The sequence below is a fragment of the Tauraco erythrolophus genome, chromosome 18 (assembly GCF_009769465.1).
Source record: "Tauraco erythrolophus isolate bTauEry1 chromosome 18, bTauEry1.pri, whole genome shotgun sequence".
Lineage (NCBI taxonomy): Eukaryota > Metazoa > Chordata > Aves > Musophagiformes > Musophagidae > Tauraco > Tauraco erythrolophus.
Genome location: NC_141482.1, coordinates 16,471,908 through 16,729,407, shown reverse-complemented (window position 1 = coordinate 16,729,407; position 257,500 = coordinate 16,471,908). Strand labels below are relative to the sequence as shown.

The following is a 257,500-nucleotide window of genomic DNA, read 5'->3' as shown; positions in this document are numbered from 1 at the left end:
GGCATTCCTTCGGCACTGCCCGCGGCGGGCAGGCGTGCCGCCATCCCCGGGGCAGCAGGGCTCCGCACGCGATACCATGACTCCAGAGCGCAAATGCCATCGCTCCGAATGTGTCCCCCTCCCCTTCTTCTTTCCCAGCTTCTGTTGCTGAGCAGGACATCCTCCAGCCTGGGCTATCAGTGGGGTCAGCTGTCCCACTCGTGCCCCCTCCCGACTCCTCGTGCACCCCCAGCCCGCCCGCTGGCGGGGCAGCGTGCAGAGCAGAAGAGGCCTTGGTGCTGTGTAAGCACAGCTCAGCGATAACCATAACACCCCTGGGTTATCAGCACTGTCTTCAGCACAAATCTGAACCAGCCCCATAGCAGCTACAGCGGAGGAAATTAACTCTGTCCCAGCCAAAACCAGCACAGGTGCCCAGTGGGACCTGGGGCGGGGGGAGCAGGCCCAAGATAATGGGAGAAACCGGGTGCTGGGGGCTTGGGCTGGCCCCGGGGCAGCTGAGGACCCCCGCACCCACAGGGACGAGGACAGAGAAGGGGCGAGAGACGGGGAGGGGACGGCAATTGTCCTGTGTTGAATATGGCAGCACAAAGGAGCAGCGTGGCCGGCAGTGAGACCCTTCCCCAGGGCCACTGGCCATGGCGCAGGGGCACGGGAGCCCGAGGGGGTGCTGGGTGTGGGACTCCAACACTGCCACTTCACACTCCTCACCCAAATCTGCTGCCTGCCCTGTCTGCATGGTGTGAGACGGCTCTGCCTCCTCCACCCCCTCCCCGCGCTGCAGCTGAGCCCCCGGCCCCCCCGACCCCCCTGGCCCCTCGCCCCTCTGCACCCCCGGCAGATGCAAGTGAAGGCCCCAGAGGCAGATGGCAACATTTGGTAGCCGAGCGGTCCCTGGCCACGGGACTTTTCTGGGCTCCGGTGACAAACTGGCCAAGAAACCCCCTCCCCACCCATCCAGGGCTGGCGACCCGTCCCCAACTTCAGGCAGCGCAGGGCAGGGTGGGCAGCGGGGCTCCCCGGGGTGGGCACGCTGCTGGTGCCACAGGGGTGCCCAGATGGAGGGAGGGCATGGGGGGATCTGCAGCCCAGGAGAGTAGGGGTCTGTCCTTGAGCTCAGCCCCAGCAAGAGCCATCCCCTAATATCTGCTTTCAGCTGAGAGCAGCGGGGACGGTGTTCCGGGGCAGGGAAGGCTGCTGCCCCATCACCGGCGGGCAGAGGGGACCCCCTCACCCCAGGAACCACCGTCTGCCCCGAGGGAGTGGGTACGACCCCCCAGACTTGGGCGTGGGGACCCTCTGGCAGGTCACAGCCGCTGGCCCCTGGCAGCCCCCCGGCTCCATTTGCATCCCATTTCCATGTGAAAGGAGCAGGTCAAGTTGAAAGTTGAAAGGCTGGTGGGGGGCGAGCGGGAAGGGGCCGCTGCCGGAGGTGAGACCCCGACAAAAGGGCCGGATCCCCAGAGCCCACCGCTCGCCCGGCCATGGGCTGTGGCCCCAGCCCCGCCGGCAGCCGCCATCTGCGGGTCCGTGCCGCCGCGCACCGCCGCCACCGCGCAGACAAAGGCCTCGCGCCTGGCGTGTCCCCATCTGTCACCTCCCCAGCTCCTGGCCCGAGCTGCCGCTGCGGACGTGTCGTGGCGAGAGCCGGGTTCGGGCAGCATCCGTCCCTCTGCCTGCAAGAGGGGCGCTGGGTCCAGCCAGAGCTTCCCCACCGAGTCCCTTGGAAAGCCGCTTCCACCCGGCAGAGCTGCTCTGCGGAGCCCACAGTTGGGGAAACTGAGGCAGGAGCCGGCAGTGGCTTGCCCCGGCTCAGAGGTGATTCCCCCGCTGCAAAGCGGGGTGCAGCCTCGGCGTGCCGAGGGGCTGGAATTAAACGCCAGGAATTAGCACTCACCAAGACAAGGGGGTTGGGGGGGTTCCCAGCTCCGGGGGTGCCTTTGCCTGGGGCTGCCTGAGCCGCGCCGAGCCTTGGCCCCCGCTGCTCTGTGGGCGCTGCCGGGCACCTGCAGCCGCCTCCGCCCAGCACTTCCAGGGATTTGGCCTCCTAGTGTGCCTTTCGCTCGTTGGTGGCTGCGTTATCTCCCGGGAGGTCCTTGAAGCCCAGCCCCGAGCGCCCGAGGGAGGTGAGAGCAGAGCCAGTGCCAGCACCCGCCCATCCCTCTGTTTCCAAACTCCGTTCCCCCATCCCCACCTTGTCCCCCTGTCCCCACGGCAGCGACAGAGGCGCTGAGCCGGGTGCTGGGGGAGCGCTCCCACGGCGGGTACCCTCCCGAACCCCAGCCTGGGATGCTCCCAGGGAGGATGAGGCTCCGGGGCGCTACCTGGCTCCAAAAACACCCAGCTGCCCAGGCGTGCCCGGGCTGCAGCCCGACCGGGCAGGCACATGCAGGCTCTGCCCTCGCCCACCGCGCCGGGCAATGTTTTTCCGGCCAAGCTCGTTGTGTGGATCCAGCTTTGCCGTCACCCGGGCACGGCACAGCCCCTTGGCAGTTTTCCATGGGCTTCGCTTGGCCCTTCTCCCTCTGCCAGCTCCCGGTCTCGCTTCCGAGAGCAGTTTGAAAAACGCACGGCTGTAATCGAGCTCCATGCTGCACGGGCCGAACACTTGACCCCTCCACGCTGAGCTGATCCGTGCCATGGGAGGTGCCCGCAGCACCGGGCAGCAGCCCCCACAGCCACCCTGGGGCTGGGGTCTGGCCAGCAGGTCCATGCGGCTGCCAGTTTGGTGACCCCGCTCCGGTCCGTCACCTCCATTCGTGCTATCCGGGTTATTTTGCTGCACTTTGGAGCTTATTGCAGAGGGTCGCTGCCGGGGGCGCGGAGAAACACGGCGAGTTTTCCAAACGAGAGCAGGTCCTGCCCTCCCTGAAGCCCTGGCAGGGTGTCAGGCCCCTCTGGCAGCAGCGGGCAGGGGATTGTGCAGAGGCATTTTGGCTTTGGCGGTGCGAGCACACCTCAGGCCATGCATCCAGCATCCGCACCACCGGCACCTCCGGCTGAACCGGCACCCGTGCCGGGACGTCACCGGCTACCGTCACGCTGTGTGACGCAGCCTGGCATGGAGGAATGCCCCGTGGTTTCAGTGCCGTGTGAGTGCTGAGCTGCCTCGGAGGGCGTCCTCAGCCGGTGCTGACTCAGCAGGAGCAGCTGTGGTGCGGAGCCGCTCCAGCGTCCCACCAGCCGCCGTCCCGCGGGGAGAAGGGGAGGACGTGGCTGGGGAAGAGACACAGGGACATCCGGACACCCCCGGGACGAGAGCAAGGGAGAAGCAGCGTGGCGGCCGAGCCGTGCCAAGGAGGCTCCCACATCGCAGGGCCGATCCAGGTGGGTGGTGGTGGTCCTGTGCCGGTCCTGTGCCAGCAACGTGGGGCTGGGTCACCCGGGGAGAGGGAGGCACAACCACACACTTCTTGGCACAGCTCTCTAGAGCAGCTCCTGCCACACAGGCGGTGATCTGGTGTGCCAAGGGAGCCCGGCTGGGCTGCTTGCACCAGGAGCTGGGGCCATGGCTGGGCATTGCCTGGCGTGAGCGGGGCTGTCAGCCCTGGCACTCGGATGCCCATGCTCTGGCTGGGCTTGGGGCATGAGATAACGTTGCTGTGTTTTTGGGGCTGTTTAGAGGGTGGCTCAGCTCGGCTCGATGCAGCCTGGCTCAGCGCGGCTGTGCCAGGGCGGGCGGCTCAGCACTGCAGGAATGTGGAGCAGCAGGTTGTGCCTGGCCACGCCGTCCTCGCCAGCCAGGCAGGGAGGGGACCCCATACTGGTCACAGGTGGCTGTGCCGGGGGGCCCTGCGTCCTCGTCCCCTGTGCCCGGCACCGGGTGCAAGGGCAGTGGAAACAGCCCATGGCTGGGTGCTGCTTGGGGCACGGGGTGCAGGCAGCACTGGAACTGCGGGGTGCTGCTGTCTGGGCACTGAACTATCAGCTGGCACCCCCCCCACCCCACCAGCACCCTGGGTGCAGGGGTCTCGACCAGCTGCCCCCCATCTCTGCCACCAGCTGGGCTGGGGAGACCCAGCGCTGCCCGTGCATTTGTGCAGCACCGAGCACAGCACAGCCTTGCTTCCTGGGGAGGGGCTGTAAACATGGGTCCGGTGGGGGGGCCCTGCCTGTCCCTGTCCTTGCCCAGCGAGCAAGGGCACTGCTGGCTCTGTCCCCAGGTCGCCCCCATGCTGGGCTACCTGCAGAGGGCTGCAGAAAGCCACCCCCGGGGAGGGGGCAGGAGGGTCTCTGCTGGCCCTGGGACCGTCTGCAGCTGCCCCTGCGCCTGGCTGGGCCCCCCCTGGACGTTTTCCAGGTCAGAAGGCAGCGTGTCCCCCGGGGCAGGGGACATGGACAAGGACAGGGATGGACAGCCTCCCCCAGGCCGCTTGCCCGTCACCGCGCATCAGGCGGACATGCCATGTGCTGGGGCAGCTGCTGCGCAGGGACTATGTTGGGGTACAGACCCCGGGGGGGCGGGGGGGGGGGTCAGGACTGAGCCACTGGTGCACGTGGGTTTGCAGACAGGGCAGCTGTGGCTCGGCGCGGCCGTGGCGCGGTGCTGTGGGTGCCGGAGGCTGGCTCATGCTGCCCGCGGCTGACGCTGGGACGGGCCCTGGGTTGCACCCAGGAAGTTGTGCAGGCGGACGGGCGGCTGGCGGGGAGGGGGTGCCAGTGCCGGCGGCACGCTCGGGGCTTCCGCGGGAGGGAGCGGGGCTGTGGCACCCTGGCCCCCACCGTGCCCGCTGCCACAGCTGGTGAGTGCTGGGGCTCGCTGTTATCTCCCGGGGGCTCGCCTGGGACCCCGAGACGGGGACCCCGCTGGGGGATTATCAGAGCAACTCAGGGAGGGGGAGGGGGAGGGCAGGTCGGACCCCACACTGCCCCCCCTGCACCTTGGTGCTGCCTGGGGGATGGGGGGCATGGGCGGGCAGGGGGCTGCAGAGGGGTGCAGGGCTGGTTTGCTCCCCTGTTTGCTCCCCGCCGTGGAGGGGCGGGTGCCTCTGCGCGACCGTTGGGGCGGGCGGCTGCGCGTGTTGGGGTTGGCGGGGGCCCAAGGACACGGGGTGCACGGCGGGGGCCCAAGGACACGGGGTGCACGGCGCGGCCCCAGGCACACCTTGGCTGGGGAAGCGCGGCTGGAAACCCCCACCGGTGCTTTCCGAGGGGCTGCAGGGTGGGAGCGGGGAGCCCGGGAGCAGCCCCAGAGCCTGCCAGGGGGCTGAGAGCCGGGGGAGCAGTGGGGAGCGGAGCCCCAAATCCCCCACCCTGGTGGGGGGGTGGAGGAGTGGGGGCACGTGACGCACCCCTGGGCACAGGGGGTGCACCCTTTGGTGTGGGCAATGCACCCCTGGGCACAGGCGATGCACCCCTGGGCGGGGGCGATGTTGGCAGAGCATTGGCGAGGGGTGCCAGGCCACAGCCGCCCATCTCCGCCATGGCCTCGCTCCCCAGGGTGCCCCTGGCCGGTGCCGGGGTGCCCTCCCCACCAGCCCCATTGGCCCCGGTGCAGTTTGAAGCGGGCTCGCACCGCGGATTGGCCGGGGGCCGTTTCGGGGAGGCCGTGGCGGGGAGCGGAGGCGTGGTCGCTGCCTTCAAATAGGCAGCGCGGCGCGGCGGGCGCAGACAGTGCGGCACCGCACAGCCCCACGCAGCCTTTGTCCGCCCGCGGGGCCGGGGCCCCCTGCCAGCCCCCGCCACCGCCCCTCACTCCAGCCCTTCTTTGCAGCCGACGGCACGGGAGCCCCTCGCCGCCCGCGGCTCCCGCCCACCCTGCGCCCCGGTGCCAGCGCGGAGGATGCCCATCGAGGCGCTGCCAGCCGGTGATGCCACGAAGAGGGTGACGGTGGTGGCGCCCTTCACCTCGGCCATGCCCGTCCGCATCCTCCGCAAGGGCCCCGCGTATTTCCGCCGGCGAGCCGAGCCGGGCGCCGGGAAGCCCAGCGCGGTGGAGAGGCTGGAGGCCGACAAGGCCAAGTACGTGAAGAGCCAGCGGGTCGCCAGCACCAGGCAGGAGCCGGTGAAGCCGCCGCTGCTCAAGCAGCCCCTCTTCGCCCCAGCGGTGCGCCGCGCCGCCCTCACCCCCAGCCGCAGGGCACCCCCGGGGCCACGCCGCGCCGAGGCTGGCAGCCCAAAGACCTCCCTCGACCTGGAGATCCTCAACAACCTCATCAACCTCTGCGACAGCCCGTTCCCCAAGGCGGAGAGCCCGCTGGGCCGGGAGTGCAAGCGGAGGGCGGAGGCGCCGCCGGCGCTGGGTGGCGGAGCGGAGGGTGCTGGCAAGGCACCGGAGTGCCCCGCCGCTGCCAAGCCCCCCGGCAGCGTGGCCGTGCGGAGAGTGGACGTCCATCCCTGCGGGGCTCCGCGGGGCCAGGCGACGCCGCTGCCCGCATCCCCCATCCCAGGCGGGCTGCCTGCGACCCCGTCCCGGAGCTCGCCCGCCCGCCCCGATAGTGCCCGCCGGCAGCCCCTGCTGCACCGTTCCAAGTCGGACCTGAGCGACCGGCTCTCGCGGGCCACCGCCGACCTGGAGCGCTTCTTCAACTACTGCGGCCTCGACCCCGAGGAGGTGCAGGACATGGGCGCCGAGCGCTTCGCCCGCGCCAGCTCCGACATCGTGTCCCTCAAGTTTCACAGCGTGAGCACGGCCAGCTCGGAGGGCGGCCGCTCGCCGCCCAGCGCCGCCACGCCGGAGGGGCGGCCGGCCGAGCGCGTCCCCTACGGCATCTCCGTCATCGAGCGCAACGCCCGCGTTATCAAGTGGCTGTACGGGCTGCGCCAGGCCCGGGAGCCCCAGCAGGTCTCCGATGTGTAGCAGTGCCATGGCGGTGGTGGGTGCCGGGAACGGGCTGCTCACGAGTGGGTGATGCCAGATGGGGACGGAGCACTGGCTGAGCCCACGTGGCGCTGGCTGTGCCGCGGGAGGAGCGGCCACCTCTCGGCAGTGATGGGACCCTCGAACTCATCCCCCCTCTTGCTTCCCTGTGCCATGGCAGTGCTGGCAGAGCCCTGGCGCAGTGGCTGCCATCCTTCCCGGTGACACCGGCTCCATCAGACCCCTGCGCCCAAGCCTGCAGGATGGCCAAGGACTCGTATGTCCCCAGGAGTGTGGCCAGGCACCACTGTGCCCACCCCTTGCCTTCTCCTGTGTGTGGTCACCATGCCCCTCACTGGCACCCATGGGTGGGGGGTAAGGGGCTGGTTCATCCCTGTGTGGAGCAGGGACACAGCCCTGGCGTAGGAGCAGTCGCGCTGCCCGGGGTGGGGGCCGTATCCTGGCAGCCCCTGTCTCAATACTGGAGGTCTGGAGAAGCGGGGTGCTTTGCCAGGGGGCAAAGTCGACCCCCCTCTTCAAGCAGCCCAGGGCTGTGTGTGTGGGTGCTTATGTCCCCTGCCGGGTGCCAGCGGGCGCACAGCCCTGGCACGCTGGGCCCTGCTATTTATGAAGATGACGGTTGTTGGTCTGTTCCTCATTTCTACTGTTTTTCCTGATGTTTCATCTGTAAATAATAATAATAATAATAATAATAACGCAGTTTTTATTAAATCTCTGTGCTTTGGAGGCCATGTGCATCGCTGTCTCTCGAGGTCGGGACAGGGCAAGGACCCTGGGGTGCTCGTGGCTCGGCCAGGTGCCAGTGGGAGTGATGGGTGCTGTGCCAGCGCGGGGCCCAGCGGGCAGGGCGAGGGCAGCGGTTGGGTCCGGCAGGTCCCGACAAAACCCCGGCTGGCGGGATTTCCCTCCGTGCCGCAGCCAGCGCCGTGCCAACCACGCAGCCCTCCCCTGCCGCCTCGCCACGCTCCGGCAGGTCCCGACAAAACCCCGGCTGGCGGGATTTCCCTCCGTGCCGCAGCCAGCGCCGTGCCAACCACGCAGCCCTCCCCTGCCGCCTCGCCCCGCTCCGGCAAAGCGCCGCTGAGCTTGGCTGGGTCCCGGCTCCTCGGGGGCTGCGAGATGGGGCGGCGATAGCGGAGACCTCCCAGGCGGGCTGGGAAGGTGCGAGGATGAAAGTCGGGGCACGGAGCCCTTTGAAGATGAGAACCGCCCATGCGTTATCCCCGGGCTGCCTCGTGTGGCACCGTGGCCCCCGGCACCGCGGGCACTGCCTGTGCTGGTGATGTCCCCCTACTCTGGTGATCCTGGTGCATCCCATGCGGGCAGGCAGCTACTGGGAAGGTGACACCAAAGCCACCAGCACCTGCCCCCAGGGAACCCGCCTGGGCACTGGCCCTGCTGCTGCCTCCCTTCTCCATGTGCAGGGACGCAGCCTGCCTGGCACGGGCGCTGCTTGGCAAACACCATGTGCATGGTGGCGGTGGCGGGCCAGGGACAAGGTCCAGCCGCCGCCCCAGGGCTGCAGGTTTCACTTTCAAAGGGGCCAGAGCTGCGGCCGCCCCGTCCTGCCCCGGCCAGCGCTTCCCCCAGCTCAGCTCCGGCTTGGCAGCCGCTGGCCAGGGCAGTGCCAGGACTCCCCTTGACTGGGGCTTCCATCCAGCGCTTGGGTCCCCAAAAAAGCCCTCATGGTGATGAAGGAATTCCCACCCCAGACCATGCACTGTGCACATCCACTTGGAGCCACTGCCCCGGGGGCAGGATCCGTCCAGCTCCCGCTGGGGCACAGGCAGGTCTGGCTGCCCAACACGCGGCGGGCAGGATGCAGCGGGCAGGACGCGGGGATGGTGCCTGGCCTGTGAGCCAGGCTGACGAAGCCAAACACCCACGGGATCCTTAATGATGGCACGTGGGGCGCTGGGTGCCCCCCCGAGGAGCTGGAAAGCCGGCGGTTGATGGGGACTCTGGGACAGCCTTCACCCTCGGAACGGGATCCGCAGTGCCAGGCGATGCCAGCCCCGCCAGATTCCTCAGCCCGGCGTGTCCAGGGCTTGGTCTATATTTGCCACTATTGCCATGGAGGGGGGGGGGCCCCACCAACCCCCCCCAGGCCTGGGGCCGAGCAGCTGGCATGTCCCTCCAGGCACTGCCAGCCCTCGGCTCGGTCCTGGGACCTGCATGGCCGTCCGAAGCCCTGGGTGCTCGTGTGCGATTGTGAGCGTGCGTGTCCAAGTGTGCATGCGTGTTCGTGTGCATGTGTGCCCGTGTGCACGCATGCTTGTGTGCATGCGTGTCCAAGTATGCTTGCATGTTCACACGTGTGCACGTTCACTTGTGTGCACGTTCACTGGTGTGCACGTTCATGTGCATCCACATCCATCCGTGCAGGCGTGTTCACGTGCATGATGCTTGCGTGTGCACATGTTTATGTGCACACGCGTTTGTGTGCACGCGTGTCCGTGTGCGCAGGCAGCTGCGTGGATGGGAGGAGCCGTGTTCCTGAGGCAGGACTCTCCGCCTGACCCCGCACCCACAGGGCTGCCGGCACGGCACCCTGGCACAGCTGCGGCGAGGCGACGCGTGCCCCCCCCCCGGGAATGCCCCCCCTTCGTGTGTCCCCGCTGGGGACAGCAGGATGGCCCCACGTCGCTCTCCCTGGCAGCTGCCTCGCGGCAGCTCCGGTTTCGGTGAGGAGCTGCAGCTGAGCCCGTCTGTTATTTCCAGGGAGGATGGATGGCCAGGTGGGGGGGTCCATCGCCCTCGCCCCTCCGTGCTGGGGTCTCCCATGGGTGCCCCATGTGCAGGCAGGAGCTGCAGGCAGGCAGCCGGGAGAGAGACAAAACTGGCAGCACCCCAGTCTGGGGCTCCAGGCGCAGCACCCCGGGGTGGGGGCCGCCCCCCCGCCTGGCACGCAGCCCCCAGCCCAGGTGCAGCTGCAGCAGCCGCTGGCAGAGCGCGAGGGGCTGGGGGTGCTGGGGGGAGCCAGGGCCCTCCGCCGCGCCAGGACGGTTGCCGCCTGCAGTGCCGCTCGCCGGGAGCAGGGTGAGGCTCCAGGGTGGCCCCCTCAGGCCCCCCCAGCTGCTATTTTCCATTTTTTAATTATTCCGCACAGCCCCACTGATGAGCATCTTCTGGAAGTGCAAACTGCGTCACGTGCTTTAATCACTGTTAATTAGTGATGCCTCAGGATGGCGTCGAGGCCGAGGCATCGGGACCCTCCTTGCTGCCACGTGCGCAGCCGGTGCCAGTGCCGGTGCTGGGGTCGATGCTGGTGCCGGTGTCGATGCCGGTGCCAGCACCCTGCCATCCCAACAGGGAGGACAGTGCGTTCCTGTGTCCCTCGCCCCACAGCCGGGCACTGGCTGTCCCCTGGGAGCAGTGGGGGGTCCAGGGTTAGGTGGCAGCGGAGGGTCCCTGCACGTCTGTGGGGTCTCTGCCATCACCCACCTGGCATACCACTCCCTGGGGAGAGAAGGACCCATTTTGGGGAGGAGGGCACCAGGGTGCCTGGGTGTCCCGGAGGCAGCAGGTCCCTGGCACCTGCCACAGGTGCCACCGGTCCTCAGGGCTTCCTGGCACCCAGCGGGATGGGTGACCTGGGGACTCAGTGAGGCACTCCCGTCCCCAGGGGTGAGGGGCTACGGGGAGCTGCCAGGTGACATCTAGTGGCAATGGGCCCCGGAGGGAGGGGGGACAGGGAGTGCAGACCCCCAGAAGGGTGACGGGACGGGCTGTGGCCGGGTATCACCGAGCCCTGCCCTGCGGTGGGCTCCCCCGTGCACCGAGCTACCCAGGGCTCAGCAGTCCCCGGGGGTCCCGCTGTCCTGCCCCGTCCCATGGCCCCTCCGCCCACCAAGTGCCAGGTGCCTTTGTCCCTGTTGTTGAAGCGGGGAGGTGGGTGCCCGCTCCGGGCAGTGGGGTGCAGGGCCCCCCCCCCCCGCCAATGCTTGGAAAATAAATATCTCGTAGTACAAAAATAAAAGTGCCTCCAGCCCCGGCAGCGGTGGTGGCCCAGGGGGGCAGCCGTGGGGCCCCGGTGCTGCTCCGCACCCTCCTCTTCCCAGGCTGCTCCCAAAAGTGCCCTCGGTGCGGGTTTGCCATGTCAATGCAGCCACAGGCGGGGGGCCTGGGGGGGCAGAGGGGTCTCAGCCCCTTTGCCCGCTCCTCCCTGTGTGTCCAATCCCACCACATGCCCTCCCTCCTTCTTCTGCCCCAGTTCAGACCCCCCTAAAAGCTATGCCCAAGACATTTCCCACCACCTCCCGCTCCCCAGCCCCATCTCAGACCACAGCCCCCTCCCCATCCGTGACCCCCCAGCCCCATCCTGCCCAGACCAGGACTCTGCCATCCCCTTGCCAGCACCACTCCCCCAGCAAGTGCCTTCCAGCATCGGGCCACCGGCCATCCCAGCCTGGGGCTTGTCCCCCAGGGACCCCCTGCACCCTCAGCCGGGCTCCGAGGCACGACGGGGGCTTTGCCTTTGCTATAAGTTTTTGGGTGCTGCAAAGCCCCCACCCTCTCTCGGAGCCCAGCTGCGGTTGCAGGGGGTCCTGGGGGGCTCTGACCTCCATCCCCGGGGCAAAAACCAGTGGCTCAGCAGAAGGACGGGGAGAGAAGCCGAGGTGGGCCTGGGGGTGTCCGTGTGCCAAAGCCCACTGCAGTGGGGCTGGCTCTGCTTCAAGGCAGAGCTCCCGCGCCAGCTCCTGCAGCACCAGAGCCCCTCATCAATGCCCACGGGTCCCTCTGGCACGGCCATGGTGCCACTGCCCCTCTCTGCTCGCGGAAGATGGGACAAACAAGATTAAAATATGAAACTGGGGAAAAGCTTCCCTGCAGCGGCCGGGAGCGCTCGGTCTCCCTCAGCCATTCCTTCTCCCGGATCCCTTCCCCCCGTGCCAGGCTGGCACTGGCAGCGATGCCACCTCGACCGTCGGTGCACTAGAAGCTGGCGGGTCGTATCAGCATGCGGGTGCCCTTCAGGGAGTAGCTGGGCCCCTGGAAGTGGTGCCAGCGGATGCCATTGAGCTTGCGGATGTTGTGCCGGGCCGGGTAGTAGATGCCGTTCAGGTTAGAGAGGCCACAGGCGTCGAACCACCAGCCTGCGAGGAGGGAGCAGGGCAGGAGGGTGGCATCCCGGGAGGGCACCGATGGGTGCTGCGCGGGGGTCTCCCCCGCCTCTGCTCACCTCCCGACAGCATCTGGGCGCACTTGCAGAGGCAGTTGTCGTTGTCAGCGTCGCGGGTGCTGAAGCGGGTGCCCTGCAGTGCCATGCCGCTCTGCTGCCCGGCCGTGCCACTGTAGTCCTGCAGCGACAGCCTGCCGCCCAGCCCAGCATCAGTGCCAGCTGGGACACACGGTACAGGGGATCTCCAGGGTCTGGTCCCACCTCCAGCCCAGCACCAAAGCACCCAGCTGCCCACCACCCCTCCTGCCCGTGGCCAGGCTGGTGGTCCTGGCAGCATACACTGTCCTCACAAGCCCGGTGGCAGGAGCGCGGCATCCCTCCCCGGACATGGGCGTAGCAGCCCGGGGATGCCCGGCACCCCCTGGGAGCACCCAGCGACCGCGGTGGCATCACTCCCATTGCCCAAGCACTGAGCCACAGCGCGATGCCCTGGCTGCCCGCTGGCACCGTGCCTGGCTGCCGACTGGGATGGGAAATCCCACCACCTCGGTGTGATTTCATGCATTAAACATCTACTTTGGGCTCTCAGGAGCCTGGGGAGAGAAGGAGTGGGTGGCACAGCGATGTCCCCTGGCACCTGGGAAGAGCTCTGCTGAGCTGTAATCCCACCGGGAAATACCAGCGGAGCTCCGTGTGATCCTACACCCCGCGGGGCCACGCGCCTCCCCGCAGCACCGTAGCCATGCCCGTGGCCACCGCTGCCCGTGGGGCTCGGGGACAGCCGGAGATGGGGAGGGCTGGGTGGCCACCCCCGTGGGGACTGTCTCCTACCTGTAAAGCTGCCGCTCGCTCCCCAGCTGGAATTTCCCGTAGTGGGCATAGACCTGGCCGCCCTCCCAGTCCCGCAGCTCGATGCGCAGGGTGTAGGGTGCCCGGCTCGTCAGGAGGTGCACGGCCTCGTTACCCAGCCAGTACTCGCCCGCCGCGTCCCCGAAGCCCTGGGGAAGCAGTGGGGTGGGTGAACGTGGCGTGCCTGGGGTGCTCCCAGGGTGCCCCCCCTCCCCAGGTGGGCACAGACCTGCTTGTACTCCCTCCAGCTCCTCTGGAAGCTGAGGCTGCCGTTGGCACGGAGCTGGATGACCGTCCACCCCCCTCGGTCCGTCTCCATGTCGCAGTACGCCTGCAGCGGGGAGAGCCGGGACGGGGCACGGAGTGGGGTGACAAGGTGGGCTCGGGGTGGGGGCAGCTGGGTGCCGCCTTGCTGGGGGGGTCTCTTCTCCCTCTGTGGCCGTGGGCAGGGGCTGGGGCACCGCACCCATGGGTGGGGGTGGCTTTAAAATCCATTTTATCCCCCTGCCTTCACCCGGCAGCTGCTGCCTTCACCCCCTCTGCAGCTGCCGTGGCCAAATAGGGTGGTGGGCACCGCCCCGGTGAGCGGGGTTGGGATGTGCCATGCACCAGCGATGCTCGCACCAGTCCGGGGCTGGGGTGCACTGGGTGGCCCTGGGGCTGGCAGCACCCCGGGGTGCCGCGGTGGGAGCCCGCTCCGGGCTGCGCTCACCTTTTTGGGCTCGCTGAGGTTGGCGATGTGGAGGGTGTAGACCCCGCTGGCGCGGATGCCCGCCTGGCGCACCTCGGCACAGTCCTGGAAGAGCTGCTCCTGCCCGGGCAGCGGGGCTGCGGCAGAGGGGCCGGTGAGGCGGCAGACACCCCGCTGGCCCCGCAGCCCTGCCTGCTGCGTTGCTCTTCCTCTCTCCCACTGGGCATTTTTGTGCCCACGGGTAATTTTCCTTCCTTCTTCTCCGTCCCCGCGGGGCTGGGCGAGGTGGCTGTGCGGCACCAGGGCCGCTGCCAGCCTGAGCCCGGGGGTTTTCTGCGGCTGGGGACACGGTCACGAGGCGGACCCTCCCCTGGGGACTCGGAGCTGCTCCTCGGACGCAACGCAGGGCACGTTTTTGGGGTGAAATCGCCTGCGCCTGAGCCGAGCGCGGGGGCCCTGCACCTTCACGGCGGGGGAACGGCGAGGAGCTCCCCGGCTGCCCGCACCCTGCCCGCGCGCCCGCTCACCTCGGCCCTGGGAGACGAGGCGCTCCAGGCTCCGCACCGATGCCAGGAGCTGGAGCTGCTGGCGCTGGAGGCGGCTGGCGTTGGCACCGGCGGCCAGCAGCCACTGCTCCAGCTCGGCGATGGCACCACTCTGCCGGCTCACCAGCTGCTCCAGCTTCTCCTTCTCCGAGCGAGCCCCTGCCAGCTCTGCCTCGTGCTTCGTCTCCATCTCCAGCACCTGCACCTCCAGGATGCTGCAAGGGGGAGGCTGCGGTGATGGAGGGCAAGGGGGGCTGTGCCTGAACTGCTGCGGTGCCCCGGCACATCCCTGAGGACCCCAAACTGTCCCTCCCTGTCACCTGCTGCACCCACCGATTCGCACCCTGCCAGGCACCTCTGGAATGTGCTTAGCCAAAGCCCACCAAATCCTGAGGGGCTGTGCCGGGGCTGTGTGATCCCCCAGGGACCCCAGTCCGCCCCTGGAGGGGTTCAAGCCCCCCCAAAGTGCAGTCACGCTCCTGGGGTGGGACAGACCAGCCTCCCCCCTGACACCCAGGGGCTGTGGGGGTCCCCGAGCCGCCCCAGGCCCTACTTGTTCCTGTTCTGCAGCTTGTGGATCTCGTTCGTCTGCAGCTGCAGCTGCTTCTCCAGCTTGGTGGTGGACAGGGAGTTCTCCTGCAGCTGCATCTCGATGCGCGACGTCTGGTTCAGCACCTGCCCCGCAGCGGAGGGGAGCGGTGGCATGAGGTGCCAGGGCAGCGCCACGTCCCCGGTGTCACAGGCTCGCCGCTCCCCGGCACCGGCACGTTAAGCCGTGTGTCACCTCGGGGCATCGCCCCGCTCGGAGCAGCAGAGGAGCCGTGCCGCCCGCCACGGTCCCGGGGTGGTGGGGACGTGGGGACACGGGTGCCATGGGGACATGGGTGCCATGAGTCCCGGCTGCCCCGTACCTGGGCCTCCACGTCGGTGAGCTTGCGGCTCTGCTGGGCACTCTGGTTGAGGAGGGTGCTGCCAATCTCCAGCATAGCGGCCGTCTGGTTCTGCACCGCCGTCTGCCGCAGCTGCGCCATCTCCGGCTTCATGCTCGTCTGGATGTAGCTCTCCAGCTGTGGAGGGGAGTGGGTCATTCCAGGATCTCGTCAGGTCCTCCCTCGGTACCCCAGCCGAGCCTGGCACCGCTTGGCACAGCCCCCGGGCACAGCCCTGGGAGTGTTTCGGCATGGCACGACCCATCTCAGGGCCCTTTGAAGCTTATTGGGAGGACAGAGCGAGTTGCTCATGGGCTGCCCATTGGTGAACACTGTTGGCAGCTGGCTGCCAAGATTCCTGGGCTGCAGTGCCAGCTGCGACCTGGCACAGGCTTGTGTATGCCCCGGTCTGCTGGCAAGCTGGGGGCTGCTACCTGGCCAGCATGGCCTGTGCCAAGCATCCGGGCAGGGAGTGGCCGACGTTGACATCGGTGTTGGCATCTGCTGCCAGCCCCAGCCACTGGTTTCCCAGGGTCGGGGACATGGAGAGAGAAGGGTCCCATCAGCCGGGGAAGGTGGGTGTCCGGCGTCCGGCGCTGCCCCGGGAAGCGCTTGGGGCTGGGAAGCAGCGGCTGTGGACACAGCTGAGATGTCGCTTCCGCTTTCCCAGCCCGCGGGGAGCCGCTTTTCCCAAAGGCTTCGCTATTTCTGGCCACCCCGCCGTGAGGTTCCCATTGCGCCCGTCCCGGGGGCGACGGCCTCGGCGGGGGCCGCGGGGAGCGGAAGGGGCCGCGCTGCCACCCACGCTGGGAAAGCGGCTCCGCGTCGGGCAGCCCCCGAGAGTGAGAGGGGCTGGGGGCTGCCAGGGTCCCCCCATCCTGCGGACCCCGCTGCTCCCGCACCGCCCGCATCCCGCTCCCTGCCCCACGTCCCAGTCGGTGCCAGCAGAGCCCTGCGGCCCCGTGCGCCTCGCGGGGCTGTGGAACGAGGCCGGCTGGGGTGGGATGGTGTTGCGGCGGGTGGCGTGGGCGGCAGGCGGCAGTGCCGGGATACTGGGCACAGGAGCGGGGCGGGCAGCGGGCCAGGGCAGCGGGCTCTGCTCTGCACTTGTTTGCGCATGGTGCAACCGCGCCGGCTGGAGCGGGGCCCCGTTCCCTCCTCCCCAGACCGGGGCAGTGGTGGAACCGTTGCCCCACCGCCAGCACCCATGGGGGGCTGGAGGGTTCTGGGGTTGGGGTCCTGCCAGTGTCGCCAGCACCCCGCTTCCCTGGGATTTTCCCTTGCGGGAATGCGCTCGCGGGGAGGAATCGGGAAAGGTCGGGAAGCCGCGTCTGGAAAACATTTCCCTGAGCTGAGTGATTGCTGGAGAGTTTCCCTTTAACCACGTCGTTAATCTTGTTGCTTCACAGGGCCCGGGGAGGACTTTCCTCCCTCTCAATCTTGCTTTTTTTTTGCTTTTTTTTAAAAAATTTAAATAAACATATCTCTGAGCCCGAGGGCAGCACATACCCGTGGAAAAGGTCAGGCTGGCACAGGGGGGGCTGAGCGCGGCCGCAGAAACTGCCCCAGCTCCTGGCCCCGACAGCTCTTGGGAGCAGCTGGGGCTGGGGGGGGGTGCCAGCGTCCCTGGCCTCGGGTGGCACAGAGCACCCGAGTGAGACAGCTCCGTGTGGGGGGCTGGCGTGCTGGCATCACCCTCCCTTTGCCCCACAGATGCTGAGATAAGCTGCGCTCGCCTGGGCACAGAGGGGTCCCACCAGCCTCGTTCCTTCCCAAGAAGGGCAGAGTGGTTGGGAGGGGGAACCATGGCACTGCCAGTCACCGCAAAATGCTGCCCTGGCGCAGGAGGGACCCTGGCTGCCCCGCTGTCCCTGTGCTGGGGACTCATTGCCCGCAGCCGCATCCCTCCCCTGTCCTTGTCCTCATCCTGCCCCGGCATTTCTAACCATCCCACAAGCACTGGCTGGGGGGGTCCTTGGGCCAGAGGTGGGGAGACAGCCCCCACCCACTGCCCGCACCCCTACACCCATGCCAGGGTGAGCAGCACCAGCCCCTGTGCCACGGGCACCCCAGAGCTGCCAACCTGCTGCTGTCCTGCCCCGAGATCCCCCCAGACCTGGTGGCTCCATCAAATGTTTGTGTTTGAACCAGAATTAATTCCTCCTGAGATGGGAACAGCCGACGGGACGGCAGGAAGCCACGTGTCCCCGTGCACCGGGTCCTCCCCACGTCCCTCTCTCCCCCCAGCCACAGGGGGCTGCACATGGGGAGGGGGGATCAGCACCCCAGAGCTGCGGATGGGGTCCCTTGGGGAAGTCGGGTGCTGGAGGTGCCCGAGGGGGCCCGGGGAGCCCTGCCAGCTGTGGGGGGACCCCTGGCACCCAGCACGGCTCCCTGGGCCAGGGCAGAGCAAACGGGGATGTGACATTGTTTACAATCTGTCCCCGAACTCGATGCCTCTTTCGAGCCCCGGTTTGTTTGTTCAGGGCTGGAGCCCGACCAAAACAAACCCCGCTGGGAGCTCCAGTTAAATTAGGAAAGCCAGGGAACAACAGCAAAAAAAACCTGAAAGCTGCCTTTGCCGCAGGGGCCATGCTGCGAGATGGGATGGGATGGATGGGATGGGATGGGATGGGATGGGGTGGGATGGGATGGGGTGGGATGGGATGAGACGGGATGGGATGGGACAGGATGGACAGTATATCAGCTGCCCAGTGTGCCACAGCCTTCTGCTCCTTGGGGCTGCGGTGTGGGGCATTGCTGCCCACAGCTGCCCACATGTGCAGCCCCACTTTGCCCGCAGCTGCCTGCTCCAGGGCAGGGCCACATGCACCTGCAGCGGGACCGCCAGCTCCTCGCCTTGCTCAGCCATGGCCAAAGGCTGCCCTCACCCCCGGAGCAGCTCTGAGCCAGCCTGGGCATCCAGGGCACAGGGACCCCAGGGCACAGGGGGTGCCCCAGCCCTGAACTGCAGGTGGAGCTCGGCACGCACCATCTCGCAATGCCATGGCATCATCCAGGAAATCGGGGTGCCGTGGCATGCAGGTCCCATCGCGCCCCAGCAGGACATCGCCGGGACATGGACCCAGCTGTGCTGGCGATGCCGCTTGGCTGAAGGGTCAGGGACAGTCGGGGACACGCCACTCGCCCTCTAATCAGCACAGGCAGCCAGGGTCCCAGTGCCGCTGCCGTGCCGGGGCGCAGGGTTTACAGCCCCCTGGGACGCGCTGGCTGGGAGCTATTCCTGGGTCTGACGCAGGCGGCTGCGCTGGGCTGCAGCCGGGGGGTCCGTCAGGGAGGAAACATGGCTTCGTGCCACGGGTGGTGGGGACAGGGCAAGCTGGGATGGGTGGCACCCCTGTGGGCACGCAGCCCCTCTGGTGCAGCACCCCACAGCCCCCCACCCTGTACCCCCCATGTGTCGCAGGGCCACCCAGGAGCCACAGGTCCCACTCAAAGTGGCACCAAGCTTTTGCAGAGCCCACAAGTGGGAAAACGATGATGCTGGGGAGGTCTCATTGGCCCCTGCCCTCTGCCGCCTGCCAAAACCCGTCCCAGGAGCTTTCCGGCAGGGCCACATCCTGACCTGGAAAGGGGAGCGCTGAGTCCCGAGGGATACTTGGCACAACCAGCCCAGCTGGGACCGTGCAGAGCCGTGGCAGGGCTGGTGGGCGGATACGGCCGCAGCGGCAAGCACCGGTGAGCTGTGGCACAGGTGAGCTGCGGCACCCACAGCACCCATCCCCACCGGAGAGACAATGCCCTGTGGAAATGGGCCAGGATCAGGCCCAGGTTGCCAACAGGGGAGACGCTGACCTGGCATCAGGGTGGGCAGGAGACCCCCGTGCTTCGGCTCTGCCTCTGGCAGCCTGGAGCAGGCAGGGAGCCGGAGCGGGCAGCCAGTACCAGGATGCTGCACACGAGTGCCAGCGGCAGACCCCTGCCCACGCTGCTCCGCCACCCACCCCCCTGCCACCCTGCACCCTACCTTTAGCAGCCACTGGGTGCTGTTCTCCAGGATCCTCTCGAGGTGCCGCAGGCGCTGGGTGGCCCCGTGGCCAGCGTGCACGGTGCCAGCCGGTGAGTCCCGCTGCAGCAGCGCGTTGGCGGGGCCGGGGGCAGCAGGGGCGGGTGGGCAGGGTGGGGGGTCAGCCTCGGGCAGCACGAAGGTGTAGCTGCAGTGGCCGTGCTGCACCCGGTGGTAACGCCGGCGGCCGCCCCCCTCCAGTGCCCGGCGCTGCGCTCCGGCTGCGCACAGTGCCGTCGTGGCACAGGTCAGCGCCACGAGGCTGAGGCTGAGTGCCCGCATGGCACAGGGGTCCTCGTGGCAGCGCGGGGGGTGGCGAGAGCGGGATGCCGTGACCAGGGATGTGCCGGGCGGCCGCGATGCCGCTCTTGGCTGGGATGGGTCAGTGGGTGCTCGCCGCCGAGCCGAAACGCTGCGATTTTGGCATTTCCTCCCTCTGAGCCGGCTCCGGCCGCTCCGGCCTTTTATCGTCCTCGCAGGGGGAGAGGGGGGGGAAAAAAAGGAAAGAAAAACAAAGGAAAAAAAATCTGTTTAAAAACAATACTTGTATCTTTTTGCGCTCCTCCGAGCCCGCTGCGGGGAGATCAAGTTTCACACGTGATCTATAACTGTCTCGCGCACACACACACACACACACACACACACACACACTCTCTCGCACAAGCAGCCCCCCCCCCCCCCCCACCCCATGCACGCCCCCCTCGGCCCCCCCGGCCGTTCTCTGCGCAGCTCGTTGCATCTCCCAGGGTGGGCAGTGCCACCGGCCAGCGGGTCTGAGCTGCTCGCACCAGCACCGAGCCCTCCTGCCCTCTGTCCCCAGCACCCACCGAGTCCCCACCGCTGGCACCCGCTGCCCCCCGGGCACCCCCATCCCGGGAGCAGAGCTCCCTCCCAGCGTCCCGGCTATTTATAACGCCGGAGGGAGCCAGGCCTGGATTTGGCTGCTCCGGCCGCCGGACGAGGCTGTGGGGACCGGGACGGGGGCTGCATCCCAGGCGGAGATGGGCAGGATCCGGCCAGACCCTGCACAGGGCTCGGGGTGCCCAGATCGCAGGCGGGGGGTCCGCTGGGGGCTGGGCTGGCTGTGTCAGAGTGGGGTGCTCCAGCCCCCCGAGGGAAATGCCAGATGATGCTTTAAATAAAAATGTTAAAATAAAACGTTTCCCCAGCCCCTGCTGGGGCCAGGGGCCGGGGCAGGGTGTCCCCCCCACGCTGGGAGCCACGCGGTGGGGGTCAGGCTGTGGGTTGCAGGACAGAGGGGTCCGATGCTGCATTTGCAGAGGGGAGGTGGGGGTAACGTTCCCGGCCAGCAGCGCCTCGTGGAATTGAGGAAAACCGGGAGGCAAGAGGGATGCCGGGGATTTATACATTTATTTGATGTTAAGCAAACGGAGGAGCTGCCCGGCAGCTTCGTGCCACCTCCCGGGGCTGGCTCGGTGCTGACAGTGGGTGCTCTCACCCTGCAGTGTCTGGGGCCCCCGCAGCCCCCGCAGCCCCAACACCCCACTGCCCGCCCCAGCCTCTCCTTGCCCACAGCGGGGCTGGGGGGCTCTGACCCTGCAACCCCCCAAATACAGAGGTGCCCGTGGCGGGGGTGGCGATGTGAGCCATCACGTTCCCTATGGTGAGGCAGCCCCCTGAGCCTCACCGACGTACATCCTTTATTTCGGCAGGCGACGCGAGCGCGGCAGCCGGCTCCGTGGGATAGACTGGCATGGTCGGGCTTGGCACCCCGGGTGATGGTTGGCTGGGGGCTGTGGTGGCTGCTCCCAGCACATTCCAGCCGGGGGATGCCAGAGGCAGCTGCATCCCCTGCCCGGGCACGCTCTGACAGTGGCAGTTGCGTGGTGGGTGTCCCTGTCCTGGACCGAATGCGGCCACGGCCACCCCAAATTCCTCTGCCTGCATCCAGCTCCTCCAGCCCTTTTGTCAGCCTGAGGATGGCAGGATTTGGCCCACAATTGTGCCAATGGGGATGCAGTGCACTGGGTTGGCATGGATCTCAGCAGGGTTCCCAGTCTGGAGTGGGTCTCTCTGCTCTTTGAGCCCGAGAATGGCAGGATTTGGCCCACAGTCGTGCCAATGGGGATGCAGAGCACTGGGCTGGTATGGACCCCAGCAGGGTTCCCAGTCTGGAGTGGGTCTCTCTGCCCTTCGAGCCCAAGGATGGCAGGATTTGGCCCACAGTTGTGCTGATGGGGATGCTGAGCATCATGTTGGGCTGCCGTGAGCGATGACACAGACCCTGGAAGTCCCAACCCTGGGGGTCCCACCACCCTCCGTGCCAGTGGCTGAGGATGGACAACCCTATCCAGCACCCAGAGCACGCGCCGTGCACCCCAGCACCCCCGTGCAATCGGGACATGGAGGGGACCGGGCATCTCCCAGTCCCCCGTGTAGGCATCATCTTCATCAGGGGGACATCCAACCTTGGGATTAACCCCATCCCACCCAGCTAGAAAGGACAGAGCAGGCTGGGGGAGAAGGAAAACCAGAAAAATAAAGGAACCACTCCCGTCGCTGAGCCCCAGGGCATCGCTTTGGACACGGCAAATCCGTTTTTTTTTTTTTTTCCGAAAAGGAAATGTTTTATACAGGCCATAAATCGTCTCCAAAGAAAATGGGAGAGAGAGAGAGAGAGAAGGGGGTGAAAATTGTGCAAGATTTTTGTGGATGGAAAAATAGGGGTGACGAGGCCGGGGTAGCGCGGCGGGAACCGGTTGGGAGCTCTCCGTGCCGCCAGCCGGCGGCACGGAGAGCTCCCAACCGGTTCCCGCCGCGCTACCCCGGCTCCTGTGCCAGTGCCACTAAGTACCCACGTGCGGTTCTGTCTTTGGCTTCTTCTGTTTCTTTTTGCCTTTGTTTTTGGGTTCGGTTTTCTCTGGAATAGAAAAAGAAGGAGGATGAAGAAGGTTCACCCATCAGCCGGGCAGCAGGATCCGGCCCGAGCTCCATCCGTGGGATGCGGATCCCGTATCCCACCCCTCGGGTGTTAGCACAGGACCCTCTTCCCGATTTGGGGGCACCCCAGAGCACCAAAGAGCAGCGGGGGGGTCTATGGTGGGGGTCCAGTGCTGCTGTCCCCATGTGAGGGGCACGAGGACCCCGACCGGCCAGTGCCACGTGCACCAGTGCCGCTGTGGCTGATCCTTTCCGAAGGCTCCAGCTCTTTTCCCGCCCGGCTGTTTTTCGGCTCTGATCTCCCCGCCAGCTGCTACCCACAACGGCGAGGGCACCGCGCGGGCACCGAGCATCTAGTGAGTGTGGCGGGCACACAAGGCAGATTTACAGCAGCAGGAGGGGGGTTGTGCCGCAGCCAAGCGCGGATGCTTCTCCCTGCCCGCTGCCCGGGCATGGCTCAGAAGTGGTGGCACGAATCTCTCTTCACACGGTTGGGTCCCGCTGTCTTCCCTGGCTCGCCTGGGCTGGGAGCAGGGGAAGTGAACTCCTTGTCCTCCTCCAGCATCTGGATCCCATAACTTGGCACTTGGCCTGGCGGGCAGGAGCCTGGGAGTGAGGGCAGCCGCACGCTCCGCCGCGGCGGTGGGGATGCCCTGCAGCCTGCCCGGGAGCTGGTGGCAAGGTCGGGCTGCCAGACATGGAGGGGCTGCCCTGTCCTGCCAGCCCGGCCGGGGCAGTGCGGGCTGCTCCTGGGGCACTGAGAGATTTCCCTCTGCCTTCCTGGATAGCGGCCTCGAGGGAAGAGCCCTGCCATTCCCTGCGCCCATCACCGTGGCCTCAGGGTGTTGCAGGAGCCGGTGCCCAGGCAGAGTTGGGAGGCCAAGCACTTTTCCAGGGTGCCATTGCCTTCCCAGTCACCACACGTGATGGGGCACCTCCAAGGTGCCAGCACCACGATCCCCACTGCCAGGACCCGCTGTGCGCCAGACAGGGCTGGGCGCGGGCACGGTGCCACCGGCACCCGCCCGACACCGCGCCATGGGACAACATGCTCTGCAGCAGCCTGTCCTCCCACGCCAAACTCGCCACATCAAACTGTCACCAGCTCTCCGGGTCTGGAGCCGGCGCAGCCCGGCAGGGAGGGGAACATCCCCGAAATCGATGCCACCTGGCACCCCGAAGCTGCGAGCCGGGGCCTGGGCGGGGAAGGAACGTGTCTCCCATGTGCTGTCAGCAGGAAAACATTTGTGATTGATGGTGCTGAGCTGAAGCTGCTCTCCTGGCTCCATGGCCCCGGCCCCAGCACGCACATCTTCCCCCCCTTTCTCCGTCCTTTTTCTCTTCCCCCCCTCGCAGTCCTTTCCTCCGCCGCCCCCGGCCCCCGCCGCGCTGGCAGTGCCGGCCGGTGCGTCCCATGGCACACAGCGAGCCCACAGCTCCGAACCGCAAACCTCTGCCCCGCTGGGGCTGGCGGCTCTGATCCCCTTCCAGGCCCTACAGATCCATATCTCGTGCAACCCCCCTTTCTGCCAGTTATTAACCGGAGATTTATTGGCACAGCTTCGGTCCGGCCACTCGCATCCAAAAATGACATCAGCCGCCTCCCAGTTCCCATCCCTGGCCACACGCCTGTGCCTGTGCTGCCCAGCCGGACCCTGTGCCCCCGGTCTGGTGGTGGGGAGCGTGGTGTCGGGGACCCCCAGCCCCGGGAACGTGGTGCTGCCATGGTGGGAGGAGGTGCAGGAGCGGGTGCGAACATCTGGCCAGGTGAGCCATGGAGCAGGACCCTGCCCTGGGGTGTCTCCCAAAGCTTTGGCTGTTGGAAACTCAAAATACCGAACGCTCTGGGTATCTTGGAGGCTCGGAGGTTTTGTAGGACGCCCCCCCCCCGTGGGTGTCACCCCTCGTTATTCACAGCGGCAGTGCAGAAAGCCCTGGCCAGGCCTTTCCCTGTGCCAGCGCGGCGGGACCGGAGCCGGCGCTCGGCAGCCTCGTCCCGCTGCGGTCACTCACACCAGTGCCCGTCCCAGTCCAGTGGTGGAAGGGGCCGGCGGCCGGTCCCAGGTGGTCTCAGGGGTGGGAGCAGCCAGCCTGGCGTGCTGCCCGCGGGGGTCCCCGCCAGCCCCGGTCCCCGCCCGCCCCGCAGCCAGCGCCAGCGCCGGAGCTGCTCAGCACATGTGCCGGTGACGGCGGCTTTCCCCGGAACGGCGCGGTTCCAGCCGCCGGGCTCCAAACGCTCGGGAGATGATGGCCAGGCTCGCCGGCCACTGCCGGACTGCCACCACTGCCACCACCCCGCTCGCATGGCATGGCTGGGGGCTCGCGTCAGAGGGGCTGGGGGCGGCAGGCGGTGCGGCGCGGTGCGGCGCGGTGCTCACCTCCTGGGCAGTGCTTCCTCATGCGGCACTTCCTCGTCTCCAGCAGCGTGGGGCAGGCGGCCCCCTCCTCCCGGGCAGTCCCCGCTGCCACCCGAACCCGCGTCTCCACACCCCACTTGCAGCCGCAGGTCCGGCCCTCGTGGGTGCAGGCGCTCCACTCGCCCCACGGCCCCGGCTCGCACGTCTCTGCGGGGCACAGGGGTGTGGAATGGGGACGGTGACCCCGCAGCACCGGGCACGTCCCTGGGGATCGCGGGCACGGGGCGCGGGCACTGCTTACCTTGGCACTCGCGGGTGCCGGGCTGCGCCGCGGTGCTGGGGGGGCACTGCCGAAAGCACTGGCCCTTGTGCAAGTAAAACTTGTCTTTGCACTTCATGCAGAAGTCTCTGCTGAAGCAGCTCTCGCAGCTGGGCGACCTGCACTCTGCCGGGAAGGGGGACCAGTGAGCTGGGTGAGCCAGAGGGCCGGCACACGGCGTGCCTGGAGCTGGCAGCCCCGATACCCACCGGTGACCCAAAGCCCTTTGCCAACCTGTGGGGTCCAGGCAGGGGAGAAGGGGAGGAAGCCCCCTGACCCGGCTGCCCCGCTGCTGCCCCTGGCTCCGTGCCGCCGGGGATGCTGTGGGAAACGCAGCCATCGCCCTTCCCGCGGCACTGGGACCCGCAGGGGCTGTGGGTGCCCTGGGAGGAGCTGGGGGGGCCCCGGCTGGCACGGGACGTACTTGTGCACCTGTTGACCTCCAGCCCTCGCACGCCGAAGTAGCCGGGGGGGCAGGTGTGGACGCACATGCCGTACTGGCGGATGCCATCCCTCCAGATGAGCAGGAAGAGCCGGTGGTGGCAGGTGATGCAGCCGTTGTCCTCCGAGCACAGGACGCAGCCCGTGCAGTTCTCCAGCAGGCCGGCGCTCGCTGCGGGGACCGACGGAGGAGAGGGGCTGCAGCACAGCTGTGGCATGGCTGCGGCACACGGGCACGGCCCCGTGGCAGCCCCTCTCCAACCCATGGGGGTGACAGCAGCATCCTGTCTCCCTGCAAATGCTTCCCCACCTCCCTCTGCTCCCCAAATCCCCGCTGTGTCCCCGGGCATGGTGCCATCGCTCCCCGCTGCACTCAGCTCGGGCATCGCCACCTCCGTCACCTCGAGATTCAGGGCCAGAGGTTTGTCCCATGCCCGGCTCTGCCCAAGGGTGCCAGCCATCCCGTGGGAGGCATCTGACGGCGAGGTGAACAGCAGCTGGTCAGCGGACAGAAATCTGCTCTGACCTTCGTTAAGTACTTGGTGCCTGTTGAGTGTCGGAGGACACGGAGAGTTTTGGGAACGCTCGAGAGGAGCCAAGATAAGGATCTGTCTGGTTGCTCAAGAGCCTCTGCCGCCTCCCTGGCTGCCTCTGCTGTGCTCCCGACCTGCGCGATGCTGGCTGCCCCGAGGTGGGCTCTGCTGCCAGGGACCAGGACGGGGTGCCAGCCCCTGCCAGCCCGTAGTCCCCAGCGAGGCCCATGGAGACCCTGCTGACCACTCCTCTGCCCCGAGCCGGCTCCCTGTGCCCGGAGAGATGCAGCCTGGAGAGATGCTCCCAGCATGGGAGGACTTCGGGAGCGTGGTAGCTGAGCCCCGAGCACTGGGGGTTACCCATGCCCAGTGTCTTTGTGAACACTAAGACTGGCTGGGCATCGCTGTAAGGGGCCACCAAGCCCCTGTGTGCCAGTGGCCGATGCCTCCGCCGCACCCGGCCGCGTCGGGAAGCGTTTGCTCGGCTCTGGCACCGCAAAGCCCCCTGAGCACTCCAGAGTGAAGGCTCATGCTGTGGCACAGTGACAGTGCCCGCAGCACCGGCAGTGCCCGCTTGGGTCCCAGGCTCCATCTGCCAGCAGATCTTAGGGCATTAAGATGGTTTTTTCGCATGTAGCGAAGGCTGAAGGAGGCGACTGCCCTGGCACTGATCCTCTCAGGGCCCGGAGCTGGCAGCAGAAGGGTCCCACGGCTGCGGTGGCCGGGGCGGAGGGGCTGCTGGAAAGCAGTGGTCGGCGCTGGCGAAGCTGGGGGAGATGCCAGCAGCCGACACCTCGTGTGCTGGTCCCTGGCACAACTTTCCCTGGCGCCAGCCGGTCCCGGACGCAGCAGTGCCATGCAGCTATCCCCATGCTGGCTCATCCTGGCCCCCTCGCCGGGGCACAGGGGTTCGGACGGCGGCGCAGCGTGGCACGGGGGGCCGGGAGGTTCCGTTAGGGCCGTGCCTGCCGGGAGCGCGCCGAGGAAGCACCTTGGATCCATTAAGTTGTTATGGTCTCCGTTACATATTTACCAAATGCTGACAACATTCGTGTTCCTGGCTGCAGCTGGAGCCACTTCCCTGGAGACCCGGGGATTTACGAGGCTCTTTCTCTTCCCTAATTCTTTTTGATGTTTTTTTTTGTTTTGCCGCTCTCCCTCCGAATCCATCCAGGGCCGGGAAGGTGGGAGTCCTGTGCCGGCGCCGTGGCCTTGATCCTATCACCGGCTTTAAAAATAGCCCCATGGTGCGGAGCCGGCGGAAGGCTTGGCCAGCCGGGTCCTGCTCCTCTGCCCCGCGAGCCTCGCGGCTGCCGGCACAGCATGGCACGGCTGCCAGCACGTGCCTCTGCCACCGGGAGCTACGCCAGGGAGCTGCCACGGATGGTTGTGCCACACAACAGGATGTGGCTCACACCAAAACCGTGGGACCAGCGAAATTAGGGATGCCTGGTAGGTTCGCCTCCCCCCGCCCGGCAGTGATTCCAGACCCGAGGTGCAGGAATGGGCACATGGGACACTGGGGTGCCCAGATGTGCCTGGGCTGTGCTGGACACCAACGCGGCATCACCCATCGCTGCCTGCTGCGAGCCCAGCTGGCGCCGTGGGCTCCACGGGCACCGGGAGGCTCCGGAGCAGAGCTCAGCATCAGCCCTGGCACTGCCTGGCGAGGGGACACGAGCTGGTGCCCAATGGAGGGGTGCACAGCCCCCACGATACCAGCTCCTGGCTCTTTCCAACCCCAGGCATGGATCAGCCCCGTTTCATGGGGAGCCTCCTGCCTGCTTTGTGCCAGGGGGACGCGAGGCTGCCGGATTCTGCCTCCTCTGCCAGCGCCAGCAGAGGAGGCATCGCCGGTGCTGGCAGAGGAGGCAGAATCCGGCAGCTCCGCGTCCCCCCGAGCCGCCTGCGCGCACCGTAACCATACCTTGCTTCTTCCACCGGTTCTGCGTGAGCATTTCCACGGAGCCGATGAATAACAGCAACACGAATATTATCCACAGCATCTGGGCAGGAGTAATTTTGGGCAGGGAAGAAATCAAATCATCCAAGCGGCTGAGTGGGCTCAGCTTTGTTCTCCTGGCAGAGCTGGTCAGAGAGGTGGTGGGAAGGAGGGCAGCGGCTCCGGGCTCACACCATCCCAAGCTGGAGCTGCCGTAGGCACGTAGGAGCTTTAAGGTGGCATGAAGCGCTGAGTGCCAGGGTTGGCAGGGGCTGGTCAGGCCAGGGGAGCGCTCATGGTGCCGGCGAAATGCTGGCTGCTCCGGGGAGCTCTGCCTTTATAGCCGGTGCCAGCCCCCTCTCCTCACCCCCCCTCCTCTTTCCCCGCTTCTTCAAAATAGTAATAATAAAAAAAAAATCCCCCAGCAGCAACAAAGCGACTCGCAAAGAAATTGGCTGGAGTCTCCCCCGCCGGAACGCTCCAGCCGCCACCTCGGCTGGGAACCGTCCCGCTGTCCCGCCGTGGTCCGACTGTCCCGCTGCCATCCCAGCGCCGGGGTCACGGCAAAGCCCCCTGTGATTTTGGGGGGGGGGTGGAGCCAGGCGGGTGACGCTGCCTCCGCCAACCCCCCTCCCAGGCCCCCCCTTCCCCAGCCCCGAGCTCAGCTCCCCGCTCCTCGGCGGTGCCAGGGGGGCTGGCGGCAGCCCCCGGCAGGGCTGAGCCCCCCGGCGGAGCCGTGCTGGGTGTCCGGCAGCTCCGGCGGCGGCTGCGGATCTGGCCTCGCTGCGCCCAGGATCGCAGCTGACTCGGATTTTCCGAGTGCCTCGTAACTCACCTCCCTCCAAGCGGCGGGAGCTGAGTGGGGCCGGGCTCAGCCCATGCCCCTGCCCCACGCCGTGTGCCCCAAAATGCTGCCCGGGGGTTTGCAGCGCACCCGGAGAGGGGGCATGGGACGCCAGGGGAAGGGGCTTGCCAGGTACCCATGGGTGAGCTGGGGGTGCCAGTGCTGGGGGTTCTTATCCCAGGAGCTCCATGCACTGAGCCCATCGTGCTGGCACATGCCAGCCTTGTGCCGGGAGCCATGCCCTGGAGCAGCTCAGTGACCTCCCTGGCTCCAGGGCCACTGGCCACCAGTGACAGCCCAGACAGCAGCCCTGGGCAGTGCAGCCACCCCCGGCACCAGCAAGTGCAAACCACCACGTTATGCCCCTCTCCTCCCGGCGCAGAGGGCACAGAGGGGGTTTCCTGGGCACACAGGACCCCCCTGGCTGCTGAGCACCCCTGGGACAGATGTTGACCCACCTGCCCGTCCCACACCCCAGCCCGCTGCGGGGCACAGGGAAATAAAACAGCCAAGAACGGGCTCTCACGTTTTGGGGGAAAACACAGAATTTCCTGAGCTGTGCCCGGGTGGCTCTGCCAGCGCGCTGCGGCCCCGCGCCACCGAGAGGTCTGGATCTTGGTGCACCCTCGATCCTGATGGCTTCCAGCTGACCAAGGCAGAGTCTGTCTGCTTCACTCTTGCAGGGTGCACTGGTTTTACTGGGATTTGCTTGGGCAGGCAGGGCCGAGCGCAGCCGGAGCGGGTGCGATCCCACCTGGGATGCTCTGGGTCTGCTTTACCTGGGAGGGACGGAGGGGTCGGGGGACTCCGAGCACCCACAAACTCATTGCACTGGGGAGGGCTGCAGCGGATGTGCCCATCAGCATCCGGGGGCATCTGACCGTGCCCCTGCGGATTTCTCCCCCCGCTTCCCCCTCTCCCCCCCAGCCTCCCTGAACGTCTCCTCCCCCGGCTCCCACCCGCCAACACGGCGTTCCGTTCCCGAAGAGTTAATGATTCAGACAACAAAGGAGCCGCTGCAGACCCCTTGGCCCTTCCCATCGGAAACTGGAGTAATAACGCTGGGATCACTTTGTTTTTTTTTTCTAATGCCAATATTGAAATAAATTGAAAAATTACCCATAAAACGCAGGTTTTCAGCATCTGGCTCAGCCGTACTTTCCATAGACAACCAAGCCCACGACATGGCATCCCCGTTGTGGATCTGCGTGGGCTGGGGGACCTGTGTGGGCACGGGCACCATGGCACCATCTCGGCACCAGAGATGGGAAAATGTGGGTTTGGAATGGTGGTGGATATACTGGAGTATCCACAGAGTAGGGCTGAAGGTGGCTGCGTGGGCACTGCCGGCGATGGATGGCCGTGGCTGTGCGTGCCCAGCTGCGCTGGCACCTTGGCAGGGCTCATGGCAGCTCCTTGAGCCACGGCAGGGCCGGCCCAGCTCCCCAGGAGCCGACTGGGAATTTTAATTGTCTGGACCTGGAAGCAAAAATCTGTGCGAGGGCCAGGGAAGCGCCTTGTCCCCGGTCACGCTCTCCGGCTGCCAGAGTGAGCGAGCAGACGTCGGCGTGAGCCCTGCCAGGGCGAGCCCCCTGGCACGAGGAGCGCGCTAATTAGGCGTCTCTCATTAGCACCGGCTCCTCGGGGCCGGCATGCGGCGATTTGCTCAGCTCATGGCCGGGCTGTGCGATAGTGCGGAGCCTTTGCCAAGGTCAGCGGAGCTGCTGGTGCCGGGTCCCCGCCGGTTGTGCCAGGTGCCCCAAGGGAGTGGAGAAATCCTCTTATTTGCCTTAATTTGGCTGTTGATGGCCTCTCCTCTGAAATCAGCCGTGGGAAGGTACGATGTGTTGTCCGCTAATGAATCCGGTGCCTGTTACCCTGCTGCTGTGCCCGGCGATGTTTCGGGGGGCTGCGGGGGGCCTGGCTGGCAGTGCCAGGGCGGCAGCCACAGTGACTCATGGGTGATACCGGGGAGGAGCGAGGCTGAGCCGGCGGGTGCCGCTGGCAGCTCCGGGCCCCTCACGCAGCCCCGCTCTGCGCCAGCGCAGAGGGAATGAAATGTTCCTCCTCTGTCTTCCAAAGGGAGAAAGTGTCCAGGAAGATAATTTGGAAAGTTTGCTTGACACTTGAGCACGCTTTCATCTTCGGAAAAATCTTGGTGCTCTTCCAAGGCAACACCGCCTGCTTCCCGGCACGGCCGGCGTCCCGGGGCATCACCCCAGGGGCTGATTTTGGGATGTGGAGGAGACAGCGTGGTCCAGCCAGGGCCACAGGTCAGCCAGGGATGTCAGCACAGGGATGCTGGCATGGGGATGCTGGCACAGGGATGCTGACACAGGGATGCTGACACAGGGATGCCAGCACAGGGATGCTCCTGGCAAAGCAGCCAAGAGAAAACGAAACAGCTGGGGCTGGCTGGCAGCGGGGGGAAGGGGCAGCAAGGGGCTGGGGACTGGAGGGACCCCCGGACCATGGCAGGGCTTTGTCCCCAAGTGCAACGAGCTCCCCACGGGCGCGAGGGCCAGCGCAGGCGCCGGGAGGAATGTCTTCTCCAGAGCAGGGGCCCTCGCGCATCGCAGGCGACGAATGTGGGTTTGATCAGGGCAGGGTTTGAGCGGATGGTAATGGATAAGGAAGAAAAATATTTGGCATTCCTCTCCCATCATAACAAGCCCAGATGCTTGGACGGTGGCAGCCCACTTCCCACAGGAATGGAAAGTCACAGCCGCTCCCCACGCCAGCTCGGCAGAAGCCCTTTCCCCGGTGCTTACGAAACGCCAGCTCCACCTCACGCCGCACCGCGGTCCTTGCCGGCCATCCCGCGGCACTGCCAGCTCTGTCACCCGTGTCCCTGGCAGTGGCACTGCCCATGACCTCGCTCCACGGGAAGCAAAGCTCGGAGCTCGGCAGGTCCGCAGGGAAACTCGCTGGGAAAGGCCAAACTGCAGATTTACCGCCCGTGCAGGAGCCCGGTGCAGCCGGGTGCTCCTCCCTGCACCGGCATGTTGGGAACACTTGGGCCAGCGCAGCCCCACGAGGGAGGAGAGCTCCGGTGGGGTAATGGGAAGCAGGTCCTGCTTGGCCGGAGCTGGTGGGAGCAGCTGGGCTCCGCGGTGGGAGGCAGCCCCAGCCTGCCTGGCAGCCCCTCTTGCTGGCACATGGAGCTGGTGAGACTCCTCAGCACTGGGACGGCATCGGCTCTCCCAGGCAGGGAGGGTGGCATGAAGGTGGCCGACTCCAGTGCTGGCATCAGCCAAGCGCGCGGAGCAGCCCGCGGCACACTTGCGGCACGCTTCCTCTCCTCCTCCTCCTGCCACGCTCCAGCTGGTCCTGGGTCTGTGCCGCCCACCGGTCCCACTGCTCTCAGTGGGATGTGGCACCGCCAGCTACGGAGCACGGGTGGGAGTGGAGAGTTTGCCTTAATTATCATCCTTCATCCCAGAGAAAGCACTGGAGCTCCCGCTTCCCTCCCACCCACGCGGCTTCTCCGGCTCTGCTCCGGCCCCGGCTGCCTGTGCGGCTGCGCAGCCTCCGAGCGCTCCGGCTGCCAAAACAGAAGCAAATCCCAGCGACAGAATTGGTGCCGAGCGGCGTCGAAGGCCGAGGGGCAGCGGGAGGAGGAGCGGGAGCCGGGAGGAGGAAAGGGAAGTGAGCGGCGAGGCGGGAGGGAAGGTTCGGTGTCGAAACCGAATTCCTGGTGCATGCCAGTGCAGCAGATTCCCAGTGTTTATTTTATCTCTTTAGTTTGAGCCCCTTTGAGGCAGAATATATTAAATGACTTTATATAATGGCAATAATTGAAACAATACTCCCGCTTCCCAGCCGCAATTTGTCGTGATTTCAGCCAAGAGTGGTCAGCCTCCTCGAGGTGGTGGGGACAGCCGCCGCCGGCGGCGCTTGTTCGCTGGTTATTGCTGACACATGTCAGCGTCGCCTCCCAATTTCCGTACAGCTGTCAGAGCGGGAACAACATCCCGGCGGCTGGCGCGGGACGGGCTCGGCGCCGGCCGGCACCGACGGGCTCGCCGGCGGGCTGCGGGAAGGGCATCGCCCCGGCGCTGCGGCTCGTCTGCCGTAATGGGGCCGGTGGTTATGGCTGAGCTGGGATTTCTTGGGGAGATGTGGAGTTTGGGCAGCGCTCACAGGTAGCCGGGAGATGGGGATGGTGGACCGGGGCGAGCCCGGGGAGGAGGGATGATGCACTCATGTACCGCGTCAACCATCTCGCTTAGACCTCGGTATTCACCGGAGAACATGAAAGATGGAGACGGACGTGAAGGTTGGAGGTTGTTGAAGGTTTTATTCAACTCCTCCCCAGCAGCAGGTGGGTGTCGGGGCAGGGTCTCTGCAGAAAGCCCCCACCAACCTCAGCGTCCCCTGCGGCAAGGGCTTGCACCGAGCGTCGTCCTCTCCGTCTGCATCAATTCCCATCCTGCATGTTCCACCAAAACTCTGGCGTCCCCACTTCTCCGTCGAGGAGCAGCTGAGCTGGCCGATGAAACGAGCAAAGACGATGACGAGAAGTGCCCCGCGTTGAACTGGGCCATATACCAGCTCCGCAGCCCCGCAGGGTTCCCAGCAAGAGCTGACGGGAGGTGAAATGGAAAGGAAAAGGCAGAGGAGGGCTCCGGGGAGCTGAGACACAGCGTAAGAATTGCTGAGAAATCCCTTCCTGCCATCGCTACAGCTCCCCCCAGCCGGGGGGGCTCAGGGAAGGTGCCCCTGAGAAAAGGCAGGGAGACGGGCTGCATGGCGCGGAATCGGGAACCCGGGGCATGAAGCAGCAGGACCGGGATTTCGGAGAGCCTGGAAACCTGAAATTGCAGCATTTCTGCGGATTCTTCTGCTGCTGGGGAGCCAGGATTTCCCTGGGTAGGCGGGCGCAGCCACCGTGCCCCCCGTGCCCCTTGCCCCGGCACCGCTGGCATCGCTCTCCCACCAAAGCCAAAGCGTCGAGGACCACGGTGCATCCTCCTCTCCGCCGGGCACGGCTATCGGCTGCCTCTGGCTTTCCCAGCAGAGAAAATCATGTGTTCGTTACTGGAAGGGAGCGAGCCACTGGTATTTTAGTAGCTGGCCCTCTTCTGTTCTCCTAAGAATCATTTACGCCGAAGTCCAACTGAATTTCTTTTAATATTTGTGCTATTTAAGGAAAACTGTTGAGAAAGACAGATGGAAGCATCATCAGTCAGATGGATGTTCCTGGCTCCACGTGAGGCAGCGCTCAGAAGTCCCATCCTTTCTTCAGATGCTTTTACTGTGACTACGTGGTTCCCTCTTGCACACAATCCCCGAGGAGGGTGAATTCTCCGACTCCAGCGGATGACTCTCACCAGCTGGAATTCGGCAGAAGACAAAGGCTTTGGGCCGGCTCCTGGGCCAGGATGGGGAAATTCCCCCTGGCAGCCACGGAGCACGGGGACGGCTGCGGAGCAGCCGCTGCGCTCGTGGCTCCGGCGCCTGCGGCCGTCGCCAGGCCAGCCCCGCACGTGCCCCGCTGCCGCCACGGCTCCCGGTGCACGTGCTGCCAGCAAGGGGATGCGGTGCAGAGGCTGGCAGTGCCCTGGGCAGCCGGGGGCAAGCGGGGTGCCCCTCTGGGAAGGCAAACGGTGGGTGTACGGCTGTACAGGCACTCCAGCACGTGCCAGGGCTGGGAACCCAGTGCCAGCATTAGCATCGCCCAGCTGCCCACCTGGGACTTGGCTGCTGAAGGCTGTGATGGCATCTCCGTGCCAGAGCTTAGTTTTGAGCCATTTTGCTTAAAATCCATCCTCCCTGCGTCAGCCGCGGGTCCTGCCAGCTGCAGCCAAAATCGGACCCTCAGTGGCAAAGCTGACCCCCTCATCATCATCGGCAGAGCTGCCCTGCATGTCCCCAGCGCGTCCTGCCCCGTCCACGGGATCCGGGGCTTTGGGTATCCCACGGGGACACGGTATTCCTCCTCGCCCTCCCAGCCTTGGGCTCCATCCTCGCTGACATCCCAGCTCCTGGCTCTAGTCCCCCTGTCCGTTGGGCACGGACTCCCATCTCCTCCCTCCGGCACAGCCTAGGGGCATGGCACAGCCGGGGTCAGCCCAGACCGTGGTCACCGGCCTGGCAGCGGCTGCCAGTGCCCCAGGGACACGAGGACGTGAGCCCGTCCCCATGGAGGGGCCGGTGGCCGTGCGTCGTGGTGACTTATGAAGGCTTGTCTCAGAATTAATAGCAGGATGGACACAAATTTTAATATTTCTGAAGCGAAAATAGAGTGATAATTGCGTTTAGCTGACATTCGGGAAAATTATTACCACCTGGCAGCCCCGTTTGCGGCTGACGTCAAAGAGCACCGTAAACCAAAGTGAATTTTGGAGAAAACTATGAAAAAAAAAAACAACCAAAAATGAAGGAAAGAGCAGATATTGCGAAGGGTGGACTTTTGTGCCAACAGAACCCCCGGTTTTGGGGCTGTCGGGAGCCATCCTGGGATGCTGGCGGAGCCGGTGCCCGAGCTCTGTTGGCAGTTGGCAGAGGGGTTTTAGTACCACCCAGGAGCGGAGGGGTCCCCGCAGGTCGCTCCCTCCATTGCAGGCAAAACCATGGAGAAAAATGTTCCCCCTCTCTTTTTTCTTATTTTTTTCGGCCTTTTATATCCTGTTTATGCCACTAACAAATTAAATTTCCAGGAGCTGGAATAAAGACAAAGTCTGAGCTGTTGAAAACGCTGTTGGGTTGCGGGCGGCTCTCCTCTCGAAGCACGCGGAGGGGGTTCGGCTTCGCCATCACCCCCAAAAGCGCCGAACCGCAGGAGCAGGGGGCAAAGGGGGTCAGGGTGGGCAAGCGGAGCCGAAGCCCGGCCAGGGAGGGTGCCCGGCCCTCGCCCCGGCCCCGGAGCATTGGCACCACCGGGGCTGGAGAAGGGATGTGGGGGCACGGTCCCCGGCCGGTGAGCGGTGCCCGCGGCCGGGCGCAAAGCCGCTGCGGCACGCTCCGGCTCATGGAAAGAATTCTTCACTCGGGAATTTGAGCAAAGAAAGATTAAATGAAGGGAGAATGTATGCTGCACTGCGAAAGCAGAAAAAGTGCATTTCCAAATATCTCGGACCTCCTCCGGGTGCTCGCGGCGTGCCACCTCTCCTCCCCACGGCTCGGGTGCTTATGGCTCCATCCCGGCTCAGGGGGGACCGCGGCTGTGGGGGACACCGTCACCGGGAGCCTTCATCTCCACCACTCCATCCACCCTCGCTCTTGCCCGGCTCTTTGTCCAACAAGGCAGACTCGGCCACCCATGGCGGGGGTGAAGCTCCAGCACACCCCTGCAGGCAGCGGGGCCGTCCCGCCGTCCTGGGGACGGGAGCACCCAGGTTTGCCGAGCTTTGGGGTGTCCGCAGCCTGCGGCCGCCCCGACAGCATCACCAGGAGCTCAGACTCAACCAAACAACTGGAGACCACTGAGACCACAAACAAATAGGATTTGATTTTTTTCTCCCCACATATTTTTTTCTTAAAAAAAAAAAAAAAAAAGAGGACAACTCATATTTCCTGTGCATGCAAAAGGAATGTGCCAGTGCGTGGGGTGGGGAGAGCGATGCTGGGGGTCCCTTGGCCCGGAGAAGCCACCACCACCCTGCGTCTCCGGTGACAAAGAGGGGCCCGGAGGTGCTGGGCAGGGGCGGCTCCGTGCCTGGACACCAGCAGAGTGCCCGGGATGGAGAGACCGAGCTCCCTAACCCGGGATGCTGGGAAGGGGCAGGATGGCACGGCCAGCCCGGCGCTCGCCAGCGCTGCCAGGGGCTGAACGCCTCAGCAAGGAGGCAGCGGCTCTCAGCCAAGGCTTCAGGAAGGAATTTCAGAAAGTTCTTGGTGTTGCCTCTCTTTTCCTAGAACAGATCAAGAGCTGGGCTCCGCTCGGTAATCCTCCCCCTTCATTTTGCCAAGTTCCCCAGCAGGGCCAGAGGAGCCAAGCCGAGCCGAGCCGAGCCGAGCTGAGCTGAGCTGAGCTGAGCAGGTCTCAGCACCCTGAGGCTGGGGAGGGGGTCTGCACGGGCACAGGGGTGCGGTGGGCACAGGTCCAGATTTGAATTCCTACATCCCTACCTTCTCACATCCCCACATCCTCACATCCCCATATCCCCGCATCCCCGCATCCCCGCATCTCCACATCTCCACATCCCTGGAAGGCTCTGCTGTTCCCAGCTTATTCAAACACCATCAGTCATTCTTCCCAGTTGGACGGTGCTGCTGGTTCTCCAGTAGCATCCTACTGCACCGGACAACTTTGCTGCGTGCCACCCAGGCCTTCGCCAGGCACCGGCACAGCCCCGGCACCCTCCCCACCAGCACCACTGCCGGGCACCTTCCTCCTGCCCCTGGCGAGCTGTGTGCCCCATGGGCAGGCTGCTGACAGGGAGCCTTGCTGGAGAGAGGCGGGAGGCAGCGTGCCGGGGGTCCCATGCCAGGCAGTGCCATGGAATTGGGTGCAAAAGCCTCCAGACGAGTGGTGGCAGGAGGTCGGTGCCATCCCGGTCCCTGTCCCCATCCCTGTAGCAGGATCCTCCTGGTCCGGGAGGCGAGGGCAGCTGCTGGGTGGAGCGGAGCAGCAGCATCGGTGCACGGCCAGTTCCCAATTTGCACCAGCCTGGAACAATGACGATGACAGGGGCAGAAACAGAGATGAAAAATGCGTCTGTGATTCTGATCAGCTGGAAACACGCGGCGCAGGGGACAGAGGGGCGGCAGGGTGGCAGCGAAAGGGGTCCCTAATGCTTCCAAGATGCGGAGCCCTTGGCGGGGAGCAGCTCGGCTTGCTGCAGCCGGCCCAGCGCGGGGGAATAATTGGGAAGATTTGGGAAGATTATCGCGTTGGAGACCGCTCGCAGGGGAGGGCAGTTTGAGATAGCCCGGCCGCACACGGGCCTTCGTGTCTGCACCCAACGAGTGCTCCGGGTTGGAAATGCCGGCGAGGGGTCGGTGGAGACCCATGGTCGCGTGTGAGGGATCCCTGCCCCGACCTGGCACCGGGAGCAACGGAAAGGGAAGGGCCAAGACGTGTTTGGTGGGAACAGCCGCGGTCCCCCACTCCTTGGCAGGCAGCAGGTCCCGCTCCGGCACCGTTCTCAGGGCAGCCGGCTGCGTCTCTCCCAGCCCCAGTTCCCCGGAGCGTGGCAGGGCCAGGATGGCAGCATGAGCGGGAGGGTGGCATCTGTGCCAGACCGTCCCCGGTGCCTGCCACGGCAGCGGCTGGTCCCAGTGCCAGCGCGCGGCTGGTCCCCTTCTCGGGCTCTTCTACTTTCCTCCCAGGGATTTTGTCCTACTTTTTTCCCTTTAAAATTTTTCATAGTCTTTTAAACCCTGTAAAAATTTAATACAAAGGAAATTAAAAAACCCAGAGGAACTATTCTCAAAATAATTTCACAATCTGCACATATCCCTCAGCAAATTTAATTTGTAGGAAATAAAGAACAAAATATGACAATAAAGGGCTTCTAAACAAATCCTAATGCTTTACATGTGTAAGTGCAAATGCCGCGCCTGTGTGCAGGCACCCGGCGGAGGTGGGGGGCGTGGGGGCCGGGGGCCGTGGCTCTGCCACCCCCAGCCTGGCCGGCTGGCACTGCCGGGGGTCCCTGCTCCCCCCCCGGGAGAGGTTGCAGGAGCAGGAGGGGGTTTTGCTGCCCCGAGCATCACATCAGGGCAGTTTCCTACCAGTTAATGGCGAAACCTTGGAAGGATCCAGAGCAGCCCTGCCAGGCTGTCAGCCCCACTGGTGGGTGCTCCGAGCATGAGGGGTGAGCTGGAGACCACCCACCTCGCAGTGATGCCCAGGGTATGGCTTCCGGGGGGCCACCCGCCACCCTGGGGTCTTGGTGGCACGGGGGCACGAGGGCTCGTGGCAGCCCCCATCCTTGCCACTCCCCCTCGTCCGACATCGTCCGACCCACAAAGGCATCTCCTTCCCCATCTGTTCTTTGTCCAGCTTGTGGCCCTGTCTCTCCCCCTTGGTTTTTTCCCCTTCTTTTAATAAACCTGGCACCTGGAGGAGAACTTTCCCTGTAAACACCCAGCCCCGCATTTCAGTGAGTTTTATTCTGTGTCTTAATTAGCGAACTGGAAAAAATGTCGATTATTACCTACCACGGGCACACGTGTACCGCCGGCTGCGATGGCAGGAGGTGCTCCCCCAGCACAGCACGCGCAGACCTCATGCCCTCGGGGTGGGTGAATGCCCGGAGGCACAGGCTGCCAGACCACCCCCCAGATGATAAACCCACCCTGCGAGGGGCACTCGAGGGCTCTGGGCTGCCCGTGCCACTGGCAGGTCACTGCTTTCCGGGTGCCCTGATGGCTCTTTCCCGGCTGCATCCGTGATGCCGTGGCGTCAGCAGCCTCATAGCGAGCAGGGGAGCGGGGCCAGAGCAGGGCACAGACCCGTTTTCGGGTGTAGGAGGGGGCTGTGCACTCCGCATGGAGAGACGTGGTCCTCCCCCCTCTGCCCCGTGCTGAGGGTCGCAGGGCAGAGTCACCCTGATGCTTTGCTAGTGAGGAAACGGGATATTTGGGGTTTTGCACCCAAACTGCTGTTGCACTGCTGCACCCGCACACGGGCATTGCTCCGGGCGGATCTGGGTGCTCTCCCTCGCCCAGATCCCCCATCCCAAACAGCTGATCTCACCGGCTCACCACTGCCCAGCCCAGCCCGCCGTGCCAGACCCCCCGTTTCCCCCTCGCCATCCCCAGCCCCACCGGGCAGCGCGTCGGGCCGTTGTCGTCGGGGGATACTGACCACCAGCTCCGTAGAAGAAAGGCGAGCGCTTTCCCAACGGCGCTGCGCCGGGAAGCTGATACTCCCCGAGAACATTGCCTCATCCCATCCGTGCGTGCCTGGGACGGGGAGAAACGCCGGGGAGCTGCGAACAACATCCAAAAATGAATGTTCTGTCTGCAGCAGCGCCGGGGCAGCAGCCCGCGGGAAGCGACCGCCGTGTGTCATGGAAGGAACTGCAAAGGGAAGGGTCTTGTGAGGATAGCGGGAGCTGCGCCGTGGGAGCAGGCTGTGCCGGCCCCGCGGCTCCGCCGGCTTCACGCAGCCTCTGAGGTGCTCCAGGACGAGCTCGGGATGGGACCGGCTCTTCCACTGTGTGCGATGCCGCCTCCTCCTCCTCCTCATCCCCGTGGAGGGAAGGTGCTGCCGGCCCCGGGATGCTGCGGCGGGATCCCGGCCCCGGGGCAGCACCCGCTCGCCCCCACCTTTGATGCTCCCCGCAGCCGCCGCGGCCTCGGGTGTCTCCCAGCATAGCCGGAGCTGGGAGCAGTTTTGCATCCCGGCTTTGCCGCCGGGCCGCGGGCAGTGAGCGGAGGCAGAGCCCGCGCCGGCAGCGCAGACAGGCAGCTCGTGGGCAGGGCGCTGCCCGTCTGGGCGCTGGGGCGGCCCGGCAGCCAGCTGGTCCCCGCTTTGATGTGGAGTCCCTCCGGCTCCGCACAATGCAACCCGGCTCAGCCTGCAGACTGGGGCGGGAGTGAAGCAAGGGTGATTGATGGTCTTGTTTTGTTCCTCCAAGGCTGTCCCGCGCCGTTTGGATTCGCATCCGAGGTCCCCCGAGAGCAGCGGGGGGGATGGCAGCATCCACCCAGGCTGCAGGGATGGGGCTGGTGGGGTGCAGGCTCCGGCTGGGAGCAGCGGGTCAGGGGACCGGGGTTGCTGCTACCCACTGGCTCAGGTGGATCGAGCACTCTATGCCTCAGTTTCCCCATCACCGCCACCCCTTAGGAAGGTGTCGGTGTCTCTGGATGACACACGTGCAGTGGAACTGTGCCCCGTTACTCCCAGGAGCGTTGGGCATCCCCCGAATTAAGGCAGGCAAAGGGAATGCAGGAGCCCCGCCGAGGGTAAAGCTCATTAGGACTCGAGCGCGTTGACCTCCTGAAAAATTGGGTTTAGCTCCATCCAGTTGGTGAGTCACGACTGTGTTTGTGCGTCGCGCTACCCTGCGAGCAAGGTTTCCACTGCAGAGCTAACAGGCTTTTCTGGGAAGCACTGGGGCTCTGGGCTTCCTAATTATTTTCAAACCCTATTGGCAGCCTCCCTCCGACGGGGATCCTGCCTGCTCGAAGGCAGCACTCGAGCATGTTCCGAGTCCTGAAAGTGCTAATTGACTTTCCGCTTGGCCTCGCTGCAGAGAGCCTGCTCTCTCGCAGCCCCGGTCCCTCCTCCTGCTACTGCGGCGAACCCGCCTGCATGTGGTTTGAATTTCTTCCCCGGAGAAAAATCCCCTTTCTCCTGCCTCAGTGTCATCTTTCCCTGGAATTGAATTTGGGGGAAATGAAAAGGAGGCCAGCTTTTGACGGAGTGTTTACCTCCCCGCGCGAGGCAGTGATGGGAGCGCCACGAAAGCGAGGGGTGAAGTCAGCTGCAGGAGCCACCAATGCCCTGTGCCCCCCGATGGCCCTTGGCTCGGCGATTTCGGTCGCCTTCAGGTAGCTCCTTACACACCAGTAAGCCCCGGGCAGTGGAGCAGGGCGTGGAGGCAGCTGCGCTGGCACCGCTGGCTCTCCCTGCTCTGCAGCAGGGGATCCCTTCCTTCCCTCCGGCTGTGTGCCAGGAAGCGCTGCCCGCACAGCGCAGCGCAGGCGGCCGGGTAGGAAACACAGCAGTGTCGTGCCCCGGTGCCCAGCGCTGCTGCCCAGGGCGAGGTGATGCACATGGGCTTTCCCGTCCATGGAAAAGGAACAACAGCGAGCGGATCCCGAGGGAGGGATGATGCTCTCAAACGGCAGCAGCCTGCGACACCTGAACGTCAGCCAGGGATTATCCATAGCCCCTCTCTGCCTTCTTGCACTGGGCACCGGGCCATACCCGGTGCACATGGCACAGCATGGCATGGGGGTGAGCCAGTTTCCCCGGCCGTGCCGGCTGCCATTCCCAGCATGGAGGACTCACGGGCTGCCAGGGAGGCGGGTGATTGGGAAATCTGTTTCCTCTTCTGCGCGTTACGACACCGCAGTGGGAGCATCCACCGGGAGCAGTGAGGCAGCAGGAAAGTATGAAGGTCAGGGAGGCTGCGGTCTGCGTGACGGAGGTGACCCCGGCTGATGCATCCCTCTACCTGCTCCGAGCACCATCGCCCTGCCGGGGCGGCTCCAGCCACCGCCTCCCCTGGGACATCGCCCCCAGCCCCGCTCCTGCAGGGAACAGCTCTCCACGAGATGCGTGGCCCCACGGATCCCATTCCCAGGTAAAAGAGGGAGGATAACGGCCACGTGCAGCTTTTGCCACATTTCCATGGGCAGGAGGGTTGGTGCAAGAGCCGGGCATGAATCCACATGAACACGTGCGAGGCATCCAGGGCATCGGCTGCTCCGGGGGCTTCGCTCGGCTCTCGCGGCATCGCTCCCGCTCCTGGCTGTGCTCCGGCAGCACACAAAGAAGACGTGGCTGCTCTGACGACGGCACCAGCGTGCCCAGCAGCCAACGTGGCAGCCAACGTGACGCACTTGCCTTGCAGCGCTAATGAGCCGGCTCTGTAATCCTCGTCACCTCGTTAATGACTTGGCCGCCGCATCCCAGCCGGGGCCGTGCTGTCCGCTACCTCCCACGTAGCGTGCAGGCCCCTAACTCGCATGAGGGGAGCCGCTTTCATGTGGCCAGTGGTTTTCATCATCTACGAGCCACAGAGCGAGTGAGACGCTGCAGCAGAGGAAGGAGCCGATGGGGAGTTGGGCAGCACAGGCTGGCACGGCGAGGCACCAAGGGCTCTGGAAAGGCAGCTTTGATGTAGCTGCAGCCAGCCCTGGGGCTGTGGGCTCAGGTACGGTGGGCTCCCGGCTCCAAGGAGGGTCCCGTGGTGAGGGGACACATGGAGGCATCCCGCTCTACCCCATGCCGTGCCCACAGAGGGGCTGCTTGGGCCAGGGAGGTCTCAGCACCAAAAGTCACCCCTCCTGTGTGGTCTGGGGCAACTGGCATGACACTGGGAAGGGAAATAAATTAAGGATGAACACAGACGTGAGGCCACAGGAGAAGTCAATGGCTGGACAGGAGCACTGTGGCGATGGGTGACAGGGTGGACAGCAGCTGGTGGGTGAACAGGGATGGCAGCAAGTTGGATGGAAAAACGAAAGCTTGGTAAGCACTTGGCATATCTTCTGCGCGAGTCCTGCTGCCTCTCGCCCCACCGAGGCACCGCCGGCTCCCGCCGTTGCAGACCCCAAACACCCGCAAGCTCCTGCACCTGCAGCAGGTCCGCAGGCAGGTGGGGGAAGCCCGTTAACATCCCTGGGATATGGGATCTAGAATCAGATTTCTGGAGGAAGACCCACGATTTCAAATCCTACCTCAGGAAGGGGCATTCGAACAAAGCTACCGGTACCCGCCTCGCCCACCCAGGGCCAGGCTGTGCCGGGAAAGTGAAATGTGGATGCCGTCAAAGCCCGCAACCGCGGCCGCTGCCCGCCGGGAGCGAGCCGTGGGGCGGAAACATCGCCTGCCGCTGTGAATCACAAGCCCAGCGCTGGAAAAGCGCCGGCTGAGGCATTTCCTGCTGTTCTCATTGCATCCCCATCCAACGCCTCCCTCGCGAAGCTCCCGTGCCGAAATCCCAGCTTCGTGGAAAATCGGCGGTAGCTTTCCCGCCGCGTGCGGCCCGGCTGGCGCAGCTCACTCGGCTCTCAAGCCGCGGCCGTTTTCCGTGGAGCCAGGGCTGGCGGGGGGAAGAGCGGGACACGCAGCAGCTCCGCGGCCGGCGATCCGTGCGAACGGGCCGCGCCGAGCCGCGGGGGCTGCCGCGCTGCGGTCGGTTGTTCGGCCTCAGTGACTTCTCGAGGGGGAAATGGAAAGAGCGAGCAGCGCGAGTTAATTAATTGACGCATAATGAAGTCAAGACGAGAATCCCCAAGGAGCGGGAGCTCGGATTGGGAAAGCAGCAGATGATGGAGTTCCCCACCCCGAGCCGCGGGCTCCCACCGGGAGGACACCGGCAGCCAAAAACGCCGCCGAGTATCGTTCGGCGGCAGCTGGGATGGAATTTCGGTGTTGGAACCGCCGCGGCTCGGGGGAAGGAGCGCGATAAACCCACCCATGTCCCTCCGCCCCCGGGGACAAACCCCGCAAGGCCCCGGCCCCGGCACCCGCCCGGCCCCGGTCCCGGTCCCGGCCGCTTTTCCCAGCGCCGCGCAGGCGGCGGGGGCGGGACGGGGGGTCGGGCGGACCCAGCCCGCGGGGGTCGCGCCGGGGCTGGCGGCGAGAAACGTTAAATTCCTCCGCGGGGAACCCCCCGCTCGCCGCCGGCGGCGGCCCCCGAGTGAGCGGCGGCCCCGGTCGCGGCCCGGTGCGGCGCTGCGCTGCGCTCCGCGGGCCCGGCGCTTCCCCGCGGGCCCGGCCCGGCCGCGCCTGCTCGGTGCGGCGCGATCATGGCGGGGCTGGAGCCGCTGTACGCCTGGGCGCGGGCCGCCGTGTCCCGCCCGCAGGACGCGCTGGTGTGCGGCGTGCACTGGGAGCTGGTCCGGCACGGCTACCGCTGCCTCGGGGCGGGAGACCAGGTACGGGCCGGGCCGGGCGCCGCCGCGCTCCTCCGCCGCCGAGGCCGCCTAGGCCGCGGCAAAGCCCCGGCCTTTCCTAGCGCCGCTCGCCGCCGCCGCTCGGCCGAGCCCGGCGCCCGCTGCCGGCGGGCGGAACCGTGCAGGGCCGGGGGGGTGCGGGGCCTGAGGGGCCGCGGTGCTGCTGGGGGGTGGCGGAGCGGGAGGCTGCGGTGCTGGGGGCTGCGGGGGGAGGCAGTGCGATATGAGGAAGGGGATATGTGATGCTGGGAGGGGAACCCCCCACCTAAAGATGAGTGTCCAGACCAGTGTTGGGGGGAATTATGGTGCCAGGGGGGTCCCAGTGCTGGAGACCCCAGTGTGATGCCAGGCAGGGGGACACTGCGGTGCTGGACCCAGTGCTAAGAGTGGGGGGTCTGGTGGGTTGGGAGCCTGGCGTGGTGCCAGGGGGTGTTGGGGGGTGCCTGGCGCAGCGCTGAGGGGCAGTGGTGGGTGTGCAGGGCACTGTCTTGGCAGAGAATCCCCCAGTACCAGGAGAGGGGACAGAGTGGGGCACTGCCCCCCCAGCAGCACCGCTGTGGGGCTGCGACAAACAGGACGACAGCCTTCCCTCGTGCTCCAGACAGCTGGGGAGCTGCGAGGCGCCAGGCAGGGAAGAGCAGCATCCCCCAGTCTGGGTTTTTGTTGCCTCCTCCTGCCCAGCAAAGGATGGTTGTGTCCCTCTTGTTCCAGCACGGGGACCCTGTGTCAGACTGGCAGGCAGGCAGGGCCTTCCCATAGAAAATAAAGCCCTGCTCCTGCGGCTGAAACCTGGGTGGCACTGAGAGACCCTCACCAGGAGACCCAGATCCCCTCCTGGACCTCTCTGTGCAGCCAAGACAGGTGCCCCCAGCCCTGTGGCATGCTGGCTTCTGGGCAGGGTCGAAGCAGCGTGTCTCCTCTTGTAGCCAGGTCCTGATGAAAGGAAGTCGGAGCTGCTGCCCGCCGGCTGGGAAGCCAACAAGGAGGTGTACACACTGCGCTACAAGTCCGTGGACGATGCCCGTGAGCTGCTGCTGAAGGCCATCGTGGTGGAAGACAGTATGATCCTCAACGTCATGGTGAGCTGGTCCCTGTGGGTTTGGGGTCCTTCAGGTGCAGCAGCTGCTGCTGCCCATAACGTGCAAAGAACAGCAGACAGCAGCGCCCGTTTCTTACATTGTTGTTGTTCTGCCTTGCAGCGGTGTTTGTCCCTCGGGATGGGGCAGAGCTGGGGGGTGTCAGGGGCTGCAGACCTGCCCATGCAGCAGGTGCGACCCAGTGTGAAGCTGGTCAAACACCAGCAGCTTGGAGGCAGCGCTGCAGTTTGCCTTGCGCACTCTAGCCCAGGAGTTGCCCCTTTTGTCCCTTTCCCAGCTCGGAATTTGTCTGCAGATCTCTCCTCCTGTTGCCCACAAGCACCCGCCCAGGGTGGTTTTGCTCAGTCTTTCACCCTTTGCAGTCTGGACTGGGGAGTGAGCAGGGAGAACCTTGCTGTGCACTGGAGTTTGTTTGCTCCTGGGGATTTGGGCACAGCCCAGGGACAGGTTGAGCCCGTTCTTTGTGTCCCAAGCTGTGATTGTACCTGCTCCTTCCCTCATTCCCAACTCTGCCAGGCTGGTGACTCCGTGTTTCACCTGTCTTTTACCAGGATCGCAGTTCTCAGAAGGTGGCAGATGTGACCTTGGCAGTGAACGACTACATCAACCCAGAGCACCTGGACGATTTCCACACGTAATTTCAGTTTCCTGGCATTTTCTGTGGGAGAGAATGTCCCATCAGGACATGGGGAGGGGGGCAGAGACCAGGTTAGGAGGAACCTGGAGGACTCTCCTCCCCAGTACAAACCCAGGGGCAGGCCAGCCAGCCCTGAAATGGAGCCAGAGACTCTCTCCCCTGCTTCCCTCTGCACTGCTGGCAGGCAAGAGGGATTTAGGAAAGGGTGGGACCCTGGATCTGAGCTCCATGTAGAGCCACAGCACCTGGGAACGAGCTGGGCCAGCCCAGCACTTTTATTTCCAGAGTCCTCCCTGCCTATCCGTGCTCGGCGGAGGCCAGCGCCATGAGCTGTGGTTTCTTCCAGGGCAAACTGGTCAGGTTGTAGCCGCAGCACAAGGAAGTTCCCTGGGCTGGGGAGCACCTCTGCCATTTTAAATGGGATGAGGGCTTTGGTCCCACTGTGTGCCCTTCCTGTTGCCTCTGTGCTGCCAGCTGGGGACACGATTTGTGCCAGGGATGCTTTGGGCTTGTCTGTCCCCTCCCCACCCCTCTCGCAGCCTGTCCGGCACCTCGCACCCAGGTGCCTCCCCAACCTACTGCCTCGCTTCTCCTCCCTGCAGGGTGTACAAGAACACCGAGGAGCTGAGGACAAGGATTGCTTCAGGAATCATTGCTCCTCTTGAGGGTCCTGCAGAAGAGGCCAAAAAGGAGCCTGAGAAGCAGGATCCTCCCTTGTCCCGGGATTATGACCCCCTCAGGGTCCCTCCCCGGCAGCCAGCAGGCATGAGGGCACCATCCTGGTAAGTAAAGAGCAGGTGGCTGCTGGCGGTCCTCCGTTAGACGGGTCACTGATCTGGCATAGCTCTCCAGACTTCACCTCTGGTCCCCATCTGGCACGCGTGGGATGGGGAATAAAGGGCATCCCAACCCTCCCCAGCCAGTCTCAGCCTTGTTGGCCACGCGCTTGGGTTTGATGTGAGTTGTCTGCTGAGGCATGGCCTGTTCTGCAGCTGTGCGTTGATTTGACCCTCCTTTGGCATTGCCTGGGAGTGTGGCTGGAGACCTACAGAGCCAGGAGGGAGAGGGTGGCATGCAGGGCTGGGGGGAAGGGGTGGGGTGGAAGGAGGGAGGCCCTGCTCTGTGCTGGTCTGAGGGGCTGCCAGGGCTCCGGGGATGGCAGAGCAGGGACAGCAGCGGGAAGGACAGAGCCGTCACATGGCCAGGCAGTGTCCAGGAGGGACACCAGAGCGCTGGGTGTCACAGCGAGCCCTGGGCTCCAGCGGAGCTGTGGTGTCCGTGCTCTGGGGAGATGGGAGAGGGCTGGGGCGAGTACAGAGCTCTGCCTTCACTCAGCACAGAGCTGCTGTGGTCAGTGGAGCTGCCCTCCCAGGATGGTGCACCCAGCAGGGGCTTGGGGCCAGGCCCAGGAGGTGCAGGCTTGGTGGAGGGGAACAGAGACCCCTTCTCCCTGCTCTCCTGACCCTGCTTTCCCTTTGAAACCCTTTGCTGGCAAAGCTGGGGAGAGGGGACACATGGCACTCACTCCACCATCCCTCCATGCCCAGCTATCCCTTGTACATGGCAGGTGGGCTTCTCCGTCTCTCCCCCCTCAAGCTGTAATCCCCATTGGCTTCAAGCCAGAGACACTGTGGTGGCTCTGCCATCTCTTGGGGACCGGCCATGGCTTCTGTCTTGCATATCACCTCCTGCTTCTGTAACCCCATTGCTCTCTGCTGGTGCTCAGGGTGTGAGATGCTCCTTGGGCAGACAGGCTGGAGCTGGGGATGGCCATGAAACCATGTTATCAGCACATAATTAGCAAGGAGATGTGACAGCTGGCTGCAGGCTCACTGCCCCACTGTCTCGTGCTCCTGGAAGTGGGGCTGTTGTGTCTCTGACTGGGACATGCTGGAAAGCCTGGCCTAGCCCAGCACTGCTCGGGGAGCCCCTGGCATGGAAACTCCCAGCATCCACAGACAGCTCCAGCCCGGAGCAGTGGGAACAGCAGGGCCCCCTTCATCTCAGTAAGCTTCCTGCAAGCCTGCCACGCACACCGGTGTCGACACCCAGCTGCACTCTGGAGCAGGGAACGCTGCGTCCTGGGCACAGAGTGGCTCTCAACGCCAGCCCGCTCTACGCAGGGTCTCACAGGTCCCAGGCCCTGTAGGTGCTGCAGTGCTTGCTGTGGGAGAGCACCCATGAGCACAGGACCAGCAGCCACGCTGGCTGCCTCTGTGCTCGCTCCGAGCAGCTGGTCTCCATGGAATGTCTCACTGCGTTCTGTGTTTCAGGCCTTCTCCCTTGAGCCCCTTCGCTGTTGGTGGGGAAGACCTGAACCCTTTGGGGTGAGTATGACTGGGAGAGGTTGTGCTTGGTGTGCCCGGGGAGCGTCCCCTGCTGTGCCCGTGGGATGTGCGGGGAGGGACTGGGGACCTATTCTGGAACAGCTGGAGCATCCAGCAAAGCGTCTCCGAGTGCGGACGGCGATGGGACAGTTGCTCAGTGCAAATTGCAAGGGACCAATTGGCAGTTGCTAAACCTCAGTATGGCTCTAATATCGTAACAAGATCCCGTCTCTTGCATAGATGATGGGTTGCAATCTGCGTCTGTTTAATAATCAGCTTGTATTCATTTAACATGCAGTAATTCCTTCAGTAAATCAAAGCTGAATACGTCGTTAAGTGAATGTGAGCCTCTAATTTAAAAATGTTGCCAGCTGCTGTGTCTACAGCCCAGCAGTCTGGAGAAGGGGAGGCTTAAAGCCGAGTTCACAGATTCTCAAGTCCTGGTTGTGAGCCTCCCGGCTGTCTGAAGCACTCGAGAGAAAGCCTGAGTAAAAGCAGGACTGCCTGGGGACTGATCTTCACAGATACATCTCTTGGTCTTTGGTTTGGTCGGGCAAGGAGAACCTGTCATCTTCCATTCCAGTTAAAAGCACATAGTCAGACAAAAACCAGCTCTTGGAGTCATTACAGAGCGTCCTGCGGCCCAGGGGACTGCTCTTTGGAATCACTCCCCTGTGGGGATCACATTTTTTCCCCTCTTGCAAGACTTGGTTCTCCATGGGTTTGGCTAGAAAAGGGCCAGCTAAAAATGTCCTGTCGGGCTGGAAGGAGAGGCCTGGAGCCTGGGTGGCTGGAAGGAAACCCGATAACACGAGGAGAGGGGGTTCAGTGGTGGGGGCACCCTGTTTCTCTCACTGCCTCCAGCCCTTCACCAGAAGTTTCTCTGTAAATGACAAAAGAAGATTGTAAATGGAAGCAGATTTGTGTGCTGACACCTGCCAGCGCTGGGGCCGGGGACCCAGATCCCCGGCATACACTCGGGGGGCCCGGCTGTCCCGGGGCACTTCGGGAAGCCAGCCTGGCGTAATGGAACTCATTAACGCGCTTGTTAATGACTTGTATGATGGCAGCGGTGTCCAGAGGCTCCAGCCGAGTTTGCACAAAGCCGACCATGAGAAATGGCACTCGCAGCGTGGGGCAGCTCCGAGGAGCCGCCAGGATCAGCAAATGACTTCCAGGCAGCTCTTCGGAAAGGCTGCCGGGAGCCCCGGCCGGGTCCGCGAGCTCTTGCGACACGGCGCAGGGCAGGACGTGCTGCTCGCCCGGGAGAGCAGGGATGGGAGTAGGAGCCAGCAGCGAGGGCCGGCGGGTCCACCGCTTCCCCGGGATGGTCCGCAGCCTCCCAGGATTTCCTGCCCACTGCTGATGCCCTGAACGGCTCCTTGCAGGAACCAGGGAAGGGGGCAGCTGTCTGTCCGCTGCTCCGAGTGTCTGTTTTGGCATCAGCTCTGAGGAAGGCAGGTGGGCGAGGGCTGTCCCTTCCCTGTGCGTGTCTGCAGCTCGACCTGGGGGTTTGCTGGTGCCCTGGCCTGGCCGTGCGCTCTGCAGCCGTGGGACTCGCACCTCGGCATGGCGATGAGCCGTGACTCGCATCCTGCCCCTGACCTCGTGGCATAGTGTGGGCAGGCTTGCAGGGCTGTGATAACCCCGGGCAGGAGCAGGGTTTGGGATGCTTTCCGGAGGGAACAACAGCCACGCATCAGGCGCTCTCTGCCTCGCTGCCGTGGGCTCGCCTCGCTGGCTCGCCCTGGCCCTGTTGCCGTGGTTTAGGGGTGCTTTCCTTCCCATGTGCTGGGTGTCAGCTCAACCCCGCGTTCCCGTGCTCAGAGATCCTGCAGCACAGGGATGCGCTTTGCTCCTCTCTCACTGGTGCCAATCTCATCTCCTCCTCTGTCTTTTGTCTCTCCAGAGGTCGGAGTGGGGGAATGATTATGGATCCTCTCCGGTCTGGCTTCCCGCAGCCTGGCATTGACCCATCATCAGGCATTCCAGGCCGGCTTCCCCCGGGAGCAGTTCCACCAGGTGCCAGATTTGACCCCTTTGGCCCATTAGGAGCTGGTCGATCTGGGTAGGTATTCAGCTGTGCCCACTATGCCCTGCCTGCTCTCTGGGCTGCCCCTGGCTCTCCTGGCTTGTCCCTGTTGCTGCAGGATGGAGTCTCGCTCCTGGTTTGACTCATCTCTGAATTTCTTTCCAGGCCAGATCCCGACCACCTTCCCCCCCCGGGCTATGACGACATGTTCATGTGAGGAGTCACCGCGTGGCTTCTCATGGCTGCGGCCGGAGCAGCCTCCTGGGAAGCAGGGGCACTTTCCCTCCTCCGTTCCCCGTTTGGTGGACTTAGATCTTTTCAGCAGCGTTTTTCTTCTCCCCGCTCGGGGCCACCATCCTGTGTCAGACCAGCCATAAAGGTTTCCCTGTGTGCAGAACAGCAGAGGAGGCAGTAGGTTTGTTTCTTTCTGTGCTCCTCTGAGGGTGCCCGGCCCTTTGCGTCCAGGTGGAGTGGTCCTGCCCCGTGCGAGGCGGCAGCATGGGGTGCGTCCCGACGCTCCGAGAATGGCCTGGGTGCTGTGGGGTTTCCTCCTCTGCTTCTCCGGGTTGGCACCGCTTTGGCTGCTGGGGCGACGCAGGCGGTCGGTGCTGAGGAGGGTGCCGGCTTCCTGCCGCTCCCGTGCTGGGGAGCTGTGGGCGCCTGGAGCGGGCTCCCCGTGCAGAGATGGTTTCTCTCTTGCTCTTTATCCAAGTGAAGGGTTGATGGGCGTGAAGGGCTGGAAGGCCCATCCTGCAGGGTCTCTGTGGGCAGACCCCTGGCAGCAGCTGAGATCAGCGGCCGCATGGCCGTGCCCGCTGGCTTTAAAGACCACCACCAGCAAAGCCTTTAATGTGCATGAGCAGAGACATAACATTGAATTCCTGGCCCCACTTGGCCCCCTCTCTCCCTTGCAGCTGCTGGTTTTCATTCCGGGGGTGCACGTGAAGCCCCGCAGGCAGCATGGTGGGGGCTGCCCACCGGGCACTCTATGGGGCTGGGGTAGGAAGGAGGGTGATGGGTACCTGCACAACCTGCTGGGTCCAGCGTTGGCTCTCCAGGCATGGCGGAGATGAGCCCGGCACCGAGCTGAGTCCCTGCCGGGGGCGCAGACAGGGAGCTCAGCTGTGGGATTTGCTTTGCAGAAGGGGTTTGTAGAACACATTTCCCTACCGTCGGTCCCGTTGCGTGAGGCTGGTGTGGCTCTGCCTGGCCGAACTCTGCCAACCAGCTCGGGGAGGACGGGTGAGATCTGCGTGGCTCAGGTTCCTGAGCTTTCTGGGAACCCCCTCCCTTCCCCGCAGCTCCCCCCGGGTCAGTCAATTTTGAGGCTTCAGCTCATCTTTCCTGTCATGAGTTGGTTTCTTCTTATGGTTTGATTTCTTGGAAGGATGTTTATGAGACTGAAATAAAAACCTGACAACAGTGTTGTGTTGGTGCTTGCTGGGGGTGGCCCCCCCAGCCGCAGCCCCTGAGAAGGGAAGCCCCAAAGCTCTGCCCAGGCTGTGCCTGCCTTCCCCAGGGCAGGGGATTCCCGCTGGGAACCTGCTTTGTACCTTCCCCTGAGCAGCAGCGCTTTTCCGAGACGATGTGACTGTATTAAGGAAATTAAGTGGAGAACAGCGCGGCCTTGGCCGTGGCCGCGCTCTGCGGTAATTGGCTCTCCGGGGTATTGAATGCCGTCGGTACGCTGCATGCAGCCGTCCTGGCATAAATAAAAAGGGGGAAGTGATCCCCCCGTCTATCTCTTTTCCCCAAAGGCTTTTTCCTTTTAAAACCCCTTTGCCTACAAAGGCAGCTAATAAAGCTGAGTTACGGCGCGTGCAGCGCTGGGCTGCGTGCAGCTGGGAGCGGGGAGGACCGGCTGCAGAAATTCGGCGCTGCGGACAGCTGGAGCATCCCCTGCATCTCCCCATGGCTCGGGTGTGGAGCCCCGTGTTTGCTGTTGTGAGCCCAGACCCAGCGGGGACGTGCCATCATCCCTGGGGCTTTTGGTGGCCAGTCCCACCTGCAGACCCACGGGTGGGCAGTGGGCGATGCCGTGACCGGAGCAGGCATGGGTGGGATGGGGAGAGCGACCCAAGGCTCAGCAAGGCCATGGCTCCTGCTTGTGCCCTCCGGCTCCTGGGGCAGCCTGAGCCCATCCACAGCTTTTCCCTGGGAGAAAGGAGCCCCCAACTGCTGCGTGGGGTTGAGAGACGGGTGCATGGGGAGAGGAAACAGCTTTGGCCTTACGAGGGGGGCCCCTCTCCGCGGCTGCTCTGCGCCTGCATTAATCACGTTCTGCCACCTTTCAGGAGGGAGAGACGCAGCCGGCTTTGATGGGGCTAATTAAAGCGAGCCCGCGCCGCGAGGGGCTGCGGCGGGTCCTGATAAACAATCTTTTGTCTGCAGCGCTCGAGCCCAGCGGGTTCGCGGGGCTGCGCAGCTGGGGGAGCAGGTGGGAACGGAGAGGGGTTTCAAAGGGGGCGAGTGCCTGGCATTGAGCTGTGCCCGCTGCATGCCCGTGCCTGGGCCTTGGTGCTCCCCAGCCTGTGCCGTCTGCTCTCCAGAGAGGATGGGTAAAAGGAGGTGAGGATCCTCCTTCCCAGGGCAGAGGACAGTGGGGACAGGAGACCGTCCCTGCAGCTGGCTCAGCTCACACCGATGGTGGCTGCGGAGCTGCCCGGAGCGCGGCAGAGGTGGCTCCCGCAGAACAGCGATCCCGAGCACGTTCCTCACTCCATCCACAGGCTGGTGGCTGGGCACAAGCCCCTTTCCCGAGCACAGTTGGGGGGCAGCCGGCCCTGCTGCGGGCTCCTACGACACTGAGCATGGCAGCTGCGAGTGCCGGGTCTTCCGCCAGCAGGATGAACGGTCCAGGCCCCCGGCCGTGTGTCCCCATCCCTGGCACGGCTGCTGCTGACATTAGTGATGGAAAGCATCAGCATGCGAGGGAGCACATCGAGCCACGGACCTCGAGTTAATTTTATGGGGAGGCCGTGGAGAGCGGCTGGGGCTGGCGTGTGCGGTCTTGGCACAGGCACAGCCCTCCCTCCTCCCGCAGCACCAGCGAGGCGCTTCCACAGCACGTTTGAAGAAAGACGTCGGATTATTGGTAATGGCTTGAGATCCCCCGAGAGTCCTTCAGGCCATCTGCCAGCCCGCCCAGCCCGGCGGCACCTGCCCCCCGCGCTCCCAAAGGCAGCGCCCCCGGTGCTGCTAATTACCCTGCAGACGATGCTCCGTCCCCGGGATCCCGAGTGTCCCGTGCACCGTGCAAGGGAGGAACCAGTGAGTATTGCACAGACGGGAAAACAAAGCAGCTCCCGTTACACGGGACTGGGAAAGGCACGCTGGGCTCTTCCCTCTTTGCTCACCCTGGCACAAGCGGAGACCCCCCCCCCAAGCCCCCGAGCTGGGGGACTGGAGGCCTCTGTGCTGAGCGAGGGGACGAGGACGCACTGCCTGTCACCTGCCTGTCCCCGCACCACGCTCCATGGCCCAGCCAGTGCGGTGGCAGTGCCAGAGGGGAGGCAGCACCACACCCTGCCCAGCACCTCTCGCTGTGGCCGCGCTGCCCATTCCCGTGGCGTCAGGGCGACCTGCCCAGGGTGCAGTCATGCAAAGCACGATGCAGCTGCCGTTGTCCCCAGCTTTGGGGGAAGGCAGTGAGTCCTGGGCTGCTGCCCACCATGCTGCCCTTGCTGGCCTCTTTCAGCTGCTGGGCACAGTGTCGCCTGCTCCTCCAAGTGCCCATCCTGCACCTCCCACCTCCTCCAACAAAACCGGGTTCTCCTGTAGCAACTGGAGAGGATCCAGAAGTGGCATGTAGAGGTGAAACGCTCTCCCATCGGGCTGGTTTCGCTGCACCTCCAGGAGAAGGGGGGGCTTTTTCTGGGGTATCTCAAAGCTGCCTCCAACCCACCTACCAGCAGCTAATTCCCGTGGGTGGGCGAACCCTCTGGACCCCTCCGCACTGAGGGGCCAGGGACCCTCATCCTGCTTGGGCTGCGCAGCATCAGCCCCCATTTCCCAGCCAGATTCTTCTCACCAACCTGGAATATTTCTGATTATTTCCTAAATACACCACGGCATGTTAACTGACGCCGGTAGCGCCTCAAGCTGGCTGCGCTGCTCTTCCTCAGCACCCGCTGGGAGTGATGAAGAGCAGCCAGGCCAGCGCAGAGAGGAAGCATGGGGCAGCCAGCTGCGGCATGGGGCAGAGTGGCTCCGGGGCCCTCCACGACAGCCACAATGGTGTTTGCTCCCCCTGCCCCCCTTGGGCCCTTCATTTGACCCTGCAGGCTCTGCTCGTGGCCGTTCGCGCCGGAAAGAGGCGATGCCTGTTCGGGGCACAGCGAAGCACAGCCGCCCAGTTTGCCCCAAGCATGGTCTAATCCCAGGGAAAGGTACCAGGGTGCCAGGGCTGTGGGCGTGAGGCCATTCAAGGTTGTTTCCCAGGACTTTACAATAAATATCGAGCGTGGACGGGTGATGCGGTGACAGGGAGAGGGACACGTGGCCCTTCGCAACAACAGGAGGAGGCGGCTGCAAAGCACTAGAACTGAAAGCACGGAGCAGATCCTGGGATGCCGTCCCCAGTGTCCGAGGGGACACTGGAAACCCTGAAATAAAACCTGACCCAGGCAATCGCACCGGGTGTGAAAATGACTTTCCTCTTGTGTTGGGCTGTCTGGAGACACTTGTCTCCGCCTGGAAACATTTGAAGCGAGTAATTTATGGGATGGATTAAAAACTGGTGGCAGTTCATGACAAACACCACCTCTTGTGGGTCTGCGTTTTCCTATGGGACAACTATTTCCCTTTCTCAGCATCCTGCTCGTACTGATTTTTCTTTCCACAGAACATTGTGCTTTAATGATGCTTCATGTTTAATTCCCGAGATGCAATTTTACCTCCATGCCGCAGACAATGGCCCTCGTGATCGGCACACGCGGGCACCCCCGGGCAGAGCTGCCTGTCTGACACGGGAACAGAAGGACCACATCGTTCCGAGGCGTTGGGAATTGTCCTCTATCCTCCAGACAAAGCACCATGGTTTTGAGGCCGTTCCGGGGTTGCTGGTGGGAGCGGGATGCTCAGTTCGGTGCAGACGTGTGTCCCGGCCTTCGTCTCGCTCTCCGGAGCGGGGCTGGTGGGGTGCAAGGGCTGGGGGGTGGTGGGGGACTGGACCCCACCACACGGATGGTGCTCGCTGTTCCCTTCTCTTCTGCCCGGAGCGGTGCAAGCACCAAGTCTACGCCACAGAGTTTTACATGAAACTATTGCTAAAAAAGGTCACTGATGGCAGAAAATGAGAAGCTCCATCCCGAAGAGGAGCAGCTGGTGCAGCCCCAGGCTGCCGGGAAGGAGCTGGCTGCAGTGGGAAGCTCGGCCGCGTGTCCAGCCCAGGCTGTGACTGGCCATGGCACGGAAATCCCACCGGTGTCTCGAAGGTGCTGTTGGCGCGATGCTGGCAGACAGGACCCCATCCAGGAAGGTGCCAGGGAGGCGAGCAGGGTGTCCAAAGGCCGCGCTGTCCCGGTGCCGGTGGTGTGGAACAGCCCTGGCCGTGCAGTCTGCTGAGGCACCCCAAAGCCGCATCGCTCCGGTGCTGCCGGATGGGAGCCCCATCCGAGAAGGGTCCGGGGAGGCAAGGAAGGTGGCTGAAGGCTGCCAGGTGGGTGTGGGCAAAGCCTCACCGGATGGCATCGGTGACGGGACGCGGCAAGGGGAGCCCCGCTTCTGCCGGCGGCGTGTGGTCCCCGGGGCATGGGGCGCTAGGAGCCCGGCCCCTCGGGGGGCTGGGGCGGGGGGCTGAGCTGACTTTCCAGCAGCGCCCGCGTCCCCTCGGCCGACACCCTCCGCATCCGCAGGCGCACCGAGCCGTAGGTGCCGCCGGTGCGGCGGGCGGCCCGGGCGCGGCGACGGGCGGCGGCGGCGGCCAGCAGCAGGGCGGCGAGCAGCAGCCCGCCCAGGGCCAGCAAGGCCAGCCCGGCCACGGTGCAGCGGTCGAGGCGGGCGCGGAGCCGCGCCGCCCGCGCCTCCAGCCGCTCCATCTGCCGCGCCGGTACCGCCGGGTCGGGGCGCGCCGCCCGCGGCACGGCCCCCGCCAGCACCACCAGCGCCGCGCCGCTCAGCGCGCAGCCCAGCGCCAGCGCCAGCCCCGGGCCCGCGCCGGGCCCCGCCGGGCCGCCCCCGCTCGCCGCCGCCGCCGCCGCCTCGCCCGGGCTCCGCAGCTCCACCGCCCGCGGGGACGCCATGGAGCCGCCGCCGGCCTGCGCGGCCAGAGGTGAGCGGCGGACTCAGACCGGGGTGCTCCCCCTCCCCCGAGCCGACTCCCCCGGAGCCGACCCCCCCCCCTCGGACTCTCCCCTCCCCGGAGCCGATCCCCCCCCCGGACCGGGATGCTCCCCCTCCCTAGACCAGACCCCCCGGACCGGGATGCTCCACCTCCCCCGGAGCCGAACGCCCCCCCGGACCGGGATGCTTCTCCTCCCCGGAGCCGACCCCCTCCGGACCGGGATGCTCCCCCTTCCCGGACCAGACCCCCCGGACCGGGCTGCCAACCCCACCCCCCAGGTCCCCGAACCGGGTTGCTCCTCTGCCCACGACCCCGCTTACCCGAACCGGGCTGTCCCCCCTCCCCGGAACAGGGTCCCCGAACCGGGCTGGACTCCGGACCTGGGTCGCCGGCACCTGCCTCCCTCAACCGGGCTGACACCCTCCTCCCGTCTCCCCCTCCCCGAACCGAGCTCCCACCGCGCGACCCGCCTCCCCGAACCGGGCTGACCCCTCCCGGGGACCCGTGTCCGTGTGACCCCGCCGGGCTGCCCCTCCCGGAGCCGCTTCCCCCGCCGGGCTCCCCCCCCCCTCCCCCGCAGCGCACCCAGCCGCCCCGCTCCCCGCACCCAGCCGCTCCCCGCCCGTTTCCCCCCGCTCCCCGCACCGGGCTGGGGCCCCGCTCCCCACGCCGGGCTCCGCTCCCGCTTCTCCGCTCCCGCCGCGGTCTGCCCGCCCCGCCGGTGCCCGCCCCGAGCTGCTCCTCCCGCCGGTCCCCCGCGCCGGGATGCCTACCCCCGCCGGGACCGGGGCCGGTGCAGCCGCGGCGGCGGGCGGGGCGGGCGGTGGGTGCCCCGAGCTGCCGGTCCCGCCGGTGCACACAGCCGCCGCACGCACACGCACACACACACACACACACACGCACACTGGGCTGCCCCAGGGGGCACAGACATGCACGCACGCCCGGTTGCACCGGCACCGTCTGTGCACACCCCGCCTGCAACAGGGACCCCTCTGTGCACCCCCTGCCAGAGCCGGGACCCTCTGTGGGCACCCTGAGGGTGCTGCGAGGAAATGGGCACAGGTGGAGAGGGCAGAACAGCACGGTGGGTTTTGCACAGGGGACAGCGTGGGTTGTGCCCGGGGGACGTGCCCATGGGGTGCTGGCTGGGCACCCCACAACCAGCTGTCCCCATCGGGGACCCGGGGCAGAGCTGGGCTGGAGGTGGCCAAGCTGCTCCCCAAGTCCCTGCAGCCCCCAGCCCTGATTGCAGTAGGGAGAGCTCCCACCCGGCCGGCTGCCCGCTGAGAGCCCCTGCCAGGGCCGAGCCTGCCCCAAATCCCTGGGGAAACATCCAGGGCTTGACCTGGGCTTTGGCCAGGCACGAGATGCTCCAGCCTGGGACCACAGAGCCCGTGGCGGTGCTCGCTGTCCGGGGCCATTCCCCAGCCAGGCTGTCCCCCACGGTGCCACCTCGCACAGAGCCCCCCCTGCACCCCATGCCTCTCACCGCACTATTTATTCCATTTTTCACAAGCTCTTGTGTCAGTGCCCGCGTGCCGCGTCTCGCTGACCTGAAACTGGATGCGGGCCTGAGCGCCGGCAGTGACCCACTGGCAGCAGCGCGCTTTTCGCTCGTGTGTTCATAAGACGTGTGCTATTTCCGCGTCTGGAGCGGTGCCCGGAGACGGGGCTGCGGATGTAAATCCTGGGCGATAGCGGGTGGGCTGCTGAAAGCTGCCGGGAAGATCTGTCCATCACACTCTGCTCCCTTCAGCACACTCACATGCCTCCAGCATCCTCACAAGCTCGCCCGCCAGCGCCCTAGATGATGCTCCGATGCCAGTGCTGGATGAGCTGGCAGCGCCGGGGCTGCAGGGATGGGTGGGCAGCGCCCTGAGCCCCCCGTGCCCTGCGTCCTGGTCCCCCCACACAGCGAGTCCTTCTGCAGCCACACTTGGCTTCACGCAGCCCATGGCGCTGGGGCATTTTCCTGCGTGGGGACAGCGGATGGGTGTTTCCTGCCACCCGTTTCATGACACAGGCAAGGATTTTTCTCTGTCAAATACAGCTAAAACTGATCAAAAAGGTTCGGGGAGTTTAAGGGGGATGCACGCCCAAACAAAGAGGTGCATTTGTATTTTCTGAGGGAGCCAGGCTGCGGGCTGGACCGGCTCAGCACCCATCCAGGCACTGGAGCTGGCACGGTCCCAGTAGGGCCAGCTTGGCTTGTGCCACTGCTGCTCGATGACAGGTGACAACGTTATCCTTCCTTGAACATCTCCCTCATTAAACTCTGAAGTTTCTGTTAAAAATTAACCTCTGGATAATTTTTAGCCATTTTCTGGCATTTTAAAAAAATTTTCCGGCAAGGTGCCCTGGGAAGGTTTTCTATTTTAATTATTTGTTTAGCTCAGCAAAATGGGTTTGCAGGTTCCCCACTGCCATGCGCTGACATCACGGCCGATGCCAACCAGCACCCTTGGGGGCCATGCAGTCCCTGAGCTGCAACAGGGCTGGGGTGGGGTCTCCCATCACCTTTTGCCATGTCAGGGGCAGGGATACACATGCTTTTATTATTTTTTAAGTTTGCAGTGGAGGTTGTGTGTGCTGTGACCCACCTGCTCGCTGCTCCGGTCTCCTCTTACTGCGCTGTGTTGAAACGCAGCAGCTTCCCAGCACAGCGTCCCCAGGGACGCATCCAGAAGTGGGCCGAGAAGGAAGCAGAATTAAAAATAAATGTAAGTGCATCCTGACACGTTAACCACATTTAGAGAAGCTTTAGTTCCAACCCACTCCGCGGGAAGGCAGAAGATGCTTGGAGACAAGTAGGTCACGGGACACAGATTGTCCCGAATCAGCAGGAAAAGATGGATCTGGAGCAGGCGGGTGCATCCCTGCGAACAGACGGGCGGGCAGGAGCAGGGCTGGGAGGAGAACGTGCCAGCGCTGGGGACTGCTGCCTCATGCATCACTCAGTTCCCTGGGAAAAACAGGAATGCTGCCGGCCTGCCCCTGAGCAGAGCCGTGGTCAAGCCCTCCATTTTGGGGCACCCAAGCCCCACGGCTGACGATGCACCCAGGAGCCCTCGGGGTGCTGAGGCTGGGGGCTTGGCGGGCAAAGGCAGTGCCCCCTGTGCCATGGCTCCCACCTGCCTTCCTACGGCCACGGGGATGAGCTTGCCAGCATGGAGGCAGCTGGTGTGGCAGTCGGGTCCGTGCCATGCTCTGCCGCGGGGTCAGGGTGCCGTGCTGCCCAGGGGGGTGCTCCTGCACCCCAAACCCACAGACATGCTCGAGAGGACACCTGCAATGGATGAGGCGGAGAGATGCATCCTGCACACATCACTGCTTTCGCTGTGCTGCCCCTGGGTCCCACTGCCTGGGCTGGGTGGGAGCTGGGAGATGGCCTCGGGCCTCTGAAGGGCTGGAGGGTGCAGGGTGGGCAGCCCGGAAGCCTTCTCCAGCCTGGCCCTGAGCGTGGGGCTGGGGACTGGCAAGGGCCGCTCCATCCCTGGGCGCTGGCACCGAGGGAGGGGAGGAGAGATGGAGACAGCCAAGATCTATGCTGCCAACGCAGGAGCAAAGAGAGGAGGGAGACGGCCAAGGTCAGAGACAGTGCTGCCAAAATTCACAATGAATCTGCAGGAGCATTGGAGGGGAGAGACTGAAGGCTTGGAAAGAAACGGAAAGAGGAGGGACGGAGGGAGCCTGGGAGATGGAGCGGGGTGAGGGAGCGGGACGGGGCTGCCGGGGAGGGGGACATGCTGCTGCTCGGCCAAAATGATTAAATGAGAGGGACAGCAACTCAGAGCCCTGAGACAGCGGAGGAGACAGCGGGAGCAGGAACGGGAGGGAGCTGGGAGGGCTGTGGACACATCTCTGTCCTGCTGGTCCCTCCAGTGCACCCCCGTGCAGCACAGCCCGGTTTTGGAGTGTGCATTGTTACCGCGGCTGCCCAGTGCCCGCTGGCAGTGCCGACCCTGCTCCAGCCTCGCCACGGAGGTGAAGTTTCATTCCTGCCTCCTTAGTATTCACAGCATCCCATGGCAGAGCGAACGCCCAAGCCGGCACGGCTCAAGGTGACTCGGAGGTCAGGGAAAAAGCAGCCAAGCAATTTGGGAGCCAGCCGCTGGCTCCGCATCGGCGGGGAGATCCAGAGGTTTGCAAGGACCGGAGGTGCCTGGCACATTACAGCCGCCTCTCCTGGCACGGCTGGTCCCTGTGTGCCACGGACATGGCACCCCAGTGCTCTCCGTGCACACGAGGACGCACACGCAGCGCCAGCTGCCCATGGGGTTTCTGATTCTGCAAACTGCCCCTGGGAGCTGTTGCCACCAGTGAGGGAAGCAGGGCTGGTTTTGCACCCCGGCACTGGAAATCGGCCTCAGCACTGGGGAGGGCTAGAGCCGGCACAGCCGGGCACCGGCACGGGTCATTTCCCTCTCACAGGTGCTGGGTGCCAGGGCAGGCTCGATGCCCTTGCAAGGGCGGTGGATGGCTGCTTTGGGGCTCATGGGGGGCTCCTCCAGGTCCCCACTGGGGATGCATCGCTCCAAGGGTGTTTCATAGCAGAACCCCCCTCTCCCTCCCCAGACAGCAACGTCCTAGCCCAGGGTACCAGCTGTGCCCAAAGGCAGCCAGCGGGTCAGAGCTCTGCCTTCCGCCGTGACCAGCTGCAGACCTGTGCTGGGAAGAGGCTCAAAACTTTCCTGGTGATAATTGAGATCTAATTATCTTCAGTTGACCCCAGGCCGCCGGCGAGATGGGGAAAACCACAGGTGCCTTGTGATGTGGCACCAGCTGATGTGCCAGGCTGTGGCTCGGGCGCGCCAGGAGGCTCGCTGTGCTCTGCCTGAACGTAAAGCCCAGCACAGAAACACCAACAGAGGGCTGACACACTCGGTTTTTTCCTGCCTGATGACGTGTAAGTGTGCAAACACGCTGCCTTTTCCGCTCGGTGGTGGCTGCGGCTGGCACGGGCGGGCACTGCGCACCTTCACCCTTATCCCTCTGCCCAGGCAGCAGATCGGAAGCTCTTTTTTTTTTGTGTTGTTTGTTTGTTTGTTTGTTTGTTTTCCTTCACCAACACAGTTTATCAAACATGCCCAGAGCTACGCAGGAGCTGCAGAGAAGGAGATGGAGCGGTACCTCCCGGGCGGGATTTTAAAATGTCAAGGGCAAAAGAGGTCGGGAGGAAGAGGAGGAGGAGAGCGCTGGGGAGGTGCTCTCCATTCACAGCAACCTCCAACGAGCCGGGCAGCGCCGTGCGCCCCGGTAGCCCCGGGAAGGAGCGGGGGTGTATTTATGGCCCCCGGGAGCCCCGGGAAGGAGCGGGGGTGTATTTATGGCCCCCGGGAGCGCCGGGTCGGCAGCGGGGAGCGGAGCGGCGCGCAGCGCGCGCTCCCGCCGCCGCGCGCACCCGCACCCCCCCAGCCCCGCCTCAGCGGGAGCGCGCAGGGAACCGCCGCCGGCCCCGCGCCCCGCTCAATCCCCCCCGCGTCCCCTCAGCGCCCGCTAAATCCCCTCCAGCCCGCTCGGAGCCCGCTGGGGCCCCTCGTCTCAGGGCCCCACTAAACCTCCTCAGCGCCATCCCGTCAGGATCCCGGTAAATCCCCCCCCCTTCCATTGCCTCAGTGCCCGCCTGGGCCCCCCATCTCCTCAGATCCCACTAAATTCCCCTTGTCCCCTCAGCTCCCAGTGGGGTCGCCCCATCCCCTCAGCTCCTCTGAAATCCTCTCGTCCCCTCAGAGTCCCGCCAAATCCCCCCAGCCCCTCAGGGTCCCTTAAATCCTCTCATCCCCTTAGTGCCCAGCTGGGTGCCCCCATCCCCTCAGGTCCTGCTAAATCCCCCCCGTCCCCTCAGCGCTGAGCTGGGTCCCGCCACTTTCTTGGGTCCCGCTAAATCCCCCCCATCCCCTCAGCGCTGAGCTGGGTCTTGCCATTTTCTCAGGTCCCGCTAAATCCCCCCATTCCCTCAGCACCCAGCTGGGTGCCCCCATCCCCTCAGGGTCCCGCTAAATCCCCTCAATCCCCTCAGCACCGAGCTGGGTCCCGCCATTTTCTTGGGTCCCGCTAAATCCCCCTGTCCCCTCAGGGCTGAGCTGGGTCCCGCCATTTTCTTGGGTCCTGCTAAATCTCCTTGTCCCCTCAGCGCCCGGCTGGGTGCCCCCATCCCCTCAGATCCCACTAAATCCCTCTCCCCTCATCGTGCCTCAGGACCCTTCTCCCGCTGGAAGGGGAAGCGCCCGGGGAGGCGGCCGGCGGGCTGGCCGCGAGCCGTGGCCCAGGCGCCATGTTCGACATGCACTTGCTGGTCAACAAGCGCGGGCCGTTGGCCAAAATATGGCTCGCTGCCCACTGGGAGAAGAAGCTCACCAAAGCACATATATTTGAGTGCAATTTAGAGACTAGCGTTGAAAAGATCATCTCGCCAAAGGTATGACGTTAAACGAGAAGGTGTCTTTGGTCAAAGGTCTGGGGTAGAGGCGTTCGTGTCTCGTAGGGAACAGGACTGTTGCTATCGTGGAGACTCACTTTAGGACAAATTTGTGGCTATTTGAAAACCAGTGCGAGGTAAACACCGACTCTGATTTTATTCAATCCTCTCTCAGATAAAATCTCCATCCGACAGTTGCATGAATCTTTTACTTGCTATTTTACTCCTGGAGATCTGTGGCGTACGTTTATGCACAGTGTAAGAAAATGTTACCACGATATATTCCCACATATTTTTCCGCGCATCGGTAGAGCTCCAGGGAGGGCTCTGTGGGCACCGCGGGATCACGGGACGTGGGTTTGAGCGGCTCATGAGGCAGCAGGAGCCCGTCAGTGGGGTGCGGTGTGGTAGCACTGGTCTGTCTTGGGAGACTGAGCACCAGCTGTTGAACAGGATTTGGGAAATGCTGGTATTTGAGGAAGTTGTCTGAAAAAGATCAAAAATTCTGCTGCTTAACCAAAGTCAAGGGACTAAGAAAACTGCTGCGGAATTGTACACAGACCATCCGAGGAGAATGCTTTTGCTGATCGTATAATAAACAACTTTGACATATTGTTGCCATCCTTCCACTTCCAGTGGACTTCTTCCAGGTCCTCCATTATCAGCCATTAAATATATAATTAAGCATACGTAGTCCTCATGGGAGGCTGCGTATGAGCAGTCCCAGAGGCTGGAGCCCTCTGCGTGTCACGGATCAGGTATGACCCCAGCAAGCACGGATGCAGGCAGCCGAGTACCGTGACTCAGTCCTTGGCCTCGCCGTCGCGATTGCATCCGAGGGAACGGTGAGCGACACTTTGTGCTGTCACTAGTCGGCTCAGGAGATCCAAGGCTTCCAGCTGGCACAAGCAGATTTTTTTTGTTTTCTCCATGAAAAGACCTGCTTGATATTTGGTAGCCCGAATTTCATTGTCTGTCTTGCGTGGGTTATGATTAAACTCAGTGTTGTTTAAATAATATTATTTGGAAGTGTTTTCCAAGAGGTACTAGTTGAGTATCCTCTGCTTTCCCTGGTGTGCTGTCCTGTCTAGCACCAGCATGACCACATGGAGCGTGCTCAGTGCAGGAAGACTCTGCAGAAATAAGGGCATAGTTACGGCCTTTAGTTGCATAAATAAGGGCACAGCTGGTATGGTGTCTGCTCACTGGAGTAACCAAAGCGTCGAATACCAGAATGTGTGCAGGCACTTTCCGTTTCCGGATGTGTTATGCTGTTGGCTGGCAGTCGGCTGAGGTGTTTTAGATGAAGGAAGAGCATCAGTTCAGGAGTCGTACTTCACCTGGCAGGGTCTAGGAACTGAAGCAACTAGAAGTTCCTGGCCCTGAAAATCCATTTCTGTTTACGATCCTCTGTATCAGTGGATCTGATAATTCTGTGGAGTTTCGTAGAGCTCTGTACTGGTCTATGTTACTGGAACTCTGTTACTACTGTGTCATATTTTCATTTTAATGTTTTTTGCCGAAAATACTAACTCCTAAACACCTTTTTTAAATCACCCAAGTTTACAATAGCTCTGCGAACCTCTGGACACTTGCTCCTAGGAGTGGTGCGTATTTACCACAGGAAAGCAAAGTACCTCTTGGCAGACTGTAGTGAGGCTTTGACAAAAATGAAGACAGCCTTTCGCCCTGGTATGTATGGAATTCTACTTTTTTTTTTTCCATGTGTCCTTTGCAGCTCTTATTTTAAAAGTTAATTTTGGTTATTTCTGTTAAATACACGTTATTGATCCCAAAGGATATTGAATTCATTGGTGCCTACTGTGGATGTGGAGTTTGGCTTAATTTAATGCCATTTCAGGTCTTTGAGTCCTTTAAAAGCAGCAGTATCTTAAGTGGTCTTAGGAGAAGAAGCTTGAATTCAGCCTCTGTTGCTAGATAATTAATTTTAATTTCTGCTGACACCAACAACATGTCTAACAGTGTGTTAGTGCCAGATCTGACAGTGTGCTTTGAGCTCCAGCCATGTAGCCAGCGCGAGGGGAGCAGGATGACTGGATCCTTTTCCAACGGGCTGTACGTTTGTCGTGCTTAGGCACCAAACGAGGAGGCACTGTTGTCTAAAAAAAGGCTAAGACCAGGACACCAGCATCTGTTGCTGGCCTGGACTGTTTGCAGAATAGTGAATACCTACTCTGCGTTATTCTGGAGGACAGGAACATGATTAGTTAGTTAATATTTGTAAATATTTGGAAATCTCTAGAAGAAACACTTAAGATAAGTACAGAGTACTTATCTATTTTGAATAGATACTGAGTAGCTCACAGAGGACTGCACAGCACAAGAACAAGACACAATGGTCACGACTGCGGCAAGGGAGACTCCAGCTAGATATAAAGTGGGGGGGGGGAAATTCCCAGTGGAAGTGGTAAAATGCTGAACCAGGCTGTCCAGGGGTGCTGTGGAATCTCCATCGGCAGAAATCGACAAAAGTGATCTGACTTAGAAACTAATCCTGTTTTGAGCTAAAAGTTGGATTAGATGACCTTGAGAAATCCCTTCTCACCTGAATTGTTCCAGGATTCTCTGACTACCAAGTCTTTGCTGTCTCACCTCACGATTATTTGATGCTGGAGGACAGCGTTAGGCAGGCACTGGGGAGCAAAAGAAAACGCAATAATTCACTTGAAGTGGTACGAACGACTCAAGGCTAAATGTCAGCTGTGAGAATCTTCCAGGGACTTAAAGCAGCTGTTCGTAACCCTGGTGTATCTACAGTATTTCACGTCCTGTGTCAGCAAACTCTTCTGCATCTGTCTGTAAAAAACATGGCTCTAAAGTACGTGTAAATTACGGATTTTAATTGCACTTTGGAGTCCTGTTGACAAAGTGCCCGAGCTTTACCTCTCTGTTATTTAGAGTGGCAGCAGGCCTCCCTGACAGGTTTATGGTCTTACTATACCTACTAGAGAGAACATTACTTTTATTTTATTGACACTTATTTTGTTATGTGGTCTGTGTCTTTTAGGACTCGTTGACCTTCCAGAAGAGAACTTTGAGGCCGCTTATCAGTCCATTACGTTACCTGAAGAATTTCATGATTTTGAGACACCACTACCTGATTTAAAGTAAATGCTTCCCTAGTTTTTATTCATTACTTTAGTGTTTTCCGAAGTAAAAGATATCCTTGCTGTTACCTGATCAAGACTCAGATGGAATAGTTTTGATTTGACAACTGAGTCCTCCTAAATTCCGAGTCAGCTTTACAAGTCACAGGGATTGTCCTTTTGTAGAGTTCCTCAAAGCCTGTTAAATCAACAGACCTTTACAATGAAGTTATGTATTGAACTTAGACTTGGGGATTTTCTAATTCTAAATTGTCTGAGTGAAGCCTGCAAACAACTTACTGGCCTCAAGAGCAGATACAAAAATTTGTGTAAGTTAGTGTAAGTTAGCAGATAGTTAGTGTAAGTTAGTAAAAGTTAGTGTGACTCCTGTTGTCAGACCGAGGGAGCTCTGGCTGGTGACCCCGCAGTGTTGCACTGTTCCCCTGTGTAACTGCATTTCATTTCTGCTCCCTCGCTCTTTGGGGCTGGGCTGTTTTACCAGCAGTAGTCAGCTTGGCTCGCCATGAAAAGCCAGCATGTTTCTTTGGCTTTTCTGACCCAAGTCAGCATTAACATAGAAAAACTGATCAAAAGCAAGAGGCCAGGACGTGCTTCTGATGGCTCTGATGCCCCCAACGGTCCAGAATAACAGATGAGGTTCCCCCTATACCTCGTCATAAATGCAGTTTGTTGGGATCTGTAAGTGTGTAGCATTTTGTAAGTACCTCTGTGACGTAATACACGTAAATTCAAGTGTGCCAACTCTGTGAGTGTGCCTTCGTGCCTACCCAAAGGGTTCGTGTGTCCCATTTACAGATGATGGTGTTACACCAGTTCGATGCTTTCTCTGTGACAAGTGTCTGGTGGATAGCAGGGCTTGGATGTGAACAAATTCACACAAGCCCAAGTTTCCTTGCAAAAGAGAGCGGAGAAATGCGGAACACGGAGAGGAGGATGGGTGCTTCCCTCGTCCTTATAAATATGTCTGCTTTGGATCCTTTGTGTGAACTTTATCCATAAAACCTTAAGTGCCTTGAACACAAACAGCTTTGGGGAGCAGTTGTCCTCTCTCCACAGAAGTGAGGATCGCTGGGGTACTTCCAATGCCACAGGAAAGAGAAGCTCTTTTGGGGGTTTACGATAAAATGTTAGAATTGAAGACTGTTTAGAAACAAGTTTTCATGTTCATTCCAGCGAAACGGTCAATGGGTTTCAGTTCACCCTATATTTTGTATAATGTTTTTTTCATCAGTGCCATTGACGTTGCTGAACATTTTACCTTGAATCAGAGCAGAGCTGAAGACATCACACTTACAGAGGATTACGAAAGCAATATACTTCTCTGTGATAGAATCTTTGGTGAGAGAAGTTGAGAAATTAGAAATATTCCATAAGCAAAAGTGTGTTTTGTGCAACATTTTATACAGCCTGAGTCCTTGCCACATGTGAAAAAGCTATTATTAAAAGTGCATTTGCTTCATACTTGTGCTAATTGGCCTGTCTTACTATCTTATACTTAAATTCTTGTGTAAGTACTCTGCCTAAGTAACATAATATTGGAGACTGAGAATCAAACCCAACATTTTCTGCTTTTTACTGAATTAGCTAAAGTTGTTCACGACTTATTCCATTTGAGGCATGGGATATCTGACAATCTTTTACAAATTATTTGAAAAATTAGGAAATGGGTAAACATGCGTTTCAAACACTCGGGCAGGTGAAGCAGCAGAAATTCTGTGTTTATTCAGATGAAGAACCAGATGCACCAAGAACGCAGAGCCGCGCTGCCGGTGGCGTCTTAACGAGCAGTAACAGTCTCGTGGCCGACCACAACTCTGCGAGCGTGAGTGGAGACACGTCTGCACTGCGTGGAGATACTCACCGCTTTGAGCACGACTGCTTTGGAGACGAGGGGGATGCTGCAGATATGATTGGTGAGGTTCCCCACCAATAAACAGAGCTGGTTTCCTTCCAAGCATTTTTAGTCTTACAGGAAAACGAACAAGACGGCATGAAAGTGGTTGGTCTCGAACATAAATTCTGTATTTTTTGTTGTTTTCACACTTCCTTTTTTCCCTACTTGTCGTTACATCTATGATCACTTAGACATTGCCAAGTAAAATTGTATTAAAGAAGATATTTCAGTTTTTTAGAATTAAAGGCATTCAATTTATACCTAATGTTTAACAATTTAATTTGTATTTCCAAAGGTGAAATACTGCAGCGTTTTTATCTGTATTGTTGTAATAACAAAGGCAGCAAAGCAGCTTCTGCATCTTCATGCTTTAGAGGATTTACGCAAACTTTTAAAGAATATCAGTATCATACTTTTCAAAGAAAAGGTGGAAATCTCACTATTCAGACTAGCGTTCTCTTTTTGTACTGTCGAAGGCAGACGGACCATTGCCAGCCATCTGTGGAAGCAGAGCTTTTTTGCTTTACACAGACCTAACCTTACGTAAGGAACTTTAGGCTGTATCAGGCTGGTTCGTGACTGCTAAGGCTTGGGATGACGAAAACGGTGCATTTTGTGTTTCAGAAATCCTGCTGAGGGATGAGCAGAGCGGCGTAGATAAAGACCTTCATGACATGGAGCAAGAACATCCTTTGTCACAAGATCTGCCGGAGAACAGTGCAGCCAGTGAGTCGGCGGTGCCCGCTCCGCCTTACTCACACCAACCCTCCGTTCCTCTGGGAATGTCTAAAGCTGCTCACATTCAGCTTTGTGTAGTATTCCGTGCCTTTTTCCTTTAGTCACATCTTTTGCTTTTTTCCTAGCATGCTTCATCCACCATTTTAGGGATAGTTTAATTTGACCTGGGGATTCCAGGTTTGTAACTGGACGTTGCTTAGGAACACTTCTGTGGGATCTCCTGGTGGATACGCTGTTGCTCCACTCTGCTGCCCAGGCAGTGTGATAACTGCTTTTGTAGGGAAAGGAAACTCAACAAGGGTGTGCTGTTAACTTTGAACTTTACCTACGAGTATTTCTGGCTTTGTATTTCAGTGACGCACTTTAGTAGTTCATAAAGGTGGTGTTGGTCTTCTTTCGGTTTGATATTACAGAATCATAGAATCACACACTGGTTTGGGCTGGAAGGGACCTCAAAGACCATCCAGTTCCAACCCCCCTGCCATGGGCAGGGACACCCTCCACTACACCAGTTTGCCCAAAGCCTCATCCAACCTGGCCCTGAACACTTCCAGGGATGGGGCAGCCACAGCTTCTCTGGGCAACCTGTGCCAGTGCCTCACCACCCTCAGAAGGAAGAATTTCTTCCTTAGATCCAATCAAAATCTCCCCTCTTTCAGTTTAAAGCCGTTGCCCCTTGTCCTGTCACTACACGCCCTTGTAAAAAGCCCCTCCCCAGCTTTCCTGTAGCCCCTTTAGGTACTGGAAGGCTGCAATAAGATCCCCCCGGAGCCTTCTCTTCTCCAGGCTGAAATAAACTAATTTGTTTTTAGTATCGTAAGCCCTTATACCCCCATCACACTGTTACTTTAAAGCTGAATAATCTGGAACAGCTTTAGAGGGAAACAGCAGCACTCGCCTCTCCTTGCCCTGGTCCTGGTACTCCCTGTTCCGTTCGTGTTGGCAGAAATGACCACACTGCCACGCAGTTGCCTGGAGCTGGAAACAGATACGAATTGAAACCAAACACTTTTCCCCTAAACACGTTTTGTCAGGTGGGTGTTCCTCCAGATCGGTTCTTCAGGCTGTTCCGCCACCTGGTCATACAGGTTCAGCAGAGGGAAGCGTGGAATGTGAGCAGCAGCAGTGCCAGTTGTTACTGGTTAAAGTGGTTGTGAGATTACAGACAAAATCATAGTTTTCTCATTCTGATTTTTTGGTCCGATATCATTCTGCGTCATGAGACTGAGACATTATTCCATCTCGTAAACTCTTTTTGATTTGGATTATTTGCTGGGTTTTCTTGTAGTTGAGTCCAGCTGCGCAGACACCGCGGTGCAGGAAGTCGGTCGCCTGGCGAACGACACGATACTTTTGTTGAGAGCAGAAGAAGGATTTGTGCTTGAGCCAGTTGATGACACAGGTGAGAACCTGACCAGCTTCTTGCCGAATGTTTGCATTAGGAGGTTTGTTTTTCTTCTTGTTAGTGAAAACATTTGCACACCAGATTATTCTCACTTTACAGTTCACCTGCTCCTGCTGTCAGAGTTCTGTTTTGTGGGAACTATTTTACAAAACAATAGTGGGTTACTCATCTGATCTGCCCAAATCTCTGCTTACAGTTTCTTTCACGTACCTCGCGGCGTGAGCCTGGCCTGTTCATGAGCATTACTGGAGCTTCAGCTGACAAACTTTTATTGCTAGTGACACATCAGCGATTTTGATGTGTAAAATAACGACCTTAAAACTTCCAGGCCTTTGTAAAAGTTTGTTTTGTGAATGTTAAACTTTAAAAAGATCCATAAAGAACAATGTTCCATTTCTTCTGCGGGTGAATCTAAATGTCACCTACCACGTTGGTGGCTGTGAGCAAATAAACAAGCTCACATTGACACTAATATTTAGAACACTGGAATTTTCCAGCCTGCCAAAATAATATTCAGGAAGTTACGGCTATAACATCAATCCAGGTCTCTCTTCTACATTTACTATGTGCATCTTAATTAAATTGCTAAACGATTAAAGTGACAAATACAGATATTAATTATGAGGGAATGAAACCTGTTGAGTACCTCAGCGATCCTTGGAACAATTAACTTCCTGATGGATTAAAGATAGCTTATTCAGTCTCGTTGGTGGATCACGTGTTCTCATGAAGTCCTCGTGTTCCCGGTTCTTTAGTGCAATAGCCATATGTCTTCTGTAATTAAGTGTGTGTGAATTTCCTGTACAAGCATGCAAAGAGTTTACTTGATGAAAACTTTTGGAGAAATGGCCCATGCACTTGTACTTTGATTGTCAAGTCTGTGCGGTGTTTCAAGAGGTCAGCAGCCTGCCTGTTTGATTCACAGTGCTTTTTATGTGCTTAAGTGTTCTGTAAACAGACCTTATTAGACTTTTTTCTTTTTTAAAAAAATAATTACTTGCTCTATTTAGCTGTTACCCAGAGGAAGAAAACAAAAAGAAAGAGGAAGTTGCTTGTGGATGTAAACAAGGAGCTGAGCTGCAACACCATCTACAACCAACTTAAGAGCTGCACAGACATCCTCACCACATTAGACCTGGCACCCCCAACGAAAAAAATAATGATGTGGAAGGAATCAGGAAGTGTGGATAAACTCCTGTCCCACGCTGCACAGCCTGTGGTGCACGCGGAGCTGCAAAGGGTAACGCTCAATTCCTCGTAGGTTTTTAGGCCACTGTGTAGATTGTGGGGAGATTGGGCAGACCTGGTTTTACGTGAAGTCCTGGCCAGCTGCACCTGCGTAGCACCACTGAAGGTGTTTTGCAGCACAGCTCAGCTGGACACCCAATGATTATTTGCATGCTCACCACTAATGGCTTCATCAGAAGGACCATCTGGAGAGCTCACGGCTTTAAGCTCCAGCACTCCAACGAGAAGTAATAAACGGCACAGAAACTCGACAGCTGATGTTTCACTTTGCATACTGGCACCTGAGTGGTCGAACACTAATACACAACTTTGTAGATTTCTGTCCATTTCTTTTCCACTTTCTACTTTGTTTTATCGTTTTCTGGTTTGTTTCTGCCCCGTAATCAATATGAGATCGCGTATTTCTTCTACATTCACTTTAAGGTACATCAGGCTTAAACATTATTAGTACAATGCCGTTAATGGCTTTGGAAAGATGGTATGCCAGTTTCTTCTGTGCTTTCCCAATCGGAGATCAAGCTTCCAGCTGGAGAGCAGTCAGGGACTTGCCTTTCAGAGGGTCACTCTGTCACTTTGGCTAGAAGGGTTCCTGTGGCTGTGGACCTTACTGCTCTTTTTGCATCAGACAGACCTACTTGTTTCGTGGAAACATGATCTATCAAAGCCTCTCGTGCCCCTGCGTGTTATCCCACAGACCATTCAAAGAAGCTGTAAGGTTAGAGCTGGCGATAAGACAAACGAGAAATCAACGTATATACAAGGTGGTGCAGAAAGATACGGTGTAAACCCTGAGCAGCAGCCTTGTATTAATTGCACCGTGTTTCTTCTGTCGTGGGAGGCAGGGTCTGCAGGCAAGCAGCTCCTCAGGTTCCTTAGAGCAGCACAGCTTCACCACTTAGAGTCGAGGTGCAGAATTACAGCTCGTTCTTTATGAGGATGAAAAACAGTCGCACACCAGTACACGGGGAGAGAAATCCGCACACAGGTAGCTGCAGGCGTTGCTTTCTTTAATCCCAAGCAAAAATGAGCCAAGCTGTTGCCAAGATGTTTCTTCATGGAGTTCGCTGCCAAAGTTGAAGCTGCAGAAGGCTGTTACTTAAAAAAAAAAAATTAAAAATTGCAGGTTTTCAGAATGACCTAATTCAAATCCCTAAATCTCAGGTTGCAGTAATTAATATACAGCTCATATTCGTGCCTTTGTGTTGATGTTTACAAATACTCTAACATGATCTTCTGAAAGCAAGCAAATAAAAATGTTGTTTTCAGTTGTTTGCAAAATGCTTCAAGAGCCCTGGATTTAAGACAAGAAGAAATGCAGTACAGAAGGAGTCTGGAATGGAAGAAACAAGAAAAGAGCAAGATACCACAGGTAATCTTTTAATTCTGTTGTTGCAGAATTAGCTGTTAGAAAATATTTTGTTTTACATGATGTTTGAGAGGCATGGCGTTTGTGCAGTATTCTGCAGAACCAAGGACAAAAAAGTTAAATGTTGAGGAAATTGTCTGTTAATTATTAAAAAGAATGTTGGTGGTGTGGTGTTTTTTTTTTTTTTAATAAGTACTTTGCTGCTTTTGTTCTTTAGATCAGAAATGAAATGTGAGACTTTTTCTTCCTTGTGGCATAAGGAGGTATTTTTAGTTTCACTTTTGGTTTCTCTAATTGTCTACCAAATTGCAGGTTTGTTTGTTGTTTTTTTTTTTAAAAAAAAAACAAGCTTCCCACTTGAGTTTAAACAAACCACTCTCCAAATTTCCAAATTCCTGTGAATAACTTATATTTGTATCTTGAAGACTGTGTTTTAGTTAATACCAAGCAAGAAGAAATGTTCCATTTTAGCACTCCTGAGAAGGCGATGTTAGAAATATAACCTGTATGGCTGCCTCAGAAGTTAACCAACCAAACCACCTCCTGCAAGTCCATAAAGGTCAACTTTTAGAAAAGGAAAAACTCTTGAAAGCTGCTTCTTCTTCCGTGGTCCTATTGGGAATGATATTTATTCGATATTTTACTCATTCTGGCTCTTGCTCTCAAAGATTCCTAAACTAGGGTGTGATTTTTGGTTTTCATTTTTTATTTATTTTTTTTTTTTAAGGACAGAGATTCACAGTAATTTCCTCTTGAACCTTGTTTTTTGTTAACACAGAGATGCTGATAGTGGAAGAACCCAGTTATCTGCAGGAGCCAGCTGATTCAGAGACTGAGAGAAAATACAGAAATGATTTGTTTATGTTGACATCAGAGAAGAACAGAAACGAAACTCCTGATGGCTGTGGTGAAACTATAGTGAGCAGTTTCTGTCCATTTTAGAGACCTAAATATATTTATTGGTTTAATTTTGTGCTAGGGTTCCACGTAAAACACGATAAGAAATTACTAATGGGTGTTTGAAAAGGATGCTAGAGGCAGCTTGTGTCATGAGGGTTTGTTTATAGGCACTTTGGAAGATTCAAACCATGAATTGACCTATTAATTAAAATGTCTATTAATCAGTATAGATTACAGTCTCATCATGAAGTATTAAGGGAACTTCAATACAAAATACAGCCTTTTCCTACTGAAGAGAGAATCATCTTCATAAATGATAAAAATTATCTTTTGTGTCTCAAGTCGAGGAAATACTCAAGCAATAACAATCTGTTTCTGCCATCTAACGTGAAAGGGCATTCTTTACAGAACATGAGGCTCGTTAAAGTTGAAAAAGAATGACAGAATTGGACCTAATGGCAGCAGAAAATGTCGGGTCTGTGCCTGAACTGAGGCCGTAGGTGTGGATCCAGCTGTGGGATGAATCCTGCAGCGAGATCCTTTCCTCTGTCAGGAGAGACATGGTAGAAACAGCAACTATCAAATCACTTTGGGAAACGTTTATTCTAATAAATCTTCTGAGCAGAATTATATAATTGAGAATTACACTCTGTGCTTAAATTGTGCTGCCTGTTGATGGTCCTTTCCGTTCGAACAGGAGGATGGAGCGGCTTTCCCTGAGGGCTCCTCGCTGGGGAACAGTTCGCTGGGCCACGGAGCTGAGACGCAGCGAGCGGAGTTACCAAATGTATGTGCACTCACAGCCGGCAGCGCTGCCTTGTTTCAGAACAGAACGTGCTCTTTCTCAGAAATATTAAAAAAAAAAACAAAGAAAAATGATGGCATCGTGCACTTACAGTGAATCCTGGTGTACTAACATCATCTTTCGTACGTGTTTTGCCAGTCAGAAACTTTCATGGCGTAGTAATCGGGGATGTGTGCGTTCCAACGTTCAGAGGCTGTGGGGGAAACAGCTCCTTATTCAGAGATTTTACTTCCTGCAAGAAGGAAAGAGTTTCTGAACTTACTGGCCCTGAGGATGCTCAGACTGAAACAGGGGCAGACTTCTCCTGTCGGCTTTGGAGGTTAAGCCCAAAACCTAAAGCCAAATTTTTCAACATCCTTTTTGGCGCCTGACTGGTACAAATCCTGCCAGAATCCCAGTCGTGGCGAACAGCGCCGTGCTGTGAAGCTCTTCCTCAGGCTCAGTGGGGCCACTTCCATGGTCCCGAACGTGCTGTTGCACCTGGTCTGTCTCTCTGTGGTGGGAAGAACCCTGTTAGCATCCTTCCCTCTGTTTCACCCAGCCCAGCACGGCCACAGAGCTGTCAGAGGTCCCAGATGTCCCGATGGATTTTCAATTAGGCTGGAACTCGTGTCCTTTTCATCATCATGGAGAGTGACTTTTTACACATGCTGTCTAACCTTCTGTTCTCTCTCCTCTCCAGGAGCTCACGAGGGACGGCAAAGACAGTCAAGAAACATGGTGGAGCAAAAGAACTCTTCAGTTATTAAAAACTTTACAGGTACCAGTGCTGGATTTTGTCATGAGATGCCGAAACCAGGTGCTGATTTCAGTTGGACCATGTCAGAAATCTCCTGCTTACGCTGTCCATGCAGCGTGTAGCTGCATTTTATTGGATATTTATGTAGGAAACCAGGATTCCGAGTGCCTGGCATGGTGTCCTCTCCCACAGCTACTGCAATCGCTAAAATTTTCTAAATGCTTGCTTCCACGGCAGCGTTTGCTGTAATGCCAAGCCCTTGCTCTCTTCCTTCTATGAGCATGCTCTGGAGTATCCCTACAAAACCCAGCTCCTGGCTGCTTGCAGGTTGCCAGATCTCAGCTGGGCACTGCAGGGTGCCACCGTTGGGCTATTCCTCTGCTGGAGCTGTTTCTTGGCCAGGGAACCGAGTGAGGGTTATGTTAAAGAGAAAGCTGGTACCACCACCCTGAAGAGGTTTTAATGCCCCAGCACTTTCGAGGTGCTTGAAATTGAGCATCAGGAAGGCTTATTCTGCTTTTCCTGCAGAAATCCTTGTAAAACTGGTGAAGCTGTATGACATGACGCGCTGTATCGACAGCAGCCAGCACAGGCTGCTCTGGTGCTGAATGTCCAAACTCCTGGCCTAACGGCACAGTGCTGCTCCTTTCTTTTTGCCCCAGACGAGTGTTTTGGTGCTCCAGGATTGGTCTGGTTGGGAGTGGGTAGAAAAATAAAACCACAACAAAAAGTGATTTTCCCTTCAGGTCAGTTCTCCAGTGCAGCGTGCCACGTGGCTGAGTGGAGAAGGGAGGAAGGCGAGGGAGAAACCTGAGTGTGGGCTTCACAGCCTTCTTGGGCTTTTTAAAAATGATTCTCTGTGGGCATGTTTCAAAGGTTCTGTGCAATGCCCATGAATAAATACTTACATATAGGTGTAGCCATTAAGAACAAGCAATATTAACCCTTAGTTAGCTGTGACTGGACTTGCCTAGGCTATAGCTGATGTAAAACAAACTGGGTCCGCAGTGGTTTTTGTTGGTTTGAATCATGAAAACCATTACAGCCGCGCTTCCTCACGTGACTCAGTACAGCTTCATGGAATTCTGTGGAACCACGGGCGTGGAGATTTTAGTAACATACGTAGGGGCTGGCGATATTGTGGCAATAAAATGTTCAGAGCTGCTTATGTCACTGCAGAAGCCAAGACAAGATCCCGTCCAAGGCGTTCTAGCGGAAAATACTCACTCCGCGCAGCGCTCTGCGGTTCAGGCTTGGTGGGATCTGGTTTTACTGGCAGCGAAAGTGACTTAACTGGTGTTCCTGTCTCCCTTACCCAGCACCTGAAGCGATCCGGTGCGTGCTCTTTCAGCTTGCGGGAGCTCTGTCGGAAAAACAGCCGGAGAGAAGCGGCGGCCAAGTTTTACATCTTCCTCACGCTCAAGAAGCAGTCGGCCATCGAGCTGAGGCAGAGCGCGCCCTTCGCCGACATCACGGCCACCGTCGGCCCCATGTTCGACACGCTGACATCATGCCTTATTCAGATAAGTTGGTAAAAACAGAGCTTATTCCACATTTTTGAGCAAATCTACATCCTGGAGGAATGACTGAATGTCTTGCCAAACTGCGGTCGCTGAGCAGAGCCTTCTCCTTCACGCCACCTCCCAGAACTGCCAGTAACTGGCTCGTGCACGTGTGCTGCCTCCGTGTCAGTTCCTGAGGTGTTCCCTGTCTGTTTGGGTTTAATATAGATGTTTATCTGATGAGCAGTTACTTATTCTGTTAATAAAATATCGCTAAAATACATATTCTACTTAGATTTACCTTGAGAGGGGTTTTATGCAAATCCTTAAAAACTTTTCTTACAGACCAGCTTTGGAGGTTAAATTATTTTTAGCGGGGCTTGTGTGTGTTCCTTACCTAACGCCATCAGAAAGAGAAGTCTGTTCAGCTCTCTTTATGAAAAAATTTAGTCTATTTGAAATCATTCCTTTCAAAGAATGTTCAGTATTTGATATTTTAAGGTCTTGCAAGCTGCTGTCTCCAGCATCGCTTCCTCGTGTTCAGGCAGAGGACAGCTACACCATCCCTAAAGAGTCACATGAGCTTCAGGAAGAAATCCTGTTCCCTCGAAATCCTGCTGTTCCGTTTCACAGACCGTGTTTCCTTAACGACTAACACTTTTATTTATGTGCAGACCTATTTTAAAAAAGGATGTTAAACTGAAATACTACTAGTTCTTTGTGGGTTTGGCTAATTTAGGGTAAGTTTTAATGTTTTTACTGTCATTTTGTAAAGGTAGCGTTTGTCAGCTGCATCCCACCTGTGCCGCAGGGGATGGCTGTGTGTGTTCAGCGCCCCGGAGCATCCCAGTGCCACCAGTATGCTGATATCTCTCCATATGAAATCAATAAAAGCCACAAGACCATGTTTCCTCGCTTGTCGGCGTTTGTTCCGAAGGATCAAAACTGGCAGCTGCCTAAGTCATCCTTTGGGTTCACCTTCCCAGAGTCAGTGTTTTTGGGTGATTTTCTTCAACTTTGAAAGGACAGATGACATTCTCATCGTGGCTTGCCAGGTGTTCCCTCACCTCAGTCCCACCCCTGTGCCTGCGGTCCGGCTGACGCGGGCTGTTCGTGTCGTGCATCGATTTATTTGCGTGTGGAGCGTTTGGGGACGGGCGGGATTGATGCCGAGGGGTGTGCTCAGGCTTTGAAAGGGCCGCAGACCCTGTGCTGGGCAGGGAGGGGTGGGCTGGGGTTTGGGCTGGCTGGGTGGGGGGGTTGTTACAGTTGGTTTTCTTTTTTCCATGTAGGAATTTTGACAAAATAAGCTAGAAGCCTTTACTACTGTTCTCCAAGCGGTTGCTTTTCCGGGTGTAAGGGAGCGAAAAGTGACCCTGTTGGGTAAAAACCTTTCCATTTCCTGCAAAAGAAACGGTATTTTCCTTTTCCAAGAGCAGCTCATTCCCCTCCCCTCGCTGAGGCCAGGCCTGGCAGTTTGGTTCAGGGTTGGGCACTGACCCGAGGTGAGGAAAGGGGCGTCTTGGGAGCGAGTCCGTGGCAGAGGGAGGAGTGGAAACCTCTACCTAGTGCCCACCGGCACGGTGCATCTCCCGGTGAGCCCCCTGCTCAGTGGGTCAGGGTGCCATGCCACGCATCCTGGGAAACTGAGCACTGCAGGCCGGGGAGGGGAGGAGAAACCGTTTTTCTTCCCCAAAAGCCGTCTGAAATGACTGTGCATCTCGTGGCAGAGCTGCTGCCTGCGCCATGTCTGCCACCGCCACACGGTGAGCGCAGCGCCGGTGGCAGCCGATGTGATAACTCATTAATTTTCCTCTCAAGGAGAGAGGCTGTGCATCGGATTCGCCAGGAAAGAGGGAAACAAAAGGAGGCTGGAGGCGAGCCGGAGGCAGGCCAGAATAAATGAGAGGCAGGACATCCACCCATCGAAACCAGTCTGTGTATCGGAGAAAACCAGGTGCAACTCTTGCAGGACATATTCTCCTGGAAGAAGGATTCACATGTATTTACAGAACTCCCGTGCTCGCCGGTTAGACTCGGATCCAGACCCAGTCTGGGAGCAACTGCTGACGCATGGACGGCTTTCCTCTGTGTGCGCACGGGCACATGGAGGATGTTACATGCATGTAGTAACAGCTGGGCATCTCGCTGTTCTCCCAGTCTGGAGTGAGAAGCCTCCAGTACCAACCTCGGGTGCTCCTGGCCATGGTGAGCGGAGCAGAGCCGGAGCCGCGGCCCCGCCGCTTGCCGGGTGCCAAGCGTAAGTCGCTCGGTGGGTGCCAGTAAGCACCGGGCAGCCTCAGCCTGGGTGTTTGCTCATGGATGAGTTCGGAAAGGTTGGGTGTAGGTGGCACCGTGAGCAACCAGGCCGTGCTCGAGACATGAGACAGGCCATGCCAAGTGGTCACCACCACCATTTCCCACCCAGCGAGCGGGGAGGGCACCAAGAGAACCAGCCCCGCACACGAGCTCTGGGCAGCGGGTCGGTTCCGCCGGTGCCTGCTGCTGTGCCACCCAACGCCGCGGCTGGCGGGGTCGCCGCTGCCAGCCTGACCCAAGGGTCTTGAAACGATTTGATTTATTTGGTTATTTAACTTTATGGAAGTGCGTCATTAATTAGGCGCACGGACGCTCCCAGAATTGGACTAATTAGGTGAAAATTACAACGATGGGAGGCTCCAAGGGCCGGGTGGCTGCAGCGCGGGGCTGCCCCGGCTCCCTCCTCCTCCTCCTCCTCCTCCTCCTCCGGGGTTACGCGGGGAGAAGAGCCGAGCCCGACCCGCCGCCGCCGCCGGCCCCGGGCGCACGGAGCCCCCGGCTCGCGGGGCTCCGCCGCCAGGGAGGGACCTCAAAAACCGGCTTTTGTTTTGTTTTATTTGGGAGCGGTGCGCCCCGGCAGAAGGGAGTTGCCATAGAAACGGGGGGAAACCCGGCGGGGGGGCACCCGCGCCGCCGTCGCTTTAAGAGCGCAGAGGAGGGAGGCAAATTACGCAGCTGCGAGGCTCATCCCTCCCTCCCTGCCTGCCTCCATCCCTCCCTCCATCCCTGCCTTCCTCCCTCCCGCCCTCCCTCCCTCCCCGCTCCTATCCCTCCATCCTCCCTCCATCCCTCCGCCATCCCTCCGCCGCCGCGCTCCCCGGCCGCCCCGCCGCACCCATGGAGACCGGCGCAGGTGATGGAGGCGGGGGAGGGCGCGGGGCGGGGGGGGCCGCACGGTACCGCACCGCGCTCCGCTCCGCGCCCCGCGCAGCCGCCGCTCACCGCCCGCTCTCTCCCCTTCTTCGCCAGGTCGCTGAGCTCCCCCCCGACCCCCCCGGACATCGGCGGGGCCCCGCGCAGGTGAGTGGGGCGGGTGGGGGGCGGCGGGGCCCCGGCGGCCGCCGTGACTCATCCCTTTCTGGCTGCAGACTCGGGGGGGGGGGGAGGCGGGCCGCAGCACTGGGCTGCCAGCGCCGCTCCGCATCGGGGGGCCGGCAGGGGTCCATGGGGCAGGGGGTGCTTGGGGCGGGTCACGCAGTGGGTCTGCAGCACACCTGCATCGCATGCACCGGACCCTCACAGCGTGCACTGGACCCCACGGCATGCACCGGCCACACGTCACACCCGACAGACCAGCAACGCATGCATCAGACCTGCATTGCATGCACCAGACCCCCACGGCATGCACCAGGCCCATGTCACGCTCGCCAGACCCATATCACGTGCACCTGGACCCACATCACGCACACCGGTCCTGCATCATGAGCACCAGACCCGTACTGCATGCACTAGATCCACACCACATGCATCGGACACACATGACGCTCACCAGACCCGCATCACATGTGCAGGACCCGCATCACACGCACGAGACCCGCATCGCACGCACCAGACCCACGTCACACGTGCCGGACCCACGTCACATGCACCAGACCCTCCCTGCATGCACCAGACCCACATCTGCTCGTACAGCACCCAAACGTCTCTCCCGGCACCGTGGGGCGTTGCAGGAGCCGGAGCTGCTGTGCAATGGAGATTTTATTATCTAACGGCTTACTGCTCCGTCTCCGGAGGGATACGGAAAACACATGCGCCGACTGATGAGCCGGGTGCTCCTTTCCTCTCCTCCCGCAAGGTCAGTGCTGCCTGGTGTCGCCCACAGACCCGCTGCGGTGCGATCGTGGTGCCTGTAAACACCGGCGTTCTCACCTTCCCTGGGCAGTGGGTGCGTTGTGCCATGACCTTGTGCAGGAAGGTGCAAATCCTGGTTTCCGGGGCTGCGGAGGTGCCCGGCGGGGGGGTCAGGAGGGGGCAGTGCCTGTGCTCACCCCTCGGCAGCGTTGCAGCAGGCTGGGACGGGAGATTTGGCGTGTTGTTCAAGCAGGCCATTCCAGCGGTGCGGATACCCGGGCTAATCCTCCGTGACCACCGCCTTTCCCAGCCCTCGCTCGAGGTGGATGGTGGTTAGGGGAGACCTGCTTCCACCGCGCCGAGGCCGTGCCGGGGTGCGGAGGGGAGGAGTAGCTGTCGTGCTGGAAGCTGGGTTTCCCTTCCATGTTTTTGCCTGCATATCCTGGAGGAGTGGGCTCTTCTTTCTGGTTACCGGTCCTCAGCTCAGCACTCCAGCAGAGCACCAGCACAGGATGGGCTGTGGGGTGTAGCCTTGTGTGTATCCCCAACCTGCCAACCTTCCCAGCCTTGGGAAAGACCGTAGGGTCTGCATCCCGGGTATCCTGCTGCTACTCTCATGGCAACTGCTGCTGCTACAGCGTTTTTCACGGAGCTCTGTTCCCTTTTCCCTTTGCTTCCAGAGGCCCCAGCAGGCACCAGCCTGTTCCCTCTGGTCATGCACCTTATTTTGAGCTAACGAGGGCCAGGAATTGCCACCTCCCCGTTTGGTGCTGCAGCCAGGTCAGCTGGAAAAGTGATGAGCTGCATAACCCGATCTTTTTGAATGGTCTCTATTTTCCTGTAATCTCCGGGTGTCAACTCAGCATTTTATAACAAACGAGAATAAAAGGAGACGCTCCTGTGTTGCGTTACGTGATACGACAACTCTTAACAAAATTGATTTTTCTGGTGGTGTTGCATAAACATCCTGTGCGTTTTGTCCTTTCTCTTGCCCCGAGCACCCTGCCCTGGTGTGAACTGGAGCATCTCCCTCTGTCCGGGACCCAGGTGAAGCTCTGCCTGCCTCGGGGTGAGCCCGTCTCTGCTGGAGCAGGGAGCAGACTTTCCCAGCCCCTGGAAATATTGCAGCCCCCTTGGAAAGTCCCGAGCCAGAGCAAAGCAGCCTCTGTCTTCCAAAAAAATCCCCCGTGGCACAGAAAGTGAAGCGCAGTCGTGGTCAGCACTGTGCACCCGGCAGCTGATGTTTGCCTCTGGCAGCTCAGATGGTGCCCGTTGTGCCCACGGTGCTGATCTCCTTCACTGGACTTCTGCCGGCTGCGGCTGCCAGATCCTGCTCCTTCCCACCACCACCCAACTGCATCCCAGTCCCTTTGCAAACAGAAACTGATCCCGGCCTTGCTGCTGGTTTCAGAGATGCAGCGCTGCGTCCCAAATCAGGTCGCTGGTTGTCGTGTTCAGCACTTTGCTTATTTTTAGCATGACGGAAAAGCAGAGCCTGTGTCGGAAAGGCAGGGAGGTCTCCTCAGGAGCCCTTTTTGTTCCCTGGAAAACGAAGCTGTGATTTCCCTCCTCCTGTTGCTCTCCGCTTTTAATCTTGTTAGTACTGGAAGGCTGAAAAATCTCCCAGCCACCCCCCCACCCAGTGGGGAGGGACCCGCAGGGAAGGCACGGTTCTTCTCCCGAGGTTTCTGCAGAATCAGTAAAGCTGTTCTTAGACGCTTGGGCTTGGTGCCACCGTCACAAAACGCTCCTAACGCAGGATGCATCGAGGAAAACAAGAGAATCCGGCAGCGGGCAGGGTGATGGCAACTCCAACAAAAGAAGCAGTGAGCGAGAAATCCAGGGAAATGCAGCGGCTGCTGGGCCTGGGCGGCTGCGTGCCGAGGGCTGGGGCTGCCAAACGGGCCCGCCTGCTCTTACACCTTCGCTGCGTGTTCCCTGCGGGGACGGGATGAGCTGGTGGGGCAGCTCGGGCCAGCGCAGCAGCCGGTTCCTTCCGAACCCTGCGGAAGTTAAGCAAAGAGAAACGCCTCTGAAGCGGGAGCCGGCGGTGGCGGAACCTCCGGAGGAACGAGCCGAGGAACCATTGGAAGCTTCACGGAGCTGATGGTGAGGGTCTCTCCGGGGGTCCTGTGGCCCCGTTTCTCACGCAGGAAGCTTCTAGGAGGAGCGATACCAGCCCAGCCCCGTCTGTCTGTTGCTGGTACAGCCAAGGGATCCAGCCTGGCATGGAGAGGCAGCGGCGTTCCAGCCCACGAGACATCTCTGTGGGGCAGCAATCCCAAAATGATGGCTGAGCTGCTCTTCTTGGGGAAATCTTCCTCTGGGGCACCGGCTTGAGCCTCGGGGTGTTCTGCTGGCACTGTCACCGCCCTGCCACCGCTCTGCCACCCATCACACTTTGGATCATTGTCATGGTGTGATGGGTGGGTCACAGATCCTCTCTGCAACTGGTGGGAGCTGGGGACCCATGGAGGGGTGCAGCTCCGAGCCCCGTGGTGTCACCCACCCCAGGACAGTGGCAGTGTGGGGGGCTCTTGGCCCCAGAGCACATGCCAAGGTGCCGGCCGAGCAACTTGTGCTGGTGAGGATGGAACATGTGCCATGTCTGGGGGTGCCAGTGCTGGACACCGTTACTGGTGCAGCAGGGAGCAGTGGCTGCCTGAGCCCCGCGTGGTGCTGAGCGCTGCTGACTGCAGCAGTTACAGCACGATGTGCCGGTGAGGGGGGTCCTGGGGGCGAGGGGCTCTTGTGCCCGGCCGTGCTCCGTCCCACCCTGCGTGGGGTATCAGCTTTCCGTGCTGGGACTCCGGCTGTTTCCTTACCAAGGACCATGGCTTTTATTTAGCATGAATTCCCCAGGCTAATTCCACGCACGGAATAAGCCCGATTTTGTGCTGTTGTTTTTAGAAGAGCTGCTTTTCTGTTCCACTCTGGGCTGGGGGATTCGCGGGGAGCGATGCTGTCGGTGGCTCCAGGAGAGAGCGTTGGACTTTGCAACGGGCAGCGTTTATCCTGCTGTCCCCTGAGCTGCGTTTTGGGGGGATTTGCAAGGTGCTGAAACACGTAAAGGTGGTTTGCGGCATGATCTCTGGATCTGCTGTACGTTGGTCAGACAAGAGCGGCCGCAGAGGTGCTGAGCTGAGCAGGGTCCTACTGGTGTGCCCAGCACCTGGGGATGAGCAATCTTCAAATCTCTGCGGAATTGCAAGCCCAGGCTGCGCTGCGGAGCCTGGAGTTTGTGTTGCTGGGCTCAGTGCCCGTTCCTGATGCTGGGTTGTTGCTGCTCGGGGTCTCTCCAGAGCCTGTGCTGTGGGCACGTCCCCTCTGGAGGCACAAGCTGTTTTCATCAGCTCCATAAGGATCAACCCACAAGGAAGAGATTCTCCCATGTTTCTTTTCTGTCCTGCAAGATGTTCCCAATGTTGCTTCTTCATCAAAGATGAAAATAAGGTGGAGGAGATCCCTTCCCCACCAGCTCTCAGCTGGCACATGAGGCCTGGCTTCGTCTCTTACACCCTTTGCTTGACTTGGGGTTTGCAGAGCGGGAGCTGCTGGCCACGGCACGTCATCCTCCAGGCCTGAGTTCCCTCTTCCACTGCTGAGACTCCCGATGTTCGTTTTGGGGGTTTGTTCCCGTGCTGAGCGGGAGCTGCCTTCCCCGCGTGGTGCTGGCCATGGGCAGCTCCGCTCCCCCTGCTCCCGATGCTTCCGGCACGGAGCAATGAGCCTGCCCGCCCTCTGCCCCGGCCTGGGATGCTTTCCACTCCCTTGTTTTTATGGGATTTCTCCTTTTCTTCTTCCCTTTGCAGCTTTGCTCTGACTCCTGCCCCAAGCCCCGTCTATTAGATGGTTTTTAGGCTTCGGTGACCTGCTCTTGGTTACTCCTCTGCGTTTCTTGGCTCTCGTGGCTGCCATCGTCTTCCTCGCTGGAGAGCGTGCAGTGTTCTCGGAGAGGCGGTTGTTCATCCTCGAACGCTTTTCATTTCCTCTCTCTGTGTTTTTCCTAACGCCTAATCGATGAGCAGCCGCGGCAGCGAGCCGGCGCCGCCAGGAGTGCCAGGCGTTGCAGGGCTGGCACGGGTCCCGCGGGAGGGCAGGGGCAGCCCCTCTGCGGGAACGGACCCCTCTGCAAATGGCCGGGAAAGCAGAGATCGTCGCTGCTTCTCCCTTTCTTGCATTCCAGATGCGATAAGATAATCTTGGAGCTCCTCTTGCTCCCATGGCGAGGCTCCCTTTGCACTGTAGCTGCTCGTCCTGGTCCGTGCGACGGTGGTAATTCCGAGTGCAAACACGGAATTCCCTCTGCCCTCAGAGGCAAAGTCGCCATGTACCATGTGGGAAGGTGTGTTTTGAGCTTCGGTGCTAACTCTGCCCAACCTGCCTGTCCTTGGCAGCCCTGGGGCACGATGAGGCTTTAAGGGAGACCGAAATGGCCCATCGATTCTTTGGGAATAAAGTCAGTGATAATTTATTAGCGGTGATTGAATTCCGGCCTGATGGTTCAAGCTGCCCTGGGCAGCCTGGCGAGGCAGAGCTGGTACCCGGCTGGGAGGGGATGCGCAGCCCATCATGTTTGTGAGACAAGGCCCTTGGCAGTGCGCAGGACGGTGCTCCCCGCCATGGGATTTCGGTGCCCGCTGGCATACCTCAGCCACGCTCCCTGCAGCAGCAGCACGGGGCTGCGCTGAGTTTCTCACCCCCTAAACCTGCGAGAGCATCGCAAGAGGCATCGAGCCTTGGCACAGGTGCCAGGCGAGTCTGCAGCAGAGGGAGGAGGAGGAGGAGGAACTGAGCTCACCAGGTGTGAGGCCGAATCCAGGCGTCTCTGCAGAGCTGTTCCCAGCTGTGGGTGCAGGGGCAGGCTCCTGGGGTGCAGTGTAGGGTGCTCTCAGGAGGCCCTGGAATGGTACCAGCCCATGTGCCGGACACATATGTGCCATCTGCGGTGCTGGCACTTGCCTGGTGCTGTGTTACCCCTCAGTGCTGCCAGGAAGAGCAGAGGGACCCCTGAGCAGAGCAGGTTTGCGTGTGGGTAACTTCGCTGTGAACAGGGATGAGCAAGAGGCAGCAGCGATGCCAGGTGCCGCTGGGCTGCATCGGGCTGGGGCACAGGGCATGGGGCTGCCAGAGGGTGAGGAGTTAATCCCTGTGGCCACAAATCTCCCTAAAGCTCTGCCTGAGAGCTGCCCAGGAGCAGGGGAAAGCGGGGGAGCCTGGGCTACGCTGGAGCCCGGTCTGTGCCAGAGCCTGGGCTGTGCCGGAGCCTGGGCCGTGCCGCAGCCCCTCATGGCACTGCCGGATGATGCTCCTGCCGGCGCTGGGGCCACGCTCAGCGCTCCCGTTGGATGCTGATTCACGCTGCTGCATTAGCGAAGCCCGCAGGCGCCCGCCGGCACACGCTGTCGACCCAGGAGCCGTTATGGGGCAGGGCAGAGCGCTGCCTCCCCCTGCCCAGGTCCTCCCCTGGCGAATCCATCCCAGAGGGGAGTAGCAGGATCCCCAAATCCTGACCACTGTGTCCTGGGGGGTGCTGGCACCCCCCTGGTGTGGCTCACTGTGCCTGCCAGGGCTGGGACCTCACTGCGGCTCCTCTGCTCCAGCTCTCTGGGCTCCGCGGTGCCCGCGCTTGGGGCTCAGGGGGCAGCGAGCCCTGGGCAGAGCAGAGGCCTGGGCTGGCCACCGTGGGCTTTGAGCTTTAGGCGGGAGGTAGCCTGGAAAAAACAGCCCTGAGGTGGCAAATGCAAAAGGCTGCATCAGGGCGAGCTGGCTGTGCTCCCTCCTCCTCTCCTGCCTCCTCCTCTTGTCGCATTCCTCGTGCTCCCCCAGACTGGGGCCGAGCTGCACTTAGCGTTTCCAGTCGCCCATCCATTACCAGCTGGCCGGTCCCGTCACTCGCGTTGCTCTGGGCTGGAGCTGCCAAAATCTGGGACAAATACCGGCATCGTGAATGGGCTCAGGGATGGGGAGGGAGCTCGCACGGTGCCCCTGGCCCAGCCATCCCTGGCAGCCCGAGGGCGCAGCGGGGCATCACCGCAGTGCCGTGGGATGCTCGGCAGGATGGACGTGCTGAGCAGACGCTTTCTGTCGCTCCCCTCCACTGCAGCGGTTCACGTCCCTGCGTGTGCTCGAGCTGCTGCTTCCTCGAGCAGCTCCTGCCAGTTGCTACGAGCCTCTGGATCTGGCCTATTTATTTACAGGAAAAGGGGCTCTGCGTTTCCCGAGGGATTAGCTGCTGCTGCCGCATCACGCAGGGATCTGCGCTTCCTTACCTGATTGCACTGGCCAACGAGTGATTCTGATTTAATTAAGGAAAAGCAGGTGCCCAGCCCGCTGCGGGGACAGCTGCCTGTCTGGGGGGAGCTCGGTGAGGTCCAGGGCTGGGTGTCAGAGCCCTCGTCCCACCTCTGCCCCGAGTAATGCCACCACCACAGGCACCCTGCGTCCCTGTGGCGGGGCTGGGGACATGGGGTCAGGGAAAACCTTGTCCCGTGCCTGGAAACTGGTGGGAAAGGGGCATTAGGCCATGGGTAGGTACGTGCCATGCTTCTGTTTTGCCTTGCAAATTATGAAATCCCTCGCCTTGTGCCCACAGCATGCCCTGCTGGAGATGCACCCCGGGCACGCAGCATCCCGGTGCTCCTGGGCTGTGGGAGGCAGGTGGGGAGCGCAGCCCAGATGTGCAGGGGATGCAGTCCACATCTGTCCCTGCACGGATGGCCCTGGGGACTAAACCGATGCCCTGGCACAGGGGCCCACCCCAGTGCTGGCACATCGCATCGTTCCCGTCTCACCGGGGCCGTTTCTCTGCCTTCACCTCCTCTCTCTGTTGCGTTTGACCCGCAGCTCCCCGCGCCCAGGACCTGTGGCACCGCGGCAATGTCTCTGCCGGGGAGCAGACGCTCGTCCACCGGATCGCGAAGGTGAATACGCTTCGGACTCTGGGACCGGGCACCGGCACCTGCCTGGCACTTCTCCTGGCTGGCAGCAGGGAGGGAACGATCCCCACCCACACCACGAGCTGCCACTTTGCAGCACGAACCCCCAGCCCGGCTTTCGGGGGGTTGCATGTCGCTGCCCGCTGCACAGCACTTCCCCGTCTGTGCATGCAGCCCCCGAGCGCTGCACCCCCCCGTCCCTCTGTCCGTCCCTCTGTCCGTCTCAGCTGCAGCCGGGACCACCCCCTCTGTCCGTCCAGGCAAAGGCAGGTGGTGGTGGAGGGCCCCGGCCCCGGGCAGCAGCACAGGGGTGCTGGGGTTGGGGTGGTGAGCTGGGAGGTGTGTTTGCCAGCCCTTGGAAAGCCTCTCCTTGAGCTGCACTGATAAGGAGCGAGAGGGGGGGAAAAAGAGAGAAAAAAAGCATTAATTCCCCTCCCAATGTCTCCATGACCTGGGCTGCTGTTATTTAGGAACTGGCTGCCACCAGCAGTGTGGGCAGAGAGAGAAGGCAGATCTGCCCACGTGTAGGTGCTGACTTGGCAGCGGGGTGGCTCGAGCTCTGCCACGGCCACGCTCCCGGGGAGGGGTCCCAGGGCACTCCTGGTCCTCGGGGTGCAGGGATGCCACACCAGCACCCGGGGGATGCCCCGCTGGGTGGGGGGGAGCGGGTGGGCAGCCCCCCCAGCCCTGCCTTTGCAGCCGTCGCCGTGTCCGTGCCATTTTGATCCCTGCTGTTTGTTTTGTCCTTTTGTCTTGTGTGTTCTCGGTGTGGTGGTTGGCAGTCGCGGGGTTTATGGACGGAGTGGCTTTGCCTCCTTCTTTAAGTCTTCAGCGCCCTCAGCCACTCGGCCTGAGACACAGCCTCTTCTCCCTGCCTCCAGGCGCCCCTCGCCCCCCGGGAGGGACACCTACGGCACCTCCTCGCTGAGCAGCAGCAGCAATTCTGGCTCCTGCAAGGGCAGCGACAGCAGCCCCACCCCAAGGTAACCCATCACCCGTGGCCTCAGGGCGGCTGCCAAGTGCCCCCAGGCAGGGGGGAGCAGCACCCGTGCTGCCCGTGCTGGTGCCCAGCAGGGACAGGAGTGCAGGGGCAGGTGGAGCGAGGCTGTGCGTGCGGCGGCTGGGGGAGCTGGAGCTGCTGGAGCTGCTGGTGTGTCTCGCAAAGACCCCACCATCATCCTCCAAACCTTTCCATCGCCGTTGTCGTGTCTTCTCCCTCCCTGTCCCCCCACCTGCCAGCCTGGCACCCCATCCCCTTCTCTCCTGTCCGGCCGTGGCTGTGGCTTGCACGCTGCACGTGTCCCTGCCTCCGCTCCTGCACCCCGAGGAGCACCCTGGGTCCTTGGGGACCAAGGGCACAGTGGACAAGAGCTTCATTTCCACCCCCCCGTGCTGCCCAGTGGAGGTCTGGCAAGGGTGGGTGGCAGCCTGGCTTCCCAGCAGGGAGCTCCCAGTGTGCTGGGGCATAAACAGCTGGGCTCCGAGCTGTGGGATGGGCACTGGCCCCAGCGCTGTGGGCACAGCAGCCTGTGCCCGCATTGTGGGCCATCCAGGCTGTCCCCAGTCACCTCTCAGCTCCCAGAAGTGGCATCAAATCTGGGAGGATGCGGTGGGCCCAAGGTTAACCATGTGTGCCACAGCAGGGAGCGGTGGCCGTGGCGCTGCCGCGGGGCATTGCGAGGCCACGGTTCTGCCCGGCTGCTCCTGGCACGATGCTTCTGTCTGTCTGGAGGCTGCTGGTGCTGCTGGTGCTGCTGGGCTGCCTGTCAGCGTGGGGGGGGTTTTGGGCTGCCCCGCTGCCATGCACAGAGGGTACCTGCTGCGCTGCACGGGGGTTTGGTCCACCCTGCCGCAACGCAGGAGCGTGTCGTGCCGCGCAGAGCTCTCCGTGTGCCTCCAGACGCGCAGCCCCAGCCCCTGTCCCTGACCAGCCCCTGCCCTCCGCGCTGCCCTGGGCTTTGTGCCAGAGGCGTCACCGCATCCGCTTCGGTGGCAGCAGGAGGAGGGTCCGGACGTGCCGCTGTCCGAGCCCGGAGCAGATGCCAGATGCCCCAGCTTGCTCTCCATGGGCAGGACAGCCACCAGCTCCAGCCCTGCTCCAGCCTGATCCCTCCCGTTACACATCTTCCGACTCCATCTCTGGCGGGGCCGATCCCACCCTGGGGTCTCCATCGCAGCTGTCATTCCCTGGAAAGCTTGCTCTGGCCATGCAGAGACCTCGGCGCCCGCCTGTTCCCCGCTCTGCTCGTGCACCCGCTGCCCTGGCAAAGCCTGCGGCTCTGTGGAGGGCTCGGCAGGGTTGGGACCCGTGGCCACCCTCCCGCCGGCGGCACGGCACCCTGAGACACCCACCCTGCCCCTCCCGCCTGCAGGGCTCCTTTGGGATGCACTACAGGGCTGCACCCCAGGAGCGGGCATCTCCCTTGGAACCGCTCTGCCGAGCCCATGCCAGCGCTTGGCACCAGCGGGTGGGTGACAGCCGTGTCCCCGCAGGCGCTCGGCCAAGTACAACCTCTGCAGTGACAACCATGGGATAAAGCCGCCGACACCGGAGCAGTACCTGACACCCCTGCAGCAGAAGGAGGTCTGCATCCGGCACCTGAAAGCTCGCCTGAAGGACACGCAGGAGCGGCTGCAGGACAGGTGAGCATGGGGGCAGTGGGCACAGCCCCCCCCGGCATGGGAGCCGCTGGGAAGTGTCCCTGGCACCAGCCATCACCACCCATGGTGGCAGCTCCTCTATGGGACTGGTCCTTCTGGGTGCTCTCGGTTCCCGATGCCACGTCTTGTCCTCGGGCTCATGCCCAGGCAGTGGATTCACGGCTTTGCAGTGGCATATGCAGGCACGCGGGCATCGGGCATTGCTGCCCATCCGACTGGGGAGCCGCAGATTTGGGGGCCGCAGAGCCCCTACGTCCCACCTGCGGTGGCCGCGCTCTCCCCTGCGCCACCCGTTAAGTCTCTGCCACGGGTTTTTCTGAATTTCAGCGTCAGAGGGTGGCTAATCCCCATCTGCTCCTCTCGGGCTTAGGCACGTCCTCGCTGGCGTGCCAGCTGCCACGCGCCCGCCCGGGGCACCTGCCGGTCCCCACGCAGCCCCTCCAGGAAGGGGCCGAGCATCACTCCCGAGGGTCCCCGAGCATCGCTCCCGAGGGTCTCCAAGCTCCTGGATCCATCCCTGGGTCCCAGTTGTGGGTTTTACGGGGTGATCTGGCTCCAGCTAAGAGCCGGGCACGCGAGGCTGGGGCTGGCCCCGCAGCCCCCTCAGCGCCACGACGGTGCCCTCCCCGTCTCTCGCAGGGATGCCGAGATCGAGGACCTGAAGACGCAGCTGTCGCGGATGCAGGAGGACTGGATCGAGGAGGAGTGCCACCGCGTGGAGGCCCAGCTGGCGCTGAAGGAAGCCCGCAAGGAGATCAAGCAGCTGAAGCAGGTCATCGACACGGTGAAGAACAACCTGCTGGAGAAGGACAAGGGGCTCCAGAAGTATTTCGTGGACATCAACATCCAGAACAAGAAGCTGGAGACGCTGCTGCACAGCATGGAGGTGGCACAGAACGGGGCGCTGAAGGAGGAGGGGGCCGGCGAGTCGGCGGGGGGGTCCCCGGCCCGTTCCCTCACCCGCAGCTCCACCTACACCAAGCTGAGCGACCAGGGGGCCGGGGACCGCAACGTGGGGGGCTCGCAGACCATCTCGCTGGACGAGGGGGCCGACAGCGGCTTCGCGGGGGCGGAGGAAGCTCCTGGCCACATGGACCCGCTGGAAGGGGGGTGTGAGCCCGGCACCCGCCTGCCCCCCAGCTCCACCTACGAGAAGCTGCTGGGGCTACGGGGCGGTGTGGAGGCGGGGGTGCAGGCCAGCTGCATGCAGGAGCGTGCCATCCAGACGGACTTCGTGCCCTGCCAGCCCGACCTGGACACCATCCTGGAGAAGGTGATGAAGTCCCAGGCTTGCAGCTTGGGCAGCCCCACCTCAGCCTGGGTCTCCGAAATGGAAGATGTGATGCCCGGCCCCGAGCTCTCCAACCCCGCCGGGGCCACGGACCTGCTGGTGGCTGAGCCCGACACTGCCACGGCAGGTGCCGGGGCCGAGGCGGGCACCTCCTGCAACCCAGCGGTGCGGCAGCCCCCCGGTGCCAGCCCTTCCGTGGCCATCGCCTGCGTGGTGGAGGAGGAGACGACGGAGGCGACGGGCTGCGAGGCCGCCCCCTCCAAGAGCTACTGGAGCCGCCACTTCATCGTGGATCTGCTGGCCGTGGTGGTGCCAGCGGTGCCCACGGTGGCCTGGCTGTGCCGCTCGCAGCGCCGGCAGGGTCAGCCCATCTACAACATCAGCTCGCTGCTGCGGGGCTGCTGCACCGTCGCCCTCCACTCCATCCGCAGGATGGGCTGTCGCCCCGTCGCCAGCCCCGGGGGCAGCGCCCAGCCCTGACCCCCACCCCGACACCCCCCCGCCCGCCCCCACGGACCCGACGGCTGATTGTAAAGCCCTGGCATGGCCCCGCTCTCCTGGAGTCCTTCGTCGGCTCCAGCTCGTTACGCAGCCCGGGGTGGGGTGGGGAAGGGCGAGGAGGGGGTCTGTGGGTGCATCGGGGTGTGCTGCCCCCCACACCCCCCAGCTCCTTTGTCCTGGAGGAGGGAAAGGACCGTTGCTGGACAAGAGGTGCCGAGCGGTGACGCGGGACACGGAATCGAGCACCATGCTGCGACCCCCTGCCCGATGGATGCCCCTGCCCGGCCGCTGCCGCGGTGCCTCGCAGCGGGGAAGGGGTGGGGAGGTGTTTTGGGGGGCTGCACCCCCAGTGGGTGGGCTCTCCCATCATTGCACTTGCGTCTGCATTGTCCTCGCCCTGCCCCAGGGCCAGCCCTGCCACAGCTGGGCGATGGCGAGGAGCCCCTGGCAGTGGGGAGAGTGGGGGGGGGGGCCAGAGTGGGACCCCCCCGGGTGTGTTTCTTGCCCCAGGTGCAGGCTGCACCCTGACCACGGCAGCGGGTGGGAGGAGGGAGGGAGCCCGCCCGGACATGGGGAGCAGCCCCGCACCAGTTTGGGGGATGGCGGGAGCCCACGGGGCACCTTCACCTCAGCCCTGTCGGGTGTCCACCCTCCCTCCGGTGGGACGGTGCCCGGAAGGGCCCTGCTCAGCCCCCTCCAAACTGCCCGTCCCTGGGACGTGCCTCCCCGCACTGGCACAGAACGGGCTGTTGGCTCCCGTGGCACCCAGCGATGCCAAGCGGCCCGGGGGGAGCCTCGGTGTCCCCCTCCCTTTGCTTTGCACTATATTCACTTTTTTTTTTTTTTGGTACAGACTGAAGCCCTGTTGTTGGGGGGGTGACCCCCCAGCTCTGGCTCTGCCCACCGCGGAGCGCGACCGGGGGCTCTTGCGGTTCCAGCGGCGGTGATGCCAGTGATGCTGGCAATCCTGCCCTGTGCCGGAGCTCGGGGATGCCTTTGCCGGGAGGCAGCGAGGGGGTGCGGGCAGAGCTGGGCACCTGTGCCTGCCCCAGCGCAGCCAAATCCCCCTTTGCTGGTGGCCTCCGGAATGAAAAAGAAAAAAAAAACTTGCCTTTTTTTTTCAGAAGCAAAGACAGCAACGATTGCTCAGCGGGGGCTGGCGTGGAGCGAGACTCGGGGCTCCCCCGGGCACGCGGTGCTCCCGCCCCCACGAATGTCTGTGGCTTCTTCGTGACTTGAATTAACGGTGTTTCCCCCCACCCCAACCCCACCCCGCCACCCATGGGTGCTGCCAGGCGCCCCGGGAGCCGGCGATGCTCCGCGTGCCAGCATCCAGCCATCCCCGGCGGGGCACACACCGCGTCCCCTGCGTTTCCCTGCATCCCCTGTCTGGTGGCTGGTGCCAGGGGGTGGCAGAGGCGGTGGCAGCCGCTGGCACAGCACTGGGTGCCGGGTGAAGCGTTCGGGGAGAGGCGGTGGCGAGGCTGGCGGGGCGGCGGGCACGAGCGGAGCCGGGCTGTACGCCCCTTGTGCAATGTATTTGTGGGTCTGTGTTCACGTCCGTGCGACTCTCCAAAGCTTCGCCGAGAAATAAATGTAACGATTATATTTGAAAGACAAATCTATACAATATATTTTTTAAATACAAGAACTGAAAAAGCTGTAACCCCCCCCCCCCTTGTCTTGTTTCCCCTGTCCTGTACTCGCTGTCTGTGGTGGATGTAATAAACGTCGCTGGGTCTGTGTCTGCTTTGGCTGGAGCCGTCTGCCCGAGGGGGGCTGCCCGAGCAGGGGCACGGGGACACTGGCACGGGAACCCTGGCACGGGAACAGGCACGTGCCCTGGCTCTGCTGATGGCTGGGGGGCCACGGGGGCCATTGCCAGCTGGCGGCCCCCCCCCGTGCCACCCTGCAGCCACACGCCTCTGCAGGGACGAGGGGTTTTGTGCCAAAACAGATGCTGCGGGGGTACCTTCAGGGCCCGCTCCGAGCATCCGGGAGCGCGCAGTGCAGGACAGCGGGATGGCAGCGATCGCGTCAGAGGTCGGGGATGGAGTGGTCCATGGCCGACTTCACCAGCCCCGCCGAGAGCCTGGGCACAGGGATGGGTGCTCAGTGGGGATAGCTGGGGGGGGTGTCCCTTGGGGGGCCCCAGGGAGCCATGGTGGGGTGGGGGTGGGCACCGCGGCCCCGCGGTCTCACCGTTTGACCATGTGCTCGTAGATCACGGTGGGGATGATGGTCAGCGTGACCACGTTCCCGGCCCTGTCCAGCACCTCCGTGAGATGCTTATCCTGCGGGAGAGAGCGGGTGGGTCCCGTGGGGCACCCAGCTCTGCCCACCACCCCGTGGCACCTCCTTACGGCTCCAGCCCCCGCAGGGCTGCCAGGGCCCGATCCGGCCACCCGCGGGGCACGTTTTGCACCGCCGGTTGTGCGCAGCCCGTACCTTCATGCCGATGACGTTCTGGCCGTTCACCTCGCAGATGCAGTGGTGGGTGAGGAGGCCGTTGCGGGCAGCAGAGCTGCCCTTGGCCAACGACACGATCTTCCCCTTCTTGACCACGACGCCGATGTGGCCGCGGCTGTCCTTGTGCACGGTGACCGTGCGCTGGAACGGCCTGCGGGGAGAGCGCGGTCAGTGCTGGCACCGCCGCTGGCATCGCCCACCCGCCCACCTGCTCACCTGTCCCGCACCACCATGACGATTTTCTCCGGGGATGCCTTCTTCAGTGCCCGCTGCGCCTTGTCGCTGCTCCAGCCCGCGCAGTTCTTGCCGTCAATCTGCAGGATCTGGTCACCGAAGCGCAGCCCCACCAGCGCCGCCGGCGAGTTGGCCTTCACCAGCTGCACGAAGATGCCCTGGGCACATGGGGGGAGCGATGGCACAGGGATCAGGCAGCCGTGTCGTGCCATGCACCACGCCGTACCATGCCGTGCTGCGTAATTTAATGCCACGCATTGCCATGCCATGACACACCATGCTATGTCACGCTGTGCTGTGCCGTCATGCTTGTGCCATGCTGTGCCCTGCCCTGCTGTGCAACATCATACCATGCTGCACCGTGGCAGGGCACGGTGCACCATGTCATGCCATGCCAGGCCATGCCATGCTGTGCCACGCACAGCCCCCTCACCTGGTCGACGTTTTTGAGCTGCAGCCCCGTCTTGCCCCGCTCGTCCTTGCAGAGGTGGATCTCCCGCACGCCCGGCTTGATCTCTGCCCGCCGCAGCCCCGCGTTGTTCCCGCTCAGGGGGGCGACCAGCTGGCCCGGGGAGGGTCCGGCGGGGGTCAGCGCCTGCGATGGAGCCGGGGGTCAGCGGGGCTGGTGGGGGCTCAGCGCCCGGCGCACATCAGCCCTCAGGGGGACACTGCACCCCTTCCCTGGGCAGGATGTGGCCCCGGAGGGACCCCCCCTCCCAGCGATGCTGTGCCCGGGGGGAGCCCCGCGCAGGGCAGGGGAGAGCCACGTACGGTGCTGCCTTCTGGGAGCAGGTTCTTGCGGATCTCTTCGCTGGACAGAGCGAGCCCCATGTAGTTCTCCAGCTCAGCCAGGTCGGGGTACAGCACGGGCGGCGCTGCGGGACACACCGGGGCAACCTCAGCTCGGGGGTCCCCAACCCACAGCCACCGCCTCCCCCCATCAGGAGCCCCCCGGGACCACAGGCCAGACATCGGCATGGAAGACACAGCAAGGGATAGATCAGGGGAAAGAGACCCCCAAATCCCATCCTCTACCCATGCATTGAGCTGGGGAGGGGTCTCAGCTGAGCCCCCCACCACTGTGAGCATCGCTCCCCTGTCCCCAGACGGCCCCCCGACAGGGAGAGCTGGCCACAACCTGCCTTACCGGTGCCCGAGACGAGCTTCGGCTTCTCAGTGAGCACGGTGGTGGCGGGGGTCCTCACCCCGGCAGCTGCCTGCGCCTGCCAAGAGACAGGGTTTGCTTGAGGCTGTGCCCCCCCGCCCTGGGGACCCTCCGAGGTGGGACCCCGCCAGGACCCATCGGGGTCCACTCACCCCCCCCGTAACGCTGCTGCACTGACACTGACCTGCAAGATCTGGTGGCCCTTCATGTCTTCCAGGGAGGGGTAGAGCGTTGCCATCGCTGCTGCCGTGGCGGTGCCTGGGGACGGGGATGGGGCGATTCAGGGCCGGGGCACCCCTCCCCAAGCATCCCGTGTGCCCGAGACGGGCTGTCACCTGAAGCCTCTGGCATGACTCAGGGCCATGTCATCAGGGCCACTGCCTCCGCCACTTCCTGGCAGCTGGGACACGGGTGGCCGCGTGCCGGGCACGGGCACCCTGGGCGTCGCTTGGCTGGCGGCCGTTCCTGCTCCCCGCACCCACCAACGCGGTGGGGCCATTCCAGCATCGCCCGGAGATGGGAGCAGGATGTCCCATGGGAACAGCTCCTCCAGCTGCTCCTCGCTGCCTTCAAACCCCCATTGGTCCCCTCCGTCCCCCAACGCACCCTGCATTGTGCCCATGGCCGAGCCGTGCTGCCCAGCTCTGCCCCGCGGCACCGTGCACCCCGAAACCTATTGCCCAAACCTCAGGGTGTAGGGGCTGAATCCAGACCCAGCTCCGAGCCCCGTGGGAAGCCTGGGGACCACAGTGTCCCCCTGCCTGGCACCAGCACCCCTGGCAGGGTGAGACCCCAGCCCCAGCTCCCTCGGACTCACCTGCCACCAGCTCCTGCTCCGTGTGCTGCCCTTTGCCCAGCCCCGGGCATTTATAGCCTTGCCCAGCCCAGGGAGGGGCTGATCCACCGCCCCGCCAGGTAGGGCACAGGTGAGGAAGAGGAAGAGGAAGAGGAATGTGAAGCTGAAGCTGCCCAGGGCCCTAGCACCGTGGGGATGGGCACAGGGATTGAGATGGCTTTCTGTGGGTTTGGGCATCCTAGGGGAGCAGGGTTGGGGCTGTGCCCCCCCCTCCTGCCACCACTGTGCCCCCTCCCCACTGCATTGCCACCCTCAGCTGCTGGCACTGCCACAGCCCTTACACCACAGCTGGGGCCACCGCAGCTCAGTGCCCCAGATCGGGGAGCCAAGGTGCTGCCAGGGGGGTGAAGGGGGGTCCCCCGCTGTGAGCAGCCCCACGTGGGTGGCGGGCTCCTGCTGACACCCTGCTGCCCAGGCACGTGGGGCTGACGTGGCCGTGACCGGGACACCGCATCCCACACCCTCCCAGCCGTCACCGGCGGCTCCGGGGCACGCGCCAGGCGTGACGGCCCCGTGGGAGTCCTGTGCCACAGGTGGAAAAACTAAGCAAGGGCAGAGTTCGCCTGAGTCAGGGCACGGCGTGAACCTGGGCATCCCGCTGCTGCGGGACGTCACCACGTCACCCCTGGATCCGGCCTTCCAGCACCCACCTGCCCCATCCCACTGCCGGCACTGGGGATGCCATGGACCACCGTGTCCCCAGGAGCCAGGCAGCGGGGTCCCGCGGGCACCCAGTTGGGCACAGAGCCAGTGGCACCAGCCCAGGACCTCACCGGCACGGGGCCAGCGCCGCTGCGGAGCAGCAGCTGGGCACATCCCAGTTCCCTGCGCCTCCGCTCCCGCGTGCCAGCCCAGGAGGAAGCGTTTTATTTATTTACTGGGGTTATTTTTAGCCTGACGGTGCCCGGCAGCCTGAGCTGGGACAGGAGCAGCTCAACCACCAGTAATCACGGCAGGCTGGGAGCAGGGAGATGTCCAACAGCAGCCAGAGACGGATGGTGCCCTGGGTGGGGGTCTGTGCCTGCCCCAATCCCTCCCTGCCAGAGCTGGAGGGACCCGCACCCCATCTGTGCCTGTGGGGGCTGTGGGAGCCACCGCAGGGGGGGTGGGTGCTGGAGGGGGGCAGCCGCTGGCCCCCAGGGCCCCGAGCTCCCCCCAGCTCTGGCTTATCTCCAGCCAGAAGCCATGGCACTGCCTGGCACCGGTTAATTATTAAAGCAAAAAGCTTTGCAGCAAGAGGAACGCGAGCTCGCCTCGAGTTTCCGCCTAGAAGCGGTTGCGGCGAAGGGCAGAGCACGGTGCTGGCGCCCCGCAGCTGCCCGTCCTGCTTAATTGAGCGGCAATTAAGGGCAGAGCTAATCTGGGCAGCGTGGCCCCGATCCCACACGCCCCGGTGCAGGCGGTGGTGCTCCCGAACGCAGCCCTGGCACCGGAGCCGTCCCTGCCCCGTGGTTCCTGCTCCCTCCAGCGCCATCCCAGTCCTCCCGCGCCCCCGTTCAACAGACTTTGCTCCCAACGAACCGCTCGGGAGCCGGGACTCGCTGCGTTATCGATCGCGGCCGCGATATCGATCGTGGCAAACGGAGCAAAGGCCGTTGGCGGAGGTGGCAGGACGCAGCGGTGCCCGGGCACCGTCCGCGCCGGCAGCCACGCCGTGTTCACCGCAGGCCCGAGCTGCAGCACTGAAGCCCAGAAGCAGGAGGCTCCGGTGCCTCCGCCGACCTGGCACCGTGGGGCACCAAAACCACCCCAAAGGGCTTTTCAGGGCCGCGGTGATCCAGCCTGCGAGCAGCGGCTGCTGAATAAATACATGGAGAGATGGATGTGCTTCTGCGGAGCTGGAGGGACCCCGGGAACAGCCCTTCGCGCTCCCAGTCTGGCAACAGCAAGAGGCTGCGAGGGCAACGTTTAATGGGTTATGGTAAGGCAATTAATTATGCAAATTCACCTTCCCGCAGAGCCCAGTGAGCCCCAGGCGTCCCACTGTGCTCCCAGGGCTGAGCACCCCAGCACCGCCCCAAAGCCAGCACAGCCAGAGGCCGGCCCTGCCTGCTGCCACAGCACCCCCAGCACCCCAGCACAGCACCCACAGCACCCAATGAGTCTGGCACAGTACCCCAGGAGCCTGGCACAGCACCCACAGCACCCCAGCACAGCACCCACAGCACCCACTGAGTCTGGCACAGTACCCCAGGAGCCTGGCACAGCACCCACAGCACCCCAGCACAGCACCCACAGCACCCAATGAGTCTGGCACAGTACCCCAGGAGCCTGGCACAGCACCCACAGCACCCAATGAGTCTGGCACAGTACCCCAGGAGCCTGGCACAGCACCCACAGCAGCTCAGGAGCTTGACACAGCACTCGCAGCACCCAACAAGCCTGGCACAGTACCCCAGGAGCCCAGCACAGCACCCACAGCACCCTGGGAGCCCAGCACAGCATCCCGGGAGCCCACCACAGCATCCACAGCACCCCAGGAGCCCAGCACAGCACCCTGGGAGCCAGGCACAGCATCTCAGGAGCCCAGCACAGCACCCCCAGCACCCCGGGAGCCTGGCACAGCACCCACAGCACCCCGAGAGCCTGGCACAGCACCCACTGTGCTGAGCAACAGACAGGCGAGGGAAAAACCTCCAAGACACAGGGTTGAGAAAAGCCAGCATAAAGCGTTTTTATTGCAGTAATAAAACCTGATACCTTTATGCGGTGGAGGAGGAAGTGCGCGGCGGCGATTTCTCTCACCAAATCACTAGGCAGGGCGGAGGGGGGGCAGGAGGGGCAGCAGCGGGGCGGAGGGGGGGCAGGAGGGGCAGCAGCGGGGCGGAGGGGGGGCAGGAGGGGCAGCAGCGGGGCAAGCTACGCATGGCATGAGACCGGAGAAGCGGCGATGACCAGCATCAGGTGTCGGGAGAGAGCAGTCAGGTGTGCTCCGACCACGGACAACCGGGCTCTGACGTTTCCTTTCCAGGGGGGAAGAGAGGGGATGGGGGCGATTTCCTTGCGCTGACCCCACCACCCCCCCCTGCAGACAGCACCTTCCGTTCCTCTGCGCTTTGCCTTTTTCCTTTAGAGAAAGCTCCAGGAAGCTACTGCGCTGTCAGGGTGTGGTGGGGCTCTGATGGAAACCCATCTCCATCAACCCGAAAGCGGGCTGGGGTGGGCAGGGAGGAAGGTGCCCCGTGAGATGGCAGAGTGAAGCAGGGGCAGAGCAGCCCTCCCTTCCCGGGAGCAAACCCGCGGTGCCCGCGGCGACGCTGCGCCCTGCCTGGGCAGCGGGGAAAGGAGCGGCTGCTCCCCGGTGCCGGGCAGGGACCCCCACACAATCCTAGGGCTACTTTGCTCTCCGCATCCGTTCAGCCTCACTCTGCTATGGCTTTTGCAGCAGCAGCAATTTCTGGTTTGAAAACACCACAGAGATCCTCACCAAAAAAAAAAAAAACGAGCAACTACCAGGTTTCCTTTCGTTCAAACGACTCCTAGCTAAGGTCAGCCCATCTGCTGCTACCGGTAAAACGCAGTCTACACCTGGAACGAAAACAAGATTAAGAACTTGACCCAAAAAGAGTTGAGGTTTATGGCGTATAGTTTAAAAAGACATAAAAACACGATACAAGGAGGAAGAGTCAGACGCAAAGCTTAGTGACCAAAGGCGTTCAATCAAGGTGTAAGGTTATACAATGAGTGTAGTGGAGTATCAGGAAAAGCTCCGTACAAAGTCGTGTGCACTCTTCTTGAAGCTGAGATTCTGGATTCCTCCATGTGCCAAACCTGCTGGGAGAGACGAGAGGCATGAGAAAGCTGCCTGCCTGCCCCACTGCCTGCCCCGCTGCCCACCCTGCTGCCTGCCCACGAGACCTGGCAGAGCAGGGAGCACACTCACGGAACAGCCGTCTCATCGCAAACCACACCATTTGCTCAAAGCAGGAGTCCAGCTGCAACTACGGGGGGGAGCACAGCCCCATCCTGCCCGCCCTGCCAAACCCACAGAGCCCAGAGCACAGCCCCATCCTGCCCGCCCTGCCGGACCCACAGAGCCCGGAGCACAGCCCCATCCTGCCCGCCCTGCCGGACCCACAGAGCCCGGAGCACAGCCCCATCCTGCCCGCCATGCCAGACCCAGGCACCAGCAGCAAGACAGGCGTGAGGAGGAGCAGGCAGACGAGCCCTGCAGGAACACAAGGAACCCAAGGCACGGTCAGCTGGCACCGCAACACCTCCATGGCATGAAGCCGCTCTGCCAGGCTGAGAACTCCACTCATACCACTGTAGCAAACCCCAGCCCACCAGCTTCCTGAGAGCAACTTGTCCCCGCAGCCAGAAACCTGGCACCCTCCTTCTCAGACCCCCCACTGCCATCACCTCCATCCCACTCCCCAGGCCAGCCTGAGATAAAAGATGGGAGCCCAGAGTCACCCCCCAAGCCACAACAGTCCCTGCCGGCGGGTGCCCCTCCTTACCCGAGGACAGGGTGCTGGGGTAGGTCATTCCAATTTCATGAGCTCCACGTCAAAAATTAGAGTGGCGTTCGGTGGGATGATCCCGGGGTGGCCGGTAGAGCCGTAGGCGTAATCTGGGGAGATGGTCATCTTTGCCCGCTGGCCAACACTCATCTGGGGGCAGGGAAAGAAACAGAGGGGTGTCAGGAGATGGGCGCAATCACCGGGTGAGGGCCAGCGAGAGGGACACAGACCCATCCTCCCTCCTTTCCCTACGCTGGGCAAGAGCAAGGACCCAGGCTGGGCAAGGTGGAGGGGACAGAAGAGGAATGGGAAGAACAGGCATGGGCTGGAAAAGGAGCAAGGTTTGAGATGTCCTTCACACTAGTGCAGGCAGGGGATGCCAGGCATTCCCTAAGCCACTGGCACCCCTGCGCTGTGCTGCCTCGTGCCCCCAACGGCGCACGGAGCTGGCTGCAGCCACGCATGCCGGAGCCGCCGCCGCACCGTGCCCACCAGCCCTCCCTCCGCGTGGGCTTCCCAGCCCGGGAGCCGGCTCCGCTCGGAGCAGGAGGCCCAAGCGCTCCCCGCCGTGTTCGTTCGGAGCTGACTCAGTAGAGAAATGTCACCGCTGAGTCACCGACGTGCCGTAGGTGTTCCTGGGGCCCGGCCCTGCTCCGTTCCTGCCATCTGGCAGGTGGCAATGCAGAAGGTGATATTCACACCCACACCTCCCAGCGCTGAGGAGGCGGAGGGGTGGAAAACACAGGGGAATATAAAAAAAAAAAAAAAAAAAATAAAAAAGATCGAGAACAAGCTGCACAGAGTGATTGCTGCCCACGCAGCAGCTCCCCAGGCGCACGGCTCCGCGCAGCCCTGCACGGGAGACCGGGAGGCGGAGAAGCACCGGGCACCTGAGCGACTCCTTCCTCCCAGCCGCGGATCACCTCCTGCTTGCCCATCACGAACTTGAACGGCTTGTTCCTGTCGCGGGAGGAATCGAACTTCTTCCCATCCTCCAGCATACCTGGGGAGAGAGGGAGGGAGATGATGGTGACACGGGGACAGAGTCACGCACCCGGCAGCCTGAGCGGGTGACGGTCACCCCTGGCACAGCTCACACGGCCCTGAGTCAAAGATGTTTCTCAGCTCAGCCTCCTTTTCCCTGGGGAAACACCTGCCCGGGGCAACCTGGGGGGAAAATCCCCCCCAGCACCCCCAGGGCACCATCCAGCCCTGGATTGTTCCTGCTCCTGGCTGCTTCCACCCAGAGAGAGCTGCTCCTCTGGGCTGGGACCAAGGACAGATGAGGGGAGCAGATGGACAGAGGGGGGAAAAAAGCTTTCCCCACCTCACAGCACCGCTGCCGGCCGTTTTGCCAGCAACAGGATCAGGCACGGCGCTTCCCATCGCGCCGGCAAACACACCTCCCGCTCCTCACCGCGGGCAGGCTCCCATCCTCGGGCAACCGAAACAGCATCAGGGCTCCAGTGCCCCATCTCGGCTACTACCGGCCTCCAGCCCTCCCCGTGCCAAGCTGCACCCCGTTAGTCTTCCACCAAATCGCTCCTGTACCCAGGAACGACAACGGGGAGACGCAGCACGGAGCACCGGACACACGTTCCCCTCCCCAGCACGCGTTACTTAGCCAGGGCTGATATCCCCAGGGCTAAATATAACTCTCCAACATGAGCAAAGGAGGAATTTTCTCCCCTCCCTTGCCACTTGCTTGACCTTCTTGGGGAATCTTGGAGCTGGAGCTGCCTTATAGGAGCAGCAACTCCGCCAGTCGGCGGAGTTGCTGCTCCTATAAGGCAGCTCCAGCACCCTATGCGATAATAAACTCTCCTGCGAACCCTCCTCACTTCTTCACTGCCCTAAACCTGTTTTCTTGGCTGGAAAAAGTCTTGGAAAAATCAAACTTGCCCAGCAATACATAGGGCAGAGTGGTTTCCCTTCACCAGGGCAGCGCCCACGAGCAAGAGTAAAATGCATCTGTGCAAAAGACGAGCGAGGTTTGCACCGCGATGGCACGCAGACACGGGCAGTCGTGGTGATGCGAGGTGCTGAACAGAAAGAAGGGAACTGGGGGAAAAATACATCAGGAAATTGGGGAAAAAAACAAAACATGGCTTTTGCAGGGGTAATGAGGACTGAAAGCTCTGGGCTGCAGGAAAGTGCAGGGGGTGGGGGCCGGTAGCCCCCCATTTCAGCCGGGGACTGGAATTAAGCTTTTAATTTCAGGGAAAGGAAAAGGTCCCTCTCCAGGGCTCTGAGCGTCAGCACCAGCTCAGCCGGGCAGGCGCAGCCCTGGACTTTGGAATAGTAAATCTGGAGTTTTCTTGTTTCCTCCTTCCAGGATAAACCTCTTGTCGCTGAACCGGCTTCCAGCCCCGTCTGGCGCCGCTCCCCGCTCCCGTCCGCTGGCCTTCCTCCCGCCCGGCGGGGACGCTGGCAGCCGGGGCACGGGGCAGGCCACACTGGCTGGCACAGGCTGTGCCGCTTGGCCGCGACACGAGCTGATCTCGAGCTCAGCTCTGAGCCCTCCGGCACCGCAACGAGCTGGGGTGGCTGCAGAAGGACGGAGGGGACATCTCGTGCCTGTCACCCTTCTCCCCGGGGGACCAGGCAGCACAACCCCCCTGCTTGTCATGGCAAACAGGGATGGGCAGGATGCCAGTGGGCACCCGCTGCCTGCAGAAGCACATCCCATCGAATGATCCGGCCGAGGGAACGTAAAGGCACCGTCAGTGGCACAGGAGATGCTGCTGACCTCGATCAGGAGCAGAGGGGACACTGCCCGCCCCTGATGCCAGCTCACCTGTCCACATCCAGCCTCGGAGAGCTTTTCGGAGCTGGCAGCACCCTGGGTGAGGACAGAGGGACTGATGGACTCAGCTGGTTGCAGCAGCCCCAGGGAGGATGGATCACTCGGGCTTCCCCTGGCCCAGGATGGTGAAGGTCGCACAAGGGAGCCCATCCCGGCTGCCCGGTACGGGGCCGCCGCGCTCCCCCCATCACACCAGTGCGGAAAACAAAGAGACTCCGATGCTTTGGAGGCAGCATCTGCATCTCAGGCGCTTCCTCTGCCCGCGAGGCTCCCGGGAGATTTCCCCAGCCCTGGACAAGTATGAGCAACCATTTCCTCATCCCTGCCATCCCCGAGCAGGGAGATAACGAGATCTCAAAGCTATTACGGAGGCAGAGCATCCTCTGGCAAAGGCAGTTGCCCTGCCAGAGCCCGGGGAGCAGCAGCCAGCTCCCAGCACATCCCAGCTCGCCGTAGCCCCTGGCATGGCTCCTCACCCGCTGCCCACACCAGCCCCATGAGGACGGCAGAGCCCATGGAGATGGGTTAGAAACCCACCTGCCCTGGTTCCCACCCCGAGCCAGAGATTTGACCCCCTTGGAGGTCTCGGCTGGGCGATAAGGACACCGGAGCGGAGGTCTCAGGGGAATGGCAGTGAGGAAGAGCTCGGAGCTGTGCAGCCGGGGCTGCAGCGGTCACTGGATGGAACGGGGAGCTCCAGAGAGCAGCCCCAGCTCCAGACGGGCTGGCAGCACGGCCCTGCCAGGTCTCTGCCACACTTGGCAGGCAGCAGCCGGGAGACGCCAGCTGCAACGTGCCACTTGGCTCCGTTTCCCCCCGGGTGGGCAGAGGCGGTGGAAAGCAGCGCTGGAGCGGGCAGGGGCACCTCCAAGACAAACCTGCAGGTCAGGGGTTTGCTGGTGGGACATGGAGCCCCATCTGCACCCCCTCCATCCCGGGCTGCAATCCTCGGCACAGCCGCTGCCCAGGGGCTCCCGCATGGAGCCAGCTTCCCAAGGCGGGGCAAGGAGAGACCTGAGCAGTGGGGTAGGCACCTCTGCTCCAGCCAGAGGAAGGGAGAGGATGGGAAACCCTTCCCAAAAGCCTTGGGATACGCCCACGGTGACCAGGGCATGCTCCAGCCCCCTGTGCCAGGATGGGGCTGCCCAGCTGAGGTTAAATCCTGCCTCCACCAGCATCCTCTGCCAGATGCTCCAGATCCCAGGGCCCAAGCTCCTGGCACCAACACTTCCATCACCCACCACCACCAGCAGCTGGACACGGGAGGGGGCTCGGCCCACCGTCTGACCACCAGCGCAGGTGTGGAAGGCTTCCAGAGGTGGCACCGAGCTCCCACAACGCGCCGACCGGCAGTCGCACGCCTCGGTAGGAAACGTCTCGTAACCGCAGAGCGTTTGCCGCTGCCGCGCGAGCGTGGCGGCACCTGGCCACAGCGGGGAGGGAACCGCCGTGCCAGCTGCCGCGCGGACAACAGGAAGAGCCGGCAGCTGAGGCTGCGTCCAGCCCGGGTGCTGGGCAAGGATGGGCAGCCCCTCTGCACCAGAGAAAGCCAGTTTTATCCAGCAACCCTCCCAGCATTTCCATCCCCCTGCTCCGAGCCCACCTCCCTCCAGGACACCAGCAGCTGGCTGCGTTTCGCTGCTCGGGCAAAGCTGTTTGGTCCAGCCAAGCCAGACTCGCTCCCATCCCCGTGCTCCCCAGCACGGCCACGGGCCCCCATTTCCCCTCTGGCAGCGTGACACGGTGGCTGTGGTCTCCCCACGCTTTCCGCAGCCCCCTTCGCCCCCCAGCCCGCTACCAGGGGGCACAGAACCCAGCCCTGGCAGGGCTCCGGGGTGCACCAGGAGCCCCGATGGCATCTCGCTCCGTCCTGGCACTTGCCCCAGCAGCCAGACCCAGGGGGGCTCAGGGCTGCCAGCCCCCAACCCGCACCCCCCTCCCCATCAACTCGCTCCTACGCAGCCCTCCCGCCCCACGTTACACATTGGGGAACTTCAACCGCCATTTAGTTTCTTTAACAGCCCTTTGCAGCAGATTTCACACCAAAGGCCGTGCCGGACGCCCTCCGGCAACGTTCCCCCTGCTCCCCGCGGGATGCGGGCACGACCACCTGCAAAGAGCGGGGACCCGGGACCAAAGGAGGAGGAAAGGGTCCAATTCCCAGAGCTCCCCCCAGGCACCTCTGCAACCCCAGCGTGAGCGACCAGTGTCTCCCGAGCAGGGGCCCAGAGGATGCTCCGCTCTCCACCTCCTCCCTGGCACAGCCCTGCCACTCCGAGGCTGTTTGTCCGTCCGTCCCTCGCCCCTGGGATGAAACGGCTGCTCTTGGTGGGGCCAGGCCCCATGGAGCAGAGGTTCGGGCCCTGGCAGATGCCGATGGCCAACCCACACTCTCTCACCCTTGGGTCTCTGCTGGCTTGGTTAAAAAACGTTTTTGGAAAAAAAAAAATCACTGTCCATCCATAACCCAGAGGAGCAAGAGCTGAACCGCCGCACGCCCATTGCGGGGCACCGCGGGAGCAAAGGGCAGCCGGAGCTGCCGGGGGGCTCTGGAAGGAGCCTCGGGCACAGCACCTCCCACATCGCGCTCTGATCCTGCTCCGGGCTCGGTGAGCGCCGCAACGGGGTTGGGGAATCCCAGGTTTCTGAGGTTTCCCGAGAGTCAGGTCCCGCTCCGGCCTCTCGCGGGGCAGGTGGCATGCCAGGAGCCGCAGTGCCAGGAGCCGCGGTGCTGACGCGGGCAGCGGCCACCAACAAAAACGGCATCGGGGCCCAAAGGTGTTTGATTTCCGCTGCTGCCGAGGCGGCGGCGGGGGGACAGAAGCTGCCTGCAGTGGGAAATGGGGGGGATAAAGGCCAAACGGAGACAATAATAACAGAAAAATAAAAAGGAAATCAGAGAACGGCTCCCACGCACAGCGGATCGCTGCTGCCAGGGAGGGTCTGTCGGGAGCGAGCCACCACGCAGCGCTTTGCCCGAGCGCCAGGACGTGGGGCCGGGCAGCTGGTGCCCCTCGAGCGGCTCTGCCGGGGCGGGGGCCGGAGCCGGGAAGAGTGGCAGAGCTCCGGCAGCATCCAGGGACGGAGAGATGGGGCCGGAGGGCTGGTGGGCGGCTGGGCTGGCCCACCAGGAGCCACTTGACTGCCTGCCAGCCTCCCTTTGTTCTTCCACCGGCGGAGGAAACGGGGCGGCCGGGGGAGCCCGAGCAGCTTCCTCTGCCTCCGGACGAGGGAACGGGAAGGACGAGGGAGGAGATGGAGGAGCAGCAGATGGGCTGGATGCCCACCGAGCCCTCCCAGCAGGCAGGGCTGCCCAGGCCCCGCTCTGCAGAGAGGGGCACCTTCAGCCCCTCAACCATGGGAGAGGGGGGCACCCTCAGCCCCCCAACCACGGGAGAGGGGAACTGGTTATCGGCAAAACCAGCCACAAACAGGTCGACATGTTTTCACCCCGGAGCGCAGCAGCCACCATGCTGAGCTGGAGATCGAAGGGCAGCTGAGGGGGAGAGGAGACCCCCGGCGTGACCCCCAAAGCATTTTTGGGGGTGCCAAGGCTGTTTTTTTTTTTTTCTGTTGAGCTCGCAGAAGGCTGCTGGTGCACACCATGCGCAGCGGGACCCTCCCCGGCTCTCAGGGCAGCCCCTCCTCGAAACCCTACGCCCGCAGCCCCGTCAGCACCCCCCGTTATCCGCACCAGGGACCCCCACGGGACCAGAGCCCCCAAAACCCCCCCAGGGTGGGCTCTGCCCCACGGACACCCCCATGAGGGGGAAGGGGCTGGGCAGCAGGGACGGCACTGGGGGTGCGGGGACCCCCGCTCTGACACAGGGGACCCCGAAGCTCCCGGGGGGGCTGACTCGCTGCCAGCCGGGGAGCCCCCGCTGTCCCACGGGAGCCCCGAGGGTGGGGGCTCCCGGCTCGGCGGCTGCACGGCCCGCAGGGCTCCGCTGGCCCGGGGCGGGGGGCTCTGCCTGCCCGGGGTGCCCCCGCACACCCCCCAAGCACCCCGGCCCGTTTCTCAGCGCACCCCCAAAAAGAGGGGGGGCTGGACGAGGGTGGGAGAGCCCCCCCCAGATAGGGGAGGTGGCTCCCACGGGGACCACCGGGGCCACCCCACGGCCCCGGGACACAGCCAGACCCCCGCCCCGGGGCCCAGCCCTCCCCCCGGGAAAGCCCTGCAGCCCCCGGGGCCGGAACCCCCCGGTTTCCCCGGGGAGCGCCGCGGCCCAGCCCGGCCGCCCGCACGGGCCGGGCCCCGGGTCCTCGCGGGCTGCCGGGGCGCGCAGCCCCCCCCTCGCGCCCCTCGGCCGCCGGGCCGGGCCGCGGCGACCCTCCCCCGGTGGCGGCGGGGCAGCCCCGCCCTGCGGGCCCCGCGGCGGGCGGCACTCACCCGTGTAGTGCACCACGCAGGTCTGGCCGCGCTTGGGGAACGTCCGCCCTGCGGGGAGACACGCACCGTCAGCCCACCGGGACCGGGACCCGCACCGGGACCGGAACCGGGGCTCGCACCGGGACCGGCACCGGGACGGGACAGGAGCAGTCCGGCGGGGAGGGGAAGGGCACGCCGCGGCTTACCGTCGCCGGGGGCGATGGTCTCCACATGCACGCCCATGCCGGTGCCGGTGCCGGTGCCGCTCGCGCACCCGCAGCGCCCGCAGCCCGAGGGAGGAGGGGCCACGTGTGCGCAGCCGCGGCCTCCGCGCCGCCATAGAGCGCGCCCGCCCGCCGCCTAGAGCGGCCCCGCCCCGGCCGCCGCCATCTTCCGCACTCTCCCCTCCCCTCCCCGTCGCCATCTTGGCACCGCGCGGTTGCCGGGGCAACCGGTGGCGGAGCGGCGGGCCCAGCCGGGCCGTTCCTCCCCGGGTCCCGGTGTATCGCGCGGGGGAGCCCCGGGGCCCGGCTCTGTGGCCGCAGCCCCGCAGGCTTCGCCCGTTTCTCCGCCATGCCCAGGCCGCTGAGGCGCGGGCCGCGGGGGAGGCCCGGGGCTGCCAGAGCGGGGCTCCCCGGGACCCCCCCCGGTGCCCGCGTACACCGGCCGCGGACCCCCGCCCCACCGGGGGCTTTGAATTATTCCCTCGGTTCCCAAGACTGGGCCGTGCCGGTATTGAGAGCGTCCGTCGCACGGAGCGGCAGCCATCGCCGCTTCAAGCAGATGAGGGGCTGTTTTGTACATATACCAATGTATTATCTCTCATAAAGAAACGTATTATCTCTCTTATATAAATGTGTTATCTCTCGTATACAAATCTGTTATTTTTCATATATAAATGTGTTATTTCCATAATAACCCGGCTCCCCGGAGGTCCGCGCCAGCCCCGGGTTCAGCAGACGACCCGCGGGTTTGAACAATCCCACATTCAAAAGGACTTTTCTTCTGCGAACAGCAGCAACTGTTTTCTTTTCTTTTTTCGTTAAAAAAAGAACAGCTCCAGGCACGGGGTTTTCGCCTCAAAGTGTCCTACTTCCTTACTTCAAGGAGGTGAACTTGGAGTGTCCACAAGGGAACGGAGAAGTTCCAAGGACAGCCAAGAGACTTAATAAAAAACCAGTATTTCCAGCAAGTGCATTAAAATGGGACACAAGAGGATGAGACTCTTAAAATAACAGATAATGGGATGAAGCGAGTTTTAATTGCTTCTATTCCTTGCTTGCATCTTTTAAATACTGAAATAGCAAGGTTTTTTTTTCTTGCTTGATGCCATAACATCATTTTTTACGTTAAATCTGCAACATGCAGATGGTGCCCGTGGTCCCTGACTTTCCACGAACGCACCCGTCAGCAGGGCAGAGGTGTGAAGCCCAGAGTCAGGATGAAAAATAACGGGATGCTCTCGCCCATCCCAATTAAAGCTGTCGGCGAAGGGCTGGTCCTGCTCTCCCTACAAGGGCCAGCGAAAAACAAGGATCTGAAAGGAGAAAGTGCTGCTCGATGCATGCCCATGCTACAGCCCGTGCCACGCTGGCGCAGGCACGCTGGCACGCGTCGGGCACTGCAGCCTCCTCGTGGCTCTTGCCCTGGGTGGGATGGGTTTTTTGCTCCCTTGCATAACGAGCCCATTTTACTGGCAAGCAAGGTCACTGCGACAACCAGTACTTCAACTGGAGCAAAGAGCTCAGCCAGGTTTGACCACCCACCCCTCACCGCTCAGGATCCAGCTGGTCGAGATCCAGGGAAGGTTCAGGTCAGATCCCAGTGGCTAAACTCTGGAGAAAGCACAAAAGCTTGAACGATTGGTGAATTCTGCCCAAACTGCTCCCTGCCCTCTGGATCATCTGCTGGCAGAACTCAAAATAAGAAACACCAAGAGAGAAACGCGTGACCATTCGGATTTAATACTGTGAAAAATAAACGGGCCATTATTCAATATACAGAAGCATCGCCCCGGGCGGGCACCCTGCACGCCAGCAGCAGCTGCCTGCTCTGCGGTGGGTCAGGTCCTGCTCTGCAGCAGCCCGTGGCATGTTCACGGCTCGTGCTGTAGGTTGGGAGCTCCAGACCAAGCCCTCTCCTCTGTCCCGAGGGGCGCGTGCCTTGGCACATAATTCATGCTTTCTGCAGGGTTTGAAACTCTCAGCAATCGGAGCATTTCCTCGATGCTCAAAGGCACTTGCGTCTTCATAAATCCACAGGCGGCGAGGCTGGAAGCGGCGTGGTGGCAGAGGGCAGTGCATCCCAACACCTGTGCGTTGGGCTTAGGCGATCCCAAGGAACATCCTTCACACTCCAGAAAACAAAACAACAAAAAAAGAAAAAAAAATTTTAAAAAGGAGGAAAAAAAGGAGGCCCTCTGCATCTGAGAAGTTGTTCTGAGTGCGGGCTGCCGTGACGATCCTGCAGGTGCCCTGGAGCAGCTCTACAACACCCTCTCCCCCACTGATGGCAAAGTTGCACCACAAGACTTACGGCTTCAAATTAATTCAGCGCACAACCGGGGAGTAATTTGCTCGGATCCTGCCAGTGTGCACCAGACTGGAGAGCTGCAAGGTCACCCAACAGTCAGGTACAGCTCCAGCCCTAAAAATAACCGGTGCCTCTGCGCAGGGCTGAACACGGCACGGTGTTCCCAGCCACCAGATGCCTGGTTTTCCCTCTCTTCCCCCCGCTGTTGTCGGAAAAGACGTGGGGGTGCCCCGTGGCTCTTGCAGGGCGCCGCTGTGGGAGATGGAGCAACGGGCTGCGACCGAAGAGCAACTCAGCTCTTCTTGACATTCGTTTGACACTTCTGCCGTAACTTCCCGACCTGGCAAAAACCAGGACAAGCTGCCAGAACCCCCCAGCTGCCTGAGCGGAGGCAGCGCAGCCCGTTCCTGCAGCCTCGTGCACAGAGAAGCTCCTGATTTCCCAGCGGTGACTCCGCGAACGGGGCGCAGGCGGATGGGCAGAGCTGGCTTCCAGCACCCTGCTGCCAGGTGGCATTGTGTCTGCACGTGCTTTAAAACACCGCCGGCCCCAACCTCACCCTTGCTCAAAGAAATTCTAAACTTTTCCCTGTGAAAGGGCAGGCTAAGCACAAAGACAGCACTATCCAGGCAGTATTTTCCCTAAAAACTGGTCACAAATAGTTTCCTTTCAAAAAGAATCCCTGTGTTTTTTGTGTGAGCTTTCCCACAGTCAAGGGACACCTCTGCACCCTGGTGTGCGTGAGCACTGCTCCGGGACTGGTGGGGTCCGTCCTCCCCGGCACGGGGTCTGCCCCAGAAGGAGGGCGAGGATCTGCCGTGCCCAGATCTGGCAGGACCAAGCCCTGGGGAAAGCAAGTCCCTGGTGAGGTGGCAGGGCTGGGGCTGGAGCTGGACCCCGTCCTGTGCCTGCCTGCCAGGAGAGGGATGGGGTCAGGATGCAAAACAGGCCTTTGGGACAGGGAGCAGAAACAACAGGAAGCAAGGACTTTCCCTGGCAGCAGCACATCCTGACAGCGCGGCAAATCCGCGTCCTTCCCGATGAACTCACCCGCTTCAGCCCTGGGTTTGTTCCCGGCTGCCGCGCGGTACCTGATGCCTGTTAAAAGGAACACAAATGCTCATGAAATCCGGTGTCAAGTCAGCAGCCCCCAAAATACCCCCAAAGCCCTCCAGGAAATGCGCCCCTAGAGAGGATCGTAGCCTGGGCACGGGGAGCTGGACCAGACACACACAGTCCCCTCTCTGTACGTTTCTGTGCCCGGGTAGTACCATGGCAGATGCCCAGCCTAATGCCAGGTGAGCCGGCTCTTTCAGGGAGCTTGAATTTACCCCATCGCCTCCATCTCCATTCTCATCTGCTTCCTCCTCTCTTCATTGATGGGATGGAGGCAGAAGATGATTATGGCAATGAGCAGCAGGCTTATTGGGACTGGGGCCATGAGAAGGCGCAGAATGAGGATGATGGAGGTGTTGTGTGTGCAGTCCCCAGCACGGTAACCTGCAAAACTAGAGAGGAGAATGTTTTTCCTTCCCCTAGCCCTGGCGGGCCACCGCAGAAAGGCAAGCAGGCACTTCCATCCTCCTCCTCTAGAGTCTGGTATCGGAGGTCAGTTTTGGGGGATTCCCACTCCTTTCTGCTCCTCTTGCTCCCAGTAGATGTTGGAAAGACAAAGTTGGATACCCTTGTGACTCATTCCAGCATCTCCTATTGACAGTCTAGAAAAGAGCTGTGCAAAGTGCCTGTGCTGGGCTGACAAAATAGGGGAGGCAGGATTTGGGGCTTACTGTAAACTCAGCGTCGATATCCCCACCGCGAGGCCACCTGCAAACTTGTTGAAGAAGACGTAAAATGAGTAGAAGAGAGCCTCCAGGTTGAGGCAGCGGGGGTTCCTCAGCATGAAGTCCTCCACCGTATCTGGCAGCATGGACCTGGGGACAGAGCCGCACAGACACGTCGGTGACACCCACGCCAGCACCGGCTGAACTCAGCTGCAGCCACTCCCAGGCCCCCCCAAAGCAGCGGAGAGAGACAGAATCCCCTTGCAGAACCCCACTCTGGAGACCGTTTTGTGCCTGTCCTCTGCCTTAGGTGAACGGGGCAGAGAGCGTCTTATAGGCAGCGTGTGGCAGCTGCTTTGGAAAAAGAGAAGAAAAAGAGAATAAAACCAGTGCTTTGCGCAGTGACTGCCATCCTGCTGCTGAATCCAACCCCAGACCGAACGATGCTGCTGGGGGACCATGGCTCACATCCACATCCCTTCCCAGTCCCACCTCCACATGTCCCTCTGCAGCCCAAAAGCCGTTATACTGAGCCAACGGGCAGTCCTGGCACGTTTGGGTGCTTTCCCCAAAACTTTCCCCACTTCTCTGCCCGATGCGTGGCTCGGAGGTGCCCCTGCTCACCACGGTAAAAGGTAGAGCACAGCCATGCTGCAGCCTGCCATGATCACCAGGAAGATGAAGGCTGGGAAGTTGTCCCTCACCTGGGTGATGGCTACCAGGGCCGGGATGATCAGCTGCAGTGGCGAGAGGAAGAGGAGAAGCAAAAGTGGATGGGCCCTTTCTGTGGCTCACAGGCAGCTTGTACCCAACTGCTCCCCCTTCCCCACACATTTCATAAACGGAACTGCTCCTGTCCCCTGTGCAGTGCAGCGGGGAGGCACTGGTCAGGCTGGCGTTGGCAGCAAAACCTTCCTCATGGGTGAAGAAGGGATGGTTATGGAGGGCAGTGAAGCTGAACGGTTAACTGGAAAGCTGGATCTGCTATGGCTGCACCCAATGTCCGTGAGGAAGGCATCTGGAGATAGATCCTCGATGGGATTTAAGCACCTAATTCTGCAAAATAGCCCAGTGGGATTTCCTTCCTGACCTGCAGAGCCAGGCAGCAGCTGGGACGTGTGTCTGATGAGCAAGCTGTTTGCCAGCCAGTGCCAAGCGTGGTGCACAGCCCTTCCTTCCCTGCCTGTGCCTCTCGGAGCTAGATGGCAGAACTTGGATAACTTGCATCAAGCAAGCAAGATCCTGGAGCAGGCCAGAGGCCAGAGGATGATGCTTGTGTGTGCACATGAGACGGGTGCACTGGCACAGCATCTGGTCACACACTGCTCCCCAGATCTGCAGCCGTGGAGTCTCAGAGCCCAAGCCCTTGGTTGGGTGATGCTGAAAAAAAATAATTTCCCCGCTGTCCCAGGGATGGTCCCTCCCTGCACCTTACTGCAGAGCTCTGCAAAGCCACCAGCAGTGGCCAGACACAAGAAGTGCAGAGCTCCCATCGACTACTGGCTTACTCCTGGTCACCTGCAGCATGCAGAGGACACCGTGCTCAGGGCCACCCTTAGCCACCAGCCAGCTCTTCTCCCCAGACACCCTGTGCAGCCAGGGGCACGGCTGTCTCCTCGCGGGGCTTCTCAATCCACAGCCACAACCATGGGCAAACTCACTGCCAGGCCCAGCGTCGCTGCTGTTTTCTTTCCAAATCTCCCCAAAAACCACTGCCAAAAGGGAATAGAGAGGGAAGCGGTGACCTGAGGAGAGAACCAAAGGGTAGTCTCAGCAATGCCCCCCAGGACTGCCAGTCTCTGCCCGGGGGATGTCCTTGCTGATGGGCAGAAGCAGCAGCACACAACTCCATGAGGCTGAACTGCCCATGGTCAAGGGCTGGAGTGACCCAGGGATCAGCCCTCCACCAGGAAGGTCTGCCTGGGGCTCGCTTACCAACATGATAAGCACTAAATGCTGGAACTTCCCGGCCAGCCCCACGGCATGGGTACAGAAGAAGGCAAAGATCCCCTGTGTGATCTGGGAAAGCAATGCAGAGACGTTAATGGCTGGGGGGGGCCCGAGTTCACAGTCTGGATAACTTGCCTGGACATCTTATCCCCCAAGCTCTCCTGCCACGGCAGGTCTCGCACCTGGAAAGCCAGAGATGCAAAGAGGAAGCCACAGAGCAGCTGGGTGTAGGGCTTGTGTCCCATGATGGTCCTCAGGCAGCTGGCAAAGGGCAGCTCCACCTTCCCCAGGGGGCTGAGGGGCCCTGGGGAGAGACAGCAGGGCTGGCACTGGAGCTGCCAGAACCCTGGCGACGGGCTGGGAGACACAGGGTGGTTGTGATGGGGTGGGAGGTACAGGGTGGTTTGGAGGTCTCGATGATCTTAAAAGTCTTTTCCAACCCAAATGGACCTTACCAGCCTTCTCCCTCACTCCAAAGATGAGAATCAGACAGGACAGGCAATAGATTGAGCCCAGGATGAGGGATGCAGACACATAGGCCCTACGCTGGAAAATGAGAGACCGTGCAGAGTGCCAGTGTGGGTACAGAGCTCTGCCCTCAGAGCTCACGGGAGGAGCAGGGGCAGACACGGCCCTTACCGTGTTCTCCAGGGAGTCCATGAGGCTGTAGGTGCTGGTGTTGGGTCGGGTCTCGTTCGACACGTAACAGCTGTTCATCATGCGGGCATGGTAACTGCCCACAATCTGCCCCTGGATCCCTGAGCCAAGGAGCGTGCTGAACACCTCCATCCCCATTCCTGCCAGTACAACCAGGAGAGAAACCTCAGTCCCACTCCCTGGCTGATGGGAGACATCCCTCAGACAGGGTAAGAGACCAGCTTTGCAAATGGAATTGGAGGCACCAACATCCAGAGCTGCCCCAGACGAAGAGATCTGCTCTTTCTACCTGCTCTGATTTTTCCCTTGGCTCCAGCAGCAAATGCTCTAATGTTTAGAACCAGTAACTCTGGGTCCTGGTTTCCCTAGTGATGACACAGATCTAAGAAACATTTCTGCAGGTGAAGCCTTTGCAGAAGACGACGCTGGTCTCACCACATCCCTGGTTCACCCCATCCACTCTGCAGCCTGTTCAAAGCCAGAGGAACTTTTTCACCTCCCCCCGGGAAGGGTGTCCCAGGACCGCAGGCAGCCGGGGTTGTAGGGGCACAGACACTTACTGTAGGCAGTGGCTGAGTCACGGTCCTTCTGGGTTCCTCCCAGGAACATTGTGAGGGAAGAGTACGGCACGTGGTGGCACTAGGGAGAGCACAGTTCAAACACAGCTCCGGCTGCTGCTTCCCTGGTTGGCTGGTTACGACCCCCCTCGTCCCTACCCACAGCAGATAATGCTGCTGTCTGTGCCACCCCTGCACGCACGTGGCTCTTCACTCTTTTCTTCTGGGAGTTGCTCTGGTCCCGCAAACCAGTGATGGAGAAGTTCACATCACCATATACAGACAGCCCAGCCAGATCCTCAGCATTAAAATCATAAAATCACAGAATCATTTAGGTTGGAAAAGACTTTTAAGATCATCGAGGCCAACTGTTAACCCAGCACTGCCAAGTCCACCACTAAACCATGTCCCTAAGCAGCACATCTACACGTCTTTCAAATACCTCCAGGGATGGTGACTCCACCACTTCCCTGGGCAGCCCGTTCCAATGCTTGACAACCCTTTTGGTGAAGAAATTTTTCCTAATATCCAATCTAAACCTCCCCTGGTGCAACTTGAGGCTGCTTGCACTGCTCCATCTCACCATCCCTACAGGATGGTCTGTACCATCCCACGTCCCTTACTGCTCCCCAGCTGGAGCTCTCCCAGACTCTGCTCCAGGTCCCTTCTGGAGAGGCTGGGGCTGGGACTCCCCAGCTGACCCTGTCCCCATTCCTTGCGGTATAGGATGGTCTGTAAGACAGTCAGCCCCAGGCACCGTGTTCCTTACAGTCATGCAAGTCTGGAAGAAGCTGTACATGAACAGGTACCACAGGAATTTCAAGGAGGTGGGGGTGGTATCCGAGAGGGTGGACCACATCAGGCAGTAGAAGAGCACCCCGAATGGCATGGAGCATGCGATCCTGGGAAGGAAGCAGAGCTGGTCAGATCCAACCCTCAGATAAGGTTGTCACACTTATTGCACAAGCTGAGCTACGCAGCACGGTCCCTTCCACAGTTTCTGAGCCACAGCCCAGCTACTGCAAGACCAACATCGGTGAGAGGAAGCAGCTTTGCTCAAGCCAGTGTCCAGCAGTCAGGCTGGGGGGGCTAAACACAAATATTGAGAGAAAAAGTAAAGTCTAAGTTGTCCAACATTTCTTGTTCTCTTGCTGAACCACTTCAAGCCCTTGCCCTGCAGCAGAACCCTGGAGGCAGCGGTAGCCCTCTGTGTGCCAGATCTGCCCGTGGTTAGAGCCCGATGGAGAGCTGCTGGCACAGCTACCAAACTCGGTACGCACCACCACGCAGGACTCGGAGCACCGAACCCCACGGCCTCGAAAGTGTGAGGCCCCAGAGAAAGAGCAAGGGTAGGGTCTGCAGTACGCTCCTCCTCTTCCACCACAGTGACATATGGACCCCACTGCCAGTCATGTGTTATCTTTAGTGTCCTTGTGATGTTATGGTTTTGCAATTCTCCATAAGCCACGATCACATTAAGCTCCCAGTGAGGTGGCCCAGCACTGAATGAATCTGAGCCCAAAGACCCTCCTGAGGCTCCAGCCCAGACGCTCACCATGGGATCAGTTTGCCATATTTTCTCCTCGGGCTTTTGCTGATGAGGAAGCCAACAGCAGGGTCAGTAACTGCATCCCAGGCTCTTCCAAGGAAGATGATCAAAGAGGCATGGAATGGCTCCAGCTGGCGGGGAACAGAAACCACAGCTCGAAAGGGAAAGAAGTCCTGGTGAAAGGCTGAGAGTCAGCACAGTGCAGCTCGCTCTAGCCAACGTTTCATCGGCCTCCCCTGGAGACCACTCCAAACCTTGAAACGGCCTGGAAACGCCTCCTGCGTGCCCACCAACAATGTTTACATGATGAGATTTTGATCCAGTTTGAATGCCTAATTCTGGTGAGCATTTCCAAGGGCTTTGGCCACCCACCAAACTACCCTTGCCCCAATCTGCCAAGCTTATGCTAAGCCCCTTTGTGGATAACTCCATCTCACGTGTCCACTCACCTGCACAACATCCAACAGGAAGATCTGGAGGAAAAACCCAAGGGCGTTGCCTGTCATCTGGTAGGGAATGCCCCCAACAGCGTAGCAAACCTTTCTGCAGAGCGGCAGTCCTGGCTTCTCCTGCAGCCAAGACATGAGGGAACAAGCCCACCAGAGAAATGACACACATCTCCAGCTGACAGCAAACCTCCAGCTCCTGCTTGTCCCATCCGCTGGGTTCTCTGATGCCCATCTAAAGCCCGAGTCATGTCATAACGCCCCCACACCCATGAACAACACACATATGTGTCCTTTGCCTGGACATCACTCCACCTGATACCCATGAGCAAAGTGAACATGGCAGTTGGGTGCTGTAGGGTGCTTCCCCATCTGCTGGTAACCTTGGTGGGTCAGGGCGCAGTGCCTCCTGCCCACAACCTGTCCTAGGGCAGCGGCTCCGGACATCCCACTCAGCAGAGCTTCGTATTCTTCATAAGCCCTCAAGGTCACAGCCTCTCTCCTTGCTCCAGCCCACCAGCCCACATCCACTCCTTGACCAGCCAAAGCCCCAAGGCAAGAGCTGATCAACCAGCATCTGTCTCGTTCGCTTGTCTTGGGCTTGTCTTGTCACCAGGGCCACATCCCTGGTGTTTCACCTTGCTCCTCCTCAGAGGCATGTTTGCCTGAGACCATGGGCTGCTAATGCAAGCGAGATACGTATCTAACACCAGGCACAGAGCTCTCTGCTGAGCTGGTCTAACACTGTCCTCTCCTCTGTCGAGCCACAATCCAGTGGTTCAAGTTCTTTAATATTAAAAAGTACAAACTGCATCAGGCTTGAAGTGACCATAACAGAGGCAGTCCAAGGAGAGGGACTGCAAAGGCCAGAGCCCAGGAGATTGCTGCAGATCCACAGGGAAAGCACAAGGAACGTTTCAGCGTGCAGGAAAGGGCCGATGGCAAAGCCTCTGCTTTATTTGGATGTGGTTAGCTCCAGTAAACACCGTACCAAGCCTCAAGAACCAGGCAAGTTCCCAGAGGCAACGTACAGCGCCGACGTCCTCCTGGCCCTGAAATGCTGTCTGACACGCTACACCTCTGCATCACACCAGACCAGGAGCACGCTGCAGAACGCAGGGTGAGACCGCATGGAAAGCAAAGCAGCGCGTGGCCTTGGCCACAGCTGGGCTCTGCGGCGAGCAGAGCGTTGCTAGAGGCTGTTTCTGTTGGGGTGGGGTGAGCAGTGGTGGGGTCGCAGTGCAGATGCCTGGAGACCAAGGCTGACCTCCCGTCCCAGCACAGGCTGCCTCGGACGAAGCTCGGGGCTAACACACTTGTCAGCATCTCAGGTTCCTGGTCTACACCACGTTTCCACTTTCCCAACCCCTGAGCAGCTCCAGTGTGGCTCTGAGCATGGCAAGTGGGTTGCTGTCCTGCACCCAAAAAATACCCAGCCCTTTCTGGAAAGATGTGGAAGGCTCCTTGACTCATGCTTGGCACAGAGACAGCTGTGCCAGGAGCTGGGCTGAGGGATGGACCATGGGGTCCCATCAACAGCTGGGTAACAGGGACATCGCGTCAGGGGTCGCTTCAAAATCCCCCTTGCTCTCATCTGTCGTGGGGTGAGGGGACAACGTGCCGGTTCCCCGGCCTGTTTGGGAGGAGCTGGCTTGCTGTGCCGCTAACGTCAGTCGAGCCGACAGCCGCCCTGGCTGGATGACAGATCTGCACTGTAACGGTCCGAGGGAGCCGCTCCCGAAAACACGGGCGCTCTCGAAAAGCAGCATTCCAGCAGGCTCCGAGTGCCGTTCCCTGGTGCAGCCATTAGCAATAACTCCTCCCCAGCCCACGCCACGCAGAAAGCACACCCTGGGCAGCAGCAGCGCCGGCTCTCCCTGTGCCAGGCAGCGCCCGCAGCCCACTCGTGCCTCTCAGCTGCTGCTCCCGGGTTACCTTCTGCCTTTTCCAGCGCCCGGCGAGAGCCGAGCCTCTTGTATTCCAAATTCCAGACCAACCTTGTCCCGCAGCGGTGGCTGAAGCATTAGGCTCGCACCACCGCTGAGGAGCACTTACTCACACAACATCATCTTCCCACAGCAGTTCTGCTTCTAAAATTACAACGGCATTTCTCTCGGCTGTAGGGTTTGGGGCGGCTTTCCTCCCCTGTGCGCTCGCAGCAGGCAGGGCAGCGCTCTGCACGCCTCTGCCCGTTTCCGTTGAAAGTCAACGACAACAAAACGTGGAGCCTGGCTTCGACGACGTGCTCCGGAGCTTGAGTCACAGCCGCCTCGCAACGCCCCCGCGGCCAGCGGCTGCGGGAGCCGGGCGGGCGCTGCGTGGGCATGCGCGCGCGCTCCCGAGCCTCCGCGGGCACGTGGGAAATGCATTTCTGCAAGTAGGAAAGCAGCAGCCTGGGATGTTGATCTTACCTCTCTGCAGACCACGCTGCTCTGGGGGAGAGGTCCTTCTTGGGTCAACCCGTGCGGCTCAGCATCCTCAGGACCAGCTGGAAACATGGCTGCAGACATGACCGTGCCCTTCTGCGGCATGTGGCAGGGACGCAGGAGCTTCCTCAATCAGGGCGAGGAAGAAGTTGCCTCATATGTCAAAGAGCACACCGCAGGCACCAATGAGAGCTGGATGGAGGTTTGGCAAGTGAAGATACATCTGTGGGGCGCCGGGAGAGCTGGTGGAGGGGAAATGACTGGCCTTGAGGGAGGAGCGTGGCCAAACCCTGCCCATGGAGGCAGGAGACCTGGCAGGGCTCACAGTGTAGCTTCTGCTCGCCGCAGCAGCTCCCAGCTTCTCTGCAGTCAAGTGGAGAAATCTGATGCTCTTCAAAGGTCAAGCTGGGTCCAGCATCTCCTCCCCATCCCAGGGCTGCTGCCACACTGAGGTCTTGGGGGTGCAGAGGAGTCCTTCGCCTGAGCCCCAGAGCACCGCCGGAACACGCTCGAGCCGCCCCAGGACTCAGCACCAGCAATCACCAGCTGCAAAGAACCAGAGAGCAAAACCCAGAGTGGGCAACCCAAGTGGCTGGGGCAGGCAGAGAGGGCAGCAGGAACAGGCAGGTTCTCGCCCCAGGTCGCTCCTTGACTAAGCCTCTCTCTCCCAAGGCAATCCAGGAGCCCAGGAGCCCAGCTCTGGCTGCTCAGTTGGGGCCGTGGAAACCCCCTGCCCCTTTGCTTTGCCCTCTCCTTAATGGGTGCAAGATGTTGGCACTGCCCTAGCCCAGGACACTGTCACTTAAGAGTAGGAGGCGTGGGATACATTTTCCTTTCCCTATTAAGCGAGATCAGTAATTATCAACCTCTTTCAGTCTGTGAGCTCCTGACAGATCTCCCATGGCAATGCAGACCCCAGAAACGTGCTTTTCTTAGTCCTCTTTCCCAGACCCTTCATCGCCCGTAGAGCCCAGCAGTCACACACCAAAAATTACTCCCACGTTACGAGCCGTAGGAGCCCGGTTACTCAGCGCTGGCTGTGTGGGAGCAGCCGAGCTCCCAAGGCAGCGGCGCTCACCATTACCAGCACTTGGCAAAGCAAGGCAGAGGGAGAAATCAGCTTCAGAGGGCAGAAGGCACATGGCAGGAGAGGGATGGCACCGCCACTCTGCCCACTAATCGTCTGCTTGGCACCTCCAGCCTCATCAGGCAGCTCTTTCAAAACAGGCTTTTCTAGCTGGACCAAGCTCAGTCTCCAAGACTGAACTTACATGCAGCAGGACATGGGCAAACCCCTCTCCTGCTCTCCTCCCAGGTTCCCAAGGGTCACTGGGAGCGTTGAATCCACGTTAGTGTGTTTGCATCCCTGCCCACACCCAAGGGGAACGCGAGCACCCATGCTACATGGCTCACCACGCCGCCGTTAGAAAAATGCGTCATCTTCAGCTCAGCCTGGCCTCGGCCGGTGGGGGTTAATCTGGAAAACCTGAATTTTGCAGGCTGAGTCAGAACTTGGTTAATAAGGCACAGTACAACTGAGTCAGCGGCAGCTCTCTCCACTGCTATTGCACTGACATCCCAGATAACAAATATCGCTCGCGCTGGACCACAGCCAGCGCACTGGGAGCCAAATCCCTGTCCCCCACCAGCAGAGCTAAGCACACATCTCTATAAGAAAGCAAAATACAGCTCTCCCCATCCAAGAAGAAAGGGGAAACTCAAAAGGAAATATAAAAAAATTATTTTTATTTTTTATTAGCCTATTTTGTACCCACTCACCACACACGTTACTCTTGGACAGACTCAAGGTACCTTTGGAAATTGTACTCAGCCCTTAATCCTCTGGCTCTTTGGCCCTCATTTACTCGCCAGGTGCAAATAGCTGCGTTTTCTGCACACAGAGGAGAAAGCCAAGAGATGCCCAACAGTTACCTCCCCGAGTAGCTGTGCAGCTCTCGCTCCCTGCCTAGTTCAGTGCACAATTATCTTCCACGCAGGAAAGCTTTATTTCTGCTCACATCCTCCCAAAGCCTTTTGCCCTGTTGCTCAGTGCCTCACAGAGGGCGGCATCACCCGTCGGGTCTAGACAAGGCGTCACCACCAGCAGTGCAGCACGGGGAGCTCTGCGTGAGAGCAGGGCCCGGCTTCACGCTGGGAAAGGCAGATTCCAGTGAAAAGCACCGATTTCCCCATCGCTCGCTGCTGTACGCCGGGCTGCTCGCTGCAGGCAGGGGGCTGTATAATAATGCCACGTGCCAAATCTCACCAAACCGCCCGCCGTACGCTGCGCACACCGAGGGTCTGGGGCGAAGGGACGATGCCTCTTCCATCGCTACGCTGATCTCTTGCCATCAGCTGCTTAGAAACGGGTTTTGAAAGAAGCCGAAGCTCTGCAGTTTAACAAACAAGGTCATGTTGGAGTTTACTCACTGCAAAGGAAAGGTCCCTTCCCCAGAACGCCCTTCTCCACTGCAGAAGGATGAGATCTTATCTCTCAAGGCAGCCCAGGGCCCAGGAATGTGCGACACAACAACTCCCATCCAAGCCATGCTGTGAACAGCTTTTCTCAGGGTACTATGACCCGGAGACGGGCTGCTGGGGCAAGGGAGCCCCACTGGAAAAAAAAAAAATAATAAAAAAAGAAGCCTGAAGCCAGCAAATGGGAATTTTTTAGCACAGAAGCACGTGGCAGCTTTTGGATACGTTCCACTAGCAAGTCCTCTGAAGGTTCACCCCTCCTTGACTGCTCTACGCGTGGCCGGCGGCTCTGGCGTTCCCCTCGGCACAGCTGCCTTCTCCTGGGGGAACGGGAGTTGTGATGTCCACAGCCACCGAGGTGGATGAGGAAGGAGAGGAAGGGCTGTGGCTACTGCAGGCCCCGTAAGCCAACAAAGAGTTAATTTAGTGAAGAGTCATGAAACGTACCTGAGTAAATAAGAACATCTGGAATCTCTTCGGGAACTCCCAGCACTGGGACAGACAGGCTGAGCGCAGACAAGACAGAACAGCAAACAAGATAAGCATTTAGGAATGTAGCAAAGAAGTCAGGAAATGATAAATTAGTAAATGGAGAGGTGTTTGGCCCAGGAGCCGTTCAGCTGCCAAAGACGTGGGCGCGCTGCACCATTGGTATTGTCTCTGCACAAGTGTGGGACAGGGAAATGCAGGACTTGTTTGGAAAAACTGCTGCTAACAGGTATCTGGAAAGGATTTCTCTGCCCGTTTCTGTTGGCCTCTGCAGGATCCCAGCTGGCAGCCAGCCCGACCGCCGGGCCAGCGCGATACGCGGCTGCCCCGGTGCAGAGAGCCGTGTTTGCCGGCTCCGTCCATCCGTGCCGCCGCGGGAGCCCGTTAGCACTGCGGCAGCAGCCAGCGTGGGAAAGCCCCCGGCAGCCTGCGGCGACACGGAGCCCCTCACCGCCGTCGTGCCCGCTCGGTGTGTTCGTGCCATGTCGCATGGCACGGGAGTTATTTAATTCACCGGAGCAAGAAGGAGCCCTGGGGCTGAACTCTCCACAGGCACCAGGTACCTTTAGGCTTTTTTCCTTCCGAAAGGAGAGGGAAACTGCCTAAAACACACCACGACAGCGGGCAGGGCCAGCATCGCTCGTTAGTTAACGAGGACGGCGGGTGACCGGGCAGAGCACCGGGGCGTGCGCTGGCCGCCACCGGGCCTGAAGGACACACGCAGAAGCTCGCAGCTCGGAGACGTCTGCTCAGGGTCTTGAAGCACGAGAGGAGCTTAAGGCTTTTCTTTCCTCAGGGATGCGGTGGGTGGCTGGGAAAGCACAGCTGGCACAGCTGGAATCGGTTCTGCTTCCCAGCTCTGCCTCAGGTGACTGTCAGACACCCTTCCTTGCCTGCTGGCAGGTGTTTGCCATGCAAGCACTGATGGAAACCCACAACCTGGTAAGAAAACCAACTTCGTTGCTTAATTAAAGCCGTCATTTAAAATCACCAGTCTCCATCTATGAACACTCTGGTTCACCAACAGAAACAAGACCATTTAGAAGCGCTAAGGGGTGGCACTGTCTTGTTTTCCCAATCTAGCAACTCTTCACACAGCCCTACCGAGAAGATCCTGAACAGACACCAGCTCCTGCCCAAGGATCTGGTCCCTTGGAGGGTGTCCCTGCCCATGGCAGTGGGGTTGGAACTAAATGATCTTTGAGGTCCCTTCCAACCCAAACCATTCCATGATTCTATGATCTAATGCAGATATCAGAGGGTCTCCCCTCATGGTGGGGGACTTTGAAGAAAGCCATAAGCATCTTGTTTTATGTGACAGTTGCACCAATTCCCCAAGACAGTTTTCCCCTGTAACTGCAGAGTAGGAAGAAATATCAAGTCAAGGTCCCTTTTCTTGGTAACAAAGGATCTGTAAAGCAGTGCTGCTTTCAAAAGAAAGCCCTCCTGACTGAGCTTCTGAAGAACATCCCAGGAGCAGACTGACATACTTTTACTCACCCCTTTAAATAAGTACACCAGGGAGCTGAAGACCCACCCCAGGAGAAGCCATGCCATGAAGGTCACTTTCTCCTTCTGGAAAGATTTAATGTTGTCCAGCGATGAGGAGAAAAAACTAAATTAAGTGTAACTGAGTATAACCAAAGGCAACAAGAAAAAAAAAAATAGGCCAAAATTTACAGTCATCCTCTTGTAGCTGCAGATGTGCCCCCTGAGATTTCTTGCTCCTCATCTCTTGTCGCTGCTTCCATTTATCTGCTAGCTGAGCTACCCGAGTTTTGTGCCAAAACAAGCCAACCAGCTAGCTGCTTTGTGCTGTGAACGTTATTTTACCCCAAGAAGCAGCTGAAGGTACAGCTACACCTAGAAATGGATGTACCTACACCAGGATCACTAAAAAACTACTTGACCAAAGGCACCAGGACAGCAGAACCTCCTGAGGTTGGCAGACCACTGACCACGCAAGAAACCTGAACCAGGAAACATCCCACGGCAAAAGCAGCATTACAGAGGGGAGGTAAAGTTCCAAGGAAATGCTGCAAAACGCTATCAGAAAACACAGGAACCAAATCTCAGCAACGAGGAGATGTGAAAAGGAAGAAGAGGAAACAATGACCTGCGTACGAAGGAAAAAAAAATCTCAGGAAGTCCTCCAATTACCAGTGTGAGGAAGGGAAAACTGTTCAAATACAGCACTTGGAGAAAAAACCCTCGGATACAGTGACAGACATCAGCCCCAGATAGGACAGCACAGTGGTAAAACTGGGCTGTATCTTATCACCCAGAAATTGAAAAGAAGCGAGTTTTCACATGAGACGTGGTGCGCTGCCTTTACACCAGCGTGTGAAAGAGCAGGAAGACAGGCAAGGCTCCCCGGTGGAAAGAATGATAGGAGAAAAAAGGAAAATTTCAAAGTGAAATGCTTCTCCAGGCAAAGGAGAAAAAGACGCTTTTTCACAGGCGTAAATGTCAGTTTTAGAAAAGCCCAATCTCAGCCTACGACTCTGTTAGAACAAAGAAATGGAATGATAAAGGAAGATTCTACGAGAGAGAAGGTCAAACAAACTCCCTGACAACCATCACAAACGACAGGAGTTTCAGAAATGAGCGTTTCCCCTCCTGCAGGGGCACGTCGAACAGCAAAGAGCTGCCCAAGTGACAAGGAAGGTGATTTTCTTTCCAAAATCAAGGTCCCTCTTTCCACCACTTCCCTTTTTCCTCTTCTGGTACATTGTCCCTTCCCCGTTCGTTAGCCTGGCCGTCATTTCTGCTTTACAGCTGATTTTATTGTGAAACATTCCACCAGCTCACAGAAGGAGATGGTTTGAGACAGGAGATTGCACGTCCGTTGCTTCTAGTTCTTTCCACAGGTTATTTTGTCAGCTTTGGAAGAAGATACGCCTGTCTCGCTCACTGATACCGCGTTGGCACGCTTCGGAGAGCCTGGCAGCGGGGCACCACGGGTCCTGCTCGCCAGGAGATAAGGACTGCTCATTACTTACAAAAAAAACCAGGAAAAGAATCAGAGGAAGGAGGAGTCTGCAGCTGTCCCGGAGGGGCTCCCAGCCCAGGGGAGCAGGAGGTGCAGGTCCCTGGACCTGGCAGAGTTTCTCAGCAGGATCCCCCGGGGTGGAGAGCGGCTCCTGCGCAGCGCTGCCGCCACTGCCACCCTCCGGCTCCGGGCGAAAATTCGCTTTTCTCGGCAGAGAAGCGGCTCTGAGCCCGGGAGCCCTTCGGAATTTAGCACCTTTCCATCCCACTGGCAAGGAGAGGGCTGGGAGGAAACCTGGATGGGAAACTTCCCATCGGTGAGCAGAATCTGCTCAACAAAACCCTCGGAGTGGGCAGCCAGATGAGTTGCTGTGTAGCTGCCAACTCCCATTTAATTTGGGGGTACCAGCTTGTCCAGCTTATCCAGCCAAAGGCTGTGGACACCAGCTAGTGACCACCTCAGTCCTCTGATGCCGCTGGCTGACCAAGGCAGGAGCAGGAGACACGTTAAGTTTATCTCTTTCCGTTAGAAAACCTTTCGTTCTGGATCTAGGGGCACATCCTGGCCAACACTCTGGGAGACGTTGTCCCAGATCCCCAAAACGGCACGTGTGGTGAAGATCAGGATGCAAGAACTCCTGCGATGAACAATTAAAATGAGCAACTTCCCCCAAGGCAGTTAGGACTATATTTAGCTCTGAGGGAAATTCCCTTTCTGAATTCTCTCCGTACTGGTTCACGCAGAGGACCAAGTGTGATGTCACAACACACAGCGCTGAGCGCTGCGGGCCAGCAAACCCCGAGTTCACCCCTCAGAAAAGATCTTTAAAAATGCTGCTGAGGTTTTTCATCTCACTTAGCTGAAGAGACAGCGCAGCACTGGGGAGGCACACCCCCCAAAACACGAGAACGGATGGCAGGCATCGTTAGAAAGGGTCAAACGCCGTTTTCCTATTTTGCGGGCTTTTAATGGCAATTTGCACAACAGTTTACAAATTTGGTGTTATGCACATTATCTATCCATGAAAAACGTAAGTTAATTCAGCTCTCAGTTGAGAAACTGTTGTAAAAATGCCCTTGCCAAGGGCTGGTACCTCCTCCTGAAGTTCTGCAGTAACACAGCGGAGCGAGTTTCTCGTGCTGAACCTGCCTGACCTGCCGGCCCTGCTCCAGCCTGCACATCCCTACGGCTCCTTCTCCACTGGCACCGAGGTGAGGACCTGGCAGCTTCAGAGCGCTGAGGGGGGTGGACTTCCAGCGTGGCAGCCGCAGGGCTCTGGTGTGACTCAGGCAGGAAGCGGACAGCGCGCTCCGGCCCTTCGCACGGCAGCAATCCAGCCTCTCTCGGAGGGATACCGCTCGTGGGGGTGCAGCTCCCAGTTGGCTGCTGTCTGGAGACCCTCGGTTCTGCTCTGGAGCCCAGAGGACAGCGAGTGTGCTGCGGGTCGGTGCAAAGTGCCGCGGCACAACACTAGGTGGCAACTCGTACTCGTGATGCTACACCAGTGCTACCAGTCCCTCACGTTTAGGCGTAACAACTCACCCGCAGAATTCTGTTCAAAGGAAAGATACGGAGACCTGAGCCCAAAACACAGACAGCAGAACAGATCAAAGCTGGAGAATTCCAGGTGTTCAGCTATGTTAGTCCTCAGCAGAGGACGGGAAATCACTCAAAGGGTACTACAGCCTGGAGTTTTTCCTACCTGAGCTGTTTCCATCATCTCGATAATTGGCCTCTTAAAATAAAACTTGATTTCCAGTAAGACAAACCTTTCACTTTCAGTCACTTCAAGCTGATTCAGCTTCATGCCTTCTCAGCAAGAAAAAGCCAGCAGCAGGGTTTTGCAGAGAAATGCAAATAACAAATTAACACAAATTAAACCTGCAGTCAGCCTGGACTGCTGGAGAAAGTGCGGGCAGAGCAGGTGGGTACTGTGATAAACACCCCAAGAGCTCTGCCAAGGGCAGGAAAGTCAGGACTTTCCCTCCGGAAGAGCCCAAGAAGGGTGTTAAACCTCTCACCTGCACACACACACGGGAGTTTTCCCCACGCTGAGCGACAGCTGTTTCACAAAGACTTGCCCCCCCCCCAACACTTTCACAGAAACACAACCATTACCCTGACAACCAGATCGCCCGTTGTCGTACAGTTTATATTTAATGTGTGAAAATAAAGGGAGCATTTTGCAGAAGTCCCTGGAGGAGAGGGAAGAGTAAAAAGATGGTGATGAGCAGTCAGTTGGCACAGATGGAAACTGCTCCCTGGGAGCTCCCTTCCCCCTCACCTTCCTCCCCTCTAAAGAGCGCAGTAACACAATCCACAAAGGTAACTGAACTCTTGTGGGAGAATTTGTGGCACAATAGGCTGCAGCTCCTTTCAAAACGGATTCGTTTCATTTATTTATTTTAAAGTCCACCGATCATCACAAAAAAAAAAAAAAAAATAACCCATGGGAAATGCAACTAAAGAGAAAAAAGTCCAACCAAGACCTAAGAACCCAGAGCTAGGAGGAGATGTGAGCCTGTGCTGCACGGCGCGGGTGCAGCGCAGGGCGAGACGACGCATGCGCGCTGCGGGCAGGCGTGCGGCCAGAGGTGGGTTCCCTTATGTTAACCGCTGAACGATGACAGCGTTGAGCAGGTTGGCTTCCTTCAGGGTTTGGTTCTCGTCAGTCAGCTCTTTATTGGGGAAGGTGGTCATGAGGACGAAACTGGTGGCAGCCATCACGGGCCGAGCATCTACTATGAAGAGCCGGATGTCACGGATCCTGTCCGAAGGGATCAAACACACCGGGGTGATCCTGTTACTGAACAGTCTGTAAAAGTGCATGGCAACAGCCTAAACTCGCCCTTCCCAGAGCATGGAACCCTGTAGCTTGCTTTTCAGCTAACAGCAGGGGCCACAGCCAGACAATCTGGATTTAACCCACCCCTCTGTAGGCTCCCATTTAGGGAAATAACACAAGCTGCTTCATAGGTTAAAGACTTTCAGCTAAATGTTCTCTAACACTGCTCGACCAGAGTATTTGTCAGGCAGCTGTTTGAAGCTGAAGGCTCCTGAACCCTTCAAGATGAAGAGATTAACAAATTGCTTGACACCAGCTGCTGTAAGCGACTGAGCTCATCACACACAGCATAATTTAGATGATCTCAACTCCCAAGAGCAGCCACAACAGCGACACTGCTTCTATTTCCTGCACCTGATCACAGAAGGAGGTTTTTCTAACTTTTTGCATCATACTTTACTCTTACAGAAACTGGAGGAACAAGTATAAACAAACTGCCATGCTCTGAGATCAGGTAGGCGAGGAGGACTTCAGGAGGGAAGTGTAACGAAGCAGCAGGGTACATAAGCCAGCTTTGCTTGTCCAAGAGAACTGAACTGCTCTAAGAGGAGCCCTTGGTGCTCCACTCAGCCCAGGGAACAGCCCAGTAGAAAAGTCTGAACTGAGTCAGCACAACTGAACCAAGTTCCTAATATCTGACACTTTCTAAAGCCCCTAGGAGAGATCCAGTCTTTTACAGCTGACATTAAGGCAAGTTCTGCAGGTAATACTGAAGCTCCCAGGTGCAGTCTCACTAGGTATAACCCATCACTATTTGGAAAGCAAATCCTATCCTTCCGACAGTTAACAACTGCCTTAAAACCTCACAATAATTTTATTCCTCTTCACCTACACAGAAGGATCCCCAGAGCTCCCTTTAGCAGGCTAGCCAGGATTCTAACATCTGCACCATCGATGCAGTTTGCAGTATCACTCGGGCCTTCCCAGTTAGTAACCTGTGTTTCCTGCTGTGTTTGTACCTGTGATTGTGGTTAAACTTCTGGACCAGTCGCCCGCCGTCAGCGAGCCGTATTTGGATGTTGGTGACGGGCTCCGACTCATCAATAGTGATGGCAGAACTGGCTTTGGCTTCGTTCTCTGCCTGCTGGGCTGGCGAGCTGGTGCCCATCACCTGGGGCGCAGTGCTGGGAACAGGGAGACACGAGGTGAGCTGTTAAAAACCAAAGGACTCACCTGGCTGCAGGGTGCCAGGAGTCAGGCAGCGAGCTTATCGCCTGCGGGGCCTGACTCCCAGGGCTCCTAGTGAAGAGACACCAATGCAAGCTGGGAGTGAGAATTTAGGAGTCAGCTAGGCAGCAGGAACTTTTCAAGAACCTCTACCATCTCCCTTCAGAGCTCCACATGATGGGTCTTCACACATCCACAGGAACAGGGGCAGTGTAACTTGGAAACACCGCTTCTGTGTGACATACGGTGGTGGTTCCAAACTAGGGACCCACCTCCTGCCACAGAAGGGCTGAGCCATCTCGCAGCACACACCAGTGAGCCTCATCTCCTCTCTCAGAGGTACACCTCCCACACCACAGGCACCGAGTGCCTTCTCTTCAGAAAGGTGAATCCAAAGGCTCAACCCAGCAAAACTCGAGTGAGTGTCTCACATGACACACACAGCAAGCCAGTGCTGCTGTCTTCTCACCTGCCCAGCTTCTGTCCTTCTCCAGTAAAAGCTTTGAAGACACTCTTAGGTTTCACATACTCCTCATCACGGTGATCCTCCATATCCAGGTTCACTTGTCCGCCCCGCGCTAACCTGCGCAGCTCTGCCGGGACTTCCCTGCAAAGAGAGTGTCCTAAGGCAGCTGCCTGAAGAGGCAAGTCAGGAAAGCACGGAGAAAAAGTGCCAGCCAGAGACTTCTGCAATTTCAGGAATCCCAGTGAGCTGTTGCTTAATTAACAGGGCAGATGCACACCTACCCACTAACAAACACCCATTAAAGGTTACTTTTCCCTGGCCCTCACCTGGAGTAACACGATACGTTAGAAATTCTCAGCCCAAATACAAATGTCTGTTTGTTCCTTTTGAACTCAAGGCCTCACACAAACCAAGGCCACTTCCCATTTATCCAAAGTAAACGTTCAAGTCTGCCCTCCCCTAGTTTCCACATTAAGAATCCAACTCTAGCTCAGGTGAAATGTGCCATTGATTCAGCACCCTGAATTCCACAAACGATTGTGTTTCAGAAAACAGCTCTTCTTTCTCTCCGCTCTCGCTACGTACCCTCTGCGGATATCATCGAGAAACTGGGCATTGGATGGATCCTGGTAGCTCCTCAGTTCTCCACTGTCCAGACTGAATCCACTCTTCCAGAGCTTCAGTACAACGTGCACCTGCAGCAGTCCCCAGACAACAACCAGCCCCACTGAAACATCTCAGTAAGAAAAATAGCCGGACGCGAAGCGAAACGTTCCTGACAGGTAGAGGAATTTCAAGGTGCAGAAAACATTCCACCCAGGCTCCTCTGGGCTAGAGGGAAAAACCCAAAGCACCAACTATGTAATGGTCATGCATCAATTCCTGGAAGGTGACACCACAGACATCTTTTTGCTAAATATGGCTGAGGAGCCAAGAGCAGGCAGGGCGAGGAGCCTAAACGAAGCTCCCACCGTGGCCTAGATGGGTGTTTGGCACAAATCAGGCACGAGAGAATCTTGCACTGATGCTGTTAGCTCCACACCTCTTTGTCAGGTAAAGAAGAGTTAATCACCCAGTGCTCTTTGCACACTGCTTTTCACAATCCACACTTCTAAGGAACACTCAGATTCTTAATTAAAAGTTAATCAAAAAGCTGCTTACCCAAGACCCAAGCATCTACTACTCTGTAATCAGAAACCCCATGAGAAGCAGGATTTACCATACTCCCGTCCTCTGGAATTTCTATCAAGCTTTACAACAACCTGAGCTGTGCAGCTACAGCAAAGCAATCCCTGGGGTGACATCTACAAAACAGAACAGAGATACTCACATCCTGAGCAGCGTTCTGTCTCCTCTCTCCTGCCACATATGCAGACTCCTCCTCTGGGGTAGCCCCGAGGCGATACCCTCCCCCTGCAAAAGGCTGCGAGAGAGAGGGGCAGGGAAAGGGGTTATGGAATGACACAAACCCACGTTGGCTTGCTTCCCGTTCCCCGACACCCTAATGGATGAACCATTCATGGATGAATGGTTCATGGCACCAGCAACATCTTTTGTCCTGCAGGCACAGTCACAAGCTTGAACAAGTTAATAAGTACAGCACAAGGAAGTGGCTTCTCTTGCCTGTGACACACGAACTGCAGCTGCAGTAAGAGAGGAGCACAGGTTTAGCTGTCCTTTTAAGATAATTTGAGGACTCCCCAGCACCAAACAGCTGTCACCGTGGGAGCCTCAACTGAAATGGGGAGCAGAAGGAAGAAGAACTCATCACTGCTCACTTTAGGCTTGCTCGTCTCTCCACCACTCTTGGCCGTCCGGTCAACTGCCACCGCACCGTGCTCTTTTGCTCCTTTGAACAGATCCTCCACCAGCTCATTGGGGCTCTTCTTCCTCGGGGGACCGACGATCTGCTGTCCGCTTCTCTCTGAGCCACCAGCGTAAAACCTAACAGAAAGCACACGGCTTTTGGGTAGGACTGAACCGCTGCTTCTCCGGGAGACACAGGATGCAGCAGTTTTATATCAGGATTCACTTGTTCATATTTGTGCAGCTTGATGAAACAGCGTGGATCTACAAACATCAGCTACTACCAGCATATCTCCTCCTACTGTAGTCACTTACAAGTTCCTGTACTGCAGAGACTTTCTTTTTATGCCAGTTACTGTGAAATCATCCATCGATCGAGAGCAATAAAGTGATAATAACTCTCAGACCTAGCAAGAGAGACAGCCCAGACTGACAAGGCTGTTTCAAACGCTGGTACCAGCTGTATTACCATTAACAAGACTTCCAGCAAGCCTCTGACCTGTCACATGGAAGAAGATGGGCAACATCTAACTGGCATTTGAGGGAAGGCACATGTTCATGCCACACTGAAAGATCAACACACACAGGAGGGATCTGAGCTGGAAGCAATGAATGCATAGTCAGTGAAGTGCAATTAAGCACTTCTGGAAGATTGGGTTTATGAGCCTCCAGCTGGCTTGTAACAAACAGCAAGCTCCCATCTGGTTGCAGAGCTACCTAGGTTGAGCCACTTTAAGACCAGCTCCATCGAATTTACCTCACCTGTTAAACTTAAGGGTATGTAACTACTTACAGCTGACATTGTAGACCACTTTCCTCCACCATGCTCCCACTGGAAAGGGGACCTGCATTTTTCTTTCCACCTCCCCACTCCATTATACTACCCTAAGCAGCACTTAAAAAAAACAACCAAACAAAAAACCTCAATCAAAAAACCCCACCAACCCCAGGCAGAAATAAAACCAATCCTTGCATTTTTCCCACATTTCCATTCTCTGTGGACCCAAATATGATCTGGGCTTTTTTGTATTCTAGCTGAGGGCTTCCACATCCTCCCTCAGGCTTTCTCTCAACAGCACAATTCAGCGGTGAACGCTGGTGCTTACGCAGCCACGCTGAGCACGTGCGTGTGCACAGACTTTGCACTGCCCAACCTTTCTGTGTCGCACCCGAGATTTTTCACTACTGGAACTTCCTATCGACGTAAATCTGTTTTTTAAAACAACCTGTGCACAAGCGGTAAGCCAGCCATCACCAAAGTGCAGGAATAAACAGACAGGTTTCAAGTCTTTAACTGAAAACTTACCGCTGTCCCTCCTCCTCTTCATCATCATCGTCCTGCGCAGGAATAAGGTCTCTAAACGATGTTACTCTGTGGTCACTGCAAGAGTCCACCAGGGAAGTTTGTCAGCATCGTGACACGTTTCAACCACAGAAGCTCCCGAACGCAGCAGTCAGGCTGACTCTGTCCTACTTTTAGAGTCTGAGTCACTGCTCTGCGATGACAGGTCAGCACTGGTGTGCCCGAGGGGTGAAGCGAGCCCTTGGACCTCCCCTGCCAACAGCACCCACAGAAAACGGGCAGGTGCACTGGCAGAGGCTCAGATGGTGGCTGCAGGCACAGCAGACGTGGTGAGGTGTCACTCCCCGTCCTTGCTCACATACTGGATTTTGTTCAAAGAGCCACCACTTCCCAACCTGCACAAGCACAGGTTTCTTTTCCAAGCCCCACGACAGTCCTGCTCCCACATCCTTCCCCTCTTGTTTCTGCCAAGGCTGTTAGCTGTGATCCAACCTGAAACGGGGTTCCTCTGCAACACGGACTTCAGTCACCAAAGCCTGAACTGAGATCCCTTTTCCTTCAAGACTCTGCTGGTTTGGACTGGGACAGAGTTAATTCTCTTCATAGCAGCTACTATGGAGCTGGTTTGGATTTGTGCTGGGAACAGTGTTGATAACACAGGGATGTTCTCGTTATCGCTGAGCTGACGGCGTCAGGGCCTCTGCTGTTCTCACCCCACCAGGGAGAAGCCTGGGGGGCTCAAGGAGCTGGGAGGGGACCCGGCTGGGACAGCTGACCCCAACTGAGCAGAGGGCTGTTCCACACCATTTGACATCATGCTCAGCACATGAAGCTGGGGGAGAAGGAAGGGGGAGATGTTCGGAGTGGTGGTGTTTGCCTTCCCAAGTCACCGTTACGTGTGACGGAGCCCTGCTCTCCTGGAGATGGCTGAGCACCTGCCTGCCCATGGGAAGGAGTGAAGGAATTCCTTGTTTTGCCTTGCTTGTGTGCACTTTTGCTTTACCAATTCAACTGTCTTTACCTCAACCTGCGAATTTTCTCACTTTTACCCTTCTGATTCTCTCCCCCATCCACCTGGGGGGGAGAGAGAGAGCAGCTGCGTGGGGCTGAGTTGCTGGCTGGGGTTAAACCATGACAAAAACACAGTCAGGAACTCTTTCTCTTTAGAACTGGAAAACATTTCCCTACTGCACAGGGAGTTGGTAAGGCAAAATTCACTTCTTTTTGTAAAATGCTTGAATTGATCAAATCAGGTGTCACACGAAATTACAAAATGTTTTTCCTGTGGAGATACAACCTGCTGAAACGAAAGGATCACCAACCGGTGTCTTCTAGCCTCAAAAGAGAAATCAAGTTTTTCCTGAGCCATGAGGCAAGTTGTTCTAACTGAACTTTGGAATAGTTGTGTAATAACATCTGTGCTTGCGATGTATAAATGCTGTTTTCACAATTTCTAGAGAGCCATACGAGATGAAACAGACCGAAACGCAGAGCTATTGCTCCTGAAAATTAACATACATCGATGCTTCAGACAGAGCTCGTGTTTTCACATAATTAGTTCTCACTGTCAGGTTTACAAACCGCCCAGTCTGAGCTGAAGCTCTCTCCTCACCTGGCCGCAGTGCCTCTGGAGATAGAGCTAGGTGTTGGCTGAGGAAGAGTCAGAATGTCTTCATCACCCCCGTCCTCGTAGAAACTGGCGAGCGCGATCTGGAAAGGAGCATCGCAGGAGCTTTTTCAGCACGAGAGCAAACACTCCAGAGCAATGGCAAAACCACACACGCCTAACCCAGCTGAAGCTCCTGTGATGTTGGACCTCTTACGGCACATCAACACCAAGGGCATCTCATGAGGAGCTGTGGCTGCCCCATCCTGGCAGTGTTCAAGGCCAGGCTGGATGGGGCTTTGTGCAACCTGGTGTAGTGGAGGGTGTCCCTGCCCATGGCAGGGGGGTTGGAACTGGATGGTCTTTGAGGTCCCTTCCAACCCAACCCATTCCGTGATTCTGTGCAATTTCACCCTCTGGAGGTCCCGGCTTTGCCACCTTCCACTGTCCGGCGCGGTTACGGCACGACTCTCACCGCCACGGCGATGCCAGAGCCACTTCCCGGACCACAGCCCGTTACTCCGCAACATTTCTGCGGGGCTGACGCGGGAATTACCGCTCGGAAACCGCCGCTGCTGTGACCGCCACGGGCAGCGCCGGGGTTTAACGCCGCCGGACCGGCCGGAGCAGCGGCCGATCCCCCCTCGATGCCGGGGCGCTGGGGCGCTACGGAAAAACCAACGAGCGAACCGCGGCTGGCGTCGGCCCCCGGACCCGCGGCACCGGCCGAGCCCGACCCCCGCGGCTCGGCGGCGGCCCGGGGACTCAGGAGACCGAGCTCCGGGCCCGGCGCTTCCCCGCCGGCCCCCAGGCCCGCGGCCCGGCGAGGGCTCGGCGCTGCGGGGCTACCTGGAGGTCCCAGCCGGCGGACTCCAGGAAGAAGCGCGCTCGCTCCTCCTCCACGCCGGTCACGGCCACGAACTCCCTCAGCGCCTCCTGCCCGTCCGCCATCTTGCCGCGGTGCAGCACCGGAACCGGCCGGGCCGCGCTCCCGCCCCGCCCCGGACCCTCCCTGGCGGCAACACGCACGATCGCCGCGCTCCAGGCGGCCCCCGCGCACAGCGCCCCCCGGCGGCGCGGCGGTCCCAGGCGCCGCCCCGAGCCCCGCCGCGATCGTGCGGAGCCGCCGCCGCTCCCGGGGGCTGCGCGGCCGTTCCCGGGCTCCCGGGCCGCGGGACCCGTCCCGCTCCCGCCGCTGGCGGGGCCGCGGGTACCCGGGTGTGCCGCGGGGGAGCTGCGCCCCGCGCCCCGGGCTGGGGGCCGGCGCCCGAGACCAGCGGCGCAGAGCAGCCCCGGGCAGCCCCTGCATCTCGGCCCTTTTATTTCCAGGTGGGCACGACAAAGCTGGCGGTGGCCGAGCCCCGGGACCCGCTCCCGGCACTGGGACCCGAGGAACCGCGGGCCGGCACGGAGCAGGATGGGCCGGTGGCCCCGGAGTTTCTCTCTTCATTCCCTCCTGCGCTTGAAGAGGAAGATGAGGAGGCAGCCGAGGAGCCCCTTCTCCAGCAGGATGCCAAGCCACAAGCCGGGGTTGAACAGGAGGTTCACACCTGCGGTGGGGACAGGGCACGTGAGCGGCTGGGGCTTGAGCACAGGGATCCCACAGCCCCCCGCGACCGCCGGGATCCAGCGGCTCTCTGGCACTGTTACCTGTGTGGGACCAGTCACTCGGTATCCCCCAGGCTGGGCCAGTGATCCACAGGGCAGCCGTCGCGCTGACGGGGTCCTGGGCATCGTGCACCACTTGGCAGGTGAACACGGACCCGTTCTTCTCCTCCGTCGCATTGACCTGCACCAGGCTCCTCAGCTCAAACAAGCCCCGGGGGGTCTCCGATGGCCGGGAGATGCTCTCCACGTTCATCTCCGTCCCATTCTCCAGCCAGGTGACGGCCACTTCTCCCGGGTAAAACCCCTTCACGTGGCAGGTGAAGTTCACGATCTTGTTCACCTCAACGGGGCGTGGTGGGTCAGTGTCCACACGGACTCTGGGGGGAACTGGGAAGAGAGGCAGCGCCTGGTGCCTGGTTCCCCCGGCTCCGCTGCCTGCGGGGTGCCCTGTCCCCACCCCAGGACCCCCAGCCCCACAGGAGCTGGACACCCCGAGCGCTGGTCCCCCCAGCCCTCACCTCGCAGGGCCTGGCTGAGCTGGTATGTGCCAGTCAGCGGGGCCGTCAGCGTGGGGTGCCGCACCTTGCAGGTGAGCCGCGAGCGGACGTCGTCCTCCTGCAGCGTCATCGTCACGGTGCTCAACATGTTGTAGGAGGATTTTGTCCGCTCTGGGGTGACCTGGGGCTGCTGAGCCGTGATCGGGGCCCCGTCCTTGGACCATTTCACGGCAATGTCTTTGGGGAAGAACCTTCCGGCCGTGCAGGTGACAGACACCGATTGTCCCGGCCCCACTCTGCGGCCGGGCCCGGACATGACCGGAGTGGTGGGTTTGGCTGTGGGGAGAAGCGTGGGGCCGTCAGACCAGGCTCTGCCACCCCTGCCCAGCCCCGGGGTCTTGGGTGGGGGCACAGATTTGCCTGGGGAGGTCCCATGGGACCCTCACCTGGGGCGCGCACCCAAGCCCCTTCCCCATCCCTGCTTGCCCCAAGCAGAGCCCACTGGGCTGGGCTGGGCTGTGCCCGGCAGGGCTGGTTCCCACTGGGAGCTGCTCTGGGAGCCCCACTCACCAAGTACGGACACCACCGTGCCCTTTCCATGCCGAAACACCTCCTCATCACCGCTCAGCGATTTGTTGAACTTCACACAGTAATAGGTGCCGGCATCCTCAGGTCGGACATCCCTGATGCGGATGCTGAAGTCTGTGTTGGACCCATTCACTGCCCTCGTCACGCGGGGGAAGGTGCCCCTCTGGTCATAAACGGTCTTGTTCCCACTGCCCCAGCCCTTCAGCCACCTCACGGAGCCGATGGGACCTTTAGCAGACACTGTGCAGGTCAGGGTGAGCGTCTCCCCCGCTGTCACTGACACCTTGTCCTGGGGCTGCTGCAGCTCGAAGTCCCGACCCACCTGGGCACCTGCAGCTGGGCACAGCGACAGGAGGGTTTGGGTCTGATGAGAGGCCCCAGAGCTGGGACACAACACAGGGCAGGGCCAGACTCCCAGCCCTGAACCCAGAGCAGGAACAGAGAGACGTTCTCCTCCCTTACCCCTGGGGCACCAGCTGCTGGGGACTGCCCGATGAGGAGGGCCCGCAGCCCCCTGGCTGTGCTGGAGTAAAACACACTCTTTGGCTGGGAATAGAAGCCAGCTGGAAGGGAGGCAGTGAGAGAAGAGCCCCAGATACCCATGGGCCCAGGGAAGGATCGCCCTGCCAGCGGCGTGGGGCAGTGTGCTATGGCAGAGGCGCTGGGGCTGTGCGGGGTTCCCCACTCACCCAGGGGTCTCCAGAGCAGGAGCAGTATCAGGCAGGGGAGAGGCAGCACCCACGTCACCAAAGCCATGGTGAGTCCCACGTCCCGCTCCTCGACAGCTGGGCTCAGCTGGGCCTGGCACGGTGCAGCTCGGCTTGGCGCAGCTCGGCTTGGCAGAACGCGAGGCTCTGTCCTGGCAAAGGGGAAGGAAGGGGCTCACTCCCGGCCAAGCTCCTCCCCGGACCCCTTGCACAAGTCCCAGCCGGTTCCCACAGTTTCACACCATCTCATGTCACGAGGCTGGTCCTCGCCGGCGATGCCAGTCCCGCTCTCCCCACGGGGGTGTGCCACGGCCACCAGCACTGGGCAGTCAGCGAGAGGGGCCCCGATCCGGCACGCTCCCCCACCACTGGTCCGTGCAGCTCTGCACCCCGGGGTGTCAGTGGGACACGCACCCCGCGCTGGCATCTCCGATGGCACCGTGGCGCAGCGCTCGCCCACGGCTTCGCCGGAGCCCCCCCGCGGCCCCCGCTCCGGCCAGTTTGCCGCACCAGGGGGGCAGAGCCGCTCCCCTGCCCCGCGCCCAGCGCAGCCTCTCGGGGCCGGGGCCGGGGCGGACGCGGAGCCGCTTCGCCGTCGGGTGATGCCCGTCGGGGGGCGAAGCGGCGGAGCTCCCGGCCGGCTCTGCCGCTGCCTCCCGCCCACCCCGGGACAGGCACCACAAGCGTTAACAGCCCGCGCCCGCTCGCCTCCATTTCCTGTTCAGCTTCTCCTTTTCCTTCTCCCGGCTTGGAGCCCGAAGTCGTGGCGGTGCCGATGGCGTGGCGTGCCCAGCTCCTGCTCGGGCAGCTCAGCCTCTTCCCGCTGGGGCTCTCGGGTGAGTACGGAGCGGGACGGCGGCGGCAGCATCCCTCCCCCTCCCCGCCAGCCCTCCCGCTTCCCTGCCCCGCTGCCCTGCTGCTGCTCGGGGGGGGTGGCGGGGCAGAGGCCCGGCAGCCGCAGGACATCCCTAACGCGGGCAGGCCGGCGAAGGTGAACTCTGGTCGGGGGGCTTCCCTCCTCCGACCACCGTTCTGGGCTGCGCGGGGCTGCCGGGGGCAAGGCGGGCGGCACGGGCAGCGCCGAGCCCCGGGACGTGCGGCGCCGAGCCCCGGGGTGTGCGGAGCGGAGCCCCCGGGTGTGCGGAGCGGAGCCCCGGGGCGGGCAGCGCTGAGCCGGTGCCGAAGGGAGCGGGGGGCTTTGGGCAGGAGGGGTTTGGGGGCTGCGCACAGCCCCGGGCTGTGAGCGCCGCTTCCCCGCAGAGCCCCCGTCATCCTGGCTCATGTCGGACGCGGAGCTGGGGCGTTAATGTTTAACAGCACTCGGGAGTTTTTCCTGCCAGGAATTCCCCTTGGCTCCCTCTGTGCCTCTCCAAATCCGAGCACTCACAGCACCTCCCGTTAGTGCCACAACAAGGGGCACAGATTTGCCCCTTGCTCATTCTGGACCTGCCTCCCGCCGCTCCCAGTGCCTGCGGTTTGTCTCTGCCATGTCCAGGGATGTTCCTCAGCTGTGCTGGCTTCAAACTCGGAGCAAGCTGGCGCTGCTCTGCCCGTGCTGCCCTCACCCCAAACCCTCCTGTCGCTGTGCCCAGGTGCAGGTGCCCAGGCAGGTCAGGACTTCGAGCTGCAGCAGCCCCGGGACAAGGTGTGGGTGGCAGCGGGAGAGACGCTCACCCTGACCTGCACAGCGTCCGCTGACAGGCCCATCGGCCCCGTGAGGTGGCTGAAGGGCTGGGGCAGTGGGAACGAGACCGTTTATGACCAGAGGGGCTCCTTGCCCCGCGTGACGAGGGCAGCGGACGGGTCCAACACAGACTTCAGCATCCGCATCAGGGATGTTGGACCCGAGGATGCCGGCATCTATTACTGTGTGAAGTTCAACAAATCACTGAGCGGTGATGATGAGGTGTTTCGGCGTGGAAAGGGCACGGAGGTGTTCCTGCATGGTGAGTGGGGCCCAGCAGGACACTGATGCCAAGGACCCTGTCCCACGCACAGCCCTGCCCACCGTGGGGTCCCATACTGCCCCGCACCCACCACCCATTCCTGCTCTGCCTTGTGTCTCCACAGAGACTTCCCTGGTTCCCAGCATGGTGGCTGCAGCTGTAGTGCTCTGCTTCCTCCTCTTCCTCACCCTCTTCATCACCCTTTGCGTGTACAGGAGGAAGCGCAGGGGCGAGGCGGAGAGCCAGTGCCTGGCTGGGCTGGGGGCCATGAGCAGCTTCTCGCCCATCCCTCTGTGCTGTGCAGGGACCCCCGGCACCCCCAGGTTTGTACCCACCACCTCTTCCTTCTTCACTCGGAGACGAACTGCCTTATATCCATCGCCCTTATCCTGGTTTCCTCTCCCTCTGGAGCAGTGATTTTCCCAAAAAAAGATCCTTTACTCACAGGCTTACACCACTGTGCTGTGTCACGTCTCTCCGTGTTTCACGGGAGAGCGTGGCGGGAGTGACTGGTGCTGGGGAGCTCCCTGCAGCCCCTCACCCCGGTGTCTGAGCCCGGCCCAGACACGCAGACAGCACATTGTCCCTCTCCTCTGCCTCCAGCGTGGGTGTCGTGTGTGGCCACGTGCTGCAGAGCCCGGCTAGAGTTTGGGAGGGGAATTGAGGAGGGGAATTGAGGAAGGGAATGGAGGAGGGGAATTGAGGAGGGCTGTGCTGAGCAAGGTAGGGAGGGGACCCACCTTCCTTTAGCTCTAATGGCTGCCTTTCCCCCTCCAGCAGCAAAATCCTGGATGCAGATCCTTCACATCAGCCCAGCCAGGTAAGAGTGAGCCATGAATACGGGGAAGAGCATCCTGCGCCGATGTCCCGGCTTACAGGGACTCTGCAAGGCTCTGGGGCCAGGGTGGGCGTTGGGTGAGCAGCAGATGCCTGCACATGGTCCTGGCACACTCTGCATCACGGTGCCAGGCTTCCCATGCAACCATGGCACCACCGTCCCGGCGTGAACCTGCCATTAGGGTTATTTTTGCAAGATTTCTCTGGTGACAGCGTTCACCATTTGTGTGCCTTTCTGCAGCAAAGCAGCAAGGAGGACAACGAAATCCACTACGCCGATCTCCAGCCCCTGCCTGCGGCCCCGCGGAGCGGCAGGAGCCCCGGCACAGCCTGCTCCGAGTATGCCAGCGTCAGGGTAGCTGCCAAGTGACGCGTGGCAGCGCAGCCTGCGAGGCCGAAGAGCCGGTTTTGGGGGAGGACACGGGGACATTTCTTCAGGGCACAATAAAGAAGAGGATCTGCTTTCATGGCACACCCTGCTCCGAGCTTGACACACTCGGCAAAGCTCCCCTAATTTGTTCCCGTCTTGGTGGCCATGCTGGGCAGGATGAGGCTCAGGGCTGGACCCGCGGTGCCAGGGCTCAGCAGCAGCTCTCCCAGGACCCAGTGGCCATCTTGGGCACAGGATCAGGCCCCGGGGCTGAGCACCTCTGCCCTGTGCAGACGCTCCAGAAGGACTTCGTCTGTCTCCACCAGCATGGGCCACCACTGGCGCTTTCCCATCTCAGCAGGTCCCTAGTTTGTGTCACCTCATCCCTGCACCAAACCCATCCTCGTTAAAGCCAGCAGACAGCCGCCCAGGCCCGCTGTGCTCAGAGCAAGAGCAATGGTGCTGGTCCCGTGGGGTCCTGGGAGATGTGTGGCCTCCGCAGCCCCGTGCCAGCTCCCCCCGTGCCCCTGCCAGGCTCATGCTGAGCCCCGTGGGCAGTGGCAGCTCCCCTAGCCGGGGCGGCTGCCCGGCTCCCACCAAACCCCCATCTTCTGACCACGCGCGGGGCAGTGCTCAGGAACAGCCCTCGGTGCCACTTCGCCGCAGCTCGGGGCTGAGGCCCAGCCCTTGCCCGCCTTTCCCTGCCCCACCGAAGGGGCTGGTGTTTGGGAACGGTGTTAAAATCAGGGCAGCTGTCACCAGCCTGCCCGCCCTTCCACCCTCTCTCCCCTGACCCGTGCACATCTGCTCCAGCCCCAGCCAGTCCACGCACATCTGCTCCATGCACATCCCCTGCTCTGTGCAAGTATCCTGCTCCATGTTTATCCCCTGCTCCTGCACGATGTGTAGGGGATGTGCATGGAGCACATCTGCTCTGTGCACATCTGGCTTTGTGCACATCCCCTGCTCCGTGAACATCCCCCTGCTCCATGCACATCTGCTCTATGCACATCTGTTTTGTGCACATCCCCTGCTCCATGAACATCCCCCTGCTCCATGCACATCTGCTTTGTGCACATCTGTTTTGTGCACATCCCCTGCTCCGTGCACATCTACTCCATGCACATCTGCTTTGTGCCTATCCCCTGCTCCATACACATCTGCTTTGTGCACATCTGCTCCATGCTCATCCGCTGCTTCATGCACATCTGCTCCATGCACATTTGCTCTGTGCACATCTGCTCTGTGCACATCCCCTGCTCCGTGCACATCTGCTTCGTGCACATCTGCTTTGTGCCTATCCCCTGCTCCATGCACATCTGCTTTGCACATCTGCTCTGTGCACATCCCCTGCTCCATGCCCACCTGCTCCGTACCCACCTCCGAGGGAGCCGGCCGGTGGTGGAGGACGGAGCGTGGCGGTGGCAGGAAGCTGCGGGGTGCGTGCTCCGCGCCGGGCACTGCTGCAGCACCCAGGCACACCCCAGCACGATGTGCGCACACGCACCCACCGTGGCAGCAGGCACTCCCACCGCGCCGTGTGCCACCACGTGCCAACACTCCCTTCGTGGGCACGGGTGAAGGGGCACAGACGCTTTTGAGACAGAGGAACCCGCTGCTTCTGCCGCTGCTGCCACCTGGAACCTTGCGAGCTGCTGCAGTTGCTGATTTCCAACTTCATCTACTTTTTACTGTGAAATCCAAAAAGAGAAGCGAAACAAGACAGCGTGAAATAGCAGCGTGTGCGTGCCCGGGGGAGCCATGTCTGCCAGCAGAGATCCTCGGGGGGGGAGGACTGGTACGGGGGGGCGAGGAGCCACGGCTGAAAATCATTTGCATGACTCGATAAGCATCCCCTGCTCTGGGGGGGTACGTGCCCTGGGGACAATTTTGTGTCATTTCTTGCTCGGGGGCACTCAGCGCTCCGTGGGCATGGCAGCAGGGGGACAATTTGCCAGGGCAGAGGTCCAGCACCGCCGGCCCCAGCACCCAGCCCCAGCCTGGACCCCGCTGTACCAGCCCCAGTAGCAGCGAGGGGCTGTGGTGTGACGGTGCCGGGGTGAAGCCCCTGGCAGTGCCAGGTCCCGAGCGGAGTCACGGCCACACCGGGCAGTGGCTCGTTCCCCAGCCGAGGCGGCGGCCGCCCTGAGCTGGACACAGCCGTTCCCCAGCCTGTGTACTGGGAGGACGCCGAAGTTCACTGGAAGCTCAGGTCGGGATCGCGAGCAGGAGTACATGAAATATGCGGGTGAGAGCGAAACTGGGGATAGACCTTGCGCAGGGGGAAATGAAATTCAAGGGGATTTAGGGCTTTTTAAGCACTGGGCTGGGACGGGAGCGGGGAAATCCAGTTTGATACAAGCATGTGCAAAGCAACGAGTGAGCAGAGCACCGCGGAGCGCTCCGCACCCAGGAAAGGGCCCAGGTCCGTGGCTTACTGCCCGGGGGAGGGATTTGGTGGTTATTATAGGAAAATCCTTTAAGCCACCAGCCCGGGGTGTGCCGGCAGTGAAAGCACAAACAAGCGCCCGAGCACGGACGCAAGGTAGGAGCGCGCGGGGAGCAGCTCGCTCGCGGGGCAGCGCTGGGCGATGCTGGGGTCAGCGATTCACTGCTCCTCCGTGGTGGTTTCCTGGTGCTGCCGGGTGTCACGTCCCGCTGAGTCACCCACTGGGTGCTCGAGCGAGAAACGCCGGTGCTTGTCCCAGGTCGAGAGCGCGATGGCTGGGGCGGGCGCGGGGTGATGGTGGGGCTGGTATCCACCGGGCTGCTCATGCCCACAGCCGGCCAAGCAAAGGTGGCACAGAGCGGGGGCAGCGGCGGGACGGGTGGTGGGGTCGGGCTCAGTGTCCCCACCGAGGAGGGGACATGGCAGCTCCAGTTGGGATTTGGGCTGTGTCCCAGTGCCGGACCCCGCACCCGGACGCCCAGGGCGGTGCCGTGCCAGGATGTGGGTGCAGTGGGGCGGATGGGGCCGTGGTGGGGTGTCCTGGCAAACGGGCCTGGCAGCGGCCACCACCACGGCGAGAAGCTCCCAGCGCGTGGGTGTGCGGGGGCTTTTTTTCCATGCGGTGTGTGAGCCCCGTGCCGGGATCTCGTGGGGTGGCAGAGCCAAGCAAAAGGGCTGGGGAGAGGCTGAGCTGGGGGGGGGGTGTCTGTGCAGACCCCTCGCCCTGGGGAGAGGCAGAAAGCAGGAGCTGGGGAAGGGCCAGGGGATGCTTGGGGGCTGCTCCAGCCTCCACTCCGCTCCCAGCCCCGGGAGCTGGGAAATGGATCCTGGAGGTGCTGAGGCAAGAGGGCTGGCAGGGCCTGCCAGGGCAGCGGTGCGTGTCATGCCATGCTGTGCTGTGCCATGTTCTGCCGTGCCATGCCAAGGAGTCAGTGTGGAAGTCACGGGCTGTGCCGAGAGCCAAGGGGGAAAACACGGAATAACAGAGCAATTAGTCCGAGAGCGTGAGTGACGGAGGAGGCTGGACCCGGCAGCGAGGGGAGGGGGAGCGGTGATTTAATTAACGCCGAGGAAGAGCATGGTCTCAGCTGGGGCTCCGGCTTGGCTGAAACAGGGGGATGCGGGCGTCTCCTGGTGTCCTGGGGACAGGATTGGGCTGGCAGTGCCCACAGGGGAGCGGGACAAAGCTGAGCTTGTGCTGGAGCCAGGGCTGAGGAGGAGAAAAAGGGAGAGACAGGGATAAATGCCTTGTGCCCTGCCCTGGGATGCTCCAGCTCTGTGGGGAGAAGCAGAGACCCCCCCGCACTGGCAGAGCACTCACAGGGATGGTGCCCAGGGGCCATCGTGTCTCCTTGGAGCCGGCATCACTCCAGCTCGTCCCCTCCAGCAGCTGACGGGGCAGCAGCTCCAGCCAAGGCCCCGGGTTGTGGCTGTCTCTGTCCAAGACACCCTTGCGCTCCTGCTCTGTGCCCATCCCTGTCCCCATCCCTGTCCTTGCCACTATGAGACCGTGGTGGCCATGAACCCATCCCCGGGGAGATACAGGCTGGTCCCTTTGTACATCAGCCCCCGTGATGCCACAGGCACCTGGCGATGCCCTGGGGACCAGGTGATGCCACGGGGACCAGGCGATGCCATGGGAATGTCATGCCAGGACACCGACGGGGAGCAGCACGAGGAGCTGGAGGAAGAGCTGGGGTGCTCTGAGGGGGCTGAAAAGGGGGAGAGGGTCTCAGTTGCACTTGGAACATCCCGAAGAAATGCCACGCGGGTCTCACCTGTGCCCGCTGACCACACTGGGCTGCGCTTCTGCCGGGAGACGAACTGGAGGGAGAAGCCCTGGGATGCTGTCCAGCCAGACCCTGCTCCCCCCAATTCCAAACCCTCCCCGTTTCTCAGGCTTTTCCTTGGAAAGCGAGGAACCAAGCCGAAGTAAAACGGTGACATGCTTTACGCTGTTCCTGATTTATTTCGCGTCTGTCTTATTGAATCTTATTCCCTGGTTTCACGGTTATTGTGGATTTTTATTAGAGGGGATAAACAGGTCTGGGATTTGGGGTTGTCATAGGAACTGTGTCGGTGCCGCAGCCTCGCTGCCGGCCCCCTCCTCCCGCCGGGTTCCTGATGCAGTGAGGGGTCAGGGTTCTCCTCTCGCCAGCGCAGCAGAGATTTCTGCAGCCCCAGCGGAAGCCGCGCAACGGGACAGCGGCCCCGTGGCACTGCGGGACCCCGGGGCGCTGGGCAGGAGGTGGGCTCCCGGGCACTGCTGCAGCCTGGTCCTGTGCCCGTAGGGAGTGGAAACAGAGCCCCGGGCTGCGGTCCAGAGGTTTAAGCTGAGGAGAGGTGGAGGTGCGGGAAGGACGCTGGTGGTCTGTGGATTCTCTGATGTCTAATAGGAGGTTGTGCTATTGCAGATATTGCTACTGGGAACCTCTCTGCCCGACCTGGTCTCATTTTTGTTAAATCCCTGGAGCTGAGGGGGTGCGGGGCAGACCGGGGGCTGCCTGCCAGCCATTCCCCATTTCTTGTATCGCAGGCAGAAGTGGGAGGCAGTGAAAAGGAACATGTCAAACATATTTCAAACCCGGCGATGAAAGGAAATCCTTTGCGCCCAACACTCCGTTGGCCCGTGTGATCCTGCGCTGCAGGATGTTGTGGGGGCCAAGACCCTGGCAATGGTTAAAGAGGGATTTCCAGGACCGTGGGACCAACAGGAACATCCAGTGCTTAAGAAAGACTCACTTTGTGCTTTCAGTGTTCGATGGGACATTGCTCAGGGACAATTGCCCCCTGAGCAGGCACAGGGAGGGCGGATCCAGCTGGTCCTGCCAGTGCCAGAGAGAGGGTCCCAGGGCGGGCAGAAGGGGTGTCCCACCTGCGCTGGGGGTGCCTGGGGCTCCTCATGTTGGGTCAGTGACGGTGGCACGTTGGGGTGCTCCTGGTCTCCTGCCATCCACCAGCGCATCATGCCCCAAGTGAGCCACGCACGCGACTGGGGGCACTCCGGTGGGTTTTGTCTGGGGAAAAGAGCTGGGGGCTGCCACTCGGGATGAGGAAACCCTTTGGGGAGCTCCTGTTCCCTTCCCTTCCCATACCGGGTGGCACTGGGCAGCCCTGGCCAGCAGCAAGGGCAGGATGCTGCGGGGGACCCCAGGGCTCCCCGCTCCTCCTGCCACCGAACGACCTTAAATCTCGGCCGTGCTTGGCTGCAGCCCCGGCGCTGGCAGCGCCCCGAGCCCGGCACAAGTGTCCCTCTGAGGAGGAGTGCAGGGAAAGGAAAAAATATTGAGAAAGGCAGGAGAAGGAGGAAAGCAGGCGCTGCGGGAGGGAGCAGTGGAGCGGGTTGAAAGCGGGCTCTCAGCCGGCTTTTGTTGGCCCTGGACGTGCCCAGCGGTGCTGCCAGCACGAAGGGGCCGTGCTGGCACCAGTGGCTGCCAGCGTGGTGCTGCCAGGCGAGCCCGGTGCTCCGGCACCCTGCCTGGCACCTCGGCCGGCCGACGCACCCGTTGGCAGGATGCGGCCCTTGCAGAGCCTTAGGCACGGAGCTCCTCGCCGCCAGCCGCGGGGCGGGCAGCGCGGCGCGATGCGCGATGCCCTCGCTAAAATAGCCGCTGCTGACAGATCCATTTCTTCCGCGAGGTTCAGGCTTAATTTTATAATGGTATCAGTAACTATGGCAACGTGTAAAAATAACGTAGCCCCGAGCCCGGCAAATTCTCCGTAAACAGCTCCGGTCTGCCGGCGCGGAGGGAGGCCCTGGCTGGGTGGGCAGCAGCCCCTGCCCACGGTGCCACCGCCGCCTGCGCCCACGGGAGCGTTTGGGTTAGGATCCGTGCCATGACTAATTAGCGGTGTTAACTGCTTATGCCGGGGGATGATGATTTCGTTCGCTAATCCGCCGGGCTCGCCAGGGCTGGCGGCGGCTAATTGGGTGGATGTCGTTAATGCCGGCGGTCAGGAGCTGCCGTTAACGGGCGGCAGCGCAAGGAAGGCTGGAGTGCCCCTCGGGGGTGTCGCAGGGCGGGTGCTTTGCCACCGGCTCTCCGGGTTCCCTCCTGGCACCCGAGAGCCAGCACGGGGCTGGCAGCCACGAGGGCCGTGCGGGGCTCAGACCCTGCGTTGCCACCGGGCCAGTAGCCCCGTTCACACCTACAGCCCCGTCCCAGAGCTGTCGCTGCTGCACGTGCGCGCACGTGTGTGCACACACATGCACGTGTGTCTGTGCATATGCACACGCAGAACAGGCTTCCCATGGACAGGTACCCCCCCTCAGCTGGTGCCAACATGTGTCTTGGCTCAGACGTCTCCGGTCACCGCCGCTGGTAGATAATCCCAGGCAATATTTTCTAAACCTGTTAGACATCACACAGACCCTCTAAATCCCTGGTCCCCCCGCACGGCTCCGGGACAGGACAGCAGCATTTCACAGCTCTGATTTGCTGCTCCTGATCGGGGCCAGGCCAGACTCTTGGGACCGACGCAGTCACCAGGAGCGCGGTGGATCTGGCAGAGCTGGAATTAATCCTCCCGCTTTCTGTTGTCCTTCAGCTTCAAAAGAAAGAAAAAAAAAAGACAAAACACCACAAACCCCTTGCAGAAGCGTTTTCCTCCAGCTCCCAGAAGCAGGACCAGCACAGCCCCAGCCCTGCGGAGCTGGGAGTGCTGGGTCAGGCGACGTGGATGTGCCTGGTGCCAATGGGCCAAGGCAAACAGCCCCGAGCGCTGGCACGTGGCCCCCAAGCTGCGAGGCTGCTGCCGGGACGCCGTGGGGATGGCCACCACAGGGACAGCTGGCTTTGGGGCTGGGGACGGCGCTGGCGGTGCTGGGGGCTGGTCCCTCTCCAGGGCTGGGTCTGGCTGTTTTTTTTGGGGGGAGCATCGCCCCTGCATCCTGGCCACAGCGCAATTGCTGTTTCCGCCGCGAGGCATCAGATACGGCACTTGCACAAATAATGTCGATAAGAGCCCTGGCTGCCGGCCACGCTGTTGTCTTGGCACCGGGTAAAGGGTGATGCGGGGTTATCCCGGTTCTCCCGCACCCCACGCTCAGCCCTCCCCGGCCCCTGGGCAGCCAAGGTCCGACGGCACAAATCCCCCCACCAAGCCTGGGCTTCAAAGTCCTGCAACCGTCCCAGTGCCTCCAGCGAGAGCTCTGACGAGCAGGAAGCAATGGGCTGAGATAGCTGAACGTGCCAAATCCCCCCACATTAGCATTTTTATTTTCATCTGCAGCTGCCACAGGACTTTATCAGGCAGCCCAGGCTGCAATGAGTTACAGCAGCCGTGCCCGGGAGCGCGTAGAGCATTATCTGCTATTGCAGTTGGATGCGCTTTCATGATAACGATTTGCAATCAACAAAGAACTTCGAGAGGATGCAGAAGAGGAAAAAGAAAAAAGGCAGAAGAAAACCGAGATGGTATCGCCCCTCCCTCGGCCACACTCCTCACCCCGCCACAGTCCTGGCAGTACCGCCAAGGGGAGACCAAGGTCTTCTCCTGCATCGCTCCATGGGGCTGTAGGCTCAAAGGCACCTGCTGTTCCCATGTGCATCCCCACCCCTGCACCCCGTCCGCAGCACCCTGGAGCTCTTGGCTTTCACACTGTCCCGCACGGTCCCCAGCCGGCCCCGGCATGGGCATGGCACTGGCATCCCTCATGTTAAGAGCAGAGGTGACTGGAGGAGGATGGGCTGCATCCAGTGCAGGGAACCCCCAGCAGCACTGGTAGGGACCTGCCCCACTGGGGACACCAGAACTGCTGGGACTCAAGAGGGCCAAGGATATTTGTCTGGACTCAGCGTGATAGAGCCTCCCATTAGCCCCCGGGACATAAATTTGGCTGTGGGCTGATGGGGGCTGCCTGTGCGTCGTGGGGATCTGGATAGCAGCAGCACCACCATGTGCCAACCCAGGCCAGCGTGGTGCAGAGCATCCCCCTCTGGAGTGGGGACGGAGGCTTTGGCTCAGACAGCTCCCGGGAGCCCATCACCAATTAACACCCAGCTCTGAAACATCCCCTGCATGGCTGGAGCTCCCTGCCTGCCCCTGCCTGCCCTCCCCTCCCTGCTGCTTTCTCCACAGCACCATGACTCCCATGGCTGAGCATCCCTATGTCTTTCCATGCCCAGCCCGGGGTGGGGAAGGGTCACCGGGCTGGCACCACTCGGCTGCCACCACAGCACCGGGGCTGCCTGCAGCTCTGAAGCCCAGGAGAGCTGGGGTGAGCCCGACCGTGCTCTGCAGCCAGCACAGATACCCTCCCAGCCCCCAGCCTGGTAACCACTGGCACAAGGGGTGCAGGATCAGGACCATCCTGTGCCCCTTGGTGAGCAGCCCTGGGTGGGAGCTGCCTTGCACCCTGGATCCCATCCCACCTCCCAGGTGGACCCAGGAGGCTGCGGCATGGGACCGCCTGGACTTTGCTCCACCGCTGCACCCACAGCCAGGCAGCAAACCGAACTCCAGAGCAAAGGGCAGGATCCTGCCTGTGATCCCGGGTCACCACGGCCCTCCGAGTGCTCACGGCAGCTAACGGGGCAGCGAGCGCCGGCCCCACTGTGTCCATCCTCCCGCGCCACCCTCCCGAGCCGGGATTTCCCAGCCTGTCAGCAGTTTCACCCCAAACCCCCGTCCCTCTGCCCGTCGCCTCCAGGTCAGCCGGGGCCACTTCCAGGCCAGGCACAGGATATAAACCACCTTTCCTGCTCTGACACAGCCAGGAGGAATTCCCCCAGTCAGAAGCATGCAGGGCAGCGTTAAGGAAGCCCGGCCGAGTTACCCGGTTCGCAGTGCCCGCAGGGTGTGGGTCCGGGGGCGTTGCACGGCCCCGCGGTGCAGACACGGTCCCCACTGCAGCCCTTGTGCTTCTCTTTTTGCTCGGTGGATGGTCTGATGCTGGCCAGGCTCTGCCGCCGCTGCCGAAGCCCGGCACCAAGGCGGGTGAACCCTGCGAGGGCATTCAGGGCATCGCTGCACCCCGGCGAAGGCCGGTGCACGGCAGCAGTGCCACCATCCCGCTCTCGTCCTCCCTCAGACTCGTTTTAGGGGCTTGGAGGGGACCAGCTGAGCCCAGCAGAACTCAGAATTAAGTGGGCTGCGATGAGGAACTCGGCTCCCACGGAGGCTGCGGTAACAGGCGGGGGGTCTGGCCGGCGTGCGCGGAGGTGGCCCCCTCGGAAAATCCCCCCAGCTCACCCCCAGCACCATCTGCACCGCCGGAGCCCGGGAGCTCAGACGATGACCCTTGATGTCCCGGCTCAGCTCCAAACCGCGTGGTGAAACTTGACCGAAGCAGTTACAGACAGTTCCCGTGAGCCCTCCGAGAGGTTAAGGGCAAAGCCCGTTCGTGCAGCAGCCCCCCCTGCCCACCCTGCCTTTCTTGGGGCAATCGCAGCCTTAACGAAGCACCTGCCCCTCATTAACCTCCCCAGAGCCTCTCCCACATAAGGGGGTGGCTGGGTGCCCCTGCTTCCAGCTGCAAGGTGCTGATGGTGGTGGGTGCTGCTGCAGCGAGCAGACAGGTACGCTATGTGCTCCTGCTTCTTAAATGGGTGTTGGCAGGGCTGGGGTGCTGCTGCTGTCACCCCTTCCCTGGGTCACGGTCCAGCTTGGCCCCCCTCCATGCACTGCTCCTTGCAAACAGGCTGCAGGTCACTTTTTTCTGTCCCTACGTTAACATATTGCTCGTTAGAAGTTAACATCAGATAAACTAATTTAAGCTCCTTCTGTACTGGATGTCTTGGATTAAATTGGCATGGTACCTAATGAAGCTGAAGCTCCATTTGTTGTGCTGGAAGCCCTAAATATCAGCAGTGTAATTGGTGCTACCTACTTTAGGAAACATTTGTGTAGCTTTTCCTCCCAGCTAAAAGCCCTGCAAGGGTGCTGAGTCCGAAGTCTGGATGGTGGGGAGAGGCTGGAGGTTGTGTCCACCTGGCTCCTAGGCTGGAGGGGTCTTGGAATTTGGCTTTGGAGCTGGGGGTGTGTGTGCAGCCCCGTGCACGTGTTGCTCTGCGGTGCAGGGAGGCTGCGCTGGGGCTGGGCTGGGCTGGGCTCTCTGATGTGGTTGCACACCTTGTTTTGTTGTGGTGAGCGAAGAAAGCAGCGTCTTTTGGGGCGCTGGGATTGGGCTGGGTTGTGTTTGGGACTGGGCCAGGATGGGACTGAGCAGCTCTGAGCTTCCCTGGGGCAGCGAGTCCCTGAAACCCTGAGAGCTTCAGTAGGGATGTGTGATGCATTAATGGGGTTTATAACGCAGGGCTCCCGCAGGGGAGGGCTCCTTGCTGGTGCTGGGCCATGGTTCTGCACCCATGGCCCCAAAACAGCACTGCTGGGTGCTGCTTTTAGGGTGTTTTCTAGGCTGATGTCCAAAGTATTGGTGGTTTTCCTGTGTTTATCTCTAAGCTTTCCCTGTTGATTTGGGTTTTGAGGCTGAACTGAGCCCACAAGCCCTTGGGACAGCTGCTGTGTCCTGGTGTGATATGGCCAGTGGGTCAGGCTGTAGGTGACCTTCCCACTGAGCTGTACCGTGCTGGTCTGGGGCTGGGAGTTGGGGTCCCAAGGAGGACAATCTCTGGGAAGGGAAAGAACTGTAGTTACCTCCATCGTTAGTGAAACGTGGCTCGTTAACAGGCCCAGGTTTGGCACTGCAGGCAGGAACTGAAACCTCTCCCATCTCCGTCACCTGTGGATCCCCTTCCAGCTGAGTCTCCATGGGCTGCCAGTGCTGGGAGGGGATCAGACAGGCTGTTAATTAGGGACTGAAAGAGCAGACTGGGCAAAACCAGTGCTGCAAGACCTTCAGCTGGGATCGCCCTGGCGAGGCTGTAATCGTCCCCCTTGGAAGCTGCTGGGCTCAGATATAGGGGGGTCTTTTTGGGCACCTCCCAGGGATGAGGTGCCACTGCCCTGGCTGGGGGTCTGTGTGCGGGGAAGGGTCCCCGCCTCCTCCTGGGGAGGAAGTCACGCGCCCAGCTGGTCCTGCTGCCCACGCAGAGCTGCCCAGCTGAAAATGGGGAAATGCAAAGGCACGTTGGGTCCCTGGGAGTGGTGACAGCTCTGGCTGGAGCCTTCGCCCCAGGAAGGGGACCAGAGCCCTGCCTGGCCCAGCCTCCTCCCAGCACCCAAACCTGCGAGGGTGGGTGAGCACAGCCCAGACCAGCCAGAGCACCTGCCTTCCCCAAAACAGTGCTGGCAGCGCGGTGCGAGCTCCTCGCTGCGCCTCAAAGCTGTGAAAATCAACCTACTCTTGAAAAGCTCCCCCAAAACGCCACCCTGGCTCCCCACGCCAGCTGCCGCGTGGCTCCCCGGGGCTGGGGAGACCAGGGTTTCCAAAATGACCCCTGGGGGAGCAGAGGTTTTGAGCCGAAGCACGGAGATGTTGCAAGAGTGAGTGCAGCCCGGCTGCCCGTCGGCAGTGCGGGGAGCCTGGCAGCGCTGCCGGCCCTGCCAAACGGCGCAGCAGCCTCCTGCTCGCCGTGGGTGTTTGGTGCAGGAGGGAGCTACTAACGACGGCGTCGAGCCTCCCGACACGCTACGTTCTTGCCCCATCTTGGGCACTGGGTGCACGGAGGAGGGGAGTGCCACGGGCTGCTCCTCTCCTCTCCCCCAGGCTCGCTGCCAGCCCATGGGGCAGGGGTTGCTCCTCCGAAACCCGCCGCGCTCGGCCCCTGCGCTGCCGAGTGGAAGGGCCGTGGGCAGGAGGGAGGCAGCTGAGCCTGCCCATATGCTTCCTAATGGGGAGCAATCGCAGCTCTTCCCGGGAAGCTCACGCTGCACCATCTGCTCTGCCGCGGTACCTTCTCTTTGCAGAGCTTTTTTTAAGCTCCAACTTTCCTTCCCCGGCGCTCCGCGGCGGCTGCTGGCGTACGGGCTGTCTCCGCTTTGTAATAGCCTCGGAACAGGTTGTCTGAACCTTCAACGCCGAGCGGGAGAACAGCCCAGACAGGCTGAAGTCAGCCAGGCCTCCAGGAACTGTGCTTCTAGTTAAAAATAACCAGGAAAGCGGCTGTGACCGGCTGCAGCGCGTCCCCAGCACCTTCCCTTCTTGCTGGGCACCCGCTGGCCCCAGGGTGCCAGACCCCAGGCTGGCACTGGGTGGGATGCGCTGCCCGTGGCAGCGTAGTTGCGAGGTTTCCGCAAACCGCTGCTGATCCCACGTCCCATCCCTGTGCAAAGCCATCGTTTATTTCCACTGCACGTGGAAAATTAATTATTTGCTGCATGTGCAAAAGGCCAAAGGCCAAACCCAACGGCTCCTCGGGGTCCCTGCTGCTCGCTCACGCCCTCGCTAGCTGTGCAAAGGGGAAATAAAAACAACGGCTGCGCTGGGCTCCCCGGGAGCAGCACTGGCCACAAATTATTTTGCAGTAGGAGCAGCACTGGCTGCAGCACTTGAGAGGAGCCTCCACTGCCCAGGGAGGGGGTCTCGGAGGGAGGTGCAGTGCAGATGCCTGGGGAGGCCAGTCCTGGCTCCCAGAAGTGAGCTAAATTAAGGCTGGATGCAACACATGGGCGTAGCTGAGGCTGGCGGGGACGGGAACGCGCGCGGGCTGACGCCGTGCGCAGATTGATGGTGCCAAGTCACTTCAGATATCTTTGCTGTTTGTTTGTGTGAAGCTCTAAATAAAGCCGACAGCCCCAGCGGCTGCCTGGGGAGGGAGGAGGGAGCCGGCAGCCGGGCCCTGGGCATGGCACCTACTGCTGCCCTCGGGACCCGGTCCAGCGTGGGAGAGCGGTTGGGGGTGCTGTGGAATGGGTGGGTGCTGCTGGGCGCTATCTGGGCATGCTGGGGCTGGGAGCCCCTGCTCAATCCCAGTCTGCGAAATGTCTGTCCCGTTCCTGGGTGGGCAGAGGGGAAAGCCGGGATGGTTTCCAGGAGCTGCCAGCATCACGTCTGGCTGCAGGTGACCGTGCCCATGCAGGGCATGAGGGAACAAGCTGGGCCCTGTCCTGGCTTTGATGTGCACATGGGTGGTGGGAGAAGCTCCAGCAGGCACATAGAGTGGAGGATGTGTCCTTGTGCCTCCCCTGCGAGGGACTTTGTGTCGGGGAGAAGCAGGGTGGTGCAGGGACATGCATCCCGTGGAAGTTCATGTCCAGGCACCCTCCTCCTCCTCCTCCAGGCCCTCCCTACAATGTCTCCCATTGTAGCTGTTTCATCCTCAGGCTCTTGCCTCCTGCTGCCATGGGCTCCTGCTAAGCCTTGTCCTGCTGTGGGATGCCGCAGGGATGGCCCCGCGCTCCCAGGGTGTCTCCAGGACTCCCTGCAGAGAGGGGTGCAGGGATCTCCTCTCCTTCCCCATCCACCCTCCAACTGCCTGTTCCCTCCTGGCTCTGAGCCAGCCTGTCCACATGGCACCTCCGAAATGCCACTTATGCCTCTGCCGTGGGCTGCCCCAGCTCAGCTACTAGCCTGGTGTGGTCCCTTGGATGGCACAAAATGTCCTGTGTGTTCTGGAACCTCAAGGCCATGTGCTCCCTGGCACCCTGGTGCTTCTCCCGTAATCCCGGCACAGGGATGCCAGGCTGTGTGCTGTGGCCGTGCCAGGCCTGGTGCAGGAAGCCTGGGGCAAGTCGGGGGGACCCCGGCCACCCTCCTCGCAGCCCTGGCTAGCACCGGGGCCACTGAACCATCCTTCCTCTGGCCCAGCTGCTTCCTCCATCCCAGCCCTGCATCCTGTCTGTCCCGGGACCGGCTCGGGGGTCTCCCCCAGCCCACCTTAACGCAGCAGCACAGCGGGGCGACCTGCCCTTCCAAAACCCTGTTTGCTCCGGGCCGGGGAAGCGGCCTTAAACCGGGGCCGCTCGGGTGGGGGGGTGGGGGTCTCGGAGCCGGGCCGGCCCCATCCCGCCCCGGTGCCAAGGCAACGGCGGCGGGAGGCGGCGCGGCGGCAGGAGGCAGGCGCGGCTCCGCTCCGCACCGCACCGGGGCATGCGCCCGCCCGGGGCCCCGCCGCGGCGGCCCGGTCAGCGGGAGCCCGAGCGCGGAGCGCGGGGCCCGGCCAGGTCGGTGGCCACGGGCGGCGGCGGCGGGGCCGCGGCCGGTGCGTGTGCGCGCTCCCCGCCCGCAGCCGGGGGGAGGCGGGAGCGCGGCCCTCCTTCCTCATTTTGGGGCTGAGAAGAGTGATTTCCTTCGCCAGCTGCGATTCTGCTTTTTTGCTGGGGTTTTGGGGTTTTTTTTTAAAAAAAAAACACCAAAAAGCAAAAGCAAAGCCCGGAGCCGGAGCCGCGCTCTGAAGCCGCTCGAATCTCTGCTTCCCAGGAAGAACCGACGATGGAGCCGGTCGCCCGCGGCCCCGGCCGGGTCGCCTGGCCACTCACCTGCCTGCTGCTGCTCGCCCTGCGTGGCTGCCCAGGTAAGCCATGGCCGCGACCTCCCGCCCTCCTCCTCTGCTGGGCTTCGGCTTGGTTTTTTAATTGTTTATCCCCCCCTCGCTCGCCCCCCCCTTTCCCCTCCATCCCTGTCTCCTCTCCCCGCTGCCCCTCGGCCGCGCACCCCCTGAACGCGGCACGGTGCCGCCTGGCCGCGCGCTTGGCTTTGACCTTTCCATGGGATGACCTAGAGCGTGGCGACGGCAGAGCGGGAGCGGGGCCCTCGCTCGGCTGCTCCTTTGGGAGCAAACTTCAAGGCAGACGTGTTTCCCCTTTCCAGCGAGGCGAGGGAATTAGGCGGGGGCATGAAGAGGCATGTTGTTTCCACCCATTTGCTGGCACCCCCTGCCAGCTATGCGAGAGGCAATTCTCTGCACGCAGCCGAAATTCCCACTCGGAGGCTGCCCGGAGACGGGAAGAATGGCAGAGCGGGGCAAGGGGCGGCTCTGGCGAGGGCTGCCTGCCTCCTCTGCCAGCGATTTGTTTTTCATGCCACCCCCCTGCTTTACCCCCTGACCATATGCAGTTCTTGCTGCTCTACCCGACTGTTGAGCACCAAAGCAGGGGGATTGCACCATCCTCCCAGGCACCTCCAGCCACCCAGCCCTGCTGCGAGCACCAGCCCGGGGTCACCTCAGGCCCCCCAGGTTCCCCAGCCCTCCCTGGGGCTCGTGGCTCCACTGGTCCCTTGTAAAAGCGTTGGAACGCGGCACGAGAAGGGATGATCGGGGCGAGTGCTGCTCCCTGGCTGTTTCCCTTCCCTCATTAGCAGTGGGAAGTTTCTCGCCCCACCAGGAACGAAGCCCTGTGGTGGCTGCTGCTTTCAAGGATGTTTCCTTTCTAGGATGTTTCGTTTCAGTGCTCTTCAGCTCAGGTGATACTGCTGAGGAATCACTCTCCTTCCTGCCCGGTGCTGTCGGTGCCTCCCGGGAGGGACGGGGCTTTTTGTGCAAACCTCCTGGGGCAACAGCAATGCACCTTCAGGAGCTTCTTGCTTCTGAGCTTTTTGCCTGGTCTGTCCAAATTTCACACTTTCCAGCCAGATCCCACTGGGAATAACCGGGCTCAGGCTCCCATGCGGGTGAAACGCCATCCCGCAGTGGGGAAAACTGGGCTCTTCCAGGCCCGTTGGAAATATTTCCCACCGAAGCTTTACTTGGGCAGAGAGTTGAGCGCAAACTTGATCAGAAAGCAAATGCTTTCGGCACAACACTCCTTGCTTTGAGTTGCCTGATCACAACTGAGAAGTGTTGGCCCCAAGCTGAAAACTCCCAGTTGCTGAACGCCAAGAAGGCTTTGGCGGCGAGCGCAGCTTCTCAGTGAGCCGCTGTGATTTCCCACCGCGAGAAAACGGCTCGAGCAAAGCTCTTGAGTTTAATTAAACGTGGTCTTGGAGTAAGAACCCCCGTTTTTCCAAGCCAGCCATAGAGAAAGAACCATCCTGGGGCAGAAAGCCCTGGGTTGCGAGGTGGTGTGCGTCCCTGATTTCAGGTGCAAGTATGCAGATTATTTTATTTTATTTTATTTTTTTCCATCTGGCGCAGACCCTGCGGCGAACCCCTCCTGGGCCACGGCTCAAACTAAGCCTCGACTCCCAAAGAGTTGGCCCAAGCTCCCGCTGCCGGAGGGTGGCTGCTCCAGCAGCGCTTCTGCAGGAGCAAGGGGGAAGAGGGGATGTCCTGCAGGAGATCTTCCTGTAGGGCAAAGAGCAGCGAGGTGCTGGGAAGCCAAGTTGCAGAGCGCGGTTGCAAAACCTGCGCCGTGCGGAACCCTCCCGCGCGGGCGTTTCTCAACGCAGGGTTTCAGCTGTGCTTCCTGGAGCTCCTCTGCAGAGGAAATCTGTTTGCTCGTGGGGCTCTGGCTTTCGAGCTGAATTTCTGCTGATGCTGTAGGAGTGAAGCTCACGAACGGAGCCACCATTTGTGTCATCCGAGGTGTCCTCTGATGTCACGTATGTAAAATATAACCTTTACTATAACCATCCCTGGGGTCTGCAGAGCGCCCGACAGCTATCCCCGGCTCTCTCTTCTTGTCTTCCCCCAAACTGCAGATTCCAGGCCCTTTTTAGAGGCAGCACCTGTTATTTCCCCCTGCGGGCAGCCCCGCTGCAGGTGAAATTCCAGCAGGATTATTTTGGGGCTTCTCTTGCCCGTTGCTTCAGCGGGTGACCGTGGGGCTCTGGATGCCGGTGACCAGCTGCACGTTGCTTCTGGAGCAGGCGGCCCTCCCCTCGCCATCCCAGGGCTCCTTACCCGGCTCCTTCAGAAGAAAAAAAAAAAAAAAAAAAATCTATTTTTACCAGGAAGAATCCAAGCAGCCTCTCCTGAATTAAACCCCGGCCTCTTGCAATCTGTTCGGTATCAAATACTTCAAAAGATGGAATACAGAGAAAAAAAAAAAAAAAAATATGTGTCACCAAGATGGAAAACTTGCACCGCAGCGGGAGAGCCGGGGATTATTTTGCTCTCAAATTAAACCAAATTACGGGAGGGAGGCTGTGCCAGACCAGGCGCAGCACGACGCTGGTGCTCGTGCCTCTTCCCTGGGCTGGGAATGCTCCGGGTCCACGTTATGAGGGTGCTCCCACCTACGTGGGAGCTGTCAGGTGATGATTTTCAGGCCTCTAAAGCCCTTTGCTAATTCCAGAGTGTAGGACAGAGCAGATTACAGGGTCAGAGCACCTAAACTCCCCTTGATGTCGGTGGTGGAAGGATTGAGAAACCAGTGTCGTCGTCTGGCCCCGTGAACGTGCAGGCGGGACGCGGGTCTGCGCTGCACCCGTGCGTGCGGTGAGAAATCGTGGTGCATCCCATGTGTTTGCAGCACCAAGACACCCCCCCCCAGCATCCTGGGCCTCGTGCACAAGCGTGTCGTGAGTGCATGGGGCTCACACGCGCTGCTGGCAAACGCCTGCTGGGATGGGGCTCGGCCGGGCTGCTGGCCCCACTGTGCCACGTGGCTGGCACCCCGAAAGGGGAAGGAGGAGAGATGTCTTCTGCTGGCTACAAGGAGAAGCTGCATTTGGGGGGCAGGGAGGAAAGGAGCTTCAGTGGAAACTTTGCGTTTTCTAACTTGCATATTCTGGGGTTTTCTACCAACTTCCCCTTTGCGTTTTCCCATGGCGGGGGGGAGGGACGTGGCTCTGCGTGCTGCTGCTGGAGCTGGAGGGTGTTTCTGAGCACGCAGTGGGTCAGGTTGGTCCTGGTGTGGGGTGGTTGGGTGCAGGGTGGCAGGTGGAGAAGTTGGGTGGTCTGACCAGGACTCGGGGCCAGGAGGTGTGAGCGGGTCTCGTTAAGGCAACGTGGTGTTAACGTGGTGTGTCCTGGCTGGAGCTCAGGTGTGATGGATCTGCCAACCCTGAACGTGGGGGTCTGAAGTGCACTGGTTCTGAAAGTCTCTAGAGCAGCGTGGTGGCTCGCAACAGAACATAGAGAAAAATACCCAAAAGCCCCATTTTAGTCCTATCTGAGAGGCTACCAAGAGCCACACAGTGTTTTCTGCGGTGACCATGAGCTGCCAGCGAAGCCTCCTGGCAGGCGGCACTGGCGGCAGCACGAAGCCCTTTGTTCCCTGGCTGCTCCCGGGGAGCAGTGGCTCCGTTGGAAGAGCCCTGCGTGGCAGCAGCACCTCTGGCCTAGCCCTGGCACTGCCCACAGTGCCCGTCCTGCCCGCAGTGCCCATCCTGCCCACAGAGCCCTCGGCTCAGCGGTGCCAGGCGCACGGAGCCCGGCTGCAAACGTGGGCTCTGGGAGAGGCGGCCCCTCGGTGCTTTGGTGGATTCTGCTCTGAGATCCCATCGCTGCAACCAGGAAACGTGCTGGGCGGTTGAGCAATGCCCCTGCTGCTCCGGGACCCCGAAGTAGGCGCTTCCCCCCAGCTCCCTCTGCTCTGGCGCGGTGTGTGCTTCGCCGGGAGCTGGGCAGATGGAGAGAGGGAGGATGGAGGGGATGCGGTGGGCTGGGGCAGGCTGGGCTGTGCGGGGCAGCGCTGGCACCTCCGAGCAGGGCAGCGCTCCTGGGCATGGGGGACCCTCGAGGGGACATGGGGTAAGGTGGCACAGCCCAGTGGAAGCTGCTTTTAGACAAGGTTGCAGAGGGGATCCGTGTTGATCAGGGGGCACAGAGCTGCTGTGGCGGGGAGGGGGCCGGGGTTTTGTGCTGTGGGTGGCTGAGGGGGCTGGGTCCTCGTGCCCAGAGCAGCCCGGTCCCCTCCCGGTGTCACATCCCTGTGTGGGGGCTTGGCAAGAGGCAGATGATGCTTCTGCGCTTTCAAACTTCCTCTACACGTCGCAACCGCTTCTTGTGCAAGGCCCGGGGGCAGCAGGCGATGGAGAAGCTCCAGAGGTGCTGCGGTGGTGGAGCTGCGCGTGCCCTGCGTCACCGTCACCGCCGTGCCCTGCACGCGGGGTGCACAAGCCCCCACCGAGGACGGGGGCTCTGCTCCCCCAGGTCGGGGTGTCACCCCAGAAACATGGGCTCAACGAGCAGAAGCCCAGACCGCCGCTGCTCGGGCAGAAGATGGAGGCTCAGCCTGGATCGTGCACTCAGATGTGGCACAAACCAGGTTTCCATCCTTCCACGCTCATCCTCTGGGACGAGCTTGTCTCGGTGTTGAGTGCTGCTACCGTGTCAGCTTTGCCGTGGCTTTGAAGGGAAACTGAGGCCCGAAGCTTTCGGCTGCGTCAGGCGGTGCTGGGGATGTGGCGGACTGACACCCTGGGTGAAAAGCCTTTAACTTGAGGAATCCGGAGAAATTGTGCTCCTGGTAACTGTGGCCGTTGAGACCGAGGAATTGCACAGACAGTGAGAGCATCTGTGGGGACATCCAATCCTGCTGGAAGTCAGAAGGGATCAACAGCTGCCAAAACTCCTCTTCCAGCCCTGTGGGAGCAGCCGTGGCCAGGAGAGGTCAGAGCAGCTCCTCCGACAGCGGGTCCTCCCGGGAGCGTCCAGCCGAGGATTCTGTCCCCCCTGCGGGAGGGCTGTGGGGGTACCAGGGGCAACCTTGTTGCTGCCCTGGGTTTTTCTGGTGCAGAAGTTGTGGGGTGCAGCCAACAAGGCTGGTCTGTACGCTCCTGGCACTGCAGCAGGAGTGACCTGCCCAAACACGACGGTGCCTGCAGGACCGTGGCAGCGTTTCCATGTGCCACTCGCCAGCTCCGGGACTGCGGCGGTGCCTGGCCCCTGGGTCAGCCGGAGGATTTAGGTGCTTCTCCCACCTCTCCCATGTTGCTTAAAACGTTCCTTTAAGCCATGACCTGTATTGAAACCTCATTCAATTCAGTGGCTATGGCTGTGTTGGCATGGCAAGCGTTGCCAGGATTAACCCTTTGAGGGGCTGCGGGGCGGCTTTCTCTGCTGCTGCTCCGTTTTTAGGGAGCGGGGGGCAGCGGCATTGCTGGTTCCCGTGGGGCTGAGCCAGTCCTGGTGCATCACACCTGCATGGCAGCGAGCTCAGACCCCCCGGCCCTGCCAGCGCTGGCTGCGGGTCCACCCAAGGTGGGTTCTGTCATTGCCTGCCCGCAGGGAGAACCATAAAATCCCCAAGTGGTTTGGGTTGGGAGGGACCTTAAAGAGCAGAGCAGAGCCCCTGCGGATTTCCTGGAGACGCTGGGAATTTCTCCCTGCCTGACCACGCGTGCGGAAGGGTGCCTGGCACCCGTGGGTGCGTAGGCGGGTGGGGGGGGTGGCTTGGCAAGGCAGATTTGTGTTTGTGCAGCAAGGTGCAATGTGGTCAGTGGGAATAAGAAGTGTCATTATCGCGATACCATGACGGGGACGGCTCTCCTCCGTCAGTGACGGGCAGGAACGGTGGCTGCCCGGCTGGCACCAGCTCGGGGCTCCGCTGGGATGCATCGGGGCTTGGGTTCAATGCACAGATGGGACGGATTCGGTGCAGAAAACGTGGCATCGCATCCGTGGCTGCGAGGGGAGCTGGCTCTTTGGAGCGCCTTGTGCTTTGTGCCCTCGGTGCCTCCCGACGGACGCAGGTGGAGGCAGCGTGGTGTGGCCGGTGTGGGCAGCTGGGGTTTGCTGGCTGGTTTAGCCCTGCGAAGCACTGCATGCGATCATCTAGTGAAGCTCCGGCCGGCACCGCCGCCGAGACATGCGGGCAGGGGTCTGCGCCCACTGCCATAACGGAAGCTTGTCGCCAGGCTCCCCAGCGCTGGCACAGCCCTGGCACCCCTGGTCCCTGCTTGCCAGAGCTCTGTGCTCAGCCCATCCCGAGGGCAGGTGGGGAACTGGGCCGGGAGTGCGGTGCCAGAGGAGACTTGGTCTTTTTTTTTCCCCAGGTGTGAGTGCCCAGGTGGGTCGGGACTTCGAGCTGCAGCAGCCCCAGGACAAGGTGTCGGTGACAGCGGGAGAGATGCTCAACCTGACCTGCATAGCGTCCTCTGACAGGCCCATCGGCCCCGTGAGGTGGCTGAAGGGCTGGGGCAGTGGGAACGAGACCGTTTATGCCCAGACGGGCTCCTTCCCCCGCGTGACGAGGGCAGCGGACGGGTCCAACACAGACTTCAGCATCCGCATCAGGGATGTCGGACCCGAGGATGCCGGCACCTATTACTGTGTGAAGTTCAACAAATCACTGAGCGGTGATGAGGTGTTTCGGCATGGGAACGGCACGGTGGTGTCCGTACTTGGTGAGTGGGGCTCCCAGAGCAGCTCCCGGTGGGAACCAGCCCTGCCGGGCACAGCCCAGCCCAGCCCAGCCCAGCAGGCTCTGCTTGGGGCAAGCAGGGATGGAGAAGGGGCTCGGGTGCTCGCCCCAGGCGAGGGTCCCTTGGGCCCTCTGCAGGCACATCTGTGCCCCCACCCAAGACCCCAGGGCTGGGCAGGGGTGGCAGAGCCTGATCTGACGGCCCCACGCTTCTCCCCACAGCCAAACCCACCACTCCGGTCATGTCCGGGCCCGGCCGCAGAGCGGGGCCGGGACAATCGGTGTCTGTCACCTGCACGGCCGGAGGGTTCTTCCCCAAAGACATTGCCGTGAAATGGTCCAAGGACGGGGCCCCGATCACGGCTCAGCAGCCCCAGGTCACCCCAGAGCGGACAAAATCCTCCTACAACATGTCGAGCACCGTGACGATGACGCTGCAGGAGAACGACGTCCGCTCGCGGCTCACCTGCGAGGTGCAGCACCCCACGCTGACGGCCCCACTGAACGGCACGTACCAGCTCAGCCAGGCCCTGCGAGGTGAGGGCTGGGGGGACCAGCGCTCGGGGTGTCCAGCTCCTGTGGGGCTGGGAGTCCTGGGGTGGGGACAGGGCACCCCGCAGGCAGCGGAGCCGGGGGAACCAGGCACCAGGTGCTGCCTCTCTTCCCAGTTCCCCCCAGAGTCTGTGTGGATGCTGACCCACCGCGCCCCGTCGAGGTGAACAAGACCGTGAACTTCACCTGCCACGTGAAGGGGTTTTACCCGGGAGAAGTGGCCGTCACCTGGCTGGAGAATGGGATGGAGATGAACGTGGAGAGCATCTCCCGGCCATCGGAGACCCCCTGGGGCTTGTTCGAGCTGAGGAGCCTGGTGCAGGTCAAAGCGACGGAGGAGAAGAACGGGTCCGTGTTCACCTGCCAAGTGGTGCACGATGCCCAGGACCCCGTCAACGCGACGGCCACCCTGTGGATTGCTGCCCCAACCGAGAACGGACAGAAGGACCTGTCCCAGATGGTTAACGGTGCGTGAGAGCCACTGGGATGCCATCCCTGCCAGGGAGGCTAAAAGATGTCACCCCCCTGGGAAAGCTCCAAGTCCCACAAGAATCTGGTTCAAGGACACAAAATCTCTGTGCTGGGGGGCTGGGAGTGTGATGCTGGCAGGTACCGAGGCATCATCCTCGGTGCTTCGGGTGTCACCAGGCCGACCCCAGCTGCAGAGGCTCAGCTGGAACCAGTGACCAGGTGTTTTCCATTCGTGTTTCAGGCAGTTTGTCCCTCATCTATATCGTGGTGGGAGTCGTCTGCACCGTCCTGGCGCTGCTGGTGGCTGCGATTCTGTACCTCATCCGGGCAAAGCAGAGCAAGGGTAAGGAATCGGAGCGCGTGGCAGGGCAGCGGCTGCTCCCCACCCCCTTCTCTCTCTCGAGCATCAGTGCTCGGGCACCGAATTCACGGCTGCAGCTCCTGCCCGCAGGGGAGCCCGGAGCGGAGCTCACCGGGATGTTTGCAGGCTGCTGCAGGGAAAGCTCTGCCTGGGTGCCGCTGCGTGCCAACGCCTGCCAGGAGCAGGGTCAAACGTGCTTCTTGTTCCTTGTGTCTAAAATGTCTGGCACTCCCCCTGCACCTCCTGCCCTCTGCCAGGAGCAGCCCTGCAGGAAACGGAGTGAAACTGCAGAAAACTGCAAAAACTGCGGCCACTTGCCTCTGGGAAAACGTGTGTGTCGGCTCTGGCCACCGCCTCTGCGTGTGGGCTCGTGTGCCGGGGGCGGTGCGGGCACTTACCAAGTTTCCTGAACTATTTCTTTCCTAAACTATTTCTCTCCCAGCAGGTAAAAGCTCCCCGTCTGCTCGGTAAGTGCACATCTCCTCCAGTGCCCGAGGAACGCGTGGGCGGTCCGAGCTGGGCACCTCCAGCCTGCGAACGGGGGCCACTGGGATCAGGACGGAGCTGGATCCCCAAAAGCTTGTGCAGGGAGGGGCAGGGGCACAGGCTCTGCTGATCCCGGGGGCTGCGGTTCGGCCCCCGCCGTGATCCTGTCCCCAAACACTTGACGTTTGGTGAGGCTGAACGAGTGGGTGGGAGGTGGGTCCCCAGCCTGCAGAGATGTAGCTGGACCAGCCCGTGGGCAAATGCCCACAGGTGAGGACTCATCCTGCTCGGGGCTGCTGCAAGGACCTCGTTCTGCTTCCGAACCCCCAGCTGCTCCGTCACTAGGGAAGAGGCAACGGGGCACGTGGTCGATCTGACTTGTGTTGTTCCCTGTTTCAGGTTACATGAGCCAGAGAAGAGCAGTGAGGCCACCACCCAGGTGGGTGCTGACAGCCCCGGGACCGGGGAGGGAGGGCAGCCGGAGGCTGTGGGAGCTGAGGGTGGTGGTTCCTGCATGAAACATCTTGGTGTCTCCAGTGGAGGGTGGTGGTTCCCCTGCGAAACATCTCAATGTCTCCACACTGTGGCTGGAGAGGGAGAGGGAGAAGAAGCTGCCCCGGGGATGGGGTAGCTGCTTCTCAGCATCTTTCTGCCTTTGCCCTCTCTCCTCCTCCTCCTCCCAGGCAAGTCTGGGTTTGTGCTGCCTGGAGAACCAGCTGTGCGATAGCCAGCCAGGCTATTTGCAGAGTTATTTTTTGCATTTGGTGACGCAGTTACGAGCAAAGTCGTGATCAGCAGCAATCTGTCCGTCCCACCCAGCCTCCGCCAGCTCCGGCGTGGGCATCGCTGGGCACGTCGGCCCCTGCCTGTCCCTACCGGGACGGGGGTGACGGGGTGGCTGCAGTGGCAGCTCTTGAATCACGGTGGTGGCTCTGAATCCTGCAGCAGTGGCCAGTGGTTTGCAGACATCGCATTGCCGTGGGATCGTCCCGGACAGCTGCTGGCATCGCTCCCTCTGTACCAAGCAGAGACGGAGCTATCCCGGGCCGAGCTGCAGCAGGATTGGCATCAGCGTGGGGCTTCGGGGTGGGCACAGGGGGCTCCTCGCTCATCCTCCCAGAGGAGGAACTCTTGGGTGTCTCACGCAGGAATCCGACCCCAACAACCTGACCTACGCGGACCTGAACTTCGACCGAGAGAGGAAGACGCTCCGGCGGATGGTGGAGATGAGCCAGCAGTCGGAATACGCCTGCATCCAGGGCAGCCAGCCGCCCGCCGGCGACGACAACCTCACCTACGCCGACCTGGACATGGTGCACCTCAGCAAGGCGCCCAAGCGGCCGGCCCCGTGCCCGGAGGAGGCCGGCTCCGAGTACGCCAGCGTCCAGATCCCGAGGAAGTGAGCAGGGCTGCCGCGGCTGCCGGGAACCCCCTCCCGCGCCTCCCCGGCAGGATTTTGGGAGCGCCGGGAGTGATGCGAAGATGCGCTGCGGTGCCCGTGTTTTGGGGTGGAAACGCAGCCTGTGTTACCGGGGGGGGGTCAGCTCCCAGGCAGAGACTTGATTTTTGGAGCCAACTTGGTCCTGAGGCTGCCGGCTCCAACCGTGGGGATCCCGGCTCGGCCCCGGTGTGCCAGCTTTGCCCATGGGCAGGTTGGCCAGTGGAGCAGCAGCTCCTGGGCTGCTCCAGCTGGGCTGTGGGGACAGGGACAATGCCTCCACGCCGGCTGTGCCCGTCCAGGCTCCACGGCATCCTGCAGCCGCCGCGACCCCGCGGAGATGAGCCGGGCCCCCCCCACGCTGCCTCTGGAGGGAGGTCTGTGCCGCCGGCGCCTGGAAAACAAACTCTGGCTTTAAAGGAAGGACCCGAGCGTCCGCCTCTCTCTTCCCAAGTGTCCCTTCTGCCGGACCTCGGTCTCGCACCACGGCCAATGATGCTGGGAAGGCTGGTGAGCCGAGCCCCCCACCGCAGGCTTGCCCCTATCCTGCCACCCAGGGGGGCTCTGGGTACAGCTCCCCAGCGCCGGGCATCTTCCTCCTCCTCCTCCTCCTCTGCACAGCCTTGCCCTGCTGGGCCCCCCCAGCGCTGCCCCGGGCTTGTACAAAGCGCGCAGCTCCGCGCTGGCCGGGCTGCAGGTGCCCCCACCAGCTCAGCTCCCCCCCCCCAGGAGCTCCCCGCAGGTACCGTGTAACATGTTTTGACTGTTTGCCATGTAACTGTTAATTTTTAGAGCTGAAACCCCGTGTTTTGTGTCGTACGTGGGTGTACTGCTGTGTACTTAACACTAGAATAAGATGTGCAAAACTAAGACCGAGGCTTCAGTGAAGACCCCTGAACTCCACAGAGTTTAACAGAGACTTCCTCGACCCCCCCAGCTCTGTTGGGGGGGCCAGGCAGGCTCCCCGCAGCCCACCCTGGGGACCAGTGTCTTCCATGTGCCCCCTCCCTGCACCACCGCACGGGGCCACCACCCTGCATTGGCTCCTGCAGCACCTGGGTGGCCGTGGAGCAGTGGGCACGCATGGGGCTGCCCCCCCAGCTGCTGGTGGGGGGCCGAGGGGGGGCCTGGTGACACTTTGGCAATGGTGTGACTGCTTGTACAGACTTTTTTTTTTTCTTTTTGCTTGCGAGATATTTTTATAATAAAAGTGAAAAGTCCTGTGCTGCTCCCGCACGGCAGGGTGGTCACCTTGTCACCTGCACGGGAGGTGCATGGCAGGGTGGGGGTCCGCGTGTCCTGCAGTGAGGAGGGGTCCTTCCCAGCCGAGGCAGCTGCTGCGATTCGCAAGGGAGGGTCCCCTGGGTGCTGCTGGGGTGAACGGGTGGCTCGGGTGGTCCCCTGCCCAGCACCCTGCACGCACCCGGGCTGGGCTGAGCACCCCTGCGCTGCCCTTGCTCGGCTGGGGGGTCCCTGCCTCCCCCAGGACATGGCTCCAGGGGCAGCAGCGATGGGGTGTGTGGGGTCCTACATCCCCCTTGGCACCCGCGGTGCATGCAGGGAGGGTACCACTGTGTGGGTGCCTGCAGGTCTCAGCTGGGCACCCATGGCCCCCCAGCCCTGGGCACCCATGACCCCCCCAGCCCACTCCCCCAGGCCCCAGCTTGGGGTGCGTGGGCCCCTCATGCCGAGGGCTTGATCTGCCCCACAGAAACCTGGACCATGGATGAAGGCGACGTTCAGCACCCGGCATGGCTTCGTTGGCATCTGCCTTTTATTGGCTGCGGGGGGAGCAGGGGCCGGGGTGTGGGTCCAACCCAGCCTGGGGGGTCATTCTGAGGAGGGGAAGCCCAGGGGGACCAGGTGGGTGCTGGGATGGGTGGGACACAGCGAGTGGCTCGGGGAGGGGGGTCGGGGTTGTGCACAGCCGCTGCCTGCCCTGGCGATGGTGCCGCGGTGTCAGCTCTGCCCGGCCACCTCTCCACGGCTGTGCTGGCCGCTTGGGCCATCTCCCAGCCCGGAGGGTCTCATCCTGCCCTGGCTCATCCTTCCCGGTGCTCAGAGGCCATGGCTGTGATGGTTTCCAGACCCTGCTGCGCTTCTGCAGCTGCAGGAGGGTGGAGGGTGCGTGGTCCCCCCTCGATTTGCCTGGGGGAGCCCCAGGGGTTGGACCCGCAGCCAGAGTGGGTGGAACTGGCCCCTGGATGCATGAAGTCCCTAAGGGATGGGCAGGTGAACCAGAGAGCGACAACTGGGGCTGGGGGCCTGGGGTGGCCTGGGGGATGAGGCAGGGATGACGCCCGCCACGCCAGGCTGGGCAGGGGACGGGGCTGGGGGGCACGGCGCAGTCCGGGCTGGCAGCGTGGGGACCGCGGTGCTGCCCGTCCCACACCCGGCTCTATAGGTCCGAGAGCTCCCCTGAGTAGGCGCTGGGGTCCTCGTCCGACCGCGTGGTCACCTTGAACTGCCGCCGCAGGAAGCCCCCGTAGCGCTTCTGATTGTCCCACTTGAGCTTGGGGCGGATGCGGCGCATGAAGCCGCCGTAACGCTTGTGCAGCTCCGCCAGCTCCTGCCCCTCGGCCCCGGCCCCCGTGGGCTCCTCGCCCCCGTTGCCCACCGGCCCCAGCCCCGGGTAGTCCTCGGGAGCCGCCCGCTCCCCCTCTTTGCGGCCGAAGCCCCCGAACTTCTTGCTGAGGCCACCCTTGCTGTGGGCGTTCTCGCGCAGCAGGGCCAGCAGCTTCCCCTTGGCCATCTTCTTCATGAAGCCCCCGTAGCGCTTGGCCGGTGCCAGCGGCAGCTCCCCGGGATCCAGCTCCTGCTCCAGCTCTGCCTCCTTCTCCGGCTCCCGCAGGGATGGGTCTGTCCCTTCGGCCAGGGCCACCAGCGGGACCAGGAGCGCCAGCGCCTTCCTGCACGTCTCCCACTCGGGGCCGGGCAGCGAGGAGCCCTGGCACTGCCGCAGGCACATCTGCAAGACAGCAGCCACAGCAGGGGCCCCACTGGCATCACCCCACTGCTCAGGGTGACCCCCCTGCCGCCTTCCTCCCACCCCAGGGGTGCCCCCACCCCAAGCCCAGGGGTCCGCACCTGCTGTGCTGCCAAGCTCAGCAAGGAGCTGAAGTGTACCAGTGCCCAGCACCCTGGGGTGCCCATGGCCACCACCCCCACTGTGCACTGTGCACTGGCACCCGCGATGCCCCCGCTGCTGTGAAGCCCCCCAGCTAACGGCTGCGCGGGGCCGGCACTCACCAGGGGCCGGATGCTGCTCTCGGTGCTGTGGGCCTGGGCTGTGCAGAGGGAGCACTGGGTTGCGCAGTCGGCGGATGCCACCGTGGCCAGGGAGAGGCAGAGCGCCAGCACCAGTGCCTGCCGTGCCATCTCACCCCGCAGCCGCTGCCTGCGGAGAGCAAGACAGCACAGAGCCCGTCACTCTCCCCATGCCAGCCCCGGGGAGCCCATCGCCACCCCGCTGGCACCCTTGGCACCGGGCACCTACCACCTGCACCTGTGCCCGTGACTCACCTCTGGGTGCTTCTTCTGGTCCCTGGCAGGGAGAGAACGGGACAGGAGTGACCCATGGGGATGCCGTGGGATGTGATCCCCTACCCCGGCTGCTGCTTGTCCCTTTGCTCAAGCCCCCAGTGATAGCCCGGTCCCCAGGGCCACCATCCCATCCCATCCCATCCCATCCCATCCCATCCCATCCCATCCCATCCCATCCCATCCCATCCCATCCCATCCCACCCCACCTCCTCCATCGCTCCTTCCATACCGTTGGAAAGAAAAGACTCTTTTTTCTTCAGTGTCGAGTTTCTCTGCAATATTCCGACGGCGGCGTGGCGTGGCGGGGATGAATCACCGGCTCTCCCCCTTGGCCTTGGGGAAGAAAAGCACCGCGATCGGAGCCGCTGGCAGAAAGGGGATGGGGGGTGCCATCATGCGGTACAGACTCGCCCCAGGTGCTGCACCCTGTGCCCGGGCAGCCCCCGCTCCCCTCCCTCTCACTGGGCTGGGCTGGTACAGCGGAGGGAGCTGGATTTCGGTGGAAGCCCTACCTGCAAGCCACGGTCACCGTCCTTCAGCCTGCGGGGAGCTGAGCCACAGCCTCTCTCCGCAGACAAAGCCAGGAGGGCTGAGTGCCCCATGCAATGGCTGAGAGAGGGGCTGTGCCAGCGGCAGTGCCCGGTGCCACTCCAGAACCCCCCCAGGGTGAGGCTGGAGGGGCTGGTGCTGGCCCCCACCGCAGTGCCACGGGACAGCGGTGCCACCGGGACCACGACAGCCCTGGGAGCGAGAGCCGACCCCAAAGGGGTGCGCTGGCAGCAGCACCCACCTTGGCTGCTTTTATCCGGGGTGGGAAGGCACGACCCAGAGGGATCCGTTACACATCAGTGACGCATGTTAGAGACTATTGTATTCTCCAGCAGGATCGGCTAATGTACTGTAATTGGCACTGATGAAGAAATGTTAATGCCACAGTATTAATTCATGCTAGATTAAAATTTAATTTGAATTATCTGCACCATCGTGTGTCAAGCTGTCTGCATTCCTCGGCTGCACCGCGCACTGGCTGCGGGCAGCCTGAGCGCATCCCCTCAGCTCGCCCCGGCAGAGCCGCAGGCACCGCGGCGGGCAGATGCCCAGGGTGGCACAGACACGGCGGGACCTCCGCCGGCCCTCACTGCTGAGCCACAGTGACGAACCCGTATTGCTGAGCCACCACCGAGACGGCACCCATGAGCGAGGGCTCAGCACTGCACAGGTAGGTGCCAGCTGCAGCACTGAGGGGAACGGAGCTCCCAAAAACAACCGCCGCTGCTTCCCAGCAGCCCCTCCAGGAAGCTTTTTCCCTGCTTTTTTCCAACCCGCTTCCCCTCCCTTGTCCCTGCCACGCTCTGGGTGCTGCCAGAGCAGTATGTGGGGATTGCACCAGCGATGTTCACCCCACGTGTGTCCAGCAGCTGGGGAACAAGCTGGAAGTGCAACCAGCAGCGCACAGCTCGGTCCTGTGGCATTTCGGACACGGTGTGTCCCATTCCCGTCACCCAGCACCTGGCCCTGTTGCAGGACCTCATGGCACTCGAGGGAGCTGCAGCTCTCCAGGGCACAGTGGGGCCAAGGACCCTCCATGCCCAGGCACCCTGGGACGTCTCACTGCCAATGTACCTTGTCTAGGCGATGCCACGGACAAGGGACTGGCAAAACTGGGGCAGAAAAAGGAGATAAAAACAAAGGGCTTTGGACAAAAGCAAAAAGCAGCAGCACATGAAGGGAGGAAGAAGAAAAGCAGAGTTAGAGCTCGATCCCATGTTACCTTGAGGAGCCCCGAGGCTCTGGAGCCATCCCTCCTGCAGAAACGCGACAGGATCGTGGCAGCACCTGGCAATGCCAGCGGTGGGTCCCTGCCGCCGCAGCCACCCTCCGCACATCCTACCTGTGTCAGGCATCTGCCGGGGTCCCCTCCTCCCCTGTCCTGTTTCCACGGGAGTTTTTGGTGCCCGGGCTTTGCTCATGTGCAGGAAAGCCCTGGGCTGTGTCCGTGCACCCCGGGGGCCGGTTACAGACTTGGCAGCCCAAGGAGGAACGGGGAATCGGGAGTGTGCGTGCCAGGCAGCACAGAGCCAATCCCCCCGGTACGATTAACCGGGGATTGTTTCTGGTGAGGGCTGTGAACAGCTCTCCTGGCTGAGCAGATCTCTCCTCCCACACAGGTCTAACTCAGGCAGGTTAGGACCCTGCAGAGATTTCTGGTGGAGAGGAAGCAGCACCTTCCAGCCGTTCTCTTCCTCACCTTTAAAACCAACCTGCAACGCCTTCAGGACAAGGCTTCTCAAAAAAGCCAATGACTTTTGGAACAGAATCACAGCAAAGCCCAGTGAACAGAAACCTCCCCCCATTCTCTCCCCCGGCTCCCTTTGCCCCTCCGAGCCCGGGTGTCCCCACTGCCAGGGTGGCAGACATGGCATCGGCATCAAAGCGGACCCCAGCGAAGCCCAGGACAGCAGTTCATGGGCTACGCAACCACTGGTGGGACACGTTTTTACCCACAGTCACTCCAGCTGTGCCCGCGTGAGGGAAGGGGAGCGGGACGGGGACCCTGGCAGCCCTACCTGCCGCTGCTGCCCGTCCCGCTGAGCACCCGCTTTGCCAAGTCAGGATGGGTGGCGGGTGGCGGGTGTCCCTCGGCGGGCGTCAGGCTGAGCCGGTCATCGGTGGTGGCGAGGCCACGCTGGCTGGTGGCCACGCTGGCTGGTGGCCCCGTGGCGATGCCCGGGTGCCCACCGGACTCACCGCCCGCCGCCTCCCGCCCCGCTTTTATGGCCACGGAGCCTCCTCCGGTGGCGGGGCCCGGCTGCGCTCGGCGCCGCGGAGCCAATCGGGGCGAGGGAAGCTGTGAATAATGAGCCCCGCAGCATCCTCGCCACCTCCCGAGCAGGCTCTCCCACCGTGCAGGGGCCTCCCCGCAGCCCCCCGGCCACCGAGGGGCACGTCCCGCTGCTGCACCGCCTCTGGCTGCCTCGCCCGGGGACCCCCGTCGGGGCCAGCCTCGGTCCTCGGGGCAGGAACGTGTGCCCCAAACACGGGAGGTGGCAGGGGACCGGGTCAGGGTCTGTCTCCCCCCGAAGCTGCGTGCCGGAGGAGTTTGGCTGCCGGGTATGCGAGTCCCCCCTGGGCATCAAATTCAAATCCTGCCCAGGAAGGAGTGGGGGTGAAGCCCCGACCCCCCACCCCGCTGCCCTGGCTGGGGAGAAGCATCATCCTCATGGTGATGCTGGGGAGAGGACTGAGCCTGTCCGAAGCAGCCAGGAAGGACAAGAGGGTCTTCACGCCCCGGGAAATGTTGGTTCCCCCCAGACCCACCCAGTCCAGCGAGAGTTGGGCAGCAAAGCCCTCGGAGGGAAACCCCCCCACCTCCACACCGTCAAGGATCGGACTCACCCGGCTTCCCCCCACCACCCGCTGCCCGTCCCCTCTCCTCCTGGGGACCAACCCAGAGAGATGAGCCAAAGGGGCAGGGAGAGCAGGGTGGGGGACACAGGGACCCCCCTCACCTTCCCTGCTCAGCCCTGATTCCTGCTCAAACATTTCTGAGCTCAATTTGGGGGTGAAGGATGGCAGTGCTGGAGCAATGCCAGGGCCCCCCCAAGCCCACCCACCACCATCCCCCTGCACCATGTCCTGACAGAGGTGAGGAGCTGGGGGTCCGGGGTGCAGACCCCACAGGGCCAGGCGAGGCCAGTCTGTCCCGTGCCCCGCAGCCCCGGCGGGTGCGAGCGCGTCCCACGCGCCGCCGGCAGCGCAGCCCGTCCTCTCGCCTTGAAGACGGAGCTATTTTTATCGGAGCTCAAGAGGGATGTTTCCCAGCAACCTGCCGTTCTCCCCAGCTCAAACACCAGCTGCCGGACGCGGTGCCCCCTTCTCAGCCCTCCTGGCACTGGCGAGGGGCGTAGTGCCCGGCAGAACTGCTGGGACCCTCCACGGGGCACACAGCAACCGCAGCCGGGTGAGCAGGGCAGCCTGTGCCAGCTGCCCATGGTCCCTGGTCCCTAAGGCTGGTGGCTGCTTCCACTACCACCCATGTTTGGGGTGCCAGGCTCTGCTCCCCAGCGAGCACGTGGGTGCCCACAGCTTTTGCTTGGAGGTGGATTTTAGCTCAGCTGGGCTGGGGCTGTACCTGACCGAGGGAGCAGAGCACGGGGTGGGGGCAAGGCAAGGGATGAGCATCCTGCATGTCCCCGGAGATGTTGTCCCCTGCGGGACCCAGCCCAGGGGGTTGCAGAGCTGAGCGAGGGGTGACGAAATTTAGGCCCCCGTGGGGGCACAGGCAGAGGGCAGACACGGACCCCCCCTCACCACGGTGAGCCGGGCTGTGCAGGCCAGAACAAAGCCGAGAAGAACAAAAAGCAGCTGCAAACCACCACAGACCCCCTCAGGTGGGGCTCAGCCAGGGGCTGCGGGCATCCCCCCCCGGCAGGTTTAACCCTTCCTGCCAGGATGAGCAGTCTCCCCGGTGCCACAGACACAGCGGGGAGGAGCATTTCCTAACACCAAAGTCATTCTTTCGATCAACCAGCCTTCCAAACCCGTGAAGCCCACCCCGAAAGGTCAGCCCCCCGGTTCAGCCTGCCCTTACAAACACAAATACCTCCGCCCAGGAGCCGCGTCTCCGGGTGAGAGCAAGAGCATCGCCCCAAAGGCCGGTGCCCACCCGGGGACCCCGGAGCGCGGAGGGGAACAGCGTGGCCACAGCTGCCGCCAGCTCCCCACCCTGAATGTGGACCTGCTTGCAGCAGCCCCCCAAGCCCACCAGCCTGGGGTGCAGTCGTCTCCCCATGCAGGGTAATTGCACCGGAGGGAGATGCACTTCTGGAGACGGAGCAAACCCCACGGGCACCGAGGGAAAAGTCGTTTGTAACAAGGCTCCTTCCGCAGGGCTGATCCTCTTTGCTCCGGGAGGGAGGTCGAGTCACTCCTGTCCCCGGAGCAGATGTGTCTTATTTTCGACATGTGCTGCAGATGGGCGAGAGGGTCCTCTCCAGGGCAGGTCATGGTCCGGGCAGGTGTTGGGGGTGCCAGGGTCCCCCCCCCGGAAAGGAGCTGGGAGCGAGCCCACCCACCAGCAAGTTTAACTAATATTCATCTGTCGCTTCCTAATGGGAAACTGTCTCTGAGTCACGCTGACATTTCCCTGGGACAATGGTAATTAAGCACCTGGGTGAGAGAAAAGTGCGGTAATAGAAAAGTTAAGTTTTCTGAACTACGTGAGAGAAAAGCGGGTTCTGCGAGGAGGGGGACGAGCGCGTGTGCCAGGCTCCCGCGAAAGCAGGTGGGAGTTAATGGCAGATAACGTCAGCCACGGCAGCGGCACAGCTCTGCCCCGACGCCCCCAGCCCAGACACGGCACCTCTGGCTCTGCAGCCTCGAGGGCACCCAGCTCCGCATCCCAGGATGGGGGTAAATTGTCCCTGCGGGTGGGACGAGCTCTGCCCACCACCTGGGCTGTGCCCGAGCAGTGGGACCACGACCCAGCACTGCCAGTGGGAGCATCCCATGGGAAGGCAGTCGCTCCGCTGCGGTTCCTCTGGCACTGCCACCTTTATCCTATTCAGTGGGACAGGGCTTTTCCAGAAACTCTTAACACGTTCCCGCTCTCCTGGCCCTAGAGCGATGCCAGGCTGCTGCGGGCAGGGCGGGAGGTGGCTGTTCTGCAGGGAGGTGTGGGCACGGGGCAGTAAGGGCTGCCTGTGGCTGCGGGGTGAGGGATGTGCCGGACTCATTTTGTGGGCCACCAGCAGCCCCACCAGCTCTGTGGGGAGAACCAAGGTGGGGGACACGGGACTAAGCCCAGGGATCTGCTCCCAACTGCCCACGGCAGCTGCGCAGCCTCCGATGGACTGCGACAGCACCGGAGCGAACCTCCTGGCATGATCTGGAGGCAGATGCCAGGCGGGCAGCGTGGAGCAGGGTGAGGTCATCACTGCGGGGGACGCAGCAGCGGGGAGAAGAGCGGCGTGGGACCAGGAGCCGATTCAGCCCCTGCCTGCGTCACGCCGCGGTGGCTCCAGGTCACCGCGCAGCCCAGGCGGGCACACGTGCGGGCACGCGGCGACCTCCCTGTGTGGGCAGCAGGTACAAGTGGCCACTCGATACCAGTAGAAAAAGCAGAGCCCACGTAAACGTGGCGAGTCACGCTGCTGCCATCGTCCCCGGTGCCGGCACGCGCAGTGTGGCACCAGGCGCACGCGGGCTGCAGGGTGGCCTCCCCGGCCCCCTGCCCGGGAGGTGAAGTGGCCCCATTTAAAACCAAACTGAGTTCAAACCACTCGCAGGAGCTGCAGCCCACGCTGTGCCACCGGGCCGCAGAGGGTCAGCCCCGCCGCGGGGGCCATCACCCACCCTGCACGCCAAGCCCGGGGTGCCGCTGGCACCGGGGGTCTCCGTCCCTCCCGGGGGGGGAGCAGTGTGACACAGTCGGGAGCTGCGTGACCGGAACGGCACGTGCCTCAGAAGTGAGACAAGAAACTGGTAATTTTTTGAGCTGCTCGGTTACCAGCTCCACAGATGCTCTCCTTGACCGCTGGCACGTGCCACTGTCACCCGCGCCGGCGGCAGGAAAACGTGGGGAGAAGCAACTGGAAAAAATCCAGTTCCGGGGTTTGATTGCCATTCCCCCCCACCTCGAGCCCACCGGGAGCGCAACGGTGGCGCACGAAGCCCCAAACCCCGGGAGCTGCTGGCTGCCCACCCCCAGCAGCACCAGGCCCAGCAGCCCAGCACCAGGATCAGACCCCCCCCCCACCCGGGGTGCACGGATGCTCGGGAATCCCCGGCCAGGGGGTGAGGAGCGGTTTGGGGACGGTACGCGGGACCCGCCCGGCCCCCAGGGCAGCGGGGCGATGCCCCCCGGGATCTCAGCGGCTTTCCCGGGGAACTTCCAGCTGGAAATCCCCCGGTGAGCCCCTGCGACGGGGGTCGGACCGCCCGCGGCAGGGTGAGCGCGGAGCCCGGGAGGGGCCCCCGAATGCTGCCGGGGCTCTCAAACCGCCCCCCGAGGCCCGTGCCCGCCCTTCCCGGTGCATCACCCCCTCCCGGTGCACCGGCCCCCCTGCGCCACCCAGCTACCGTCAGTGCACCGGACCCCTTCTCCCGCTGCACGGCCCCCGGGGCATCACCCCCACCCCGGTGCACTGACACCCCTCCCGGTGCACCGACCCTCCTCCCCGATGCACCGAGCAGGGCTGCACGGCCCCGCGGGTCACGGACGGTCCCGGTGCGGTGGGGGGAGGAGGGGGCGGGGGCGGGTCACCCCCGCCGTTACATAAGGGGTTACGTCAGGGCGCGCGGCCCCGCTCTTATCCCGCCGCCGCCCCACCCCGCCCGTTCACACGCCGCCGCGCAGCGCCCAGCCCGGAGCCCGCCGCCGCCGCCGCCCGAGGTGAGCCCCGCGGGCCCGCACCGCCCCGCCTCCCCCGTGCTGTGCCCGGTGGGAAGGGGCGGGGAAACACCGGGCCGGGGCGGCGGCGCTCGGCGGCCGCCCCGATGACCGGCCTGTTTACACCGGCGCGGCGCGTCCCACGGCGGCGGGGGGGCGGGGGGACCGTCCGCCGCGCTCAGCCCCCGCCGCGCTGAGCCGCCCTGGCGGCGCGGCGCTCCGGCTACCGGGCGCGGGCTGGAGGGCTCCGACCGCCGCCGCCGAGACCCGTCCCGCCCCTGGACGGAAACCGGGTCCCGGCGCGGCGGCCGCAGCCCCCCCCCGCCGCCGCCGTGGTTCGTCCCGCGCCTCCGCGATTGGCCGAGCGCTTAAAGGGGCAGGCAGGGCGCGCTTTTCCGCCCTCCGACGCGGCGGCGCGTGCCCCCGCGCCCGCGCGGCGCTCCCCGGCGCTGCGCACCGGGGCGGGGGGGGGAGCGGCGGGCGCGCGGCCCCCCCGCGGCGGCGGCGCCATGGAGACGGCGGACGGCGGCCGCCGCGGGACACAAAGAGCGACGCGGCGGCGGCGGGCGGCGCGGCGGGGCCCCATGGCGGCGGCGGCGGTGGTGGCTGGGCCCGGCCCCGGTGGTGGTGGTGGTGGCGGCGGCGGGGCGGCTCCGCGGTACAGCCTGCTGGCCGAGATCGGCCGCGGGGCCTACGGCGTGGTGTACGAGGCGGTGTCGGGCCGCAGCGGCGCCCGGTTGGCGGTGAAACGGATCCGTTGCGACGCCCCCGAGAACGTGGAGCTGGCGCTGGCGGAGTTCTGGGCCCTGACGAGTCTCCGGCGGCAGCACCCGAACGTGGTGCGCTTCGAGGAGTGCGTCCTGCAGCGGCACGGCCTGGGGCAGCGCATGAGCCACGGCAACAAGCGCAGCCAGCTCTACCTGCGCCTCGTCGAGACCTCCCTCAAAGGTACCCGACCCCCCCACCCGCCCCGGGGCTCCCTGGGGCTGTTCCACGCCGGAGACCTCCCCTTTCCCCCAGCACCCTTCTGGGCACCCCAGCCTCATCCTCCCTGGATGACCCCCCCACCCCCAGGGCCTCCTGCCCATGCCAGGCCACCCCAGTGTCACCCCATCCCCGGGTTATCCACCCCTGAGCACCCTGGGTCTGCCACCTCCCCGCTGTCATCCATGCCTCCGCACTAGGGAACCTCTGGGATACCCCACGCAGGACCACCCTGGTGTCATCCCTGCTTCCTTCAGGACACCCTGACCTCCGGCTCCTGGGATGCCCTTCCCAGACACCCCAATCCTGGGCAGCCCCCTTTCCCCCCAGCGTCACCCCATTGCTCAAATCCCTGCTTGGCATCACCAGCCCTCAGAGGACCACCCAAAGCTCCCCCCACCTCTTGTGACACCCCTCCCTCCACATTAACTCACCACTTTGCCAGTATAACCACCCCTGGGCTCCCCTGACTGCATCCCTGATTGTCCCAGTCTCCTCTGTCACCCCTGCCAGCCCCAGGCATGCTCCCCACTGCTCCCATCACCCGCCTCGGTCCCCTACGGGATCCCTCTTTGCTGCTGCCCACCCCAAGCACCCCCTGCACAGCACCACCTGTCCTGGGCTCTGCCTGTGTGCCCCCTCCACTCTCTCCCCTTCCTCTGTGTGCTGCTCCCAAGGACACTCTTCCCTAAGCTCCCACCCTGTGCCTTGGCAGCCTTGTGCCCTGCCTGTGAGGACCCTCCTTGTGCCCTGCACGTCTGCAGCACCCCAGCCCTGTGCCCCTCCTCCTGAGGATCCCCGTTTTCACCCCCAGGCTCAGACCCAGCCCTGGGGAGCATCCCTGCGTGCTGCCCTCAGCCCTTCCCTGCACCCCCTGCCAGCGCTTTCCTCCTCTGTTGCACCCCCCTCCTGGGGCTCACTGCTACCCCGACCTGCACCACAGCCCACGTGTGTCCCTCGGGGACCTTCACTGGTCTCTGCCCCAGTCACACCACATCTCTGCCCAATGCACAGTCCTGTCTCCTCTGAGCACCCCAGGGCTGCAGCCCGTTACGGTGCCCTGCCTGCTCCCTTGAGCTCTTACAGCGCTGGGACTGTTCTTTGTCCTCTCCTGTCCCTGTTCCCCTCCCAGTTGGCTCTGTGGGGACAGCCCTGGCACCACCAGTCTGTGTAGCCTGGGCTGACACCGCCGTCTTCCCCTGGGGTCCCTCAGCAGCATCACGGGGCTGTCAGAGGTCACCTCCTGCCACAGCTGATGACTCTGATGGGTACATCTCCGAAATGTTCCCTCCCTCCCTTTGCTCCCTTGGCTGCTTGTCAGAACCAGCTCTGCCAATGTGCTGTGAAGATGTGGAAAAATACTGGAGCCCTGTATCCTCGATGCCCCCGTGCCCCCCAGCCTGCTGCAGCCAGAGCCAGCTCACCCCAGCCCCCTCCTTCCCCAAACTTGTGTGCCAGGGCTCCTGTATGCTCCTTGGGGAGCCCAGTCTCCCCATGCCCCCCAGTGCAGGTGGCCTCTGAACCCTGTGCCAGGCACAGACCTCATGCCAGGCTGCCAAGACCCATCCTCTGAGCAAAGCCCTGGCTCTCAGACTGCCCCTGCCCTGCTCGTCCCCTCTGCACTGCTGGGGGAATGTGTCTGGACCTGCCTCTCCCCCATCCGGACCTGATCCTGCTCTCCCTTCACGCCCCATGCACAACCACCCAAGGGAGCCTCCCAGGAAGGGCAGTGTCCTTGTTTCTGTGTCGCCTGGGTGGTTCCTGCGTGTGCTCCCGCGGGCACAACTCCCTGGGAGAGGAGCCAACTCTTCCTTTCAGGTGTGTGTCCAGCTGTAGCAAGTCAAGCTCATTCTGGCAGGTACGGGGGTTTCCTGCCCCCCTTTGTCATGGTGCACGCCCCGAGAGCAGGTGGCATGGCTCGGGGAAAGCTCTTGGTGCCCCCCATCTCTTGGTGGGAATAGAGCCCCCCCCGACTTCCCTGCTGTGGGGAGGGCTTTGCCGTGGAGCTGGGTCTCCATCCCCAGGCTGGAGAGCAGCAGTTTGACTCCCCTCGTTCTCCCCTCCATCCTCCTTCCTCCTGCCTGCACTCCGGGCTGCGTTATCTGCTGGCCGCAGGCTCGGGCAGAGGCTGTTCGCTGCCCTCCAAGCTCTGGGTCTGACATGGCACCGATAAAGATTTTCCAAACAGAAGCCAGAGCCAGATGAGCCTCCCAGCTCCGCTTGCTCCCCTTCCCCGTCCGCAGCGCGCGAGCCGCTGCGCCGCGGCTCCGGCCGAGGTAGCCGGCACGTAGCCGCGCTGCCGTGCCATTCTGCACGACCGCAGCCGGGCTATTTACGGGGCTGCACAGATGCTGTGCCAACGCGCCGGGGCTCAGGGCGCGGGGAGGGGGGGGATTAACCGGAGACTTTCTGAGTCGGGAGCACGACTGCTGGGATACCGGGCGATGCTGGGTCTCAGCTGCAGTGCGGAGCCTGCACCTTCATCGCTTTAATGAGATGTGGAATAATGAATTGAAGGGCAGAGTGTGAAAAGGAAGCCAAAGCCTGGCACTGAGCGTGGAGGAGAGGCACGTACCCAAGCAGTGCGCTCGGTGCCCTGATACACGCACGCCTCGGGGCTGGTGCGCGGCCACGTGCCCTCTCATTGTTCCTAACCCATAGCAGTGCTAGAGCTGCCTCAAGTGAACAGGTATAGGGTGTTGCTTCCTAACGTGTCACCTGTGGGGCCACCAACTTGCCACCCGTGCTCAGCCTTGCTCCTGGGCTGCCCTGGCATCACCCACGTGTGTTGCCGTCGGTCCAAGCACGCGGGTTTCATGCCACCAGCTCTTGTCTCTCTGGCACAGCCGCTTTGCACAGAGGGAGGCAGAGGTTACGTGTGGCAGTGGGATGCTGCTTCTGCTGTCGTTAGCTTTTTCCCTGTGATGCTAAGCAAATTAGCAAGCTGCTAACGAGCTCCCGGGACAGGCTGTGGGAGGGCTGGTGCAGGGATGGAAGGGTTAGCGTGTGCCCTGTGCCAGGGCTGGGAGCGTGTGGGGATGCTCGCTGCGTGGCGGAGAGCGGGTCTGGCCTCTTGTCTGCATCTCCAGCGCCTGGCTGCTCGACTGCCCGGTGCCAACATCTCATCTTTAGGAAGCGACTTGCCAGCTCCTTGAGTTTAAAGCTGTTTGTTTTGAAGGCAGGAAGATGATTTAACAACTAAACCACTTTTGGATTATAGAAAGAAAATGAGGAAATATTACTGTTGGCTGAAGCCTCCCGTAGCAGCGCTCCACCCAAAGCGACGCGCACGGTGCTTGCAGCTACTGCTGGGTCAGCGCCGTGCCCCCCGTGCCCGCGGAGGTCCAGGGGCCGAGTTTTAAATGAGAACCTTCGTTGTGCCACAAACCAACCTCAGCTTGTTGGAGCCAGCAGGTCCTTGCTGCTGGTGAGCTGGTGTTGGAGCCGATTCCCTGCAGGAAGGGGCAGCTGTGTCAGTGCTCTGAGCCTCCCACCCGTGCCCAGGCTTGGTGCTCCTGGTCATGTGTGGGCGTGGGGCACTGCCATGCTCCCTGTCGTGCTGGTGATCCTGGCTGAGAAGAGCCAAACCCTCCTGCTCCCTGTGCCAGGGCTACGTGGATGCGGAGGGGAGCAGGAAAGCAAAGCCTTGTGCCCTGCTGCCACGGTGCTGGGATTTGGCAAATCCCCAGTGGTGGCAGTGGGGTGAGCTGGGGCTGTCCTGGCTGGACAAAGGTCTCTGCTCCCGGGACAAGCAGCCTCTGCTTCACTTTCCATGCTGTCATGCTCATTTCAAAGGGTGGCTCGCACCGGAGAAGCTGCTTTTCCTGGTCCATGTTTTGGTCTCCAGAGCCAAGCTGTCCTGTGCAGCTCCCAGTTGGACTTTGGGCTTGTTGCTGAGCCCCCCTCCAGCACTTGGGGGTCTCATTTGGCCCTTCAAAGTGCACCCAGTCCCCCATGGTGCCCCCAGCTTGTTCGTGGTCCCTCCCATCCCCCAGACCTAACCTTCATCTTCTGCTGAGGGCAGGGAGGTGCAGCCAAATCCTTCTGTTGTGCGGACTTTCATTTCCATAGCAGTAGCCATGGATACAGACTGTTTGTGCAAATAACCAATATTCCCACCCACACCCATCACTGACCATCGCAGGCGCCGGGGCAGCCCGGGGCTTGGTGTTCCTGATAGTCCTTGGCTTTACCTGCTGCTGGAATTTTGCTTTTCCAGATGCTCTCTAGGGCTTTGCTAAAACAAACCCTGACTTTGTCGAACGTTTGGAGTTATTTAACTACTTTCCAAACACTGGGGTGACTTGTGCAGTGTGGCAGAGGCGAGTGACATCCTCCAGCTTCTCCCGTAGAGTGCTTGAGGGTCAAAATATCTAGTCCTTAGAGCAAAATGATGCCCTTGGTTGTGTGTGCAGGTGACTTTGGGGTCTGGCAGTGGAGTTTGCATCCTAACGGGGCCGGGTCTGCCGCCGGCCCTGTTAGCTGATGGATGCTGTTGTGTTTCTCCACGTGTTTTAGACGTTTCTCCACCTAGTTTAGGTGCAGGAGGGATGTGTGGATCAAATCCCACATGCAACGAGTTGGATCTGAGACACTCTGAGCTTCAGGAGCTCGATGAGGTGTCTGGTGACGGAAGAAGCTGTTTGGGGAATAATATTGAGTAGCAGCACTAACGAGCGAGGCTGAGATGGTGCTTAATCATTGTTTGCTACTTGGGCCTCCAGTTTCTTCTCTTTAAAGGCTCGTTGGTGCTTAACGAAGGCTGTATGAAGTGGCAGAGCTCCTTTAGCACAAACATGAGGTTTAAATGCCCAAATTTTAGCTTTGGGAGAGCTATATAAGAGCATATAAACGTGGTGCTCTCAACAGGTGTGTGCCACTCAACAGGATCCTAAAGCTCTTGAAGCCACAGCAGCACCAGCATCGCTGCTGGTACCTTGTACCGCGATAGGTCCCGGTCACCTTCCTAAAGCCAGTACTATCCGTGTAAACCAGACCTGTTCCTTACTTGTGAGTTAGTGTGGATGTGTTGTAACGTGCCTGAAAAACCCACTCCTGCTTTTGTCCTTTAGGCGAGAGGATCCTGGGCTACGCGGAGGAGCCTTGCTACCTCTGGTTCGTCATGGAGTTCTGCGAAGGGGGAGACCTCAACCAGTACGTGCTCTCACGAAGACCCGACCCAGCGACAAACAAGAGCTTCATGCTGCAGCTGACCAGTGCCATCGCCTTCCTGCACAAGAACCACATCGTCCACCGCGACCTGAAACCAGACAACATCCTGATCACCGAGAAGTCCGGCACCCCCGTTCTCAAGGTGGCCGACTTCGGGCTGAGTAAGGTCTGCGCTGGCCTGACCGCCCGGGGCAAGGAGGGTGGGCACGAGAACAGAAATGTGAATGTGAACAAGTACTGGCTGTCTTCGGCTTGCGGCTCCGATTTCTACATGGCGCCCGAGGTCTGGGAAGGCCACTACACTGCCAAGGCTGACATCTTCGCCCTCGGCATCATCATCTGGGCCATGATTGAGAGGATCACTTTCATCGACGCGGAGACCAAGAAGGAGCTGCTGGGGACCTACATCAAACAGGGGACCGAGATTGTGCCTGTTGGGGAAGCGCTGCTAGAAAACCCAAAGATGGAGCTGCACATCCCTCAGAAACGCAGGACTTCCATGTCTGAGGGAATCAAGCAGCTCTTGAAAGACATGTTGGCTGCTAACCCGCAGGATCGACCTGATGCCTTTGAGCTTGAAACCAGAATGGACCAGGTTACATGTGCTGCTTAAATTCAGGGCAGGGCACCGCTGTGCTTTGCAGCTGGGTAAGTGATCCACAGTTTCTGTATTATTCTGTCTGCTGCACCGCCCGATAATGCACTTTGTAGTGACACAAAGGAGCCTTTTATGTTCCCGGAGCTATTTCTATAGTGACTCATCAGAGCGCTGCTTCTGAGGTGGGTTTTTTTTCCACCTATTCTACTGCAAAAATAAAGTAGAGGTGAGAAACAGAATTAGCAGCTGCATGTCCCACTGCTGCCCAAAGCCCTGGCAGGGCTGGGCAGGCGCCCTGCTCCTCCCAGCTCCTGGCCAGTGGCTGAGACCTGCAAGCACCCTCTGACACCAGCTTTGGGTACATCTGTCTCTCCCAGGGGCGGGGAAAGGAGCTGCCAGTTCTGCCTCCTCTGCTGCCTGGTAGGATTTCTGCGGTCAGCACTGGGAGCCTCTCGCTGCCCAGTGCAGTCCCCTTCCCCCCGGACTCAGACCGGGCGCCTTGGGGCTCAGCTGGCTCCATGAGTGGGCACCGAGTGGAGTGGCAGCGCTGTCTCGGCGCAGGCAAAGCTGTTTCCTTTGCTTTCACCTGCAAGACGCGTGGGTCTGTCTTGTTTCGCTTCCTTGCTAGAGGCAGGACTTCCCTTTGGTGCGAGCTGCAGTCGCCCAAACCCAGTAGGATGCTTTGGTCTCTGGCATCTGAGTTCGGAGACCCACGCCTGCTCGGGAGGGCAGCTTCCAAAGCAGATGTGCTCAGACTGAGAGCAGAGTCCTCTCCCACCTCCCCACACCGTGATCCGTAACTAGCCCCAACCTCAGAGGTCCCAGCCCTGAGGCCTGGGTGGTCACGCCGGGGTCTGGGACGGGGACCTGGGACAGCTGATGGTGTCACTAACCAGTGACACTGAAGAATGGGGAGATGTTGCCTGCATGGCAAAGCTGTCTGTAAACAAGAGCTGTTACTAAGGATTGTCCTGGCCAAACTTCAATGCAACTTCTTCAGCTTCAAGGAAACTGAAAAATCACAGATGACAAGGGCGAGGCTGATGTCTGCCCAGCCCAGGTTCTTTCTCAAGCTCCTGCAGAGCTGCCTGGCTGCTGCTGGGTGCAGGAGACCTCTGAAAGCCTGCCTGTGTCGGGGGCTGGCATGGCAGTGGGTGCTCCCCAGCCCCTACCCCACCCCAAAACCAGGCAGGTCCTGCTGGACCAGGGCAGCCCATGGATGCAGGAGAGCAGGGAGGGACGTAATGGCCGCAGTAGCCAGCAGACAGCTGATGGTCGTGCACTGAAGTGAGCCTCTGGTGGTGGGGAAGGTGGGGGCATTTTGGCAGGTGTTGCTAAAAAACCTCCATGCTGCCCACCTGAGGGTTCTGGAGCTTATGTAGAGTGATGTGCTGTCCGTCCCCTCTTGGTGTGTGCCCAGGTGGGCTCTGTGCTGTGTGCGGAGGAATAGGAAGATGGAATGGAAAGGCCCATGGGGCAGGTCTGGTTCTGTCACTGCTGGTCTGTCCAAACTCACCCACAAACCATCCCCTCTGCACCCCTGGCACGAAATATTTAACACCCTTAAGATCTCCAGTGCAAGTAATCAATGTGACTGCTTCTGCCTGGGGCTGGGGCTTGGTGCTGGTCCCAGTGCAAGTGTGGGCTGGGGATTGGGGTGGGGGAGTGGATCTGCAGATCTGGGAGCCCTTAAGATGGGTGTGATAAAGTCCTGGGGTGAGAGCAGGGCACCCCACGGGCGAGGCGTGGGTCTCCTCCGGCTGCCGCGTGGCGGAGAGTCGGGTCGGGGTTTTGCCATCTGCCGTCGCTCTGCGCTGGCACCTGGCACGACGCTGCTGAGTTATGCAACCAGCCCGTGCCCTCCGGGGAAAATTCATCCTGCGCAGATCCGCAGAACGGCACACGCAGGGATAACAAACACGGAGGGGACAGTCCTACCCCGCGGCTGTTTGCTGAACACCCAGCTGCCTTCTGCACCCCCCCCCTCCTGCCCCATGCGTGCTGGGAGCCAGCCGGGAGCGTGCGGCGATGGGCTGTGGGTGACGATGGGCTGTCGGTGACGCAGAGATGGATGCTCTTACATAACGCAGCCCGGCACGGCCGCTTGGCCCAGATAAGAGCCCGGCGCTGCCATATGTTCCCGGCAAACGCCGAGCGCGGCGCTGGCGGGAGCGTTGCTCTGGCGTGTTCGTGGGGCAGCGGAGTGCCCGGTGCGCTCTCCTCCTGTAGGGTTTTTCTAATGCACGTGGTGTATCTGTGCGTTCGCATCAGCCTGCCTCGGGCTGTTATTAAATGCAAATCTTAAATTGGAAACCTGCTTGAGAAGCTTAAAATGGGATTTAGAGCAGGGCCCGAATTCTGCTCTCAGGTAACTTAAGTTGGCTGAGAAACTCAAGTAACCTCTCCCAACTTAACTGTGGCACTGGCACGTAGCTGGTAGTGCTGCTGGGTCATGCAGTGAGTTCATCCTCCCCAGGACAGCTCAGCCCCAGTTCGTGTCGTAACCTGGAAAGCTGTAACCCTCCTTGACCCAGGCAATCAGATTTTTGCTTATTCTTCAGCATGCCACTGATCTCTTCTGGTTTCCCTTCATGTCACAGCAGCTTTGCCTTTAGTTCTGCTGCGGATGCTGCATGCACCTGCCAGGCGGGACGCTTCACGCTCTGCTGCCCATCCAAAATGCTGATATTAATGTCAGTTCTCAGCCAGGAAGGTGTTTCTGGTCTGGTTTCTGCTTGACAACAGCATGTCTGGGGTGGAGAAGAGCCTGCTTAGCTCCTTGCTCCCCTCACCATGGCAGGTCCAGGTGGGCAGCATTTCCTTGGGCAAACTGAGGGTCTTCTCTTATTTGAATGCTGTCCTTCCCCACATTCTGCAGGGGAGTTTATCTCAAGCCAGAGATCGTTGTTCCCAAAAGCATGCCTTGTGGCATGCCTCGTGGGCAAAGAGGACAAAAGTCTTTCTAGTACAATGAGGAAGTGGCTGGATTGTGCTGGGTACCTGCTGATGGCCTCTGGATTGCCGTGTGATAGCCCAGCACCCTGCCTGCACCCCACACCCAGGAGTATTTCACCCCTCCTCCTCGGTACTGGGAGCTCGGGGCCATTCTCCTCCTTTCGTGCAACATGAGCATCTTTTTCTTTGCATGTCTTAGCTGCGCTGTGACCCTGGGCAGACGAGGTGCCTCCTGTGGACCCTGCTCCAGTGGGACCCTCTAAGGTCGTGGGTTTGTGCAGTGTGGACTGAGCAACCCTTGGACAAGGTGCTGAGATACAGGGAGAGCATGTGGCACCAGTGGTCTTGGCCGCAGAAACAGGGGAGCAAGTGGCAGCATCACCCACCACCTACCTACAGTTACACATTTAAGAAACTTTGTAGTTTTAATTCACAGAGGACATCAAACTGCAGTGGTTGTGCTCGGTGTAGAAGGCAGCTTGTTCCAGTAGAGCATATTCCATGATACTTTCACTGTGGATAAAACAGTAGGTCTGATTTTGGGGTGGATGCTTAAGGTGAGCAGCAGGAGTCTGTGCATGCGGTGTGGTGCAGACCTCGGCATCTGGGAGGCTGCCTTCAGCAGGAGGGTGACAGCTGAGACCAGCTTGCTCAGTCCAGCACTCCTCCTCCTCCTCTATCACTGGTTTTGATCATTCCAGTTTCAGCTGAAAGTAACTGTCTGCATTTGCATTGTTCTCCTCTTTGCATTTGCAAAATGCAACGGAAGCTGATGCTGAACAAGCCCATCTGCTCTCCCTGCATGATGGTGTGATGGTGTCTGTGCCCAGGTGCTCCTGAGCACCCCGTGTAATCTGCTGCCCTCTGGAATTTCAGACCTGGAGGGCAGGGATGGGATGCACATCAGCAGCATCTCTTCCGAGCTGGCAGTGAGCAGGGCTGTTGCATCAAGTTAGGTCTGATCTGTTTGTACCACTCAACTCAAATTTTACCATAAAATTTGCAGTAAATGAGCCCTGACCCCACTGGCCAGGAATGAGCAAGTCGGGGAAAAGGATAGTGGTTCCATTTCTGAAACAGTGTTGGTTTTGACTTCAGGCTTTTCAGTGTGGTTTGTGAATCGTGGCATGGACAAAAGCCGTGGGACAGTAAAAGTAAGGGCAGCTCCTCTCCTGGCTGTGGGTGCAGGATCACCTCGTGGAGCGGTGACATCTTTCTGGGCAGTGGTGATTCTACCTGGGGAGAAGTGAAGCCCTGAGGCTGACCTGGATCACGTCACCTCTGGCCAGATGTGTCAGCGTTCGTGTTTGCCCACTGGGGGAGGCAGCTGCTGTTGGGTTTAAGGTGTGCAGCACAAATAGAGGTACGGAGAGTGCCAGGACAGAGGAGATAAAGCAGATGCTCAGCCCCTTCCCCTGCGTTCCCACCCAGGGCAGGTAACGTGAGGAACAGGAGAAGGTGCTGGGTTCTCTCTCCCTCCCCTGCTGCCATGCAGACCACGTTGCCACCTCCCACCTCCGCCACGACCCGCACCTTAGTGTCATCTTCCGTAGGTGCTGGGTGGAGGATTCCATGGGCTGCTGCTTCATATCCTGCTGATGCCGAATGAACATTCGAGCTGATTAAAACCATAAGCAGCGCCAGTGGAGGGATTAAAAGCTCTTGAACAAGTCCCTGAAACAATGTGCGTCAGCACAGTGAGCTCTCCCGTCTCCGAGCTGTGAGCTCAGGGCTGCTCCAGCAAGTGCCTTCCCTGAAAACACTCCTGCTCTAGGGAAGCACGGACAGAAACGCTGCCCCGCTCACTGGGGAAGCTGCACCACGGGAGAAATCTTCCAGAAAATTCCTGGTGTGATTGCCTGTGACCCAGTGGTGGGTGCCTCTTGCCAGTCTGCCTCCTCGAACAGAAAGGCTTTTTGTCGGATCACAGCCCACAAAGGTGGCATCTCCCAGTTAACTTTTCCTGAAGAGCAGCGTGCCCAGGGCCCTGGCATCAGTGCCCAGCAGATGCAGCCTCTCGCCTTAGAGATGTGTTCCTCGGGCAGGATTTCTTTAATGAGATTTCCCAGGGCTCAGGGATTTGGGTAATTCGCTGGGCAGTGGCAGTTTTCCTTCAGCAGGTCTCTCCCACTGCTCTGTTGCTGTTGCTCAGTGTCTCTGCAGATCCCCTCGCTCATTCCCGGTGGGAGAGGACCTGGGTGGACCCCTGGGCATGGATGTGCCCCTGCTGAAGGCAGACAGGAGCTAAATCTACCCACCCACCCTCCCCTGATTTTTTTCTATGTAACTGTCTAAGCTTAGAGTTTAATCTTGGGAAAAAATGAAACTGCTGGAAAATGACCACCTGTGCGTAGTGAGGGGTGACGAAGGGAAGCAGCACCCTCGCCTTGGAGGTGTCTTCCAGCCCCATGTCTGCTGCAGGATGCCCTCGAGGAGCCAGTGGGCAGAGCTGACAGCAGCGGGGAGACCCCTGGGTCCCTCCGTCGGGCAGGTGGGTCCCAGCTTCCATGGAACCATGACCACCACTTCCCAGCCCCGACCTCAGCTCTGCTGGTCCCTCCTCTGGAGGTTGTGACATCCCAAATGATTTATTTCCCATACAGAAGTGACATCACGCGTGCTGCTCCTCTGCTGGGTCCAGCCCTGCTGCTGGACGGGACGTCCACAGGGAATTTGCTGGATTAGGGAATTTGCTGGATTGCAAACGAACTGGGAGGAAAATGCTGGTGGTTTATGTGCAGAGCTGAGCGTTTCTGCGTCCCTGAGCTTGGAGGACAGGAGGGTGCGGTGCCAGGGCTGTGCAGGAATGGGCTCAGCACCCTTGGTGCTGCAGGGGCTGGGGGGGATGCTGTACATTGCAGCTTTTCCAGAGCAGGGACTGGTGCCGCAAAGATCTGCCCGCTCTTCCCTGAAATCCCCGGCACCGAGCATCCTCGTCGCGAGCGCGGGATGCGGCACGGCCGTGCTGCGGACCTGCCCTCCTTTCCGTGGCACCGGGATGGTTTCAGCTGCCTCTTGAGGAGCCACTTGAGAAGCCCGAGCTGCTGCTGACGCACGGGGCGAGCGGAGCGGGGCGTCCCCGCTGTCACGGCGTGTTCCACCTTTCCTGCCGGAGGACCCGGAGCCGGCGCTCGCGAGCGCGTCACGTGGAGCCTCAAGGCCGGGCTCTGCCGCGGTGACGCTCGTCCTTGTTCCAGCCGGGCTGTCACCGCGGCGAGTCCCGCGGGATGGGGCTGTTAGCGGGGCGGCTGGATGCGTGCCGGCCTCGGCAGCGAGCTCTGCGCAGGGCCGGCGGGATCGCTCCCGGGAGAGGCATGGCTGTAAGCCGAGCCCAGACCTGCAGTGCCTGGGTCGATGATGAACGCGCCGCGAAGCAGAGCGATGTGGCAGTGCCCATCTGGGACAGACTGGGACCGGTGGGAGCCGCTCCCTCTCCGCAGCAGTGTCCTCCAGCACTTCCCTGCAGTGGCTGGATGACTCCAGCACCAATCCCATTACCAATGCACCTTCCACGCGGTGGGGTTGTCCGTAGGCGTTACTGTTGGCAGTTGTTGTTTGGGGCCGTGTAACGAGGAGGCAGGAGCTCATCTCCAGTTCTCCCAGACCCTCAAACGATGCTTTAGTTAAGGCTTGGGAATGAAAGCAGAGGTGCAGCGAGCACACCGGACCTGCGGTCTTGCTTGACCTCCCTGCAGCCTGGGTTGGGTGGCAGCAGGAGGGCTGGCAGGGTGCTGTCACCATGGAGTAACTGGGACAAAACCACTGACGTACCTGACCTCCATTTCTCCTTTCTCGTTTTTCTTGCAGGTTTATTTACAAGGGACCCATAATCTCCATTATTTACGTGCAACGAGGGATGTCGAAGATAAAGGAAGCTGATGATACGGAAGATCCCTGGTCTGCAGGATCTCTGGCAATGTGAAATCTTTGGGTGTTACTTTGTTTTGTTGGGAGAGGTGTTCTGGGGGGGCGGGAGGGGGCCGCAGGGGCCTGCAGAACAGCACAAGCTGGCAGCTACCGCGCTCACGGGACTTTTAAACAAGATCCAGAGAGCAGAGCTGCCCCTGCCCACCCTCCTGTGCTGCCATTCCCTCAGTAGAAGTTTCTAGAGAAGATCTGGTTCCATAAGGAGGTGGGAATGGGCAGCCCAGCAGTGAGGTTTGCTGTCAGGCACCAGCTCCGGGTCCGGCTGGGCACAGCTTTGGGATTCAAGCTGTTCCTTTCGCGGAGGGAAAACGGGAGCGCAGCGATTGCTGGGTTTGCACCGGGAGTGCGATGCTCTGGAAAAAGTGAGTCTCTCAGACCACGTGTGGCAAGCAGGCAAATAATTTCATAGCCAGGCAGGTGCTGCCCAGGCTACGAGCAGTCGACATTAGGATAGAGCAGCACAAACAAGCTGGAAAGGCATCGGGCTGGACTGCTGCTGCGACGGGCAGATCTTCCTCCTGCCCGAGCTGCGTTTCGTTAGTGATGTTTATTATGGTCTGTCTATACAGAGGGCAAGCGAGAGCCTGCGGGTACGTTTTCAGGTGGGCATCGTTTGCGTGCAAGGGAAACAGAAAGCAGTCCACTGCTCCGATCTGTTTAATGCCAAACTCCACTTTGTTAGGAGCGATACTTGGGAGAGGAGGAAGTTTGGCCTAAATGGCTCGTGGGCTGGATTCTGGCCTCTGGGGAAACACTTTTTTCCTGCTGGATAACTATCTCCAGGAAACAAAAGGCAGTGCTGCTGTTTAGGTTTGGTTACAGCACAGTACAGCTCAGGTAAGGAGATTGGAACCTCAGGCTGAGCAGTTAATACTCAATTTCCTTGTCTATATTTAGAACAACACTAATATTCCGGGGCTGACCTCGTGTTGATGGGCTTTGCTCACTGTAAATGCGATGTAAAGCACCACCTCTCCTCCACCCTGCGGCTTCCGAACCAGCTAGGACATTTCTCACCAGGTTAAATCACCCGGCAGCAGTTTGGGAAGGGGCTGCTCTGACCCCGCGTCGCTCCCGAGCTGCCCGGTGCTCAGCCCTTCCCGCAGCCACTGCTGCCGGACCGCAGGCAGGATGGGGTCCCTCCGACCCCCCTGGTCCCTGGCTGTGGGGGCTGCCCCTCGCCCAGGCTGTGGCTTTCCTGTGTCATCACTGGAAGGTTCCTGAACTGGCAGCACCTTCTTGTATCTACTCCGTGTACTTTGGTGACCTCATGGGCACGAATGGAAATGCAGTCAGTTTGCAAGGGCCAAAGGCAGAGCTAAACTGGGGAAAGGACGGAGGGAGGGGTTTCTTTTTTCTCTTCCATCTATTCCAGGGCACAAAGCTAAGGCTGTTGCTGCAGGAAGGCCAGGTCCCTCTTAGGAGGACGATGCCAGGAGGCTCCAGACCATCTGTCTGTGACTTGGGAAAGTTTGGACAGCACAAATTTGGCACCAAGCCCCTGTTCTCACGCAGCTCTTCCGTTTATCCCTAGGGATGCATCCCAGTGAGATTGTAGGCTCTTCCTCCGGGCCGGTCGCTGGGGTTTCTGCAGTCTGGGGCTGGTCCCAGGCTCTGTGCTCGGCCCCGGCTGCGCAGCCCTTTCCGAGCAGCACTTGGGCTGCTCTTGGCTCTCCCCGACCAGCAGCAGGTCCCTGCGGTGGCCATGCTGAGGAGTGGCAGGTGGGTTTCTCGCCCCGCTCCTGGGAGGGCTCATGGAGCCATGTCCCACAGGAGGGCTGCTGTGAGATGGGAGCTGAGCCCTGGAGCTCACCAGTACAGTGGTAGTGCCCTGATCACTGGGCTGTCCTTCCTCCACCCGACAGCCTTTGCTCCTGGCTATTCTAACCTGATCCTGGCTTGAACGGGTGGAGGAAGAGGACTTTCCACCCTCCCAGCCCTGCTCGGGTGGTTTCCCTGCTGGAAGGGCCCCTCACTGGGGCGTTACGTCCCAGGAGAAGGGAGCTTCCTAGCAGGACATTGACATCGTGGGAAAGGCAGGAGGTGGGGGTGGAAGGTGGTGAGGGGGCTGCTGCAGGCACCTCGCTCCGCTTGGGGACACCCCTCTTGGTCCATCGCTGTTGCAGGCCATCTTCAAACCACACGTCTCCACCTCAGCTTTTGCATTGCAGATGTCTTTTTAAAGCAGCTCGATGTTAGCGATAGACCGTAGTGCCTTACTTAGCGTTTAGCAAACACTTCCAAGGACGAGGCCGAGGGCTGCCAGCCTGTGGCCAACGTGGATGTTTCCCTCATTAGTTTGTCCTTTTAAGAGCGTTTCTCCCTGATGATTTTGCTGCTGTTCGTGCTTGACTCCCCAGGCTCTACAGGAACCTGCCTTGTGTTTACAGCTCCCAGCACCTCTCCTCCCAGTTTCTTTGCCCCAGACCAGTGCTCTCTAGAACAAGGTGGGAATGGGGAAGAGCTCAAACCTGCACGTGCTGTGGGCTGGAAGATGTTTACACCTCTCTTCCCAGCTGGGTCTATCGGGCACCTCCTGCCCAGCTCCTGCAGGCTGAACTTCTCCCTCCACTGTAGATGTTTTTGGCATTAGGATGCGCCGCTGGGAAAACTCAAGCTTAGGAAAGCAGCACCGAGCTTGCAGCCCGGGGCCAGGCTGTCTCCATCTCTTCCTGGCCACAGTGAAGCTGAGCATCCAGGTGCCTGGGGGGATCTGGTCAGTGTGGGGGGAGCCAAGCACCCTTTCTTGAAACCCTGCCACCCTCTGGGCTTGCGGGGCCCCCGCCGGTGCCCGTGGCAGGGGAGTGATTGTATGAAACTGTTTACTTCTGACTATGCTGTTTACAAGAGGGATGTGGGGTGGGTGGGGGGAACAAGCCAAGCCTCAGGAGGATTGGGAAACGTGTTATCTGCACCAGCCTGCAGCAAGGCCGACGCCGCCGGCACTGGGCAGGTGTCGTGGGGATCTCCCGGCCAGCTTTGGTCCGCGGGGAGGAGAGAGCAGAGGTGGCTCTAGCTGAGAGGGGTTCCATTAGCCCCCCCGACCCTCGCTGCTGTGTTTGAGGTCCAGCGGTGCTTGTGACAGATAAGAGTTACCCCTGTGGTCTTCCTTTAATCCTCAGGACCCAGCTCCTTCACATATCAGAGGCTCCCAGAGCCTTTCTGGAGCAATAAGACTTAAAACAAGCATTACCATCGTTGTGGAAGTCCTCCGTTGTGTGCGTCGTGTGTCTCCTCCGTACGCAGTACCGAGTCTGGGTTTAAGCCTGCCGAGCGCCGTGGGGCACCTGCTTTGGGGCACGGACCGGGACACGTTTCCCTGTGCTTTCTGCAGGTCACGAGAGCTGGGAAATGTGTTGCTGCTTTCCTTCATCACCGCGGGCGTGCGCTGCCCGAGCCTCACACTACAGCTGCCCGGGGCGAGGGGAGCTCGTGGGCCCCTTCCAGCATCCTGGCTGCAGGGTGACTGTGTGCTTCACCCCGGCTCCTCTCAGCATCCCGTCCCATCCCATTCCATCCCATCCCATCCGCTGGGCTGTGCAGGTCCAAGGCTCAGCAGAGGGGCAGCATCTGGAAAGTGTTGCCCCTGGCTCCCTCGGCAGCGGGACGAGAGCTGGGAGCCATCGCTGGTGGTGGGGAGAGCTGTGCTGGCAACTCCTGCTGCTCAGCTGGTTGTTGGGCACGTCCCAGCATGTGGCCCTTCGTGTCCAAAAGCATTTCACGCTTGAGAGCAGGGTGTCGGGGTGGTGGGTGCAGCTGGAAGGAACGCGCAGGGAGCTGCTCTTTTCCAGCTGGGACCCAACAAATCCTGTTTCCCAAGTGCTTTCAGCTCCGCTGCCAGGCTGCTGGAAGAGCTCACTGGTGCCACGCGGGAGTGCTTGGTGTCCCTGTTCTGGCACCTGGGCATTCAGCTCACTCATCCAGCACAACCCAGCAGCTTTGTGGCAGCCGTGCCAGGGCACGGCCGGGTCCCAGCGGCGCTGGGCGAGCCCAGGACAGGGGCTGCCTCCATCCCTGCAGCCCCTGTGCTGAGCGAGCAAGAGCAGAAGGCTTAAACCCAGACTCCAAACTAAAGATAACGATATTAGTAAATCAATCTGTATTTTTCTTTTTTTTTTTTTTTTTTGCACAGAAGCTGGTAATCTAGGACCTATGTGTGAACGACTTTATATAAATATTTTTGTACTTGGTTTACTCGAGTTGGTATGAGATGTTCTATTTAAGTTCTTCGAACACTGTGGATACCCTGACGTGTATGAGTGGCAGAGGCTTTGTAAATTAAGGGACGTTTGTGTGAATAAAGCTATTTGATGGGGTTGAAAAGCCACACGACTTGAAACACGAGTTTTGTGCGTTTGTCCTCAGCCGTGCTGCCGGCAGCGGGTTTGTGGGGAAGGGGAGTCCCCGAGCAGCCAGGGCTGAGCCAAGTCCCGGCTCCATCCCAGAGGGCAGGTCTAGTTCAGCCCAGGCTGACCCCAGGTGCTTAGGGCACTAAACCAAGGCATGGTGGCCAGTGCCAACCAGAACGTGGCTCCTTGGCACGCAGCGCCCGTGGCCGTTCATCCTTGGCCTGGATTAGGATTAGCCCTGTTCTTGCTGCAGACACCAGGCAGACCGTGGCGATGAGTGGGGCAGGTGAGCTCGGCTGCTTCCCTGGCAGCCCCATGGTTCAGGAGCCAAAGAGGCCGAGGAGCCCCTCGCCCAGCCGGCCACCCGCTCCGGAGGTGGCCACAAACCCAGCAAGGAAAACGACCTGCAGAACTGACGCTTTAAGAGCCACAAATATTTTCTCCCTTTTTGCACAGATCCTCTGGCCCGACTCCCAGATGCACAGACCAAACCCAAGGTGGTCCCAGTAGCTGTGATCCCCTGGAGCCCCGTTTCCAGCTGGGATGGGGTGTCCCAGCGCGCGGGGCCACGCACCGCCGCTCGCCAGCCCCTGCATAACGGCCCCGCAGCCTCAAGCAACCCGGGGCAGCCGCGGTGCCCGCGCTGGGATGTGCTCGGTGGCCAGTCCTGTCCTCCCCTCCCGCTCTGGCAGCCCCAGCACCGCCGGCCACGTGGCCATCACCATTGTGCTCCCTAATCACTGCCGACGGGCCCCGAAAACGGGGGCTTTCAGCCCAGCGGGGCCACGGCGGGGCTGTTGGCCCCCGCCGGAGCGATGCCAAGGGGCCGGAGCTGCGTTTTCCCTGGCGCTGCAGCTTCCAGGTGGGTTATCTCGGGGCTGATGGACATTGACTGCATGGCACCCACTGCGAGAGCAACCCAGCCATTTTGCCAGCCTCCAGGTTCATGGCATCGTGTGCCCGTCTGTGGCCAGACATGTAACGTTCTCCATGAGCTCCCATGGGGCCCTCAGCTCTCGGCATTCTCTTCGTGATGAAGATGAAATCCAGCAGGAGCGTGGGGCAGGAGCTGGGGCCAGCTGGCACGTGTGCCACCACGTTGCAGGCAAGAAGCTGGTAAGGGCAGGTGACCGCGTGGCACAGCCGACTGCCGAGAAGCTTTTAGCATGGTTCCCAGGGAGAGGTTGGTGTCAGTCACCAGGAGAAACGTCTCACTTTGGATTTGCTCTCTGGAGACGCGCTGTTTCGTATGCAAAGAGGGCTGCGAAGCTCGGCAAAAGTGTTTCCATCACTCGACAGCTGACAGACGTGCGCCAGCCTCGGCCGCTCCGTGGGCACCCGCCAGGGCACGTGCAGGGGCAGAGCCACACGTGGCGGCGGCCGTGGCCAGGCAACGGGGCGAGGGTGGGACAGGTAGGGAAACCCATGGCCACGAGGCCGGACGAGGTGCTGGGTGCCAGCTGGGCGAGCACCAACATCACCCCTGGGGGATTTAATGCCAGAGAGCCACGGGGAGATGGTGCCACCAGCTTCGCTCTCCCTCTCCCAGCTTCGACACGTGGCAGGAACATTTTTTCAAGAGCCTCCTCTCGGCGGAGGCTCTGGCGCTGCGTTTCACAGCCGGAGCACTAAGTCATCCAGTGCAAAAACCTAAGTCCATATTTCTTTGAAGATCTCTTGAGCTCCTCAGGCAGCAGCCACTTCAGCAGCCCTCGCTGGCCCCCCGGGCAGCAGCTGCCCGAGCCGGTGGGATGAGAGCACGGCCCCTTTTGTTGGCACAGGGCATTCATCTGCCTCATCCCGGCGCTGATGAATAGCTCGGTTTTACCCCGTGTCAGGCTCCAGCAAAGCAGAGGATGATCAGCTGAAGCTGCGGTGAGCCCACACACTCCTCTCAGCCGGGAGATGACTCAGCCGAGGCTCTCGGCGCGGGCGGAGGTGCCAATGGAACGCGCGGGCACAACAGCTGGCGAGCGGGGGCTCAGCTCCCCGCGCTGCGAGGCCGGAGGGCGGCTGAGCTCGGACCCTCCTCACCCTCTGCACCCCTGTTCGGTTGCAGGATGGCAGTCCTGGGGGTCCTCAGCACAGGACAGCCCAGCGCCACTGCTCTGGCACACAGCGGATGGGCTGTGGATGGCATCAGACTCCCGCTTAGTAAATACCTTCTGTCCCATTTGTTGTGGTTTAACCCCAGCCAGCAACTCAGCCCCACGCAGCTGCTCGCTCCCCACCGGATGGATGGCGGAGAGAGTCGGAATCATAGAATCATAGACTGGTTTAGGTTGGGAGGGATCTTCAAGAACGTCTAGTTCCAGCCCCCCTGCCATTGGCAGGGACACCCTCCACTCACCAGGTTGCTCAAAGCCCCATCCAACCTGGCCTTGAACACTGCCAGGGATGGGGCAGCCACAGCTTCTCTGGGCAACCTCTGCCAGTGCCTCAGCACCCTCAGAGGGAAAAATTTCTTCCTTAGATCCCATCGAAATCTCCCCTCTTTCAGTTTAAAGCCATTGCCCCGTGTCCTGTCACTACACACCCTTGTCAAAAGTCCTTCTCCAGCTTTCCTGTAGCCCCTTTAGGTACTGGAAGAAGGGTAAAAGTGAGAAAATTCATAGATTGACGTAAAGACAGTTGAATTGGTAAAGCAAAAGTGCACACAAGCAAGGCAAAACACGGAATTCCTTCACTCCTTCCCATGGGCAGGCAGGTGCTCAGCCATCTCCAGGAGAGCAGGGCTCCGTCACACGTAACGGTGACTTGGGAAGGCAAACACCACCGCTCTGAACATCTCCCTCTTCCTTCTCCCCCAGCTTCACGTGCTGAGCATGATGTCAAATGGTGTGGAACAGCCCTCTGCTCAGTTGAGGTCAGCTGTCCCAGCCGGGCCCCCTCCCAACTCCTTGAGCCCCCCAGGCTTCTCCCTGGTGGGGTGAGAACAGCAAAGGCCCTGACGCTGTCAGCTCAGCGATAACGAGAACATCCCTGTGTTATCAACACTGTTCCCAGCACAAATCCAAACCAGCTCCATAGTAGCTGCTATGAACAAAATTAACTCTATCCCAGCCAAAACCAGCACACCACGGCACACAGCATCCCACCGGCTCGGACAGGAGCGGTGCAGCCCCGAACGTGCCTGGGACAACCACGGCCACCGTGTCCCACCTCCCACGGAAACCCTGGGGAAGAGCCGCAGGGACACCCGCCCCACTGGGGGATGGAGCAGGGGAGGGGAAGTTGCCCAAACCACCTCCCCGTCCCACACGAGGCTTCAGAAAGCCCAACATATTTTTCGCTCGCCATCTGTCTCCAATGCACCTCCGTGGAGCTGCGCGGGGCACGGGGTGCCCACCCCCCCCGTACCAGGGACCGCGCGTGGCAGAGGCAACAGCATCATCCAGAATCGCTTTGGGTTTGTCTCAATTCCATGAAAAAAAGCCACTTCTCATCTCCAGCTCGTTTCCGGGCAGAGCTAACGGCCTGTGCCCCTCTGGGCACCCACGCTCGGGGCGATGCGCTGGGCAGCGAGCAGCAAGGGAGGGAATTCAGACCTTATTTCCTCTGCCAGAGACAAGATCTTTAAAGAAGCTTCTCAGCCAAGAACTTTAATTTATTTTCTTTTTTTCTACAGGTTTTGCAAGGGAATTTTGTTCTTTAGAATTGCATCCGCCTCCAACCCCACTTAGAGCTGCCAAAGGCTGCGCTTCCCCCGGGACCTGCCTGCGAGCGGCGGAGATGGATGAGCTGACATGGGCATGACTTCACCCGCGCCGTCCTGCCGCCAGAGCCGGAGCTTTCAGCATTCCCAGAGGGACCCCCCTGCTCCGGCTCCGCGTTGCAGCCCTGCCAGCCCCCATGGATCCACCCTGTGGACCACTGTGCAGTGCCACAGCCCCTGCCCCAGCGTACAGGGCTGGATGAGGCTTGCGGGGTGCCCACCCCTGCCACCCACAGCAAAGCCTGACCCAGTGCCACATCACTCTGAGCTCCGGCTCTGCTCCCGCTCCGCAGACGCTCCTGTTTTACCCCGAGGAGGGTCAGCATCCGTGGTACTGCGAAAGATGCTTGTCCCCCCTCTGAAAAGCCATCTAGAAACCAGCGAGGGCACTAAACTGGGCAGTCAGGGTTTGCCTCCCCTTTTTCACAAAGCCAGGGTTGTTATCTCACCACAGACCTCAATTCCTCCTCAGAACACGTTCTCTCTCCTACCTCCAAGCAAGTGTGTCATAGAATCATGGAGTTATAGAGTCATGGAATGGTTTGGGCTGGAAGGGACCTCAAAGACCATCCAGTTCCAACCCCCCTGCCATGGGCAGGGACACCCTCCACTACACCAGGTTGCTCAAAGCCCCATCCAACCTGGCCTTGAACACTGCCAGGGATGGGGCAGCCACAACTTCTGCGGGCAACCTGGTCCAGTGCCTCAACACTCTCAATGTAAAAAATTTCTTCCTTAGATCTAATTGAAATCTCCCCTTTCAGTTCAAAGCCATTGCCCCTTGTCCTATCATGTCCCCCTTGGGAAATGTTCCTGGACAAACGGGCACGTGTGCTGGGCACTCGGGTGCACCTGCCAGCACAGGCTGTCTCGTGGGGTCCGGGACACGACAGCTGCCTTGAGCTTATGCTCGAGGATGCCTGTCAAGTGCAGCACAGCACAAGGATACCCCAACGGGCTTTGGATGAGCTTCCAGCAAGATAAAAGAGCTTCCATGACCCTGCTCCATCTTCCTGAGCTGGATCACCGGCAAATCAAGCCCTGCTGAAGCCCACGGCTCCAACCAGCTCTCACCTCTCCCGTCCCACACACGTGTCTGGGTATGGAGATGAATGTCACCACTGGAGAACTGGCATCTGTCCGCCCTGGGACTCCCATTCCGTGCTGAAGACCTCTCCAGCTGTCCAACCACCAAACACTCACAAGGAGGAGAAGAGAGTGACCAGACAGGGCTCCCTCATCCCAGGAGATCCTGAGCATCGCAGCGCAGCCCAGCCCTGCCCATGGCAGATCTCAGGGCCGGGCACAGACCAAGGAAGATTTTTGCCCCAAACCAGCCACCAAACCCACAAACTTCTGGTCTTGCAGTAGGCAAACAGCAATCCCAACCTCCAGCAGGTCCAGGCTGTGGGATCCCTCCCAGGGTGCCATTAGTTGGTGTAATCAGCTGGAGATAATTGCTGCCTCCGGAACACAATTAACTCCTTCCTGACGGGGTCCAGCTGAGGCTCTTGCATCCCAGAAGAGCAGTTTTCCTCCCAGATTCCTTAGAAAACTCACATCCTTCTTCCTTCTCAAAGCGAGCCTTTGGAATCACAGCCCGAGGGGCGCAGCGAGTTCCCTGATGTGTGGTGATGTTTGAGATTTGGGATATATCTGGCATGTGTAATTTAGTTCAGGTATGCGAGGCCCGGGTGAAACTGGGAGCAAGCAGGGAGGAAATCAGTCCCACCCTTGTGATAACGGGATTTGCAGCAGCTCAGTCTGAGGGGCAGCCCTGCTCGGGAGGTCCCGCTCCCGGGGGACCCGGCGAAGAGGATGAGCTCTGGGTCCCACCCGGGGATGCAGGGACACAGTCAGGAGCACTGGAGGAGCCGGTGGCGTTGGGAGACTTACGGCAGCGCAGCCAGCAACGGCCTCAGCCACACAACCTGCAACCAGGCACTGCCCAAAGAGCTGCTCCAAACCTGGCACCCACCTTCACCCACGAGGTCCCGTTTGGAAGCAGCGAAGGAAGAGCCGGGCACAGAGTCCATCCTCCCCCCTGTCCCTCTGGCGGTTTCCTGTGCAGCAAATTACTGTTTCAGAAATGCAGTAAACATGAGATATGAAGACAGAAATTGCCGGCAACTTTTAATTTGAGTTCTGCCAATTTCTCTGTTCCAGCTATTGATTTTCCATAAAGATGAATCTCCGCTCCCAGCTCGCTCTGACAGGCACTATCTGGGTGTTTTGCTGACCCCGAGAGTGGAAATATATATTTTAATAAGTGTCAGAGCTCACTAATGAGAAGAGGGAGGAAAATCAATTGTCTGCTTATATCTTGAGCTCAAAGACAGGACTAACAAGTTCTTTATTTTGATGCTGTGGGCAGGAGGACAGGGCAGAATGACAAACGTGGCAGCAGACGGCTGCCAGCCCCACTACAGAGACAGCTCAGCTGATGAGAGAGGGGCAAAAAGGGGCACGTGGTGTTTGAACACGTCAAACACGTTTGGGTTTGTGTTAATTCAAAGAGATTCGCCGAGTGCTGTAAAATCTTACAGTTGAATAGATCCCTGATGCAAAGCTACTGAAAACAGTAAAATTTCAGCTGCAGACTATAAGCAGTTTATGCTCATATTCCTAAAATCAAGACAGCAGCTTGGCCAGCTGTCCAGGGCAGGGGCAGCCAAAGGGATTCCGTTTTTCCATGCTAAATTTGGGATGGAGGTTAGTGTTCATGACAGCGAGAGAAGTACAAGCCAGCTCAGCGCAAGTGTCTCTGCACAACTCCAGTAATAAACCTGGTTTCAAGTGCACACCGTGCTGCGCTCGCAGAAAGTGCTCGGGTGACACCCTGACCCTGCCAAAACAAGCAGCAAAGCTCGCCAAGCCCAGGGATGCCACCTCTGCTGCGGGAGAAGCTCAGCCACTGCGCCCAGCTCAGCTGTGCAATACTTTCCTCTCCTACCTCCACCTTTTTCAGGTCGGTTCTGGGGTCCAGGGGACGCCCTGAACAGCCCAGACCTCGCCAGCTCAACGGCAGACACGGTCTCCACTGAGAGCTAGTAAGTCCAAGGACACCATCACACCTTCCGAAATCAGAGGGTGGGAGGGTGCCAGGGGAAACTGGCACAAGTGCAAGCCCTGGTTTAAACCCCTCCCTGGGCATGTGGCACAGGCCATGGCTGGAAGAGGCGGCGTGGTCGCTGGACCTCCGCAGGACTCTGCTGACATCCTTAAGCCCTCAGCCCGCCAAGGCGGAGGGAGAAGGACAGATCCAGTTCCCAGCACACACAGCCCCAACGGCAGGATTGGGATCCATGACGGCAGCATCAACATTCATTTCCTGCAGGAACACGGCGTTATACCCAAACGCTGAGCTCTGCTCACCCTCCCCCCGAAGCCAGGCCGTCAACCTTCCTGCACTCATATTTATGATCTTCCTTGTCTGTTAGAGAATCCCACCTGACAACGGCGTAGTTAATCTCTTGGCAGCAGTGAAATGAAACGGTAAGCTCCGGCTGCCTCCCAAAGATGCATTGATTTCTTCAAATGACAGATCGCCTCCACCCTTGATGTTCAAGCAGAAGCTCAGGGCTGGCGTTATGATGGATCTTGTCTATCATTCAATTAATAAAGCTTACAGAGATGCACCAGCTAAGCGTGCAAGACAGCATTAGGGCTAAGCCCTGACCCAAAGATTTAATCGCAGGGAGTACGAAGGCACCTTGGATGTAGGATTCCTGGCCGCTCTGCTGGTGAACACACCGGCCGTGGTACGGAGCTCGCCACCATGACCTGGACGAGCCGGTCTCTTCGCCACAATAAAAGAGCTGAGTGGCCAGTCGGATCCCGCAGCAAAGCGGAGCAGGAAAACCCCTTCCTACCCAGAAGGAAGTTTGCTGCACTTAATGGAGCGGTTTATACCCAATTTCGACACATCTCTTTACTAAAAGGATTATGTGCTTAAGCCAACAAAACTCCTGATGCTTTGTGAAACAGCCCCAGCCTCCCCGCAGGGAGCCAAGCGCTGGAGCGTGTCTGGAGATTCGCCCCTGCAAAGCGAACGTACCCACCACCTCCCAGCGCGCCACAAAGCCCCACGGATCCCATCAGCGCCCCAGAACCACCCGTGCTTCCCTGGGCGAGGGTCACCATCTGCAAAGCAGCAGAGAGCAGGGCTGACGTGGGGTGCTGACGGTGGCATCCTAACGCTGAGGAATTCAGCGCAGGGTCGTTCACAATCCTCCTCCCCGAAACGCAGCCGTTTGGAGCAGCCTGGCTCGCCGGGGCTGTGAGGCTTCAGCAGCCACAGAGCCAGAGATGTACCTACACTGGGCGACCCGAAACCCCAGCGAGGTGCCTGCAGTGAGGACAGGGCAGCCGTGTGCCACCTCGCAGGGTCATGGTGCCACTGGCACGACCTCACGGATTCCCAGGATGGAGCCAGCTTTTCTGTGCTCCCTACACCCTGCTCTGAGCATTTATGGCTTCCTGGCTGTCCTGCCTCTCGCTACTGGATCTCAAGGCCGTGTCCCTGAGGTTCGCCGCTGAGGTCTGGGCTCTGCAGAGAGAACAGAGCTGGTTTGAAGCTCGGTTAGGCTCCTTGGCCATGGAGCTCAGGCTCCTAAAACACTGAGCTCCGTGGAGCACAGGCGAAACGCTGGCGGAGCAATGGGAACGTCGCACACAGGGAAGCAAAGCTTTGGAAATCCCATTTTGGCTCCTCCAATTACCATGAAGCTGAAAGAACAACGAAAAAAGAACACGGTCCTTTTGTCAGCTTAGTGCTCCCCCAGCCCCGCTGCAAGAGCGAAGGCACAAGACGGGTGAAATGGACCGTGCCTGTTCGGGGGGAAGCACAGAGCCCTCGGCCACTCTGCTCTTCTGCGCTGGTGTGATGGGAAACCACCCGGGCAGAGCCCTGGCGTGGGGGGCAGAACCTTCTCGCACCTCCAAGTGCACAACGCGCAGCCCAAGCATCGCGCTGACCCCTCGCCCGGTGCCCAGCGCCGGGTGATGCATCACATTGTGCCTGCAACAGCCAGGCACTGTGTGCCAGCTCGCCGTGAGCCACCCGAGCCACCGCTTTCGGTGTGAAAACAGGCAGATTTGAGCACGGCCGTGGTCCTCTCCCCACGCACCAGCCTGGTGTCGCCCAACCCACGGTACCACCTTTCCTCAGGGTCCGGAGGGTGATGAGGGGTGGCCAAGGAGCAGGTTACTGGGATCTACGGAGGGGAACGTGCGAAAGATTTTTGGGGTCGACAGTCCCACAGACAACTGGGGTACGTCCTCACAAACCAGTGCTGCCAAGAGCATAAAGCATCACGGTGAAAAGTGGGAGCTTGGGGGGGGAAACATTCGTGTCCTTCTGCTCACGGATGGAGAAAATGATGGAAAAACGCCGGGACGTGGCTCGGTGACGGCAACCGGCTGCAGCGAGCGGGACCGGCCCCCGCCTCTGCCCGGGATGCTGGAGCCTCGTCCCCCGGGGTCCCCGGGCCTGGGCGGCGGTGAGGGCAGGCAGGGACCCCCCAGCACAGCCCCCGGCCCCCGCCCCGCACGCCACAATGCGTTGCCACGGCAACCGCGCGGCTCCCGGTGGAAACGGGCTGCGCCGGGGCCGGGACCGGGGGTGGCCAGACGGAGCTCCCCGGGGTCCGGCGAGCTGGGTCTGAGTCCGGTGGCGAAGGGTAAGGCTGGCAGCGCCCCTGGCCTTGGCGGAGGGGCCGGGGCTTGTACCTCGGTCCGGGGCAGCGAGAGGCGGCTGCCCGGGGGTGAGGGGCTGGCTCGGAGCTGCGGGGAAGGCGTTGGGGTGCCCCCGGCTCCCCTGGGTGCCCCCTTCCTCGCCAAAGCCCCGGGCTGGGGGAGCCCAGGGCCACGCAGCCCCCGGCTTGTGCAACCGCAGCCTCCCAGGCTGCAACCAGCAGCGCTGCTGGGAAAACCAGCCGTTTCTGGCAAAGAAAAAAAGGGAATCTAAAACCAGAAAGGGAAGAGGAGCACAATCACAGCTCTGTCTGTGGGCAAACAGACCACTCTGGAGAGCCAAATCGCTCCGAAAGCGGGGTAGGGTAACCTGGTGGCATGTGCTGGCCCTGCTGCACGCCGTATGGGATGCCAGGAGCTGGCACTGCTTTGCTTTAGGGTTTTTTTTTTTTTTTTGGTTTGTTCTTGTTTAAAAGGAAATTCAGCTTGGTTTTCAAGTTGACAGCTCTCTTGGAGAAAAAGTTGCTGCGAATGAGTGAATTAGTATAAATTGTAGTGTGGCGAGGGGCCAGGCAGCTGGAAGGTTTACAAACGCTTGAAATTCCTACGAGGAAGCGTTATTAGTTCTGTTATGAATTTAGGGAAAATGAGGCTAAAAAAGAAATTGCTTTTTCATCTAGATATCACCATCGAGCTTCTAGGAGACGTGTAAGAACTAAAATATCCCAGTTAGATACTACAAGAGCTTAAATAGTTTTAACCAGAAGATTACATGGAATGAGGAGAGTTACCTGTTGTGTATCATCGCGGTGTGACTGGAGTTCTACGAGAAAGCAGGTAGACATCATGGGCCGAGGGGCTGATGGAAACTAAAACCAACGAAAGGGAAAGGAATACATCACTGAAAACGTTGTCACATTACAACTGTCGATCCAGTGTTGAAGGTAGAGGTGTGAGGAGGAACATTAGTGCTCCCCTTGAAAGGCGTTGTGAGGCGGCGCTCGGCGTACGGCATGTCCTGCCTGCCGCGTGCCAGCTCGCTCGGGGGGGCAGAGGGTTAATTTGAATCACCAAGGTGATTATGGAGCTGTAGGAACTGCCTTAGAAGATGGGTCTCAAACCTCAACAGCCTGGCAGATTACAAAGAGAAAAATAGACTTCTCCAGAGATGTAGAAGAATGGAAAGAAATTGCTTACAGGAGTACAAAGGCATCTAATTAGAATGAAACAGAAGATAATAAGATAGGGAGAAATTTTGGCAGAGTATATTAGAGAATAATTCCTGACATTGAATCTGTTAAGCAAGGGTAGAACCTCTCAAGGGGGGGGTAGCAGGAGACCAGTTGATTGGAATATATAAAAGAAAGACTGTACAAAACATTAGAAACCCTACAACTGTAAAGGAAAATTCCTCTGGAACTACACCCAGTCGAACAGTTCTTTCCCATCTTTACGTTTATAAGCCAAGCTTTAGAATTGAGAGAGGAGAGAAGAGTCACAGCCATTTTTATACTCCCTCTCGGCTGCTTTTGCTTTGGTTCTTAACGTTATTATTGCTGCTTTCTTACACAGCAACTGAGCTCTGGAATCATGGCTGGGAATCTGAACGGATCTGAAACCAGTTGGGAGAGTGCTGCCCACAGCAGAGGCCACAACGGCAGACGGAAGCTGTACTTGAAAAGGAGAAGCCATGTTGTGCACTTTCTGCGCTACAACCTGAGCCTCCAATACCTCCAGTACCACCAGCACAAAGCTGAGCTTCTGAGTAAGTCTTCCTTTTACTTGAAGATTGAGCCCAGATACGTGCCAATAGATGAGAACCATGATGCGGCTTGCATTGACATCCTGGAACTAGTAGACCACTGCCGATTCCAGAGGGTGAAGAACTTGGGAAAAAAACAGGCTGAGATCCAGCTGTCACTTTTAACTGAGCTGTTAGAACATCTGGAACGAGGTCGGGAGGAGCTGAGCTGGTACGTAGAGACCTGTGACGCGGAAACTTTCCTCTCCCGGTGGGACTTGATTGAGCAGAAAGTGGGGAAGCTCTGCGAGTCTATGAAAGCTCTCGTTTCCTTGAGAGTGCCAGGAAATCTCTATGTCAAGGACCAGTTGGTGTCAAACACAGCTCTTGAAAGTGCTGAACTCCCCGACATCAGGCTTTCTCTCTGCACCAAGTTCCCACTGATTTTCGATCGGAGAGAGTCATTTGCCCACAAGACTTGGGCCAGGCTCAAGTGGTTTGACGAAAATCAAGAGTCACACGAAGAATATGACCTGCACTTCAAGCTACTGACAGATGAGAGTCAGGCACAAGCGGGATACGGTAGGATTCAGCAATTCACCTCCAAAGTGTGCATAGTCCGGGACCTGGAGCCTGGCAGATCGTACGAATTCACAGTTCGAAGATCAAACACCCAAATGTTTGTCCTCGAGAAATGGCACGACCACATTATACTGAAGACAAAAACTTAATGCTGTTGGAAGGCGCGGGCAGCAGCACTTGTGCACCAGAAGGATGAGGTGCCACACAAGAATATTCTTCTCATTTTACCCATTTGAAAAAAGACAAATGCGAAAAATTAAAAGAATGAGAAAAATTAAAAGTAAATTATTTTAAAGCATTTTATGTAAAACTGACCTCGTTCTGTTTTCAGCAACAGTTTGACAAACGCCTTCCCCAGATCTTTCCAGGTTAACAGTAACCTATTCCAAATTTCTCACACAAAATAACATCCTTAGGCAGCATCCGGGACTCAACACCAGCTTCTCGCTGCCTGAACTCGCGGGTGGGAGCAGCTGGGAGCAGGTGGCCTTGCTGGACACCTCGGATGCAAAGCACGGGAGATTGACACATCTCCATCAGCCAGTGCTTCCATCCACCAGAAGATGCCCAGTGCCAGCCTCTTGCAATGATGTTATGTTGTTTTTTTTTTTACTTCAATTCATTTTTTTCCCCACATCCTTCCTCCAGAACACCTGATCTGAATCCTGAGCTCTTCAAATCGCCCACCCCACCTTATCTCCATCTCTGCTTCCTCTCCCCTTCTACACCTTATAGTGCCTTATAGTTACCTAAGCGTGACTTCACGCTCACTCCTCTATGGTGCATGAAAAGATCACTCTGATTAAAAAACCCCACAACCACCCTAATCACCCCCTCAAAGCCCCTGCACCAAACAGGGAAGGGTAATAAATCCACACCACCAATGTGCAGAAGACAATCTTTTCTGCCACGTCCTGCAGTTAATGCTCATTTTCTTTCTGACATTTGGTTCAGTGCAAACATAGCTGTCCCCACACAGATTTCTAGCCAGACCATCACACAGACAGACCTTTTAGTAATAAAATTTATTATTTAAATAAATTCAGATCATCTTTTACAATTATGGCTTAAATATCAAAAAAAAAAGGAATGTTCAGGTTCATTCTTACAAACAGTAGAAGCAGGTAAAAATATTTGTATCCAAAACGTCATTTGAGGTTTGCTGCAAGTCACAGACATACAAAAGATAAAAACCTGCCACATTTAAAGTTCCTTCATTGACACTTCATGACACTTCACATTCTATTTTTAAAAACCCCAACAATTTATTGCAGTAAATTGATTGTCCTACACAGATCTATCCAAATCTTCAAAAATAGCCCAGTGGGCTTCTCCTTTGCCAGCTGGAGCCGAGGAGAGAAGTTTCCTACTTCTGGACATCTGTAATATCCCCGCTGGTCCGAGCGGGACGCAGGGCAATGGCTGTGACCGCACGGACCGATGCCAGCTGCCGCCTGGCACCGTGCACAGGTTCCCGTTGTCCAACTTGGGCTCGAGCTCTAGTAGTGCCAAGGACATGAAGTTATCCTGTTGGATGAACCAACGTTTGTGTCCTGCAACAACGTTCTCGCGTCTGCGAGCTGTGGAAAACGTAGAGCCCGTGATGGGACAGATACCCTGTGCGCCATCCGGCCAGTGGTTTCCTATTGGAATTACCAAAGGTTTGGTGGTTTGGGTTTTTTAGAAGTATTTTATGAATATGTGCTTGAACATAAAATTCTTCCAAAAGTCAATTCAAAGCTCTGTGTGTAAATGAAACCGGACTACTTTCAACCTTTTTTTCTGTTATTAATTCCTACGATTCTCTCTATCCATGAGCATAAGGACAAGAACACGATACTCAGCGGTCACTGACAGTCTATAAAAAGTTTGACTAATTGCACTTTCTGCTATCCCTGACTATTGCAGCTGCATGACCAACTCTACAGGTACCTGCTCACAGCCCCAGAGTCCAGCCTGGCTCTTTCTGCTCCAGGGCAGCATTTTCTAAACACCAGCTACAAAATGCATCTTCAGAGGGAAAAAATAAAAATAAAAAAAGGAAGTACATTGTCTTGCAACACAGGGGTGACCAAGCAAAGCATTCCCATCGAGGCTTTACCCTCCAAGGGGTAGCAGCAAGCATTTTACCCTCGCTGAGGGCAAAGGGAGATGCTTTGTGAGGTCTTTTTCTTGGTCTATACAAACACACGGCCAAACCCCCCACAAGAGCATTGGTCTAAGCCACTACACCTGGGTGAGTCTCCTCATTTATGCTACATGTGAGGAAACAACCAGCAGAAAAAACACGAGGGAGACTCTTCCTTTCCATTAGATGATGAAAACGAGACCCACTGGTTCTAAAGAGACCAAGATGACTTTGTTAGAATGATGCTGGCACCATGCTGAAGTACTCATCCCAACAATTCCAGCATCTTTTGCAATTCTCCACATCATCCTGGAGATACATGACTGCGTTTCAGCAGTCCACACAATGATTCCCATACAAACTTATTTTGGCATTGCAATAACATTTGCAAAATCAGGCTGGCGCAGAATCTTTTACGATCCCAGCCGGGACGACTTCAAAGAAGAACAATGAACTTCACATCTTCCCAGCTTTTATCAAGCATCTTTAGAACCAGGAGGAGTTACTTCCTACAGGTTTTTGTCCCTCATGGAATCTCCAGCCTTATGCCTGTTATTATGCTCCAGCAAGATACGAGCAAGCCCAGGTGTAGAGATCAAACCCACCAAATGCAAAAGTGCAGGAAGGTAGTTTAAAACCAGAAGAGAACAACAAAATTTCTCCATAGGTTCTTGAGTCAAGTCTAACACAGAGTCGTGAGAAGGAACACAGCGTTACAGAAGGACTTTTCCAGCCACAACGCTTTCTTATTGCACATTCCTCCGCGCTGGGGGAGCCGTGCTGCATTTTCAGTCGCAAGCACAGCACAAAATCCATCCCTGCCACAGAGCTGTGAAGTCACGGGGACCCCTCACAATGCCAAGGGGGCCTCGTGTCCCAGCACAGCACAAACCTCGCAGAACCATTGCGGTTGCATCCCGGCTCCATCCCACGTGAACATGGAGAGACAGCCGAGCGCGTGGCCCTGGGCAGAGCTGAGGCAGGCACTTCACACAGCCAGAACTGCAACCAGAGCACGGGACAGGGACAACCCCCTCGAAACCAGCACGCTTTAGAAAGCAGCTCCGTGATGCAGCAGAGCATCACTTCGCTGCTCCACACCTGCGGCAGCCGCGCGTGACCGGGCAGAGCAGCCTGCTCCAGGGAATCACAGTGTCCAGCTCGCAGCAGTTTGGCTACTTAAAATAAAAAAATACAGTATACATACACACGCCGTGGCACACTTATCAAATTGCCATCACTGCTTGTAAAAAAACTCGGGCTGTAAGACTGTGAAACACATTCACAGAGTTAAAAGTTAATAAATTAGAAGCAGCTTTAAAAAAATAGGGGGTGGGAAAGGGAAGCTCTTCCAGGAGGAGATTTCAAATAAAAGTCAGAACAGTTTAAAATACACTTAAAAATTCCAGCGTTTCCTGGTAGGAACAGTCCTCAGTTTTCATCAGCTTTCTAGGGGAGAGGACAAGCTCCTTTGTACAAAGACTCAGTAAATCTATTTACAAAATCAACTTGGTCGCAGCTCCGTGCTGTTCACACGCTCAGAGAACGGCGTTTCGGCCAGACCCAGAGTGGTGCCTGGTTCCCCCTTGGCTTTCTGCCTTCGCTTCAAACCAAAACCAACGAAAACATAGAACGAAATTTGGTTTTCTGCTTTGAGAAACGAGAAGCCTTAAAAATTCCCTGGCCTTGGTTTTCCAACGAGTGGGAGCACTCAGAAGCTTTGGTCCTCTTGGCAAGGTGCAGCTCGCCGTGCGGCTCTGTTGCCTTCAGCCCTTCCATCCTCGAGGGACGGGCTGAGCATTTGGTCCCCGATGTGCAGCTGCACAGGCCAGTGGGGTGGGGGCTCCGCTGAGTGTCTTGCAGTTAAAAAAATAGTATTGTCATCATCATCATCATCATCATGATGAAAGTCACACGCCCATCCGTCCATTTGCAAGGCTTTTTGGTTTGCTAGAGCTGAAAGTTCCTGTCCAAGGTTGCACCGATGGAAAACCCCGCGACGCCAAAGCAGGTGCTGAAGCCGAGCGGGCGCCGTGCGGGGGAAGGTCCCGGCTCCCCCCACCGCGTTTGGCTCCGCAGGTCGATAACTAATGGAAAGATCACGTCCTTCCCAAGGCTCAGGTGGAGAGGGACGAGCTCATCGAGGTACGACCCATCCTCATCGGCGGAAGGCCGGAGTCTTCCTCACAAAAATCCCCTGGGCTGCAGTGTAGCAGTTGTGCTGCCGGTAGTGCTGCAGCAGCCTCCGCCACAGCAGGTTGGACTCCAGCAGGTACCGGTTCCCTGTTGGCACAGGGAGGGGGGCAGCGGGTTAGAATCATAGAATCATGGAATGGTTTGGGTTGGAAGAGACCTCAAAGACCATCCAGTTCCAACCCTGCCATGGGCAGGGACACCCTCCACTACACCAGGTTGCCCAAAGCCCCATCCAACCTGGCCTTGAACACTGCCAGGGATGGGGCAGCCACAGCTCCTCTCGGCAACCTGTGCCAGTGTCTCAGCATCCTCACTGTAAAAAATTTCTTCCTTAGATCCAATCTAAATCTCCCCTCTTTCAGTTTAAAGCCATTGCCCCTTGTCCTGTCACCACACACCCGTGTCCAAAGCCCCTCTCCAGGTTTCCTGTACCCCCTTTAGGTACTGCAAGGCTGCTGGAAGGTCTCCCTGGAGCCTTCTCTTCTCCAGGCTGAACAATCCCAACTCTCTCAGCCTGACTCCACGGCAGAGGTGCTCCAGCCCTCAGATCATCTCCGTGGCCTCCTCTGCCCCCACTCCAACAGCTCCATGCCCTTCTGGTGTTGGGGACTCCAGAGCTGAATGCAGCACTGCAGGGGGGTCTCAGGAGAGCAGAGCAGAGGGGCGGAATCCCCTCCCTTGACCTGCTCCCCACGCTGCTTTGGATGCAGCCCAGGACACGGGTGAGTGGCCAGAAGAGACTTGGACGATGCCATCACAGAAACTCTTGTCTAACGTTTCTAGCCCGAGGGTGCTGGATCATCACGTGCAGGGACGTTTCCTTTAGCCAGAGCTCTGTGAAATCCCAGCTCCCTCTTTAGCGCTGTCCTACCTGCGAGCAGCTTCCCTCCACACCGCAGCCTACGCTGCGTGATCGGGAGGAAAATAAGCAGCCGAATTCTGTTAGGAGAGAGCTCGAGCACGCAAGTGATGGAAACAACGTGGTCCAGAACCAGAGGGTGAGAAAAACTAATTATACGTGCAGCATAGGAGCCACGCACGACCTCCGCTTTGCCCAGAGAGCCCAGACAGCCTAAAGGGCAGATGCATAAAGCAAGACCATGGGTTGTGCTAGCTCCGATCTCCACCCCTTTATCCAAGCATCCTGTTCCCCCACAGGCCCGTGCATGCTCCCAGGAGACCCACCTAAAATGCAGAGTCCTTCCTGAGCTCGCGTGATGCCGACATTGACCTGGTTTGGTTCGGTAACAAACCCCAGGTGCTTCTTCTGCCAGCTCTTTGTGGGCTTCCTGTCGATCTCAGAGCGGGGGCAGGAACGTACAGTCGACAGGATCACGTATCTCCACTCGCTTCCTAGAAAGCAGAATCGAAACAGATTTTTTGTAGAAGGAAGCGTCTGGCCTCCCCTCCACCCCACAAGACAATCATTTCTCTACAGCGACACCCACAAAACTGCCACCACCGTTTGGGTTTCTCCAGCTTTGGAGGCCATCTGACCCACTGGTCGTTGCTCTCCAAAGAGTATGTGCAATGGCAGTTCTTTAACATCCCCTTCAGACATCCTCCACCTTCCCGTCTTCACAGAGTCACAGAATGGTTAGAGTTGGAAGGGACCTCAAAGATCACCTAGTTCCAACCCCCCTGCCATGGGCAGGGACACCCTCCACTACACCAGGTTGCCCAAAGCCTCATCCAACCTGGCCTGAAACACTTCCAGGGATGGGGCAGCCACAGCTTCTCTGGGCAACCTGGTCCAGTGCCTCACCACCCTCTGAGTGACAAATTTCTTCCTTAGATCTAATTGCAGTCTCCCCTCTTTCAGTTTAAAGCCATTGTCCCTTGTCCTGTCACTACACACCCTTGTCCAAAGCCCCTCTCCAGCTTCCTTGTAGGCCCCCTTCAGGTACTGGAAGACTGCTATAGTTTTTTTCAATGGCTAGTCTTCATCGGTCTCACCCTGCCTGGGCCCTCCAGAGGTGTCCAAAGGCTTTATCACAACCACAAATCACCCAGAAACCTGTGCCAAGGATGCTTCTTCCAAACGAAGACATGAAACGAAATGATCCTGGTGTAGGACTTGCTCCAAGACCGTCTCCGCGAGAAGTCGTGTCAGTTCTCAGCGAGGCAGGAGACAACAGAACCAACCCGACCCTCTCCTCAAGCCTCACCTTGACTCTTCATGATGGTGCAGACGGTGACGCCGCGGACGCCCTCCTTGAGGAGGCCCTTGCCGATCTCGGACACTTGGGCGTTGTAGGGGCTCAGGATGGCGATGCTCTCCGGCCGGATGGTGCCATCTAGTGTCAGCTGCTTCGCCAGCCTCACCTGGGGACACCACGGGCTTGCTCACCTGGGGCCGTGGCTGGAGGGAACCAGCCCTCCAGCACCTGGCCCCAGGGCAGCGATGGTGCCTGGCCGCTGCTCCCTCTGGCCAGGGGCATCGTGGCGCGCCCCAAACCCGAGAAGAAGCCAGATACTGCACCCCACTCATCTTTATCCTATATCCATACTCATCATCCCTCCACGATCCCCGGAGTCCCCCTGCACTACATCCTCCCCTTCTGCATCTCCAGCGATTCCCCAGAACCCTCCTCACCGCCTGCTCCACTTCTTCTGGGTTGGCTTTGGAGTTCTCGTTTCCTTCCTCGGTGGAAATCATGAGGCTCTGCTCCTTCCCCTCCACGTGCCCGAAGATGATGGGGCAGCAGCCGTTGTCTTTGTGGTAGAAGACGCTGGGTTTACGAAGAAGCTGGGGGCACGTTTTCAGCCGCATCTCGTAAAACTCCTGGGACGGGAACTCGCAAATGCTTTTGTGCTGGCAGAGAAAAGGGGAGAAACCGAGGTGAACAAACACCAAGGAACCTCTCAACCTGCAGCAACTTTCTGGGCAGGCTTCAGCTGCAACACCGCTGTGCTACAGCTGGCACCGGGCGAGCGCATTGTTCATTGCTCCTGGAAGGGAAAGCACTAACGGAGAATGTCTGTCTCCCAGTGGCTTAAGGCAAGCCCTGATGGCAGCGTTTTCTGTGATGGAGAAAAGACGATCCACCCGAGAGCCTCACCATGCGGTACTGCAGATCCAGCATCCACGCCTGATTCTGGTAGCGCTCAAAAAGAGATGTCTCCATGCCGAGACTCTTGCAGATGTCATTGTTGACCACAGGCCGCAGCTGTTTGTGATCCCCAAGCAAAACAACCTGGAATGAAGAGTGGACACCTCAACTAGGAGACTGGTGTTACTGGTGAAGGCGATCAACTCTTTGAGAGGCTACTTGCAGTAGGTAGGAGAAAGACATCATGTAGTAAGTCTCCTGAGGTCTACTCTGTGCTTCTTATCACGTCCATACCGTGTACCTGGGCCAGCACGTTTTTTGGTGGCAGTGACACCCACCCTTTAACGAAGCACCAAAAACCCAGCCACACCACGACTGGCAGAAAGCCAAGAGCAAGTTTAGTGGAGACCGTATGGGTGTAACTGTCTGGAGGCAGAAAGCTGAGCTGACAGACCCAGCAGAGAGCCGAGTAGATGCAACAGTTCTCCACCACAGCTTTCAGGCCTGCAGCAGGTCTTATAACTCTGCTTTCTGGGATGTGAACAGATGACGTACAGCTCATGCATCTAGTGAGAACACTTCTGTACCACAGGTACCTCTCTGTGCCTCAAGACTTTAGCTATGGTTAGCAGAGTCATACCTCAGAGGAAATGACTCCCTGCAGGCTGAAACATTGATACATCATCATAGATACTACAAAGAATAACCTTAAAACCTGGTAAAACTTGGAAGAGAGCATGGTGAGGCGTGGAAGACATGCAGAGGTTTGAGAGCCCTGAGCAGCCATCCTAGAAACGCATCTTTGGAAAGGACTTACCTTCTCAGCACGGCGGTGGCTGACCAAGGGGATGAGGGTCTCAGGCTCTGTGGACATGGCACACTCATCAATGATTATCTGCTTGACGTTGAGATGCTCCAGGGAGGCGGCAGATGCACCGGAGCACGTGCACAGGATGACATCGTGGTTTGCCAGCTCATGTGCACGAGCAATTACCAACTGATTTTTGTACCTGGTGGTTGATGCAGAAGACATCAGGTTATGCATAAGGGAAACATCTCCAGGTTCCTCACGCTGGAGCCAGGCAGAGGCTACACTTTCCCAAACTATTACGGTTCTATCTCCCTCCCCAGGGTGAGCTGGAGTTCCCAGAAAACGCTGTAGGAAAGGTCCTTTGTCCTGAACTCAACAGGGCAGGGGCTGGAGGTGGAGGATGCGAGTGTCACTCATGCATTACGTGACTGTTGGTCCAGACGGACAACAGCACCAGAGCAGAAGTGGTGCTGAGGCTCCATGCTGTACCACTAACCCCGAGTTAATCACTTTTAATCATCACTCCAAACACACAGCTTATCAACCCGTCCTGATGTTTTCACCCAGTCCCTTGGCCGGCATAAGCCCGGTCAAATTCGCTCACTTTCATGCAGTCTACCATGCTTCAGAGGTGGCACACGGCCAGAGTCAGCCGTCTCTCACCAGGGTCTCTTCCTACTCACTTCTTTGTTTCTTCTTCTGTTATCTGCTCTCCTCTCCTCATCCGAGTGTCGAAGTTACAGATCTCCTGCCAGTAAGGGTTGGGCGGCCGCCGGATGCGATGATGCAGGATTATTTCACTGAATAAAGAATCAACGTATAAATATTTTCTCCCAACACAGACCCAAGTTATCTCCAGTGACGCACACCACACCTGTCCATGTGCAGAAACCCCGTTAGCTACAGAAGTCACAGCCAGACTTTTCCATCTTTCTAAACCTAACGCTTAGCTCACCCTCGAGGACACAAAATACCACCCTTTTTTTTTAGCGGTTGCAAGCAGAGATTAAGTCAGAGACTTTTAGAGATGTTCAAACATCCAGGATGCTTTCAACAACTTGGTTTCCTGACTAGGTGCTCCATTAGACTATCGACCTTCAGGTGAACAAATTAGGCACAAAGCAGGTTAGGAAGGGGAGCAGCGGAGAGGAAACCACGCTTGCTCTGGCTTGTTCAGCATTATGGGTGCAGAAAACCTTCCCCAGCACTCTCGGAGCCCGCGGGGCCACGCGGTCCCACCTGAGCTCACGCTTGGGTTTCGCGTCCCGCAAGGCTTTGCGGTAGATGTGCCGGTTGCTCCCCGGGTACGGGTATTCCATCGTCTCAATGGCCTCCCCGTAAACTCTCAGCGGTTTCAGGCTCTTCATCTTCAGCAGCATCTCTGGGGAAGGAGAACGGGTCTGCTCAGACAGCACCAGCCACTGGCACTGTTGACAATCCTCATCGCCTGTGAGGTGCCCAGCGTTCGCCGGGCACTCCCTTCTTCTCCCCACCCCTCCCTCATCAACCCCATCTTCAGCGGTCCTCGCCCTGCAGTGAGGGGTCTTCTGTAAGGACCAGCCCCACTTTCTGCCCCTCCTGTCTCCCAGCCTCCTGCTCACGGCCACGTCTTTTCCCTCCCACCCGTACGAGCTGCTTCGGGGGCTTAGAATTGATAGTTACCAGCAACGACATCGACAGACTTGTTGGATGGGCCACAGTACAAGATGCACTTTCTCCTGGGCTTTTCTTCACCAGGGGACAGTGTTTGCTCCTTCTCAGCGCTCTCCTCATTCAGCTTATGGAACCAGTAGACTATGTGAGTTCCAACAACGGTTTTCCCTGTGCCTAGAAAAACATGTCAAGGAGGTTGCTGAGGAGGCTTTAACCATGACACCCACGCTCTACATCAGCATCCCAATGATCAGCCGTGAAATAAACCCAAGAACCGAGCGGACTGTCTTGAGCAGCTGTGGGTGATGCCAACCCACGCTACCTTCTCCTGCCTCACCACGGGTCAGATGGAAAGGAACGGGTGAGCTCTAACCTGCCCTTCCTAACGAAGGAGGCACGTAGTCACGTAGTCCTGCCATCTCCCCAGCCTTACCTGGTGGGCCCTGGATGAGCGTGAAGGGTTTTCTCAGAGCATTTACAATAGCCTGGTTCTGACTCTGGTTGAGCTTCCTGTGGCTGCCAGGGAGATCAAAGGATTTTTGCTGCAGGATTTTGGATGTTGTCACTGTTACGACAAAGAGCCAAGAAAACAAGTTTAGAGAAGGTGACTGAAGATGGCACACACGTGGTCCAACAGGAGGACGCTGCAGGTACCAAACAACCGCAGCCCATTTATAAGACCACCCAAAAGTGATCCTTGTCCTGCGCCAAGACGTTGTGCCCGCGAGCCTTCTCTGGGAGTCCTGAGGATCAAAACATCCCCCGTGCCACTTGCCAGCGGAGCATCCCATATCACCCTCGCTCTGCCAGGCCAGCAGCTCCTCTCCTGCCCTTGGCAGAGGAACCTCCTGCTCTGGGAGCGTAACCCCTATGGCATGGACCCGTGGAAGCAGTTGGGGCACTTGCCTGGCCACAAGCAAGTAGCCACGAGGTCAGAAAGGTGACTATTTGCCCCTACCTTTTTTCGGAGGGTCGTGGCCGAGGGCGATGCTTTTCACAAGCTCGGAGGCGTACTTGAGCTTCCAAATCGCATTTTCTTTCCGTCTGACAGACAGGGAAAACCAGGAATGAACGGAACGCAGCACAAACCAGCGAAAATCCTAACACAGCTTTGTACAACTGTCTCGTTTCTTCTTTCTCTCTGCTTTGGTGTTGCCTTAAACCCTTCCACAAACGACTTCAACCAAAACAACTCTTGTTCTGCCACATCTGGGACTATTTCTCAACCATCTCAAGAGCTGAGCCTGCAAAGACGTTGAGAGGGAGGAGCACAACTTCTGTCCCGGCTGTGTTTTATTATGGATCACCCCATTTTACTGGATTAGCTTCCAATTTTTTTTCCCTAAAAATCACGATACAAAAGGAAGCGCGTTCTGCCCTGAGAAAGCTACAGCCGCCGTGGGTGCGCAGCAGCCCCTGCTGTGGGCGAAGACGGGCAAATGAGACACCAGCTCTGCTTTAGAAAGAGCAGATCTGGCTTCACAGCAACAACAAAGGGCAACGATTGGGAAATCGGGCAGCGCTTCGGCTCAGCAAACCCCCGTCCAGTGCTTCACGCTGCCTTTGTGACACATATTGCAGCAATCCAGTAACACAAGAGACAGATGCCCAGGGAAGTTTCAGCATGGCACCTTCCCCTGGCTCCCCATCCTCAAGGTCAACCAGAAGAGCAAGAGGCCAACTGGAGAACAGATCTGAGAAATGCTGCCCCCACCAAACACCAACAGCATGACAGCATGGCCAGCTGGAGCTGGGTAAAGACCGATTTTTGAGAGGATCAGCCGCACCAGCGAGCAAAGCCCATCTGGGTGCAGCAAAGGAGTCTCGTGGGACATCGTTGCTCTGCGTGGACAGGTCAACCAGAGCATGACCACTAAGCACACTTACACGTCTGGCAGCATCTTTGGTATGAGCTCCACGGTGAACCTGGCAGAGTCCTGCGAGATCTCCACGGGGATGTTCTCCATAGACATATAGTGGACGTAGAAGTTCACAGTCTGCTGACTGCTCCTGTCTGACTTCTCGTCATCGCTGAACTCTTCGGTGACCCCATGAGCCACCCAGGTGTAGGTATCCGGATCAACCACAAGTTTGCTTTCTGACCTGCCCTTGTTGAGAAAAGACAGATTCTGGAGGCCGTGGCTCAGGCATTCCTCATCGCTTTCCAGGCTCCCAAGCTTCAGCCCACCCAAGCGAATGCACAAGTAACAGTGGCTGAAGTCCACTTCGATGGAGCAATCCTCCTGAACTTTTTTGTTCAGGACGAAACTCCCTTGCAGCTGTCCTTTGCTCATCCTTTGCTTTGCCCAGATTATTTGGACATCTTGGAGGACAATGGAGTCGTTTTCGGCCACGGCACACGAAGCGGACTCCATGGCGCTCATCGGCATCCACACCTTGTTGTAGTCCGTCGCGTTCTTGTACTTGTCTTTGGACGGCAGAGTGGCGTAGGCGGAGAAGCAATCGATAGGCTTTTCCGTGTGCTGCAGGCAGACGTCGAAGCCCGGCGTCACGCACCACAGCTGCACGAAGGGCACCAGGAAGCCCCGGCAGACGTCCGTGGTGAGCTGGAACTGCAGCGCGTCGCCGGCGCTCAGCTCCAGGCAGAGCTCCGTGTAGTGCAAGCACTGGCTCTTCCTTACCCAGCCCGTGTGCCGCTGGTACAGCTCCTTGCTCTTCTGAAGGAGGGAGGCCGCTGTCTCAAACTCCTCGTTCTTGACGGCTGCGAGGACGTCTTGCCAAGTCTGGGTGCCAAAGAAGGTGATGCTGCGGTCGCGGAGATGTCCTTCCTGCAGGCTGTGCTCCTTCATCGTCTGCACCGAGTACATCCTCCTCTTCCACGTCAGCCTCATGCTGCTCCGCTGCTGGATGAACACGGGCTGCTCTATCAGCTGAAGAGACCTGTAGTTAATTATCTGGGGATCTGGAAGGGTCTCCTTGTTCAGTGGAAACAGAGCTTTAAAGTACTTGTTCATCTCTTCGATATCCACTGCGAAGGCGATCTTCTGCAGGACTTGGCCCTTCAGCTGGGCGGCCATCTGCAGCGAGCAGGCTCTCTTCTCGTACAACATGGCCTGGGAATTCTTCCTGTTGAAGTCATGGCAGAGAAACTCGATGTCGTCCGAAGAATAGGTGATGGGCTTCTTGCAGAGCACGGAATGAAGGTGCCGCTGGACCACGACGTCCACGTACCGGCGGATGGGAGAGGAAGCCCAGGTGTAGGAGTCGACGTGCAGGGAGTAATGACCCGCTTTCGACTGGACAGTGGAGTTGGAGCGACTGAAGTAGGAGCGGCTGAGCAGTCTCCTGAACTCCAGGGCCACGGGCGCCAGCTTCGGGTGGATGTCATCAGTAACGATGAGGTCTAGCATCTTGTGGAAGTCACGGAGATTAGCAGCTGACTGCAGGTGCTCCCAGATGGGGGCCAGGAGACTGAACTCCACAGTTTTAGACGGGTCTTGGTCCGAAGGCACCTGTCCCAGGTGGTGCGAGAGGTGGATGGACAGAGGGAGGATGTGGCTGTACTTGTTTCTCATGAGTGACAACTGCTGAGGGCTTGGCTCGCACTGACACCGCAGAGGAGTGACGCTTCTGGTGTCCTCCTGGTTGGTGAGGAACTCAGCCACAAAACTGTTAAACATGATCATTAACTCCTCTATCATCTGATGGGACCCCCTGTTACCTGGTGAGCTTTCCTCGTCCAGCCGGTCATAGAAACAGTCCTCCTGCAGACGACACTTCCGATGGATCCTGGAGAAGTGATAAGCCACAGCTATGCAGTCCTCCAGGGTATCGAAGCGAAGGGCCCCTGCTGCTCCCCTGTAGTGGTCCTTAATGCAGAGCTCTGCCTCTTCATAGGACAGCTGCCTGTCCGAGCGGATCACAGAGAGTTTGAAGACTCCCTCTAACATCTCATCGGTCTCCTTTTCTACGGTGACAAACAAGGAGATCACCCGACGCTCCTTCTGCGGCAGGAGGCTGCAGACGTCTTGGCTAATATGGGGTGGGAACATGCACAGAGGCTCCTGGTTGGGAGCGTAGTAGGTGACACCCCGCTTCTTTGCTTCCAGGTCCAAGGCACTGCCTTTGGGAACGACGCCGGCCACGTCCGCGATGTGGATCCCGATCTCGTAGTGACGCCCCAGATCCCTAACGCTGACAGCGTCGTCCAAATCCCTGGCGCCTTGGGGGTCGACAGTGAAGGTCGGGTAACTCCGGCAGTCCTTCAGGTTCTCCTTGGTGAGGTTTAGTTTGCTGCTGGAGGTGTATCTGGCTGACTCCTTGGTGACAGCAGCTGGGTATTTCTTCTCCAAGCCATACTCCAAGTCGAGGATCTTTAAGCCTTCTTCCAAAGTCAACGCTGCCTGCAGAACCTCTGTTATTATCCCCAAAGGGTAGTAAAACCCCTCCCGCCAGCAGATAACCTGGACGCAGAAGAACTGGCACCGCCTCGTCTCCTGGTTGATCTTCTCACAGCTGACCACTCTGTACTTCCCGTTGACGAGCTTGCGGATGGGAATGACGTTGGGCTTCTCTTTCAGCCCCGGGACGAATATTTTGGTGACAGTGGGATTGATGGGTATCATCACCCGGGGATCGAATTCGTCCATCATGCAGACGAAGATCCGTTCTCTCTCCGCTCGCTTCAATATGCCCACCACCTTCCCCTGCGGGCGGTGGCTGCCGCCGTCGGCCACGCTGCCCTGCAGGATCTCCACGAGCACCTCGTCCCCGGTGAAGGCCGTCCCGCAGTTGACTCTGCCTTTGATCTGAATGCTCATGGCAGGGGAGTCGTTGAGGGTGAAGGCAGAAGCTCTGTCGAACCCTTCTTTGATCAGCTCGCACCTCTTGTACATTTTGGGGTGCATGTGCAGGTACTCCTGCATCATCTGAGAAGAGAAGCTGACATATTCCTGCCTCTCTTCCCACAGACTCGAAGCCTCGGACTTCACGTTCAGCAGCCCTTCGTCAGACACCGTCACCAGCACGTTCTTGCTCTCATCCAAGAGCTCCTGGAGGATGGGATCGTCAGGATTCAGGCTCTCGGCCTCAGAGCTGCAGGAATCTGAGTCGCTGTCCTCCTCGTCCCCCTCTGGGCTCCTCCTGCTCCAGCTCTCCTTGTCACAGGCAGCCTGTTTGATCTGGGCCATCGTCAGGTTCTCCGGGAAGACGCTCCCATTCTCGATGCACTGCTGGATGAAGCGCTTCCACACCTTGCTGCACTGGCCGTGGGAGCACAGGGCCACGGCATCCCCCACCGCGACGACCAGCGACTGAGCCCGGGTCATGATGGTGTTGAGCACTCTGGCTTCGTTGAAGAACTCGAGGTGGTGGGAGGCCGAGACGCGTAGGCTCTCGCTGGTGTGGACGGTGCTGATGATGATGACCCGGAACTCCCGCCCTGCACCGGAGGGGACAAGGGAGAAGTCACTCATGGGAACCCAACTGGGAAGACCCTGCCTGGCCACCACCCAGCGCTCTGCCCGTCCACGCTGCGGTACGTGGCCGTGGGCTTGGCTGAGTCGCGGGAGTCGCCTGATGCCAACAAAGCAGCTCTCGGGGATCCCAAGGGCCTCCAGGTGTGACCAGGATGGACCTCATGAGGCCACCACCACCCACGCACCGGGGAGGGACAGGCAGCATGGAGACAGAGAAGAGCAGGGCATTGGAGCAGCGTGGCCGCGAGCACCCGTGGAGCAGCACCCCGTGCCAACAGCAGCCCTTGCCAGCCACTCCTGGCGAACACGGGTGGAGTTTTCTGCGAATCCCAAACTCCTCGGGAACCCGAGGGTCTGGCAGGAACCAGAGCAGTGACCGTTTGTGAGAACCCCTCTCCCCTGGAGGACGGTTCTGCTGACCGTGCGCCAAGCAACAACCAGCAAGAGGCACCCTGGTGACTTCAGAGCTGGGAAGAGGCTGCAAAGAAAGGGTGTGGGGATCAGAAACACACCCCGGGGGTCAGTTATTCTCACCATGAGGAGTCCCAGCTGCACAATAAAAAAAAGAAATAAAATAATAAACCCACGGGTGAGTCATAAATTAAGTCCTTGAGGACACGACCAGCCCTATCCCTCTCTCATCATCCAGAGCAGCAGACGCCTCCTTCGGCGAGCTGTTCCCTGATTTCTGCTGCGACTGGTGCCCACGGGCCATCCTGGCTGCCATCCCCTTCCATGACCAGCCTCCCCCGCTGGTACTTGGGGCTTCACATGATTCCCACGCGCTCGAGGCCCTGGGATGGCACTCACGGGGTTTGCACCCTCCTGCAAAGCCGCGTCCGTGTCTCTGGAAGGAGCTGACAGCCGGGTGCAGGTTTAACTCAGTGCGAAATCTTACCCACTACGCAAAAGACGGAATCAAAGAAATACCAACCAGAAGGGGATGGAAACCAGCCAAAGGATTTCCAGATCCCCCCTCATCCTCACCAGCACTCCGTGGGCCACGGCCACTCACTGCAGCGGTGGCAGAGCCACAGGGAAGGGCTGGGGGGCTCTGCCCACTGGCACCACGTGCACCCGCCCAGAGAGGGATTTTGCCACGAGTTCAGCCACTATTTTGCATTTCAGCAAGGGAGGACAACGTTAAGATGCTGGAGTCACCTCTGCTAACGACCCAGCCTCTCTTCCCCCTGCCCATCACGCCACGGCTGCAGCTGCTATAGACTCTCCTGGCCACCACCACCACTGCCAAAGCTCTCCCTCGCACACCGAAGACCTCAAAATGCGGCCGGACGCAATCGGCTATTGCGCGAGACACAAACCTGGCAAGTTCTCGTAGTTTTCTACCACCACATCTTGCAGCTGCCTCTTCCTCAGCTCTTGTCTTGTGGCAGAAACCTGGTAAGAAAGAAACAGGCACAACTGAGTCCAGTTTCAGCCCAGAAAGGCCCCCCACCCAACACCGAGGTCCCTCACCCTTCTCAGCTGCAGGTTCCCCAAGAAAGTTGCTCGGCAGCAGCCACACGTCCTGGGCTGACTTCAGCCAGCGCTCCCAGTCTGCCCTACAGCTAACCAGCCTCGGGAGGATGCCGAAAGAAATCTTCAGCTAAACCATCCCACCATGAGGCACCTCTGCTCCGACCACCCGTGACATACTACCCAAATGGAGGGCGCCTCAGAAAGACACTGGTGGCACGCAAGACCCCAGACTGCCTATTTTTACTGGCACAAGAGATGGGTTTATCATAAATAGAGTCCAGCATTTATTAGGGAGTGTTTAGAGAGCGGTCAGGAGAACAGGTGGTTCTCCTACATACCTGCATCCCGTGGGAAACCACACAGATCCTCTTCAGATCTCGGACACCCCACTCATCTGGCCACCTCTGATAAATCTCCTTCACTTTCTCAATCACTTGTATTATCTCGGAGGTGTTGTGCCAAGAAATCATGGACATATCCTTTTCAACCATGCCAGACACGTGGCAGAACATGAGTGGGTAGATTTCAGGATGGGGTGGGATGTTCCCACTGGCTTGGATAGCATTGCCTTTGCCAACATAGAAGTGCTTGGAGACAAACTCAATGATGCCTGCAGTGGAGCGATAATTCTCGTTGAAGATGATCCTGCTCTTCGTGGCCACTTCGTGCCTCTCTTTCTGGTAAAACAAAAAGAGGCGGTTTAACAGGGTGTGATCAGCAGATTGTCCATCCTCAACACAGAACAGCTTTGGGGTTATCTGCATGTGGTCCCCAGCGAGGACAATCCGGGTCTCAAAAGTGGCGTAGGAGAGCGGAACCAAAGCTTCGCACTCCAGCATCTGAGCAGCCTCATCGATCATGATGTGGGTGAAGTAGCCTGGGGCAACCTTCAAGTTCTTGGATAACATGGAGGTGGTAATAATGATGTGGTGCCTGTCGATCTCCGCCTGCGTGGGGTGCCGGAAGGAGCGCTGGTCTGGCGAGAGGCAGCAGTACATCTGAGTGATGGGGTCCGTCATGTTGATGGGACGGTCAGTGGAGATAATCCTCAAGGGAACAGCCCACGGATGCCCGTTGGTCACATAGTGGTGGAAGTACTCCCGGATGTAGATGTCAGCAGCGCTGGAGGGGAACAAAAGGGGAAATTACCAAGTTCTCAATGCTGTGACCATCATCCCAACGTGCTGTCTCATCGTTCACCAACGCCCTCCCCAACTCTCCCCCGGCTTTTGCTGACAACGCGCTCGTCACGGGAGACATCCACCCGCGCACAAAGAAGCCGGCGTTTACGCAGCCACCAATTCCAAGCCTGTTTGGAGAGGATGGTTTGAAACAGGAGTGGATACTCGAGGCCAGGGCATCTCTCGATACTCATATGGAAAAATGCAACAAAACCCGTGGCCCTGCTGCTCTCCAGGGCCAAGTCAGGCAGACCTCTCCTCTGACAGCCACCCGGGTGGGTGACACAAGATCTGCAGAAGCTCCAGTGCAAGCAGACAGCCTGAAACAAGCTAAGATTAGCAGTCGCCCATCTATTATGCATCAAAAACCACGGCAGTAGCAGCCTGCAGGATCGGATGTGGACACTCCTTTCAGCTCAACTGCTCTAATTTTAACCATCTTGGCCTGGTTTCTCTGAAGGCAGATTCAAAGGCAGTCAGACCGGATCTGCCTTTCCTCTTCCTCAAACTCTCCCTGGAAAAGTCAAAAAATTGGCACATGCACAGAGCACAAGAGTCTTCAAGGGCAAGTAGAGCACGATATTATCCCGGCGAGGTCAGGCAATGGCTTTCTACTTCTTCCAGTACACAGTGAAGGCTAGAAGGGACTAACTGGCTCTCCAACCCCGTCCCCAGATTACGAGGCAGGGGTATGCTGCCTCTTCCACAAAGGCTTCCACCCATGCCAGGCTTTCTCCTGGCAGGAAGCACTTTAAGACCTATTAAATAAAGATGAATTTCTTTAAACAAGTAATTGCAATGCACGCTAAGAAAAGGGCAGCTCAGCTCCATCTCATGCACCCTGGCTCCCTCTCATCCCACCAGGCAAGTGATGGACCAGCTTTCTTGGACCCAGCCCACAACTCTGGTTGCCTCCTCCCTCACCCCCTGCTAACCTGTTAGTGTGAGTGCAGATCAGCACTCGTGTGTTGGGCTGCCTGAGGATCTCCATGGTGGCCATGGCCAAGGTGAACGTCTTCCCTGTGCCGAAAGGCCCGTAGATGAGAAGAGGTGGGACCTGCCGGCTGGTGGTTGCTTGGCCTGTGATGAAGGAGATGGCGAGTTTCTGCTTGCTATTCCCTTTCTGGGGTGACCCAAGAGAGTAGGGGATAGAGCAACTGGCGACATCTGGTAGGACCAACTTCTCATCCTGCAGGTGGTCCACAGCCTGGTGCCACTGCCGGAACAGCAGCTGGTCGATTTGGAACTGGATCTCCACCTTACAGGAGGTGTTTGGCTTGAAGTTCAACTCTGAGCAGCATCTCTTTGGTATCTGTAGCCAGATGGTCTTCTCCGTGGTGGCTTTATGCTCCACGCTAACCTCATAAACCCGATTATCTATGGGTGGGTCGAGCGCCAGGAAAGCAGTGGGCACAGACCTGCTCAGCAGATACCCCTCGTCCGTGTCCGGCGAGAGGTTGTAAGGGGTAGGCACTTCAGCGAACAGCTCGCCAGCGAGGGCAAACTTCATCCCCACGGAGAGGCTCTGCAGCATGGGGGTCAGCGAGACGAGGACCCGCAGGTTGAGTCTGAAAGGAGGAAACACCCGGGTGACCAGGAGAGCACCGGCCCATCAGTCCATCAACCACCGCCCTCCCTGCTGCAGGGGAGAGATTGTCACCTACACCCAGAGAGGGTCTGCCAGCCCCTGGGTGCACAGGGACAGAAACGGGGCTCCTTGCGCATCCACGGCCGCAGGACAACACCCAGCCCTTCCCCTCCTGTCACTGCCCAGCGAGCCAGATTTCTTGGCAGCTTTCCATTTTTCCAGCAAGACAACCCAGAACCCGACCCAGAAGGGACAGCGGGTGCAGCAGCAACGTGACCCCAAGGGGTTAGCAACGAGCCTGTGGTCTACAGTGAGGAGGAACCCCTTTGGGTCCACGCCTGGCACTTACCTGGCAATCAGAGCCTGTTCAGCTTCTTCCTCGCGGAAGAGGAAGCTGTGCATCCTCTCGCGGTAGTTGAGGCGGGTGATGGGAACGGCGGCACCACCGTCGTGCTGGTAGTCCAGAGCGAGAGCAGGAGGTTTGTACTTGGCCAGCAGATCCATGTCTTCACCAGTCCTTGGCACGCTGGGAACGATGATGCGGTTACCTCTATCCCATCGCACAAAGTTGACGGGGCGGCTGCTCTCCCTGCTGCCGGGGATGTGCCGGGGGGTCTCCCGCCGGCCCACCTTCACCTTGAGCTTCTGGATGAGGACGGGGCGTGTGCCGAAGTCGAACACCACCCACTGCTCGAAGACGCCCAGCGTGCAGCACTCCATGCAGACCTCCACCAGCGCGGTGCGGGGGGAGGAGGACAGGGTGGCCACGTGCTCCCCCCGAAGGTAGTGGAGGCCACGGGAAAGCCCATTCCCCGAGAGGTAGAAGTTGACTCCAGGTTCCCGCTTCAGTAGCGCCACGTGCTGCAGAGGCATCTGCCAGTTGAGGAGAAGACGGGGACACGGTGAGGGCAGCCCATGGGATGAGCCCAGTGGCCAACGAGGTCCTCCCAGCAGTGTTTCCTACCGAAAGCTGCTGCAGGACCTGAATGTCACGCTGGACCTATGGTGCTCTTGAAATTCTCCTGAAAGGAGCTTATTCCTCGTGCAAACCCGCAGCAATTATTTTAAGCTCTTAAAGAACCTCAGGTTTCGGTTTTATAGCAATCGAGCTGGTCTGCTATGAGCAGAAGATCTCCTGTGTCAGAGAGGACAATCCCACCCAGCCCCTCGCCCCCGACACCCACGAAATTCTGGGCAGGAGAGCAGCTGAACGTTGTTATTTGCCATGATGCACGGGAGGTGCCGAGGGCAGCCGGGTCCACCCCAGCCCCACCGCGCAAGAGGAGACAGGAGACACGGTGGCTGCACCCCCAGGCACGGCCCCAGCTCCAGCACCACCTGAACCTGACCCACTTCCCAATACCCAACGCACGTCCTCGTTCCAGAGCCCCCATCCTGCTGCCCGCTGCAGAAATAAGCAACTAAACAAACAAAGACCCCCCCGGAGGAGAAGGGCAGTGCCCAGCCGGCGGTGGCGGCTCGCCGGTCCTGCTGCGTGGCACTGGGCTCACCTGGGAGTGCACCTTGAACTTCCACTGGTACTTGGCCCTCCTGTCCTCCACCTGCACGTGCAGCGGCTGCTCGCACACCACTCGGACGCCCTCGACGTGCTCGGCCATCTGCGGGGAGGTGCGGGAGGAGCAGGGGTGAAGGTGACGCCCCCAGGATGCGCCGCAGAGCCCACCCCAGGGCCACCCACCTCCGTCCTCTGCCCTTCTGCTATGTCCCCCCGAGAGGGGATGGGCAGTAAATCCTCCCGCTCAGCCCTCGCCCACCGCCACGGCAGCCTGGGGACACGAAAGGACCCGCGGCAGAGCAGCGTGGCCGCGTACCCCCAGCAGGCTCTCAGGCTGCTGTCCCAAAAGCGAGGAGGGGGCAGGGATGTCCCATCCCTTTTCTGCAGCACCGCTGGAAAGGCGAGCGGTGGGCTCTGCCTTCCCGAGCTCTTGCGCCAGCGGCTTCTCGCCGCGGCACACCGCCGCGCTGCCGCCCGCCACTCACAATCAACACCTCGTTGGAGCACGCCCGATACTCGGCCATGAGCCGGTCCTGGTAGGACAGGAGCCCGTCCTTCAGGGCTTGCTTCCTTTTCTTCACGGCAACCTTCACCCTCTGGATCCACTCCTGCAGCTCCTCGGTGGAATGAGCCTTGGTGCAGCTGCTGCCCATCTCGCATAGCTCCCCTCTGTTGGGAGAGAGGTGGTGCGGGTGGCACGGGGGGTTCTGCAGGGTGGCACGGGGAGGGTTCCGCGGGGTGGCATGGGGGGGAGGGTTCCACGGGGTGGCACGGGAAGGGTTCTGCGGGGTGGCACGGGGGAAATTCCGTGGGGTGGCACAAGGGGGGTGTTCCGCAGGGTGGCACGGGGGGGGTTCCGCAGGGTGGCACGGGGGGGGTTCTGTGGGGAGCTGCCCGCTGCCCCTGCCCTCTTCCCCACCGCACCGGGCTGGCGCCTTACCTGCTGCACAGTGAGAACTTGGTGAGGCCGAGCGGTGGCGCGCGGTGGACCCACTGGACCGAGGTGTCTGCCGAGAGCATCTGCAGGTGCTCGGCGGAGGAGCAGTGGCTCTCGAAGCTCTCCTGCGAGCTGAAGGTCACCAGGCAGAGCCGGCAGTAGAAGTACACCGGCGCTGGCGCCGCCGGCTCGCCGTTGGTGCCGCAGGTCCCTGCGGCCGGCAGCAGGTCGGCGCGCACCAGGTCGTGCTCCTTCTCGGCTTGCCAGACGGCCATCTCCACGTCGCTGTGCGCGTACTGGCAGCGCCGCGGGCCGTGCTTGCAGGGCTGGCCCCGGGAGACGAAGCGGCAGTAGCTGAGGGTCAGCATGAACTCGGGGCAGGGCCGGACGGCCGTGTACTGCTGCTTCCGCCGGCTGTCCGACACCACGTGCACCAGGAGCGGGTCCCAAGCGCGGTGGAACTCGCAGAGCCGGCCCCAGCCGCCCACCGAGATGCGCTGGGGGCAGCCGAAGAAGCATCGCCTGCAGATCTCCTGGAACCATCCCCCGAACTCGCTGGTGATCTCGCCGGCGGCGCCGGCCACGGGGTGAGGGACGACGGCGGGGTGACCCCCCAGCTGCGCCTGCAGCACCGCCGCCTTCAGCCGGCGCCGCTCCAGCTGCTGCTCCCTCTCGAAGTTCCAGACCATGGCTTCCTCCACGCTCCAGGCGAAGGTGCACTGGCTCCTGTGCTTGCTGCAGCCCAGCCCCACGGTGTAGTAGCGGCAGACGGCGTAGCGCGCCGGGCTGGGGAAGCCCGGCCGCCGGGACACCTTCCTCCAGGCTCTGCTCCGGCGGCTGCGGCAGCGGGCCAGGAGGATCTCGTACATGCACTTGTGCTCCACCTCCCGCAGATGGTAGGTGATCTCGTTCTCCTTCACGCTGCACTTGGAGCAGACCAGGCGCAGCTCCAGCTGCTGCTGGAGGCTGCCCAGCGGCACCGCCGGGCCATTGGTCGTCGGCATCCTCGGCGGTGGTCCAAACGGGGCAAAATTAACGGTGGGAAGTTGCTAGGAGGCGATGCCAGCAGGAGGAGATGCCATGGAGCGGCCGTGTCCTAACTCGCGACGTACCTGCTGGCCATGGGGGCAAGTTCACAAAGCCTGAGAAAGAAATGAGGAAGAAGACACTTAGCAGGAAACATCAGCCCGTTGCTGGCTGGGCACGCGCCGAGGCACCGGCACAGCGAGCACCCAGGAACCTCACCCAGCGCCCAGACCCACCCGACACCCTCGCCGTTGGCACCCGAGCGCTCGGGGGCTGCCCCCACGTGCTTGCCCAGCTCCGTCCGCCTGCCGGCCCGGGTCCCAGGAGACCGTGTCCCACAGGGACCAGGCTGCCGAGTGGCAAGGGCTCCCAGCAGGGCTCTCTCGCTCCCCGGTGTGCCGCAGCCCACCGACCAGTGGTATTTACCGCCCAAGGCAGGAGAGCTGGCTGCAGCGGAGGCTGCACCGGAGGGCCCAGCACGGTCCCCACAGCGGCCACTGGTCTCCTCCCGGACCGTGGCCGGACGATCCAACTTCCTCTTCCCGCTGCCGGCGCCTCCCCTGCCCCGGTTCACTCCTGCCAACTTTCTCTTTCTTTTTCCTGCTCTGTCCCCGGGGTCGGGGTCCGCCGCCCCACGCCGACCGGCAGAAACTCAGCTCCGATCACCCAGCCCATCTCCCTCCGTGGCTCGCAAGATTAATTGGGATTAATTAACGAAGCAACCGCCCTCTTTGCTCCTCGGATGAAGCACTGGGCATGCTGGAACAGGGACCTGTCAGCATCTCCTCCGGCCGACAGCTCAGTAAACATCCGGTTGGGTGAGCTCCGGTTCGGCGGTGAGGAGGGTGACTCACGGCTCCCTGCCCTCTCTGGCCACTGGCTCCGGCATTTGCCAGCAGTTTCCTGGGTAACCGGAGGCCAGGAGCATCCCTGGGACCGGTGCCGCAGGGGTTCGTGGCCGGGCGAAGGGAGCACGTCGGGGCGAACGCGCGGGTAGGACGCGCTGCCAAGCAAAGCCACCAGCCTCGTGCCGAGCGGCCGCCTTGGGCTCCCGACCTGCAGCCGCAAAGCTCCGGCTCTCTAACGATCCGGGGGAAGCGCGGCATTCGTGGCTGCGGACAACAGAGCAGGGGAGTAAACTGCGCTTGCTTCTGCAGAAATACTTTTTGCTTTTCATCAAGGCTCCTTTGCCGGTGCTGGGGTGAACGGGGTGCCCGGTGCTGGGGGAGGCGGGCAGGCGGGTGCTGAAGCTGCTGCTGTGGATGAGGCTGCTGGCAGCAAACGCCGAGCCAGGCACTGTTAGCGAGCTCCTCGCAGCCCATCCCTGCACCGTGGCACCCACCTGCTGCCCAGCCAGGGAGAAATCACCTAATCTTACTTCTCTGCCGCACGTCAGGTCGGACACGCACTTGGTGGACAGACACCAGTGCTGTTTATTTCCCAAGGTCTGGCAGTGAGCCTGGCACTGGGCAAAACCAACACTTTCTGTTTCAGTAAGGTGCCAGACTCCACGGTGGAGTCCCATGGCAGCGCCGGCTCTTCCTCCGCCACGACTCGGGTCACCACGGCACGGCGTCAGCTCTGCGCCGAGAGCTAAATCACCTCCGCTCACCTCTGCGTCTTCGTTTCCAAACCTTTACTCGCAGCCCTCACCTGCGGCGTGAGCTTACGGCAGGATCGGCAGCGTGGCCGTGCCACGGCTCTGCCTGGCATCTACATTGTCCAAACCCACAGCATCCGCAGGGACCACCATGCTCCAGGTCAGGCAGCGTCGCCCACACGCTGCATCCTGCACCCACCCGGGCCCAAAGCCCCGGCAGAGCTGCCGGATGCAGCACAAGCACTAAGGAAAAGCATCCCCGACCCGGAGCGGGGCTGGGGCTGATGGACAGCCAGGGTACTCCCAGCCTCTAGCTGTAATAAGGTCATGGTCACCAGAAGAAAACCATTTCTGCAGCCCAGATGCTGCACAGGGTTCAAGAGCTCCTTTTTTTTTTTTTTTTTTTTTTCTCTGGTCTACCACAAAAAAGAATTGGGGCTGCAGCAGAGGTTTTGGTGCTATCTGACTGCTGACTGATGCAGAGAAATTGTCTCAGGCTGAAATGAAATAACTTGGGAAGCAATAAAAACATAGGAGAGCGCCTCTAAACAGTGAGAGGCAGGAGGGGGAGCAGGACGCTGTGGCTCCTGCCCAAGGGCACCGAGGGATGCTCTGCTGATCCAGCGACACAAGGAAGGCAACGCAGCGCTGGCACGGGGGGGCTGCAGACCCTGTGCCCGGGGTCTGCTCCCGCCAAGCCCTCCCAGGGTCATTAACACCTGCAAAAACCCCGTCCACCGGGAACCGAGGCAGCCGTTTGGGGAGACGTGGGCTGCCCCGAGCGCGGCTCCACGGGACCCCGTCCTGGGCTGCACGAGGGGAAACCCTGCACCCTTTGGGGGGGCAAATATCCCTCCTGCCACAGCGTGGGCAGACTGTCCTTGTCCAAAGCGCGATGCTAAGAAGGAGCATTCCCACTTGGCTTTACCCAGGAGGTCTGGAATCAGCTGGAGCTAACCCGGACACCGGGGCAGAGGCAGATACGGTGACTGCCGCAGGCTCAGCTTGCCCCGGTGATGCTGCAGCGGGTCCAGCAAGATGAGGGCTGGCAGCGGCAGGGCAGGAGGGAGGGCAGGGGGAGATGGCAGCAGCGAGGGGCCAGAGGGGCTGGGCTGCTGATGAACCGCAGCCAGCAGGAACATCCCAAGAGGGACCTGAGGTCACGCTCGGCCTCCGAGAGCCTTTCAGCTCCTGAAGCAAGCAGGACACTCCGGCGCAACCGGGGCTTGTCCTGGGGCTGATACCTGTGGTTTGGGGACACTTCGGTTTCCCTCTGATTGCAGCTTCACATTCATTCCTCTGGAAGCCTCCTCCTTAGGACAAGTCCTCCTGGGAAAGGCACTCACATTGGGGATTTGCACGACATCTGTGCAACACCATCCCTGGTGAAAACCACACGGCCTCAGTAACGCACACGAGAGAGGAGCAGACCTGATCACTGGCACGCAGCTCCGTGGGAGCTCCCCGCTCCCAGCACATCCCAGCACAACCCAGAGGAGACGCGGTCCCGCACTGGCGACACCGAAACGCCTCAGAACTACCCACACAGACCGTGTGGGACAGCCGGGCTCTTCCTGGTGTTCATCCCAAAGGCAGGACATCCCAGTCGGAAAAAGCTAAGAGGGAATATTCCACCTTTAAAGGGTCAATTCCCTTTGCTGTTTATTTTTTTAAGAAAGCTTTGATTTTGAGCAAGAACAGGCTCAGGGGCTGGAGGTGGGAGGGAAGAGGAAGGGGAAGTGCAAATCCCTTTTAAAGTCTCCGCAGCACCAGTGCTGAAGCCAAATTAAAGCCTTTTCCTCTATACAACCATCTTATACTGGAATGGAAAGGAAAAAAGGGAAAAGCTACGGCAGCTTTTGAAATCCAAGCCCGGGCAGAGGAGAGATGCCCAGCACGAGGAAGCTTGGGGAGGTGTGCCATGAGGCAGCCGCCCCACCGACAGTAAAACTCTGACGTCAACAGGGCAAAATCCAAGTGTCCCGAGGAAGGCTGGAGCTGATCAAGAGCAGTATTTACCGGCAAGCCACAGGCTGCAATTTGCAACCTGAATTCTGAATGTTTTCAAAACATTCCGTCCTGATACCGGTCCTGAAAACCTGGCCTGGCGCTTAGAGCCACTTGCATCCCGCGGACGGGCGACACAAGTCACTCTGGCAGATGGAGAGGCTGGTTTAGCCTATGCCCAGCTCTGTGCCCGCTCACGGAGGCTCACAGCCCCATCGGGGCGAGTACCTGCCTCTCTCCCGATTGCACGTACCCTCCCCAGGCACCGACACAGACACACGCACCCGCTGCCCAGCACCGGTCCAGCCTCGCTGCAAACCAACGCGAGCCACACCACCGCCCTGCTAACGGCATTTCCTCCGTGCTCAGGAAGATGCTTCAGGTCAGGGCTGGGCCACGCTGCATCCAAGCACTGTCCCCCCGCAGGCGCTTTGCCGGGCTGCGCTGATGCCAGGGATAATCGTATTTCCCTGGAAATGGCGAGTCGAAGCATGGCCGCGGCCGAGAAAAACTCCTCGCTCCTCACAGCTGAGCCTTGATGCTCCGCAGCCCTCTGCCACCTCAGCCCGTGGGAGGAAGGTGGCCTTTTTGTCACGTCTTGCTTCACCTCGATTAATTATTGACACGGGATTAGGCAACACGCTGCGCTGGGGCGAGCCAAGTGTCCGTCGATCGGAGCAAGCAATGTGGGTCAGAGTGCCAGGACAGCCCTCGGCGGGGACCGGGACAGCCCCACGGCACAGCCGGGACCGTGCGCCTTGGGGGACCGTGGCCCCGCACCCCGGTTATCAGTCCCGGCCAGGCACCGGAGCCGGGCACCCGGCGAGTTCTTCCTCTCGGCTGTGAGTGCTCGGAGCAGCGGTGCGAGACCAGCGCGGCATCCTCCAGCACCCTGTGAGCGAACGGTGCGGCCGGGCTGGACGGAAGAGTTTGGCATGGGAGGAAGAGGAGCTGCACCGCGGATGCTGCCCTGTGCCACCCCATCGCCTGCAGTTTTTCTCCTGTGTCCCACCCAGAGAGCGGGCACGGTCCTGCCAGCCCGGCTGCTGCCAAGTGACTGCCACAACATCGCAGCCCGAGTGGGGACGACCCCCCCGCTTTGTGCACAGCCCCCCGCACCTGCATCCCCAGCTACTGCATCTGCCTTTTCCCAGGATAAAGTTCCCCGGGAGCGCCCAGCCCACGTCCCCGAAGCTCAGGTGCGGGGACGGGAGAGCTGCTGGGGATCGCTCGCCGGAGGCGGCACTGGGCGCCCCTCGCTGCCCAGGGCTTTGCACCCCAAGACCCGCATCCTGACCGTGATCCCGCTCCTCCCGAAGGGGCTCCGGCCGGGGCAGGGCGGGATGTCCCGCGGGGACGGGGCAGGGATGCGGAGCTGGGGCGGGAGAAGCAGCCGGGGGCCGGGCAGGATGAGCACCCTGCACCGCCATGCAGCACCCCCCGCCCTGCAGCACCCCAAAACACGCTCCAGGGCTACCGGGAGCATCCAGCACCCCCAGCATCCAGCAGCACCCCTGGGTGCTCCGCAGCCTCCCCACCCTTGAAGCCCTCCGTCCCGCTCTCACCGCTGCCGCTCCCGGGGGTGGCGGGGGGTACCCGGGGACTCGCCGCCGCCGCCGGTTTCGTTTCTGGGGCCTCCCCGCATTCAAACCGGGGCCGGACTTCGCGGAAATTGCATCACGGCGGCCCCGCCCCGCCCCGCCCGCCGGCACCGGGGGGAGCCGGCACCGGCACCGGGCGGCAGCAGGGGGAGTGCGATGGGATGAGGCGTGCGGGGTGCGGGGGACACCGCTGCCCGCACCGAACAGGACGAGCGCTCCCACCCCGGCCCCGGGGCTGCCAGTTTCCCACCCCGGTTCTGTGTGTCCGTCCGTTCCCCCCTCCTTCCATCCCCGCACCGGGGAACGAGTTTCCCCCCGGCCCTGCGAAGCCCCCCCGCTCCCCCGCAGCCCCCCAGGGCGGGGGGATGCTCCCGGGGCCGCCGGCCGCTGCTCACCCGCGGTGGGTCGGGGCTCTCCTGCGTTCAGCTTCGGTCCAGCGCTCGGGAGCGGCGGTACCGGCCGGCTCCGGGGAAAAACAACGCGGACGAACGTTCAGCGGCAGCACCGGTGCCCGGCCCGGCCCCCGCCAGCCGAGCAGCCCCGCGGCCTCCGCTTAAAAAGGGCTTCCGGGAGGGGCGAGGCGCTGGTTTCCTTTCTGTTCATCAGCATCACTTTCGTTTTCCTTTCCTTTTGCCGCCCGGCGCGGTGCGCTCAGCTGCACGAAGTTCAACCTCGAGCCAAAACACCCCGAATCCACCCCCAGCAGCGAACGGAGCCCCGTCTGCATCCGGCTCCACGCAGGGCGACAGCACCCACACCCCGGCGGGCAAGAGCCCGCACCCCGCTTTGCAGGCACGCGCCACCGCGCAAGCACCCTCGCCTGATGCTCAGCACCTGGGGAGTGGGGGCTGCTCAGCCCCCCAGCGCTGCCCCTTCCCAGCTCACCAAGCCAACCCCCTGGCAGCTCAGCGTGGCACAAAGCACCATCTTTCACCCCCCCATGCAGTTTGGTGCTGCTGTAAATTCGAGGCTGGTACCCACAGAGAACTGGTGAGGGAGCAGCCCTGCTAACACTGCAGCCTGAGAACCCCCCCAAAACCACACACTTCCAAGCAAAAGCCCCAGGAAGTTCCTCTAACCACCCCCCCAGGACCGCAGGGAGGTCGTGGCTGCACGTGGTCTCACCAGCCCAGACACGAGGCTTCACCAGCACCGACTGGCGGCGCAGATGCTGTGCTCGACCCAGCGCCACGGCTGAGCCCCAGCTCCCCCCCAGTAATGTTACCTTCACGCCAACGGTCAGCTGTGAGCCCCAGAAAGCAACCGGGCCAACCACCACCCCTCCAACAGCGGGCAACGGGAACAGAGCGCAGGCACCGGAGGGGAAGTTTCCCTGCTGACAGCAACGCTGTTCAATCCCTCCGTCGAGGGACGGGCACATCGTGCTTGGTGATGCCGTGTGATGCCCCGACACAAAGCCAGCGTCAAAAGCTCACCCTGGCAACGAGCAGGAGGAGGAAATGGCGAGGAGCTGAGACCCAGACCACGGGGAATGCCAGCGGCAGGAGCAGCAGAGAAAGGAGGGGCTGGGACCGGTTTCTGGCATGTTTGTCAACATGGAAGGAAGGAGGAAGAGGAACGATGTTTTGACCTCCCAGCTTTGCGTGGTTGCACCCATTAGGTGCCTCGGAGGGAGCCCAACCCTGCTCCCACCCAGCAGCACCCCAGGGAGCCCCGAGGTTCACAGCAGGGAGGGGTGCGGTGCCACACAGGCCCGCGGGCACTGGATGGAGCCCACCGCAGGGGCAGGCAGTCAGGTGAACTGGCCATCCCTGAGCAGCAAACCTGCCTGCTCCATGTGCCAGACCCCCACTGCCAGCAGCCTCGTGGCCGTGCCAGCAGCAAGGAGCGAGCGGGTGGCTCAGCCTCGCAGCAGGAGCCGACCCTCCGAGCCCCCGCGCCCGGCTTTCCTGCCCGGGAAGGAGCTTCCCGGCCTTTTCCTTGCAGCTGCCATGAGAAGCGTTAGCGGTTATCGGCCAGGAAAGGAGCGGTCCCTTCCCTGGGAAGATGCAGCCCCAGAGCTGACAGAGGCTGAAGAGCTCGGGAAGGCATCAGCTCCGGGTGCCAGCCCCGGCACGGAGTGAGCGCAGGCACCGGGACGTGGAACAGCCATGGAGCCCGTCCTGGTTTGTGCTGCCCGGGGCAGAAATCGTCCTCTCCACAGCACGGGCTCTAAACCACAGCAAATAACAGCCGACGGCAGTAAAAAACCACAAAAAATACCCTTGAAAAATTTTCCCCAACCCCAGATGCCAGCACCAGGACAGACAGTGCCAGGCTCACCCGGGCAGAGCAGCCTTGGCACTGGGGCTCCACTCTCATTTATACAGGTAGGATTTTGGAGGTTCCACTCTCATTGTACAGGCAGGATATTTTCCCTGAGGCTCCAGCTCTAGGAGGAGCCAGGAGAAACGAGCTTTCCCCGTCTTCTCCAAAGCTGCTGGCTGTGCCTGGCACCCGTGAAAAGGCAACAGCAACACAGCAGAGTGCCAGGGGAGAGGCTGGGCTCTGCTGTTACTCAACCTGCCGCCGGCAGCCGGGAGGAAGGCTCTGCCCAGGGCCGAGCAGCCGCAGCCGGAGCAGGGAGGAGGCGAAGCTGCGTCACCGTCACCGCATCGGCAGCGTCAGGGCAGGGGAGAACCGAAACCCAGGATTTGCTGGTTTTAGACAAACACACACCCGGCAGAAAGCCGCAGTTTCGGTTTCCATTCCCGCCGCGACTTGACCCGCAGCCACGGAGGGGTTTCCCCACGATGCCATTGCTGCTGCCCTGGGGTGGGGGCTCAGCTGCAGCCCCCCCAGCCCCGAGCACGCTGTGTTCCTGTGCCGCACAACCATCCAAGGACAAGCTGGGAGCCGGGAGGGCCTCCTGGGAAGATGCTGGAGCATCTCCTGCCCCAGTAACACCCCTCACCAGCCCAGAGAGACCCAGGGAATAAGGAGGAATCGGCGATTTCTCGCAGCCTCCCGCCCCTGGCAGCCCGCGGGCAGCTGCCAGGCAGGACCATGGCACGGCTCTGTTGGCGGTGCTGTCAGTTGGATGCCCGGGCAGCCAGAGCCTCTGTGGGTCTTTCCCAAATGCTGCAGGCTGCTCTCATGGATGCCTGGAGGAGAGGCAAGCGGCTGTGCCTCCATCGCCGCACAAGCCGGGAGAACGCGGGGACTTGGCATGAGTCACTCACAGCCCTTATGTAATTTGCCACTGGATGCAGAGCCCTGCGAGTGGAGCAGCCCTGGGCTCCCCACAGGACACTGCTCCACCCCACGCTGGGCAGGAGAGGGGGGCACAGCCAAGCACCCAAACCAGCCCCGGGAAGGCAGCTGCCAGCAGACCGGGCTAGCAGAGCGGGCACCGGTGGGCAGGGGGGAGCCCTGACCCCGCTGCGGGGACCCCAGGCTCACGCACTGGGTTGACCCACTGGGCTTCACCCCGATGCTCCAGTTGTGGGGTGCAGGACACCCCACTGCTGCAGCACCAGGAGCCCACCCCGGCTCCGCGGCAGCACTTGGCCCCTGAGCACAGCCTTGCTGGGGGGGGGCTCGGGGTGTCCCCAGCGCAGAGCCCTGGATCTCAGTGCTGTGGTCGGGGCCACAGGGACAGCGTGCCTCTATCTGCAGGTGGGACATGCTCCCCACAGGCGGTGTTTCACCCCACTGCTGAAACCAGGGGCTGAGGAACCAGGAGACAAACCAGCCACGTGCACCCCAAGACTTTGCCCCCAGCCAGGGCATCCTGCTCAAAGGCCACATCCCTGCTGCCTCCAGCCCGAGGCCAGCTCACCCCACGCTGATAAACTCTTATCTACTGCTCCTGCAGACAACTCCCCCTCGCTTTTCCTTCTCAAGCCTCAGTCCCAGCCCTGCCACGAGCTGCCGACAGCCCTGCAGGTACCCAGCCACCTCTGCAGAGTGGGGAAGCACCGCGATGCTCTCGGGAGCAGCACAGCCACCCCGGGAGCAGAGCACACTGCTGGGCATCCCAGATCATCCCAGCTGGTCTCTCCAGGGAGACAGGGCTGCATCACCAGCAGCCCCCTGCCCGGCCACCCCAAAAGCTGCTGCAAAGGGAGGGGAGGATCGCACCAGTCCAAACCTGCCTGTGGAGCTCCATTGCTCCAAGAGAGGTTTACATCCTGAGGACACGTTGATTTGCAGGGTGAAGTACACCCACACTGGGAACGCTTTGCTGGTGAAACAATCCATATTCTCTGGAGCAGGGAAAGGTGCGTGGAGCTGGGGAAGAGCCACTGCCTCCTGCCCGCTCCCAGCTCTGCCCGGCACTCGCTGCCCGCTGCCGTGTCCCCAGCACCACCCGCACCAACAAGGAGATGCCACAAACTCTGTCTCATCCCAGGCTCAGATGGCACCTCTCAGACACCCTTGAAGAGGAGCCAGGCGGTCCCTCCAGCTGTCCCCTTCCAGCGTGGCCACCCCCTCTCAACCCACAGCCCCTGGATAACCTGGGTGGGTTTGTCCAAAGCAGATGCAGCCGGTGCAGGACGCTCGGCCCGCAGCTCTCAAGGGCTGGGCAGATGCACCAACACCCCCCAGCCCTGGCCCTGCTAGGGGTGGGTGTCCCTGGGGCACGGAGGGACCCGTACTTACTGTCACAGTGTGGGAGCAGGGGGCTTTGGGCTGGAAACGCAGCCCTGGGTCCGGCTCAGCAACGCTGGAGAGGCGAGATGAGGCTCACGATGATCACAACCCTTTCCATCGCCTTGGTCTGCCACACCAGCGCCAGCCCAAGCACAAAGACAGCGCGGAAGGAACGACTGTCGTATCTCAACAGCCGGCGAGGGAGGGAAAAGCCTCTGATGAGGCTTTTAGACCTTCCTCCTCATCAGCCCCGGGCTCAGGCTCAGCTGAAACCAAAACAGAATCTAAAGCCTTAGAGGAACAAACCGTTTTTCCTCCTGATTGTGTGTCATAGCTCTAACGCGCTCGCGGAGCCGGTGGTTATCGGCGCTGGGCGCAGCCGGGTCCGCCCAAGCCGTGCCATGGGTGACCAGACTTCGGAGCTGAGTTCTGGGCTCACCAGCCCTGCACACACCCTGCCCGCCCCGGGGACAGCCCAGTCCTGCACCCCGGAACGCGCTCCGCTCACGTTCACCACCGCCGGGTGCTTTTCTCAGTTAAAACTGGTACTTTGGCAGCAGAATGCTGCGGGCAGCACGGCAGCGGGCACCTGGTGCTGCCGCTATCGGAGATGGAGATGGTGCCGAGTGCCACGAGCAAAGCGCGGGCATCCAGCGCCAGCCCCACCACCCTCGCTGCACCAGTTCAGGACGCGGATTTGGGCGCAGGCACAGCCGCAGGGAGGTTTTCCTGGGATGCTGCTGCATCCACCCACATTCCAATCCCAGGCGAGGGGTGGAAAAAGAAAAAGAAATCACCGCAGAAAGGATCTACAGGAAAAGGAGCCTACAGGAAAGCTGGAGAGGGACTTTTTACAAGGGTGTGTAGGGACAGGACACGGGGCAACGGATTTAAACTGAAAGAGGGGAGATTGAGGTTAGATATAAGAAAGAAATTCTTTACATTGAGGGTGGTGAGGCACTGGCACAGGTTGCCCAGAGAAGTTGTGGCTGCCCCATCCCTGGAAGTGTTCAAGGCCAGGTTGGATGAGGCTTTGGGCAACCTGGTGTAGTGGAGGGTGTCCCTGCCCGTGGCAGGGGGGTTGGAACTAGATGATCTTTGAGGTCCCTTCCAACCCAAACCAGTCTGTGATTCTATGATCTGAGCATCCCTGACCAAGCGCAGAGTCCATAAAACCCAACATTTTAAAGACACCTCAACCACCTTCGGAAAGCTGCTGCTGCTCACAGCGTGCAGTGCTGCTCAGGCGGGACAGACAGACAGACGTCCCTCTCCTGCTTCGCCCCCCTGGCCCAGCATCCTCTCAAACTCCAAAAGCCTTTCGAGGTGACTCGGCCACCCCGCTCCGCCGGTTCAAAGCGCTCCCTTCGCACCCCCCCTCCTGATGGCCACGTCTGTCTCACTGGGGTTTGAAAACAAAACTCCTCAGACACAAAAAATTGCAGTTCCTTGAAAACACCAAGTGGCTGAAGCTCCAGCAGCTCCTGCCCTCAGGAGAGGACACGGGAACCTTCCCCCAGCTGCAGAAACATGGAGAGGAGCCCTCTGTAACCTCCTCCTGGTCCTCCAGGAGCACCAGAGACCTGGGTGCCCACGGCTGGGGCACACCGGAGCACCCTGCACCGCTGAGCTGCCTCCTCACCCACCCATCCCAGTGACCACAGCTGAACCAGCTGCAGAGCGGACACCGCGCCAGGGCAGCCCCCAGCCCTGCACACCCATCCCCATGGCAGGGGCAGCCTGGCCGTGCCACCCCCCTCCCCGGGGCGAGGAAGGAGTTAATGCTTATTTGCCAGGAGGAAGTTCTCCCTTGTCAAAGCTGGCCTGGGGAAGAGGCAGAATCAGCCAACACTGGCTTGATTTAATGGTTTTGCTGGGGCTGCGACACACAGAACTTGAGGTTTCCCAACAATGACCCTGCGGCTAACGAAGGGCTCTGCGGAAACGGGCTCTGCCTCCACGCAGACACACGGCATCCGTCCGTCTGCTGCCACGGGGAAGGGCCACACAACTGCTTTAAGTGGAGCTGCAGCACGGCCAACCTCGGCCTCATCTCCCCACTCCATCCCCTGCTCCCGCGGTGCCTCCCCGGAGCGCCAGGACACGCCGGCACAGCCCCGTCCCGCAGCCAGGACGGGCGATCTTCCACGCAGCTGCTGCTCTGCCAGGCGTGCAGGGTGGCACCTACATTCCCAGTTCCTGAAATGAAAAGCGTCATCTGCAAAGAAAAAAAAATAAATAAATGAAAAAATCCTTTTACTCCATGAACAAGTTTGGGATAAAGCTGCTCCCGCTCACAGAGGCAGCACCGAAACGGATTAAACTCACGTGTCTGCCAGGACCAAGAGGTTTCTCTTCCTCCCTCCAACAGGAGAATCGCCTTCTCCTAACGCAAAACTCCCTTCTTTTCTTCCTTTAACAAACCCCATGGTTTTTTCCCCAAGTTTCCCTCCTCCCACTGTTTTACCAGAGCAGCACCCCCAAACCCAGCGAGCGGATTCACACAAACACCATCCCCCTTCTCTTCCCTGTGGTCAATAAACCCCCCAAACGCAGCGTACACCCCCCCCCCCTCCCAGACCCTCCCACAACACCCAGGACACAGTCAGAGACCACCACCACCACCTGCCCACAACCCTCCAAGGACTGGGAGCATCTTTGCACGCACGTGGATGCCGTCGGAGCGCACCTACGTGCATTTAAATTTATTAAAAGCGTGTTCCTGCCCTGGCTGCCGCAACCAGACGCACAAACACAAGGAACCGGCAACGTTCTTCCAAAAAAAATATTTATTAGCTCATTAAAGTGACCTGTCGTCGCTGCTGCTGCCAGATCAAGTTTGTAGAAACCCCAACGCCTCAAAAGTGCCCGACTCGCTTCCAGCCGGAGCTGGCGCGAACGTCGCCGCAGCCGCACGTGCCCCGGGACGGGGCAGCGGGAGCCTGGCACGGAGCCGGGCAGTCACGGGAGCACCGGGGCACCGCGCACCCCGTCACGGAACGGCGGGGAGGGAACGGCAGCGCCCGGCTCCCGCGGGATGAGGCACCCGGCGAGATGCCGGGGACTGGGGACCGGCCTGATCCTGCGCCAGGGTCACACCTCGTTAACGAGCGCGAGCTCCTCGGAGCGCTGCCGCTCAGCGCCGCTCTGGGCACGTTCACCAGCGGGCCGCTGCCTCCCGGCACGAGCGTCGCAACCAAAGGGCTTTGCTTAAAAAAATCCCAAAGAATGGACTTTTTTTTTTTTTTTTTTTTTTTTTGAGAACACTAGGAAAGAGACCCGAAATCCTCAGAAGCTACAGCTCCTCCCGGCCCTCCGGGTTTCTCTCTCCCTCCTCCTTCCCCCAGCAGCCCTGGGCTGTGCCCAGTGCCACAGCAGCTCCCGCTTGCTTCCGCCACCCGAAGCCACGGGCACACGCAGAAGCCAACCTCCCGGGGCTCGCACCGGCACGGAGCCTCTTCCCGCTCTCCATGACCGCACGCGTCCCACGGACGACCCGCTCTCAGCATCCCCTCTCCCTCCCCGGAGCCCCTCGGGGACAGGGAGCTGCCGGCTCCGACACCTCCGGCACCGCTTGGTGCCTGCTCAGCGTTTCGCCTGCTTTGCCTTCGCTGTCACCTTCTCCCTGCCCTGTGCCCGGCTCCTGCCCTGTGCCCGGCTCCTGCCCGCTCCTCTAACGGACGCTGCTCCAGCTACACCTGCAGACGAGGCAGGGCTGACGAGCTAGAACACAATAACTATTCCAAGAGAACAGGGAGGAAAGCTTTATAAAAAATTAAGCTTTTTTTTTTTTTTCCTCTCCTCCAAACAGGGCAGAGCATTTTTGCCTTTCCCTTCTCCAGGCGTCTTTCCTCCCGCTCCTTCCCTCTGACCTGGACCTCCTCGTTACCGACGTGAGCTGCTCTGAGTCTCGTTAACCCGTGCCCCTCGTTACACCGCTCCTCGTCCCGCAGCGCAGCCAGAGAAAAGGCAGTTCCGCCCAGAGCGGCACGGCCAGCGGCCCCCCAGGCAAGTCCCCCCCTTCTCACTTCTGCTCCGCCTCGTTGGCCACCGCGGTCACCTCGATGGCGGCAGCGGCGTGTTCATCCCCGGCGGCCTCGGCGGCACTGGATGGGACGGTCACGACCGTGCTCCCGCCGGGAGCCATTTGTGTCACGTTCTGGATGGTGGCGCCGAGCCCCGGCAGCGTCAGCAGCTGGAAGGGGCTCACCACCTTCACGACCGTGCTGCCGTCCTGGACCGCGGCCGTGCTCAGCACCGTCAGGTTGGAAGCGTCCGGGTGGATCTCCACCGTACCGGGGAAGGTGGAGCCGGCAGAGGCCAGTACCGTGTACCCTCCCAGCAGCGGGGAGGCTGGGGAGCTGGCGGCGGGGGGCTGGGACGGGCTTTTCCCCAGCACCGAGGGCGGGAGGGCTGAGACCACTTTGCCCAGAGGGAGGTTGGCGAGCTGGGAGACGGGCACGCCGGGGGCGACAGCGAGCTGTGCTGGCTGGGACAGGACTTGGGAGGTGATGGCAGCTGGTCCGGAGGTGGCCCTGGTCAGCCTGGGACGTTTTAAAAGGCGTGGGGACGGAGACGGGCGTGAGGGTCATCAGGACGTTGTTGAGATGCTGCGATTTGTGCTTCAGCTCCTTCGCTCGCTTGCGGTGCTCGTCGCACTGCTGCTCCAGAGCTGGAGAGAGAGAGGAGGATCGGCTCAGCCCCGGGACGAGCTTCCCTGGGAGCTCATGGCAAAGCCTGGAGCAGCAGCAGCCAGTCCCACCGCGGCGGGTTTTGCACGCACCGGTGTGCCCCGGGGGCATACCTGCCAGATCCCGCGTGTACTGCTCCCTGGAGCGATCCATCTGACACTTGTGGCTGGCCAGGACCTTCTTGACCAGATCCAGCATACCGAAGTTCTGGACTACGTTGTTGAGTAAAACAGCATCTTAAAAAACAAGACACAGATCTTTGAGGAAAGCAAAATTCCCCACACAGACTATTTACGTCTTGGTAAAAAGCCAGACGGCAGCCAACGCGTTCAGCTGAGACGGCCAAAATCTGCGGGAGGGTAACGCGAGAGGCTGGGGAAGAGGAGGAGACAGGAGAAGTCATGAGAAAGTGCCAGAGGTCACCAGCAGATAAACGGAGCTCTGCTGCTTAGCAGAGGTGACAAGAAATCTGCTGGCACAGGAGCTGGTTGCTGCATCATTATTCTGGTGGCCTAAACTCCACCTCTGCTCCCGAGCCGAGTGTTTGGCCAGCGCCAGAGCCAGCAGATAGGAAGCCTCAGGCAGAGGGAATTGGAGAACTGAGGCCACCTGAAGTGTCCCCGAGTGCAGATGAGACCCTGCTCAGGGAGCAGCCAGAAATGGGATTGAGTTTTGAGGAACTATGTCCCTATAGTGCCATCCAGATATCCCTAAGGATCAAAAAAACCCACGAGCCCCTCTCCGTGCCCACGTCCTTACCGCCGAGCTGCAGCGGGGGGTCCTGCGCTCGCTGCTGCAAGCCCTTCATGGTCTCCACCAGCTCCTGGTGGAACTCGTGGATGACTTCTTCCAGGAGACCCGTGTCCTTCAGGCCTCGCCAGAAAGCAAAGGTGTCATCTGGAGAAAGAGAAAGCAAAGGAAGAACCTCAAAACCCTCGGAGCGGGTTTTAATGGCGATCTGCTCTGGGTTCCCCTCCTGGCCCCTACAAGGGTGACGTCCCCACGAGGCTGGAGGCACAGGGTGCTGCGGCAAAGCCCAGCCGGAGCGCAGACCTGAAGGAGGGGCAGCTGGAAAAGGACACACTTTGCCATCCTCTGTCACACCCGAACCACACACTGATGCTACAGAGAAGCCCGTTGCTCAGAGCACGCAAGGGAAGCGAGAACGATGCTACGACCCCTCTGATTTTTACTTTTTTTTCCCCAGAGCCTCACCGAGTGCTTGGCTGACGCTTTGACACCTCAGTGCTTACGAACAATTTCATCCCAAGACGATGCTGCAGTCAGGCCACGCATGGGCAGGATATAGCGCAGCGCTACGCGCCGGTAAGCGGCAAACGAATAATCCCAGTAGAGGCTGAAGCAGGGCTGGTCCAGCAAGAAGAGTTCTGCTCCTCATCCCTGCTCTTTCCCTCTTTCCCTACGTCTCCTTCATCCTCTGCCCCGGCTGCACCGAGCCCGGCGGGATCCCAAGCCGTACCTCCGACGCTGCTGCTCCACTCGCCGGCATCTTCGCACGTTTCTATGGTAATCGTAGCCGGGGATCCGTTCACTGCAACCAATAGCAAAAAAAGAAAAGAAAAAAAAAAAAAAACCCAAGTCCTGATTTTCCTCTGTATTTTTCACGGGCTGCTTCCGAGGGAAGTGCTCCCCGGCTGCGTTTCTGCGACTTCTCCTTTTTACTGCCTCGGATCGCTTTTGTCCGGAGGCAGCTCTCGAAGCCGAGCGGAGAGGGACGCCGGCGCGGCTGGTGAAGCCACTGGCAGTTGCTGTGCCAGCAGCACTTATTTTTCCAGGCTGGAGCTCGCCTCCCCAGGGATTACTTCTGCAACCCTTGCAGGAGAACACGTGCCCAAGAGCAGCGCTTCCTTCCCGTTCCCCCCTGCCTACACACTCATGTTGCTCAGGGCAAAAGTCAAACTGATTTAAAGTCTAATTTTATTTTTTTTTTTGGCAATCTTTTTTGGCCCAGCTTACAGTTTGCAGGACTGGGATGTCTGGAGGGTTTCTAAAGCCTCGAAGGGGAGAGCGTCCCCCTGCTGCGCAGGGATGCAGGGGAGCTCCCTCCCCCTCTGCCAAATCTCAGCAGTTTTGTTACCATAGAGCTGGGGGAACCAGCATCATTCCAGCTGTGCACAGGAGTGGGATGAACGGGAATCCGGCCGGAGACCCGCGGTGCTGCGCGGAGCGTTTATAACGCTCAGCCGCTGCCGTTAAATCCTTATTCTGCTCCTTTACTCCGCAGCCTTCAGGGCTCTGGTTATCCCAGCACAGCCCAGCAGCGTGGGAAGCGTCTCTCCATCACCGAGCCGACATCCAAGTTTAAGGGGAGGGCTCGGGACAGGCTGTGGCTCTGGAGCTGGGGGAGGCTGCACCGTGCGTCCGCATCGGCCCCCCCACCGCAGCACCGGGCCGTGCTGCCGAAGGCGCTCTGCGGAGCCGGCCGAGGGGCTCCTCCTGTCCCTGCTCCGCCCCTACGGACCCCACCAGGAGCTCGGGGCTCTTTGGGGGGCTGGAGAAGGTGTTCTTAACTCTCAGAAGCAAAAGGAGTTAAGAAATACAGAAGTCCTTAGAAATCAGAAAGCTTTCCAATAAAATAGTTGCCTGTAATAACAGGTCAGATGAAGTTTAGCCACAACGTCATTTAAATCCAGTTTTATAGGCTACATGCATGAGTGCAGATAAAAATCTGTTGCATCCTCTGGTTCTCTTTAATCTCTCATCAGACAAACCCCATAATAATTCAGCCAGGGAGTCTTAAATGAAAATCCCTAAATTATTCTGGCAGAAGTCAGGTCAGAGCTCAGGGAGCTGGGACCCCCACCCCGACACCCTGCGCAGCAGGAGTGGCTGAGCCCATTCCTGCCTCTCGGCACGAGCACTACGGACACAGCGCCCGACCGGCAGCGAGGACGGGAGGGAACTTCATCGAGTAACGACCACTGACTCCTTACAGATGAGCTAAAGTGGCATTTGTTGGGCTACAACGCCTTAGAGCCCCTGTTGAGGGTGTGAGGAAGGGCTGGACGTACCATCCGCGGAAGCGGGAGTGAGGGGGATGTACTCTGTCGATGTCTGGCTGGTCAAGGACACCCGGGCTCCGGTCAGGTCGATTTTGGTGCTCCGGCAGGTGTTGGAACAGACCTTTGTGTGCTGGTAGAAATCCAGTTCTCCTGAGTCCATGATCTTCCTGCAAGACAGGGAGCAAGCGTGGGGACACACAGGTCAGCAGGAGCCCAGGTGCAGCAGCTGGCAGCCAGCACCCCCAAACTTCTCCAAGTCCCAGATGAAAAGCAAAAGCCAGGAGAGCAGGCAGAGGCAACAGTCCGAACTTCCCTTCACAAGTCCTGCTGTGCCCTGACCTTAGAGGCAGCTTTAACTAAGAGCTAATTAAAACGGCGTCCACACCCTGCCCTGTACTGGCCACGTGCACAAACCCAACAACTACGCAATATTCCAGTGGTGATAAAGTGTTTTGGGATGCTGGGATGGGGAGGAAACAGCCCATCAAGCACATCGTGCTGTAGCTGGGGTAAAGAACTGGAACAGATTTGGTTTCTGACCATTTCTCTGCCACATCCCACATCCTCATGCTGGATCAAACAGCACTAGGAGTTTCTTCAGGCCACAAATGGTTAAAGAGAGCTGGGGAGCACTCGCTTCCCCACTCAAACCGGGCTCCAGAGCTGGCAGGAGCCACATAGACCTCTCTGAGCAGGCTCTTCTGCGTGGGGTCTGTAGTTTTAACTAGGAACCCTCACTGGGTCTGATGAACAACTGGTTCATTTAGGGAGCAGGGAGGAAGAAGAGAAGGTCCCAGTCTGGTCCCACCAGCACTTTCCCCTCGTGCACACCTGCAGCTTCTAGGAGAAGGGTTGGCTGAAGTCTCCAGCCAGGGCTGAGACAATAAGAAGCCTCTTCCTTCCCTTTTGACTCCACACCTCATAAAAAGAGGTAGGACATGACCCTATTTATCCACTAGAATAAGGTCTCTCAGCCTAAGCAAAGGGGGTTGCAACACTGGCCTACATGATCTCCCCAGTCTAAGCAAGTTGTCTCCAAAGCATCCCAGACTTTGCTGGCCAACAACAACCTGACCTTCCCGAGATGTGCTCCCTTGGGCCCCCCTTCACACATTCCTTGGGAAGTTTGGGTTTTTTCCCTTGAAAGACCTGCCTTGCCAAAGTATAAGCCTATTATGCAAAATCTACGTGGAGCAAAAGCTGCTTAGAAGGAATACAGGAGACGTCTGCATCCAAGCAGAAGAATAGAGGCAAACGCAGTGTCACCCTCTGAAAAGAGCACAAAACCACTGACAATTCCTGGGCAAAGAGGTGATGTGTTTTTATCCTGCCTACAGGCAGAGACGAGACTTTAATTAAATCACAGTCTCAGCCTGCTGTTCAAGAAGACCACAGAAGAATTAAATTACTGTAGTTAAGACCAGAGAAGAGACATGCTTGCATAAATAAGCTTTAAATAAGCCTTTGGAAAAGAGAAAAAAAAAAAAAAAAGTGATATAAAGCAGACATACTGCAACAGGAGCGTTAGTTCACGACCAGACTTCCATCTGGTAGGTCCCACTGAGAACCAGTAGACAGCACGGCCCGACCACCACTGGCCATTAAAACTTGCGATGGCCTTACGCCAGCTGGGAGCTCAGCGTGCTTCAAGTCCTGAAAAGACCAGGGAAGCATTTCTTGCCCCAAATTACTCCCTAGGCACAAGGATAAAGCAAAGCCATTGGAGGACAGACCCCACTTGGGGCCAGGCTGTCATTAAGACAAACGTTCAGCGGCGCATTTGCTCTCCCAGCAGCAAAACAACCATCCCAAAGGCTCCGTCCCACCCCGCCACGATCCCTCCTAAAGACGACGTTTGTGGATACAAAGAGACTGACCGGAGCATGATCCCGTTCATCCGGATCGCCCGCTTCCAATCCTTCAGGGTCGACTTGCCCGCCAAGTGGACAAACTCCTTGGGGCTGATCAGGTGGTCGTCAAACTGCAAAAGGCAGAAGCACAACATCAGTGTGATGAGCCGTGAAATAAGGAACACGTGTGCCACGAGCATGGATTGGCAGCGGAGCCAGGCTGCCGGCACGGCGCTTCCCGGGGCACGACAGCCTCAACATGCTGTTTAAGCAACACCACTGGAACGGGTGGCCAACACACGCGTCCCCACCTTAGACAACACTGACAGCCACAAAAATTAACATGGAACACCCGCTCCTGCCCAAAGCCAGCTGCAGGGAGTTGGCGTACACCGTGCCAGCTGCCAGCTCTGCCTCCTGCTTTTATTGCCCTACGCACCAGGCTGTGCCCGAATCCATGAGCTGACCTAAAACCAACCTGCAGAACCAGGCACTCCTCTAACGAGCTGCTCCACAGCCCATCTCAGGAAGGATTTCCCAAGTCCAGGTCTCCTCTTTTCAACGCCCACGGTGACCAACGCAGAGCTCCCTCACCAGTACTGCATGAGAAGCTGCTTCTCTGCACAAGGACATGGGCTTCGGTGCAAAGAGAGGACTGACTTGAGGCAGCAGCATTATCTGCAGCAGTACCTGTCCTCTGCCTCTGGGATGGAAAAGACCATCCCTCCCAGGAAGGGCAAGGACCATCCTTTGGAAAATTCTCTTGCAATTGAGCCCAGAGGAGACACTCTCTCAGCAGGAGATGGTTTAGTCCGCGCACAAACGCCAGCGATGGCTCAGCATCGCTCACGGTACGTTCCTGAATTCATGCAAATTTTAACCATGAGTTATCCAGGACACGGAAGCTCTTCAGTAGGTCCCAACCAACAAACTTCTCAACAAATTCTCAACTTTCAAACTGAGCAGACACTGGAAGTACCCAAATTTCTCAAACTCTCCAATAAAATTGAGGCAACATCTCTGCAGCCAGGACTGCTCAACTTGGCCAAGAAGACAAGTATCAGGTACAACAGTACCAAGAACTTCCTCCTCTCCCACCACAACATGGTTCTGATGCAAAGCAGCTCACCAAAGCCCATCAAACCCAGCACAAGCCAGGTGAGCCTGCGACACAGCCAAGGGAAGGCACGAGTCCAGCGTCAAGGACCTTTGTTCTCACCTGCACACACTTCACGTTGATCCCGGGGCACACAAACTTTCTCCAGATGAGGTTGGCTTTGCTGTCCCCGCACGTGATGGGGTAGACAATCTCCGCCTCCAAACTGTCCTCATCTTCAGCCATCTTCACTTCTCACAGGGAACAGAGGAAGGGACAGATCAAAAAGAAACGTGAGTTGCAGCCCCCCGATTCACCGCTCTGATGCACACATAAAGCAGTTTTGAAGCTTGGGATTTAAAAAAAAAGGGAGATGATGGATGGTGGGGCGTGCTGGGGTTTGTGGCCACCATTCACTTGCACTTTGCTACTAAAGCATCCAACCACCTGTATTTCTCAGGTGAAACAGCACAGGCAGATTTATACCAGTCCGGCTGCAGCTGAGTGTGAAATCTGGGAAGTCAGTGGCCAGGGCTGACAAAAATTCAATTCTTGATAAAAATGAAAGGAATTATGTTGTTCAGGTAATTATACACTCACTCATGGTTTTGGAGTAAAACTTAAGGCAACTCCAGCCCAGCTGGTCACAGCCTTTGCTAACTAAATTCACTTTTCTTGTAACCAAAGTCATCAAGTTTGCTGCAAAATTGACATGCTCATGGCAAGCTGGAAAGGCAGGAGGCAGCAACGGCAAAACACAGGGCCTCATCCTGCACTGGAAGAGGGCATCAGCAGCCCAGCCAGCAGCTGCCAGCTTCCTTCCCATCACCCAGCCCCTGCAGCAAGCTGGGCTCCTCTGGATGCAGGGGAGAGCATCCCTGGTACCCCTGGGAGAGCATCCCCAGATGCTGGAGACGGCATCCCTGGGGACGGCGGCAGCTCTGCACAGCAGTGGCTGGACCCTCTGGGCCAGCACCAGCACAGAGTTGTGCCACATTGGGGTGGTGGAGATGGCATGGCACAACAGGGGGGTCTGTGGCACGGGCTGAACCTACCTAGGACCGCTTCCTTCAGATGCGTGGAGGCCGTAAAGGCGGCGGCAGCGGCAGCAGCTGCGTTTTCAGTCTCCAGCGTGTCTTCATTTATGTCACCGCTGGGGAGAGAGGCGGAGAGGCAGTTAAGCGACATGGATGTGCCACCCCCACACACGACACCCCACGGAGATGTTGCTTCAGAAGTCACTCAGGCTACGTTTTCCCACAAGAGCTAAAAGTCATCCCTGGTTTTGAGAGGCTCAGCTCCATTTTTCCGTACAGTGATGACGAGCCCCACAGCAGGCGGGATCGCTGCCAGAGCCCGGCCAGCTCTGCCTCACCTCCCTTTCAATCCCAGCCCCATGGAGCTGCCTCCGGCGCAGTCCATGCCAGGGAGCTGGCGTGGAGGGGTGCTGTCAGCACGGCCCCTCGCTCAGAAGTCGCTGCCAGCCTCTGGCAGCTTTGCCTGAGAAAATTTTCCCAGGAAAAAAAAAACATGTGCGAAACATGCTGCCGCTGTCTGGGCCATGGACCAGCTGAACCCCCCGGAACGCGGGATGCTCCCAGGAGCAGGACCTCAAGGAGCCGCAAACACGCTACAAAGGAGTTTGCCAACCCCTAACAGCGGATCCAAGGGCAGAGATAGCACAACATGAGCTACAGACCCTCGCCATCCAATCTCTGAGCCTCTCACTACTTGATATACCCTTGATATTAACTAATAGGTGGCTATCCAGCTGCTTTGATCCTCCTCACCCCGGAGATCTCCAGCTTCTCTTGGGGTTTTGCCAATGGAGACCCTCAGCCTGACACTGGTTGCCCATTCCAGCTCTCACGAGCTTCGGTGCAGGCTCAGACGGGAAAGGCATTTGGGGCTGTGACCTGGAACACGCTCCTCACCCCCGTGGCTGGGAGCGTCCCATGCCAGGGAGGATGCCCACACTGGTACCCGTACGGATCCGACCCGCGCATCGCCGCCAGCTCTCAGCGCGGCCCTTTCCCAATGGGTTTTAAGATGTGCGTTTGATTTTGTAATTGAAGATGTCTAATTAAAGATGTCTAATGACTGCAGCGAGCTTGTCCTGTAGGGGCCGGGGGGGGAACAGTTAACTTTTCATATAATCCAGCATATCAACTTCCTAAGGAAGACTGTAAGGAGAACATAAATCTGAAGTCTGCCCCGGTTTGGTACCGGGGGTGAATTAAAAGAATGGCAACCACATTTCCCACCCGCGGGGCCACGCGGGGACAAGCAAATTCAAGAGCAACTGGTTTTTCCATCCTGGTCTCCCAACACACCGCTCCGAGGTGGAACAACAGCTTCAAAGCACCCCTGTCCTTGCCAGCTGCAGGGCAGGGAGCCGGCGGGGAGCAGTGCTGAGATACGGGAACCGGCGTGGGCGGCAGCTCGGCCTCACCGGGCGAGTAACTCGGGAGATGCTGCCGAGGAGGAGGAGCGGGAGATGAAGGCAGCGCCGGCTGCAGATGAAAGGCACCGCGGGACGTCACGCTGCCCCAGCAGCTCCCAGCAACCCGGACCCCCAGGAGGGAAAGGCGATGGATAACGCAAAAGAGCTCAAAAAGGTGAACTCGGCGCCGATGCGTTTGCACGCAGGTGAATATTACGGAAGTGGTAGTTTGATGTGGGAAAAATGGAAGAGTTTTAACCTGGTTTTTCCTTCATCAGTTTGCTGCTTGGGTCGTGCGTTTCTCCAGCGGCACTTGGAGAAAAGCCAACATTCCCACCCCTGCACTCCACAGCCCTGACTCCCACCACACCACAAACCTCCACCCACTTCTCTAGAAGAAACACCCCAGCAGAAAGCGCCCACCCCAGCACCTGGAACAGAGCTTCCTCCAGGACTCCATCGCTTTCGCACCGCTCCAAAAAAAAAAAAAAACCCCAAATGACTGGAAGGCGTTACTGGATTGGGAGAAATAACCCAGCCCACATCTCAAACCCCGTCCTCCAGAGAAAAAGAACCAAACCAACTTCAACAGCTTGTATGAGAAATTCAAGTAACTGAAGTCCGTGTCTGCCAGGCAGATGAAACAGGGGGAAGAGGAAACCACAAATAAAGGCGAGTTTCTCCACACTCTTCCCCCATCCCATTCCAGAGGAACAGACTGAGGCAGGTGCAGGAGGGAACTCAGACACCTTCCAAGCCCCAGTGGTGCATCCCACCAAGCTGGTCCTGCCTTCACCGGTTGCCATGACGAAGCCGGGGGAGGATGACTCTCCTCTTCCTCCCTGGGAGGATCCATAAACCAGATGGGAGGAAGGAAAAAAAAGTGCGTGCTGATAAAGCAGCGAGCTCGTGTCTCCTTGCTCCTCCACTCGGAGAGAGAAAGTCGTCTCCACCAGAAACCTGCGCTGGGGATGCTCATCAGAAGTACAAACACCTCATCCGAGCATCCAGCACAGGTCCCTTCCGATCGCAGAGGAAAGAGAAAAGCTTCTTGCTGATTATTACTATTTTCCCATTTCCCCTCTGCCTTTTCCAGTCAACCTTAAAGCCACACAAACTAATTAAGCCCTTGACCATTGGTGGTACAATTTTTTTTTTTTTTAAAATAGTGAAACCATACCCAAAGGAGCACCAGAAAAAGGCATCAGCCCCCAGTCTGGCCGTTACTCCAGCCTCGTGGTTTCCACGTGCCACATAAGATCAAAGCCGCCTTCCCGCGTGAGCGAGCCAAAGCCAAGGAATCTCTCTGCTGTGTCGAGCTGTCCTGCTCCTGACCATCCAGGAGACACTGGGACGGATGAGAAAAGGTTTCCAAAGAAAAATAGGAGGGGAAATAAGAGCAAAAGGAAACCAAATGGATTGAGCCAGCATCTGCCATCACCATGGGCCAGAACGCAAGAGGAGCAGAGCCTTTCTTCCCACCATCACCTGCTCTTTGGGAATGGAAAAGGCTCTCAGAAGCGTTTGCGGACCTGGAATGCAGAGGAGGAGTGGGGCAGCTCCTGCCTGTGGTGCCCTCACTGCCCGCTCTCTGCCCCTGCCTATTCCCTACCAGAGGTCTGGGTTGTTGGTCACTATGAAACTTGGATTTTCTGCCCACCAGAAAAGCTCCAGAAGCAACAAAACACCCCCAGGCTCTGGGTACCATCCTGTGAAAGACTGGAGAGAAATAAAGCAAAGAGCCCATCGCCACGCGGGCACTCAAGGTGCCAGCCAGGCACTTCTGCTGGGGCAGCAAAGACTTGATCCATCTGCATCTCAGCAGAGCAGACCTGAGCAAACAGCGTCCCCAGATCTGAAATGCCACCAAGAACAGCAGAAAATGGGCAAAGAAAAAGGACTTTAAAAAGCACCACGGGGTTTCAGGGCCACCTCTCTCACTCCTCCTGCCCCCCCGGGAAGGGGGTCTGGGGTGCTCCGCACTCACCACGCTGCCTGCAGAGACCCATCTCTCGGGGTACGCACCTTAGCGGAGCAATCATGGAATAAAGAGCAGAAAAACACGGATTTAGCTACCGGTGTCCTGTTCCAACCAGATTTGCATCCATTCCAACATCCACTCAGAAAAGATATTTTGGATTGGGGTATTTCTTTTTCCCTTCTTGTTTTCTCCAAAGCCAACTGTTGCATCGCTTTTTATTCCGGGTAACACGAACTTGAGCCTGCTGTAAGCTGGGAGCTGCAGAGCCCACGGCCCCAGGAACAGTCCCAGGGGCGTCAGCGAGGACCTAACGAGGATCCAGAGATTGCCCGGGCACCGCCGAGGTCCCCACTGCGAGAAGCGACGCAGGAGCACGTCGTAGGTGATGAAATACCCCCAGCCCAGTGCCCAGTTGGCTACAACCATGGGCGGGAGGTTTGCCAGCACATCACCCTGGCGCACGCCGAGCCCGTCTCTTACCCATGCTGGGACAGGTTGGTGGTGACCAGCACCGTCTTCACCTCCTCCACGCCGCTTCCGTCCACCGCGCCGTCGGGCGTCGTCACCACCACCACCTCCTCCATGTGGACGCTGACATCCGGAGTGGCCATGGAGAGGCAGGAGCGGGCGGCCAGGCGGGAGAGCCCTCGGTCACCGGCTGCCTGCGGAGAAACGAGGGGAAGCGCCACGTTAAAAGGTCTCCCTGATAAAATCAGTCATGGAAAGGCCATCGGTGCGGCAGGAGCAAGGGGGCTGCAGGGAATCCGCGCTCCGAAGAAGGGGATTAGCAAACCCTCAACTGCTCCATCCCAAGAGGGGCGATGGGGGGAGGCTCAGAACCCAACACGAGCCATGCAGGCTGGGTGAAGGTGATGGGCATGGGAAGAGGCACAAGGTGGGAAGGGGCTGGGGGGCAGGTGGCCAGAGTGTGGGAGCAAGGTCCTGGCTTTCACCAAAAACTCTATGAAAAGACATAGTTTGAAGGTGCCTTTCCACATGTATTCCAGACTGTCTCAGAAGGATTTCATGCTGCTGGAGGAGCTTGTCACCGTCTCCTCCGCAGCAGGAACGGGGACTCTCCCCTCCTACAAAGTCACACACACACAAAAATCAAATTAAGAAAGTGCTTCGAGCCTGCAGAAACAAACTGACAGCTGAAAATTATATCCAAGCGCGTGTTTCTAATAAACCCGCAGCGGGTTTAAGACAGCGTTTAACACCGACTCCAGCGCCCACCCCGGCAAAGCCGGTATTTCACGTGCGGGAAGAAACCTGGGGAAAAAACACCCCAAATTAACTGCAGGCACAACAGGCTGCGCATCTCCGTGCCCTCCCAGTTGCAAACCCCCAGCTGCTCCAGCCTTCGGGTGCATGGCACGAACGGGGAAAAAGCCCCAGGACACCATCACCCCCCTTCTCCCACCAGCTGGCCCCGCTTTCCCAGGGATTTCAGGTAACTGTAGCATTAAAAGCAGTTTTAAGCCACTCCGGCAATAGGAGAGGTCAGAAAGGGCAATAAATATCCTTTACCAACACGTGCCCGCGTGCGAAAACATCCTCCGAACGCCCCTGGCACCGCTGGCGTTACCAGGAAGGTGCGACAAAATTAGTGCAGGCACTATTCAGAGCTGTAAAACCGTTGGCAAACCCCACGAGATGATCCTTCCCTGCGCGGGGTTTATCCCGGCCCCTCCGGAGCAGCCCAGCGCGAAGCTCCGTTTGCTTTAACGGCTGCAATTCCCTGTCCCCGCTCCCGGCTCTCGTTCGGGGGTAAAACCCCTCTTGCAGCGTTGGCATCACCCGCAGCGGCCCCGGCGCCCGGTTTCGGGATGCTCTGGACACCCTGCCTGGCTGCCAGAGGGTTGGCTGCACGGGCACCTTGGGTGCCACGAGCGCGTGTTGCTCAGGTCCCACCAGCGTGGGATGGGGCAAAACTGGGCTGAAAACACAAAAAACCAGCAGCGGCGGGGCGCAGCGGGGCGGCTGGAGGGGCACCAGGGCGGGCAGGGAGCACCCCAGATCTACCAGGGCTCGGTGCACCCGTGCGCATCCCTCCTGGCGCACCTCGGATGGCACCGAGCAAACTTCGGTGGCTGCAGGAAAGATTTGGGGGGTAAGGTGGGGGGTAAAGAAAAAAAAAAAAAAAAAAGGAGGAAAAAACCCAGCATTGCACCACTCAGAGGAGGGGGAGATTTTTGGGGTGCGCTGTCAGGGGGGGAGGGCACAGAGCTGAGTTCCCACAGCGCAGGGAAATGGGGGGGGGGGGGGGGGGGGGGTGGGGGGGGCACACAGGGGTTCATGGGGGGGGGGGCACTGGGTGCCCGGGGGGCAGCA

At 60.1% G+C, this 257,500-nt stretch overlaps 19 protein-coding genes across 26 annotated transcripts; 8 read left to right on the top strand and 11 right to left on the bottom strand.

The window, feature by feature from the left end:
• The first annotated feature begins 5,782 nt into the window (after positions 1 to 5,782).
• On the top strand, positions 5,783 to 6,799 carry FAM110A (family with sequence similarity 110 member A). Its single transcript, XM_086623115.1, has one exon. The coding sequence runs from the start codon at positions 5,783 to 5,785 to the stop codon at positions 6,797 to 6,799; it is 1,017 nt and encodes a 338-aa protein (XP_086479241.1).
• Positions 6,800 to 11,755: 4,956 nt separating this feature from the next.
• On the bottom strand, positions 11,756 to 19,265 carry ANGPT4 (angiopoietin 4). The gene is made up of 9 exons (XM_086623114.1): positions 18,945 to 19,265; positions 14,939 to 15,094; positions 14,581 to 14,702; positions 14,010 to 14,242; positions 13,504 to 13,619; positions 13,021 to 13,122; positions 12,774 to 12,940; positions 12,003 to 12,133; positions 11,756 to 11,916 (listed from the first exon to the last, which is right to left on the bottom strand). The coding sequence occupies exons 1-9, from the start codon at positions 19,263 to 19,265 to the stop codon at positions 11,756 to 11,758; spliced, it is 1,509 nt and encodes a 502-aa protein (XP_086479240.1).
• Positions 19,266 to 21,790: 2,525 nt separating this feature from the next.
• Positions 21,791 to 27,540, bottom strand: RSPO4 (R-spondin 4). Of its 2 annotated transcripts, none has more exons than XM_086623117.1 (5): positions 27,431 to 27,540; positions 24,985 to 25,181; positions 24,543 to 24,686; positions 24,263 to 24,448; positions 21,791 to 21,864 (listed from the first exon to the last, which is right to left on the bottom strand). In XM_086623117.1, the coding sequence occupies exons 1-5, from the start codon at positions 27,538 to 27,540 to the stop codon at positions 21,791 to 21,793; spliced, it is 711 nt and encodes a 236-aa protein (XP_086479243.1). The 2 variants fall into 2 exon arrangements, with proteins under 2 accessions (XP_086479243.1, XP_086479244.1); XM_086623118.1 differs by having other exon boundaries at positions 24,985 to 25,173; positions 27,462 to 27,540.
• A 16,161-nt stretch (positions 27,541 to 43,701) lies between these two features.
• PSMF1 (proteasome inhibitor subunit 1) lies at positions 43,702 to 51,363 on the top strand. Its single transcript, XM_086623116.1, has 7 exons — positions 43,702 to 43,830; positions 44,775 to 44,927; positions 45,497 to 45,579; positions 46,185 to 46,364; positions 47,856 to 47,909; positions 49,819 to 49,977; positions 50,107 to 51,363. Exons 1-7 carry the CDS (start codon positions 43,702 to 43,704, stop codon positions 50,156 to 50,158), a joined length of 810 nt encoding a protein of 269 aa, XP_086479242.1. The 3' UTR covers positions 50,159 to 51,363.
• Positions 51,364 to 55,700: 4,337 nt separating this feature from the next.
• On the bottom strand, positions 55,701 to 56,183 carry TMEM74B (transmembrane protein 74B). The gene has a single exon (XM_086622685.1). It carries the CDS (start codon positions 56,181 to 56,183, stop codon positions 55,701 to 55,703), a length of 483 nt encoding a protein of 160 aa, XP_086478811.1.
• Positions 56,184 to 62,498: 6,315 nt separating this feature from the next.
• Positions 62,499 to 77,274, top strand: RAD21L1 (RAD21 cohesin complex component like 1). Its single transcript, XM_086623044.1, has 13 exons — positions 62,499 to 62,642; positions 64,205 to 64,334; positions 65,671 to 65,770; positions 67,002 to 67,108; positions 67,498 to 67,683; positions 68,289 to 68,390; positions 69,691 to 69,804; positions 70,818 to 71,047; positions 72,322 to 72,424; positions 73,200 to 73,339; positions 74,019 to 74,108; positions 74,809 to 74,886; positions 76,185 to 77,274. The coding sequence occupies exons 1-13, from the start codon at positions 62,499 to 62,501 to the stop codon at positions 76,398 to 76,400; spliced, it is 1,740 nt and encodes a 579-aa protein (XP_086479170.1). The 3' UTR covers positions 76,401 to 77,274.
• A 10,064-nt stretch (positions 77,275 to 87,338) lies between these two features.
• On the top strand, positions 87,339 to 91,847 carry SNPH (syntaphilin). Of its 2 annotated transcripts, none has more exons than XM_086622992.1 (4): positions 87,339 to 87,400; positions 88,198 to 88,398; positions 89,909 to 90,058; positions 90,716 to 91,847. In XM_086622992.1, the coding sequence occupies exons 1-4, from the start codon at positions 87,357 to 87,359 to the stop codon at positions 91,845 to 91,847; spliced, it is 1,527 nt and encodes a 508-aa protein (XP_086479118.1). In that variant the 5' UTR covers positions 87,339 to 87,356. The 2 variants fall into 2 exon arrangements, with proteins under 2 accessions (XP_086479118.1, XP_086479117.1); XM_086622991.1 differs by having other exon boundaries at positions 87,357 to 87,400; positions 88,297 to 88,398.
• Positions 91,848 to 93,905: 2,058 nt separating this feature from the next.
• On the bottom strand, positions 93,906 to 95,980 carry SDCBP2 (syndecan binding protein 2). Of its 3 annotated transcripts, none has more exons than XM_086622927.1 (8): positions 95,921 to 95,980; positions 95,719 to 95,794; positions 95,343 to 95,446; positions 95,005 to 95,166; positions 94,554 to 94,729; positions 94,317 to 94,488; positions 94,071 to 94,162; positions 93,906 to 93,960 (listed from the first exon to the last, which is right to left on the bottom strand). In XM_086622927.1, exons 1-8 carry the CDS (start codon positions 95,972 to 95,974, stop codon positions 93,906 to 93,908), a joined length of 891 nt encoding a protein of 296 aa, XP_086479053.1. In that variant the 5' UTR covers positions 95,975 to 95,980. The 3 variants fall into 3 exon arrangements, with proteins under 3 accessions (XP_086479053.1, XP_086479052.1, XP_086479051.1); XM_086622926.1 differs by having other exon boundaries at positions 95,915 to 95,974; XM_086622925.1 differs by having other exon boundaries at positions 95,710 to 95,794; positions 95,921 to 95,974.
• A 4,251-nt stretch (positions 95,981 to 100,231) lies between these two features.
• Positions 100,232 to 108,501, bottom strand: FKBP1A (FKBP prolyl isomerase 1A). Its single transcript, XM_086622836.1, has 5 exons — positions 108,437 to 108,501; positions 108,252 to 108,299; positions 101,946 to 102,058; positions 101,053 to 101,205; positions 100,232 to 100,363 (listed from the first exon to the last, which is right to left on the bottom strand). The coding sequence occupies exons 1-4, from the start codon at positions 108,471 to 108,473 to the stop codon at positions 101,077 to 101,079; spliced, it is 327 nt and encodes a 108-aa protein (XP_086478962.1). The 5' UTR covers positions 108,474 to 108,501; the 3' UTR covers positions 100,232 to 100,363; positions 101,053 to 101,076.
• Positions 108,502 to 110,793: 2,292 nt separating this feature from the next.
• Positions 110,794 to 120,200, bottom strand: LOC104379631 (sodium-dependent lysophosphatidylcholine symporter 1-like). Its single transcript, XM_009986937.2, has 15 exons — positions 120,114 to 120,200; positions 117,706 to 117,825; positions 117,263 to 117,387; positions 116,477 to 116,609; positions 115,711 to 115,789; positions 115,133 to 115,290; positions 114,949 to 115,039; positions 114,676 to 114,797; positions 114,479 to 114,562; positions 114,205 to 114,288; positions 113,168 to 113,280; positions 112,550 to 112,693; positions 112,094 to 112,270; positions 111,813 to 111,860; positions 110,794 to 110,839 (listed from the first exon to the last, which is right to left on the bottom strand). The coding sequence occupies exons 1-14, from the start codon at positions 120,198 to 120,200 to the stop codon at positions 111,818 to 111,820; spliced, it is 1,560 nt and encodes a 519-aa protein (XP_009985239.2). The 3' UTR covers positions 110,794 to 110,839; positions 111,813 to 111,817.
• Positions 120,201 to 128,647: 8,447 nt separating this feature from the next.
• NSFL1C (NSFL1 cofactor) lies at positions 128,648 to 136,232 on the bottom strand. 3 transcript variants are annotated; one of them, XM_086622940.1, is made up of 9 exons: positions 136,130 to 136,232; positions 135,287 to 135,384; positions 133,678 to 133,752; positions 132,344 to 132,527; positions 131,896 to 131,988; positions 131,151 to 131,260; positions 130,569 to 130,706; positions 129,892 to 130,056; positions 128,648 to 128,854 (listed from the first exon to the last, which is right to left on the bottom strand). In XM_086622940.1, exons 1-9 carry the CDS (start codon positions 136,229 to 136,231, stop codon positions 128,692 to 128,694), a joined length of 1,128 nt encoding a protein of 375 aa, XP_086479066.1. In that variant the 5' UTR covers position 136,232; the 3' UTR covers positions 128,648 to 128,691. The 3 variants fall into 3 exon arrangements, with proteins under 3 accessions (XP_086479066.1, XP_086479065.1, XP_086479067.1); XM_086622939.1 differs by having other exon boundaries at positions 132,344 to 132,509; XM_086622941.1 differs by lacking the exon at positions 131,896 to 131,988 and having other exon boundaries at positions 132,344 to 132,509.
• A 494-nt stretch (positions 136,233 to 136,726) lies between these two features.
• Positions 136,727 to 138,729, bottom strand: LOC147527505 (tyrosine-protein phosphatase non-receptor type substrate 1-like). The gene is made up of 5 exons (XM_086623169.1): positions 138,663 to 138,729; positions 137,956 to 138,309; positions 137,407 to 137,721; positions 136,931 to 137,275; positions 136,727 to 136,830 (listed from the first exon to the last, which is right to left on the bottom strand). Exons 1-5 carry the CDS (start codon positions 138,727 to 138,729, stop codon positions 136,727 to 136,729), a joined length of 1,185 nt encoding a protein of 394 aa, XP_086479295.1.
• Positions 138,730 to 139,455: 726 nt separating this feature from the next.
• LOC104377768 (tyrosine-protein phosphatase non-receptor type substrate 1) lies at positions 139,456 to 141,833 on the top strand. Its single transcript, XM_086622840.1, has 5 exons — positions 139,456 to 139,516; positions 140,273 to 140,626; positions 140,751 to 140,949; positions 141,404 to 141,446; positions 141,705 to 141,833. Exons 1-5 carry the CDS (start codon positions 139,456 to 139,458, stop codon positions 141,831 to 141,833), a joined length of 786 nt encoding a protein of 261 aa, XP_086478966.1.
• Positions 141,834 to 156,550: 14,717 nt separating this feature from the next.
• Positions 156,551 to 166,587, top strand: LOC104377547 (tyrosine-protein phosphatase non-receptor type substrate 1-like). 2 transcript variants are annotated; one of them, XM_086622838.1, is made up of 8 exons: positions 156,551 to 156,638; positions 162,947 to 163,297; positions 163,537 to 163,851; positions 163,983 to 164,333; positions 164,579 to 164,680; positions 165,144 to 165,165; positions 165,584 to 165,623; positions 166,333 to 166,587. In XM_086622838.1, exons 1-8 carry the CDS (start codon positions 156,557 to 156,559, stop codon positions 166,585 to 166,587), a joined length of 1,518 nt encoding a protein of 505 aa, XP_086478964.1. In that variant the 5' UTR covers positions 156,551 to 156,556. The 2 variants fall into 2 exon arrangements, with proteins under 2 accessions (XP_086478964.1, XP_086478963.1); XM_086622837.1 differs by having other exon boundaries at positions 156,557 to 156,638; positions 165,141 to 165,165.
• Positions 166,588 to 169,020: 2,433 nt separating this feature from the next.
• On the bottom strand, positions 169,021 to 170,039 carry PDYN (prodynorphin). The gene is made up of 2 exons (XM_086623075.1): positions 169,872 to 170,039; positions 169,021 to 169,590 (listed from the first exon to the last, which is right to left on the bottom strand). The coding sequence occupies exons 1-2, from the start codon at positions 169,998 to 170,000 to the stop codon at positions 169,021 to 169,023; spliced, it is 699 nt and encodes a 232-aa protein (XP_086479201.1). The 5' UTR covers positions 170,001 to 170,039.
• An 8,010-nt stretch (positions 170,040 to 178,049) lies between these two features.
• Positions 178,050 to 191,214, top strand: STK35 (serine/threonine kinase 35). Its single transcript, XM_086622872.1, has 3 exons — positions 178,050 to 178,503; positions 183,612 to 184,359; positions 191,072 to 191,214. The coding sequence occupies exons 1-2, from the start codon at positions 178,065 to 178,067 to the stop codon at positions 184,322 to 184,324; spliced, it is 1,152 nt and encodes a 383-aa protein (XP_086478998.1). The 5' UTR covers positions 178,050 to 178,064; the 3' UTR covers positions 184,325 to 184,359; positions 191,072 to 191,214.
• Positions 191,215 to 206,539: 15,325 nt separating this feature from the next.
• On the top strand, positions 206,540 to 207,421 carry FNDC11 (fibronectin type III domain containing 11). The gene has a single exon (XM_009988432.2). The coding sequence runs from the start codon at positions 206,540 to 206,542 to the stop codon at positions 207,419 to 207,421; it is 882 nt and encodes a 293-aa protein (XP_009986734.1).
• Positions 207,422 to 208,704: 1,283 nt separating this feature from the next.
• Positions 208,705 to 230,256, bottom strand: HELZ2 (helicase with zinc finger 2). Its single transcript, XM_086622778.1, has 19 exons — positions 229,256 to 230,256; positions 228,801 to 228,984; positions 228,311 to 228,418; positions 227,149 to 227,672; positions 226,147 to 226,779; positions 224,369 to 225,152; positions 223,874 to 223,949; positions 219,001 to 222,514; positions 218,072 to 218,157; positions 217,547 to 217,678; positions 217,123 to 217,287; positions 216,700 to 216,841; positions 216,144 to 216,260; positions 215,467 to 215,659; positions 214,659 to 214,793; positions 214,193 to 214,411; positions 213,765 to 213,921; positions 212,782 to 212,949; positions 208,705 to 211,683 (listed from the first exon to the last, which is right to left on the bottom strand). The coding sequence occupies exons 1-19, from the start codon at positions 230,254 to 230,256 to the stop codon at positions 211,559 to 211,561; spliced, it is 8,463 nt and encodes a 2,820-aa protein (XP_086478904.1). The 3' UTR covers positions 208,705 to 211,558.
• A 13,625-nt stretch (positions 230,257 to 243,881) lies between these two features.
• Positions 243,882 to 255,896, bottom strand: GMEB2 (glucocorticoid modulatory element binding protein 2). The gene is given in 10 exon segments (XM_086622875.1): positions 243,882 to 244,640; positions 244,642 to 244,754; positions 244,887 to 245,009; positions 245,533 to 245,670; positions 246,254 to 246,325; positions 247,806 to 247,963; positions 249,674 to 249,777; positions 250,866 to 250,993; positions 251,798 to 251,895; positions 255,647 to 255,896. Coding segments are annotated over 10 exon segments (1,599 nt in total). The 5' UTR covers positions 255,778 to 255,896; the 3' UTR covers positions 243,882 to 244,106.
• Positions 255,897 to 257,500: the final 1,604 nt, after the last annotated feature.

What these genes read in the sequence shown, in the direction of transcription:
- FAM110A (XM_086623115.1), top strand. Translation starts at nt 5,783, where the DNA reads ATGCCCATCGAGGCGCTGCCAGCCGGTGATGCCACGAAGAGGGTGACG.
- ANGPT4 (XM_086623114.1), bottom strand. Translation starts at nt 19,265, where the DNA reads ATGCGGGCACTCAGCCTCAGCCTCGTGGCGCTGACCTGTGCCACGACG. An exon ending in ACCTCAGCGAGCCCAAAAAG is followed by an intron (nt 13,123 to 13,503) that starts GTGAGCGCAGCC and finishes TCCCCGCTGCAG; the next exon opens with GCGTACTGCGACATGGAGAC. An exon ending in CGCCCAGATGCTGTCGGGAG is followed by an intron (nt 11,917 to 12,002) that starts GTGAGCAGAGGC and finishes CCCTCCTCGCAG; the next exon opens with GCTGGTGGTTCGACGCCTGT.
- RSPO4 (XM_086623117.1), bottom strand. Translation starts at nt 27,540, where the DNA reads ATGCTGTGGATAATATTCGTGTTGCTGTTATTCATCGGCTCCGTGGAA. An exon ending in CGGCACCCGCGAGTGCCAAG is followed by an intron (nt 24,449 to 24,542) that starts GTAAGCAGTGCC and finishes TGTGCCCCGCAG; the next exon opens with AGACGTGCGAGCCGGGGCCG. An exon ending in GAGGAAGCACTGCCCAGGAG is followed by an intron (nt 21,865 to 24,262) that starts GTGAGCACCGCG and finishes TTTCTATTCCAG; the next exon opens with AGAAAACCGAACCCAAAAAC.
- PSMF1 (XM_086623116.1), top strand. Translation starts at nt 43,702, where the DNA reads ATGGCGGGGCTGGAGCCGCTGTACGCCTGGGCGCGGGCCGCCGTGTCC. An exon ending in GGCATGAGGGCACCATCCTG is followed by an intron (nt 46,365 to 47,855) that starts GTAAGTAAAGAG and finishes TCTGTGTTTCAG; the next exon opens with GCCTTCTCCCTTGAGCCCCT. An exon ending in GAAGACCTGAACCCTTTGGG is followed by an intron (nt 47,910 to 49,818) that starts GTGAGTATGACT and finishes TTGTCTCTCCAG; the next exon opens with AGGTCGGAGTGGGGGAATGA.
- TMEM74B (XM_086622685.1), bottom strand. Translation starts at nt 56,183, where the DNA reads ATGGCGTCCCCGCGGGCGGTGGAGCTGCGGAGCCCGGGCGAGGCGGCG.
- RAD21L1 (XM_086623044.1), top strand. Translation starts at nt 62,499, where the DNA reads ATGTTCGACATGCACTTGCTGGTCAACAAGCGCGGGCCGTTGGCCAAA. An exon ending in GAAGACAGCCTTTCGCCCTG is followed by an intron (nt 64,335 to 65,670) that starts GTATGTATGGAA and finishes TGTGTCTTTTAG; the next exon opens with GACTCGTTGACCTTCCAGAA. An exon ending in ACACCACTACCTGATTTAAA is followed by an intron (nt 65,771 to 67,001) that starts GTAAATGCTTCC and finishes TTTTTTCATCAG; the next exon opens with TGCCATTGACGTTGCTGAAC.
- SNPH (XM_086622992.1), top strand. Translation starts at nt 87,357, where the DNA reads ATGTCTCTGCCGGGGAGCAGACGCTCGTCCACCGGATCGCGAAG. An exon ending in TCGTCCACCGGATCGCGAAG is followed by an intron (nt 87,401 to 88,197) that starts GTGAATACGCTT and finishes GGTGGTTGGCAG; the next exon opens with TCGCGGGGTTTATGGACGGA. An exon ending in CAGGAGCGGCTGCAGGACAG is followed by an intron (nt 90,059 to 90,715) that starts GTGAGCATGGGG and finishes CGTCTCTCGCAG; the next exon opens with GGATGCCGAGATCGAGGACC.
- SDCBP2 (XM_086622925.1), bottom strand. Translation starts at nt 95,974, where the DNA reads ATGGCAACGCTCTACCCCTCCCTGGAAGACATGAAGGGCCACCAGATC. An exon ending in CTCGGGCACCGGTAAGGCAG is followed by an intron (nt 95,447 to 95,709) that starts GTTGTGGCCAGC and finishes TGTGTCCCGCAG; the next exon opens with CGCCGCCCGTGCTGTACCCC. An exon ending in TACGAGCACATGGTCAAACG is followed by an intron (nt 93,961 to 94,070) that starts GTGAGACCGCGG and finishes CCCTGTGCCCAG; the next exon opens with GCTCTCGGCGGGGCTGGTGA.
- FKBP1A (XM_086622836.1), bottom strand. Translation starts at nt 108,473, where the DNA reads ATGGGCGTGCATGTGGAGACCATCGCCCCCGGCGACG. An exon ending in GACCATCGCCCCCGGCGACG is followed by an intron (nt 108,300 to 108,436) that starts GTAAGCCGCGGC and finishes GTCTCCCCGCAG; the next exon opens with GGCGGACGTTCCCCAAGCGC. An exon ending in GGGAGGAAGGAGTCGCTCAG is followed by an intron (nt 101,206 to 101,945) that starts GTGCCCGGTGCT and finishes CCCTGCCCCCAG; the next exon opens with ATGAGTGTTGGCCAGCGGGC.
- LOC104379631 (XM_009986937.2), bottom strand. Translation starts at nt 120,200, where the DNA reads ATGTTTCCAGCTGGTCCTGAGGATGCTGAGCCGCACGGGTTGACCCAA. An exon ending in GCAGCGTGGTCTGCAGAGAG is followed by an intron (nt 117,826 to 120,113) that starts GTAAGATCAACA and finishes TCTTGGCTGCAG; the next exon opens with GAGAAGCCAGGACTGCCGCT. An exon ending in TCCTGTTGGATGTTGTGCAG is followed by an intron (nt 117,388 to 117,705) that starts GTGAGTGGACAC and finishes GTTCCCCGCCAG; the next exon opens with CTGGAGCCATTCCATGCCTC.
- NSFL1C (XM_086622940.1), bottom strand. Translation starts at nt 136,231, where the DNA reads ATGGCGGACGGGCAGGAGGCGCTGAGGGAGTTCGTGGCCGTGACCGGC. An exon ending in GAAGAGGAGGAGGGACAGCG is followed by an intron (nt 132,528 to 133,677) that starts GTAAGTTTTCAG and finishes CCTACCCAAAAG; the next exon opens with CCGTGTGCTTTCTGTTAGGT. An exon ending in CTCGATGATATCCGCAGAGG is followed by an intron (nt 130,707 to 131,150) that starts GTACGTAGCGAG and finishes CTCTCTTTGCAG; the next exon opens with GGAAGTCCCGGCAGAGCTGC.
- LOC147527505 (XM_086623169.1), bottom strand. Translation starts at nt 138,729, where the DNA reads ATGGCTTTGGTGACGTGGGTGCTGCCTCTCCCCTGCCTGATACTGCTC. An exon ending in CACGGTGGTGTCCGTACTTG is followed by an intron (nt 137,722 to 137,955) that starts GTGAGTGGGGCT and finishes TTCTCCCCACAG; the next exon opens with CCAAACCCACCACTCCGGTC. An exon ending in GAGTGACTGGTCCCACACAG is followed by an intron (nt 136,831 to 136,930) that starts GTAACAGTGCCA and finishes TCCCCACCGCAG; the next exon opens with GTGTGAACCTCCTGTTCAAC.
- LOC104377768 (XM_086622840.1), top strand. Translation starts at nt 139,456, where the DNA reads ATGGCGTGGCGTGCCCAGCTCCTGCTCGGGCAGCTCAGCCTCTTCCCG. An exon ending in CTTCCCGCTGGGGCTCTCGG is followed by an intron (nt 139,517 to 140,272) that starts GTGAGTACGGAG and finishes CGCTGTGCCCAG; the next exon opens with GTGCAGGTGCCCAGGCAGGT. An exon ending in CACGGAGGTGTTCCTGCATG is followed by an intron (nt 140,627 to 140,750) that starts GTGAGTGGGGCC and finishes GTGTCTCCACAG; the next exon opens with AGACTTCCCTGGTTCCCAGC.
- LOC104377547 (XM_086622837.1), top strand. Translation starts at nt 156,557, where the DNA reads ATGGAGCCGGTCGCCCGCGGCCCCGGCCGGGTCGCCTGGCCACTCACC. An exon ending in GCTCAGCCAGGCCCTGCGAG is followed by an intron (nt 163,852 to 163,982) that starts GTGAGGGCTGGG and finishes CTCTCTTCCCAG; the next exon opens with TTCCCCCCAGAGTCTGTGTG. An exon ending in CCTGTCCCAGATGGTTAACG is followed by an intron (nt 164,334 to 164,578) that starts GTGCGTGAGAGC and finishes TTCGTGTTTCAG; the next exon opens with GCAGTTTGTCCCTCATCTAT.
- PDYN (XM_086623075.1), bottom strand. Translation starts at nt 170,000, where the DNA reads ATGGCACGGCAGGCACTGGTGCTGGCGCTCTGCCTCTCCCTGGCCACG. An exon ending in AGAGCAGCATCCGGCCCCTG is followed by an intron (nt 169,591 to 169,871) that starts GTGAGTGCCGGC and finishes GCTGTCTTGCAG; the next exon opens with ATGTGCCTGCGGCAGTGCCA.
- STK35 (XM_086622872.1), top strand. Translation starts at nt 178,065, where the DNA reads ATGGAGACGGCGGACGGCGGCCGCCGCGGGACACAAAGAGCGACGCGG. An exon ending in CGTCGAGACCTCCCTCAAAG is followed by an intron (nt 178,504 to 183,611) that starts GTACCCGACCCC and finishes TTTGTCCTTTAG; the next exon opens with GCGAGAGGATCCTGGGCTAC.
- FNDC11 (XM_009988432.2), top strand. Translation starts at nt 206,540, where the DNA reads ATGGCTGGGAATCTGAACGGATCTGAAACCAGTTGGGAGAGTGCTGCC.
- HELZ2 (XM_086622778.1), bottom strand. Translation starts at nt 230,256, where the DNA reads ATGCCGACGACCAATGGCCCGGCGGTGCCGCTGGGCAGCCTCCAGCAG. An exon ending in CCACGACCCTCCGAAAAAAG is followed by an intron (nt 217,679 to 218,071) that starts GTAGGGGCAAAT and finishes TTGTCGTAACAG; the next exon opens with TGACAACATCCAAAATCCTG. An exon ending in AAACCCAAGCGTGAGCTCAG is followed by an intron (nt 216,261 to 216,699) that starts GTGGGACCGCGT and finishes TTCTTTATTCAG; the next exon opens with TGAAATAATCCTGCATCATC.